Raw genomic sequence first — 288,358 nt, 5'->3', positions numbered from 1 at the left:
GCAGTGCTGGATTTGAGACCCTGGCGGCGCATTGTGTTACTGATCGTTGCCTTTGTTACTGTGGTCCCAGCTCTCTGTAGGTCATTCACTAGGTCCCCCCGTGTGGTTCTGGGATTTTTGCTCACCGTTCTTGTTATCATTTTGATGCCACGGGGTGAGATCTTGCATGGAGCCCCAGTTCGAGAGAGATTATCAGTGGTCTTGTATGTCTTCCATTTGCTAATAATTGCTCCCACAGTTGATTTCTTTACACCAAGCGTTTTACCTATTGCAGATTCAGTCTTCCCAGCCGGGTGCAGGTCTACAATTTTGTCTCTGGTGTCCTTCGACAGCTCTTTGGTCTTGGCCATAGTGGAGTTTGGAGTGTGACTGACTGAGATTGTGGATAGGTGTCTTTTATAGCGATAATGAGTTAAAACAGGTGCCATTAATACAGGTAACGAGTGGAGCCTCGTTAGACCTCATAAGAAGAAGTTAGACCTCTTTGACAGCCAGAAATCTTGCTTGTTTGTAGGTGACCAAATACTTTTTTTCCACTCTAATTTGGAAATAAATTATTTAAAAATCAAAGAATGTGATTTTCAGTTTTTTTTTTTCCACATTCTGTCTCTCATGGTTGAGGCTTACCCATGTTGACAATTACAGGCCTCTCTAGTCTTTTCAAGTAGGAGAACTTGCACAATTGGTGGTTGACGAAATACTTATTTGCCCCACTGTGTAAGCCGCAGCTGTTGTCACTGTATTATGAGATATTAAAACCAAAAGATATCATTCGGTAACACTTCAAATAAACTCAACTCAAATAAATTAACAAATAAGCCGCACTGGACTATAAGCCGCAGGGGCAAAATGAGGGGCAAAAAGAAGCAGCTTATAGTCTGAAAATTACGGTAATACATTAAATTATAAGTGGCTCAGATATTCCATTTTTGGTTTATATGTAACTTCCAATGAATTAATAAGTTTCCGTGTGATCTTTAAAGCCCCAGCCGTGCCATGCACACACACATTTTGTAACACTGTTACGTCACTGGTTTCATCTGATTGGCTACCTTGTTCTTTTCTTCTAGTTTTTAACTTTTAGCTTTTGGCGTGTCACTCAACACAGCACGTGTTGAGCTGCAGAGGCTTGAAGATTTGGATGGGTAGCTTTGTTCAGCAACTCAACCAACACCTGGGACACAGACTCATGCTGCTGTATGTTCAAACACTCATTCAAACACAAAGCCTGAGTTTCATCAACCAATGCAGACATTGGCAAAAGAGTCTGTCTTTCTTTCTACTTTGTCTGCATCAAATGTGGCCAGGGATGTTTTAACTTCTTCCAATTGTTTCAAAGGTCTGAAAATTGATCTTGACTACTTAACAAATTTACCACTGGGAGCAATTTCATGTTCAGTGTCTTTCCCAAGGAGACTTTGATAGCCGGCAGTCGGAACCAGGGTTCAAACCTCTCACTCTCACTTCATAGTTGACCTGCCTGCTGGATCAAGACCCTAGTTCCCATGGGCAATGAATCAACTGCAACCCGACTGTTGACATTACCCCTCTAATCTGAACGGGTTTCATCTATTCAGACTAGGCATGTGCTGGTATGATTATCACACTGTGTGATAACCTTGAGCCAAAATATCACTGTATCACAGTATTGCAAGCAATTAATGCTCTAAAATGTGCTACTTTGCGTCTGGGTTTTAAAAAAAACAAAAAAACAACTAAATTCCAGTGAACAGGATTTTTATTTTTCAAAGCATATTAGCAAATTGGAACATAAGTATAATGTCAAGTGCACCATTAACACTGTGTATAGTGAAGATGGTGTACTGCTGACCTCGACTCGGGACGTCGTGAGCCGGTGGGGAGAATACTTCGAGGCCCTCCTCAATCCCACCGACACGCCTTCCTTTGAGGAAGCAGAGTCTGGGGACTCCGTGGTGGGCTCTTCGATCTCTGGGGTTGAAGTCACTGAGGCGGTTGGAAATCTCCTCGGTGGCAAGGCCCCGGGGGTAGATGAGATCCGCCCGGAGTTCCTGAAGGCTCTGGATGTTGTAGGGGTGTCGTGGCTGACACGTCTCTACAACATCGCGTGGACATCGGGGACAGTGCCTCTGGATTGGCAGACCGGGGTGGTGGTCCCCCTTTTTAAGAAGGGGGACCGGAGGGTGTGTTCCAATTATAGAGGGATCACACTCCTCAGCCTTCCTGGTAAAGTCTATTCAGGGGTGCTGGAGAGGAGAGTCCGCCGAGAAGTCGAATCTCGGATTCAGGAGGAGCAGTGTGGTTTTCGTCCCGGCCGTGGAACAGTGGACCAGCTCTACACCCTCGGCAGGGTCCTCGAGGGTGCATGGGAGTTCGCCCGATCAGTCTACATGTGTTTTGTGGATCTGGAGAAGGCGTTCGACCGTGTGCCTCGGGGAGTCCTGTGGGGGGTGCTCCGGGAGTACGGGGTACCGAGCCCCTTGGTAAGGGCTGTTCGGTCCCTGTACGACCAGTGTCAGAGTCTGGTCCGCATTGCCGGTAGTAAGTCGAATTCGTTCCCAGTGAGGGTTGGACTCCGCCAAAGCTGCCCTTTGTCACCGATTTTGTTCATAATTTTTATGGACAGAATTTCTAGGCGCAGCCGAAGCGTTGAGGGGGTCCGGTTTGGTGACTCAGCATTGAATCTCTGCTTTTTGCTGATGATTTAGTGCTGTTGGCTTCATCAAGCCGTGACCTCCAACTCTCACTGGAGCGGTTCGCAGCTGAGTGTGAAGCGGTTGGGATGAAGATCAGCACCTCCAAATCCGAGACCATGGTCCTCAGTCGGAAAAGGGTGGAGTGCCCTCTCCAGGTCGGGGATGAGATCCTGCCCCAAGTGGAGGAGTTCAAGTATCTTGGGGTCTTGTTCACGAGTGACGGTAGGAGGGAGCGGGAGATCGACAGGCGAATCGGTGCGGCGTCTGCAGTAATGCGGACTCTGCACCGGTCCATAGTGGTGAAGAAGGAGCTGAGCCAAAAGGCAAAGCTCTCGATTTACCAGTCGATCTACGTTCCTACCCTCACCTATGGTCACGAGCTTTGGGTCGTGACCGAAAGAACAAGATCCCGGATACAAGCGGCCGAAATGAGTTTCCTCCGCAGGGTGTCCGGGCTCTCCCTTAGAGATAGGGTGAGAAGCTCTGTCATCCGGGAGGGACTCGGCGTCGAGCCGCTACTCCTCCGCGTAGAGAGGAGCCAGCTGAGGTGGCTCGGGCATCTGGTTCGGATGCCTCCCGGACGCCTCCCTGGAGAGGTGTTCCGGGCATGTCCCACCGGCGGGAGGCCCCGGGGACGACCCAGGACACGCTGGAGAGACTATGTCTCTCGGCTGGCCTGGGAACGCCTTGGGATCCCGCCGGAGGAGCTGGTTGAAGTGGCTGGGGAGAGGGAAGTCTGGGCTTCCCTGTTAAAGCTGCTGCCCCCGCGACCGGACCCCGGAACAAGCGGAAGATAATGGATGGATGGAGTATAATGTCAAGTGAAAAATAATAAAAACAAAAAAATAATTAAAATAAAATAAAACAAAACAAAACAAAACACTCTAAATAATATATATATATATATATATATATATATATATATATACAGGAGTGCACATATTTTTTTTGCCCAGGTTCTCAGAGGAGGACCTGGAGATGTGACTTGGTCCTCATTGAGCTTGAAAGCCGACCCACCTGATGCGATAAAATTATGACAAGCTTTGCTTAGAGCTAATTACCTTTAATTAATTATATTAACAATTAACGCTTGATTAACATCAACTGGCACAACAAAATTACCATTACTTTGAAGTGAAATGTAAAGAAATAAACAGGGGTGCTCATATTTTTTTTGCCTCCCACATTGACTCCAAGCCTTTGTAAAAGTGGGATGTCCACCTCTTAAGAGCTCATTGAACGTGCATGTTTAGCTTTGTGAAATGCGAGCAAAAACACGTTTGTCAGTGCATGGCGCTGTTCTTCATCAACTTTATTCCGCCACTTGTCCATAGGGCGAGTAGGGTCCTGTCTGACATCGATAGTTTGCTTAACTGCCACATGCTGTCTGTTTTTTTCGTGATTTTCAAAGTTTGGGTGGCTGAAATTCTTTGACCCTATACAAAATGCGCTGCTCTTATCAGCGACATTGGGATTCTCACGGCAAATTTTGTACCACATTTCCATGCGAGCATCATTTGCTTCTAGTCACGGTACCTCCTGCAGCCACTTTTCAGCAAAAGTCCTTTTTTTCGGTAGCTCCGGTGACGTCTATGTCGTCTGTCTGTCTTTCAGACAGAGGGGCCTGCCTCTTTGACATTTTGAGAATAGATTTTCTCGTGTCCACCGCAAATACAGTGGTCAGCCATCGGTACGCCAAAGCGTCTGGAAGCCGTTGAAGGCCAGCGCGTTTGTCTACGTCCAGTACGTAGCATGCGCGCATGCGGACCACTTAAGTGCACCCCTATATATATATATGGGTTTTCCCATTGGCAGTGTATCAAATACTTGTTCTCCCCACTGTATATATACTGTATATATAATCCTTTAGGTGAGCCTAAATCCACAGCCACAGCTCAACATTATTACCATCAGAACAAAATAAATTAATTATTTTCCATAAATAGCACTTGTGTATGTCTCATATCATGTTTACTTTATACACACACTCTCTTCCTCAACACTAACAGTTGCCAGAGAGAAAAAAACACAGCTAGACACACTAAACACGCTGGAGTAGCTGGTGGGAAACGTTCATGACAGTGTTAACTAACCTTTAATTTTGTATAAATATGAAATCATATTGGAAGTATTGCCTCCTTTGCAGCCAACCTCCACAAAGATGTTTTACATGTCATCTGGCCCTCCTCCTCTAAGCTGTGGCCGTCTGTAACTTTTCTGTATCTGAAATGTTCTAATACAAGTGATTTTGTTTTCTTCGATGGGGGCGAAAAAGTTCAGGAGTTTCACATCCTCCAGCCATCGTGTCGCACAGCTGACTCACTGACACTGAGCAACAACTGGTGGGGAGGGTTGAGCCTCCAGCAGCAAGCGAGGGATTTCTCCATGCGTTTTTGGGACATAAAAAATAGCTAATATCTTAGGGACGGTATGACGGAAAATGTTTGCGGTTTTGAAACCTTGACGTTTTCATACCATGGAATACCTTGAAACCGGTAATCGGCACGTCTAGCTCAGACTCGTATGAGGAAATGGTGAGAAATTCTAAATATTTATTACTGAATGTAGAAGCATAAGTTCAATTCAATTATCATTGTAAACTACATTGCAAGTTCCATTTTGATTTTTGTTTTCTAAATACTTTACTGGTATGGGCTTAATAATGACCCCTGAAGTATGCAATTTCTCCCAGAAGCAAGAATAACATTTTATGAAATGGTGATATGTACAGATATGTGCATTTTTGCTGCTTAATGATGGAGGTAATAACGTGCAAATGGTCCTATCGAGCATATACAGTATCTGTGAAGGTGGGCCTAAAAGCGCTATTTGGCCCAAATAACTAATTCCCACATTGCCGTTCTTGCCTTAATGCATGTCGCCTTTAGTCCCTGTCGCACTCATCTGTCTGCAACCGTCCAGTTCTTCATTGTGATGTTGCAGCAGATGGAAGCCCTTTCATGGCCATCAGCTGGGGCTTTATCTCCACTTCATCCGGGCCCACGAAGACATTAGTCATGCCTCTAGGCAACACAAACACAAATGGGCTAATTGGAAACAGATCACACACACTGGCACTTGTGATGAAATTTACACGCACAATCACACACTCAGGCTAGTGAACCCGCATGCAGGCCATTCCACATACACACACAAACACAATGTCGCACACTTAATATAATCTAACCCTCACACTAACCTACTCTCACACAATGTCTTGCAAACACTTGCTCTCTGTCTTTCAGAGGCCCCTCCGTTCCCCAAAGGAATTACCTCTGGGTGATGGGAAGGGGGTCAGTTTATTGTTTCTTATCAAGAGCATGGGAAATGATTGACTCAACAGAGGGGTAATGACAGTGGAAGAGAAAGACCAAGAAGGTCTTTTGCTCACGGTAATAAACATTGTGTGAAGTAAGCCTTGCATGAATGAATTATGGGTAAGAATCGAGTATACACACAACATGATTACTATCAGATTATTTAATTTACATTCCTTTAATCACACAACTAGCCATGTGTGATGCTTATATTTTTTGATCAAGGTTATTGTAAACCTTTGATGTTTGAAGTAGAACCAAATTACAGAGACAGAATTAGTTATTGTTAAAGCGCATGGCACTTGAAGTTTGTGTCAAATGGATAAATATGAAATCCAAATTAGAGTATATAGGTGTGTGCTGACCTTGACTTTGTGTTTGAGTAAAATAGGAGGAAAGAAAGCCACATCCGTCATCAGAACAAAGTAATTATTTACTCCTGTGTTGTAGCTGGCCTGTTATGATGCTTCCGAGTATCGGAACCAACAACATTTCTCATGCATGTGTATTAGTTTTAAACACTGATTATTCAGTGTTGATAGTTGCTTTGCTTTTCGCAACCTATAAACATACTTTGCGGTGGACTGTTTTTTGGTCACTGTCAGACATTGAAAACGACAATTGCTAGTGAACGACAAAACGCAACCGTCTCAGTCAGATTTTGTCAGCAGCAAAAAATAATTTGAAATTTTCTGATAATTTAAATAGTAGGAACATTTACTGGTTTGACATGTAGAGAAAAACTTAACTCCCAATGATTTAAATTTTAAAATGTAACCATTTAAAGTGCATATGACACCAAAAAGCATGTTTATTTCATATTTCACGCTGTATTTTATGCTGCTGAATGAAATGGACCGCTGGATGTGTGTGGAAGACATCGTTTTACTTCGTCAATTTTTTTTCGCCATGAAAATGAATAACTTCCTGTTTTGAGGAGAAATGCAAATGTGACGTCCCCTGGGTCACCATCTTACAATACAGCATTGCTTTAAAGCATGCAGATGGACTGCGGATTTAGATGATTTTGCGGATTAATTTGTTTATTTTTCACATCACGCCAGCCAAATGTGCTGCAGAAAAGTGTTGCTGCTGCAGGGAGAGGCATGTGAACCTTTTTGGGTTTCAAAAGGTTCCCTATTCACTGCGGATATTGGCCAAAACAAGCCCTTCTACTGTGTGACGATTGGACTTACGAGGAAGTGAGTAAACATCTTATTTTGTATAATGTCAAATACTGGGATCATGGCAAACGTTTTAATACGGAGGTGGCTTGCATTTTGTGGCTGATTGTCCACCGAGAATGCCACTCGCCCGCGCACCCCACTCGTTCCTTCGCATGCCCGCCGGCAGAACACTATATTCGGCTTATTGCACTCTTCTTGTGCCCGGTGTTCTGTCAAATTTTCAACTCCATCAGAAATTGCAACTTTGTGTTAGGAATGGCCGCGAATACAGTAATTACAAAATAAACACTAAACACTTTCTTTAAATAAAGGACTATTTACTTACGTTTGATCATGCACGGACATGTAGAAAAGTTCTCAGACACATCCTACCATGTTAGCTGCACGACAACTGCGTGCCGCTCTCTCACTCTTTACGTCTTCGCCGTGTAGTAAAGTATTATTTTACGCCATATTCGTGTTGACCATGTGGCAGCTACGCATTCCTCCGGCGTCGGCCGGTTTATCAGGTGGTCATTCTTCAGCTGCTTCCCCGCAAACGAGCTCTCCTGCCCGCAGCAGTGGAACGAGTGCGGCGAGCAGTAACTTGCTCGCCACCGGGCGGGTTGCCGATCGGCGAAGACAATCGACAACCCTGCTGCCGTGTGACATGGTCCGTGTGAAGTTGTTTTGTGGGATTTTTCGCTTCGAAAGCCGAGAATCATACTTTGAAACATCACTCAGTTCGGGTTAGCATGTCAGCTAGCTCTCACGCCTCCCAGTTTGTTTACGCTTTCCGAAGCTGCGGCAGGGAAATGACAAAAGCCGGACTAACTGCAGTGGCATAAAATATAGTTTGGGAGGTGCAAGAAGTGGACAGTTTTGACTATTATGGAGTAATTTTGCCATGTCTTACTGATACAATGCATTTATAATATTTCATATTCCATTTAGCACAAGACTGTTATTTGTCATGACCATACCATTTATTTGGCAAATGGGGAAAAATACTTTGATAAAAAGAATATCCTGTAAAAATATTGGAGTATAGAAACAGAAACGATGATATTTTGCGTCTCTCTCTTCATCAAATTTTCCTCGTTGTGAATAATTCCCACTCAATGGGCTGAATTTTAAATCAGATGAAACCATGACCCTGCCGACGTCATCCTCCTGTTGGGGACGCTGGAGCCCTTTAATGGTAGGCGTGGCTAAACGTCAGATTAAAAGACTAATTTCTCGTCATCTGCGCTTTGCCAAATTGTTGTATATAGTCAAATTGTCTCAAAATATGATTCTAATTCACATAATATGTTATTTAAGACATTTTTTATCCTGTCGTAAGCACTTTAAGCGCAGGCTGGGGCCTTGATGAATCTTTCAATAGTTAGAAAATACTTTAAACCTAAATCATAAATAGATACTCAGGACCATATATTTGTAAAATGTGCATCTGTTAATTCTCTTTCCGTTTTGCGCAAAACCAGCGCAACGGACACACACGGTGCAAGGGACAACTTTGTGAATAAAAGGCATATTTTCACTATACTGTCAAAATTGTGGTATAAATTTTTGCTCTGGGCAGACAGCTGTTCTAAGACTTTGCAGACACGTGAGGTCTATTCAGCCCATAGTTACATAGCATCCGTAACAGATCAGACGGACGCGTGACAACAGAATATGAACAAATATGTGCATCCATATCTACAGGCTTACGTCCAAATGGCTCATTTAGGCGGATTTAATTCACTAATAAACAATTAAATTAATTGAAAATACATCCAGGTGGCATGGTAGATGAGTAGTTCCGGGTACGCCTCACAGTTCTAAAATCAAGGATTCCTTTCTGGGCTCTGGCCTTCCTGTATAGACTTAACATGTTCTCACCGTGCCTGTGTGGGGGTACTGGAGTATTGTATTCCCCCACATCCACCCAAAAATGCATCGTAGTCTGACCGAACACTCCAAAATTGTCCCTCGGAACTGTGTTTAGTGTTATTGGCACCTTCAAAAGCACTGTCTGTAAATACATTGTTTCTTATAAAACAGTTGTTTAGCAGTAGTTACATCATGGTACATTTAGCCAAATTTTAAACCTAAATTACATATAACTGCTGTCGAAAGGCCTCAGGTAGAAATACTGTATGTTTGCATGTAAACATACTTATAGCGTAGGTAGGCAGTCCTTCATTTGGATTAATGGATATTTATTTGTTTTCTTTAGTTTCACTTTAAAACTGGCTATGACATTGCTGCTCAATAAAGCACTGGTCGCAATGAGATACTTCCTGTCTGTTATTCATTTTGAATCTTCAAATTCAAGTTTTGCTGGCTGTTAACCTATGTCCAACACACACAAAGGAGGCAGTGCAACAATTTTCATTATGTCACGCCTGGGTAAGGGCTGTCCTGTCTAGGTATATTGTTATGTCTCTTCCTGTTTTATTTTGAAGCCTCACCCTCCTGTTTCCACCACTCGCCCTTTCCTGCTGCCTCACCTGTCTATGACTGTGATTGCTTAGTGTTCCCACCTGTGCCTCATTCTTCATGTGCTTAAATTGTTTGTCACTCCCTCGTCTCATGCCAGAGTGTCTTCGCCTTTCATTGCCACTACAGCCTGAATCCATAGCCACAGATATTCTATGTTGTAAATTTGTTTATAGTGTTCTGCCTCGGTTTGTGTTATTTTGTGCTTTGTGCCTTTGTTGTACTGATCTACTCCTGTGCATTTCGTCTAGCTTCCCTGTATCTCGTTTGTATCATTTTGGTTTGCAGTATCTTTTTTTCCTCCATTTGGCGCGCCCTCAGTTGTTCCCACCGCTGAGCTTTTGTGATACTAAAGACTGAATTCTGCATCTGAGTCCGCTCCATTTCGTCTGAGTGTGAAACATTATACTTTTAAAATAATCCCATTGGCCACATACGTATATCAAAGTCATGGACGTGAGTTATCGGGGTAGAAGGCCATTTCTAATATGAGTTTCTTTTTCCTTTACTAAGTGTGCATCGGGTCAATTGTCCACTTTGAAAACCAGTTTCCCCTTCTGTCTGGTAAAGAAAAAGCGGCACTAATAGTCCTCTGGTCTCATACAGGCTCTTAAAAGACATGCAAGGTCAGAGGTGTTCAAGACTAGGCGCCTCCGCATCTCACCCTCTTTGCTTACCTGGTCTAAATTGTCTCTTTCTTTCACGTAGGTTTGGGTTGGTATAGGTTTGGATGCAGAACAAAAATTTGACTTGCGCCCAATAGCGGGTGTATAGTTTTCTGGACTTTCTAAACAGTTGGTAAAATACCATACATTTGATATAAAATGCAACTGACTCCATATTAGTCATTCAGTGCACGAATGAGAAAGATGACACTTGAAGTGTGTCAAGGTGACTTCCACACAGACTGCCTCCACATTGTGTGCACCTCCCTCTCTTTTACTGTCAGAAGAGAAAGAAATGGAGCAGCAGAACTAAGTTTGTGCCAATTAAGTGATGTCCTGGAGCACACCCGACTAACAGCTAATTTGTGTACACTGACATGTGCAGCTTGGTACTGGCAAAGGCAATGGAGGAGACGGGTGAAGCTATCTACTCCACAGATGAGTCGAGTCAGCAGCATAGCTGAGGCAGTGTTGATGGACAGCGGCTGATTAGGGGAAGGCCGTGGCAGCTTGAGTTTGCTCAGATGCCCCAAGGCTTTGTCAAGGTAGAACACCCCCCACGACCATTACTTATTTATTCATTCTTGCTGGGTGATGTGTTGACAGCCCGGGGCTCCACATAGCAATGATGAACAGGATACTGTTCTTTAGAGCTGTTACCGGAACAAAATCCATGGTTGACTACTCCAACCCTACATGCTGCAGATTGGCCAACAAATGACATTTGTAATGATAGAGGAAATAGTAATGGAGGTTCATACACTGGTCAAGACTGAAAGTTCAGACTCAGGCTTCCCCAAAAGTGATCTTGAATTAGATTCATTTAAACAAATTGAATAATTTTATGAGGAAATAGACAACGTCAAAACAGTAACTCTAATTGAAATGTACTGTATGTAAAGACCCTAAGTTTCTAAATGCAAGTACGATCTCCAATGTTTGCAGCAGCATCCTCAAACAGATAAACTATAAATGTGTGCCTATTTATTTTCTGAGAGTTTTGATGGCATTGTCCAAGGAGATACGTGATCCATGTGTCCTGATACACCTCATATTAATTAATTTAACATTTTTTAACGGCTGGACTTTAAAATAAAGGATCCAGACTTATACACACATTATAAATTTGGGTACGGTAATTGCATAAGTGTTAAATTAATTATATTAACAGTGGTGCAGACTACAGAAATGCCTAACAGTTGAGGCGATTATATTATCCATTTTCCTTTGTCTGGGCTTATATTCTGATTGCAATTGGCATACAGTGGTACCTCAAGATACGAAATTGATTCATTCCGGAGTGGCGTGCGTATCATGATTTTTTTCATGTATTGAATCACATTTTACATGTAAATCGCAAAGAGTTATACATTTGGTTTATGCAGAAATTCTTGTTAGGCTCTGCATGTTCAGAAAATAAGTACAATTCTGCCTCTGTGACTATGGTAACAGATACATTGGTGTACTGGTGTAGTTCAACAGAGAACTGAACATCTTATATAATGCTCACTTTTCCGCTAGTGCTGTAACTGTTACCTGGGGAACAAACACAAAGACACATCAAGGCTTGTCCTTGCCCTTGCACACACATGCAAAACCTCGGCCTAATTGCCGCACACACACACGCACCCCCATATGCACACAGGTGCATAGAGTTGATGAGTGACAGACCTGTACTGACCTTACCCGCACTTGGAGCTTCTCCAAATGAGGCTGCTGGAGGTGTTGGAGTTTATGAGCAAAACTGCAAGGTGTACTGGCACTGCTCTCCTCTTACATTCCTCCACCCCAAGTGGCACTTACTGTAGGCTAGGTTAACACTGCAGGTCTCAATGCACAATTCCGTTTTTTTGTTATATCTGGTTTTTTTTTTGGCGTGCCCGTTCAGACTGCCTTTTTTCCATTGAACCTGTTGAAGTATTATGCATGCTCACTAACTCACAGTCCGACACGCGCTGAGCAAACTGATCCGCATGCGCAGAAGCATCAAAACAAATGACTACACATGCTGGCTGTACGTCAATCCAGGGTGATCATATTTTGATTTCCAAATCAATTGGACATTAATATTCTGTTTCAGCTTATATTCAAAGTTTATATGGATTGATAGAATGCATGCAGGCACTGACGCACACACATAAGCCTTATACAGTATGTGTGCGTCTGTTTGCCCCGACTCGGCTAGGTAAGCAATACTGAAATATTGCACACAGAAAGAAAACCGAGTATTATCAGGCTTATCCTTTTTTTCATTTTGTCTTTTTATGACTGTGGTCAAGCCCACCTAATGCTTAAAAGCCGAGGTCAAGCTACATCGCTGTCGTCCTGCCTGCCGCTCTCGCTCTTTGCTAATTGCTGCATGAATTCCGATTTCGGAGACTTGACAGTTCAGACCGACGCCATCGGATTTAAACCACTTACGAAAGTGACCCCGATGGGATTTGAAATGGTCCACTTCTCAGCGACTTGTCCCGTTCAGACCGTCAAGTTAATGCTTCACTCAATTTTAGTCATGGAGTGAGGAGCAGTCTAGTTTAGAGATGACTGTCAGTGATTTATTTGGACATGGTTCAGTGGTTCATCCTGTACTATCGAAAGCACAATGCGCTAATGAACAGTGTTTTAAAAATGTTTTCCATTTTACATGCTTGCAATTTTCCTTCAGGCATCAATAAGTATGGACGGGAATCGAGAATCATTCCCTATAGAGAACTGGTCCCATGCGTTTCGATTCCATGGAATCGTTTGGCAGTATATCTAATGATTCTCTTATAGAATCCAAGCAGCACAAATTACGTCACGTAAATTACGCATATTACACACGCTCCTTTCAGCAAGTCACACTACGTGATTATTCAAAGAGTGACCACTCACCACGTATAATCTGTAAAACCGTCGTCGAGTGATTTTGCATTGATTTTCACAGGCCATGTTCATTTTCATGTTCATTCATGAGACTTAAATGGTGATTTTTCCAAAACAGTCTATTAATGGGTCCATTGTATTCCTCGTGAAATACTCTATAAGAAAAATATAACATATATGCATCCAAAATATTGCTAAACGATTTTATTAGCAATTTTATTACTCATTTCAGTCGGTAGTCCACCAATCAGTGGTATTTTCAGAATAATTTGAATTTGGTGGGTCGTAGGCAGGGGTGCACATAAGTGGTCCGCATGCGCGCATGCGTACTGGAGGTAGACAAATGCGCTGGGCCTCAACGGTTTCCATACGTTTTTGCGTACCGATGGCTGACCACTGTATTTGCGGCGGACACGAGAAAATCACTTCTCGAAATGTCAAAGAGGCAGGCCCCATGAGTAATTACTTCCGTGTTTCCCCACCCCCGTCAAAAGACAAACGGACGACAGAGACGTCACAGGAGCTACCGGAAAAAAGGACTTTTGCTGAAAAGTGGCACATTTGCCGTGAGAATCCCAATGTCGTTAATAAGAGTAGCGCATTTTATGTAGGGTCAAAGAATTTTAGCCATCCAAACTTTGAAAAGCACGAAAAAAAACAGAGCATGTGGCAATTAAGAAAACTATCGATGTCAAGACAGGACCCCACTCGCCCTATGGACAAGTGGCGGAAAAAAGTCATTGAAGAAAAGCGCCATGAACTGACAAATGTGTTTTTGCTCGCATTTCACAAAGCTAAACATGCACGTTCAATGAGCTCTTATGAGGAGGACACCCCAGTTTTACAAAGGCTTGGAGTTAATGTGAGAGTCGCATATGAATGCCTTTTATTTTGAATTAGTGCTTTTATGTTTATTCCTTTACTTTTCACTTCAAAGTAATGGCAATTTTGTTGTGCCAGTTGATGTTAATCAAGCGTTAATTGTTTATATAATGAATTAAAGGTAATTGGCTCTAAGTAAAGCTTGTCATAATTTTTTCGCATCAGGCGGGTCGGCTCTCAAGCTCAATGAGGACCAAGTCACATCGCCAGGTCCTCCTCTGAGAACCTGGGCAAAAAAAATATGTGCACCCCTGGTCGTAGGGCCAATCTGACTATTGATTTCACACAAAAGTATATACCTCCGCATCCGATGGTGGTATTTTTGTGTTGCTACAACTAATGGAAGTGGATGATCCAAATTACTTCCAGAAATTCACCTGAGGACTCCAGCCAATCAGAGTATTTTCGCCCATAATTTGAGATAGGATGGTACCATTGGTCCCAAACCACTTTTATTTTACTCAGTATCAAAAGGCCTTTCTATAGAGTACCCAAAACTATGTCTAGGAAGTTAACAAATCCGAGTTAACAGAGGATTGTGCTAAAATTCCTCTTATATTGTATGAGATCCAACCGTCCTTATGTAATTACACCAACCTAATTATGAACTTGTTAATATTTGGGAAAACAAAAGAGATACTCTGCCCCTGCTGTCTAGACTACAGTAGCTGAACACTTTCGGTGTGTGGAGGCTTTCTCCACCCCATCTGAGAGGGTGTTCTCCACTGCTGGAGACACCTATGTCCAGAAAGATCATGTATCCTACCTGAAAAAGCAGACATGCTTATTTTTCTGCAAAAGAATTGTTAATTTTGCACATTTGCACATTTGCACTGTTATTGTATTTGACAGGATTTATTATTATTTTTGAGTGCTATCATCTAATATGTCCTTTTTAAAAAGGAGTTTTTTTTTTTTTTTTTTTTTTTTTTTTTAATTATTATTTCTATTAGAAGTAACATTGAGGCTTTGGGCCTCTTCTGACTTCATTGTGAGTTTGAAGGCTGTGACTTCTGATTCAACAAACTAGATGCCAATCAAAAATGTTCTTCTTTTTCCCCAAATTAGAATCAATAAGAGAATTGATAAAGATTCAAATTCTTAACCAATATCGATAATGGAATCGGAATTGTAAAAATCCTATCAATTTTCATCCCTATTAATAAGTTGTTATTGTATTTTACCGCCATGTAGAACAGTAAAAACTTTACAATCCCTCACCCTCAGCAAAATCCTGCTCGCAGAGGCTATAGAACAACATTGAAGTGCACTATAAAAGCGCTTAATTTGTCCTCCACTTCTGTTTACCAGTGTCATGAAGTTTGCAGATAACTTTTGAGTCTGCCTTTGCTTTTTCCTCCTTGTTCTTTGCTGTGTTGCTCTTTGTCAGCATGTCGGAATAATGAGGGCAAGAGAGATGCAGTTTGGTCCATAGCAGGGACAGCTTGCTCAGTGACTTCCATGAATATTCAGTCCTGCATATGGTGTTGTGCATTAAGATTTGCATATACTTAAAGGTGCTAATTAAGATGCTTGGTTTGAAAAAGTGGCCGATGTTCATGTCAAAAAGCTGCTTGATCTTTGTTCATTGATTTTCTTATTGAGGCTTGGCAGCAGGACATATTCAAATGTAGAATAGGCTATAGAAAACCAATGACAGACTTGTATGACTGTCATCATGCCACATACTGTAACTGTCATGGGCCACTGGGAATAGAGAACATTTTAAAAGTTAGTTACCTCAAAAGTCAGTGAAAATGATTTAACCTTTTTCTCTAGGCAATAGTGTAACCTGAAAATATTGCTTTTTGAACATCTTCCAAATGTACTCACATTTAATGCTTCAGTCAGCCATCCATCTATCCATCTATATCAGGGGTGTCCAAACTTTTTGCAAAGGGGGGCAGATTTGGTGTGTTAAAAATGTGGGGGGCCGACCTTGGCTGACGTCCTTTACATAGAACAATATATTTAAGCAAATTTTAGCAAGCCATTGTGTGTGTCACATTGGCTTTATTATTTTTTTAAATTAATAATTTCAACAATCTCGCAACCAGCCTTTGTGGCTTACTCTTTCAAATATCGGGCTCTTGCGAAATACTGCTGCTGTGAAATTAAACTAGCTTCAAGTTGCTTCAGTTTATCGCTATTTATCTTTCCTGTCATCTTGTCATACATGTCAACCTGTCTTGTTTGGTAATATCGCCTCACATTGAACTCTTTAAAAGCAGCGACTGTGTCTTTGCAAATGAGGCAGACACAGTTGTTGCGTGTTTTAGAGAAGAAATAGTCCAATTTCCACCTATCCTTGAAGCGTCGGCCATCGCAATCAATTTTCTTTTTTTTGTTGATTGTCGCCATTTTAGAAAATTGGGAGTAAAGGGTCACATGGGCTAATGTTGCGTGGAGTGCCGCTGTCTTTTAGTGGGTAAATGAGAAGCAGCATTTAGTGTGTAAGCTACCTCATATGCTGGAAGCAGTGCTGCTGACCAATTTATTAAGTCTGTGTGTGGGCCAGACCTTATTGATTTTATGACAGAGGCTGGGGGCCGGATGAAATTTGTCCATGGGCCACATTTGGCCCCCAGGCCTGACTTTGGACATGTCTGATCTATATACAACATCAATCATGCTTGTAAGGGTCAATCTATCTCAGCTGACCTCGGGCGAAAGGCAGACTACACATTGAACTGCACCGTAGCTTGTAGCTTGAGTTGTCCTGGGACCGAAGGGTCAGCGGTTCGATTCCCAGCTATGACTGCCCACTGTTGAAGTGCCCTGGGGCAAGGCCAGGGCCGGCCCAGGTCATTTGGGGCCCCTAAGCAAAATAATACCAAGGGACCCATATTTTTGTAAAAATGTATTAAAATTGTAACCTTATGTGCATCTTTCTTTATTCTTGATCTCTTAACTATGTACACGACATTGCCAAGCATTACCTTGAATTGTACATTTGGGGAAATCATCATCTTGTGAAGATGACGGCACTCCACCTCCAATTCCATACTGAGATACTTCTCAATAGCTCCTTTGAATCATCCAAAGTACAACATATGATTACGTGGAACAAAATTCAGCCCAGGAAAATATTCGTCAACAAAAACGTGTACTGTGGGGAATGCTCAACTAATTAAGTAGATTCACCGTAGGCTGATACATGGCATACTACTTGATAATAATGTGCGATATAAATGCAATGAGACAGATAATTTTCTCCAGGGTATTTTGCCGACTATTTTTTTTTAGCCTGGTACTCTGACTCACCGCTGTTCCAGCTATTGAGTCTGGCCACCATTAAGCGGATAAAATTTCCAAGGCGGAGCAAGCCACAGCAAACAGACAGCGGAGTGGACCAATCAGCGACGGGCGGGACGAGGGACTTGCGCGCGGAAGTAAACATACGAGGAGAGCGGCGTTTATTCAACATGGCTAGCGCGAGACAGACTGTTGTCAATGACTTGTGTCGATGTGTTTTTGGTCATTTAAAACTGATTTTACCGTGGATTGGAACATATTCTCGGCTCTCCTGTTTGCCATCTGTGTTGTTGTGGAGACGACTTCCGACGCGGAAGAGTGACGTCGCTCGTTAAGAACACGTCATGCAAATAAACTAATCTGATTTGTCGATTGGTTTTGTACTTGCTCGAGAGGCCGTTAATGGGCTAGGTCCCAGGCTATTCTCTCAGTGTTTGAAAAACACAGGGCTAACAGTTTGGCCGTGCCAGGCAAATTTTTTTTACCTTTCCACACTTCGTTTAAGGTGCGTTTAAGCCTGTGAGCATTTGCAGCCGTGTTGTGCGCCATTTGCGTTTGTTGAGGCAATTGGGGTTTGTGCTTTTTCCAATTTGCTATTGTGCTTTAAGAATTGGGGATCGTGTTGTGGCAGTTTGGATTCGTGCGTTTTTCTTTTGCATTCGTGTTGCGAGGCATTTGCATTCATGTTGTGGCAATTTGGGTTCGAGCTTTTACCAACTTGCAGTCGTGCTTTGGCAAGTGGGAGTCGTGTCGTACCAGATTGCATTTGTGCTTTTTTCCTTTTGCAAAGCGTTTGCCAGTGGGGTTCGTGCTTTTTTCTATTTGCAAAGTGTTTGGACTTCGCATTTTGCCTGACACCTCTCGGCCACTGTAGAACCCACATTGTCTGAATCGAAGCGTTATGTGCCTCTAAACTACAGCTGCAGTCTATTAATTGAATTAATCCCACCCTATAGCCTGTAAAGTGCTATGGTTGGTTCAATGATATCAAGAAAATTATATATATTGGAATTTCTTTTTCTGATAGTACATTTTCAATGGAGAACCCTGTAATGGTGTTTACAAGACATAAATTTAGAACTTTTATTATGCTACCAAACCTGTATTTCATCCAGACACTCATACTGTAAATGCCAAGGATAAACTGAATGTTTAAACAAATTTTTTTCATGCTAGCAGTGCATTGGAAATCACAGAAATTTCCTTCTTTTGGTTACATTTACTCTACTGTATATTGCGGATTATACTATTAAACAGATCTGTTGAATTATTCAAACTTGTCTTACTGCAGTGATGCTCGACATTGTAATGAAGCCATTTGGTTTCACCACACCCTTTTTACGCGGAATGACTCTTTTCAAACCCATGTTTACTTGATTATTTGATTACTATCCTCATGGCATCACTTGCCACACATTATTCAACACTCCAGCGCTCTGTTTTTCCATCAAGCCTTCTAATTATCAAGAGCCAAGATGTTCCATTTATTTTTCTTGCTTGAAAAACAGGTACTAGGAGTTCCATAAGATTGTAAGTTTCAAAAGTAAGTTAAAAATGAACTTTATTTTTGAATAAATTATACATATAATAATAATAATATAATACTATTTCATTCTTTTTTTTTTTTTTTTTTTTTGTACTCACAAGAGTTGCAGGGGTGCCATACCCTCTCCGAGCTGACATCGGGAAAAAGCTACACTACATAGTGATCTGCCCACCAGTCAGTCACAGGTTAGATACAACCTTTCACGGTCACATTCACACAGTCACTGAGCAGAAACTGATACCACGCTACATGCACCGAAGTCAGGCTAATGTATCACTACACCATCAGTAACTTAACATTTAAAGGTACCTCGGATTTAAAGACTCGTAGGCTCCAATAAGCCACAGTTGTTCTCTTTTACTAAAATATGTTATTAGCAACACATATAATATTGCCATTGATTTAAAAATCTATAATATTTACATGTTTGGACCTACGGAGGGCGCAATGTTTTATGCGCGCAATGGACGCTCAGGGTGATGATGTAGTTCATAGGTGTCAAACCAGTTCCACAAAGGGCCAAGTGGGTGCTGGATTTTGTTCCAACCGATACCGCGCAAACAGTTTAACCAATGAATTTTCTGTTGAAACAAGCAGCACCTGACAAAGTTTAACTGATTACCCATGTAAGAGATCAGATTGGTCAAAAGGTATCCTCTTCATTAGCTGGAAAGAAAACCTGCACCCACTTGGCCCTTTATGGAGTCAGTTTGACACCAGTGATGTAGTTTGTCACTGTCACTAGACGAACAAACCGGTGGTCTGCAATTCCTTCCTACGCGGCGAGACGTCCAACACATGCACACATCGGTTAAAAGCGGCGAGTGCTTACTGTTTGTGTTTTTATTGAGTCTTTTATTAGCTTTTCATTGCCTCAAAATACTTTTTGTATGTGTTTCCTTCTCATACTTTTAAGCATTGTGTTTTCTTGTGGTACCTTTACAGCAGATTGTTGATCTGTTGACCACATTAGTCACATTGCCTATTTAACCCTTGTGCAGTATATTTTTTTTATACCTCTCGCAGTATTGGGGATGAAGTCTGGCGCCCTCTTGAGGGTGTGATAACAAAGTCATTTCTGAATATTTTTTTACTTGCGACGTCTCAAAATGTTCACTAGCATCAGACCTATCCATACGTATATAGTTTTTATTTATTTATTTATTTTGGATGCCCTCTATGGACAATAAAAGCAATAGTGTGCTATGAACAAAACTAACAATGTTGTATGTAATATATAAAAACAAATCCAAGTAGGAATATTTGATATCAGGTCATTAGAGGCTTGAATATGTTCATAAATTATAACATCAAATTTTTTGGGGAACTCAAAATTTTTTTACAATGGCAATTTCAAAATTTTTACCCCTCTCGCAGTATTGGGGATGAAGTCTGGCGCCCTCTTGAGGGTGTGATAACTAAGTCATTTCTAAATATTTTTTTACTTGCGACATCTCAAAATGTTCATTAGCATCAGACCTATCCATACGTATATAGTTTTTATTTATTTATTTATTTTGGATGCCCTCTATGGACAATAAAAGCAATAGTGTGCTATGAACAAAACTAACAATGTTGTATGTAATATATAAAAACACATCCAAGTAGGAATATTTGATATCAGATAATTAGAGGCTTGAATATGTTCATAAATTATAACATCAATTTTTTTTTGGAACTCAACATTTTTTTATAATGGCAATTTTAACATTTTTACCCCTCTCGCAGTATTGGGGATGAAGTCTGGCGCCCTCTTGAGGGTGTGATAACTAAGTCATTTCTGAATATTTTTTTACTTGCGACATCTCAAAATGTTCACTAGCATCAGACCTATCCATAGGTATATAGTTTATATTTATTTATTTATTTTGGATGCCCTCTATGGACAATAAAAGCAATAGTGTGCTATGAACAAAACTAACAATGTTGTATGTAATATATAAAAACAAATCCAAGTAGGAATATTTGATATCAGGTCATTAGAGGCTTGAATATGTTCATAAATTATAACATCATTTTTTTGGGGGAACTCAAAATTTTTTTACTATGGCAATTTCAAAATTTTTACCCCTCTCGCAGTATTGGGGATGAAGTCTGGCGCCCTCTTGAGGGTGTGATAACTAAGTCATTTCTAAATATTTTTTTACTTGCAACATCTCAAAATGTTCACTAGCATCAGACCTATCCATACGTGTATAGTTTTTATTTATTTATTTATTCTGAATGCCCTCTGTGGACAATAAAAGCAATAGTGTGCTATGAACAAAACTAACGATGTTGTATGTAATATATAAAAACACATCCAAGTAGGAATATTTGATATCAGATAATTAGAGGCTTGAATATGTTCATAAGTTATAACATCAAATTTTTTTTGGAACTCACATTTTTTTATAATGGCAATTTTAACATTTTTACCCCTCTCGCAGTATTGGGGATGAAGTCTGGCGCCCTCTTGAGGGTGTGATAACCAAGTCATTTCTAAATATTTTTTTACTTGCGACATCTCAAAATGTTCACTAGCATCAGACCTATCCATACATATATAGTTTTAATATATTTATTTATTCTGAATGCCCTCTATGGACAATAAAAGCAATAGTGTGCTATGAACAAAACTAACAATGTTGTATGTAATATATAAAAACAAATCCAAGTAGGAATATTTGATATCAGGTCATTAGAGCTTTGAATATGTTAATAAATTATAACATCAAAATTTATTTGAGGAACTCAACATTTTTAGACAATGGCAATTTCAAAATTTTTACCCCTCTCGCAGTATTGGGGATGAAGCCTTGCGCCCTCTTGAGGGTGTGTAACTAAGTCATTTCTGAATATTTTTTTACTTGTGACATCTGAAAATGAAATGGAAAATTTTTACCCCTCTTGCAGTATTGGAGCCAAAAGTCACTCTTGGAAGTGTGACAACTAAGTCATTTCTGAATATTGTTTTTTTTTTACCTTCAACCACTAAAAATATTCACTGGCATCAGAATAACAGTCAACAAGTCACAACAACTAGAAGAATTTTGAATTAACAGAATCTATATAACTCAAACGCACAACAACAAACTACTGAACTAGAACAACAAACAACTCAACTAGAACAACAAACAACCAGTGAGCTTTTTTTTTAAAAAAAAAAAAACAATTTGCACACTTTTTGGCCATGTTTTTGGCTAAAGAAATGCCACATTTGCAGCTAATGTTTGATGCCCGTAGTCGGTTAATGCAAAGGCCACATTGCCCACATTTCTGGCTTTGTGGCGTGGCCACCACTGCGGGGTCCACCTGAGTAAAGAGGGTGAATGCATTGAAGAGAGACAGATCTGATATGATATGATATGATATGGACATTGGCCATCGTAATGTCCTCCAGCAGCAAGAATATGTGGCAGATGCCTGCAAATAACACACACAAAAAAACACATCAGATGATGTCAGATGACCAGAGAGCTTTGATGCAAAGTTTTGAAAAAGACATAACATATGCTTACCTAGTCCAAGTGATCGACTGCCGCTTTACACAGATCGTAGTCCAAAATAATCTTGGGCTTTTTTTTTTTAGACAATCTGCTGGATAATGTCGTCCGGGCAAAACAGATTGACAGTAGTCTCGGGGCTACTGATCCTGGCAATTGCAAAAAGCGTTGGGCCAGGCAATAGAATAGGGGGCAGGTTGAAGTGCCTCGAAACTTCATTTGTAGAGGACCACACAATTTCTTGGTTTTTGGCAAGCCATGGAGTGCTGACCTGATTCTGTTGTTGTTGCTCCTCTGCTGCTTCTGCTGTAACCTCCTCAAAATCCTAATCATCATCCTCTTCCTCCTCTCCTACAAGTGGCTCAAAATCTTCATCATAGTCTTGTGACACATCATCCTTTTCATCCATTGAGTCTGTGGGACATTCCTCCTCCAACAACATTTTTCTTGCCTCCTGAAGAAAAAATATTCTCGCCATCTCTGCTCACCAGCAGTCACAGGGAGTAAAATGGCCTTTGAGCCGTTGGACCCCATATAAAGTTGTTTACAAACGTGACCATTCACTGAGCCAATGGGAGGAGGAAAAAGTAAAACATTCTACCAATAAGAGTTGAGATTCAATAAACAACTGCATTTTGAATTCTCAAAATGTGTCACATCAAACACCTTTTTGCGCCCTGCAGACAAGGTGCTTTGAAGTGCATTCAAAGCCGCCTTCTGCAGACCTCTGCACGCAAAAGTACAAGCACACACATACGCACACGCTCGGTGACGTGAGAGTGCGCGTGCATGTACAAACGCACACGATTTCTCCCACAGTCGCGTCATAAAGTCAAACGTCACAAAAGTCAACTCATACTGTCCCATTGAACAGGCAAAGTGCGCGCGCACACACACACACATACCCACATACGCGCGTGCACACCCCCACCCTCACACGCGCGTGCACACACCCACTCACACACAAGTGTTCGTGAGTCCACACACTGGCCCGTTCGATCAAAGCTCAACATGAAAACTTGTTTTTTTGGTAGTAAGTAAATGCGTTTGACAATGAGGGATCAATCAAGAAAAATGATAAATAATAGTCTAGTGTCCCCTGCTGGATTTTTTGTTTTTAAGATATTCATCCAGGATCCGTTACAATCTCGTGTCAGTTGACACCCCGCTGAAGCCATAAATTGTGTAATCGTGGGAAATGCACTTTCACACACCAGGTGGCAGTGCATCAAAAAACATGAGAAATTGGGATTTATAATGGGAGTCAATGGGGACGAAAGTTGGCGTAATACTCTCTGCGTCACAAAAAAGTAGGCCTCCCACATATAATAATGACAATACCAATTTTGAAATTGTGGATGGTGCCATTTTGAAGGTAAACATGTTTTGACATTTTTTGACAATTTTCAGCCCTCTAGCTTATTTTTTGATATGCTTTATATATGATAATATGATGAGTAACAAAGCAAAACGCCAGGATTTGGCGCAATACTGCACAAGGGTTAAACCACCCTTATTTGATATTACAACGTTTAAGTGTTTTCTTAAGGCAGGGGTGCCCGATACCGGTCCTTGAGAGACCCTATCCAGCTTGTTTTCCATGTCTCCCTCCTCTAACACACCTGAATCAACTAATCAAGATAGTTATCAGGCTGCTGCAGAGCTTGCTGATGAGCTGATCAAATTGATTCATGTGTGTTAAAGGAGGGAGACACGGAAAACAAGCTGGATAGGGGCTCTGGAGGACCGGGATTGGGCACTCCTGTCTGAAGGCATCTTCAGTACGTTCTGTCTGTATGCATCTAAACAAAACAAGCTGAAAGCGCACGGTAGTAGTTTGGGTGCCAAATTCGCCTCTTGTAGGATGTTTCACCGATGTAGCACATTTTGGCAGAACACTTTTGTTTTTTTTTTTTCCCTACTCTCGTCTCGTCTCATCCCGTCTTTCCTATTCATTTTGCTTTTGCTGCTCATTTTGTAAAATACTAATCTTTCTATACGTGAATCCCTTTTATAAATGTATCTTATAAGATTAATCTTCCTCGCGCAATAGAAAAATTTCTTGCCTGTCTGTTTTCTCTTCAACAGAGAGCAATAAAATTATTTTAAAAGCTACATAAACATCCGGTCTTTGTGGTGGCACGAGCTTGGTTCCACATCTGCCTTCATGAACATGTTGTCCTCCCATGTCGTGTAGTGATGATGGCAGATGGATGCGGTATTTCCAAATTGTCTTTTTTAATGGATTTAGATGAGTAATGTTACTCCAGCTCCACTATTGTTTTATATGGAGAAAGTGTGAACGGAAGTCGCGAGCAGTAATGCAGAAGTAAAGCGGAAGTACCTCGGAAACTTGTCTATACCGGATAAGCCACTGACGGTGTAGTGGTTTATGACCCTGACTTGGGTGCAGTCAGTGTAGGATCTATTCCCGCTTAGTGGCAGTGTGACTGTGGGTGCAAATATTTCTCTCTCTCTCTCTCTCTACCCTACAACTCACTGGCAACCAGTTTAGGCTGTAGTCTGCCCCTCTGCACCAGGTGGGATATACCCTGGCTTTAGTGACCCTATCAAGGATAAGTGATGTTGAAAATGAATGCACGGATCGAGAAATACAGCCGGAAAAAAAACAGTTTGATTAACTGTTTTATTTGATTTAAGATTAAGTTAATTGTACAAACCTTATTTTTGTTTTCAAATAATAACTCACCACAGACTGCATCTGGTTTCAAGACAAAGCCAAACACTGTAATGCACCCCGTTTGCTTCGTGTGTCCCTCACAGGTGACAAAACAGCCATAGTTTGTCTGAAGAGTCTAAAATACATTTTATATCAAATAATAATGTTGATTATTTGAGAGTAACAAAATGAATACTTTATATGCTTTGTGAGACCAATAGGGAATTCTAGCATCCAAATAGAGACCTTGTTGTTGTGGAAACTGCATCAAATTTTCCACAACAAAAGCTCAACGATAATATTTAACACTACCCCCAGGTCTGTAATCAAGTTTCCGTGCCGTCATTGCTATTATGTCAAGCTGACAAGAATATAGAGATGGATGACTGAGTCCCAGAAAAGCTGTGTGTATCAGCTTTAAGACTGATTGCCAGGAAAAAACAGTTAATGTTATCTTAAAGATGTCTTTGTACTGTACAGTACTAACATCAACATGCCTAAACGCTCAGATGGTATCATTCCAAAATATTTTTATTTATAAATTTCTGTTTATTGCGAAGTACACTTCACCATACAATGTTTAAATGCAAATCATGAATAATCAAATCATTGATTACAAGGCCAACCCCTGTTATCGTGATATGCAATTACAGTATGACTGTTTTCAGCTAGAATAGCTTGAATGGTAGCTATATATACAAGAGAGCAAGATAGAGAGAGATTGACAGGAAGACAGTGCGACAGACAGCCAGGAAAGAGCAAGGAAGAATTGGCACTGGCTTAGTGAGCTGTCTGTGACGTGATAAGCATGCCTGACAAATTGTTGGATAAAATATAGGGACACATGGCTACCAGATTGAAAGCAGCTCTGAAACTACTGATGGCCTGAGTGAGTGTACTGTGTGGTCTCTCACTGTGCCAAACCCCTTTTACTATGTGTGGAAATAATGTTCTGTCGTGTTTGTCTTAAGTTTTTTGCTTGGTTTCTGGCCAACAAATAATTTAGCCGTATGAAGAGTACCATTGTTTCATGATTCATGGTTTCATTAATGTTTTCAGGTCAAGACAGATGACATAAATCTAGGCAAATTAAAAAATACTTTGATTGTTTTAAAAATATCATGGATCTCCTTTCTCCAAAATGTTGTGGTTACCCTCTTTGTCTTCGAATGAGCATGTTCAAATGCGTATGTAACGCAGACCGACATGTCATTGGTAACAGAAGTGTTTTGGTTGGTTTTGGACCAAAGCTGGAAATCAAAACAGGAGAAATATCAGAATTATAGGAATGGCACAAAATGACCACAACCATTCAGTTTACAGCTGCACAAATGCTTCATACTATTCACATAAAGTTCATGAAGAAAATGTTGACGTGAATTACTGAGCAAGACAGATAAATTTTGAGAAGAATCCATGAGCTCATAAGTAAATGTATCATCAGAAAATCAGATTATTTGTTTTTTTTCCAAGTTCTTTGTGGTTTATAATGAAAAGCGTGAAAATGAGCACAGAAAACTTTTCCATTCTGAATCACACCCACTTTCTTCTCAACTACCAGTCCCCCATTAGTTCCAAAGCTCAAATTGTCTTGAAGGTCTTTGCAACAAATGCTTATTGCACTCCACTTTTCCACCACTTTCAAGTTCAGGCTTGGCGCTGTTATGAACCTTGATAGCACTACAGTAAAAGTATAAATCTGAAGCGGGGTGAAACACTGAACAGATTGACTGGTTGACAGCTTTTCTCAAATTTTAGAGAATGCTCTGGTTCTCACGGAGCAGGGGATGGTGAAAGAGCACCTGAAGAGAAATGGTGAAAGTCTGAATGAAAAAAAAATAATAATAATTTTGATATCCTATTGTATTTTTTTATCCTATTATTTTCTTTCTTCTTTTATGATATGGTTACTTTTTGACTCAATAATGGTAACAATTTGAAAACTTGGGGAAAAATATACCTGTTTAAGATATCTTTCATCAAATATAACAGTCACTTTTATTGCTGCATTAGAGCAGTTTTATTACTTGAGTATTACTGTTTGTAGTCAGTCGACTACAGTAGCTCTGATGTTGTCGTACTACTCAACTGTAAGAATATTACTTGAGCCTTGAACATTATCCAGAAACTTTGATTTATTTTAAAACAACACTCAATTGTTAAACACCTGTTACTTCGAAAAAGCCTAGTTTTGCTTGGTAATGTCAACCTAGCATAACATTAGACTCTGGTATTCCTACATAAATATTACCGCATTGGAAAAACTACCCTCCACACCCCTCTTTGAGTTGCCACCTTATTAAGATGCAGGGGGTTGTGTATCCCAATATCAGCTATCTCTTGCTATATCTTGAGCATTATTCGCTAATAATGTACCCATGGCAAATTAATCATAGGTAAGGAACCAGACTAATTACACAGCTACACTGTATGTATAACACTTCACTTATGCTCTTCTTGGAACGTCCATAACAGCCACCATAATCAATCTGGGAAAATTTGGCAAAGTTCCCCCATAATGCATGAAAAAGAGGTTGCACTGTATATAATAATACAGTGAGGACTAGCACACCAGAGTCACGCATTGTTGTGGTGCCAAGCAAAGTACTGTTGAACACCCCCCGCCCCCGCTTGGCTTTAAAGTGCATATGACAGGATTAAAAAAAAGTCTTAAATAGCATTATTATGTGAATTAGAATCATATTTTGAGACGATTCGACTATATACAACAATTTGGAAAAGCGCAGATGACGAGAAAATAGTCTTTTAATCTGCCGTTTAGCCACGCCTACCATTACAGGGCTCTAGCATCCCCAACAGAAGGATGACGTCGGCAGGGTCATGGTTTCATCTGATTTAGAATTCAGCCCATTGAGGGGGAATTATTCAGAAGAGGAAAAGGGGACGAAGAGAACAGCAAAATGTCATTGTTTCAATCTCTACTCCAATATTTTTACAGGATATTCTTTTTATCAAAGTATTTTCCCCAATTGCTAAATAAATGGTATGGTCGTGACAAATAACAGTCTTGTGCTAAATGGAATGTGAAATATTAAAAATGCATTTATTCAGTGTGACATGGAAAAATTACTCCATAATGGTCAAAACTGTCGACTTTACCATAGTAAACTGTCGACACCTTTACTGTCGCACCTCCCGAACGAAATTTTATGCCACCGTAGTTAGTCCGGCTTTTGTCATTCCCCTTACCCCGGCTTCGCAGAATGTAAACAAACCAAGAGGCGTGACCGCTAGCCGACATGCTAACCTGAACCGAGTGACGTCTCAACGTCTCATTTTCGCTTTTCTAAGTGAAAAATCAGACAAAACTAGCCCGGATCATGTCACACGGCGGCAGGGTTGTCGATCGTCTCTGTCGATAGGCAACCCGCCCGGCTGCGACTGGAGCTGGACGTTACTCATTTTCATAGCGCGGGATTCAAAGATTGAATATATAAAACGTTTGCTTCCACACACATCTAAGCGGTCCATTACATTCAGGAGTATAAAAGACCACGTGAAATATGAAATAAACATGCTTTTTGGTGTCATACACACTTTAAGGGCCCCAGTCATCTTCCTGGCCCGGGCCTTGATCTGATTTGTTGCGCCACTGGATAAGACGTCTATTGCAGTCATTGCCAGCTCAAGTATTAATGTGTCCATTACTATTATGTACCGTATTGTAAAAGATGTAAAGACCTTGGTCCAAGACGGTGTAAATGGCAGTAAATGAGTTGTTCTGTCAGATCAGTTATTCACAACAGATTCATTCCTCTCGCACTAGTCTGCATATTTGTGGTGTCTGCGTGTCACTCCTGCTTCTCTGATCACGTCAGCGGTGACCTGTTATGATCAGAGGCCAGACATCTGTCTCTCACCTTGGCTCAGGCATGGTCGTGATATGGTTGATCCCCTGCTTTTCTCTTTAAAACACACCACAGTGTAACATAATCTCAGCCATAGCACTGGGGATGAAACACTAGCGTTCATGATTGCAAGCTTGCAAACAAACACAGGGAGGTGAGGGTAAAATCTTCTTATTGAATCAATAGACACTCTAGGCTTCATAAGACTGGAAATCACTGAAACATTTCCTCAGACAAGCACAAGGCATGAAACATTGTGGCTTTTTGGAAAAAGCACCAACACACGTTATAAATCTTTGCCCTCAATACTTTGATACAGGTTCTTCACTTTGCTTACACACCCCACTTCCTGTGTTGACAGAGCTAGATACTAACACTCATCCATGTCCCCTTTATTTATTTATATTTTTTAATTGATAATAATATTTGCTGCAGTGTGCTGTTGTTCAAAGGGCTTGTTCCATTTTTAGCTCTGCGTTGTTGTTTTTTTATCTATTACATGATGTCATTCTGGCAATGGTTTTCAGGCTCTTCTTTGATTTCATAGCCCCATTTTTAAAACCTACAATTAGCCAAGAGGGAAGTAGTGGTCGCTCCCTTTCTTTCTCTTATTCACACACAGATCATATACATGGGTTGGAAAATTTAGAAACACCTAAAATTTTGGCATCATAATCATTGAACATAAACGTAAAGTCGTAAATATACATAAAACATAATAGAACATTAATGTAAAGACGTCGATTTCCACTGCCATCGTCTCTAAAAGAGTTAGAGGGTATTTTGACTGAAGAATGGCTTAAAATTCCTTTTGAAACAATAAACAAGTTGTATGAATCAATACCTCGGAGAATTGAGACTCTAATTGCCGCAAAAGGCGAGCCTACACCATGACCTACACCATATCAAATTAGTTGTTGTTGATTTTTTAAGGTGATTCCATTATTTTTTCCATCCCTGTAGGTTTTGCAGCTCGCAGCAGGATAATACCACTGAAAGTTCAACTTTGTGTTCATGAGAAAAGAGCCAGGGGAAACGAAGAGAGCCACGATTGTGAGCAAAAAAGCTGAAAGAAAGCATTTGTAACGGTTTGGAGATGTGGAGATGGGTTGAGCTTATTCTGAAGGGGAAACAGTGTAGAAAATAGAGATAAGATGTTCTCTAGCATGGAAACATCCATTGAAGGCTCTTTAAGATGGTTTATATTTAAAAACACACGCACACAGGCACACGCAGATTAGTGCTATTCGAGCCAAATATGTTGATGAAAGTATTATCAACCCTAGAGTATACTAGTAATGGGACTAAAGTTTAAACATAATAAAGCCCTGGACTGGCTGATCCTTGCTGAGTTCAGATTTCACAACAATGTTTAGAAGCATACCATTCGAGATACATAAATATATTCCACAATTAAACTGTTGCAGTTGTAAAACATTTTCTATGGTCAACACTTAGATGTAAAATCCTAGTAGTTTAAATGTAAGTAAGTAAACCTTTGAATCATTTATTTTCAAAGCAACACTTCTGAAACACGTTTAAAAAACCCTGTAAAGTGAATTTAGATTTGTTACATGTGTATATTATGTTTGAAAATAATTGATGAAAATGTGTGAAGACTAAGAATATTGTATTACTGAATTGTTGTGATGCACTGAAGGTTTAAATAATACACTTTTCAAATTTCATTTTGATTAGGATATACAAATTCTACTGCATGAAACATTTGCTAGCATTTGAAACTGCATGAAGTACATTCCACTACGGTGACAAAAGGCTTGTGGTTGTCTGAGGTCTTGCTGCGCTGTAGTGGTTGTTAATAGACCGTGTATAGAATAATTCCAAACTTTTTGGTTTAATCCCAAACCAGTTAAACCTGATCTGCCTCTGGATGTTTGCTTGTAATTCCATAAAAGCATATATTGTGGGCTTCGATTTGAAGTAGATTCATATCAATTCATTGTCTCGTAGATTCTTTTTTTCTTGCCTTATGATATCAAGGCTGTTGAGTGCACAAACTTTTAAATGCGAGATAATGTATATTCAATTTAGGTACAGGCGCAATAGGCGTATTGATGCCCATAGCAGCGCATCTCGGCCTCTTTCCAAATCACATGGTGGTTCACATCTGCAAAAATAGCATAAGATGGCCTAAAAAAAACTCTTCACAGCAATGTATTGGTTTAGATTTGTCCCAATCAAAATAAGGTTTTTGGTTGATGGCTAAAACCAAGCCGAAGTCCTGTACCTAATTGGGCTTTCTGCCATGAACTTTTCTTTACCCACTATAGGCTACGCAGTACAGTAGTGTTGCCATTATTTCAGAGGTTGTCCAGCAAAAGTAGAAGTGAATAAATTGGCTCATTTCTACCACTATAGCATGCAGTCAACGAGCAAGATATGCAAAAATTCTTCCCTGACATGTGTTTTGGGTTATTTGAGCTACATTGTCTCAGTTGTGGGGTCATAAGCAGATTAAGGTGGTGGCCACAGGCATCTTTTCACACGCTATCTATTAGTACTGGGGCAATCTCACACTGGCTGCACCTCAGGGTAAAGTGTAAGTCAATCAAAGGGCAAATTTCATATCGGCCTTCCTGTTTTTTGTTTGTTTGCTTGCTTGTTTGTTTTTTACTAGTATAAAAACCACCAATGAATTTAATAGCAGTATAAGCTAACATTAGCATTCAATTCTCCTCCATAGTATGTTTCTTTAGCTACTGCTCCACTTGCTGCTTCTTCAACAGCCTCGTCAAAGTTGTTTCTGGCAATCTCATCTCCTGGCTCAGCATTGCATCATCTCCTGCTGGCATGGGCCTGAATATGTATTGGAAATTGAACACTTCATTGGGACTTAATGCGCTCAAAGTGAGTCTTGCATCAAGTAACCTCAGGTGTGTTTTTTCTTTGAACACTCCATGTAGTGGCTGGTCATTCTAAAAATAAGTGATGAAAAAGCCGTTTAAATTTAAGAAAAAAAAAAATGTTTAAATGTGCAGTGGAGTTAATGTTGCTCACTAAACTTCTGTCCCACAAGCTAGTATCTGAAAATTGTACACAAGTGAGTGTACAGTTACTTTATAACAATGACTACATGACAAAAAAAAAAGTACTGCATTAAATATCTTGATGTGTGTACATTGTTGAACTTCTGCTTTATTGTTATTTTAATCTGAGAAACGATTTCATTATGACAAAAAACAAAACTTATATGGGATTGTTAAAAATTCAGATATGAGCTAACAATATCACTTTAACTAAAATATTAGTAGATCAGGCTTATAGGTTTGATCCTACTATGCTTCAAAACCAAAATTTTATGAAATGATTTAAAGACTTTATTTGTTCAGTTTTATTTATTTATTTATTTATTGGTGGTCATATGACTGCCTGATGCTGTTTGAACAATACAATGAAATCAAACATGACCAGTGGTTTGTGAAAAAAAATGTGCAGATTTGCTGAGGTATGGCAATAAACTTTTTTTCACTCAGTCAGCTGCTTGGATTTTTTTTTATGGGCCTAAATTGTTACATTTACTTTGACACTTCTAGGAAAAACTGTTCTGTTGAAGCTCCCACATATTCATAATCACCTGAGATGCTTACTATTTATAAACAAACAAGTACCTTTTCCGACTTCTTGTGTTGGGAGTACGCAGCTTGGAAGACTGAGAAGAATTTTGTGCAGATTTGCTGAGGTATAGCAATAAACTTTTTTTTTTTTTTTTAACTCAGTCAGCTGGTTGTATTCTTTTATGGGCCTAAATGAAGAATTAGGAATTTGGTTTCTGGCCTGCCCCTCCCACTCTGTAAGGACCAAACATTATCAGAGGCTATTTTGCGCAATTGCGAGATATCTGAATTTCAAAGACTCCCTTTCACATAGTAGTAGACCGACAACCCTCCAGCAAAACCGCATTGGGTCAGCTTCAACAAAAGTTTTTCCGAAAAGTCTCTTAAGTAAATGTAACAGAGTAAATGTAAAACGTTGTTGCCCACCGCCCTCCGCCCTAGATTTTTCCAATCCTCCAAAAAAAATATCAGGCATATCATTAATTCTGCATTTGGGTCATGCATGGACATTGCATCAAGCAATAAAGTGGGTTATTCCCAATTAGAAAAACAAACTAAACAGCATTGCTTTGCTGACTGACATACAGTAAGAGGCACATCCAGGAGGTAAGCCCATTACATTTTCTGGAGTCATTGCTAACAGTGCTAACACAGTTTTTAATCTTTCCATACACTAATTATTATTATTATTTTTAATCTACTATTGCTGGGTTTAGAATAATAATCTATATCATTGAACGGCAAAACAAGCTTGGAGACATGTTGACATGTATGATACAGATAACAAAAAAAAGGTGGGACGAAAAATGTGACTTGTGTTTGCCAAATTCCTCACCGATGTGTCAAGTTGAAGGGAGCGGATACACTTGACCACCACACCACAGCTTTAACAAAGTCTGTGTGTACTTGCATGGCATCATCTTTGACAATTTAGCCTGGTTAAACAATTTACTACTTGAAGTGAGAATCTTGGGGCACCTAACGATTACGATTACGATTCAGAGGCTCGGATTCTATTGTAAATCGATTATTGATGTACCCTCCCCAACCCCCGCTTTTAATATTTTGTACATTAGTTCCAAAATTGTTCAAAAATCCTCTCATGCTAAACCAAACTAATATTTCAGTTTCGAGTTAACAATTAAAAACAGTAAATAAAATACTCAAGTCCCCATTTTGTATCTGCATTCAATTAATTTAATGTGAATCAACCATTAAAGTTGGTTAAAATTGCTCCCGTTATTCCATAATTTCCCTTCTGTCTACTTTAGACATGTCTAAGTTTTAAAACCATGTCAATTTTAAAATTTCATCATTTAAAGTCAATATTTTGCCAATTTAGGAGTATTTTAGATAAAAAGTCAATTAGGTTCACTACAACAGAGCCTTCTAGAGAAGTCTACTGCTTTAAGATGGTGGCTGTTTACTAACGCCAGCAAGTCTGTCATTTTGCATCTCGTTATCTATACATGTTCTAATACCGCCGTCGTCTGTCATTTCGCATCTAGTTTACATATATGTGATATCTACCGTAGCCGTATGTGGTCGTATGTGTCCGTATGTTGGTAGCAACTAGCAGCTGGGCGTTGTTGGTAGCAGCTGTCGGCCTCAGTCAGGTATTATTGTTTTTTATCTAGCGGCATGAGTTGAACATGATATTTATTCTTGGTTAGTTCCTCATTGCATCCCGAAGACCGCGCTGACCGTGTTTTAGTTCTGCTTTACCTGGTATAATTCAATAATCGGAATTTGGATGTTTGTGAATCATTCTCGAATCGTCTACGGCCGAATAGCGAATAATCTAAGAATCTGAAATTCCGCACGCCTCTACTTACTACAGAAGGTAATTTATGAAATAGTAATTGCCAAATCATTGTTCAGATAACACATTCATCACAGTTGTGACCAATTGCAGTAAAGATTGAACAAAATGAAAAGCTTTTATTTTTTCATGGTACAGAAATTCAATGGAAACAAAACAAATAAAGTCTTTACACATTTTCAGCACATTCTGACCCAAATCATGTAAATGGCTTTAAAAAGCTATGGTAAATTTAGAATACAGTGGTATCTCTACTTACAAAATTAATTGGTTATGGAAGCAGTTTCGTAACTTGAAAGTTCTGTCAAAAGAGACACGTTTTCCATGTAAATGTCCTAATCCGTTCCAGGCCCCCCAAAATTCAGACATAAATCTTTTATGATGCGTAAAATGCATCAAAACATGAAACAAATACCTGCTACAATTAGATTATTGTACAATAAACATAAAATCAGAGTTGAACACCAAGAGGACGCTGCGATTAGTGTTGTCACGGATTATTTAAAAAAGTAATTACTGATTACACTTCAAAAAAGTAATCTATTTACTGATTACTTTATTATCAAAGTAACTAAGTTACATTCAAAGTAACTTATCAGTTACTCTTTATCAATGTTTCTCCTTTTGCAGCCTCAACATAAAAATGACAACAGAAATATATCATTGCATGTAATTGAATTTGTCCCATAAGGCTTAATCTTTGAGTAGCAGGGGTTTAATTAGTTGATGGAGTTGATTTCAGCTAAAACAGCTAAAAAAAATAATACATGTTTATGGCTTTGTCTGCAGCTACAGACTGGGGTTTCCTAGCTAGGTTTCCCTCATGAGTATCTTTCGTCATTAAGGTCAACTTTTGTCATTAGGGTTTGTATGATTGACATGGATCTGTTCATGTGGGTATTGGTGGATGTTAGGGTTTGGTTTGTATTGCCGGGTTTCTCCTCCAGTGTAGCTCATAATGACTCTGTCTAAGCCACAGAGGCCCAGCAAAGTTATGTTCTGCTTTTGCTGTAGTCTTCATCAAATTTAACTTTCCATTTTCCACCTTTCCAAATCCCCAAAGCCATGTTACAGTGGATTCATTTCACACCTGGAAATAGTTTCTCAGTGTGTGAGTTCAGGATGGATTTACAGGCATGCAGCCAAAGGAGGCAAGGGGTGTTTCAGTCTCAAACAAAGCAAATGTCTGCGTTGAGCCAATCTTAGCCGCCGGCCATCCCAAATTTCATCTCCTTGGCTGCCCACTGTTTTTCCATGTCACCCTGCCTGTTTCTCCCCACAGACATTGTGTCCTTTATTTAAACCTCTGTCTGACACAAAATCTATTAGCTCTGATTGGTCACAGCACGCATCCATAAAATGATCTACTGGAAATATACACAAATTGGAACAATCCACATTAGCTCCAAAGTAAACCCTGCAAATGTCAAAAAAAAAAAAAAAAAAAAAAGAATGAGTAAAACCATTTAAAAACTTTTTCTAAAATAATACGGAAATAATGTTTCAAGAAATAACTGCACAATCCTAAACCTATTTGTCAGTTGGAAACACTAACCTTTGTTCTGGAATATGCAGTACAGTATGTTGTATTGCTATTTATCATTGTTAATGCTTTCTGTGTGGTCTGTTTGAATAATCTGTGGTTTGTTTACCCTTATTTTGATTATTTTGTAAAAATGAACAGTGTAAATTAATTCTCACAATTATGCGACTGGCTGAAATTTATGTGCACATCATTACGCATGGAAGCTATGTGGAGCCAATCAGACATCAGAATCCTGCACACATAAGAAGCCTTCCTCCTGCCAACTTTCCGAAGGTTTGAAAATATTATTTAAAGCATAGACTTCACTATTAATTGATGGGACAAGGGCGCGGGACCAATTCATAGGAGGCCTTTTTAAAAATAAAATAAAATAAAAAATATTTTCAAATCCAAAGCTGCTACCGACCTAAAACCAAAACAGGCACCTACCTTAGGCATATATAAGTCTCCATCAGCAGCGGCATAAAAAATTCAAAATCGTTCCCTAATAAAATCCCTTTTTTTTTTTTTTTTTTTTTTTTTTTATATAAGTATAGCAAAACTTAAAATGGCTATAAAATTCTCAGATTGTATGATAGATGCACAAAAATCACCAGATATAATCACCAATATTTTCTGGGTCAATAGCAATATTTAACATATCATATAATTTTTTTGCCCGATATAGTAACTTAAATTACTTTATTTATTGCAAATTTGACATAAGTTTTCAACAGCTAATAAATTACTCAATTGTCACATCAGAAACGTAATACCTGAGAAAAACATTCAGAATCAATTATAAATAGTATTCAAATAAATTATAAATTCTATATACAGTCACAACTTATTGTATATTGAATTCCGATGTCACTATAGGTCATGTAGAGAGATGGCGGCTTGAGGACAGCCCAGCCGGTCTCCAACTCGACCAGGACATCGAACATCACAGAGGGCGGGTCACCCTACTCGAGCTCCACGGCAAGCTCCATGTTCTCCTGCTGGGATAGCTCCTGCTTGGCCTGGACCTTCCTGGCCAGGTAGCCTGGGTAATTGCCCACTGCGGCGAGGAGCAACTCGTTCATCGGCAGGTCCGGCTGATTGTCGGCCAGCTCCCTGGCAAGCTCAGCCAAGAGCTCCTCCTCATCCTCTTTCTCCTCTAACTTGGCGTGTTCCAGGTCGGCCTGCTCGTCCCCGGGGAAGAACCCGACGAGCTTTAGAAGGTGCAGGTGTTGGGTCTATTGCTGACCATGAAGTTCTTTATGCTGGTCCAGTAATTGGTGCCGCACATGTGACGGCGCTTGCCAAAAGAATGCTCTGTCAGCTCAGAATTGGCCTCCCCCATGCACACATACTTGACCCCGGGGATTTTGCGGAAGATGATGTGCCCACAGGAGGCAGGCATTGCATGTGATGCACAGAGCCAAGGCGGTGGGCGTCGGACGGTCTTTGTCCCTCTCTTCTTTTTCTCCTTCTTGCTGGCCCAAAGCTGGAACATTTTATGAAATTTAAAAAAAAATCAAAATTGAACAAGCTTGCTGTCGATTCAATTCAATTTAATCAACTAAAGTGTGGTTAGATACCTTGCAAAGCTCATCAATTTAATCAACAAAAGTGTGGTTAGATACCTTGCAAATCTCAACAATCTCCTGGAGGAACTTGACGTTTGTCTCCGACTGCTCATCAAAACATCCTCCCTTGTCCTCAACACCTCCTTGCTCTGTTTAAAGTGCAAAGAGCAGCATTACCCTTTGGAACTTGGGTCATTCTTCTCGTCCCTCTGTTGACACCTGGCCCTCAGCTCGTCATCCCTGAGGAATTTGTGGAGACTGATCGGAGTTCTTTGCTCCTGGTCCACCGCCTTGTTGGTCAGGTAGACAGTCTTGCAGCCCACAATGCAACACTACTTCCCCATGGTGTTTCACTGAAAGTTTTTAGATTGAAATGTTACATAAAATAAAATAAAATACGTAAAATCTGTTAGTTTTTTAATATGGACGCAGAAATGTCTAAATCAGTGTTTTTCAACTTTTTCTGAGTCACGGCACATATTCACATTGGAAAAAATCTCACGGCACACCACAAACCAAAAATGTTCCAAAATTACTTTCTGTACAGAATATTTACTCATAAAATAATTTCTAAATATTTATACTTACTCAGTGTGGAACTTGAGCCTGTTTAGATGAACACAAAGCCGATATCCTGGCAGGAAACAAAGAAATGCACACACAAAGCTCTTCTTCAAGAGCTCTCTATCTCTCAGTTTTTATTTTTTTAATAGCCGTTGGGCTTGAAAACCTCAGAATTATCTGACAGAGGGACTTTAACAATGTCTTTAACTGCATCAGGGCCGAGCATCTCACTGACAATGGTTTTTCAGGCAGGTAGTATTAATGTCTCTGCCACAGTGTGGGACTTCAGCCACAAGGTAACTTTGAGGCTTTGAGGGCTTTCTCATTTACCTTTGTATTTTTTTCTCAAAAAAATTGCCTTTTCCTCTGTGTTTTCACGAAGGTGCACAAATAATCAATCGACTTGTTTTGAAGCGACGGGTGTTTCGTTTGGAAATGACGTTTAAGCTTGCTCGGCACCATGGCACTGTTGAATAGTTGCTCGTGTCGCATTCAAGGACTGCTCGTATTTCTAGCCATCAGCCACCCTCCTGTCCTCGACAATGTATTGGAATAAAACAGGAGGGTTGTCAGTCGTAACATATGGATAAAAAGGAAAGGACACTTGTGTATATCGACACATGACGAGTCTAACCAAATGATGCGCAGTAGACATGCTAGGGTCCATATTGTCGCGGACAGCAAGGTCGTTGATGGCTAGAAATCGAGCAGTTTTTGAACGTGACACATGCAATACTTAGCTCATCTGCACAGGACCGAGAACTTTCTACCTACTCCTTCCTTCCCGCAACGCCCGACGAGGGGGGGAAAAAAAATTGTAATAGCCCTGAATGGGGAAATGGAAAGGAGAGGAGTCGGTGATGAATTTCCCACTTTATTGTGGCAACAATAGAAAATAATAACACCGGCAACCGCAACATGCGAACGCTAACTTCGCTCACACGCCTTGACCTATGGAGGCCGTTTGTAAAGCAGCACATGCTGAAAATTACGACAACATTTTATCACATTTAGCGTCACACATTGTTGAAAACGTGGTGTGAAATTGTTAGTCTTTTTTTTTTTTTTTGCACACTTACAAAATTATTTAGCAACTTAAATATTCATTTTTAAATAAGAGGTTTTGTACCTGAATGTTTAAATCCAGAACTAAATACTTAATTTAAATCCTTAATTTATATCCAATATCCTAAATGCTAAATCTGGATACAGTTGGAACTAAATATTTAGCTTAATATGCAAATTCACATGACTGGAGACCGGAAGTTACAAAATAGAAGCTGAAGCACACAAAATACTCTTTAAATAGTTCCTCCTAAATATGTATTTTACCAATATATTGTTATTATCACAATGTCTCATGTCGAAGAGCAGATTACCACCGCTGAGTAGGTTTTATTCATTTTCAAGCAACGTAAACAGATAGTCTGAGCTGCTCCATCAGCTTTTATTTTGTTACTTCCGGTCTCCAGTCATGTAAATTTGCATATTAAGCGAAATATTTATTTTCGAACGTTATCTGATTTAACATTTATGATATAGGATATGAATTAAAGAATATATTAAAATATTTAGTTCTGGATTTAAAGAATCAGGTCCAAAACTTCTTATTTAAAAATAAATATTTAAGTTGCTAAAAATTGTTGTAAATGTGCCAAAAAAAAATTGACTCAAGAAATTTCACATCATTTTAAACACTGTGTGGCGCTAAATGTGAGAAATTTTCAGCATGGTGCTGCATTACAAATGGCGCCCCATGTTCTCCCTCCTTCTTTGCTTGCTTCCCGCTACGTCACCACTCTGCAGTCTGATGGCCTTTTCAAGGGCCCGCACACAGTTACGGACATTACAATATACAGTATATGAATGCGACATTTGATCATTTCTTGCGGCACACCTGACGATCTCTCACGGCACACTAGTGTGCCGCGGCACACCGGTTGAAAAATACTGGTTAAAAATACTGTACTTAACTGTACTTGCTCTCGACCAGTGTTGTCAGTACCTGATTGCTTTCTTTCAGTCACGAGCAATCTGATGTGTTCATTTTTCTAAACCAGTAATCTGATTGAAGTTAGTTTTCTTAGTGCCTTTGCGTTACTATTTTGTTATTGCCTCATAATGTATGTAGAATGAAGAATACTGTAGTCTTGTACGAAGAGCATTTCAAATAAAAAATGTTGCTCTTGAGTTTGGGAATGACAACATATGTCAAGTTTTCCAGGGGTGAAAGTGGGCGGGAACGAGCCGGATCGGCGTTCCGGCATGACATTTGCAGCCTTTCAATACAAACAGACACTTAAGGCACAGATCAGTATGTTTGCTAACTAGCTTAGCGTTCCTTGCTAAATAGTGACGTGTCATCAACAAAGAATACAAACAATACGAAACAGAGAACACAAATAATACGATTGGCTTCATTTACTCACCTCTGGCAGAATGGATCTAACACCGCACAAGACAATCCAACCCGTGACACTTCTTGATATTATTGATTCAGCAACCAAACCTGAGTGATACAGACTAGCGTTGAGCTCTCTTTCTTTTGCTTCACTCACTAGGGCGCGCATAGCCTGACATTACACACAAATCCCATGACCCAAACAGGACTGCTCATTGCTGTCGGCAAAAATCGATGATCAAATTCAATGTGAACAATCTATTTCCTAATGACTTTCCTAATGAACAATTTAAAGTTGTAAGTTTAAAAAAATAAATAAATAAATACAAAATAAAATGAAATTTAAAAAATATATATATATATATATATACACAGTGGGGCAAATAAGTATTTAGTCAACCACTAATTGTGCAAGTTCTCCCACTTGAAAATATTAGAGGGGCCTGGAATTGTCAAAATGGGTAAACCTCAACCATGACAGACAGAATGTGGAAAAAAAAAAAAAGAAAAAAAGAAAGTCCCATTGTTTGATTTTTAAATAATTTATTTGTAAAGTATGGTGGAAAATAAGTATTTGGTCAATACCAAAAGTTCATCTCTATACTTTGTTATGTAGCCTTTGTTGGCAATAACGGAGGCCAAACGTTTTCTGTAACTCTTCACAAGCTTTTCACACACTGTTGCTGGTATTTTGGCCCATTCCTCCATGCAGATCTCCTCTAGAGCAGCGATGTTTTGGGGCTGTCGTTAGGCAATACGGACTTTCAACTCCCTCCACAGATTTTCTATGGGGTTGAGATCTGGAGACTGGCAAGGCCACTCCAGGACCTTGAAATGCTTCTTACGAAGCCACTCTTTTGGTGCCCTGGCTGCGTGTTTGGGATCATTGTCATGCTGAAAGACCCAGCCACGTCTCATCTTCAATGCCCCTGCTGATGGAAGGAGATTTTCACTCAAAATCTCTCGATACATGGCCCCATTCATTCTTTCCTTTACACAGATCAGTTGTCCTGGTCCCTTTGCAGAAAAACAGCCCCAAAGCATGATGTTTCCACCCCTATGCTTCACAGTGGGTATGGTGCAATTGAGTATTCTTTCTCCTCCAAACACGAAAACCCGTGTTTCTACCAAAAAGTTCTATTTTGGTTTCCTCTGACCATAACACATTCTCCCAGTCCTTATATGTATCATCCAAATGCTCTCTAGCGAACCGCAGACGAGCCTGGACCCGTACTGGCTTCAGCAGGGGGACACGTCTGGCCGTGCAGGATTTGAGTGCCTGGCGGCGCATTGTGTAACTGAAAGTAGCCTTTGTTACTGTGGTCCCAGCTCTCTGTAGGCCATTCACTAGGGCAGGGGTTTTCAACCCAGTCCTCAAGGCACACTGTGGGTCCTGGTTTTTGTTCCAGCCGATCCAGCAGAGACAGTTGAACCAATGAGGCTTCTGCTAAAACAAGCCACACCTGACTGCAATCAACTGATTGCACTTGTAAAACACCAGATTGGGGAAAAAGTGTTGTCATCTTGTTTGGTAAGAATGAAATCCTGCACCCACAGTGTGCCTTAGTGGAATAGGTTGGGAACCCCTGCACTAGGGTCCCCCTGTGTGGTTCTGGGATTTTTGCTCACCGTTCTTGTTATTATTTTGACGCCACGGGGTAAGATCTTGCATGGAGCCCCAAATAGAGGGAGATTATAAGTGGTCTTGTATGTCTTCCATTTTCTAAAAATTGCTCCCACAGTTGATTTCTTTACACCAAGCGAAGAGATACAGAAAACGTTTGGCCTCCGTTATTGCCAACAAATCCCCAATCCTCCTCGTGACGGCGCCCCCTGTCGGGTCGCGCCCATATGCGACGCATTCGCTGCTCAACATGTAGTTGCGCCACTGATACTAGTATTTTGCAAGGCTTAATGAGTGTTTGTGGGTTGCTGCTTAAACGCTTAAAAGTTAAGCCTTGTTTTTCATTTTGCCCAATGCACCCATTGGATTAAGTTTCATAAATGTTGGAAATGTGTATGTGTGAGTCTGTGTCTACAGGTTGCCGGGACATACTTCAATTTTGCAAGGCATAATGAACGTATGGGGTTTACGTGAATGCTGTGTGTTCTTTTGGCAGTAAAAGAAAAATGGAAAAAGACCTGACCCATGAGACAAGTAATTTTTTGTTGTTGTTGTTGTTGTTTTTTTTAAAAAAATATTCATCACAATGGTTTGTTTGCAGGATAAGAAGGAAATTTGTATTTTCTATCCTTTAATTGCTTGAGCTAAATAGTGTTAGTGCACTCAGTAAATACAGTGTTTTGGTACACTGAACACCCATTTACCTTCATCTGGACTCACATTTTCTGAAATCATACACAGGTTTCTTCTTGTACTCACACACATTGAAAAATATAATGGAGATAAGAATACATAGCATTACTTGGAGAACTGAGTAATATTTAAAGCGATAATTAAAGTAAAATCTTTGGCAACTATTGTGTAAAGGTACAGTATGTGGCCAGGTGGATTCATGTACGCATATCACCCAAAGGACATTAAAAACTGTTCAGAGTGGGATGGATGGATGGATGGATGGATGGATGGATGGATGGATGGATGGATGGATGGATGGATGGATGGATGGATGGATGGATGGATGGATGGATGGATGGATGGATGGATGGATGGATGGATGGATGGATGGATGGATGGATGGATGGATGGATGGATGGATGGATGGATGGATGGATGGATGGATGGATGGATGGATTTCCTCTTTTCCTACAAATTGCTTATACCATGAAAATTCTTGAGACCATAATCTGAACAGAATGGTGGACATGATGAAAAAAAAGTAATAAAACAATTGTACTTGTCATAAATACGGCATGTAATACATCAATGAAACTGCAACTCCGTCTTGTCAATGCTGTTAGAAAATGACAAAACAGATGCTTTTATGATTTAAAACAGGGGTGGGCAAGCCGGTCCTCTAGGACTGTAATGGATCCTGGTCTTTGCTCCAACTGATCCAGAACAGACAGTTTAACCAATGAGGTTTCTGCTGAAACAAGAAGCATCTGACTGCGACCAACTGATTGCGCTTGCTAGACTCCAGATTGATAAAAAGGTTTCCTCTTGATGGGTTGGAAGAACAACCCGCACCCATTGCGGCCCTTTGTGGAATAGTTGCCCACTCCTGCTTTAAAATGAAGTCTGAAGAGGTTTGCTATTTCCAGCAATCAACAGAGATTTATTGAAGAAAGGGCACCATTTCTAGCTCCATAACATGGCATAAAATAACATTCTCTTTGCAAAGCCAAGCCATGCTCTTTCTAATAGAGTCATCATGTATCAAATCACACCTTGGCCTATAGCACATCATAAAAAACATATAATGTAATCCTGTTGCGACGTTTGTTTTATTACAGAGAGAAATTGAAATACTATGGCAATAGAGTAGAATGCACTGAAACAATATGCAAATGTATAAAGATATACATGAAAAAAGCTAAATATACAATAATTCAGTGTTCTTTCTGAATGGTTTTGTAGAGTTTCCCGTTTCTACATTTCTGTCATGATCTACTGTCTACAAACATACAATACCAGAATTTAAATGAGCTGCTTGCAAATTAAAACTGAGTTGATCAAAGATACGTGTACCCTTACTTTTAACACTTAAGATTGTGGTTTACGAGATGAACAGACGTCATCTAAAGGTGCAAATTCATGATTTACATACCAAACTATATACACTTCAGAGTGCATTAAAACACTCAAATCCCTCTCAGACATACAAAGTAATAAAAGGAAGGATTGGAGTACAATCTACAGGTCTGATGTAAAGAACCCCAGGCTTAGCCTGCTCAAGCCCTTCATTTGGCACTCCACTTGTATGAAACAATACAAGGCACCTACACATTGCCCAATATAAACAGAAAGCATTGAATATGCACTTATCAATACTATACAAAAACATCTTTCTGATGCTAATTGAAAACAGAAAATAGAGACCGAGGAGAAGAGACCTCTAGAATTTGGTTTGAAAGCAGAACTTGCGTGGATGGTCTTGCCTCATCACTGAGGGCCAATTTGTAGACGTTCATTCCCTCCAATCTGTCAGAGTGGACAGTGAAAGTGTGGGAGTAGAGGTTAAGTAGTGAATGGGACACGGAACGAGGTGGGATAATAAACCCAAACGAGACTCCAGGGAATTAAAGACCACAGGGCTAGTAAGCATTACTGAGGTAAGCTTCATCGGTTTCTGCTACCTTTTCTCTGTTCTAGTATAAGACTGGGGAACAATTTGAAAAAAAAATCTGTGGTGTTAGATTTTCATGATGAGGATGATGTATCATCACATTCTCTTGAGCCACCACGTTCTCCACAGTGCTGTCAAGCTTTAAACAAACACATTTGCTGTTATAATAATGTGATGATTAAACGTTTACATCAATCTTGCACCTGTACTAGTGTTGTTATCGTGAACGATGACAACAAAAATATTTAGTCAACTAACACTTTTTTTCAAGACGATGACGAGACGATAACGAGCTAAAAATGTGTTTTGGGAGACTAAAACATAATGGGGCGCATGCCAGTTTTTGTCTGACAAGATGAGAACAAGACGAAAGTGCACAATACTTTGTCACATGTTCACAAAGTGTGACATTGTGTTGTATGTGTAGTTAGCCTGCTTCGTAGCACTGTCTGGTTATGTCACTCGACGTGCTCCACCCCCCCCCCCCCCCCTCCCGACTCACCAGTGTGTCGTCTCCAATCTCAGTGCAGGCTTGCACACATGGCAAGATTTGTTTTCTTGGCCAGAGAGAATATGCTATGTTGCTTAAGCCTTCAATGGTCTGTGCTGAGTGATCATCATGCACTAAATGTAACTTGTAGCGCTAGCATAGCGTTCGCGTTACCAATAGGCTAATGCTAACGACGAGCGTCCTCTTAAACTCTCGGACATTTTGTTTTTTTTGGATTGACAAACTCTTTTCCCTGATCAGTCAAAAATACTTTTTGGAGCATCAGACTGGTGAACAAATTTCACGATTCACTGTGCGACCTCTTGGGCTGACTTTTTTAATGCTTAGGCCTGTGGCATTTTGTAAAATAGTCCACTATCATGCAGATATATTGATGTCCATTTCCGTGCATTTTCCCAATAAGATCCACCACAACAAGCTGAAATGGCTGAGATACCTTACATCGGAAGAAACTTTCACATTAAAATAGTTCACTTCTTTTATCTTTACAACACTCTTCATCAGGCAAGTGGGACGAGGATATCAACCTCCTCAGAGCTGCTAACTTCCATTTTGTTTCTGGTTTTCGTTTTCGGGTTGGTCTTTTCTTTGCAACTTTCTTTGTCTTTTCCCAACTAATTTTTGAGGGCAATGTGGCACATGAGTCAGCTGACCAGGCTTATCCAGGTGAACCATGTGCAGTGGATGGATTGGTAAGAGGTGGGTAGAGTAGCCCAAAGTTTTTCCTCAAGTAAGGGTAGTGTTACTTCAAAATCATATTACTCAAGTAAAAGTAGTTGTCCAAAAAAATTTACTCAATTAAGTACAATTAATAAAGTATTTGTTGAAAAGAATATTCAAGGGATGTAAAGTAACATTGTGAGTAACTGCTTATATTTTTGTTGGATTTTTTTTTTTTTTTTAACAATGGTATATTTTTTTCTGAGCACAAAGTTATCTATATTGACTATTGTTATAATGATACTGCACAATAACCCATTACAAAACTACTTTAAGCCAAACAAATACAAAAAATTATAATAATACCGTATTGGCCCGGATATAAGACGGTGTTTTTTGCATTGAAATAAGATTCAAAAAGAGGGGGTCGTCTTATATTCGCGGTCTAGACGTTATACCCATTCACGGCGCTAGAAAGCACCAGATATCATTGAAGCGATGTTCTGTCATGACATCTCAGATATCTCAATTTTAACCAGTTGGCATTATTTTATTGCAATGTTTTTCCTTATTCAGATTTGTTTCAAGACTACAGTTACAGTTAGACTTCACTTTGATGGTTAATGCAGTTATTGCAATTTTGTTGTTTTATCCAGGGGTGAAAGTGGCTTGAATTTTTTGCCAGGACTCCCCGACGAAAAGGTCGCAACGGAACCAGAAATTTTATTTATTTATTAATTTTTTTCTTTCTTTTTTTTGGGGGGGGGGGGTGGTTTGGTTAAACCTCTTAAAATACTGAAATGCAAGGAAAACTGTTTTAGCACAGTTATTTCTGTAACACATACAAAAACTGATTTTCATTCAAAATTGTATTTTTTTCAATGATTTGCAAAATAAAAGCAATAACAGCAATAACCCCAACCTCCGTCCCCTAATTTTTATTTTCCCTCATTTCCTCACATACTAAATGCCATATCTCAATTTTAACTACTTAAGAAAGTAGGATGTATATAAAAATTTAAGTTAATGTAAACATTTACTTTTCTTTTTTTTTTCATAACAGATATAAGTAATATGCATTCAGAAAAATAAGTACAAATGACTTATATTATGCAGAGTGAAATGGAATACATTTTGAACATTGCGCAAACATTGACATTTTTTTTTAAATCATAAGGAAATGAATAAGTAGCCTAACATAAATGAACAAATACAAGTCCAAAGTGCACATTGACAGCTGAGAGGATTTGGACCTCCCCATCAGAGCAAATAAAACTAAATATGATAAATAAGCCTCCTCAACTCTTTGGTTGCTCTTAAAGATTTGCTCCATTTTATGTTGCATCGCCCTTTTTTTGTCTCATCAATTCAACTTTTTTTTTTTTTTTTTGCTGTTCCAGAAAACATGCACATTTGAACCAATCAGAGCTAATTATCTCTGTTGATCACATGTATGTCAGCCAATTGAACAGATAAATGAGTCCAGGCGTTTTGCTTTGCATTTGCACATTGACGCGATTCATCATCGTCAGACTCAGATAACTGCAGCAGCTTGGGAAACCTCCATGCCATCCATGGAATAGAATAAATAATAAATATTGGTGGAAACGGATTAAGCTACACAAGCACTTTATTATGCTTGTTTTGTTCTTGGAGATGAAATGCATGTGTCGCAGCTTAGCATTTTTTTTTTTTTACATAGTGTTTTGACAGTTGCCGTCATATTTTTGGAATCAAAGCCCCAATGGAACGGAACAGCATTCCGGCCCTGAATCTTATACCGGAACAGCGTTCCGGCCCTGAATCTTATACCGGAACTGCGTTCCTGACCGTTCTGGCCCACTTTCACCCCTGGTTTTATCACAATAGATTGGTTTATTTACATTTCAAAAACCAGAAGTCATTCATTTACAAATGTGATTCCACTTAAGTTTACATATTTAAATGTTCAGATATTAAGATTTGAATGAGGCAAAATTGCATGCTTTTTCTCTCAAATATATTGTTATAATCATTTGTTTCGGATGTACTGTAATTATTTTCTGTATAAAAATTAATTTGGTGTTCAAAAAGTCTTTTTTCAAACTTGTATCTTGAAAATGAGGGGGTCGTCTTATAATCAGGGCCGTCTTATATTCGGGCCAATACGGTAATTGAATTCCGCCGAGAGAAAAAAAGAAAAAAAAAACAATGAATGAAGCATTAAGCATGACTGCCCTCCAGTGAAGAAAATAGTTCCAAGTTGAATAGTGAAACAATCCTTCATAATTACTATTTTGAAATTAAAAGGATCACATCTCCGGTTTTCAGTGGTCGGAAATCGGTGCCAAATAAAAACTGGGAGAGAGGTTAAAATCCACGCTTTCGAGTCATGTTGAGGGCAGCGCTCTATATCAAATACTTCATTTTTTCGGTGCTTTAAGACACCACATGATTGAACAGGCTGGCATTAAGACAGAACGGCAAGCTTGCGTATGATTGGTATAATGGAGTCTTATGATTATTATTGTCTCATTGGTGAAATCGATAGAGCTACCCCAGTAAAACACCAGGCATGTCTCTACTCTTAGCATCGCTGGCAAAAAAAATAATAAATCTAATATGTAGAATAAAGAGGAAAATTGTAACAACTCTTGTGTAGCCCAAAGTAGCAGTATAAGGGTACTGTTTTTCCTGCACAAATCTACTCAAGTAAAAGAAAAAAGTATAACTTAGTAGTACATTTTTCTCAAAACGTTACTCAAGTAAATGAAACAAAGTGCATGTAACGTTTTACTACCCACCTCTGGGATTAGTATCAGTTACTGAACTGTCTGATGTGAGTAGTTCATCTGCACGTGATCATCTGCATGGGTGGCAGGCTGCAGCTCAGGGTTTGGCCTGTCTGTCAGCATGGATGGTCCAAATTCTTAATCAGAGAATATTCAGTAGATCTAAATCCAGATGTGATGTTGTGTAGTGTCACTGCTGATATGAATGAGTGAAGTGACCCCATCCTTTGCCTCACTTTACCCCATCACCACAAAAAAAAAAAAAAAAAACCCTCTCCTAGCAACACAGGCTATTCATAAGCTAGCATGCAGGGAACAGTTTAGAGACTGTCATAAATGTATGCCAAGCATGGACTATTGGTCACGATACTGTATGTAGAAAGAGTCTAAAATAACCAATTGTGCATGTTTTGAAATGCGAGATAAAAACTGCAGTACTTGAAGAAAACCTATGCAAAAGCTTCACACGTGAGTTGCCTTCTTTCTAATATATTTTACATTTATTCTAGAGTTAAAATATTTTTGTGACACCATAGTAAGCCCCCCCCCATATCTTTGTTTATAAGAAAAAAACGTGCTCATTTAGACATCTGTTCATTTGGTTTAGTGAACTGGATTTGGGGTTTTAGCAATTGGGGAAAAACTATCATCAGACATAGTGTAGAATAATCATTTTAATCATTCTCAACATAAAATTATGTAAATATGAGGTTGTTTTGTCACGAGTGCCTGTACCTTAAGGTTGAAACACTGTTGCAAATTGCAATCAAAATTGTCTGACATTGACATTCTTGCCCATTCGACTCACTGTGTCTTACAAGAAACAGGACTTTCCAATTCTTTTCCCAAAGTAATCGAACAGTAAAGTCAATTTCATATTGACTGTAGACAATTAGGTTTCAAATGGTGATTATGAGAGAAAAGTTCATTGTGTATGTGTTAAAGAACTCAGGACAGAGCAGACGAGAAACGTGGTGAGGGAAGTGAAAAAAGACTTACCACAAGATGCAAACTGCTTTTCAGCAACAACAACAACAATTCATCACAAAATACAGTATATTTGAAATATGGCTCACTGTTGCCTTTTAATTTTAAAGCTCTGGTTGGTGATGGCACAACTGTGTGACTGATGTTTTCTGTCATGGTGTCTCTATAGATTCTGGCTTGCTTAAAAATGTAGACATGATCAAATTTCAACAATAATTGGTTCACCGTCCTTTCTTGATAACTGACTGGAAATATCAAGGAAGAAAATTGTCATTTTGTGCGAGTTGTATTTACTCTGTTTTCAAAGAATCATATTATCCTCACCCTTTTCTGGGGGCCATCAGGCTGCTTTGCTAAACTCGAATTCCAACAATTGGTGACTTTCCTGATGCGATTTTCTTTGAATGGCGATTATTCACACAATATACAGCCAGTAAGGGAAAACATTTTCTGAATTTTTCACATTCAGTTAAATTCAAAATGGTTCTATTTTAAAAGAGAAGGCAGCCCATATTCTGTTGAGAAGTCAGGAGTCAGAAATTGTACTGTATATTTAGGGCCCGAGCACCGAGTGGTGCGAGAGCCCTATTGTAATGTAATGTAATGTAATGTAAAGGATTATTATTATTATCATAATTAATCTTATATCTTTTAGGGGCAAATGAAAATGGATAATTAGAAGGCCTCAAAATGCTCGAAAACTCACCACAATTTGCACATGATGAAAAATATTGAGGTTTCGTTGAAGCACAGGGGTCTAAACTGATGTCCATGACGGTAGCTCTTTCTCATGCCTCCATGATATTGCTTAACAATATGCCACCATAATTCAGTTGCAAATGAACAATATTTTTCTCTTTTATTCTCTTTATGAAGGCTGGCATGTATTTCTAGTCCTATTAACAAATTGTGTTTTTAGATTGGCCGATTGAAGCAAAAGATCCTTGGATACATTGTATTACACATGTACTGATAAACTGCGAGGAACTGAGGGTGAACAACGACCCAGCGGTTTGAGAAAAAAGTCGAAAAACCTTGAAATGTTGCAAATTTTAACTGATCTCATATCCAAAATATGCATTGTCATGTTATTTTGATGGAGTTTCACCCACCCCAGTCTTGTTAGGAGAAAACGAAACTCATCCCAAGCCCTATATAAGACGGCCATGGGCTGGGCTTTACAGACACGAGCCAAACCGTCCAGGTTCAACTTCAAACTCTTGCCGAGCGCAGAACAGCCAACATGCAAGTGCCAAGATGAAATTTGACAAGAAGATGATTCTGATGGTGATATTGATGATCGCCGTTTTGAAGGTGGATGCCTATCCGTATAAGAGACACGGACCTGGATTCGGTACGTACTACATAGAATTGGCTCAAGATGTTCTGTGTGGTTGAGTGTTTTCTTTTTCTTCTTTTATGATTCAGACTGCGATGACCAGTATGCTGAAACTACTCCCTCAGGTACAATTTATATAGAATTGCCTATTCATGATTTTTTTATGTCCATTTTCTGTTGGTGTTGACTGTCTTTCTTGTTATTTTGCGATACAGGCTGGAACGACTACGACTGTTCTGGAGGATATATTCCAACATTCACAGGTACAATTTAAATATAATTACCTACTCAAGATTCATCAATTTTCTGTTGTATGTTGTCGCTGACTAATTTTCTAATGACTATTATTTACCTTTCAGGCCCTGTGTGGCTGCCAGCCCAGTTTGTCGAGTTCATCAAGATGCTTCATGGGGCAATCATGACTTCCCTGATGGCGATTCCCAACACCAACGCCTAATCGACCAAATCCGGGTCTACGAAGCAGTTCCTGATTGATGCTGTCTTCCATCATTTTTTGTAGTCACATTTTTGTAATCAGTAGAGAAAGTAGTTAGAAATAAAGCATGCAGGCATAAAAAATGAGATGGTTGTGAAATGTTTTAATTCCTATAAAACACAAACATTTTCTACAGTATGTGAAATATTCATAATTGTTATTTTGGTTACACTTTACAATAAGGATCCCTTAACTAACATTGGTTAATGCATTTTATACAATAACTAATAATTAATATAATTGCTTATCTAACATTTATTAATATATTAATTAACATGAGTTAAAGCATTAGTTAATGCATAACCAGACAGTAACTAATGGTTTGATAAAATTAAAAAAATATATATAGGCCTATATAGGGTTCGGGTTTAGGGTTTGTTAACTTAAGCATTTATAATTTCTTACTTAAGGGACACATGTGTTACACTTTACAATAAGGGTCCAAAAAGCATTCAGTAATGGTTAATAAATGTTAAGGGGGGGACTTAAGCATTTATAATTTCTTAGTTAAAGGTTACATGTGCTACACTTTACAATAAGGGTCCAAAAAACATTCAGTAATGGTTGAATAAGGTTAAGTAATACTTATGAGGTACGTTCACGTGAAATAATACCATACTTAAGGTTAGGTTAGTAGCACCCAAGGACACACAGAGCAATGTTTCTCATTTTAAAATAACAGTCACTTACTAGTACCAGTATACAATAATAACTATTTATTAATGCATAATAAATAATAAAATAAATAATGTAGCTCTGACGTTAAATTGTTTTTTTCTTGGAACTTCATGTGTAGCAGCCCGGCAGGGGTTTTTTAACATGGGGTTTTAAGAGTTGCTGTCATATTTTCAGGATCAAAGACATGTTCTGGTCCTTTATGGAAATTGCATTTGGCCTTGTTAATAATCAGACCCTGAGAGGCAAGTCTTGTGACAAGGTCTGTTAGATGGCAAGGTATTCCTCCACCGAGAAGCTGGCTACATGGATGTTGTCCATGTTAGGGTGTGCGACGAGGAGGGAACGTGGCTTGGCGAGGCGGCGGCGCGGCGAAGGGGAGGCGGGGAGAGTTGTGCTTGTATGGCCTGGAGTGAGTGCGAAATGTCCGTTACCTTATGGAAGAGGAAGTCAATGGCTTGGTGGTGGTCTCGGAGTGATGTGGGCGAGCAGGTGTGTTTGTCTGCGAGATCCATTATGGCCCGATCAAAACTGTTAGGGTGTGCGACGAGGAGGGATCTAAGTGCAGACACACGGTGGTTGCGGTGAGTAATATTTATTTACAGACACCAGAGATAGCGTGGCGGATGGAGGTTGCTTCGTGAGCCGGCGTGAGACGTGGGAGCGTGGAAGGAGGCAGGCGTGGAAGCTCGGAAGGAGGCAGGCGTGGAAGCTCGGAAGGAGGCAAGCGTAGAATCCGACAAGGAGCGCGCAGAAGACAGGACCTGGGGCGAGAGCAAAGTAGTCGTGAGCCGGGAATCAGTGATATCATATAAAGAATGCGAGAAGCAACTGACGGCGAAACCAGACGAGTTGATCGGGCGACGAGGTGGAGCGTCCGCTTGGCTTTTAAAGCTGGCTGATGTTAATTGCCCTCAGGTGTGGCCGCTCCACTCGTCTGACCTGTAATCACTAAAAACATGCACACCTGCTGGAGGTGGGCATGTCTCAGAAGGAAGGGGAAGAGGACCTAACAGGACCTCCCCCCCTACGGGCGCCACCAGGCGCCCGACGGAGACGCCCCGGATGGGTGCGGTGGAAGTCCCGGATGAGCGCCCGCGACAGCACCCACCGGGCAGGGATCCAGGACCGCTCCTCCGGGCCATAGCCCTCCCAGTCAACAAGGTACTGGAGCCCACGGCCACGGCGGCGGACATCCAGAAGCCGCTCCACCCGGTAGGCCGGATCCCCGTCGACCGACAGAGGCGGCGGAACAGGGGGGGCCAAAGGACTAGAGAACACCGGTTTGATGAGGGAGACGTGGAACGTGGGGTGGACCCTGTAATGCGCCGGGAGCCGGAGACGCACAGCGGCGGGGTTCACTATCTTCGTGATTTCGAAGGGCCCAACGAACCGCGGGGAAAGCTTCACCGACTCAGTCTTCAAAGGCAAGGACTTTGACGAGAGCCATACCTTTTGGCCGACAGTGTAAGCCGGCGCGGGCGAACGGTGACGGCCAGACTGGGCACGGGATCTCCCGGAGGCACGGAGGAGCGCTGCGCGTGCCTGTTCCCAGATTCCGGAGCAACGGTCGATGTGGTCTTGGACAGACGGGACGGCGATGTCACTTTCCTGGGATGGGAATAATGGGGGCTGGTACCCCAAGGAGCACAGGAATGGTGACATACCTGAAGAGGCATTCGGCAGGGAGTTGTGGGCATATTCAATCCAGGGCAGTTGATCGCTCCAGGTGTTGGGGTGAGCTTGAGTGGTGCAGCGGAGGGCTGCTTCGAGCTGTTGGTTGGTACGTTCACACTGTCCATTCGTCTGGGGGTGGTAACCGGAGGAGAGGCTCACGCCAACGCCCAGGGCCGCACAGAAAGCCCTCCAGACCTGGGAAGTAAACTGGGGTCCCCTGTCGGAGACTATATCTGTTGGGATGCCATGCAAACGGAAGACATGGTTAGTGAGCAGGGTTGTAGTTTCCGTGGCTGACGGAAGTTTACGAAGGGGAATGAAATGAGCGGCTTTGGAGAATCTATCCACTATAGTGAGGATTACAGTGTTTCCTTTGGAGGGGGGCAAACCGGTGACGAAATCCAGGGCTATGTGGGACCAGGGTCGGCTTGGGACAGGTAGTGGGCGAAGGAGTCCAGAGCTGGGCTTGGTTGATGTTTTGCTGCGCGCACATACCGTACAGGCTAGGACATAGGATCTAGTATCTTCTGGCATGGAGGGCCACCAGAACCGCTGGCGTAGTATAGCCAATGTCCTACGGATGCCAGGGTGGCAGAACAGCCGGGATGAGTGAGCCCACTCCAAGACCTGGGAACGGAGACCCTGGGGCACAAACAGGTTAGACTGGGGACATGCTCGAGGATCTGGGTGCTCACCATGGGAATCCTTTACTTTGCGTTCGATCTCCCATTCCACGGAGGCCAGGAAGCGGGTTTGAGGAATAATCGGCGCGGGTTCCTCCTTAGGTTCAATGCTTTGGAATTGACGAGACAGGGCGTCGGGCTTTGTGTTTTTGGAGCCTGGGATGTAAGAAAGCGCAAAGTAAAAACGGCAGAAAAACAAAGCCCACCTGGCCTGTCGTGGATTCAGTCTCCTAGCCGCCTTGAGGTACTCTAGGTTCTTATGGTCAGTGAGCACGAGGAATGGCTGTGGTGTGCCTTCCAGGTGGTGACGCCATTCTTCCAGAGCCAATTTTACTGCTAGGAGCTCTCTGTCCCCGATACTGTAATTGCGTTCAGCGGGTGAGAGCCTGCGGGAGAAAAAGGCACATGGGTGGATTTTGCCATCAGTGGGCTGGCGTTGGGAGAGCACCGCGCCCACGCCCGACTCCGAGGCATCAACCTCCACAATGAACTGGAGTGACGGGTCGGGGTGGACCAGCACAGGGTCTGAGGTGAAACGACTCTTGAGGTCGCTGAAAGCGGCGTCTGCAACGTCGGACCAGAGGAACGTTTTTGCGGTGGAGGTGAGGGCCGTGAGGGGTGCTGCGATCCGGCTGTAATTGCGAATGAATCTCCTATAAAAGTTGGCGAAACCGAGAAAGCGTTGTAGTTGCTTCCTGTCAGAGGGGCGAGGCCAGTCCTGAACAGCAGTCACTTTTGCCGGGTCCATCCGCAGCTTCCCACGCCCCACAATGTAGCCAAGGAAGGCAGTTTCTGGAACATGAAACTCACATTTTTCAGCCTTTACATACAGTCTGTTCTCGAGGAGCCGCTGGAGCACTAGACGAACATGGTTCTCATGCTCGTGTGGTGTGGGAGAGAACACCAGGATATCGTCCAATTAGACCACCACAAACTTATTAATCATGTCACCGAGTACATCATTAACCAAATTCTGGAAGACAGCAGGGGCATTGGTGAGCCCAAATGGCATAACCAAATATTCATAATGACCGATGGGTGTGTTGAAGGCAGTCTTCCACTCATCGCCCTCCTTAACACGGACGAGGTGGTAGGCACTACGTAGGTCTAGCTTCGTGAAAATCGTAGCGCCCTGGAGGGGGGTGAACGCAGAATCCATCAGCGGAAGAGGGTATTTGTTTTTAACGGTGATCTCATTCAGGCCACGGAAGTCTATGCAGGGTCTTAGGCCTCCATCTTTTTTACCCACAAAAAAGAACCCCGCACCAACGGGGGAGGAGGACGGGCGAATAATACCTGAGGCTAAGGACTCTGTGATGTACGACTTCATCGCCTCCCTCTCTGGAAGCGAGATGTTATAAAGACGACCCTTGGGGAGAGTCGCTCCAGGAAGAAGGTTGTTGGCGCAGTCGTAAGGACGGTGGGGAGGAAGCGACAGCGCGTGATCCTTACTAAATACCTGCCCAAGGTCATGGTAGCACTCCGGCACCGCAGACAGGTCGGGCGGCCCCAATTCCCGGACCGGACCGGACAGCACTAGAGCAGATTTTAGACAGTGAGTATGGCAGTAGTCACTCCATGCAGTTACCTTAGGGTGTGTCCAGTCTATGGAGGGGTTATGAGTTTTAAGCCATGGGAGACCAAGGACGAGCGGTGTTCGAGGACTACTAAAAACCAAAAAGGAGCTCACCTCTCGGTGGTTGCCTGACAGGATGACGTCGATGGCCTCAGTCCGTCGGTTCACGTTAAACAGGGGCTGTCCGTCCAGTGCTGTGGTCCTTAACGGGGTAGGAAGTGGGTGCGTGCACAGCCCCAACTGGTTCGCCAGGCCTTCATCAATAAAATTTTCGTCCGAACCATAATCGACTAGGGCGGTGACTGTGTGAGACTGGCCCTTCCTGGAGAGGGTGGCTGTGAGTTGGAGTCTGCGTGAAGAATTGTGAGACATGTGGCTCACCAATAGTCCTTCCTCTATTGGCGAGCCATTTCCCGGACGCACCGGACAGCCACGAATAAAGTGCCCTCCCTTACCGCAGTAAATGCATAACTGAGCCTTATACCTGCGTGTGCGCTCCTCCGGGGACAGCCTTGTACGGCCCAACTGCATTGGCTCTGTTTTGTCAGAAGGGGGCGACTTCGCCTGCACAGCGTCAGCTGCCTGGGCAGGAAGTGGCGGTGGTAGTGGAAGGGCAGGGAAGATTTTGCGTGTGGCGTCCAGCTCTTCTATGCGTTGTCTTTCGCGCTCGCGTAAGCGATTGTCAATATTTATTGCCAAAAGAACCAGGTTTTCCAAGGAACTGGGCTCGTCCCGCGTGGCCAATTCATCCTTGAGGGATTCGTTCAAGGCGCGGGTGAACACTTCTTGGAGTGCCGCGTCATTAAACCAGCTTTCCGCGGCCAACGTCCGGAACTCCACCGAGAATTCGGCGACGCTCCAAGGCCCCTGGCGAATGGACATTAGCCGCTTGGCTGCCTCTTTGCCACGGATTGGATGATCGAAGATTTTGCGCATTTCCTTCGTGAAGCGGGAGTACGACACACACACGGAAGAACTCTGCTCCCATATTGAAGAGGCCCAGTCCAAAGCTGCTCCGCGAAGGCAGCCGATGAGGTAAGCAATCTTTGTACGGTCCCCTTGATACATGGACGGCTGTAGTTCGAAAACAAGGCTGCATTGGACCAAAAAAGCCCGACACGTACCGAGGTTTCCATCGTAAGGCGCCGGTGCGGGAACGTGCGGCTCCCGGTCTGCAGCTGATGACACTAGGTTAGTTACAGGAACGTGGCTTGGCGAGGCGGCGGCGCGGCGAAGGGGAGGCGGGGAGAGTTGTGCTTGTATGGCCTGGAGTGAGTGTGAAATGTCCGTTACCTTATGGAAGAGGAAGTCAATGGCTTGGTGGTGGTCTCGGAGTGATGTGGGCGAGCAGGTGTGTTTGTCTGCGAGATCCATTATGGCCCTATCAAAACTGTTAGGGTGTGCAACGAGGAGGGATCTAAGTGCAGACACACGGTGGTTGCGGTGAGTAATATTTATTTACAGACACCAGAGATAGCGTGGCATATGGAGGTTGCTTCGTGAGCCGGCGTGAGACGTGGGAGCGTGGAAGGAGGCAGGCGTGGAAGCTCGGAAGGAGGCAAGCGTGGAAGCTCGGAAGGAGGGAAGCGTAGAATCCGACAAGGAGCGCGCAGAAGACAGGACCTGGGGCGAGAGCAAAGTAGTCGTGAGCCGGGAATCAGTGATATCATATAAAGAATGCGAGAAGCAACTGACGGCGAAACCAGACGAGTTGATCGGGCGACGAGGTGGAGCGTCCGCTTGGCTTTTAAAGCTGGCTGATGTTAATTGCCCTCAGGTGTGGCCGCTCCACTCGTCTGACCTGTAATCACTAAAAACATGCACACCTGCTGGAGGTGGGCATGTCTCAGAAGGAAGGGGAAGAGGACCTAACAGTCCAAGTAAATGAAGACGTAGGACAAATCCCTGAGCACCAGCTTCTGAAAGACGAGTTGTGTTCTTTACTCCAAATGGCATCCAAAGTTGGCTAGAACATTGCAAATGGAGTCACCACTACTGTTTTGGGAACAGATGAGGGATGCATGACATTAACCATGATCTGTTGCTACCAACATACCCAAACTACCTTCAAGTAAATTATGGTATGTAACCTCTGCTATTTAAGAATATAAATGTATACAGAGCACTTTTTGATATGTTTTTCCTTCACTCAGTTCATGCATACTGACACAGATAAAAGTATTCCCATTTGTTAGGGTCCTATTGTGCATCAGGTACTGTTTTTCACTCAACAGGTACACATACACCACACATACACACCCCCAATGGCACACATCTCCCATAATCACAGGTGTACTTTTTTAACAAAGAAAAAAGTGCAAACAGCCCTGTCTTATAGCCAGATGGCCAACATAAAAGGAAATATGCAGGATTTTGAGGGTACTTTTGATGTGCTTGGTCGCCTATTGACACAGCTGCAGGCACCGACTTAGACCCATATTATTTGGCAAAAAGAAAAAAAAAATCTTCCATAGAAACTTGCAAACATCACAACCTGTTTTTTAAGGTCAAAAGAAAATCAAAAACCTTTTAGAGGCCACAAAGAATATAAAGTGTTTGTGAGAGGAACCGCATGTACACATTCCCTAAAAGTGTAATTAAGGCAGAAGTTTGGAGGATTTTTCATACTATGTCAGAAAATGTAGGAAAGTCCAGTTCTCCCAAACCATGCAGTGCAATAGTACAGGTACCGTAGTTGATAAGTTTGTGACCGCAGGGGTTTTTAACCAAATAGTTGTCCTTTTTTGTGATGGAAATACACACTTAATATGTTATCTGCTTTTAAAATTGGTGTAATGTTTTCTAAAACAAAATACAAAAGCTAATTTAGGGACCTAAAGGTTGACCAAATAGATTCAGAAAAGCGGTCAATCAAATTTTTTATCTACTCTGAGGTTAATCATTAAGAAATAAAATTCAATTTAAAAAAGGGGAAAAAAGAAAAGGAGTACCTAGGAATAGGGATGGGAATTGATAGGATTTTTACGATTCCGATTCCATTATCGATATTGCTTAACGATTCGATTCTTTATCGATTCTCTTATCGATTCTAATTTGGGAAAAAAGAAGAACAAACGTTTTGATTGGCATCGAGTTTGTTTAATCAGAAGTCACAACCTTACAAATTCACAACGAGGTCAAAAGAGGCCCAAAGCCTCAATGTTAACTGTGGCAATAAGTGACAAATGCACAAGAATGTGTAACATTTTACTGAAACATTTTTCTAATAGAAATAAAAAAATATTGGTATATATTGGTATATAGGTTGTTGTTCTGCCTTTGGCATTAAAGTGTATTATATACCAGTATATTGAAATGCATGCCTTTTAGTTTTTATGGTGCTTTCACGCTCAAGTGGGGGCGCACTTGCGTTTCCTCACGCGAAGAAGAACATGCTCACGTGAAGAAGAGCGCGCTTACACGCGAAGAAGAAGTGCCGCATCCAAGCGAGTGAGCGAGTTAGTGAGAGAGGGAAACACTTCTACGAGCCTACGTTCTTTGTTAATGTTTGTAAAATATCTACAGAGGCAACGCTTGTATGTATCATCTTTTGTGTTGTTGTTGTGTGTTTCCACTCGCGATCGGACACTTAAATCCAGTTGTGTAGTGGTTTGAACGATGTGCTAATGCTAGCAAACGCATGCTAACGGTTTTGATATTACTGTATTAGCAGCTAATCATTGCTGATTTACGTTGATGCAAACCTGTTTGTTATTGGGGACGAAATTGATTTGTTTCATTTCTATTTTTAGTTTCATTCTTCAAGTGATGGTTGAATAAAGTCAGCAAATTATACCAACGTCTTCTGCATCGTCATTTGGGAGTTTAGCTAGCTGTATAGCAAGGACTGAGCCTTAGCGTCTCAGTGAGGACAGTGTAGTTGTATTCTCTTCCCCAATGCAGTTATCTCCACCTTGCAATGACTGCAATTCGCTTTGTTGTAATTTTTCCTCGTGAAGTGAAGACACTTTGGAGCGTTTGAACCTACGTGCTGTCATTGTTATGTTTACGGCTGCAATGCTCGTGCTAAACCATCGTAACCTTTCAATCTCACCCTCTTTCTTGGTGAAGCGTAGCCAAACTTTGGAACAAGTGGTTCTTGGCGCCATGCTAGTTTGATGCGTCTGCACAACAAGACACGTCACGACGCAATATGCGTCTTTAGGAATCGTTAAAGGGATCATTAAGGCTTTTTCATTGTGATGTCGAGGCCTCAAAACACTAGGAACGGGTTCGGAATTGGAATCGGATTTCGATTCCCATCCCTTCCTAGGAATATACCAATGAAGTGCAAGTGAAGTCTGTCATGTCAATATGCATCAATTATTGAATGAAAGATAAACTGAGCTGTAAAGCAAAGGTAAAAACTTTCAGGTTTAGCTTGTATAAAATGAAAAATACTTATAACTACAGTCAGGTGAAGGCTGCAAAAGGGATTTGTCTGTCTGTCTGTCTGTCTGTCTGTCTTGTCATTACTCAAATGCTTACAAGCAAAATATTTTTTGCTTGTAAGATGTTTACGTTGAAAGCTTGCACTTAAATTACTTACCTATTGTGTTCAAAACATCAGGAAATACAGTGTTTTATTTTTTTATTAATCCCATCCAACAAAATGACGGTCATATAGTAAGCTTTTTTTTTTTTCACAAAAATATATAACATAACATTGGTATGAAATTTTGTTGTGTGTTTAAAATACTGTACGAACACTAGGGATGGGAATCGAAATCCGATTCCAATTCGGATCCGGTTCCGTGTGTTTCGAGGCTTCGACATCACAATGAAAAAGCCTTAACGATCCCTTTAACGATTCCTAAAGACGCGTATTGCGTCGTGACGTGTCTTGTTGTCCAGACGCATCAAACTAGCATGGCGCCAAGAACCACTTGCTCCAAAGTTTGACTACACTTCACCAGGAAAGAGTGTGAAAATGAAAGGTTACGATGGGTAAACACGAGCATTGCAGCCATAAACATAACAATGACAGCGCGTAGGTTCAAACGCTCGAACGTGTGTCTTCACTTCATGAGGAAAAATTACAACAAAGTGACTTGCAGTCATTGCAAGGTGGAGATAACTGCATCGGGAGGGAATACGACTGCGCTGTCCTCACAGAGAGGCTAAGGCTCAGTCCTGGCTATACAGCTAGCTAAACTCCCAAATGACGATGCAGAAGATGTTGGTATAATTTGCTGACTTTATTCAGCCATCACTTGAAGAGTGAAACTAAGAATAGAAATTAAACAAATCAATTTCGTCCCCAATAACAAACAGGTTTGCATCAACGTAAATCAGCGATGATTAGCTGCTAATAACAGTAATAACAAATGGTTAGCATTTGTTCGCTAGCATTAGCACATCGTTCAAACCACAACACAACTGGATTTAAGTGTCCGATCGCGAGTGGAAACACAACAACAACAGCACAAAAGATGATACATACAGGCGTTGCCTCTGTAGATATTAACATTAACAAAGAACGTAGGCTCGCAGAAGTGTTCCCTCTCTCACTAACTCGCTCACTCGCTTGGATGCGGCATTTCTTCTTCGGGTGTAAGCGTGCTCTTCTTCACGTGAGCGCGTTCTTCTTCGCGTGAGGAAGCGCAAGGGTGCCCCCACTTGAGCGTGTAAGCGCCACAAAAACTAGAAGGCATGCATTTCAATGTAATGGTAAATAATACACGTTAACCCAGTAGTCCCCAAACTGCGGCCCGCAGCCCAAATACGGCCCGCCTCCACATTTGGTCCGGCCATTTTGAATTTTTTTTTTTTTTTTTTTCTCAATCGTGTTATTTATTTCCTGGCCTTTTCCTTGAAGAATTCAGAGAGGGTTATTTGGTTATTATCTATTTAATTAATAGTGGTTTTATTATTATTATTATTATATTATTATTTTTATTTTATTTACTTTCTTTCCGTGAAGAATCCAGAAAGGGTTATTTGATTGTGGCTTTCTGAAAAACAATATTTTTTTTACATTTATGCACTTCTGCAATCGTCACACTTTTTCTGTTACAAACTGACCCCGGCCCCTCATCAGAGAAGGGAAAAGTTATGTGGCCCTCACAGGAAAAAGTTTGGGGACCCTGCTTTAACACGTATTGCCAAAGGCAGAACAACAACCTATCTGCCAATATATACCAATATTTTTTATTTCTATTAGATAAATGTTTCAGTAAAATGTTACACATTCTTGTGTATTTGCCACTTATTGGCACAGTTAACATTGAGGCGTTGGGCCTCTTTTGATCTCATTGTGAGTTTGTAAGGTTGTGACTTCTGATTAAACAAACTTGATGCCAATCAAAACGTTTGTTCTTCTTTTTCCCCAAATTAGAATCGATAAGAGAATCGATAAAGAATTGAATCGTTAAGCAATATCGATAATGGAATCGGAATCGTAAAAATCCTATCTATTAAGGTTGCGTGAGCAAGAGGGGATCCCAGAGCAGACACACAGGGGTGAGAGGAGCAATCGTTTATTGGCGATCACGAGAATGTGGCTGGAGTGGATGACTTGGCTCGTGGTAGATGAGCTGGCATAAAACGAGGAGGCTCGGGGGGAAGGCAGGCGTGGAATCCGACGAGGGGCGCGCAGAAAACAGGACCTGGGACGAGAGCAAGGAAGTCGTAAGCCAGTGAGCAAGGATATCATATACGAGTGCGAGATACAACTGACGTGGGAAACAGACGAGTTGATCGGGCGATGTGGTGGTGCGTCCGCTGGGCTTTTAAAGCAGGCTGATGGTAATTGCCCACAGCTGTGGCCGCTCCACCCATCTGACATCAGACCTGTAATCAGGCAAAATCCCCTCACCTGAGGCAGGGCTCAGGAAGGAGGAGCGGAGGCCCTAACAGGACCCCCCCTCCCACGGGCGCCACCTGGCGTCCAAAGGAGCGCACCGGGATGGGCGCGGTGGAAATCCCGGATGAGAGCCCGAGACAGCACCCACCGGGACGGGACCCAAGAGCGCTCCTCAGGACCATAGCCGTCCCAGTCGACGAGGTATTGAAGCCCCCGGCCGCGGCGACGGACGTCCAACAGGCGTCGCACCTGGTAAGCAGGACCCCCATCGACCGACAGAGGCGGAGGAGGGGGCGGAACAGGGGGGGACAAGGGACACGAAGAAACAGGCTTGACCTGGGAGACGTGGAATGTGGGATGGACGCGGAAATGACGAGGGAGCCTGAGGCGCACGGCTGCAGGGTTCACCACCTTAACAATTTCGTACAGGCCTACAAACCGGGGGGTCAGCTTAGCCGATCCAGTCTTCACAGGCAGAGATTTGGCCGCCAGCCAAACCTTCTGGCCCACGGTGTAAACGGGCGCTGGCATGCGACGGCGGTTGGCCTGGACACATGTTGCTTGCGAAGCCCGTTGGAGCGCCGTGCGAGCCCGTTCCCAGACCTGGGAGCACCGGTTGACGTGGGCCTGGACCGAGGGGACTGCAATGTCCTTTTCCTGTGATGGGAATAACGACGGCTGATAGCCAAGGGAGCAGAGGAACGGGGACATACCGGATGAGGCGTTCGGGAGGGAGTTGTGGGCGTACTCAATCCATGCCAGATTGTCGCTCCAGGAGGCAGGATGGGCCTGCGTGGTGCATCGAAGGGCGGCCTCCAGCTGTTGATTCGTGCGCTCGCATTGCCCATTTGACTGCGGGTGATAGCCGGAGGAAAGACTCACCGAGATGCCCAATGCCACACAGAAAGCCCTCCACACCTGGGAGGTGAATTGTGGTCCCCGGTCCGAGACCACATCTGCTGGGATACCATGCAGGCGGAGAACATGGTGAGTGAGCAGATCAGTGGTTTCTGAGGCGGTGGGAAGCTTGAGAAGAGGAACGAAGTGGGCTGCCTTGGAAAACCGATCAACTATTGTGAGGATTACTGTGTTGCCTTTGGAGGGAGGAAGACCGGTGACCAAGTCCAGGGCGATATGTGACCACGGTCGGCTCGGGATAGGTAGTGGGTGTAGCAGTCCTGCGCTGGGCCTGGTGGTAGTCTTGCTGCGTGCCCAAACCGTGCATGCAAGGACGAACGAGCAGGCGTCTGTCACAAGGGTCGGCCACCAAAACCGCTGTCGCAGCACCGACAACGTCCTCCTAATGCCGGGGTGGCAAAACAAACGAGATGAGTGGGCCCATTCTAATACCTGGGGTCGAAGGTCCGGAGAAACAAAGAGGGTAGACTGTGGCCCCCCACGAGGGTCGGGGTGGTCCCTGAGTGCCTCTTTGACCTTCGCCTCGATCTCCCACTCCATGGCAGCAAGGAAGCAGGTTGGAGGGAGGATGGTTGAGGGTTCCGCCTGAGACTGGCTTTTCTGGAATTGCCGGGACAGGGCATCGGGTTTTGTATTCTTGGAGCCTGGAATGTAGGACAAATTAAAATTGAACCGGCAAAAATACATGGCCCACCTTGCTTGACGCGGATTGAGACATTTGGCGGACTTGAGATATTCCAGGTTTTTGTGATCGGTGAGCACAAGGAACGGTGAGGACGCTCCTTCCAGGTGGTGGCGCCATTCCTCAAGTGCCATCTTCACAGCAAGGACTTCTCTATCGCCGATGCCGTAGTTACGCTCTGCTGAGGACAACCTGCGGGAAAAATAGGCGCAGGGGTGCACTTTGCCGTCGGCTCTGCGTTGGGACAACACTGCACCTCGGAGGCGTCGACTTCCACAATGAACTGAAGTGCTGGGTCGGAATTGACCAGCACAGGTGAAGTGGTGAAACGTGCTTTGAGGTCACGGAAGCCTACGCCGGCAGCGTCAGACCAGCAAAAAGGCGTAGCTGTGGAGGTGAGGGCCGTGAGAGGAGCAGCAATCCGGCTGTAGTCGCGGATGAAGCGACGATAGTAATTCGCAAAGCCCAAGAAGCACTGGAGCTGTTTCCGGTCGGCAGGAAGTGGCCAATTCAGGACAGCCGAGACCTTAGCTGGGTCCATGCGTAGTTGGCCCTTGCCGATGATGTAGCCCAGGAATTTGGTCTCGGGGACGTGGAACTCGCACTTTTCTGCCTTAACAAAGAGCTTGTTCTCCAGTAGACGCTGTAGCACTTGACGGACATGTTCCTGGTGTTCAAGGGGGCTGCGGGAGTAGACCAGAATGTCATCGAGGTAGACCACCACGAACCGATTGATCAAGTTTCCGAGGACATCGTTCACGAGGTTCTGAAAGACGGCGGGGGCGTTGGTGAGACCGAACGGCATAACGAGGTACTCAAAGTGACCCAGGGGGGTGTTGAATGCGGTCTTCCACTCATCCCCCTCTCGGATACGGACGAGATGATAGGCGCTGCAGGGATCAAGTTTGGTGAATATGGTGGCGTCCTGAAGGGGGGTGAATGCAGACTCGAGGAGCGGGAGCGGATATTTGTTCTTCACGGTGATGTCATTCAGCGATCGATAATCAATGCATGGGCGTAAGCCGCCATCTTTTTTCGGCACAAAGAAGAATCCTGCGCCCACCGGGGACGAGGACGGCCGTATAATGCCGGTTGCCAAGGATTCCTTAATATACTGCTCCATCGCCTCCCTCTCAGGCAGTGAGATCAAAAAGAGGCGCCCCCTAGGGAGGACTGCACCTGGGAGGAGGTCAATAGCGCAGTCGTACGGGCGGTGTGGGGGTAGCGAAGCTGCGTGTTCCTTACTGAAAACTTGCCCGAGATCATGATAACATTCTGGGACTGTGGAGAGGTCGGGTGGTTCCACTTCTGGGACAGGGCAGGACGGCATTAGTGACGACCGAAGACAGTGTGCGTGACAATACGAGCTCCAGGCGGTTATCTTGGGGTGTGACCAGTCAATGGAGGGGTTGTGTTCTTTCAGCCAAGGCAGCCCGAGGACAAGAGGAGAGCGAGGGCTCCTGAATCCATCAGGTACAATCTCTACAGGTTGGATTTCAAAAGTGATTACTTTTACCTTAGAGGAATGTAGGCTCTATGAATTAATCCATGTATACACCTGCAGATCAAGTATTGAATGTTTTTTTTTCTTAAGTGTTGATGATGTACACTACTTTTCAAAAGTCTGGGGTCCAAGCGACCCCACACTTTTAAGCCGTGATGTACATAATGAAAAATCCCATACGATGCACTACGGTTCAAAAGTTTGGGGTCATTTAGACCCCTAACTTTTGAACTGTAGTGTACATTAGGGTCTAAATCTCTTTTGTGTGCATTGTTTGATCTCGCATGTTGACAGATGTCAAAAGCTATGGCATTCATTTATTTGTTGTATCCTTATGATACGTGCTATTTATGATAGGTTACTCATTTATGATATTGAATTAAGTATTTTATGACATAATTTGATTATGTTACTTAAAAAGGCAGCATTGACACTTTTTTTTTTTTTTTTTTTTTTACGCTTACCTTCTACACACACGTAAGAGTTCATACAATACAAGGAAAGCACAGAGAGTTGCACAGTCACAAAATAAATGTCACAGATAAAAACCTTGTACCTAAACAGGCAAGTTGCTACAATGATACAATTATACATAATCTGGCAGATCTTACGACATGTAGATATTAATTTTAACAAATGGTTACACATATATGATACATAAATATAGACATGGCGGAAAACACTCAGGTGACTTGAAGTTCCGCTCTGAGACCCCCAATTTGACCAGCTTTCAAAATCGTATGACACGCATGAGTGATACCTCATTGTAAAGCTTAAAATCTCAATTTTCTGGGGAAAGAAAAATTTTGAACAGGAGGGCACTTTAAAAAAAAAAAAACATTTAAACAGCAAAACCCTATCTGGAGGCGAGAGCATGCGAGAGCAGAATTACAGACGCCATGACTTCACCGAGATATTATCGCGTACTTACAAGGGTTGGGAATCTCTGGGATGAAGCCGATTCGATATGTATCTAGATACACAGGTTACGATTCGATTAAAAAACAATACATTTTTAAGGCCGAGCGATTCGATACAATTCAATACAGTGTAAGAATGATACGGTTCGATAGAATGAAAACGATACGATAGTAAACATTTGTTGTGTGTGTTTGTACAGTATTTTAAACATATAAAAAAGACCACATTTCTAATATAGCAAAATTAAACAACAAAATTTCATACTAATGTTATGTTTTCTTTTTTTATGAAAAAAAAAAAAAAAGGCTTACTATATGACCGTCATTTTGTTGGATGGGATTGATAATAAAATAAAACTCCAGTGACAGACAACAGTAAAGTGCAGTAATTCAATTTCTGTATTTCCTGGTGTTTTTAACACAAGAGGTAAGTAATTTAAGTGCAAACTTTCAACATAAACATCTTTCAAACAAAAATATTAATTATATGCAGCAGCTCTAGAAAAAAAAAAAGAATTAAACCTGCTAGTGTTATCATAGATAAATAATAAATTATGCTTTACGACTGGTCTAATTGGGGGAATAAAAACATGGCATTTTAGACAGACAGGTCAATAATCATTACTTTAACCTTATACACAGCAAAGTCATTCACTTATGCCTGTGCTTCCTCATTTTTTATTCCTCATCACTGTCCATATCTTTTTTGAAGGGCAGATTTTTGTTGAGGAAGATCAACTAATCCACATGTTCATGTTTAAGTAGACTGCGTTTCGTGGAAACAATTTGCTGCCCTTTCCACCATTGTAGTGGGTTATTTTTCAGGGTTAAAAACTCACTATCTCTGTACTGTTCCACACTTCACACAAGTTCTGTCCCATGCGAACAGATCTGGCTGCCTTCATCACTTCAAAGTCCGACTTTTGTTTTCCTGGGTACGTTGAAAATCAATCGCTGCACGTCGCTGGCGTCAGTGATCACATTGTCCATTGTTTTAGCATGTTGCTTTGTTGCCACTACTAGTTTCGTTTTGGGCTCTGAAGAAAACGCTACGGACCATGCGTTACAGCGGTTTTGTTAGCTCTGGCGTTGTTATGACACGTCCATGACAATCGGGTAATGACGGCGACTAGTAGCGGTTCTGCCGAAATGCATGGGAAGTTCAGGCAACCACGACTGTGAGCTGTGCTTGTCCATATTATATCATGCGTGCGGTCTCGATCTTAGTGCACTGTGTGGTGAATGACACAAGCGCAGCATGTGAAGTAAAAACTAAATTATTATCATATTACGCAATGCATTAGAATCCGATTCTTGTGCTCGCGATAGCCGAATTCTATATCCACTATCAGTTCATTGAATATTTAATGGCTAATTACTGTCGAATGGTAACTTTACTATCGATACATCTGTATCTCTCACCTGTAAAACCAGATATCCGGTCGTATCGGTTTATCGTTCTCAAGCTTAGTACTTACCTTGTTTTGATCCAAAAACTCCATGTTGCAGGTACCATTGAGTGTCAAGACACAGCTATGAATGGCGACAGCTGGATTTTTGGGGGATTTTATGGGTGAAACATGGTAATATAACATGGGTCACGATGCAGAAATCGCAGACATCAAGGAGTGGTCGAGGTTTTCTTTTCCATATATTTACCATTTTTAATGTTTGTTTTTTTTTTTCAATTACTCTTTGTTTGGATCAATTATTAATCATCTAACATATCGGAGAAAATGCGACAGTAACAAAAAAAAAATACAATTAAGCGATAGTGATAAGGTAGTTATCCGAGACTTTTTTTTTTTTTAAATCCTGTCCTGTTCAGCTGTTTGACACGGAGAATGGAAGTGCCCGGATGGTCTGAACAGTTTTAATGTTTCACATTGAGAGTCTGACATACTCCCATTGTGATCATTCAACATACCTCGTTTATTATGACAAAGCAGCGAAAAGGAAGGGGTTATGGGGGAACAGAAGAAAAGAAACACAAGAGAAGAAAGAAAAGAAACACAAACTACAACAAAAAATACATTGAACGTCTACACTAACTACTAATATGTTGGCGCTATCGTCAGCTAGACGTATTTCCGGATGACACCATGTGGGGGGTCTGTTGACCAGGGAAAGAGGGGGATGGGGGTGGGGGAGTCTATAAGCTAAGTGTGAATTGTGTGAATCCCTTGTGAGTGTAAGCCCGTTGGCGACCGACCCTACGCCGCCCAATCGCCAATCCCGGCACCAGGACCCCCCCACCCGAGCGCGCCCCATCACATCCAGCCGCACACGAGCCCCACCGGGTGCGCGACAGCCACGCAGATGAGCAGAGACAGCCAACGACCCATGACGGAGCACAGGGCGGATACCCTGTCAGATAAGAGAGCGGAAGGCGGAGGCAGGAGAGCGCCGAAGAGCTGCCACGGGGCGGCGCAAGATCGGAGCCCCGACCTCCACCCACTTCCGCGGCCGGCAGCCCAGGCAAAGTCGAGGCCTCGCCCCAGGAGCCACGCCATAGGGAAAAAGTGTGTGACCCACCTACCACCCTATTACTGTGGCTGCAAGGTTCCCGGGTGGCAGCTATTACCCAGCACCGCGATGGGATTGTGAGGGTAGTGCAATGTTTGCATTAAAATAGAAGCGCTTGGCTTGGGGCAGTGGGACCGCAGCATGGACTTTCTACCCAGTCGCCCGTCCCACCGCCCTTTGCCGGAGCTCTCCTGTGGAGTATGATGTGTGTGGTGCGTTAAAAAAGGTGTAGGGATGGCGGGGCCTGTCGTGAGGAGGTAACCAAGAGGCACCCCCCACAACAGGTCCCAACCATCCCACAACCTTGGTGTATGATACATTAAAAACAGGGGTGAGCCGGGCTGGGGCTGTATGGCCCCGTCCCAACTCTCCCTGGAGAGATGTATGAGTCTGTAATGTGACTTTTTTACAGACGCCATTTTTTTCATTGTGACATAATTTGTTTAAAAGTTTAAAAAATGTGAGTGAATAATTTTTTAAAGTCATTTTTTTAAGACGAAATATGACACACCAATTAATTATTCTAAGCTAAAAACGACAGACATTTTGAATGATAAATATAATTAATTACCTTCGTTTTATGGCTGAGTTGAAACAAAAGCGGTTGCGCGACGTCTGTAAACGGGGGTTTTCGGAGTAAAACAGACAATTTAAAAAAAGTGTGGGGGGCTTAATGTGCCATGAATCTGCTATGGCAGCATATGGACATAATTTTCTGTCAAACACAACAGTTGTTTTGGCTTAAAATACAGCAGTTTCTTTAAAAGAGGAGTGCAAGAGCAGAAACTGTCTTGTCCGTGTTTTCCGCCATATATGTATTTAGATATATATATCTATATATATCTATATCTATATATATATACAGTGGGACAAATAAGTATTTGGTCAACCACCAGTTGTGCAAGTTCTCAATATATCTATATCTATATCGATATACTGTATATACAGTATATATACTATATATAAATAGATATAGATAGATAGACAGACAGAGTGGGGCAAATAAGTATTTAGTCAACCACCAATTGTGCAAGTTCTCCTACTTGAAAAGATGAGAGGCCTGTAATAGTCAACATAGGTAAACCTCAACCATGAGAGACAGAATGTGGGGAAAAAAACAGAAAATCTCATTGTTTGATTTTTAAAGAATTTATTTCCAAATTAGAGTGGAAAATAAGTATTTGGTCACCTACAAACAAGCAAGATTTCTGGCTGTCAAAGAGGTCTAAATTCTTCTAATGAGGTTTAACGAGGTCTAACGAGGCTCCACTCGTTACCTGTATTAATGGCACCTGTTTTAACTCAATATTGGTATAAAAGACACCTGTCCACTATCTCAGTCAGTCACACTCCAAACTCCACTATGGCCAAGACCAAAGAGCTGTTGAAGGACACCAGAGACAAAATTGTAGACCTGCACTAGGCTGGGAAGACTGAATCTGCAATAGGTAAAACACTTGGTGTAAAGAAATCAACTGTGGGAGCAATTATTAGAAAATGGAAGACATACAAGACCACTGATAATCTCCCTCGATCTGGGGCTCCATGCAAGATCTCACCCCATGGCGTCAAAATGATAACAAGAACGATGAGCAAAAATCCCAGAACCACGCGAGGGGACCTAGTGAATTACCTACAGAGAGCTGGGATCACAGTAACCAAGGCTACTATCAGTAACACAATGCGCCGCCAGGGATTCAAATCCTGCACTGCTGGACGTGTCCCCCTGCTGAAGCCAGTACACGTCCAGGCCCGTCTGCGGTTTGCCAGAAAGCATTTGGATGATCCAGAAGAGGACTGGGAGAATGTGTTATGGTCAGATGAAACCAAAATAGAAATTTTTGGTAGAAACACAGGTTCTCGTGTTTGGAGGACAAAGAATACTGAATTGCACCGAAGAACACCATACCCACTAGAGGTGTGCATCGGCACTGCCCTCACGATTCGATTACGATTCGGAGGGCCACGATTCGATTTGATTCGATTCAGAGGGTCACGATTCGATTAGGTTTGATTCGGCAATGCATCGCGATGCATTAAAGCCTGGGATGCATTAAAATTCTAAAGCAAAGCATTTTTTTTTTTAATCATGAGGCAACACAAGCGGTCAGACATTAAACAACTTTTTATTGGCTCTTGTGTCACTCCTGGTTGAAGTCAAATAAAAATAGTATACTTTCAGATATATATATTTAAAAAAAAAAAAAAAAAAACATCACAGCACTGAATTTGTGCTTTGAATGAGACCAGGGCTTTCTCTTTTTTTTTTACACACAGTAGCACTCCCTCTCTCTCCGCTTCAGCCATTGTTATGTTATGTCCTGTCTCTCTGCTCTCTCGATTGCAACTTTGCATGTCTGTGACGTTACTCCGGTGAGGAAGCGGATTTGGGTTCCTCGTCCCCCCTGCATTGCTTTGAATGTAAAGTAGCTTCCTCTACAGGTAAACATGAGAATAATAATACAAATGGGGAAACCAAATCCATTGCATCACCGGAATTGCGCAGGGAAGATTTTTGAACGTACTTATATTAGAGCCTAGTTCGTCCCTAAAAAATCCAGCCCGACCCGACCCGGCCTGGCCCGGCCCGCGCGTATTAAAGCCCGACCCTGCCCGAGCAATTAACTTACCTTGCAGGCCTGAGCCCGAAAAAACCCAAAATTTTACGTTTTATTTGTAGGCCCGCGCCAGGAACAAATAAAAAAAAAAAAAAAAACGTTTTATTCGTAGGCCCGAGCCCGATTTATTTGTGAGGACTCAGGTGGAGGAGGAAATGCGGGGATGCGATGCGTGGTTGCGTTTTTTGTGACGATGCCATGTGCATAATGATAACAAATTAAAGCCCGTCTTTTGTAACAAATTCTCCCAGTTAAACAAGACTGGAAGATGCATATTCAATAAATATATCTTTTATATTTTTGTGTCTGTTCTATCAGGTGGATAGTTCATGCGTCATTTCCTCGGCAAAATGCAATAGACGTGTATTTTAATTTCTTCGAGTTGGCAGAAAAAAACGCAAGTTTTCTTAATGTTTAAATAGTCTACCTATTTTTCTGATCATTATAAATGCATTTACACAACGAAATAACGCCGGACAGGTTTGGTAAATATATTTCTGTGTGGGATATTTTGCTCACTACGCGCCTCTATGACAATGAGAGGAACAGCAGCATACAAAAATAAACTAAAATACTTTTAAACAACATTCTTCTTTTTAATGGCTCGCATTAGAACACACAAAAGAACAACCTGCCTTAATGAGTATGTCATGCCCTGGGAAAATGTTAATATTCCATCATTTATCCATAAACGCATGCCTTTTGTATTCATATCTGTTAGGTTTTGTGTTTGTTTTCTCCTAGTGCAGTACTTCTCAAATAGTGGGGCGCGCCCCCCTGGGGGGGCGCAGAGCGATGCCAGGGGGGCGAATGTGACCTCGGGGAACATGCTTTTTTTTTTTTTTTCTGCCGTACTGGAATAAAGTGTACTTGCGCATCCACTCAGTGGGTGGCAGTGGCGCTCTCATTTTCAGAGTGCGTGCAGTATTTTTAAACTAAGGAAGAGAACTCATCACACAGAAAACAAATATGAAGAGCAGTGCGCCGCCGCCGTTTTCGAAAGCCGTTTTCCCGACCGGACTCACTCACGCAGCGACCCACTGTCTTGTCCGGTTCTCACGCCGCCGCCCGATAAGTGCCATTTTCGGCTTGGGATCGTTACGACGACCACCCTCACCTACGGTTCTACCTCGACCGCCGAGAATGCACTTTGTTCGTGCCGTTTGCCTTTTAGCTTGGACTTTTAATACTGTGGGTGATGAGGAAAGACTGTTTACTGTGTCTAAAAATAATTATAGCGGACCGCCAGAAGCCAAATCAATTAAGACGCCACTTAAAGACATTCGACCCCAATCTCATTGATAAGCCGCTTGATTGTTTTTCAGCGAAAACGTGCCGAACATTGCCAACAATCGTCCTGCTTTGTCAGTGTTATATCAGTAAACCAATGAGCATTGTTAGCATACTCATTGCAAAATGACTCCACACCATTGCAAAGGAGGTAATACTGAGTGTGAGCAGCAAAAATAAAAACTGTCCTTCTGTCCAAGGACACTCTTTTTTTCCTTTATTCATTTTTGTTTTTTCAGTCAAATTTTTTGGCATATTGTCCTCATGAGTGAATGTTTCTAATCAATTTGAATTTGTTATTGTTTACTTATTTTATTACATTTTATTTTTCAGTATCAAATGGTCAAAAATGTACCTTGAGTGTATTTTTACAGTTTGAATGTGACTTTTTTTTAATTCAGGCAAATTGATGCACGTCAAGTCTTCTCTGTTACAAACAAAACAATGTTAATAAAGTTATACTTTATTATAAGTTGATCGATGTTACTTTTTTTCTTTATTAGAAAAAAAGGGACACAATATTAGGCAGATGCATATTTATGATAGTAATTTTATAGACAAATAATACTATTTACAGTGGCGGCAGAGAGTTTGGGGGGGCGCGAAACATTTACGTCTTGTTTGGGGGGGCGTCGCAGAAAATAATTGAGTAGCACTGTCCTAGTGTGACTTGTCCCTGTGATTGCCCATTGCTCTCACCTGTGTGTGTTCTCCCAGTGTATCCTGCAATCTACATCCACCTGTGTTACCCAGCTGTTCCTCGTCTCGTTACCCCTTGTCTGCGTGTGTATATAATGACCCAGTTTCTTGTCACTCCTTGTTGCGTCATTGTCTATGTCAATGTCTGTCTATGCAAACGTTAATTTCAAGTCCTGTCCAAGCCCTCGTGTTCCAGTCCGTCTGATTAAGTAAGTTTTGGTTTGAACATTGCCTTTTTGATCACCAGTCCTTTTGTTTGTACTTTGTGATTTTTGTTAGTCATTATTAAAACGTTTTTTGAGTTCACTGCCACCTGCCTCGCTGCCTTTTTCGTTGCCCTGCTTTTGGGTCCACACAACCTACCTGCCTGCGTCCCTGACAATATCATGCCACTTCGTGTAATTACACACAAGAAAATGAGAGAAATTTGGCTCGATTGTCAAGCTAAAATGACCAGCGCCTGAGATCTGGCAGATTGTGTGTGTGACATCATTACAAGTGAAGAGAGTGCCACCGGCCACTAGGGGGCAGCGCCTGTCTGCATCAATATAATTCCTTCTAGTGAGGGAAGAATTAGCGGTGTTTTGAGCTGTTTATGCTGTTGCATTGTGTTCGTCCTGCACATATTCCAGGTTCCTTCATGAAGAAACACCCCTCGTTGTCAATAAAAGAGAATTCAGACTTGACAGTGAGGGGTGTTTCTTCAACAAGAAAAAAGGCTCAGTGCTTTAATACTGAATGGCGGCGATGATGGCAGACAATTTTGTTTCTAGTTTCAGCGACGAATCCGACGTAGAAGGACGTAACGAATGTTCATCTAATAATGACGAGGAGAGTTACGAAGCTTTAATTGGTGTTTTAGGTTACCAATTTGAGCCCAAACGAACGCCAATGCAGCGTAATGAAACGGTCATTGAGCGGAGCAATGACACTGATGAAACATCGGCAGCAGATCGTGTGGGAAACAACGAATGATATTTTTTGCATTTCTTTTTGTGAAGCTGATGCTCCGTGACCGCAAAATAAAGTAATGTATAGAATAATTATCATTTATTGTAGAGCCTAGTTCGGGCCTAAAAAATCCAGCCCGACCCGACACGGCCCGCTGGTATTGAGGCCCGACCCGGCCCGAGCTCGATCACTTAACTAGATTTGCAGGCCCGAGCCCGAAAAACCCGATTTTTTTTTTTTTTTTTTTTTGAGTGACACGGAAAAAACGCAGCAGCAGCAATTTATTTTCATTTCTTCGAGTTGGCGCAAGTTTTCTTAATGTTTAAATAATCTACATATTTTTTTGAGAATTATCAAAGCATTCACACAACGAAATAACGCTGGGAAAGTTTGTTAAACATATTTACCACAATGTCCTGCTTAGCATGAAGAGGTGCAGCCCTCAAAAAAAATGATAATAACGATGTTTAACTAATATCATCTTTTAGGCCAGTACAGTTTTTAAAATGCCTGCTCATCGTCAAGGTGCCAGTCTTTCTGCTCTCGTACGAGAGCAAAGCGCCACATTTGTTGCATTCGGCAAGGCCGACACGGTTTTCTGTAGCATCTTCCACTATCGATTTAAATCCTTTCCACACACCACTCATGGATTCTTGCCTTTTCAATCCCCCCGTCTTTAGTTTGCTTTTCACCTCTTGCTGCTCTATATCGAAATTCGAAAAGGAAATACGAGGATGCAGTTGCAGACTCGCGGAAAGGCCAAAACTCGAGGGGAAGATTAAAAGGAGGGCGGGGCAACAGCGTTCATGTGCGCAAACAATGTACTGGCTCTGCTGCGGTTCATGTTTGGGATTACCAAGGCGCCTTCTCTCTGTTATATCAAATCTATTTATTTTTATAACTAACATTCCTTAGTTTAACATCCATACATCGTTTTAGCATACAAATATATATTTATTAAAAAAAAAAAAAAAGTGAGTGTCCCGCCCAGCCCGACCCGACCCGACTTGGAAGTAAATCATTGACATTTTGGGCCCGAAATTCGGGTCGGGTTGGGTCGGGTTCGGGCTCAAGATCTAGGGTATTAGTCTTATATATTTTAAAATGCGAAAATGCAACAAGCGAATCGATTCGGCTTGTTGCCCGCATCGAATCGAATCGTCCATGCCCCGCATCGGGATGCATCGCCGCATCAATTATTGTTGACACCAGTAATACCCACTGTGAAGCATGGGGGGTGGAAACATCATGCTTTGGGGCTGTTTCTCTGCAAAGGGACCGGGACGACTGATCTGTGTAAAGGAAAGAATCAATGGGACCTTGTATCGAGAGATTTTGAATGAAAATCTTGAAGATGAGACGTAGCTGGGTCTTTCAGCATGACAATGATCCCAAACACACAGCCAGGGCAACAAAGGAGTGGCTTCGTAAGAAGCATTTCAAGGTCCTGGAGTGGCCTAGCCAGTCTCCAGATCTCAACCCCATAGAAAATCTGTGGATGGAGTTGAACGTCCGTGTTGCTCAACGACAACCCCAAAACATCAGTGCTCTAGAGGAGATCTGCATGGAGGAATGGGCCAAAATACCAAAAACAGTGTGTGAAAAGCTTGTGAAGAATTACAGAAAACGTTTCGCCTCCGTTATGGCCAACAAAGGGTACATAACAAAGTATTGAGATGAACTTTTGGTATTGACCAAATACTTATTTTCCACCATGATTTGCAAATAAATTCTTTAAAAATCAAACAATGTGATTTTCTGCTTTTTTTCCCCACATTCTTTCTCTCATGGTTAAGGTTTACCCTTGTTGACAATTACGTGCCTCTCTAATATTTTCAAGTGGGAGAACTTGCACAATTAGTGGTTGACTAAATACTTATTTGCCCCACTGTATACATTAAATATATATATATATATATATATATATATATATATATATATATATATATATACAGTGCCTTGCAAAAGTATTCGGCCCTCCTTGAATCTTGCAACCTTTCACCACATTTCAGGCTTCAAGCATAAAGATATGAAATTTTATTTTTTTGTCAAGAATCAACAACAAGTGGGACACAATCGTGAAGTGGAACAACATTTATTGGATAATTTAAACTTTTTTAACAAATAAAAAACTGAAAAGTGGAGCGTGCAATTATATAGCAAACTCACTCCAGAGGTTCAGTGAGGATCTCTGAATGATCCAATGTTGTCCTAAATGACCGATGATGATAAATAGAATCCACCTGTGTGTAATCAAGTCTCCGTATAAATGCACCTGCTCTGTGATAGTCTCAGGGTTCTGTTTAAAGTGCAGAGAGCATTATGAAAACCAAGGAACACACCAGGCAGGTCCGAGATACTGTTGTGGAGAAGTTTAAAGCCGGATTTGGATACAAAAAGATTTCCCAAGCTTTAAACATCTCAAGGAGCACTGTGCAAGCCATCATATTGAAATGGAAGGAGCATCAGACCACTGCAAATCTACCAAGACCCGGCCGTCCTTCCAAACTTTCTTCTCAAACAAGGAGAAAACTGATCAGAGATGCAGCCAAGAGGCCCATGATCACTCTGGATGAACTGCAGATATCTACAGCTGAGGTGGGAGAGTCTGTCCATAGGACAACAATCAGTCGTACACTGCACAAATCTGGCCTTTATGGAAGAGTGGCAAGAAGAAAGTCATTTCTCAAAGATATCCATAAAAAGTCTCGTTTAAAGTTTGCCACAAGCCACCTGGGAGACACACCAAACATGTGGAAGAAGGTGCTCTGGTCAGATGAAACCAAAATTGAACTTTTTGGCCACAATGCAAAACGATATGTTTGGCGTAAAAGCAACACAGCTCATCACCCTGAACACACCATCCCCACTGTCAAACATGGTGGTGGCAGCATCATGGTTTGGGCCTGCTTTTCTTCAGCAGGGACAGGGAAGATGGTTAAAATTGACGGGAAGATGGATGCAGCCAAATACAGAAACATTCTGGAAGAAAACCTGTTGGTATCTGCACAAGACCTGAGACTGGGACGGAGATTTATCTTCCAACAGGACAATGATCCAAAACATAAAGCCAAATCTACAATGGAATGGTTCAAAAATAAACATATCCAGGTGTTAGAATGGCCAAGTCAAAGTCCAGACCTGAATCCAATCGAGAATCTGTGGAAAGAGCTGAAGACTGCTGTTCTGACTGTGTGTTCAGGGTGATGAGCTGTGTTGCTTTTATGCCAAACATATCGTTTTGCATTGCAAACAGAACCCTGAGACTATCACAGAGCAGGTGCATTTATACGGAGACTTGATTACACACAGGTGGATTCTATTTATCATCATCGGTCATTTAGGACAACATTGGATCATTCAGAGATCCTCACTGAACTTCTGGAGTGAGTTTGCTGCACTGAAAGTAGAGGGGCCGAATAATATTGCACGCCCCACTTTTCAGTTTTTTATTTGTTAAAAAAGTTTAAATTATCCAATAAATGTTGTTCCACTTCACGATTGTGTCCCACTTGTTGTTGATTCTTGACAAAAAAATTAAATTTCATATCTTTATGTTTGAAGCCTGAAATGTGGCGAAAGGTTGCAAGATTCAAGGGGGCCGAATACTTTTGCAAGGCACTGTAAAAAAAAAAAAAAAAAAAAATATATATATATATATATATATATATATATATATATACATACATATATATTAAACCATTTGTTAAAATTAATATCTACATGTAGTAAGATCTGCCAGATTATGCATACTTGAATATATATATATATATATATATATATATATATATATATACACATATATCTGGGCTAAGTGTCTGCTAAAATGTGGTTCAGAAAATGAATGAATGTGTTTAACTAGAAAGAGCTTATAGGTAAAAATTGGACTTTAGTAATGGCTGCTACTTATCTTAGGTTCTCTAGCGTTAACGACAGTACTTAACATTGCAGTACCTTATTTCCCTCCAGCACCCCCCATCAGTACCACCGGGGGGTGCCAAATTTGAGAAGAGTGTTTTGCTCTGTGGCCATTTAGAATTTTTGAAATGTGTTGAAAAATGTAGTCATTTCTTATGAAGTGTTAGCTTTCAAATGAAGGACAAACAAAAACCTCCGTGAAGAAACACAGTCAATAAGTGCTGTAGTGGTTAAATATGTTTAACTTTATATTCAGATCATGTACAGAGCTAAAAACAGAACTCAGGGCATGTGAGGGGTGTGGAGGAGTGTTCCATAAATATATTAGATCCGGTGTTAATCTTTTGAAATCATGCACTCCAGCATGCATATAACTACTGTGTCTGCCCTTGCTTTTGTACGACACACACAATATTCATTATGTATGTTTTATATCCAGTATATGGTGTATATGTATGGTATATTCCATATAGCCCTACCGTATGGCTATAGACTATATTTTCTTAATTTGACTTTTGTGAAAAAAACAACTGACACTTTTTTTGTCAAACTAAACAATTATCGGTATTCTTTCCAATGAAAATTACAGACTAAAAATGCTTATGAACATTCAGACCAAAATGTTCTAACATTAATAATGTGCAATCAACTAAATTAGATGTTTTAATTATAACTTTGTTCAAGCCTATCAATCCAATACTTTTTCATTGAAGAAAGTTTTCATTCTACAAATGTAAAATATTTGCGAATCAATAAATGTATGATATATGCATATTCCTTTTTATGAAACCCACTCTTAAAATTGACACTCTGCTCTGAAGAACCAGCCAAAAGTGATTTCAGAAAGTCCTTTATCAAAGCACGAGATTCGCCAGCCTTCTAAGATGTGTTGCTACCATGGCAACCTGTATTTGTTGCAATCCCATTCATCACTTAGTCTTCCTCATCTGTGATTTATAAATGTGTACACACACTCCCCTGATTCACATTAGAGGGGTAATACACAGTCACAGTGCTGCTTTGTGTGAATACGACTGATGTCAATATACAAAAATAAATAGACAATACTTATATAGCGCATTTATCTACATGGTTACACATGTGCCCAAAGTGCTTTACATTAGCACACATTTACACTGTCACGCACACATTCACAGACCAATGGTGCTGCTGCCATGCAAGGCGCTGCCAACCCATTGGGGGCAAATCAGGGTTCAGTGCCTTGCCTAAGCAAGAACTTGCACTTCGTTAATAGGCAGTCGTAGCTGGGAATGGAACCACTGACCCTTCGCTCCGAGGACAACTCCAGCTACTACCTGCGCCACGGCCGCCGAATGTACCTCTACTTACGAAATTAATCGGTTCTGGAAATAGTTTTGTGAACTCAAAACATTGTAAGTTGAGACGCGTTTTCTGTTCCAAGCCCCCCAAAATTCAGACATAAATCTTTAATAAAGCGTAAAAATGCATCAAAACATGTCAAAAACACATGTTACAAATAGATTATTGCACAGTAAATATAAAATGAGAGTTGTGCACAATGTAGAAAACAAAGAATAGAGTAAAATATAACAGATAATACACTTACTTAAGGCTGTTGGAACACCTCATGGCGAATAAAGAGGACGCTGGGTTACACACATACAGATACAGTAGAGGTCCCTCTTAGCCAGTTGGATGCCAGGAAGAATCCATGCCATAGCAAGTAGCAGAGCAGCTACAAGTATGTTACGGTCAATAAACTCTGGGAGCTGTGATTAGCAGCCCATACTGTATTTTTGTCTTTCTTATCCTGAAATTTCTTTTGCAACAACAGGCAATATTTTCCCGTTGAGCCATGTCATAACCTGAAAATTCTGTATGTAAAGACTTTTGTAAGTAAAGATATCACTGTATTCACAATATTACGATATCCCAATTTTAGAAGCTATCCTTAAGCATTGAGCCTAGATGTACCCTCTGAAACGGTTGCTAATGCTAGCTAATCACAAGGTAAAAAGAGACAAGCAACGGGTCATGCTCACATTAACACATGCGGAAAATTATGACTGTTCATTTAACCAGTGTTTTTCAACCTTTTCTGAGTCACGGAACGTTTTCACTTTGGAACAAATCTTGGGGCACACCACAAACCAAATATGGTCCAAAATGACTTTCTGGACAGTACATTTAATTATAAAATAATTTCTCAATATTTATACTTACTCAGCGTGAAACTTGAGCATGTTTAGATGATCACAAAGCAGATATCCTAGCAGGAATTCAAGAAACACACACAGGAAGATCTTCTTCAACAGCTCTGGTCTCTTTTTTTATTTATTTATCTATTTTTCTTAATCGCAGTTAGGCTTGAAAAGCTCAGAATTATCAGACAGGGGGACTTTAACAATGTCTTTAAACGTATTTGGGCTGAGCATCACGCTGAGACTGGCTTTCTCCCTGCCACAGTGTAGGACTTTTTGGATTTAGCAAAACGTTCTGCAACAAGGCAACTGGCTTTGACTGCTTTCTCATTTACCTTTGTAGTTTTTCTCAAAAAGTTGCTTGTTTCTCTGTTTTCACGAAGGCGAATAAAATAGTCCATCGACTTGTTTTGAACCGACTGGTGTTTCGTTTAGAGATGGTGTCTGAGCTTGCTTGGCACCATGGCACTGATGGATAGCTGCTCGGATTTCTAGCCATCAGCCGCCTTGCTGTCCTCGACAATGCGTTGGAATAAAACACAGGGGTAGGATTGACGGACAATAAAATGGGAAGGATACTTTTGGGTATATCGACACTTGATGAGTCTTATCAAATGATGTACAGTAGACGTGCTGGGGTCCACATTGTCGCGGACAGCAAGGTGGCTGATGGCTAGAAATCTGAGCAGTTGTTGAATGCGACACGATCAATACCTCGCTGAAACCTTCTACCTACCCCTTCCTTCCTCCTGCAACTCCGCCGGACGATGTAAAGGAGGAAAAAAATGCCATATTGGATTATTTCTCGCGGCACACATGACAATCTCTCACAGCACACCGGTTGAAAAACCCTGAATTAACCTACCATGCATGTTTTTGAGTTGTGGGAGTAATGTGGTGTTTTTGTGATATTTGGATGTTCTCCTACGCAAGCATGTATTTTCTATGAGTACTCCAATTTCCTTCCACATCCCAAAAACATGCATTGTATGTTGATCAAACACTGTACATTTTCTGTATGGATGTGACTGTGTATATAAATGGTGGTTTGTGTCTGTGTGCCCTGTGATCCACTGCCAAGCAGTTACAGTCCTGCCCCAAGTCAACAGGGATCAGCCCCAGCCCCCCGACACTACGGCACTGGTGAGGACAAGCAGTACAGATAATGGATGATGTATGGAGGATGTGTTTGTGTGAGAAGAGAATATGTACATTTATGTGGATATTTTGCTCGTCCTTGATTGGTCCACTCCGCTGTCTGTTTGCTGTGGCTTGCTCTGCCCTGGGAATTTGATCTGCCGGACGGTACCAGGCAAGCAAAACCCTATCTGGAGGTAAAAGCACTCGAGAGCAGAATTACAGACACCATGACTTTAACAAGATATTATTGCGTACTTACCTTGTTTTGATCCAAAAACTCTATATAGCATGTATCACTGAGTGTCAAGACACAGCTGTGAATGGTCACGGCTGGATTTTTGGGGGATTTCATGGGTATGAGAACAAGGGTTGCGATGCAGAAATCGCAGACATCAATGAGTGGTGGAGATTTTCTTTTTCATATATTTACCCTTTTACCTGTTTTTTTTTTCCCAATTTTTCTTTGTTTGGATTGATTATTTATCATCTAACATATCGGAAAAAATGCGACTAACAAAAAAAAATATACATATACAATTAAGCGATAGTTATGAGGTACATATCCGTGACTTTTTTACAGACACCATTTTTTTCATTGTGACGTCATTTGTTTAAAAGTTTAAATTATGCGAGTGAATAATTTTTTAAAGTCGTTTTTTTTTTTTTAAAACCAAATATTAGACGTCAAACAAGGATTCTAAGCTAAAAATGACAGACATTTTGAGTAATAAATACAATTAATTACTCGTTTTATGGCTGGGTTGAAACAAAACGATTGCGTGACGTCTGTAAACGGGAAATTACTGGGTAAAACGGACAAATTAAAAATAGTTCGGGGGCTTAATGCGCCATGAATCTGCTATGGCAGCATATAAATATAGAGTTCTATCAAACACAACAGTTGTTTTGGCTTAAAATACAGAACTTTATTTTAATGAGGAGTGCAAGAGCAGAAACTGCTTTTTCAGTCTTGTCTGTGTTTTCCGTCATATGTACATATATATATATATATATGCCGGAAAACACTCAGATGACTTGAAGTTCCACTCTGAGACCCCCAATTTGGCCAAATTTCAAAATTGTCCTATATGCATGTGTGATACATCATTGGATAGCTTAAAATCTCAATTTTCTGGGTGACGAAACATTTTGAACAGGAGGACATTAAAAAACAAAAAAAAAAAAACATTTAGACTGCAAAACCCTAATTGGAGGTGAGAGCACACGAGAGCATAAATAAAGACGCCACGATTTTAACGAGATATGATCGCGTACTTACTTCTTTTCAATCCAAAAACTCCATCTGGCATGTATCACTGAGTGTCAAGACACAGCTGTGAATGGCCACAGCCGGATTTTATGGGTAAAACATTGTTAATATAACAAGGGTCGCGATGCAGAAATTGCAGACATCAAGGAGCGGTCGGGATTTTCCTTTTCATAAATTTACCCTGTTAAATGTTTTTTTCAATTTTTCTTTGTTGGATTGATTATTTATCATCTAACACATCGGGGAAAATGTGACATTAACATATATATATATATATATATATATATATATATATATATATATATATATATATATATATGTGTGTGTGTGTGTGTGTGTGTGTGTGTGTGTATATGTATATATATATGTGTGTATATATGTATATATATATGTGTGTGTGTGTGTATATATGTATATATATGTGTGTGTGTATATATGTATATATATATATATATATATATATATATATATACATACAATTTAGCAATAGTTATGAGGAAGCTATCCGTGACTTATGTACAGACACCATTTTTTTCACGCGACATCTGTAAACAGGGATTTCCATGGGAAAACAGACAAATTAAGAATAGTAATAGTCTTTGTTGGATCGATTATTTATCATCTAACATATCGGGGAAAATGTGACAGTAACAAAAATAAATAAATAAATAAATAATACAATTTAGCGATAGCTGTGAGGTAGATATCCGTGACTTATTTACAGACACCATTTTTTTTGTGATGTAATTTTTTGTAAAAGTTTAAAATGTGCGAGTGAAGTTTTTTTTTCAAACAAAATAATAAACATCAATTAATGATTCTAAGCTACATATGACAGACATTTTGAATAATAAATATACTTACTTAGCTCCTTTTTATGGCTGGGTTCAAACGAAAGCGCTTGCGCGACGTCTGTAAACGTCCTGGGTTTCCAGGGTAAAACAGACAAATTACGAATAGTTCGGGGGCTTAATGCGGCATGAATCTGCTATGGCAACATAAAGACATATTGTTCTATCGAACCCAATATTTCTGTTAGCTTAAAATACAGCAGTTTATTTTAAAGAAGACTGCAAGAGCAGAAACTGTTTTTTCAGTCTTGTCTTTATTTTCCACCATATATATATATATATATTGTATCTATCTATCTATCTATCTATCTATCTATCTATCTATCTATCTATCTATCTATCTATCTATCTATCTATCTATCTATCTATCTATCTATCTATCTATCTATCTATCTATCTATCTATCTATCTATCTATCTATCTATCTATCTATCTATCTATCTATCTATCTATCTATCTATCTATCTATCTATCTATCTATCTATATTTACAGGGGTTCACATAAGTGACATAGACAAACGCGCTGGCCCTCAACGGCTTCCATACGCTTTTGCGTACCAATGGCTGACCACTGTATTTGCAGCGGACACGAGAAAATCACTTTCTCTCGGCCCCACTGAGTAATTATTTCCGTGATCCCCCACCCCCGTCAAAAGACAGACAGATGACAGAGACATCACCGGAGCTACAGAAAAAAAGGACTTTTGCTGAAAAGTGGCTGCAGGAGGTAACATGGCTAGAAGCAAATGATGCTCGCATGGAAATGTGGTGCAACATTTGCCGTGAGAATCCCAATGTCGCTAATAAGAGCAGCGCATTTTATGTAGGGTCAAAGAATTTTAGCCATCCAAACTTTGAAAAGCACGAAAAAAAAAACAGCATGTGGCAGTTAAGCAAACTATCGATGTCAGATAGGACCCTACTCGCCCTATTGACAAGTTAAGTTACAATAAAGTTATTGTAGAACAGCGCCATGCGCTGGCAAACGTGTTTTTGCTCGCATTTCACAAAGCTAAACATGCACGTTCAATGAGCTCTTATGAGGAGGACATCCCACTTTTACAAAGGCTTGGAGTTAATGTGAGAGCCGCATATGAATGCCCTTTAATTTGAATTAGTGCTTTTATGTTTATTTCTTTACATTTCACTTCAAAGTAATGGCAATTTTGTTGTGCCAGTTGATGTTAATCAAGCGTTAATTGTTTATATAATTAATTAAAGGTAATTGGCTCTAAGTAAAGCTTGTCATAATTTCATCGCATCAGGCGGGTCGGCTCTCAAGCTCAATGAGGACCAAGTCACATCTCCAGGTCCTCCTCTGAGAGCCTGGGCAAAAAAAGTTTGGACACACATTTTCATTAGGTGTTTATTTATTTTCATGACTATTTACATTGTAACTTCTCACTGAAGGTAATAAAACTACGAATGAACACGTGTGGAATTATGTACTATGTACTATGTAAAAAGGGAAATAACTAAAAAAAGGTTAATATTCTAGTATCTTTAAAGTAGCCACCCTTTGCTCTGATTGCTGTTTTGCACACTCTTGTCATTCTCTTGATAAGCTTCAAGAGGGAGTACCAAACTGATTTTTGACTTCACAGGTATGCCTTTTCAGGGTTGATTAATGGAATTTATTGCTTTATTGAGGTTGGGACCTTCATTTGTGTTGCATTGTATGAGGTGAGTCAAAACTTTTGGCCTGTATGTATGTATGTATGTATGTATGTATGTATGTATGTATGTATGTATGTATGTATGTATGTATGTATGTATGTATAAGTGGAGTTTGAGGAATAGTCCATTTCTTTAAGGTTTCGTGGATTAAAAAGAGAAATAAATTTGTAAATACACGTTATTCAGGACATTGGAATATTAAAAAAAAATAAATAAATAAATATATATATATATATATATATATATATATATATATATATATATATATATATATATATATATATATATATATATATATATATATATATATATATATATATATATATTTTTTTTTCGGTTAATATATGACTATGTTTCCTGCATTTGATTTTTTAATTTTAACTCTATCACGAAAGATTGAAGCAGAACACACACCCCTGATTTGCTTAATGGTATCGTCCAGGGCGCCTTTTGGTAACTCCAGTCTGAGCGAGTGGAGCTGGAGCATAACATGCTGGAGACCGTACGGTGGTGTGTTGGTGATAGGTCAACTTTTAAAACCCCTGTTTAGTTCTGTCTGTTCGCAGTCAAGACAGAGAGTGGGCGAGAGCAAGGGGCGAAAACATCAGTCATGCATTTAGGTTAGCGTGAAATGCCGGAGCGTCTTTTTGTGTCACAAGCCCGCTGACATTAGTGAAGAGAGAGAAGAAGGAGCAAGGGGAAGCCCGGAGAAGAGTGAACCAAGCGGGGTCCAAGATGCAGCCTGTCGCGGTGCTCTGGGGTGCACTGTTAACTTTGCTGCTCAGCCTGAGTGCAGGTAGGACAATGCTTGATATTAACAACAGCCTAATAAAGAAAATAAGGTGAGATAATTTTGTACTTTAAGTGTTGGTCTCCGATATCGGACACTGTAGTTTTCTAAATCACCATGCTGGGTTCAGCAAGCGATTTCGCTGACCATTCTACCACAATATTCAATTCAGTTCATTTGTTTCAATACATCTTCTTTAACTTTTTTTAATTGGATAATGTTTGCATGCAAAGTAGATGTGCAGTTACGGCATGCACTTTGTACTACCGTCGTATATTGAAACATTGGTTGTGTCTTTATGTCTCCTTATTTGGGTTGGCATTTTTTGCACTTCAGGAGTTTAAATGAAGATTCCTGGCACATCAAAAGCTTGTAAGATATGCAAGCATGTGTCTGATGTTGTATCTACTTACCTTTAGGCAGTCAATAGGATATGGGAATTTAATCCTACATTTTTTGAGAGATTGAGTGGTGTTGGGATGTGAATTAGGAATATCGGCCATAAATTCATGTTTTTTTGACATCGTTGTTAATTAGATTATTTTAAAAATCTAATTTCAGGTGAACTAGTTGGTTTATGAAATATAACATCTTGTAAAAATACATAAATATAAATATCACAATTCTTGTAATAGGACTGAGTGATTCCCACCACCCCCTTTCTGTTTTCTCTAACACCTTGTATTTACAACATGTCAGAACAGCAGCTGGAATGCACAGACCCTACGGAAGCTATTTGTAAGCTCACACAACAGGCTTTCCCTCACGTATTGACACATGGACGCACATATGCACACACAGTTGTCATGCCCTTCTGACATGACCTTAAAAATATAGTAGACAGGAAGGCAAAAGTCACACCTGTAATTGGCTACTTGGACTAGAAAAAGGGCTGCAGTGATTGTTTCTTTTGCTAAATGTCACTGCAAGACTCTCTTCAAAATGTCAACGAGAGATCCAATATCCAATTGAAAACAAAAGACCCTGTGGTTGAGCAATGTCCTCCGTTTATGTGATAGTGTTTTTGTGATAGTCATCGCTCCAAGCCTAGTTATCAATATTTATTTTTGTCTTCTGCTTTTTTTTTTTTTTGGGATTATATAACCCTTCTGTCGCGACACAATTAACTTGGCTGTGGTACATAAATATCGATTTATTTTATCATGCATTTTCATTTGTAAAATAACTAAATACTATGCAACAAAAAAGCCTTAATGGAAAACATTGCAAGACGTTTTGGACTTATGTCATATTAACAACAAATACTGATAAGTGATAATGTGTATGTGACAGGCCTTCTGTTCACTGTAATCTATACAAAGATAACAAGTGGTGATCCATAGAGCAGTGGGGGATTTAGCATTGTAAAGGAAACTGTTTCCATTTTATTGGAAATGACCAAACAATGAATAGCCCATATGCGTCAACTCATATGTTTGTGTCTTGGGTCTGTAATCTGTGAGGAAGATGACTTCCTTGATATGTCAAGTGGCCTTACAGTAATTGGCTGAGGTTGACTAATGGCATCTTGGAGAGTGGAGTACACACTTTAATGATGCACTCTGGGACAGGATGATCATCTCAACCTCTGCTTCTGCCTCTGCCCCCCCTTATTTATTTATTTATTTTTTTGTTTTACTTATTAAGTGTTAATTGGACGGAGGGCCTTTGTTCTTCCTTTTTAACTGTATCTTTGAATGAAATTATACAATTGAGCAAACTATTAATTGAAAGACACAGTGTACATTGCCATATGAGGGGCAGTTGAAATGCATGATGTTTTTTCGGGGAAAGGGAACAGATTTGAACAAAGACAGCGCTTCACTACCAATCTGACCACGAGGCAGTGTTCCAACATTTCTCTGCTTCGGTGGATTTTGTTTGTTTAGATCTGCCAAGCAATGAAGAAGAAAATTAAGAATACAAAGTCAATATGTGTCTTGCAACAAATGTAAATTTCTAGCCATTCTCGCACAACCACATGTAGTTTTAAAATATATTTTATCTCATACTGAAATTATTTCGTATTTGCAAGTTGATGCTTACCATCTTTGTGTGGCATGCCAGGGTGCTGCTTTATTCGGTTTTACAATTTTCTAATTATGTGTCTTAACTTTATCATTAGTATGTAGTCTACTACATACTATTACTTCACTTGTATTCCTTGTTTTCTCATTATTGCGTTAGCAACAATAATGCTGTAAAGTAAATAGAGACATATTTTCTGACAAAAACATACCTCAATGGCTGCACAATAATACTGGGGGAAATAAGGTCCAAATCTTGGGAAATTCAACAAGGAAAACTTCAGCTATTAGTGGCACTGGTCTGTGCCGTATACAGTTTCCCTGCCTTCTTGAAATGTTAACTGGTGTTCACCCCCGCTTCTCAGCGTGAAAGCAACGCTCAAAACTAACAGAAAGTAGCGTTAGCTTCATGTCAAACAAGTCCGAGTGCAACAAAGAAAACCGGACCGCACGTGTAATATAGTACAATGAAATACCAGATATGCATAGCAATTAGAGATCAATCATTTACATTAATTAGACCTAATAAATAACTAAATTAAATGACAAATAATATGCTTACATCAATGCTGAGATGTGGCAGAGGAGACACTGTTTCGCGACTTAAAAAATAAACAAACAAAAAAAACGACTAGAGACAAAACAGCGGACGAAATTCAGGCGTCATTACGGTAAGTCAAAATCACGTAAGTCGTATTGGGTGAAATTATGCTTCTTCTCCAGTTTTGCTCAGCATTTTTCTGGTGGCCAAGTCGGATTGATCAGTTGCCTAACATTAGTAGCAGTCCTAACCACGACTATATTGCTATTGGCCTCTTTAAAAATCTGCAGATTTAGCTACCTTTGCCTACCGAGCAAGCCTCAAATGTAAATTTATGACTTTGTTTTGCAAAATGGCATCAGCACCCCATTAGATTAAGTGCCCCCAGAAATGTTTGGTTGGCATTAATGTCCTTTGTAATGTTGATGTCTGCTTATAAAAGTCTGATTTATTACTTGCCACAAGTTGATGTTGGTCCAGATTCAACCCTACAAGCCATATTTTTGAAGAAGGAAAAAGTTGTTCTGGAGGATGTGGCTTTTACTGATGTCTATGAATCACAAGTAATTTTTTTCTGCCAGTGTGTGTAAAACATTGGCCTTCAATTCCCTGACTTTTTTGTCGATGCTTAACCTCTTCAGGGGCTTGAGGAGCCTGAGGTGGGTAAATCCTTCATTGTTTTGTTTTTATAGAACTTTAATTTGATGCCAAAGAGCTAATAAACACTAAGCTAAATGAAGACCACCAAATGCCACCCACGAGTATTATAAATTGCACTGCTGGTCTGCAATTACCTGTGCAACAAAACTCAACCCCACGTCTCTTGTTGGCTCTAACTTTCCAAAAACCAAGATTTAGCAATTTAGCAATTTTTTGCTGACAAGTACAGAAAACGATAATAGTGCAACATTCCTATTGTCAGTATTCCAAGTGTGGTTATGCTATTTCTGTGTGTGTGTGTCTGCTTGTGCGTACTGTACATATGATTTGTTGTAATTTTTTTCTTTTTCTTTAGTACTGTTTTTGCATTCACTGTGGACTGTCAGTGTTGGACACCTGATACCCCCACTGTGCTTTGTTTGGCCCAGCTAAAGGGATGCGATTGCACCTCCGAGGTAGCAATGGAAGTAACCTATGATTACTTGATTAAACTCGCGCACACACACCCACCCAAGTTCATACACAATTTTCTCATATGGATAAATGTCAAGTCTCAAACCACTCCCCCCATCCACATTCCACTGCTCATGTTCCGCCACCTTTCTATTAATCACAGTGCTCTCTCAAACTAGTAGGCCAACCTCCTTTGCAAGAGAGCTCCAGGCTTTCTTTTTGGTGGCGTGTCTGATTTCAGAACATGATGCCATAGCCTAGGGGCCAATTTCAATTATGTTCACTGATGCTATATGCCACAGATGTCAGATTTAAGAGAACACAACCTAAAATAAAAGTAAAACATTGGCAATCCGCTGTGTCTACCAGTAAAGGTTAAAGTGCGTACGACAGGAGAAAAAAAGTCTTAAATGAAATTATTATGTGAATTAGAATAATATTTTTACACGATTCGACTATAAACAACAATTTAGCAAAGCGGAGATGAGGAGAAATTAGTCTTTTAATCTGCCAGTTAGCCACGCCTCCCATTATAGACCCTACCCACGCGACGTCACAACTCCGCTCTCCTGAATGGTACCGCCCACTTGTCCGTCAAAACATAGTGTTAACCTGTTACGGCTACGTACATTTCTCCTATTTACGGCGTGTTTTTCTGCTCCTTAACATTAATAATCAAAATGGTGAAGGCGTGTGTGGCTGTTGGTTGCACTAACAGAGAAGATGGAAGTAGAGACTTGAAGTTTTACCGTATTCCGAGGGATCCAAAGAGGAGAGCGAAATGGACGGCTGCAATTCGACGTGAAAACTGGGCACCAAAAAATCACCACAGACTATGTAATAGTCATTTTATATCCGGTAAGATGCATTTAAGATATACTTAGAGGGTTTTGGGCTGACAAATAACCACAATTAAGATCATTGCGAGGCTAATCGCCGACAACATACGACGTAGTACGACATAGTTTCAAATTCAAGATGTTTGTGACTTCCCTTTCTTCCACCATCGTTATTTTTTGAATAATATTTAGCTGGTACCAAGTGAAAGAAACTGGCCTCGTCTACGGGGCTGACAAATAACCACAATTAAGATCATTGCGAGGCTAATCGCTGACAACATACGACGTAGTACGACATAGTTTCAAATTCAAGATGTTTGTGACTTCCCTTTCTTCCACCATTGTTATTTTTTGAATAATATATAGCTGGTACCAAGTGAAAGAAACTGGCCTCGTCTACGGGGCTGACAAATAACCACAATTAAGATCATTGCTAGGCTAATCGCCGACAACATACACGTATGTATGTAGTGAGAGTGCTATCGCTAAACCATATAAACATTAAAAGCCTTAACTCCATTGACAAACGACATGAAATACATTAGACTTGACAGTGGATGTTAGCAATAACAAAAGATTTTGAATTGAAAATTTCGTAACTCACCTTTCCAAGCACAAGATAGATTCCTGCCGAATTTTCGTGGACGAGGACCTGTTTCACCCAACCAGCAACGAAGTATTTATAAGCCTCCAAGCTCTTGAAGTTTTTCAAATTTTCGTGAGAATAGGCTGATTTTGTGTGGACAAGATAATTGTAAATATCAGCGTAGCAGATGTCAGGCAGACAGGGCGAAGACAGTGGGTCGAAAAACATCGATTTGGGCATCAAATATGGATCTGGCGACTGTATAGAACGAAGCTTTTCCACATAACGCCTTTTATGCAACACATCCAGTGAGTTTACGGCATCAGAAAGCACCGGGTCTTCCATGAAATGCATTTTAAATTCCTCGATCAATTGAAAACAATGCTAATACAGAGACAAAATGACGGACAAGTGGGCGGAACCACACAGCGAGCACGTGGTTTTGTGACGTCGCTGGGTAGGGTATATATGGCTCTAGCGTCCCCAACAGGTGGATGACGTCAGCAGAGTCACGATTTCATCTGATTTAGTATGCAGCCCATTGAGGGGGAATTATTCACAACGAGGAAAACGCGACGAAGAGAGCCGCAAAATGTCATTGTTTCAGTCTCTCTACTCCAATATTTTTACAGGATATTCTTTTTATCCAAGTATTTTTCCCTAATAGCTAAATAAATGGCTTGAGAAGGACCAGTCAGCTCGTTGAGAGGGAATTATTCAGAAAGAGAAAAACGTGACGAAGAGAGCTGCAAAATGTCATCGTTTCAGTCTCTCTACGCCAATATTTTTACAGGATATTCTTTTTATCCAAATATTTTTCCCCAATAGCTAAATAAATGGCATGGTCTTGTGTTAAATGGAATATGAAATAATACAAATGCATTTATTCAAGACGACATGGCAAAATTACTCCATAATGGTCAAAACTGTCGACTTCACCTTTACTGTCGCACCTCCCGATTGATATTTTATGCCACCTAAATCGAGCTTATGTCATTTCCCTTCCCCGGCTTCGGAGAATGTAAACAAACCAAGAGGCGTGACAGCTAGCCGACATGCTAACCCGAACCGAGTGATGTTTCAAAGTCTCCGAAGCGGAAAATCACACATAACTAGCCCGTATCATTTCACATGGCGACTGGGTTGTCGATTGTCTTTGCCGATCGGCAAACCGCTCGGCGGAGAGCAATTCACAGCTCATTCCCTTGCTACTACGGACAGGAAAGCTCGCCGGGAAAGCTGCTGGCCAATGACCGCCGAACAAACCGGCCGAAATCGGAGGAGCGTGTAGCTGCCAAATGGTCAACACTAATATGGGAAAATAATCTTTTACTACATGGCGAAGTCGGAAACAGCCAGAGAGAGGCATAGGCGAGCAGCTGCAGTTGTTGTGCAGCTAACATGTGCAGCTAATGTGTATTAGGAGAGCTTTTTACATGCCCATCCATGATCAAATTTAAGTAGTCCTTTATTTAAAGAAAGTTTGTAGTGTTTACTTTGTAATCGCTGTATTCGCGGCTATTTTTAACTCAAAGTTGCAATTTCTGATCGGTCAGAAAATTTGACAGAACACCTGGCACATTAAGAGGGCAATAAGCCGAGTGTAGTGCTCTCCCGGCGGGGGTATGTGTGACAATCCCCCGGTCGTCGGCCAAGGGGGCAAGGAGCATGTCAGCCACAAAATGCAAGCCAACTACATATTAAAATGATCCCAGTATTTATAATAATACAAAACTAGGGCTGTCAAAATTATCGCGTTAACGCGCGGTAATTAATTTTTTAAATTAATCACGTTAAAATATTTGACGCAATTAACGCACATGTCCCACTCAAACAGTATTCTGCCTTTTGGTAAGTTTTACAGCAAGGCTTTTTGTGCTGTCTAACAGCGAACTCTTGTGGTCGCTTTGCAACATGGTTTATTGTTTTCTTGCCAGTTCAATATGGCTGCACGACGTCTCGGGCTGATGCCTACGTTGTAATGATGTGCTTATATGATCCTTGGACAAGATTTGTCCGTAAGTATGGTTGTTGTAAAGAATGTACATATTATGTTAGTAAGCGAAATATTATATTTTTTGTATGAGACGCTTTTTGTTTATGTTTAGTTAACCTGTATAGCGTGCTAAGCTAACGTTGTTGCTAATGCAATGCTTGTTTACTTTTTTTTTGTAGTTTTACGACGGTCTAAAGAGGACAATGGTTTGAGGCTATTTTATTAATAAATCAGATGAAAAAGAAAGAAGTCTGATTATTAAGGCGTCGTTCACTAGCTGTCTAGCTTTGGAAAAGTAGACGCTTCGGAGTGAGGACAGCATAGACAGATTTAAATGACAGTAGAGTGAAATGCCCACTACAGTCCTTATGTACCGTATGTTGAATGTAAAGATCCATCTTGTGTCTTATCTTTCCATTCCAACAGTTTATTTTACAGAATATGTATATAATTTACAGAAAAATATGGCATATTTTATAGATGGTTTGAATTGCGATTAATTGCGATTAATTACGATTAATTAATTTTTAAGCTCTAATTAACTCGATTAAAATTTTTAATTGTTTGACAGCCCTATACAAAACACAATGTTTACTCACTTCCTGTTAAGTCCAATGGTCCCACAGTAGTAGGGCTTGTTTTGGCCAATATCCACCGGTGAATTCAAACCTTTTGAAACCCCAAAAAGGCGCACACGCCTCTCGTACAGCAAGATTTTTCTGCAGCCGTTTGGCTGGCGTGATGCGAAAAATAAACTTATTAATCCGCAAAATCAGCTGAATCCTTAGTCCTTTTCATACAACAGTACGGCTGTATAGTGAAGAGGACTCCTTTCTCCATACACGTCACAGCGCCCTCTTTCTCAACTCGAGAATGTTGCCTTAAGTCACTCATTTTCATGGCGCGGGATTAAAAAAATTAATATATATATATAGCGATCGCTTCCACACACATCCAAGCGGTCCATTTCATTCAGGAGGGTAAAATACCGCGTATTATGAAATAAACATGCTCTTTCGTGTCACAGGCACTTTAAGCAGATGTATTAAAGTTGAACATATAATATAATATAATATAATATAATATAATAGTTTAAATGCAGTTTTAAATGCATAAGTTTATTAAGTATAATTGTGTAAACTAAGAAGAAATAAAAGAAGCTTTGTTATTGTGTAAACGAAGAAGAAATAAAAGAAGCTTTGTTATTGTTCGACATGATTGTAGGCTTGATAGTGCGCTACTGTGCTACAGTATTTCACAAACTTCTGCCACGTCTGCACTAGGACATGAAAGTCCTTAAATGTACAAATTTATACAGCCAATACCTCATATTGGCCACATTGACCAACTCTTTTCCAAATATTTTTTTTACTCATTTAATCTTAATGTAGCATATTTGATCAATTATTCTAATGCAAGCCATTTAAACCCAAACAGCCTTCAATGTATTTTTTCTTGTCAGTAAAAATGAATTGGGGCAATCGGACAGATATTGTGGATATACTTTTTATACCTCAGCTCAGGTATAATAAGTCTATTTACAAGTACTTCACCCTAACATGTGGATGTATAATGATTTCTAAATGCACACCAGACTTGAGGTTCAAACTTGTGGCACTAGGTCTCCAATAATGTATTTGCGTCTGGTTCTATACTGATTTAATACAGTTTTTATTCTATGTAGAATATGTCAGGATGCAATTTATTCAATATAAGGATGATTATAGCGTTATTTTGGTATTGAAAGCAGCATTTGTGGAGTGTTGGCCTAGTAGTTTGTAGTTGAGTTCCTATGGGGTGGCAGATTATTACAGGCTGTAATAAACTCTGCCTTTCTGTCTCAGCAGGGGGCTGCTGTAGAGGACAGAATGATAAGCAGTGCTGGAGACTCACTGTCTGAGCACAACCAGAGGGGTGTGGGGGGGGGGCAGGGACGCAAAGACATTTTGAAGGACACACCTGCTTGTGTGGGGGTGTGTACGTCTGTGTGTCACAGATCTATACTAACTTAATTCTTGAGCTCTGCTCTTGCTTCCGTTGACTTGACTTGAAAAGCATTAGTTGGGACTTTAAATGACAATTTGTAAGACTTGCTAAAAAGCATGAATAAAAGATTAAATGTTGGCCAGATTTTTGCATCACATTCGTCAAAATGTCCCAGGTGTGCGTTAAGCCATGCATTATAAATAAGCCACTTATGTTTTATGTCTTTGGAATCACATTATCTAAGTCTTTGCCGACCTGTTAGATCTTGGCCTCTACATGCACTTTGGACCACCGGAAAGTTGAAGTAGTGAAAAAGGCCCTTTCAATGTAAGGGCTCGTCCCTCCAGGTAGTCTGTTCCTCGTCTTTTGCACTCTAAAGCCTGAGTTAAAGCCGAGTTATGCTTCCGCGTCAGACCTGCGCTGTCAAGGAAGACCCAATTTACGACCCTGCGCCGTAGCCTGACGTACTCCTATTGAATTTTCAAACATGACGTGGCGGAAATGGACTGTGATTGGTCCGTTCAGACTGTTGTTTCCGGTTCAGCGCGAAATCACCGCCATTGTCAAAGATTATTTTTCTACACGCAAAAACCAACGGGAGTATCATCGAAGAGCAAGTCTCGTCAAGAAATCGTAAAGATTGCCAAATGGCAAGGTCAGCGATTGAATAAAAAAATGGAAGACCACCGAGACATTTGTGTATTCAGAATCTAGTGGCCACACGAATCGGTGACCTAGTCGGCAAAAAACTGACAGCTTTTTATCACTTTATGTCGTATTTTTGGTTGGTGCACTTCATCATTTATTGTGTACATATGTTTGCTGTGTGTCTGTGACTTATTTACATGTCACACTTCCAGTGTATGAAGAATAAAGAACAGGTTTGGTGTCAAAAGAGTTGTTTTGATGTTTAATTTTTAACAACAGACATTTGACACACACCAAATCATCACTGACTGAGAGTGCCTCGGTGCTTTTATGATAACATTAACATCAAGGCTTCCAACGCAGTTTGGGAACTTCCATAGACACCAGAAATCTGCTATGGCTTCCCACTGGCTGGTTGTAGAACATGGCAAACAAATCGGGCTGGAAGGCTTTGCAGAACTCGGACAAAATGCTGGACGCAGTGCTCGATGTCAGTTTGAAGCTAGCAGCCACAGCTAGCTGGTCTCCACCCGAGGCTAGAACTCTCCATGCGGCATCAAAAGTTGGACAGACCGCCTCGAAACCGTCTTCTGCATCGCATGCGCCTCAACATTTGTTGATCAGCATTTATCCAATGTTGATGAGCTGAAGATCCACATTCAAGCGTTCCATCTTGTATTGTTTATTTTTTTCTCCGTTAAATGAGACAAGAGGAAGTCAACAAGCATGCCCCAAAACCATACAAACATAACGCCACACCCCTCTAGTGGCTTGGTGGGGAATTACAGAGCAACGCGTCACCTGGCCGGAAAACCATCGAATGTCGAATGATGCTGTAGTTGCTGCGCCGTCACCGCACTGCGGAAGCATAACTCAGGCTTAATGCTCCTGCGTTGCGGGTTACGCGGGAGCATAACTCAGGCTTTATGCTCATGCGTTGCGGTGATGCCGAAGTGACTTCGGCATCAATGAGCATTCGATAGTTCTGCGGTGAGGGAACGCGTTGCTCTGTAATTCACTGCCAAGCCACCAGAGGGGTGTGGCGTTATGTTTGTACGGTTTTGTGGCATGCTTGTTGACTTCCTCTTGTCTAGTTTAACGGAGAAAAAATAAATATACAAGGCAAGATGGCTTCTTTTCTTGTTTAACGGAGAAAAAAAAAATAAACAAGGCAAGATGGAATGCTTGAATGTGGATCTTCAGCTCATCAACATTGAATAAATGTTGATCATACAAATGTTGAGGCGCAGGCGACGCAGAAGACTGTTTCGAGGCGGTCTGTCCGACTTTTGATGCCGCATGGAGAGTTCTAGCCTCAGGTGGAAACCAGCAAGCTGTGGCAGCTAGCTTTAAATTGGCGTTGAGCACTGCGTCCAGCGTTTTGTCCGAGGTCTGCAAAGCTCTCCAGCCCGATTTTTTGCCGTGTCCTACAAGCAGCCAGTGGGAAGCCATAGCAGATTTCTGGCGGTTATGGAACTTCCCAAACTGCGTTGTAAGCCTTTATGGTAAACACGTTATCATAAAAGCACCGACACACTCTCAATCAGTGATGATGTATCGAGTATGAACTGTCTGTTGTTGAACATTAAACATCAAAACAACTCTTTTGACACTAAACCTGTTCTTTATTCTTCATATACTTCAAGTGTGACACATACAGTGGGGCAAATAAGTATTTAGTCAACCACTAATTGTGCAAGTTCTCCCATATGAAAATATTAGAGAGGCCTGTAATTGTCAACATGGGTAAACCTTAACCATGAGAGACAGAATGTGGAAAAAAAACAGAAAATCACATTGTTTGATTTTTAAATGATTTATTTGCAAATCATGGTGGAAAAATAAGTATTTGGTCAATACCAAAAGTTCATCTCAATACTTTGTTATGTACCTTTTGTTGGCAATAACGGAGGCCAAACGTTTTCTGTAACTCTTTATAAGCTTTTCACACACTGTTGCTGGTATTTTGGCCCATTCCTCCATGCAGATCTCCTCTAGAGAAGTGAAGTTTTGGGACTGTCGTTGGGCAACACGGACTTTCAAACCCCTTTCCGTGATTTTCTGTTTTTTTTTTTCTCCACATTCTGTCTCTCATGTTTGAGGTTTACCCATGTTGACAACTACAGGCCTCTAATATTTTCAAGTGGGAGAACTTGCACAATTAGTGGTTGACTAAATACTTATTTGGCCCACTGTATATAAGTCACAGACTCACAGCAAACATACAGTATGTACACAATAAATGATGAAGTGCACCAACCAAAAATATGACATAAAGTAATAAAAAGCTGGCAGTTTTTGGCCGACTGGGTCACTGCTTCGTGTGGCCATTCGATTCCGAACACACGCATACTTGTCTCGGTGGTTCTTCCATTTTTTTCTTTCAATCACTGGCTGACCTCCAGTCCGTATTTTCAGCAGTCTACTCCTACGAGTTGCTTGCCATTTGGCAATCTTCATAATGTCTTGACAAGACATTGTAGAAGTTGTCGTACTTGCTTTTCGTTGATACTCTCGTCGGCTTGGTCCATTTTTGCGTGTAGAAAAATCATGTTTGATAATGGCGGTGATTTCGCGCTGAACAGGAAAGGAGTCTGAGCGGACTATTCACAGTCCATTTCCACCACGTCACACATGTTGACATGAGGCAAAGTCAGAAAATTGAGAAGGAGCAAGAGAGGCTACGGTGGAGGGTCGTAAATCGTGTCTTCCTTGACGGAGCAGGTCTGACGTGGAGACATAACTCGGCCTTAATGGGCTTTTGCTGTCCAAGAAATTTGCTTAACGGCTTAGCTTTTGGGGTTTTCTTTATCGAAAAATAAATATGTACATACTATATATACGTACTGGGGGTGTAACGGTACGCGCAAGTCATGGTTCGGTACGGGGGTCACGGTTCGGTACGTGTTCGGTGTAAAAGGAAAAACAAAAAGGCTTTTTAATTACAGCATTTGGAAGTTAAAGTTTGTTGCTCTTGTAAAAGTGCAAAATAAATAGAAGAAAATGTCAAACTTCTGAATTTGTGTTTTTATTGTTCTGATAGTCTTTAGTACACAGTTTATGTGCTCTTTTTTTGTAGGGATTGACTGAGGTAACAGGTAAAGTCAGGTAGCACTCGCCAGCTGGCAACCTTGGTAACATTTTATAAAAATAAGACGCTACCATTTTTAATGTTGGATTACACACAGTTAATTGTAAACCATTACAAGTGAACATACACTCCCACATAAAATATATTTTTATGTTAGCTAAAATAAAAAGTTAAAATAATTTCAAAACTAAAAGTATGTCTTCAAATAGTGCAAAACTGAATACTCACTGGGTGTTTCAATGACTTCAGCCTATAGCTAGATGAGAATAAACATTTCCTAATTTGAAAATACAAAAGAAATAGATTTCAAAAAGTGTTAGTAATAAAGCATTTGAAAGTTCCCATTCTTTATGTTAGGCATAACTTAAATTCCTAGTAGTGTTTATGACTAATAACTTTTTCCCCTTATGCTTTGGTTAATCTCCTTTTTCCTGTAATTTTAGTTGTTTGTATAGGCATATTACCTCTACTGCCCCCTGGAGTGGCAGAGGACTCACTACGACATGGCTTTAAAAATTTTTTTTTTTTTTTAAACTCTTAATGTATTCGCCGTCTGACTGCATGCACCGAACCATGATGCCTTTACCGTGACGGTACAGGTCAAATACAAATAATGTTACACTCTTAATATACACTATCCTACAGGTTTTAGTGAAAATTGTTCTTTTAATTTTTTCCCTATGCCCAAAATGCACCCTCCTAGCAAGTTTGACGACCGTGCGATGCACAGTCATTGAATAGAAACTGGACAGAAAAGGACACAGATTCCGGTGATTGCACTGTTCCATATTTGTGGGTGGAAGTGCAGAACAGCTCCTGGCCAAGTAACTAAAGATAGACTTGGTTGTTTGTTTGAAGACTTGATGGGTGGGCATGCACTTTAGAGAGCAAACAATTTGTACATAGTGCAAAGAATATTAAGTGAATTTTCCAGAAATAGGTTCCCATTTAAAGATTTTTTATGTCATGAGCACCCTAACAACTCTTAACGATATACACAGTCCTCATGCCCATTCAAATAGACTCGTGTGAAATCAAGCCAGCTTGATAAACTGACATGGCTCTGTGTAAAGTGTAACAAAATACTACATCTACAGTACCCTCCTGTATGTTGAAGGCTCAAAATAGAGTATTGTGCGATATTTGTGCCCTGTTGTCCACTGGCCAGCTGTTTGAGGTTTTTACTTCAGCCATTTGTAATGAATATGTTTTTACATTTCCCCTAAGAACAACTGGGATTGTTGCCCAGTGAGTGCTTCTCAGTTGAAGCCACAGAAGACCTTTTGCCTTGCTGGCTTTATTTATTTATTTATTTATTTATTTATTTATTTATTTATTTTTAAAGTGCAGTGATTTCATTATCTAATCTAAATACAGTTGATGATAGAAGTATGCATTTTCCTTTCACCTCATAGTAAATAAAATTGTATCGAATGAGAGCTCAGTGTAACAATAACCCCAGGGACGAACTGGCTTCTTCATGTACTGGACATGGGCTCATTTAAATAGTGTTCAACTGTAATGCAATGCCAGCTTCCAATGGGAGTACTATGCTTTTGAATAATGGAAACAACTGGTGTCAGCTCGATTCACTCAGTATTCAGCATTCAGCATGATTTGAATATGTTTTATTTGTCCATCAATAAACTTTTTATTAATTCATTCATTCATTCATTTTGTGGTCTATGTATGTATCCTATTTATACTGCAAGGAGAAAGTCACAGAAAATTGCCATTCATTTCATGAAACCCTTGGAGTTCACACAGCATGTAATCTAGTTAGATGATCAGAAAAATCCCATGCATAAAGTACAAAGATGCTGTTTTGTTTTTTCTGTTTGTGTCGAGACCCCAGCCCCAAACCCAAGTTTTAATTCACAAAATCATATTATTCATCAGTGTCTGCCAATGTGCAAAATCCAGTAAAGAAAACGAAGTTGAGTTACTTTTTGATGAATACCATCAATAATTCTCATTTTCTAAAATGAAAAACACATTCCACAAATGAAACAAAAGAGTTATGTATTTTTTTTTTTTTTTTTTAATGCAACTCTTGGACATTGGACACCTGATCATTTAGCTTAATCTTTGGACAGCTGATTGGATTTGAGTATATGTTTCATCTTGCTTACAGTATTAACATGGTAGTGTCACCTTTCCTTCCCCTACTGCCCTGGACAACTGTAGGGAAACAACTGCTTGGTATCTCAAGCCCTTCTCTCCCTTGAGTAAGGGGCATGCATAGGATTACGGGTAATAAGAAACATTTTTAGTGAAACTGTGTTTGCGGAAACAGGGTTTCGCAATTTTTTAAAATATTATTGTTATGTCCTGTCCATTGTTGTATATCACGCATCTTCTTGAGAAAAATGTCATTTAGGGGCGTTTTACACGATCACATTAACAAGGGGAAAAAGCAAAAAAAAAATAAAAATGAAATAAGGGCAGAACGAGACACAATTATTTCCGTGATTTTTGCTCGTTTAATTTAAAGACTGTTTGAGACACAAAACCACCAAATTTAAAAAGTACTACGGCACGACAATTTAGCATAAAGTCTTTTACTTTTATTTAAATCGAAAAAAATATATATGTATTTTATCCGGGATATTATATCGGATAATTTCTACCCAAAGTTAGTGATGTTGTTATTTATTGTGTAGCTTTATTTTATTATGAATGTAATTTAACAGTTTAGCAAACTAGCCTATTTTGTCCTAATTTGCATTTCTTTGATGTTGCCTTTATATTTCAAAGAAAAAAATTGTTCATAATGGCCTGTTTGGGTCCCTTTATTCAGGACACCATAACCTTCATGTCCAAACTGTTGTTTTCTTTACTGACTAATTATCATCAACATCAACAATTTATTAAAAATGTTAAAAAACGTCCGTTCTTTGTGACCTCACAACGGCTCCTGGGATGTCTTTCGTGGTGATTTCGGTTTTGAAAAAGGACAAGAAATGATGGAAATATGGACATAAACACATGATTCATGCAGCGTTTTAATGCTTTTTATGAGTTCAATAAAAGTATACGTTAATCAAATGACATTATTTCCAGTTTTGCTTTGTCGTAAAGTAAAAACGGGCGTGGACCTCAATTTATGCACTTTCAAATGAGACCAACCAGTGGCATGTGGGTGACGGATTTACAGCGTGACGAGACTTCAAAGATGAAATGCGTTATTGTGTCGCCGCTGACACGTCCTGTGTTAAAGGGTTAACGTTTGGGTACTAGGATTAAATGAATAAACTGACTCAATTTTGTTGCTCTTTGATAATCCATGTGTAACGGGCTCGAAGTTAACATTCCTATATTTTTTTGCTTGCTCCCGATCTATTTTTTCATCGGCTTATTATTTTAAGGCCGCTATTTTTTACCTTTCACCAGGCGATTGTGAACCTTTTTACTTTGAGTCAGTGTTTGAAATATGATACCGTAATTTTTCATATAGTATTATTTATTCAGCTTTCAAACTACCAAGGCAAACCTACCAAATTTAAGAATTTTTACAGTCTAATGTACTGTATACTATACTGTATGTCTTTTCCTGTAACTATCCCATAATACAACTTGGACACCTGCAGTTTATAGTCCAGTGTATCTTTTATATGAGAAAATACATTTTTCTGCAGAATTTCATGGGTGCATCTTATAGTCGGTTTCGTCATATAGCAAAGTAAAATAATAAAAATAATAAGAATTTCTATTCAGGCAATACAAATCACGGTCAAGCTTGGTATATTAAAAAAAAAAAAAAAAGTGTCCTGCGGTTGTGTGATTAATGGATACAATAATCAACTCCAGAAGGATTTGTTAGTGAAAGTGTACCTGCAATTCTTCCTGCTCATGAGAATCACTGTAGCCATATTGATATCTGTTTTGATATAATCTGTTTGTTGCTAACTCGACCATTAAATTAACTGCAATTCAGCAATGGGTTTGGTGTATTCGTTGGCTTGATGGCAGTTGTGCTCACCTGTAAATTTGGCGCAATTGAACCCGCCATTCTTGATAGAACGGGACCGTGAGACAGAGAAGAGTGAAATCTGTTCGAATTAAAATGGGAAAAATAAATCACATATTTAAAAAAACAAAATAACAATAAAAAAGTTCTGCGCATACATGAATCTCAGCGATCCAAACAAAGCCTTGACTCAATCCCCGACTTCCTCTCAAAAGTGTTTCCTCATGGAGATATACAGTAGAACTGTTAAAGAATTTTAAAAAACTGGAATTCTGCTAGATAGTCTGTTGCCTGTATGAGTCGTAGATTACTTTATTTTGAGCATGGATACCAGCAACGCTGGGCTGTGTATCATACATTACAGTAGGTATGAGGAAAATTCAGGTGTGAAATTATAATTTTGGGTTTGTATAGTACCTCATGATATGTTATGCATGAGAAATTAAAGTACTTATTTTAGTTTTCCCCTTACAAACATTCAAATATCTGTTACAGTCTTTATCTAATTTCCTACTGATTAAAATGTATGTTAAATGGATGTACTATTACTGTTCAGGGTTTCCACGAGGATTTTTTGAAGCTGTGGTGGCCGTGGGCTGCGTCAGAGTTGGACATCCCCATCATGTTTTGCCGCAGCAAATTTTTTTCATGTCAAGACAAATAAGATTTTTTTAACAACATTTATTTTTTCCAGGAACCATAACAAAAATCTATTTGCAAAGTTTGCACCCTGCCTGAGAACACTTGATTTTCCTGGGCAAAAAAAAAAAATAGGGAAATCAGCAATAGGTATCTTTTCATAGTCAATGTGAAGCATGCTGCAAGATGGTCCTCCCTCCTCAAGTCTGTCTTCACCTACACTGGAATAAGAAAAAAATAAGATCTAGGAAATGAAGACACTCAAGCATCACAACTTATATTGTACAGTTCTGTACAATGTACAGTTCGGCATGAAAATCTATAACCTTTCGGCGAAATTCGCCGTTTTGAAATCAAAAAGGGCAACCTATGTGAATTGCGTAGATCCGAGGAGAAATTCTTTTTTGGGGGGGGGGGGGGGGGGGTCGCGAGGTTTTATTTAAGTATTATTATTATCATCATGTGATTAACTTAGTACGTAAACTGAGCACTTCAGAAATCGGTCCTTTAAAAAAGTGACGCTTGGACAGTCAGCAAATCCTTCTAGATCAGGGGTGGGCAAACTATTCCACAAAGGGCCGCAGTGGGTGCGGGTTTTTGTTGCAACCCATTAAGAGGACACCTTTTCACCAATCTGCTGTTTTACAAGTGCAATCAGTCAATTGCAGTCAGATGCTTCTCATTTCTGCTGAAACCTCATTGGTTAAACTATATGTGCTGGGTCAGTTGGAACAAAGACCAGGACCCACTGCGGCCCTCGAGGACCGGTTTGCCCACCCCTGTTCTAGATGCTTCACTAACGAGAACCAATCATCGGCGAAAGCAGCGTTCCATTATTCCAAACGCGCGCACTCCTTACGTGTACATGGAGTGCTTGGAGAGCCTTTGGTTGCATTGCAAAGTTGCGAAAACAAAAAGCAGGCCTTATCCACACCGGGCCAGACCAGAGCGCAGCATACACACTTGCCTGTATTTGCCAGCAGATTGAATTTGGTGAGTAATGGTTTCAGTCGTTTTCACATTTTGCGATATGATAAAGTTACTGCCATTCGTTCCAGCTTGCGTTGAACGCTGCCAGAGCTAGCCAAATCTCCCATGAAAAAAAATAGCTCCCGTCAAATTGGCGTCAAGCTTGTGTATTTAGCGGTAATATGAACGATGAAACACACTGTTGAGTCAAATTAAGCGGCATGCTCTCGGATGGAGGGGGGCACCTCGCATCGCATCGCTCCCCTCGTCCGCCTGAGACGCATTATTTTCGGCTGGGACTTGAGCTGACGGCCGGTGTTGTGCCGACACCGGCCCGACGAGTGGTGGGAATGACTCTTGCTTCTTAAAACTTTTCAGAAATACAGGGATCTCTCGTTTTTGCCGGTTAATGGGGACCAGAACCAGAAGTGAAAACCGCGAAGTAGCGCCCCCCCCCCCCCCCCCCCCCCCCATTTTTTTGTGCGTGTTCAATGTATTTATTCAGATTTTACATTGGAAAAAAGATACACATATATAAGACAATGTTTTTTCACTTCTTTCCCCAAAGTATCATTTATAAATGGTTTTAAAGCACTTCAAAATGTGAGAATTATGATAAGTTTTAAACATGTTACTGCCCCACCAGATCATTTTTAAACAAGAATAAAGTAGTAAGAAAATGCTTGGCTTTATTAAATGTTTCATAGTGAGTCTACTCAAACCCTCTCAGGCTACTCCCTTTGTTAAACGGTGATTGACACATGTGCAAGGTTTTTCTTTTTATATATATTTTTTTGTTTGAAGCAACTTATTATTTGATTGAATAATAAAGACACAAATGTCCTAGCCAAAATGTGGCCCAAACGCAAAACAACATTACTTCAATGGAAAAAGTTGTTTCCATCAAGAAAAATAGTTTTCAAATGCTTTTTTTCGTCTCAAATTTATTTTTTCAATCAAAAACTTTTTTTTTTTTTAAATTAAAGTGACTTTTTTGAGATTAAAAGTATATATTTTGATTGAAGCAACTTTGTTTTTGATAGAAGTAACTTTGTTTTTTGATTGAATAATAAAAACACAACTCCACCTCCATCGTTATTGAGAGAGAAAGACATTAAGAAAGCTTTAAAACTAAAAGCCACCGGGGAGTCTGAGTTTTTTTTTTTTTTTTTTTTTTAATATTTCTATTTCATTATATAGACATTCCTTGTAGGGAAAGGAGATTGAGGGATAAAAAAAGGAGTTGGATGAGGCTGCTAAATGCAGTGGATACCTTATCAGCTGGGTGAATTGCAGACTTGGTAAGAACAAGTTTGCAAGGATAGTCGGGTATTAAATACCATTTTAAACACAATTACAATGTTATTTTTCTATAAGATTTTATGTCATTGTTTTATTAATTATTAGGTGCTAGAGTTGTTAAGTATGGATAATAATGAAATAATAGTTTTGAGAAAACTGTGCTGTTGGTGGCTCAGTGACCATCTGATGTGGTTTGTTCTCAGATGAACAAGTTGAGGAAGGAAGTTCTGATGCAGAGGTTGAAGGAAGAAAAGAAGCAGAGTGACTGAGTCACAGTCAGAAAGTGTTGATGACAGTTTTGATTTCTATTCACTGTTGCCCCCTCCCAATTAAAGTATGTCACAGTCGCAGCCTATTATTATCTAAAGCTGGTTAAAATTGAAGTTATGTTGTTTTAAGGTGTATTAAATACTTGTTCATGTGCCCCTTTTGATCTACGAGCACCCGCCCCTCCACCGGTCTCTGCACGGCCCTGCTGAAACACAGTGTGGGTCGAGCTCAATATTTTGTTGGGGTGTACAGTGTACCGGAACATATTTCCTCCACACCCTTCTCACCTTTTTAACCCCTGACCCATTTTCATGCCTGACAGTTGAACAAATATTTTACTCTGTTCATTGCAGATAAATCTCACTCACAGTTCACTGTTGAGATGGGCACTGTCAACGCAATGGCCGACAGGTTGCTCAAACAGGGGTACAGCCCTCCCCATTAATCAGTCTGTGATGCCATTTTTGGCATTATGCTGACCTGGTCCATATTCTGAAACGCATTCAATGAATTACCCATTTGGATTTAAATAATATGTGTCAAATTTACATTAGTCAATCCAACTTCAGTTCAAACTGAAGTGTCTTTGTTGGAGTTACTTTTTTGATTGTTAGTGCAAATTCATATAATGATTTGTTTCAATGAGATGAAAAATACTTCTTTCAATGCAAATACACCATCTGTTTTGTAATTTTTGGGATAAGGAATATGCCATGTTATAGACGGTGAATCTTTTTCCAACACAAAAATTAGGTATGGTAAATTAATACAATTATGATTATTAAAAATAATAGGTGCACGATTCCTAACACTCACCTTGATTTGTGTGGTACAGCCACAGCTTGACCTTTGCCATTTCTTTCCATGTTGGGTCCCAGCTAGATTCCCTGTTTGCTTTTTATTGTTTAGTCGAGACTTCTCCTACCCTGGACTGTGCGCCTGCATCTTCAGCTGTAATTTTGCCTCATTCAGTTTTTGAAAATGTTATTTCAACATTAAAAAAACGCTTGTCATAACCATTTCGTTATTTCTACTCCTCGGAACATGAAAGCTAATGCCTTTGGAACTGAAGGGTATCTGAAGGGTGAACCTCACGTTCCTAAATATTTAATTAACCTCAGATGGTAATTGAATATTTCGCAACGTGACGTGATCACCACAACAATATTGGTCATTTTGTTAGTGGACCCTCATCCTCAGGAACTTTTCTCTTTCCAAAATACTGTACCTGAAAATAATTGCAACAAGTGACATCGGCGCCCAACAAATGCTATGCTAGGACGCAACGATTCGGGTTAAAGACACGGCATTAAGAACTTAAACGTCAATGTCAATGTCAATATTACTTTCACAGGCGTAAACCAGAAGTACATTCATTAACTTCAAATGCTTTTCTGTGGATCTATCTCCCGATTTCCATCTCCGAGCCGACGTACTCACTCGGGCGCAAAACTAATGGACTTTTTCAAAATAAAGAGTTTAAAGAAACAATTTCTATTTGACATGTTATTTTAGATGAATTATGGCAAATAGTGCGTAAAAAATGAGCTTCATATATTTATTTAGCCGTCATGTTAAATGTAGGGGAAACCCTGGTGTTTTCTCCTTTTTGCATAAATGAAATAAAAATCATATGCTCGTAACAAACTAAATTCATTCTAGCTAGGGATTTAAAATATTACATTATTTCATCAAATTCCTATTTTTTTTTTAATTTTTAAATTTTATTATTTTTATTTGAAGACAACCCATGCTTCCCTTCCTATTTTTTCTTTAATTTTATCATTTTTATTTGAAGACTACCCATGCTTCCCTTCTTATAGAATACAATTAGGTTCAACAGGCATAGGAAAGCACCAAAACACCGCCAAGCCATTTTATTGGGGCTCTGCCATTTCTGATAGAGGAATCTTGTGTGTAGTTCATATGCACAGCTCTTGCGTTGTGGTAACTCCAAAATCCTCAGGGTGTGCATGTTCTTTGAGTGCCTTTAACCTTCTAGAATGACATCTTTCAGTTTTCTCCCCTCATTACTGCTGCACAGTGATGTCACCTAAAAGTGTGAGAGCAGAAACCTGACACGGGGCTCAATAAACAAGTAACACCCACAGAAATACAATACTTGACATTAAAGACCATGGTTGTATCACAGGTTGAAGAGGATGCTAGCAAACTACCATATTTTCATGACTATAAGGCTAAAAGACTAGAAGTAAAAAAAAAAATTTCCAAAATGGATGCCTTAAAATGAGGAACACCTTGTGTGTGCACCAAATTTAGGAATCTGTAGATGTTGTTGTGTTACTTTGATGACCTCTCTGCTTGAGTGACTGGGTATATTTCCTGCCGACAAGCCGTATTATATACAGGATAGGCGGTCATGACTGACAATTAATCAATTAATCGACAACTAATCGATTAGCAAATTAATCGACAACTATTTTGATAACCAATTAATCTTTTAAGCCCTTCTTCACCTTAAACTTTTCTAAATTCTTGAAAGTATACATATAACTTCTCAGTTGTAAATATTGTCAGATTTCTTAATTATATGTTTGCTAAGTCAAAGTAGGACATGAACAAAAATCTGCCAATACTTTGGAAAACAACAATTCAAATTTTTGCCAATTTTCTCACATTTTACTGCCTAAACTAGCTTTTTGTAAAGGCTGCAACAACTAATCGATTAAATTGATTAAAATCGATGAATAATTTAGTTGCCAACGAATGTAATAATCAGTACAGTTGTAGACTACAGTTAAGTCAGGAAGCGGTATAGTATATTATTTTTTAAGGTTATAGTCATCCATTTGGTCTTCATTGTTACTTATAATACGCCTACAAAAACTTGGTCATTGAAAAAAGTGATATTTATCTGATTAATCGTCCGATTAATCGATTATGGTAATAATCTTTAGTTGCAGCCATAGGCGACAGGATGAGGACCTGAGAAGTGGAAGGGTGGGCGTAAAAAAGAGGCAGTAAAGGCATGTCCACAATAGGTACACCTAGGTACGTCTAAGGACTCTTGAAAATGGTACCTGCGAAGAGACGCTTACGAAGCACAGTTTAAACTGGAAGCTATCCGCTATGCGGATGAACATAGAAATCGTGCAGGTGCGAGAACTTTCAAGATAAAGGAATCCATGGTTCGCAAGTGGAGGAAGCTGAAAACAAGCTTTTCCAAGTAAAGAAGACAAAGCTCAGTTTCCGCGAAAATACTGAAAGGGCAGGTGGCCCTGTAACTGGTCTGCATGTAATCGTGCCTCAGAACGCGATCTGTCCAAGTCGTCCAGATCAGGAATCGAACCCACACTGCACAGCATATCCAGAACGACAGGAGAGCGCACTAACCACTGGGCTAAAAGCCCAGGCTATTAGCCCTGTCTGCCAGCGAGCACTCTTGATGCCATCAGGGGGCAGGTTTCTTATGCCACGCACACAACAGATGTGCGTGCAAAGCCAGGAGAAGTGTCTGTACCGTCAGAGATGGATGTCCGCTGGCGAGCACAGCTTTACCAAGACAGGCAGGCGGCGCAGGGGGAGTTACGCCACCATTTGTGAATGGATTGTGGATTCTTGGGCTAACGCGTCAGCTACCACTGTTGTCAGAGCTTTGGCCAGCACATCCAAACTTAGTCCCACTGCCTTGTTGCATGCTTGCGTATCATGTTTTAGCGGGCATGCATGCTGTTGCTATCAAAAATAGGGTACGTATCAGTGTTGTACTAAATGGTGTACCTTTCTGGGTTTCTTCTTCAATTAACTCATACCTAATTGGTAATTTGAATGTGTGATGATGCAAATTGGTCTGAAAGTGGTGGAGGACTTTATTAAACAAATAGTGAAGGGCTGTAGAGGCCCCATTTAAGCCTGGAACTGGAATGGGGACACAACTGAAAGCACTGAACTCCCTAATGAACTTGAGTGTCCCATAGAAGTTGGGCTTTTTCACAGAAGCTAAGGAGGACAGAATGTCAAAACAAGACCAAGCTCTTGCTGTTCACAGGGGCTAAATGCCGCCTTTTGACTCCTAGGAGTGTGAGCATCTGAAGGGGAGGTTACAAGGAGAAAGGATATGGAGGTAGAAAGTACTTGCTAAAACAATCCCCTCTTAAATCTCCTCCTCCTTGCCCCCACCCCCTTGTGCTAGTGCCCCCCGCCCCCTTTCTATTGCCATGACTCCCAATTAGGGCTACTCTTGCACAAGTGTTTGGAAGCCCCATATATTAGGGGCCTCTGAGAAGGAGGCCTAAAAGTTGGGTCTCTAGCATTTCTGCCATCAAAGACCTTAGTATCCTATGCCACAGTGGGCAGGCATATTCCCATGTCCTCTTTCATCAGTACCTCATCATTCCTTTTCTCCTTCTCCACCACCTTATTTACCAAAATGTGAGAAGTTTTCAACCCCTTCATTGTTCCAACACGTTTGAGTGCTTGTAAGGCTTGGCCAAGAGCAAAGCATGGCCACGATTCGCGTTCTTTTTGCCTCCCTCCGTTCCTTATTTATCCTGAGCCAACCCAGTAATTACAACAGCTGATTAAAGACTTGGCTTGAGGAAGCCATGTATAATACCACAACTCCTACTCTATCCTTCATAACAGAGACTTAAAAATAGAAAGAGCAGTGCTGGATAAGGACAAGATAAGTTTAACCAACTGATACAGGGCTATTGCAAAATATGTTTCAGTCAAACAAAAGTGGTTCTAGTGCTTGTCGGATATACTTGTCAGCCATGCAAATTAATGTTTTTACTTTTTTCTTCACTTTGGCAAGAACATATTGTAGTTTAATTTTTTTTTTTAACATTGGTGTAGACTTCAAACTTCAAAATCGATTTGAGCAGATCCAATAAGGACAGTCACAAATAGATAAGGCCGTAACGATTTGTGTATCCAAACCAAAATCCTGATACTGAGATATCGACAATGACCTTTCAGATTGCAAAAACGTTAAGTCTTATACTCTAACAAAGGGATAAAACAGCTGGCTGGGCGAGCGTGAAAGAGGAAGAGTGAGCAAGAGAGAGAGAGAGAGAGAGAGAGACTGTGTCCCTTCACGCTACCCTGCATTCTTGCTCCTTGTCCTAAATTTGAGCCAATACCATTATATTTGCCATCCACTCGCACATAAATCTGCTCATTCGTTAAAGTTGCACAGTGTAAGATTTGCACTTCAATTATTCATGAAATGGCCATGATATTTCAAGACATTAAAGAATCATTTTTTTGGGGAAATTCTTTTGAAACATCACAATGGTTAAGCTGAGATTTTCCCATTTTAAAAGACGATTTACGCGTCGTAAATGTGTTCCCATTTAGCTTCCGTATTCATCATCAGCCAGTCAGGAGACCAGTTTCCAGTTTTCGTCCGGGTTACCACAAAGGATGAATCAATCGAAGGATTTAGGACAACAAGAGAAGAAAAACAAGGATATGCATTCATTTTGTGTGGTTGTGCTAAGTTATTTAGCATGTGGATACAATGACCAGTGTTCTGCCAATGCTACATTATTCAGCATGTGGATCTATTGACCGAGGCAAAGATAAAGTCTTTACGCGAGTTTAGATTAAATCGGTAATTACCGTATTGGCCTGAATATAAGACGACACTGATTATAAGACGACCCCCTCTTTTTCAAGACTCAAGTTTGAAAAAAGACTTTGAACACCAAATTAGTTTTTATACAGAAAATACAGTACATCTGAAACAAATGATTATAACAATATATTTGAGAGAAAAAGCATGTTATTTTGCCTCATTCAAATGTTAATATCTGAACATTTAAACATGTAAACTAAAGTGCAATCACATTTGTAAATGAATGGCTTCTGGTTTTCGAAATGTAAATAAACCAATCTATTGTGATAAAACAACAAAATTGCAATAACTGCATAAACCATCAAAGTGAAGTCTAACTGTAACTGTTGTCTTGAAACAAATCTGAATATGGAGAAACATTGCAATAAAATAATGCAAACTGGTTAAACTAGTAGATGAGATCTGTCATGACAGAACATCGCTTCAATGATATCTGGCGCCATCTAGTGTCGTGAATGGGGAGAGTCGCTGAGATCTGTCATAAAAGAACATCGCTTCAATGATATCTGGCGTCATCTAGCATCACGAATAGGTATAAAGTCTAGACCGCGAATATAAGACGACCCCCTCTTTTTCAATCTTATTTCAATGCAAAAAACACCGTCTTATATTCGGGCCAATACGATAAATCAAATGGATAGAGCAATTAAATAGTCTTTGTGGCTGCTGTCAATGCATTACCAAATATTATATTTATATGCCAGTTTGGTTATACATTGAGAAAAATAGCCTTCCCTCACTTGTGTCATGTTGACATAAACTAATTTGGACCTAGTATCACTGTTCTTTTAGCTGTCCTTACTAAATGTTGGCATTATTACACTGAAAACATCTTGCATGAAAATTATAACTAAGCTATGACTCCTGCAGAGGACTCGTCGCTTGCTACTTAAAGTTCTTTTCCTGCAGGTACTTCAATGTGAAGAGGAATTCTGGCAACCCGAAGGAGGAGGGCATTTAGTGCTTGTCAATATTTTGATCTAGTTGCAGTAACATTTTTGGCCATCAATCCTACATTGTGCACCTTTAAAACATATTCTCATTAACTAGTTTTGTACCTGCAGTTGACAAGTGATAAATGTCCACCTGCCTTAAGCTTATTTGTCTGCCGCGGAGTGATGAAGCGTGTCCACCCACACAAAGGGAAGAAAGGGGGAATTATTTGATGTTGTTTAACATTTGACAAAAATCCTCATAGGGAAGAAGTCGATCACTCTAACATTGTCAAAATCAAGTCGCTAATCCAAATGAATTAAAACATTTTCCATTGCATCTGTGCCCTTCAATGCTTATGCTGTAATTGGTTAAGGCACAGTACATGGCGTTCTTACTGCGCTACTTCCGGTTTCACAATAAGAGCGTCTCAGAGTTTAACATTAGAGCGGAAGCTGGGTCCCATCGAAAAAAATTCCTCCGGAAAGCCTAAAGCCTCATGTTGTTTTTGTCTGCAACATATGATGTATTATATAATTTAGGAAAAAAAACCTTCAAAATATATATGTGTCCTACATAGTATATGCAGGTTTTGTGAGACATTTTCACATTTTTCAATTTTTTTAAAAACATGATTCTTAGTATGTTTATCAATGTGGGTGCTTTGTTATCCATTAAACCTGTCCTCCCTCCAACCATTGCCATTTGGAAATAACATTATTTTTTGCTGCCCTTAATAAGCAGAAAGATCTGGTTGAATGTTTTTTCTGGACAGGGATAGGAATGACTAAAGGTAGCCAGTATGTCCAAAATGGTTGACCCCATTCTAAATGCCCATATCTTGGACTTGATGGATCTTAATGAAACTAAATACACTTTATGTTAAAGGTCATAAGTTTTATTGGTTAAATTTACAAAGAAAAGTACAAATATTTGTTGGTTCTATGACAAATTTTCATAAATGTTCAATATGAGCGCCGCCTGTGACTCTGCACACGTCGAGTCGGTATTCGAGCTCGTGCCAAACTCGCTGAAATTTCTTGAAATTTTTGGTGCCAAGTCCTAATTTGTTTTGCAGTTGGTGCCTCCTTTGCAAAATTTGTGAAGGAGGCACGCTGCACTGTCTTCGGTGACTGAGTCCGAGCATACTCTAACACCTCTTTTGAAGTGAACGGCATTTCTTAACCTGAAAAAAGATAGAAATGCTAAACGTTACTCACAAAAACTTGAAACGTTTCTACTCAAGCTGTGAAAATTTGAGGTCATTCCAACGAAAATTGTCAAAATTATTGATGAAATTCGAAGGAACAAAGCCAGGCGATCCATACGTGACCTGCTGGCGGACTTCCTTCGCCGCCTTACTGGAGCGTTGGCTCCCACTCGTTTGTCACGGTAAGCGATTTTCATTGCTAAAGGTACACTTGGTTGTGCTATAACGGTAGCGCGGGGATTCTGGGATTGACAAACTCAAATCTAGCGTCATCGTTACCCTTGTTATGCTTGTTTTTGATACTTGTTTGCTTCCTTTTGTGGGATTGTAATCAATAAATCTCATTTATTCTGCATTTTCTAATCAATAAACATTGTCTATTTTGTAAACGTGTGCCTTTTACTGATTCATCGCGAGCCCGTAACTTTTCGTAAAACACCTACCAAATGGGGTCAAACATTTTGGAGCACCCTGTACATAGGGTTCTCAAAAGTATCGAAAAATATTGAGGTGTCGATACTGAAATGTTGTATCCGGAAAAAGCGGTCACTGGTTGTTGTACGCTTTAAAAGAAGTAGACATTACTTCAAGCTAAGTACTTCGCTTTGATATTTTTTCACCTAAACCCTTTACAGGTGCAATGCCTTGCAATGCATCATCAATTTTTTGAATGCATTTGTGTATGCATTATGATTTTGTTTTGTTATTGTGATGTTGTATGAAACAGGTGTAAAACTATATCCAACTTGCCTTGTACTAGTAATAGCTGGCTTGCAATAAAAAGGTAAAGTAGCTCCCAGAATGCTTCACTTAGTTATGTGCCTTTGGCCAGATGCCGCATGCACAAACACACACGTGCACACACACATACTTTATGTGACTTTTTTCCCCTTTCTGTTTCCGTGGCCAAGGCTTTACTGTCACCCAGTAGGTTCAGGTAGACATTTTCATCAGACAGAGTGGTGCCAGCCTATTTTATGATTGGATTTAGTGTTGGCACATTTTCTTCCCACCCTCAGCCAGATAGCACTGATTTATGGGATGTCTAGGAGACTATGACCAAGTCAAACTGCAAATTTTTTTTGCCAGTGTTAGTAGCTATGCGAGAATTGCTGTGAATAATTTGAAAAAAATAATGACACTAAATCAATTGGCAGTGGTCCATAGCTGCTAATCCTGTTACTGTACATAGATAGGTTTAAAGTTGTCAAACTGATTTGCGATGACCTAATTGGTATGTGTTATGTGGTGAGAACACTGTATATTGGACCTGAAAGGAAGGCAAGTAAGCAAGCAGTACACGTGTGGCAAAGTACGAGAGTGAGTATGACTGTGAGGGGGAAAAAAAACAAAAAACAAAACACATTTTAAAAGAAAACTTAAGTCTAATGGCCCATGCAAATATTAAAATGAAACAGTTAAAAGTTAGCTAAAAGATAACACTGAAAAAAGATGTGAAGAATAATCTTAACTATAGAAGTTAAGAAAAAACAGGAGTGTTTAAAAATTGATTTTAAAAAGCAGGAGGTTGTGGACACCGTTAAACAGCTGGATTCAGGAGTGACAAAGTACTAAGGCAAGAAACAATAGAAATACTGGGAACAGTAAATGCTGTTGGCAAGTTAGCATCAGTCTGATGGCTTTTTCTTCTGCTTCTCTTGTGCCGAAGTAATTGGCTGGTTGCTGTTGTCACACAATATAGACATTAACTTGCATTACATCTTACCTTGAATCTCCTTTAAATGAAAGTAATTAAAGTATTTGATTTAAATTGTTCTGGCAATTCACTGATCATAATGTTTTTTATTTAAAAAAAAAAAAAAAAAATTAATACAAATACTTGTTTTAAACTGTGACGTTACCCACTGCATGTCCAGTTGTAATTCATATGATGGGAAAAAAAGGGTGGCAAAACAATGTCTACAGGAACATCAAGTGCTGACCTCGTGCTCTCAATAAGTCTTCTCTGAGCTTTCTCTGCTGCAACACAGACACCATTCACTGCAACTCCCCTTAAACTCATGATGACACTCTGAACCTTCCTAATGCATTTAGTTTCAATTCACTATCTGACAAAGGGTGGTCACTTTTTCTGTCAATTGCATAATTTTCAGTACTCGTCCTTATTTCCACCCGATTTGAAATTGTGTGTGTGTGTCTCTCTCTCTCGCACTCTGTCTCTCTCTGTTTTAACTAGGTTTCTCTGTTATGTGACCCCACACATGAATAGATTCATTTAAATAGCCTGCTGATTGTTGTTGTTCAGTCAGTCACCATCTCACTTGGTTTTCTGTTGTTTGTGTTACCACATAACATAATGGTCAAGCGGACCAGCGAGCAAGCTTGCAAGTGAGCAAGCCGGATACAGCCCGGTAGTCTGGAATGATGGAGGTCAGTACAGCGGTACCTCTTCAAAGTTAATTCGTTCCAGTACCTTGTTTATAAGTCGAAATGGTCGTATGTCGAGCAAGATTTCCCCATAAGAATACATTATAATTCCATTAATTCGTTCCACAGCCCGAAAATATACACTAAATCCGAATAAAATACTGCTGATACTATTGCAAATAGCAATTACACAGAGCAAAACAAATAAGTTATAAAGAAAAACTGGAATAATATAAGAGTAATAATATTAACAATACCTTTAGCAATGTAACGAATCGGGTTCTGATGTGGCGGATGTGTTTTGCATGGTGTACCTGAACGCACCGCGTTGATGAGGTGACAGAGTGAGGGAGAGGTATATGAGTTTTTACTTTCACTTTACATGCTCTGATAGTGTCAGTTGCAGCGGATAGTAGGCGTGTTGTATTGTACAAGATCTGAAATAAATGATTAAAAACCTGACGAAGCTGGCGATTTCTTTGGTGATGTTACAATAATAATAATTGTCACATTAACTTATAAAGAATGGCGAACAGAGGTCGGAGGAGGACCGTCAAGATCGGAGACATTTTACGGCCGTATTGTCGAGCCAATTCAGGGACGCGCACACCACGCTCGTATCTTTCTATCATTTCCATCTTCATTTCAATGGTGAGCGTCACCTTCACCCATATGTCACCACCCACACTAACATTCTTGGAACCTATGTTGATTTCTCTCACAAGAAAATCAGCCATGCATCCATCTTACTGGAAAACAAAGAAACTGCAATGTATGAAATGATGCAGAAACAAACGGCGAGTCAAATTTTACGTCGGATGCCGAAAAGATCATCTGTCAAAGCGATCTTATGTCGAGGTACCACTGTACTTGCGTGTGGGGCTTGGGCCAATTTATACCAGATTTCCCAAGAGCATACTCGTGCTTGGTTTTAGCCACACCCGAAATGTGTACAACTAACATGGTAGAAAAAAATCTCCCAATCATTCAGCACTGAATTTTTCTCAGGGAGATTTTTACCTCGGATTTACCTTAGAAGTCTAATTAATTAATCCATTAATCTATCTATTAATTAAATTAATCAAGTAATTAATCTAAACTCACCCAAAAGCTGATAATAAATCCAATTCGATGAAAATGGTAAATATTAAATTGAGTGACCTTCTAGAGTGCTTTATCTTTGTCAAAGAGGTTTAGGAGGGCGTGTAAAAACGTTTGTTGAAGGCGTAGAACACCAAAGCAGTGACAAAAGTATTAATATACTGTACTCCAATACTTAATATTGTGTGTGATTATGGATTAAATTGAAACGTTCGCGGTCTCTGGGAAATGCGTGAGTCCAAGACCTGTCATGTGATTGAATGCAAGTGCTTGAAAGATATCCTTCACTGATTTGTTGTGGGCAGCACAGTGGCACAGTGGTTAGCACGTATGCCTTACAGTTCTGAGCTTGTTGGTTTAATGCCGGCTCCAGTCTCCCTGTATGGAGTTTGCATCTTCTCCTCGTGCTTACGTGGTCTCGCTCCTGGTACTCCAGCTTCCTCCCACATCACAAAAATGAGCATGGTAGGCTGATTGAACACTTCAAATTGTCCATAGGTGTGAGTGTGTGCATGTGCGCTGCGACTGGCTGGCAACCACTTCAGGGTATACCCTGCCCGTTGTTAGCTCACGAGGATAAATGGCTTATAAGATGAATGAATGATTTATTTGGGAAACCCTGCATGCTTTAGCGAATGTTATACGAAGTCTGCTTCTTGTTGGTAATAACACTTCACACATCAAATGATAATTAGGTTAAGGTCTTATTCTTTCTCTATATATAGACACATCATAGGCATTTTCAACAAATTATCTCTCAAACCTGATAAAATGATAATCCGCAGGTTTTGGAAAAAACAAAACAAATAATGGAATTGCACCTTAAAAGAATCTTTAAATTAGGCCTGGGCGCTATGAAAAAAAATTGTATCAGTTGACATTGATAATTATCACATCTTTTTTTTTTCTTTCAAATTTGAAGTCTGATTTTTGCCCCTGAGTAAAAGTTGACAAAGCCAGACGCTGCTTTAATCAGTCTTTAATGTCAGGAGTTAATGCATGGTGACAAACTACTACACAGCATTTCGCAAATACTAGTACGAGGAACATTGCACAAAATTAAAATTTAACAAAATGCAGAACATTGCACATAAAGTAATCAAAATGTTCAACATTGCACAAAATCTAAGGTAGATGTGCAATCCCAAAAAATTAACTATAAATAGACAAACTTTAAATTTTAATTTACACTCAGCAACACGTTAAAGACTTTAGTGCATAAATTCTTAAGGTGTCTGACAATGTCAACAAAATAAATAGAAAAAACAAAGTTTAAAAAATGTTACATATAAACAAATAAGACTGCCATTGCTTTATAGGTTACTGGCCAAAAAAATAAGTCTGTCCACAGTATCAGCCTTTAATGCTCATCTGTGACTGGTCATGATGTTCCCTCCTATATCGAATACCCTCTCAGAGCTATAGTTCACGTTGCATCAGTGCCCCCCTTTTCTCCGGTGTTCGGATGTAATTACAGCTTAAATATATCGACTTTTATGTTTTTATGATTTATGTTGACAAAAAATATATGTCGCTAATTATCGTTATCGTTTTATCACAAAGGGTTACTTTAAATCAATGTTTAAAGGCTCAATATGAAGTAGCAAAATTACTGATTTGTGCTGCACAATTCTTATTTCGAACTGGCGAGTTTCATTTTTAATCCAGCGTTATTGCTTTAATTCCATACTGAAATTCCCATTAATTACATAGTAGTTAAATATCGCCAACGATTTATTCATTGTCATGTTGTCCTGCATTTATTTTGTATCCTGTAAAATATCTATGGTAGTATTTCAATTTCTTTGTGAGTGAGAAGGAGATTTAGGCTGGGGAGTAGTGGGTGGAGAACATCAGAATCAAAAGAAGCTAAATATACCCATCCTATATTTGGTTCTGCATGTGCCCCGCTTGCTGTGTGAGCTACACAGAAACTCAATTGTAACTCATTCACTGTGCTACCATAGGGATGGCCCCACAGAGACTTTTTTTTTTTTTTGTCCTGGAATTGATTCATAATCTTGGGTCAGAATGAATCCATTGAAGACATCAGTGACATGAGAATTAGCAATGCACAGATACAATTTTTATTATGTAAAAGTATGACTAAAAGTACAGTTAAAACATGATATAATGGAATAATCAGAGCGAGGGGTTGTCCGTTATTACAGATTCATTTATACAGATGCACTTTTTTCTGCGGTTTAAAACTACGCAAAACTATATTTAGCAGTATTAGGGTGCTTCATTTTCTGACCTGTTATATTTGTATGCAAATAACATGTTGTGACTGGAAACCCTAGGTGCGCGCTTGTTACATATAAGTGGCAGTCTCACTGTGTAGATCAATGGAGCATCACTGACCGGTGCTATCTGTTGAGTGTGTCAGCAAACAGCAATGGTAAATTCTGGAGTGAACAAACTTTCCTTTTACAGCGTGGATGTTTTGAGTTTCTGTAGATATTGTGGTCACTTTAAAATAAGATCAATGGTCTTTAAGAAAAATTGCAAACATGTTTAATTTACACTCGTGGGCTAAAAGTTTAATTAAATAAGCTCGCTGGAACTTTTTGTCTGAAATGCCATGACAGTTCACAGCTAGGGAGGTAGATTTGTGTCTTTATTATTCAATCAAAAAAAGTTGCATCAATAAAATATAAAGTTGCTTCAATCAAAATATATATTTTCAATCGAAGAAAAAGTCACAAATGTGTTTGAATGCAAAAATAAATTTGAAACTCAAAAAAAATGTATTTGAAAACTATTTTTCTTTGATTTTTTTTATTTAAGTCACATTTTTTTAAAACATAGTTTTTATTGAAACAACTTTTTTGTTTGAAGTAATGTAATTTTGCGTTCGGACCACATTTTGGCTAGGACATTTGTGTCTTTATTATTCAATCAAAAAATAAGTTGCTTCAAACAAAAAAATATATATTTTCAAAAGAAAAATCACTTCAATCAAAAAAAAAAAAAAAAAAAAAATCGTAGAAAAAAAGGTTTGAATGTGAAAAAATATTTGAGAGTCAGAAATTCGCATTTGAACACTTCATTTTTCATTGAAACTGTTTTCTTTGATTGAAGCAATCCTTTTTGTATTTGAGCCGTATTATGGGTAGGACATTTGTGTCTAAATCACTAAATCATTCAATCCCAATAAAAGTTGCTTCAATCAAAAAAACTTTTTAATCAAAGAAAAAAAACATTTGCAAAAATATATATTTTTTGAAAATATTTTTTTTATTTGAAATATATATTTTTTTTATTGAAGTGTCACTTTTTTTGAAAAGCAAAACGTGTTAAACTCTTTTTTTTTTTTTTTTTTTTTTTTTTTTTTTTTTAAGTGGAAAACGTTTTGAACGCACTTTTTTTTTTTAAGTGGAAAAAGTTTTGAATGCACTTTTTTCAATTGAATCATTTTTTCACATTCAAACCTTTTTTTCTACAATTGAATTTTTTTAAAATTTTGATTAAAGTGGTTTTTCTTTTGAAAAATATATTTTTTCGTTTGAAGCAACTTATTTTTTGATTGAATAATAAAGACACAAATGTCCTAGCCAAAATGTGGTCCAAACGCAAAATCAAAAAACTTCAATCAAATAAGTTGTTTCAATAAAAAAAAAAAAAAAAAACTTGACTTAAATAAAAAAAAAAAAAATTCAATCAAATAAAAATAGTTTTCAAATACATTTTTTTGAGTTTCAAATTTATTTTTGCATTCAAACACATTTTTTTTAAGTGACTTTTTCTTCGATTGAAAATATATATTTTGATTGAAGCAACTTTTTGATTGAAGCAACTTTTTTTTTATTTTTATTGAATAATAAAGACACAAATCTACCTTCATACACAGCACGCAGCCGTGGTCAGCATCAGACAGAGTCGTGGCGTAGTGTTTATGTGAGGCGAACATGCACTCCATTGACATGCCGTAGACTTCCCAGGCTCGCACAGGATTTGAACTATCATGACGGAAGCCAAAACGTAGGGATGTCTAAATATAATCGAAAAAAAGAGGATAAGCATTACTTTCACTTGCCTAAATCTGCTAATCCAGACCGTTCTTTCGCTAGCGGACAACATGACTAAAAAAACGATCTCGCTAATAACTCAATAGCAACTGGTGGTAGCCTCGGAAGTACAATCAATGACATGACTTCACATCTGTTCCTAATATGGCGGCTCGCAAGAAAATTAATTGGGGGACATTGTGGTAAATGCATGATGAGAACCAAATAATACAGGATAAAACCAGATAGCCACACAGGTTTTCTGTACTACGCAAGATCAACTACAAATGAGTACGATGGAAAAACTTGCCTTTTATAACTACACTGTCACTTAGAAAGTTGACAAAGACCAGTATTGGCTAATAAACAATTATGAATGCTGTTAAGCGAACATTACACAATTAAAATAAAATACACAGGTGGAATATGCAGTACATGCACCAAAGAAATGCAACTGGAAAGCAGAACAGGCGTCCGGGTTCGCAAGGGCCTCACAAGAACTTGGAATTTGCCAGTTGGCGGGTGTCTCCGCTATTTGTGGGTCAGCCGCCTCTGTCACTGCCTGAGGAGTAATGCGTCCATTTTGCACTCATATGTATCTCCACTCATAAATACATTGACATGACTCCTCGCCATAACGTGTGCAGTATGTCTAACCTTTGTGTTGTATCATTTCTAAATTCTTACAGGAGCTGAAAATTTTTACTGACACATGAACATGGATATATTAATTCATTTTCTTGTACTGCATTCATTGTGTATAGAAACATCCCCTTGTAAAAATTTGTTTCCAATATTTCCTTTGTATGATAAAATTTTATTAGAATATATTGTTCATGTTTTCTTTTTTTCCAGAATTTTTTTTGTTTTGTTGTGAATGTAAAAATTAAACAACCCTGATCTAAAGATATTTATTCATGTTTATGCCTTGATTAAAAACTTTCCATTTATATTTTTTTGGCACCACAGGTCAGTAAGTCATAGCATCTTTCAAAACAGTAATCATGCTTTAACTAAATTAAGTATACAATCATTGTCATAATTTATCATTCGTAACAATAAAAAGTCATTTTATTGACAACTAATACATACATTTATACCAGGATCCTCAACTTGAAAAATGAAAATTGTTTTACAGTGAGACTTGTGTGGGTGTGTGTGTATGTGCTATACTGTATATCAGATGAATGCATGCATAGACCCCTAGTGGTGCTAAAGCACATGGCCTTTTGCACTGAATTGGAAAAGTCCCCCTTTTGCTGGACAATTTTTCCTTTAGTCATCAATATTTAAAAATGTAAAAATGTCCCTTTCTGTCATCAATTCCCCCCAAAAGTGTTTTGGTATCTAATGAGCATTTATTTGAGTTCTTGTGAGAATTCTGCCCAGACATAATCTGCGACGCACACAAACCTTCACCTTGCCCCTCTCTCTTCCTCCACTTAGCTCTCATGGACTGTGAGCCCTAGGCCAAACTGCAACAGCCTGCAGGTTTCTTCTAACCTGCAAGATCAGACATATCGGTAATTACTAAGTTTCTTATTGTTAAAGAAAACAAATGAAATAGTGAAAGCTAAATTGTAAATACATTTTTGCTCACTGTAATAAGTAAAGACAGAATTAAAAGTTTAATATGATAACTGAAACTGTATTGTGTGTTCATAAAACTAAAACACTAACATTGATAAGACTAATCCATTCATTTTCACAATTTTAGATTGATATGAAATATAGTTAGTTTGTTCGGGGAATTTTGCTTGTGGCACCATACAGCTTCTTCGGTCACTTTTCGGTTTATTGTTGTTTTTAGTGACTGAGTTGCATGTCATTGCGGCAAAGGTTTGGAGGAAGCGCTAGAGTCATACATTGAATTTTTGTTTTTAGTCTGATGGAGAGAAAGACGAATCCAAGTTAGTACCTTGTGAGGGAAAGTTATGATGTTATGTTTGGATTTCTTCTCAATGGAAAAATCCTCACGACTCTTGATTCCAGACCTGCATTTGAGAAGCTAGCACATGAAATCTACCTGGGCAAAGAGTGGCCTCTCTGGGATGGGAGGTAGCACTGGGAAGGTAACAACAATAATGAACTTATTATAATGACTAGTAGCTACTCAACTGGTTATTAAACACACAGGAACGCCACAAGCGGGAAGCTGTACTCGTTAATGGTTATTGAGCTGTTTACTGAGACACATGCCGTTTACTGAAACACGTGTGTCTACACGACTGATTCGATTGTCTTAATTAGTTTTTGTGTTGGTAAATGTTTTAAAAAATGCATACATCTGTACAGTGGATTGAGTTAGTGAAAATTGTTATATTGTTTTGATGATATACTATATTGTCATATCATACAGAACTAGGGTGAGAAATTTAAGGTGTGGTGTACTATGTGAGAGTTGCGAACCCTGTTGTATCCTCAAGTGAACATGAACAGTCACTTTTAAATACGTATATTGCCCTTGTCTGTTGTTATTGCCCTGTCCGCCTTAGGGCTGCTTGCTTTTGGGTTATCAAATCAACACGATTTTACTAAACAAAGTAATTAGCTACCTATTGACACCTACTGATATGGAAGCATATTGTATGATTTAAGCCTGTCGCAATATGCGATAATTCCATTTATCGCGCGATAAATAAAAATGAAGGCGGTAATTTTTCCGCTGTGATTTATCGCCTCGCGTGCACGTGCGTGCGCGCGTGCGGCAGACGGGCTGTTAAAAGTTCGGATTCCTTGTTACCAACTGCGCAAAATGCATCTTCGTCCCAGGTCCGGCAAAAACTAGCGCCGGAGCCAATCGTTCCCATTATATCCTATTGTTCAACGTATACCGGCTGCGTCAGTGCTCCGGAGTGACTGCGGACTATCTACGGTGCGCCGGTGTTGTTGACGAGTGGGCGCTCCCGTAAGGAGTGACATTTCACGCGGGGCGGCTATATTTCGACACAACGGCGGATATTTACAACGAAGTCCGCCAAAACATTGTTACCGACTTGGCTGCTACGAACAACCTCGCTTTGACAACGAACAGCTGAATAAAATTAAGAGCGCTGTGCTTCAAACTCGTCCTGTTTATGAAATTCGATTGTCGTATGCTGGTGTTGTTTAGTAATGAGCAGACGTGACTCCAGCGGCTCTTGCTAACTTTTTTTAATGCGCGCACACACTAGATATCATGAAATGGCAAACTAGATGTGCTACGTCCCATGCCATTGGCTACGTGAGCCCAGAGTGATTATGGGACATGTAGTCCATATACTACATCGATGAATTCTAAACTGTCATGACTGATTGGAAGTTAAGGCCAAATCAATCCATACCAGTGACTATAGATAATGTTGCAAATACTGTTAATTCAGTACGTGACACAGATGGATTATGATCACAAATAGGATGTCTTGCTCATGTACTAAACCTAGCTGCTAAGAAAGCTGTAGCAATCAACAGTGTGCCTTGCCTCACTTTACAAACAGTAAAGATTGTTCTCAGCACTTTTATACAAATTTTTTCAGATCAGTAAGAAGTAAGCACATAAATATTATGCACTAAAATGCATGTTTATATGATGGCAATTTAATATTTGCTCATTAGCCAAAAAAAAAAAAAAAGAAAGAAAAAATATAATTTTTTTTACAGAGCATTAAATGTATTGAATCGAATCGAAAATCGTGTCCCCCGTATCAAAAATCGTACCGAACCATGACTTAACTGTATCGTTGCATCCCTATGGAACACCATTGCAGAAGCTATTACGGGAAAAGTTTTCATTTGCCTAAATGCTTAAAGTGCCTGTGACACGAAAAAGCATGTTTATTTCATAATACACGCGGTATTTTATGCCCCTGAATGATATGGGCCGCTTGCATGTGTGTGGAAGCGATCGCTATTTTTATTTAGTTTTTTGAATCCCGCGCCATGAAAATGAGTGACTTCCGGCTTTGGTCTTGCATTGAGGAGGAGGGCGCTGTGACGTGTACGGTAGAAGACGTCCTATTCACGCTACAGTGTACTGTTGTGTATGAGGACGAAGGATTCAGCTGATTTTGCGGATTAATACGTTTATTTTTCGCATCACGCCAGCCAAACGGCTGCAGAAAAATTCTATATGAGGGAGAGGCGTATGCGCCTTTTTGGAGTTTCAAAAGGTTCCCATTCACCGTGGATATTTACTGTGGGACCATTGGACTTACGAGGAAGTGAGTAAACATCTTGTTTTGTATTATGTCAAATACGAATACAGTGATTACAAAGTAAACACTACAAACTTCCTTTAAATGAAGGACTACTTACGTTTGATCATTGATAGGCATGTAAAAAGCTCTCCTAATGCTCATTAGCAGACGCACGTTAGCTGCACAACAACTCCAGCCACCCTCCTCCGGGGAACGAACTGTAAATTGCTCTCCGCCGGGTGGTTTGCCGATCCGCGAAGACAATCGACAACCGGGTCGTCATGTCAAATAATCAGGATAGTTATGTGTGATTTTCCGCTTCGAAGACTTTGAAACATCACTCGGTTCGGGTTAGCATGTCGGCTAGCTGTCACGCCTTCTGGTTTGTTTACATTCTCCAAAGCCGGGGAAGGGAAATGACATATGTCCGATTTAGGTGTCATAAAATATCGTTCGGGTGGTGCGACAGTAAAGGTGAAGTCGACAGTTTTGACCATTATGGAGTAATTTTGCCATGTCGTCCTGAATAAATGCATTTTTATTATTTCATATCCCATTCAGCACAAGACTGTTATTTGTCATGACCATGCCATTTATTTAGCAATTGGGGAAAATACTGGATAAAAAGAATATCCTGTAAAAATATTGAAATAAACAGAAACAATGACATTTTGCCGCTCTCTTCGTCGCGTTTTCCTCGTTGTGAATAGTTCCCCCTCGATGGACTGACTGGTCCTTCTCAAGCCATTTATATAGCTATTGGGGAAAATACTTGGATAAAAAGAATATCCTGTAAAAATATTGAAGTAAAGAGACAGAAACAATGACATTTTGCCGCTCTCTTCGTCGCGTTTTCCTCGTTGTGAATAGTACCCCCTCGACGGGCTGACTGGTCCTTCTCAAGCCATTTATATAGCTATTGGGGAAAAATACTTGGATAAAAAGAATATCCTGTAAAAATATTGGAGTAGAGAGACTGAAACAATGACATTTTGCGGCTCTCTTCGTCGCGTTTTCCTCGTTCTGAATAATTCCCCCTCAATGGGCTGAATAGTAAAACCGATGAGCCCAGTCTACCGCTGACGTCATCCACCTGTTGGGGACGCTAAAGCCCTATAATGGTAGGCGTGGCTAACCGGCAGATTAAAAGACTAATTTCTCGTCATCTATGCTTTGCTAAATTGTTGTATATATTCGAATCGTCTCAAAATATGATTCTAATTCACATAATAATGCCATTTAAGACTTTTTTTCTCGTGTCATATGCTCTTTTTAAGTTATTAAGTGCTTTTTTTTTTTTTTTTAAAACACATTTTATTTATTCTGTGTTTCTGTGCGGTATCAATATTGTTGTTTTTTACTTAAGAGGCATGGTCTACTGTTTTTAGTTGTGATTTCTTAAAAAGTATTTTTGAATTTAAGAGTAAATATTTATCGCGTTTAAATGGGTGTACTTGATCTATTAATATATACTGTATTCTAACTGTGTTATTGTAAGTTGGTTAAAAAAAATGGGGGGGCGCAATAACATCACATATCGCAATAATTTATGAGAATAATTATCGCACACTAAAATTTGTTATCGCGACAGGCCTGGTATGATTACCTACCAATGAAACGCACAGACACTCAGCAACGACACATTCGCGGATTCATTTTTTTGGTTTTTTAAAAAGCATTACATCATTTAGGTGAAAGTGGATGATTTTGCATGGCACACAAGACACTAGTGGTTGGAAAAACCCTGAACCTGTGTGCTTTTGCCTCGATGGTTGTAGTTTTGCCTTTGCTACGCATTTTTACGTTACGAATATATAACCCTCCGCAACATTTTGTAAACACCGTTTCCTCGATCTGGAGTGTTTTGCACTAGTTTTGCTTCAAAATAAATCACTAACACATTCCGGTATACATTTCCTGGCCAAGGCTTGTGCCGCTGCAGTCATGACGCTTGACAGACTAGCAAGAGTAACTAACTGGGGGGGTGGGGTTTGCAAAAGGTCCATTAATACTAATTTTAGCATTAACACTTGGTGTATTCCATTGTATATTATAATTAAGTTAGCAGATGTTTTAGAAAACGAAATATATTTCTTAATAGTAGGTGTAATTTTCTTTATGTGTGTTTAGTGTTACAGTTCAACTCAACTACATGTAATAAATGTTTTGAAAACCATCAACAGTGGACTCTTTTTGAGGTACTGACAGGTCAGTTTCCATCAACACTATGTTATGTTCAATTAAAAATGTAACGTCTGATCACCAAGATAGAACTCTTTTTTTTTTTTTTTTTTTTATCTACTACTTTCTCGATCTTATCATCGCCCATCCCCAGTTTCCAGCAAGGGCCTACAAAGGGATTTATGAATATTGTTGAACAAACTATCATGGTTTTGGTCCTTAAGTGTGTTTCATCCTTCAACACTATCTTTTCTTCTAATTGCTATGCAACAATGACAGCCATGAAAGACATGTGCTTTGGCCCTAATGCTGTTGAAACTGACTTTAGGCAACGCCCTCCCACCTTAACTCACCTAAACACACATACACACATGCTATCCAACAAGTACCCTGCTTATTTGCGGTTTATGATACTGAATCTCCTCCCCCATCTGAAGCGCTCCCTGCTCAGCACCCCCTTTCTGAGGTGACAAGAGTGAAGTGTCCAGCTGGATGGAGCTGTTGTATTTCTCTCCTATGGGCTTTGATCCTTTGCCCCTTCATCTTTCAAATCAGTGCCTATCCAGCCAGTCTAGAGAGGGGGGTTCAATTGTTCCTTGATTTATCTTCGCTTTACCATTGGGGCTGCTTGTCGGAATGAGCTGGAGATGAATAATGCATACTTATGCGACTCCATAATACAGTTGGGGCAAGGTCGAGTCGTATTCGTAGGATCAATCACCCATGTGCCCTTACCACCTTTCCTTGCCATAACTTCTTTCAAGCCACCACTTGCTATTAGCTTCCCTCAACTCCACAACCTTTGTTTTTTTCTCTAAGCCACTGCTTGTCCTCAGGGAGTAGAGGGAGAAAGCTTGAGGCTCCCTCCCTCTCCTGTCCTATAGAATCCCCTGATCCCGGCCCCATTTTTTAAGGCTTTAAGACTGACCTGTCAGCCTTACTCTCTTCCCCAGAGTCAATGTGGGACGGCCCCCTCAAAGAACAGTTTGCATCAGCCTTCTGTTTGAACAGACACCACTAAGAGCCGCCTTGTGCTGTTCTTTGTGTAGTCACACATAAGATCAGAGTTAAACTCCCTTTTCACTTGTGTCCCTTGATGGGCCCTGTGGGCCAAGAGACCAGTGCCACTTGACAGTCCTATGCTTGTGTAACGTTCCTAGCATGTTTATCTTTACAAATACTAACATGTTTTCATGCTTTATGGAGTAATAAATGTACATTTTCTGCAGGTATAGCAAAACATTAGAGAAATAGAAATGTTTCCATAGTATACTTTTTAAAAAAAATTAATATCGCTCAACATTGCAGTATCACATTTTTTCAAATTTCTCTGTAGTATTACGTGTGTCAGAAAATTTCTTAGATTTGTCACAAAAGACACATTCCCCCTTTGTAGTAATCCCTATTGAGTCATCCCATGGAAAAATATCATACATGACTTCAAAATGTTTCCACTTTAAGCGTTTATGAAAAAAAAAAAAAACTAAATGCAAATCCTTGTCAGGTGAGTTAGGAGTTTGCTGCAGTGTGGCAATGTTCTTTGTCAGGAACTATTAGATGCTCCTGATATTGCGAGCATACGAGTCATGATGAAACAGCCACGGTTTGTCCCACCATAATTCATGACAAAATTGTACTCCGTACTACTTGCATGATGAACTTTAAAGTGGTTAGACATTTGTTAAGGCTGCTGCATTGCTAGTGTCTTGTTCATGCTAGAGTTCAATCAACTTGCCTTTTGTAAAACTATTCGTTCAGCAACTTATAGTTGTTTCTTAATTTCCCATCTATTATTTTAAGAGCAACTCAATTCCATTTAGCAACCTATTTGTTTTAAAGGGATGTGTTTTTTTTTTTAAACAATATGATTCATCAATTTATAATAATATTAGAAATATTTTTTAAAAAAGTTAGTTGCAGCCCTCAGTCATGCATTCTCTTTTTTCCGTTCCCTATTAGCTAGTTCAACCGACAGCGAGTCGCTTTGAAAATATTAATTTAATTTAAGAAGCATAAGCACTAGGGTTGGGCATCGAGCATCGATGGGAACCGGTTCTAACACTCCGATGCTCCAGGAATCGTTCAAACTTTTAAATTTCAATTCCTTTTTTCAATGCCCTGAGCGCCGAGCGGAAAAAAATTGCTCGAGTTCAAAGACTGATACTTGTCTACAAGTTAAAATTAGCCCCGTGAGTTCATTTTATTTAAAAAATCATCAAGATGTTAAGACTTTAATATAAACTATGCATTTTTTTTAACCCACATTTTTTTTTGTTTTACCCTACCTCTTAAAAGAATCGGAATTGAGAATCGTTCGGAACCGGAATCGAAACGTGGAATCGGAACCGGAATCGTTCAATTTCAAACGATGCCCAACCCTAATAAGCACTGCATAAGCATAAGCACTAACATTGTAGCGCCTGAACTATTATGACAGTTTTTTAAATATTACGAGCTGAAGGCCTGTAAAGTCGCTTTTGTTGTTGTTGATGGTGTGTACACTATATTTTATTTTAATCTATACCTCCAGTAATTGTGGACAGATCACAATGACGTTTGGTAAGCATGTTCTTGCATCTTGATGTGCATCGATCCTTGGAGACCGATTTCTGATTATTTTTGTATCAGGACTGATTATTAATTGCGGACGTACATTTGCAAGGAGGTTAGGAGTTAGCCAGTAGATGGCATGTGCGCTCTTCGTCACAGTCCCCAGCCTCAATAGACCCTACTCACGTGACGTCACAGCCACGCCCCCGCGCCATGTTGTCCGTATACTCGTCATGTTAATGCATTAGCGCTTCGTAAATTCCTCCTATTATGGCGTGTTTTTCTGCTCGTTAACATTAATAATCAAAATGGTGAAGTCGTGTGTGGCAGTCGGTTGCAAAAACAGAGAAGATAGACGGAGAGACTTGAAGTTTTACCGTATTCCGAGAGACCCGGAGAGGAGACCGAGATTGACTGCTGCAATTCGACGAGAAAACTGGGCTCCAAACGACTACCACAGATTATGTAGTAGTCATTTTATATCTGTTAAGATGCATTTAATATATATTTAGAGGGTTTTGGGCTGACAACCACAATTAAGATCATTGCTAGGCTAATCGCCGACAACATACACTCAGACGTTGTGAATGAACTACCTGAAAATATATAATTATAAGGGGATAATCAGACAGTTGTCATACAATTAATTTACAATTTCACTATTGAGGTCAAAAGCCAAAAAATAAATTCAACTAGGGACAATCTGGAGTAGTGCTATCGCACTTCATATTTATTACATATTATATATGTATGTAGTGAGAGTGCTATCGCTAAACCATATAAACATTAAAAGCCCTAGCTCCATTGACAAATGACATGAAATACATTAGACTTGACAGTGGATGTTAGCAAGAACAAAAGATTTTGAATTGAAAATTTCGTAACTCACCTTCCCGAGCACACGATAGATTCCTGCCGAATTTTCTTGGACGAGAACCTGTTTCACCCAACCAGCAACGAAGTATTTATAAGCCTCCAAGCTCTTAAAAGTTTTTCAAACTTTCGTGAGAATAGGCTGATTTTGTGTGGACAAGATAGTTGTAAATATCTGGGTAGCTAGCGGATGTCAGGCAAAGATGGCGAAGACAGCGGGTCGAAAAACATCAATTTAGGCATCAAATATGGATCTGGCGAATGGATAAACTGAAGCTTTTCCACATAACGCCTTTTATGCAACGCATCCAATGAGTTTACAGCGTCAGATAACACCGGGGCTTCCATGAATTGCTCTAAAACTTGCACGACTAATTGAAAACAATGAGAATAAGTCTAAAAAATACGGACAATATGGCGGCCGGATACAGCGACACGTCATTTTGTGACGTAGGTGAGTAGGGTCTATAGCAGTACACCTGTATTGTATAGGACGCTAGTGCTTGTTTGTAGATCAAAGATTAGGAATCTCATTGCAAGATGGCCAACAAGCTTCATTTCACTTTGCAAACCTCTGGGCACATTTGACCAGTCCATTTATTGTGTATGTAAGTCTCCCACACGAAGTGGATAGAACCATGTGCCAGTGGTGCCTGAATTGAAAAATGTTCTGTTTGGGTCAGCACTTGTTGGCAAACATTTGCCCTATGCTAATGATGCACAGACAGCCTTCTGAAAATGCCTCAAAATTCATAAATTGTGAGGCAAAAATATTCATCTTTATAAATAAGGTGCCTAATTATTACTTTTGTGGTCATTTTTCATTCAATCGGAATCAAGTTGCCTGAAGCAGAGCATGAAATTTCAAGTCGATAGTGTGTCGGTACCAGATTATACATTTTGTGCAGCTTTGTGCAGAAATGAATACCCACACTTGCCTGTAAATCCTACAATTTAGATTTGTGGTCAGTAATGTCAACCTGAATTCATACATGAAATGCACTGGATTTTAAAATGCACTCTCAATTTTTAGGAAGAATAAAGGATTTTAAGTGTGCTAGTTTCTGTGGCTTACATATATCGCCGAAACATAATGTTACATTTTTATTGCAGTAGTAACATTTCCAATTGGTTCTGAAATTTATTTAGGGACTTTGTCAAGAGTTTTTAGAAGATTCAAGTCAGATGGATGGATTTATCCTTTTCTCTGGGTCTTAGAAAAAAGAAAACAAAAAACAAAAACACTTGTATCACTCTCTTAGAGTGATTTTAAGAGCAGGGTTCAGTCTTTTATTATGTGTGGATCATGCGCCATTGAAAACGGTCTTTTAATGACTGTGAATGGAGTCATCTGTAACTGCTTCAGTGTTTCATGTGAGATTCCACTGTCTTGCCTTTAATCAATCACTGCACCTCAGTCACAGGGCTGTTTTCTTCCTCTTCTTTTTTGTGTTTAAAAAGAATATGGGAAAACCCCTTGTCTGTCTCTTTTATAGAAGACAGAGGTGGAAGGTGGTGAAGATAATTCAGGTAAAGAAAATGCGGTGTCGAATCAAATGACATGCTACTTTTGCATGCTCCGAGCATGCAAGAGATTGCAGTATGCGTAAATGGTTCATGGAACTGACTAGAACTATCCCTTTTTACCAAAGAAGTGAAGTGACAAATCACAAAAATTCTTGTCTGTTTGACCTTTATCCAATAAGGTGGCCATCTACTGTGTATTAAATATGTTAAAAATGTAGCATTCTCCAGTAAGAAAAACAACAATAACAATAGCAAACAAAAAACAAATGGGTTAGTTAAACAATAAGGAAAAGAAACACACTGATGGATGGGTAAATAATTACTGATGTTTACTTTGTTCTATTGTACAGTTGTCAGTTAACCCACTGCTTGGTTTTAATATGGAGGAAATGTGACTCACACTTAGTACAACATAACTCCATATCAGCACAGGTGTGCTGCGATGCTAAACCGATCTTATCAGAAGCTGCTGGTTTTGCGTCACTTCACTGCTGCATGTTGTTCACCAGTGAGTTTGAAACGCTTTGGCAGCAAGTGAAAAAGGAGGGGTGTGTATCCGTCCATCCGTCCAGCCATCCATCCACCTACCTAGGGATACACACATTGGTGTTTTCAGCTTGCAAGCTGGAATTAGCTGGTCCAGTCATGGGATAGACAAGAGGTGCATTTATGCATGTGTGTGTGTCCATCAAAAAGACATTGTTTGTTTGATCGTGTGAATAGGAGGTGTTAGAAAGTCAAAATTATAATATACTGGACTGTCTCAGAAAATTAGAATACACAATATTCTAATTTTTTGAGACAGTCCTGTGTATATATACGGGACTGTCTCAGGAAATTAGAATACACAATATTCTAATTTCCTGACTGTCTCAGGAAATTAGAATACACAATATTCTAATTTCCTGAGACAGTCCTGTATATATACACAGGACTGTCTCAAAAAATTAGAATATTGTGTATTCTAATTTCCTGAGACAGTCCAGTATTTTCAGGCTATATGTTTGCGTGTGTAAGTTCGTGGGTGTTCTTAATCACAAGTGCTGTAAGTGGCTCACGGCATATTGCATGCAACACGTCACTTCTGCTCATTAATATTCATGATGTTAGCTACTATTGCTAAGGGAGGACACGCTAACGTTTGTCCCCAGTAGGAAATTAATGGAAATCGTGTACGAAGGAGATGTTTACAAAGCTAAACTTAGCAATTCTCACCGAAAATGATGTGCCCAGTGCCAAATTGACGTGCAAATATGTGGAAATACATAATAATGTTCAGTTAAAGAGATGGCTTGAGTGTCAAGGGCTGAAAAGACTAAAAAAACGAACCGATCTTAGCATAGCCTTAGCTTTTTTATCGACACCTTTTTCTTACGCGACTGACAATTACATTCTCCTGTTTGAACATGCTATCCTTTACCACCAGCCCTGTCTTTCCTATATACTATATCCTCTGGTTGTCCTACGTCTCTGACATTTCTTGGGTGTATTTTATAATTTGTGTGGCGATCGCAAATGCTACCCAGTGACAGCCAACGAACACTTTTAATGTTTTCATTGATAACAAATCTTAATTCTATAATTTATTTATACTTCCCCGTTACTAAAGTTTTTTTTTTTTTTTTTTTTCCACAAAACAGAAAAGGCAACAGTGGCAGTCAGATAGCCTACCATTTTAATTATTTTCAGGTCATTCATTGTCAGGCAGAAGCAGCAAGGCACAATGTCACGCTAAAAAATAAGTTAAAAATGTCAAAATGGCTTACCTCTTTGTCCTCTGAAATACCATGCCAACCCGACAAAATGTTTACTGCATATGAAATGTGAATGGATTCACCGAGCTGGCGTTAAAAGTCCGTGCAAGTTGATTCATTCTTCACATTTTTTCCTCCCGAGTTTTTGGTTTCGGGAAACGTATGAAGAAAACAACCTTCATATGTCGTAATGTCTAGAGTCGTTCCTACAAGTTCCAAAAAAAAGCAATGTGTGATCGGCATGTTCGTTTTTGAAAGATTGCCGGAGAAAAGTAGCAGAATTAACATTGTTTCTATGCGAGGCCGGGTCTATAAGGCTCCACTTCTGCTTTACTTCCGCTTTACTATGTGACGTCACGGTGTAAAAATAGCATGCGTGCGGCAGGGGTCGCGTTAACCGAATATTTTCCGTCGTTGACCGGTTTTTTAAAACAGTGACGGAAAAAAACTGAAGTCCATCCGTCATTTTGACAGGTTGCAATTCACACCCCAGACCACAGGATGGCGAGGGAGCATATTAATAAGCTATTGTCTCTCTTGATGCATGACGTCGCTGGTCTTACTCGGAAAAATATCCGAACTAGCATTCAGGTAGCAAACACGGAAACGTTAGGAAGCTTTGGAGAGCATTGTCTAAGGCTACGTTCATTCTACAGGTCTTAATGCACGAATCCAATTTTTTCGTGTTTTTCCGACTCGAGTCAGGCATTAACTTGACGGTCTAAACGGGACAAGTCGCATACAAGTGGACCATTTCAAATCCGATCTGGGTCATTTTTTTATGTGGTTCAAATCCGATCTGGGCCACATTTTCCCAGACTATCGCGGCGGTCTGTACCGTCCAATGTCCCAAATCCGATTTCAGTTGTGCGTTATTAGCGCCTAGCTTGCAGTGAACACGGCTTTTGGGGAAGGGCCGGGCTTGACAACAGTCATAAAAAAAATAAAAATGGGTTGAGGATAAGCATGAGAATGATCGGTTTTCTCTCTGCTCTATGTGAGCTATATTTCAACATTTCCTACATGGCCGAGAGTCGGGAGAGGGGTCTGGCTGCAGCCCATCTTGGAGAGTCAGGGCAAACTGCCCGTATGTGTGTGTGACATGCACGGACAGTGCGTGCATGCTATCGATCCATATAAACTGTGAATATAAGCCTAAACGGGGATTATTTATGTCTGTTATTTGTGTCCTCCTTTTGAAAAGCAAAATATGATAGCCCTGGAATGACAGATGACTTGTCATTTGTTTTGATGCTTCTGCACACCGGCGCGTGTCGGACTGCGAATTAAAGCGCATGCGTAATACTTGAATGGTCTCAATGGACAAAGGCAGTCTGAACGGACACGCCAAAAAAACGGAAATGACAAAAAAAATGGATTTGTGCATTAAGACCTGTAGTATGAACGTAGCCTAATTGAATGAGCAGGGACAAACAGCTTGGAGTCAGAAGTACGTGCGCTATTCTCAAACCTGAACGCACCCAGAGTCTTGGATGACAAATCAACAGAGCAGAGAGTAGACACAACATGGCTGGTAGTTTCTTCAATTTATTCAGAGTTGAGTAAGTAACGCACCACTTTTGACCAACACTGCTATTGAATATGTCATTATTATCATTTTAAAAATTTAAGTGAAGGGTAAAAATAGATTATGACCGGATTTTTATGACCCTGTCAGTCAAAATGACAGACAACGAAAAAGTCTGGCGCAACCTCTGGTGTGGTACGCCATTGCCTTCTATTTGCTCAAGTGCACTGATGGCCAAAGGCCACAGCCAAAATTCGTGTTTGCTTAATTGATTGGTTTCATATTAAAACCATTAACCATGTTTTACTGCGAAACATTACATACCGATATGTATTTTTTGGGTTGCCATTCAAAGGACATTGTCATTTTATTTGCATTAAAAGAAAAAATACAAAAGTGGAGGAATAAAACATGGATGCAAGTCTGTCTCTTTTCTTCCTCATCGAACTCATCCAAATATTCGTATGTTTGGAACTGAAATAGACCCTTCCAAAACTGTTTGCACTAATTTCAAAGCAAAGACTTGTTGCATTCAGATGCCAAGTCTCACTGCCACATCCCTTTTCAACTCATAAATTAATACGTGTATAAAAAGTGGACTTACATGAGGTTGATGTATATATTTTTTTCATATTCAATATGAATGTTTTTTGAATGGTCTAGTCCTCTGTATTGTCTCCTTGTGCTGTGCAGAACTACACATACGCAAGTCTTTCACCTGAGTGAGAAGTAGTCACTGATTTACTGAAAGCTCTTTTAATCATTGCAGATTTTAATACCCCATTCTGTCTGGAGGTGAGCAATCTTTTTTTTTTCTTTAGCCTAAAAAGAGCTTTGTAGTTGTTGTTGTCACCAGATTTTTCATGAAATGTTTACTGAAATCTTAGCTACTACCGTAACCTTCTTTTTCCCCATGAACCTTGGGGGCTTCACTTAAAATACACAGCAATCAGATTAAAGCAGTAATGTGAAGTAATTTCTTCACATGCCAAATAGGGTCACGAGTAAAGTAATTAAACATTGTCCAACAAATAAAGCATGAAAAAAATAATTTATATGTTGTATATTTGACAAAATAATCGCGTTTCCGAAGTTCGAGCCTGAAAGGGGACGAACCCGGAAGTGATACGTCACACCGGGAACGCGATGACACCTCCATACATACGGCCGCCATACAAAGCCCTTCAAACAATGATTAAAGCAGGGATATAAGCGATAGATCAAGCGCAAGGGAGGAGATCCAAGTTTTTGAAGAGTTGGAGGAAGAAGAGGAGATTGGAATTTTATGTTATTAGCCAGACGCTAATCAGGATGCAAACAATATGCCTAGACTACCTGACATGGAATGGATACAAGACCCATCGAGATTACATCATTGGTAAGATACAGGCTGTTATTATTTTCATGATTTGAAGATGCAGGCATTTGCACATAATTTTATGTTTTTGTCTATCTGATGACATTGTTCAAAAAAGTAATAATCAGTGTATGTATTACAACTAAATAATATCCACTCTATCACAGTCGTCGATGGCTTTCTCCACTTTATTGTGGCAACAATAAGAAAACAAAGTGGCGTCTAATAGCGTGAGGAAATGTAGTTTTTTCACACAAGCAAACAGATTACAAAGCACCACTTCAGTGTTGTCTCGAGACTACATTTCCCATGATTCACTGCGTGACCTGCGCGCTCGCTGATTCGCTGCGAGATTGACTCAATGCCAACACGCTAAATTGTCACCTGTCAGCGGCTCTCGCGAAACAAACTAGAAGGCTATCAAGCGATCACCGTGAAAGAAACGCCGAACCGTACAAATGCAATGCAATGCTAGAAGCATGAAGGTGGAAATACATAATACAAATACAAATAAATGTGCACAAACTCGCCGGCGGTGTGTGTCTCTTACTGCAACGTGACTGTGAATTACCGCGACGCCGACCCACTTATGTGCACATCCACACCCTTTTCCCGATTGACAGTGGATTAACCTTTTCGGACAAGATCGTAGATGACGCACAATTTAAACACGCTTAACCTAGCGAACGCAACAACAACTATGATCGGGGATTGCAGCGAGTTAACTTTCGGCTAACGTTGCTAGCTTATACTGTTCATTCCACAACAGTTGGCAGCTCTGCTTTGACAAAGTCATCAGTCATCTATCCAAAAATCACACTTACTTTTTGGCAAATCCTTGATCATAAGCAGACGGGTTAAGGAAGCAGGCATCTTCAAAGTGTTTGCAGCAGAGAACACTACTCGATGATGGCATGAAATTCATTCGCTTCGTGGGAACGAAAGATGTCTATTTGCGTGCCCTGCTATCCTTTGGCCACTCATACAACTTTTCGTTTGAGTGAGAACAAAACATCGCCACACATCGCCGTGGCATTTTACCGATAAGCAATGCAACAAACAATACTGTTCTATGGCGGACTTCCCTCGCACTTCCCGGTGTGACGTAATTTCCGAAGATTTCCGAAGATTGCCAAAGAAAAGCATTTTCGTTGTCAAGGGCGTTGCTATGGGTTAAACAAAGAATCTGGAAGGGTTGCGTTAAAAAAAAAAAAAAGAAAATATGCTTATAACTGTTTAGCCATTGATATTATTCAAAAACATGGTTGGCCAACCTTACTTCACATTACAGCTTTAAGTGTTGCATAGAAGAAACTACTCTGCCAGTTGTATTTATTGTATTGACAAGTTATTTCTATTTTTATTATATTTCTTATATATAGCATAATAAATGTGATATTTTAGGAATACTTAAACTTGCCAAACCTATGAAATCTTTTTTTTTCTTTTATCATATTACTCATAAAAATGATATACTATTCTATATGCTGTATTACAACAATTAAAATACAACAACTATTTTATACAAAAAAACGAATTGTGTATCAAACATTTGAAAGTCTTGATACAAATTGAAACTTTTTGCATCTTTACAGCCCCATCATTATACTGTTGATGCTTTTAGATTTAACTCTTGTCCCTTTTTCCCTCAGAAAAACAAAAACATGACATTTTTGCACCTGGTATATGCCAGTCACCACTACTAATCAACAGAAAAAGTGGGAAAAGTTTGATAGGGCCACAAACTAATAAGTAGAACTTAATGACAACCATCGTATACATAACTGCTAGGCCTGAACAATATTGGAAAAAAAACTTATCATTGCGATTTTTGGGGGGGTTGCGATATATTACAATATATATTGCGATATTAAAACTAGAAACATTTAGTTAGATACTTTGGTTGACTCGCCATGACCACATTGTATTCATATGATATTGTTTATTCCAGGCTAAGGGGCTTAATTTGTGAATGATGAAGATTGCTTTAAAGGCACAGGTATGTAGTAACGCGTTACATTCACTCTGTTACATTTATTTGAGTAACTTTTTGAGAAAATGTACTTTTAACTTTTATTTGAGGAAATTCGTGAAGAAGAAACGCTACTGTTGTTCCGCTACGTTGGGCTACACTAGAGTCACTACATTATTCCTCTTTATTCTACATACTGACTTTATTTTTTTATTAACGATGCCAAGTTGCCAACAGTAGCTCCACCAGTTTCACCAATGAGATGTCGCAACAATAATCACGACTCCATTGTACCAATCAGACTCAAGCTTGCTGTTCTTCTATCATGCCAGCCTGTTCAGTCATGTCTTCTTTAAAGCAATGAAAAAAAATATAAAGTATTTGCTGTATGTGCTGAGAGAAAAATACCATATTTAAAAATAATAATAATAATCTAACATTGTAAGCAGTTACTCACAATGTTACTCATTACTTGAGTATTGTTTTCACTAAATGTTTTTTTTGTTGTTGTTTTTTTTTGTTACTTGAGTACATTTTTTGAATAATGACTGCTTTAACTTGAGGGATATTATTTTGAAGTAACACAACTTTTACTTGAGTACAATTTTTGCCTACTCTACCCAGCTCTGATAAAAGGGATCCAAGAGGCCATGTCTCTGTACACGTGCTGCTTTTATTAAGCAAAAAAAAAAAAAAAAAAACCCCCCCCAAAAAAAACAATTGCATGTCCTGTGATAGGACTATTGCGCATGCGCAGATTGCGATGGCGATGTTCAAACGATATATTGTGCAGGCCTAATAACTGTCCTCTATTTTTGAGTGTACCCCAAGGCACACATTAAGGCCCATGCATTTTCGACGCTATTCCCGACATTGGAACAGTCATGAAGTTTCAACAAAGGATCTATCTATTAGCTGGTACATTATACATTTAGCTGTGCATGTTGAAGTAACTTGAAAAAGTAAACTTGCGTGCCTTATGGCAAAATATGTCATTATATATATTATTTTTCAACAATTCAACACTAAATTATTGTTTTAACTTAAATGATTAAAGAAAATGAAACACACCATCACTATTTGTCCAGCTGTCTACCAAATTCTTGGGAAGAACGCTGCAGAGTAGTTGTGCACTTACCACTGTGGAAGCAACATAATTTTCACAATGTGTTTTTGACATGCAACTTGTAAAATGACCAGTGACAGATGGTGCATCATCCAATAATAATAGTCAAAACTACATAACTGTCAAATGAATGAGGAGCCATGTTTATATGGAGCCAAAGAAGTTGTTTCTTCTCTGACTGTGAGCGTTTTCACGGTTGTCTACAGGCCTAAAGGCATCCGAGCCAGCAGGCAAGCCAGTGCATGCCCCACACTTAGACATCAGACGGCACCACCACTGTTTTCTAAGTCTCATCTGGGTCATATCACACTGCCCTCTTGGTTTATGCCCTGGAAAACTCATTTTTTGAATGAACACAGACAAATTATCCTAGAAACGGTTCTATTAAGACAATGCGTCAGTTTTGCTCTTGCAAAGAGCCTAAAGCGATAAAGACAAAGAAACAGTAGGTTAAGGCAGCCATGTGGGATGCAAGATTAGATTTACGGTTAAGGTGTCTCTCTTGGGTGAGTAAAAGTGTCAAAACTGCCAACCAAGGGTTATTGTTTTTTGTGACATGCTTTTTTAAAATTGATGTGTCAGGTACGCGGGCAGGCAGGCAGGTTGTGTGGACCCAAATGCAGGGAAAACGAAAAAGGCAGCGAGGCAGGTGGCAGTGAACTCAAAAAAACGTTTTAATGATATCTAACAAAAACACAAAATACAACCAAAACCACTGGGGATCAAAAGGGCAAGATTCAAACAAAACTTACTTAAATCGGAGGGACGGATACACGAGGGCTTGGAACGGACTTGACTTTGGCAGAGAGGGACATGGACATAGACAATGACGCAACAAAAGGTGACAAGGAACTGGGTCATTATATACACATGCAGACAAGGGGTAACGAGACGAGGAACAGCTGGGTAACACAGGTGGATGCAGATTGCAGGATACACTGGGAGAACACACACAGGTGAAATCAATGGGTAATCACAGAGACAAGTCACACTAGGAAAAACCCAACACAAAACCTAACAGTACCCCCCCCCTCAAAGGACGGATCCCAGACGTCCTGAAGAAACAAAAAGTCAGAAGGTTGCTCGGGGGAAGGAGCAACACCAGCCCGTCAGGGCCAGTCAGGCGGGCGTCCAGGACGCCAGACATGGGTTGAACGCAAGGGTCGATCTGGAGGGCGTCCAGGGCGCCAGACGTTGGGCGACCGCACGGGCCGATCAGGTGGGCGTCCCAGACGAGGCAGTGCTCGGTCTTTCATGCCGCCAAGCCGTGGCAAGAAGCGGGGAGCAGCATCGTCGGGGCGAGGGCCAGGAACTTCGGCGTCTGCTGGCGGGACAGCAGCGGTGTCGTCTGCTGGCGGGACAGCAGCGGTGTCGTCTGCTGGCGGGACAGCAGCGGAGTCGTCTGCTGGCGGGACAGCAGCGGAGTCGTCTGCTGGCGGGACAGCAGCGGAGTCGTCTGCTGGCGGGACAGCAGCGGAGTCGTTGTCGTCGTCGTCTGCTGGCGGGACAGCGCCTGAGTCGTTGTCGTCGTCGTCTGCTGGCGTGACAGCGCCTGAGTCGTTGTCGTCGTCGTCTGCTGGCGTGACAGCAGCGGAGTCGTCGTCGTCTGCTGGCGTGACAGCAGCGGAGTCGTCGTCGTCTGCTGGCGGGACAGCAGCGGAGTCGTCGTCGTCTGCTGGCGGGACAGCAGCGGAGTCGTCGTCGTCTGCTGGCGGGACAGCAGCGGAGTCGTCGTCGTCTGCTGGCGGGACAGCAGCGGAGTCGTCGTCGTCTGCTGGCGGGACAGCAGCGGAGTCGTCGTCGTCTGCTGGCGGGACAGCAGCGGAGTCGCAGGAGTCTGCTGGCGGGACAGCAGCGGAGTCGCAGGAGTCTGCTGGCGGGACAGCAGCGGAGTCGCAGGAGTCTGCTGGCGGGACAGCAGCGGAGTCGCAGGAGTCTGCTGGCGGGACAGCAGCGGAGTCGCAGGAGTCTGCTGGCGGGACAGCAGCGGAGTCGCAGGAGTCTGCTGGCGGGACAGCAGCGTAGTCGCAGGAGTCTGCTGGCGGGACAGCAGCGTAGTCGTAGTCGCAGGAGTCTGCTGGCGGGACAGCAGCGTAGTCGTCGTCGTCGTCTGCTGGCGGGACAGCAGCGTAGTCGTCGTCGTCGTCTGCTGGCGGGACAGCAGCGGAGTCGTCGTCGTCGTCTGCTGGCGGGACAGCAGCGGAGTCGTCGTCGTCTGCTGGCGGGACAGCAGCGGAGTCGTCGTCGTCTGCTGGCGGGACAGCAGCGGAGTCGTCGTCGTCTGCTGGCGGGACAGCAGCGGAGTCGTCGTCGTCGTCTGCTGGCGGGACAGCAGCGGAGTCGTCGTCGTCGTCTGCTGGCGGGACAGCAGCGCAGTCGTCGTCGTCGTCTGCTGGCGGGACAGCAGCGCAGTCGTCGTCGTCGTCTGCTGGCGGGACAGCAGCGCAGTCGTCGTCGTCGTCTGCTGGCGGGACAGCAGCGCAGTCGTCGTCGTCGTCTGCTGGCGGGACAGCAGCGGAGTCGTTGTCGTCGTCGTCTGCTGGCGGGACAGCAGCGGAGTCGCAGGGGAAAACAGGAGTGGTCGGCGCGGGCAAAAGACTGCGGGGAGTCGGCGCGGGCACTGGAACGAAGGTCAGACGGCGAGGCGCCGGGACAGGGACTAGGCGACGAGGCGCCGGGACGGGCACCTCGGGCAGCTTGGACGTTGGCGCGGGCACTAGACTGCGTGGAGTCTGCGCGGGCACTGGAACGGAGGCCAGACGGCGAGGTGCCGGGACAGGGAGTAGGCGACGAGGCGCCGGGACGGGCACCTCGGGCAGCTTGGACGTTGGCGCGGGCACTGGACTGCGTGGAGTCAGCGCGGGCACTGGAACGGAGGCCAGACGGCGAGGTGCCGGGACAGGGACTAGGCGACGAGGCGCCGGGACGGGCACCTCGGGCAGCTTGGACGTCGGCGCGGGCACTGGACTGCGGGGAGTCGGCGCGGGCACTGGAACGGAGGCCAGACGGCGAGGTGCCGGGACAGGGACTAGGCGATGAGGCGCCGGGACTGGCACCTCGGGCAGCTTGGACGTCGGCGCGGGCACTTGACCGCAGGGAGCCGGTGCGGGCACTTGACCGCGGGGAGCCGGCGCTGGAGGAACTTGACTGCGGGGACCCGGCGCGGGAGGAACTTGACGGCGGGGAGCCGGCGTTGGAGGAACTTGACGGCGGGGAGCCGGCGTTGGAGGAACTTGACTGCGGGGAGCCGGCGTTGGAGGAACTTGACTGCGGGGAGCCGGCGTTGGAGGAACTTGACTGCGGGGAGCCGGCGTTGGAGGAACTTGACTGCGGGGAGCCGGCGTTGGAGGAACTTGACTGCGGGGAGCCGGCGTTGGAGGAACTTGACTGCGGGGAGCCGGCGCGGGAAGAACTTGACTGCGGGGAGCCGGCGCGGGAGGAACCGCCGCACGCCGTCGGCGTTGATGACCACGCCGAGGCCTTTGGTGAGCGCCTTCAGGTGGCAGGGGCGGCAGAACGGCCTCATTAGGCCGCCTTGTCCCAGGGCGACCCCGCAGACCACCCCGGGGGGGTCCCCGATAGATGGCCCAACGGGACCCCAGGTAGGAGTCTCTGGCCAGGAGCTCCGAACGGGACACAGTGGTAGGGGGGTAGAAAGAAAAACGATCAGAGGAAACAGAGGCTGTGAAATCAAAATCCAGGTCAGAGTCAGAATCAGAAAATAGGAGATCGTATAAATTATGATCCTCCTCAAAATCAGAAAAATCAGAGTCTAACAAAATGTGCTGTGGTCGGGTTCGGGTTGATGGCCGTCGGCGTGCCTGCCGAAAATGAATTTTTCCCGCTGGGTCCACAATTGGTTGCGTCATTCTGTCAGGTACGCGGGCAGGCAGACAGGTTGTGTGGACCCAAATGCAGGGAAAACGAAAAAGGCAGCGAGGCAGGTGGCAGTGAACTCAAAAAAACGTTTTAATGATATCTAACAAAAACACAAAGTACAACCAAAACCACTGGGGATCAAAAGGGCAAGATTCAAACAAAACTTACTTAAATCGGAGGGACGGATTCACGAGGGCTTGGAACGGACTTGACTTTGGCAGAGAGGGACATAGACATAGACAATGACGCAACAAAAGGTGACAAGGAACTGGGTCATTATATACACATGCAGACAAGGGGTAACGAGACGAGGAACAGCTGGGTAACACAGGTGGATGCAGATTGCAGGATACGCTGGGAGAACACACACAGGTGAAATCAATGGGTAATCACAGAGACAAACAAGTCACACTAGGAAAAACCCAACACAAAACCTAACATGATGTCTCATCAACAAACAGCTAGAGCAGATAGCCTTCTTATCAAAGGAAAGTTAGGCAATGTGTCAATACTAGGCACCTGTTTACAGGTTTGCCATGGTTTTTAAAGGGGGCTCAAATGCACATTTCACATTTATGAGCTTTTAATCATGCTATATGGCCATTTCCTGCTTAAAAATACAGTCGGAGAAACAGTTTTCTGAAACATTCACGTTTGAGAAATCTTCGAATGTGTTCGGTCTGCCGAGGGGGCAACTGAACAATGCTTGGCGGTACTTACCACAATGTTCTCGCCTCCTCTACTTCCCCTCAAGACAAATTTGCATGTAATGCTACAGTTTAGCTAACACTTAGCGCTTGGGGAGACTACAAGTGTGAGGAAAAACAAGCTTAAGTCGTGTATAGAATCTATAGCTTTCGCAAATCAACTCGTGGTAAAATTGTTACTAGAATGTGCTGATACTACGTCATACAAAAGATTTTTTAAAATTATAATATTAATTGCTTACTCCTATAAAGGGAATTTTATTAATTTAAAACGAGCAGTCAATTTTCCTGAGAAATACATTTCATCTTCTAAACTTTATCTGGCACTTCGACATCTTTATTGAAATAATCACTCAGTCAAACAGTGTTTACACTGCAGGTTCGTCCTAATTTTTTACAGAGGTGATTTCCTGGTCCTCCTTTTCTTAGTTTTTTTCTTATCTCCTTCCTGATACTGACTGTTGGCTGTATTGATCTCCAGAACATCTTTCTGAAATGACACATTCCCTTGTTCTGGTAGACTGATTCAAAGGAAAATCAATGTCTTTTCTTTTGTTGTTGTTGTAGTTGCTCATTTGAAGAGAGGTTTATATAGGTGTATGGTCTTCTATGGCCCTTGCAGCACAAATCAGTTTCAAGATTGTAGGTGGGGAAGATTGATTGTGTATTGTTTGGTCAAGGGGAATAATGTATTTAGTGGGGCCGAGGCTGGCAAGAGGTGTGCTGTGGCGAGACTGAGCAGCATTTGGCCCTCCTTGGGTGTTTTGTAAGGATTTGACAGGTGAAATAGTGTGGGAACTGTGGGGGGTGTTGCTTTAAAATGCTTTTTGTTGAGCTTGTTGGGATGTGGAGGTGCCTAGTGAATGCTCAATAGCTCTGTAGGAGACGGTGGTGAATGGTTGCGTACTGGGAGTAAAAATGGCTTCCCGCAAGAGCTGTACAGATTGTCTTGGAGGCTAGTTCTGGTTCATAGCCCACAACTCTGGTCATCTATGGATGAATGCAAAAACAGTTTGCACTTTTTTTTTTGTCAAGGCACGGAGTGATCTTCACGTCTACTTTAATTTTCATTGTCATGTTTGTGGTTCATGTGTTTTATAGAAATTATAAACGATATGGTAAATCCAAAGTAGATCCTTACAAATAAGCTATTTTGTTCTGTTTTTGTTTTTTAGTCAAAATTCAGACAGGGGGTGCAAATGCAACAGGCTTTTTCTGAAAGATTATTTTTGGGCATACTGTGGGGTTATGATGTTTTTGGTAAAAGTAGGGTCAAATCAGACTACCTAGTCTAGAGCATGTAGGGAAAGTTAGGCCGAGAGTAAAGCAGAATAAGGGATTGTTGAGGACCAGTGCCTGGCGTGGAGTATTGTTCATCTTTCTCTTTTGAGCTGAACAAGACAGGAGAGTTTCACACGCCACTTGCAGGCATCCTGCTGGGCAGCTCCGGAAGGGGGCTATTGCAACCGGCAAACAAGGCTTGGCCATAGGGATAAATTACTCTGAATGAAGTGGTCTGTGTTTGCCGTTTTCCCCTCTTCCAAAAGGAGGCAGAAAGGGAAAGAATTTAAACCAAACCACAGGTTGTCTGTTTCGATTCTGGAAAAAAACTCAGCCATCCAAGTGACCAGTTTAATATCCCTCCTCTCTGACAGTCTGTAAACTCTCCACACAGACTTCTACTAGATTGCTCTTCATCATGGTTGCCCTGCAGCGACTTGGTGGTTTCTTAACCTTATGATGATTGTTTATTAATAATGGCTTATTCATTTTTGCATGTGCCTATTTGAAACCTCATTGAAGTGAAAAAATATCATGGCCAAATGCTGGACTAATGTGGAAAACAGTCATGTCCTAAAGGTCCAATATAATAGTACAGTCTTTGCCCCAAACGCCACAGTTTAACATCATGCAGAAACGTGCGCCAACTCAGTAGAAGTTAAATCTGCCAAGTGAATCCCTTCATGCTGTGTCATTTTATAACTGAATATTGATTGCAGAGCTGAAGCCTCAGTTCCTGCGCGTTTTATCCAGCAGCCAAGAAGGAGAGTTACAGCTTGCCCACATGGAATAATCTCTTCTTATTACATTTATACCTTCATCGTGAGTTCATATTCTCAGACATTGACTAAAATGAGACTAATACTTATCTGGTCTTTGCAGCTGTCCCGAGGTCATTTAATGAACAAAATTACTCATGTGCAAAATCCATTCTTGCGTTTGACCCCGCAGCAAAGACAGCAATTCAAAAAATGTTGAATGAGTAAAAAAGGCTAACCTGTGCACTATGATCATTCATACTCATATTATTCATGTGTTAATAAGGCCTGTATGTGGCAAAGCTAAATGCTTTTAAGATATGATGTTATTCAGTTTAATTCAATTTGTAGCTGAGTGGTTAGCACCATTGTTGTTTTTGTTAGCAATTTTAATTTTCGTCTTAGTCTTTTGGACGAAAATACCTATTAGTCTTAGTCATATATGAATGGATGAATATTTCAGTCATTTCAAAAAGCGTTTGTTTCTGTGTTTCCGCCAACAAAAACAAGACAGACTAATTTCATCTCGTTTTAGTCGATGATTACTCAAGGTTTACGTCTGTAAATTTGAAATGTTTAGTCCATAAATTAAGTAATAAAGGTTTCCAACAATTTCAAATGAACATTGACGGTCAAGCACGTATTGTAGCGTCTACAAGTACAGCACCAACTTTGTGATGATAGCACACACTCAACAGAAAAACAGTTCAGTGATGACTCGCGACTTCGTGCTTCAAACTTCGCATCCTCAGTCCATTGCAGATGTTTTTCAATGAAAAGAAAAAAAAAATACAGATAAGTTGTCCCTCCCTCTCCCAGCTCAAGAACTTCAAAAGCGCCGCATGCGTCATTCGTCATTTAACTTGGTAAACAGGTGCTGTGGCAACTCATTGTGTGTAAATGAGCAGCTTCAGTGGATTCGAGTAGACTTACGTCGATTTTTTTTTTTTTTAATTTGGAGAAAAAAAGGCTACTTCGTGGGTTTTCACTTATCGCGGCGGGTTCTGTTCCCATTAAACGTGAAAAACGAGGGATCACTGCACATTATTTTCAATTAATTATACCCATCCTGGACGCCACAAACTGTATGTAAAAAAAAAAAAAAAAAAAAAAAGTTGGCCGAGAGTGTATGACAACGCTAGCCATGCTAAATGCTAACATTTAGTTTTTGATGGTTACTCAGCACAGACCTTTAAAGGCTAAAGTAACATTGCGTAATCTCTCTTGCCAAGATAAGAAAACAAATCTTACCATGTGTTTCAAAAACAAGCATGCCTGAAGAAGACACCGGTGAGTGGTAGTTGTGGTAGAGGAAGGGGTGCTTCACAGTTTGGAAATTAAGGGTTCAATCCAGTGTTCCAGGCCTCCCTGTGTGGAGTTTGCATGTTCTCCCCGTGCCATCGTTGGTTTTCTCCTGGTACTCCGGTTTCCTCCTACATCCCTTGGTATAACACCAAATTGTCCCTAGTAATGGGTGTGTGCGTAAATGGTTGTTTGTCTCCATGTACACTACCATTGGCTGGCAACCAAAATCAGGATGTACTCCACCTTCTCCCCATAGTTAACTGGAATAAGCTCCAGCACCCCTGCAACCCTCGTGAGGATAAGTGGCACGGAAGATGAAGATAACTATCAGTTAAATATCCTCATCCCATTTCCATCCGAGTTTAGGTCATGCAACTTTCTGTGCTTGGTATTTGAATTACAGGGAAATGTTTTACTCAAAGCTTAATAAAATATTTGGGAGAAGGGGGGGTGCAATATTGAAAGCCAAATATACATAGGAAACTTCTGGAAAGGAACTAAAACTATCATCAAGTCTTTTCTTACCTCATTCAATCTGTTGAGCTAGTAAATTAAGATAATTTCTTCACCAGATTGAATTAAATATTTCATCATGCAGCCATAAAGCAATAAAATGATTGATAGCAAGGAGAAGAAGGGAAGGTGGATTTTTTTTTGGCATAGACAAGTGACTCCTATAACATTTACAGTCTGACTCTTGGCTGTATCTGATCCATCATTACTTTACAGACACATTCATACTGTAACAAAAACCCATGATGTTGGAGCCTTTGTCATTTGAGGAGACATGCTCCTGGAAACAGTGACATTTCAGAATTATCAAGGTAAATGGATTTGATCAGACAACCATTATTCTTCATCGTAGCCCTTATAAGCATAGCAATGTTTATGTTATTGTTGGTTTGGCTATATTCATGCCATAGAGGGCTATGCCTTTAATAATCGAAAACATTGGATTTGCTTCCTTTGACTGTAAAAGACCCCCTCCACGACCCCTTGAACTCCATCCCCACCTTTACCCCAGGGCATTTGTTTTTATGAGTTGTAGTGATTTTAATTCGCAGATGTCAAATAATATACTAGGTTCAAAGAAAAACTAAATGGCTTGTTTAGGTTATACTGTTGGATTTCAGAAGTTTTCCTTTTGTATTTTCATTAGGGGCTGCTCTACATCCGTAATTTATATGATGCCATAAAATTCCTGCTTTCTGTATCTAAAAGGGATTCAGGATCTGCACACTGGCTGTTTACAACTTAAGAAAAACAACAAACAAATGCACGTCCTGCGATGTGACTGTAGTGCATGCGCACATTGCGATGGCGATGTTCAAACAATATATTGTGCAGGCCTACAGTATAGTACAGTATTGGATACTGTACTTAATGTACTTGACTATATTTGATTGCCTTTTGACTGTTACGGTATATTATGGAAGTTTGCAGATAAAAAGTAAAGCATGACAACAAGAAGAGATCACTTCACTATAGTCAGAACACTGATGTTTTGGGCACATTGAGGCTCTGACACTTGTATGCATGAGTGTGAGGCCCCAGTTTGGGGGTATAGTTGGTGTGTTTGTGTACGTCTATTGAGTGTGTGTGCGTACGTGGGTGGTGGAGGGCAACTGGCTGACAATCTGTGGATTAGGGTGAGCTTGGACACCAAGTGCTCTCTCAGCACATTACCCACCAAGTATGGAGTTTCCAGCCAAAGGCAAAGCATAGAGCATTAATGTGTTTACATTGTCAGCCTTAACACACGCACACATGCACACAGACACACCGTACTTTACTGATGTGCCGCATAAGAAATATTCAGTATTGTCTTTTTAGAGCCAATGTATCATTATAAAATTTTAATGGACATGTAAGTAAAAAAAATGAAGTCATTCTAAATTAAATAATTTGGAATCAATTATTTTTTTTGCTCGCCTTAATACATTTTTGACAGTCATTTGCCAACTTTAAAGCTACTATATGGGATTTATAGTGTTAATGTAAAATGGTTTTCTACTCATGCATGCTCAACCAATGCCCTGATGAGTACACAGAGTCCGAACATTTTAACTGAGACTGCCCCAAAAAGCCCCTATTCTTCCCTTCAATAGAGAGTGTTTGGGTCAAAAACTGTGGGCTAACACATGCCTTTGCACGTCCAAGCGCATTCCTTCGGCAACATTGCTTTTTCGTTTAGCCTCCGCCTAGTCTCCGCTTGGTAAAAAAAAAAATCCTAACCACTTTTTTAGCCCACTAAAGACTTGCTACTAACAGTAAACCATCACGTTATCCGATACGTCAAACGCTTGTTGATTTATGTTCATGCTCATACAAGCATGTACGCCATACACGAGCTTAACACAGAGGCTGCTGTTACACTTTCGACCGGAGGTGGCAGTCGCGAGTAGAAAAGTGAAAAACTCCATATCGCATATTCTTAAATTCAGCGTCATGTAAATGAAAACATTTATAAATTCCAATTGGAACTTGGAGGCCTTCAATAAACTCGGAAACACGAGCAGTTAGATTTGCTGTTAAAGTCGCACGATCGCGAAGTTGCACAACCTTACTTGCTGAGTGACCATGACGACACATACATCACATTGTAGTACTATTTAAACAAAAAAGGTTGAAAGTAATAAAAAGTGTCCTTCGTGATTATTTAGTACAGACATGTCCAGAGTCCGGCCCGGGGCCAAATGCGGCCCGTGGTCAAATTTCATCTGGCCCCCAGCCCCTGTCATAAAATCAATAACGTCTGGCCCGCACAGAGAATTAATAAATCAGTCAGCAGTAATGCTACCAGCATATGAAGTAGCTCACACACTAAATGCTGCTCCTCATTTACCCACCAAAAGGCAGCAGCACCCTAAGCAAAATTACCCTGTGTAACCTTTTACTTCCAATTTTCTAAAATGGCGACAACAAAAAAAAAGAAAGTTGACTGCGACGGCCGATGCTTCAAGGATAGGTGGAAATTGAGCTATTTCTTCACTGAAATACGTAACAACTGTGTCTGCCTCATATGCAAAGAGACAGTAGCTATTTTTATAGAGTTCAATGTGAGGCGATATTACCAAACAAGACATGCTGACATGTACGACAAGATTACAGGGAAGATACTAAGGGAGAAATTGAAGCAACTTGAAGCTAGTTTAATTTCACAGCAGCAGTATTTCGCAAGAGCCCAAGAGACAAAAGAGAACACCACAAAGGCTAGTTCCGAGATTGTTGAAATTATTATTTAAAAAAATAATAAAGCAAATGTGACACACAGAATGGCTTGCTAAAATTTGCTTAAATATATTGTTCTACGTAAAGGGCGACAGCCAAGTTCGGCCCCCCACATTTTTACCACACCAAATCTGGCCCCCTTTGCAAAAAGTTTGGACACCCCTGATTTAGGACATTTAATCAACTCATTAGCAATGAACGATTACTATGGTTATACACAAAGTTGACTGGCGACTTGCTACGTGCAAACCAGCTTTGGAATGTGAGGTTGAATTTAGGTTCTGGATGCACTTGTTTTTGTAACATCACTGGATGTACTGGGCAAAATATTCTTTCCTTTCAGCTGCCCATTTGTCTGGCTGGTATGACAGTCATGGTGCTGCCTCAGCAGCCCTTGAACAAATACAGATTTTCTCTGTCTTGTTCGCTCTTCACTCTCCGGCTTGCTGCAACGTGCTTTGTTTTTCTCCCATACCTCCTTAAGACACCACATGACACCACTTCACCACCAGTTCATAACCATGATCACCAGAGATGTAGTTCTTTAACTGGGCATTTAAGCATGTTTGCCTAATTCAGCATTTGTTTAAAGCTTCCTTGCCTCACAGTGACCCTATGTTGTCTATGCCAGTGTTTTTCAACCTTTTCTGAGTCACGGCACATTTTTACGTTGGAGAAAGTCTCGCGTCACACTGCAAATGAAAAATGTTTAAAAATTACTTTCTGAACAGTATATTTAAATGTAAAATAATTTCTCAATATTTATACTTACTCAGTGTGAAACTTGCTTGTGTAAATCTTCAAGAGTTCTCAGTTGCTCTCTGTTTTTATTTTTTATAGCAGTTAGGCTTGAAAGCTCAGAATTGTCAGACAGGAGGACTTCAACAATGTCTTTAACTGCATCAGGGCCGAACATCTTGGCGAAAATAGCTTTGCAGGCAGGTAGTAATAATGTCTTTGCCATCGTGTGGGACCTTTTGGATTTAGCAACAAGTTCAGCAACAAAGGGACTGACTTTGAGGGCTTTCTCAATTGACCTTTGTAGTTTTTCTCAAAAAAGTTGCCTGTTACTCTGTGTTTTCAAAGGCTAACAAAATAGTCCATCGGCTTGTTTTGAAGCGACGAGTGTTTCGTTTGGAGAGGACATTTAAGCTTGCTTAACACCATAGCGCCCTTTGGTGTAGGGCTGTCCCAAACGACTAATTTTCTCCCGATTAGTCAGCCGACTATTTTTACGATTAGTCGACTAATCTAATAATTTAAAAAAAAAACATTAATTTTGTTTTTGTTTACTAATTTAGCAATGAAATTTTTGTTGACGCTTATCAATTCACAAAAAACATATTGGAACACTTAAATTATTTATTAAAGTACAAATAAACACATAAATAATAATAAATCACAAATAAACAATTAGTTCAAATGCTGATATAATTTACTAGTGTAGCATCCCTGATTGAAAAGGTGGTCTCTTAAACTGATGGTTTACAACTTTTATTCCATCCTTGATGTAATCACACTGTAAGAGCTATGGTGCACACAAATAAAACAACACAATTAGAAATTAACAACAACTTTTCACCTTTTTCCTTTTAAACCTTATTTATATATCAGTGAATTGCCTTTACCTTAATTTATTACCTTATCATTGACAATCTCTCCCTTGAGTGCAATCACTGTATATACTGTATATATTTATGACCTTTTAACCTTATATAATTTTCTATACCATAAAATAAACCATAACATGAAATAAACCTTTCAGTTAGCATTAAGGACAATACTAATAGCACTATGGGCCCATTGTCAATGAAACGTTATTATTCAGTAAGGCGACAGCACCCTCTGGTGTACAAAAAAATGAAAAAAAAAAAAAAAAAAATTACAAACGGTGACGGCGCTTGAGGTGTTTATTCACGGCTGACGTGCAGCCAAGCTTGGCATTTAACAGACAGGGCAGAAGAGTGTACCCTCCGTTGTTTCTTTGAAATAAGTCAATGGTTTGGACACTCTGGTGCGCTTTTTTTGGGTTTGTGCCGCTTTCCCCGCTTGCATACAGAGCATCCGACATTCTGAACTTTCCACGCATGTATTTTTTTTTAACCCTTCATTAACCATCGACGGGATGTTGTGCTCGTCGACGGATTTACGTCATCGATGACATCGACTATGTCAACTAGTCGGGACAGCTCTACTTTGGTGTCCTCGACAATGTGTTGGAATAAAACACAGGGGGAGTATTGACGGTCCTCACATATGGATAAAATGGAGAGGACACTTTCGTGTATATCGACACTTGACAAGTCTAATCAAATGATGTACAGTAGATGTGCGGGGCTCCAACCACATTGTCGTGGAAAGCTGAAGGCCATAAATCCGAGCAGCCCCCGAATGCGACACGAGCAATACCTCGCTCATCTGCACTCGCCCGTAAACTTCTACCTACTCCTTCCTTCCTACTGTAACTCCGCACGACGATGTAAAAAAAACCGAAAATGTGATATTGGATATTTTCTCGTGGCACACCAGACGATCCTTCACGGCACACTGGTGTGCTGAGGCACACCGGTTGAAAAACACTGGCCTATGCAGCTTCCCATCGAGGTCAAAATGTCAGTGCAGTAAAAACATGGCAATTTTTCCCAAAAATTACAAACTGTCAAAATGCAATGCCAAGTTGATATGGCCACTCTAACCAGACTACAATATTCCACGAATTTAAAAGGGGGGAAAAAAATCGCTTGAATTTTAAATGGGAACTGGAACTCCTTGAGTCTACTCCTCTCCCCAACGCGCCCTCCGTGATTTTTTTCTTTAGTTTTCGTAGGTGTGTTGTGAATAAATTAGAGAAAGATAAAGTTGTACAATAATGTTTTTTTAAAAGGCCAACGGAAAATAATGGCTTGGTAAACAAATATGGCGACGCTGATACTTATTCTAACTGATCAAAAGGGAGCTTCGACAAGGGAGCAAACATCGACAGAACAGCAGTCTAAAACACTGGTAATTGACAGTAAAAGAAACACTGAAGGAATTAATCCTTTGAGCATTAAAAAGAGACGATACTCTTCTCCGGTTGCGGAGGATTGTTGTGTGCCGTTTTGTCACTTTTCAACAAACTGGTGAGTTTCCATGGTTTCCTGGCTACTCCTTACTTCGTCGCCGCGGATGGCAGACCATTTTTGGTTTGGTCGCGCATCAACTACGGAGACAGCGATATAGCAGTCATGTTTAATATGACATTAAAATCTGCTCAGTTAGAAAGCCAACAACAGTGGTGGTAATGTCATGTTTTCAAAGTGAGGAAAACTATGATTTCAGCTTACCTTTGCAGTTGTCTACAGTTTGGATAGCATTATCTTTAGGGGACAATCTGCCTACAATTCCGCTATCAAAATGAGCTTTTGTTTTTAAAACAGCAGCTCTTTTTAAAAAATGGTTGTTGACAGAAATTACAAAAAGTACGACAATTTCTGATTAAGGGTGGTGTCCTATGAAAGTTCTTTGGATCCAAATTTCCTTATCGATATTTTGTAAATCACTCGATTTAAAATGCAGTCGTATGCGTTGCTCTCTTAGTAGTCTGCACAGGTGCTAAAGTTTAACTGAGTTGTCACTTGATGCGATTTTTCTTGGAGGTGTGCGGGTGAGGAGGAGCGGTAGGAGCTTTTGGAAAGAGGCGAAGGTAGGTACCACGAAGCGTTTCAGCAGCCCTCGCTGGCAGACAGGACAGATTCGACGACTTCTCGAACATAAGTAAATGGTTCAGAAAACCACTCTGAATCCGTTTTTAACGAGGGAACGAGCCAATAACATGATTAAAAGCTCAAACAAGTGAAATTTGCTTGTGACCCTCTCTTTTAAATGACCTAACTCACATGAAGTACTATATACTTAAAATGTTCGATATAATAATTGTTAAAACCTTTTTATTTTCAAAAGGGAAATAAGGAAGTCAAGATATTCTACACTATATTTTATACTTTTGGAGATCAACTTGTGTAGGAGTGCGCATTCAAGACAGTTTAGCAACTTTGGGTTGAATTTATGGATTTTGGGCCAGATTTTCCCCCATATTTTGTTTTATGTTTAAACTAGGGCTGTCAAAATTAACGCGTTAACGCGCGGTAATTAATTTTTTAAATTAATCACGTTAAAATATTTGACGCAATTAACGCACATGTCCCACTCAGACAGTATTCTGCCTTTTGTTAAGTGTTACAGCAAGGCTTTTTGTGCTAACAGTGAACTCTTGTGGTCACTTTCCGACATCGTTTATTCTTTTTTTGCCAGTTCAATATGGCTGCACGAGGTCTCTGTTGTGCTTATATGATCCTTGGACAAGATTTGTCCGTAAGTATGGTTGTTGTAAAGAATGTACATATTATGTTAATAAGCAAAATGTTATATTTTCTGTATGAGACACTTTTTGTTTATGTTTAGTTAATCTGTATAGCGTGCTAAGCTAACGTTGTTGCTAATGCAATGCTTGTGTACTTTTTTTTGTAGTTTTAGGATGGTCTAAAGAGGACAATGGTTTGAGGCCATTTTATTAATAAATCAGATGAAAAAGGAAGAAGTCTGATTATTAAGGCGTCGTTCACTAGCTGTCTAGCTTTGGAAAAAGTAGACTCTTCGGAGTGAGGACAGCATAGACAGATTTAAATGACAGTAGAGTGAAATGCCCACTACAGTCCTTATGTACCGTATGGTGAATGTATATATCCATCTTGTGTCTTATCTTTCCATTCCAACAATTTATCTTACAGAATATATATATAATTCACAGAAAAATATGGCATATTTTATAGATGGTTTGAATTGCGATTAATTGCGATTAATTACGATTAATTAATTTTCAAGCTGTAATTAACTGGAATAAAATTTTTAATCGTTTGACAGCCCTAGTTTAAACCCATAATGTGAATTAAAAAAACAACAACAACAACAACATTTTTAAGGATTTCATTGATTGCCTTGGTAACAGCAATTACTGTAATAAAATTTCAAGGTTTGTGTAGGATTTCTACAATAGAAGAGTTCAAAGACATTGGTACTCTGTAAAATATGTTCTGGCATTCTCTCTGAGGCAAAGTTATGCCACTGGAAGATTTTCTTCTCGACACCAGTCACTTTTCTGGTATTCTACCACTTGAATAGAAACTTTTCCTTTGTATTTGCTACACAATTTGCCTGTTCCTTATGAGATCTTGACAACTTTTTCAATTATTTTTGTCTTACTATTATTTGTAATGTCTTTCCTTTTTTCTTTTCTGTATTGGTCTCATTCTGTCTAGCTCTCCCCTCCTCAATGTAGTGCCAGCCAGAATAACCGGCAGCCGTTCACTTATCCCTGGCCAAGTCTAATGTTATCTTTGAACTGAATTCAGAGACGGCTGGTCAGCTATGGATCGCGTGTGCTTGGGTGTGTGTGTGTGCGCGTTTGTTTGTGTGGACTATCAATTGTATACGATGTAAATGTATTTATTTTCTCATTTCAACAAAAAATTCAACATTTGCAGCGGGGGAATGCATTTCTCAGTGAATATCTAATTATGATATTTTAGTTTCTTTCATAGGAAGAAATTCCCCTATCCTCCCACATACTCCTCAGTTTTACTTAGTTAAATGGCACAAGCTTTGTTCTGCATGTGTACTTTCTGTTATGTGATTGAATGAGTCACTGCACATGACTAACATGTGGCAGTGTGTCACTGCATTTAAGTGAGACTGGAGATTGTTTGGCATTAAAGTCTGGCTAACAGCAGTCACAAAGAACATTCTCTTTGGCTGAGCTTTAAGAAATTGATTGAATGCCACTGTTTGATAAGAGCTTGAGATGAGCAGGCGTGAAAAGAAACCTATGTTGTGTGCTAGTGGGCAAGCCAGAGAGATGAGCTTGTGATGATGAACCTGTCCAGAAAGATTGTTAGTTATGCTTTGAACATTTGGCGTAAACGCAGAGCTTGTTTGTCAGGCACTTTGTATACATTCATAAGACCCAAACCAGATATTTTGGAGTGTTTTAGAATTCCAAAATCTTTGCATCACTTTCACTCAATACACCCAGCAAGGCTCAACTCCTGCTGCTGTGGTTACCAGCTGGCTATGCCGATGCAGCCTGACGTATGATGAGCAAATTAGTAGGTGCAGATGAGCCAGTGGAGCAAAGTACCTGGCCCGTTTGGCAACTTGCTCTCATGTTAGCGTGGCAGAGCCCAAAGAACCGCAGGGAATGTAGTGACTTTGTTCCTCTTTGGTTGAAGAAACCTATAAGTACACATATGTTATCACAGAATGTAGAATAGAGTTAAACTTGGAAATTGAATGTGAAGTCATTTAAGTTAAATGGAATTCATATGTTTCGCTTATAATGTAAAAATGTATGGTGTCTTGGCAGTTTCCCATAAAATTACAAATTTACTAATCATCTATATATTATTTTCAGAATAAATACTTTGTTGATTGAAGGACATTAATCAATTCATTCGTTAATTGAATTGATTGTCGATTAAGGACATACTTATTTAGAATCAAACTAGGTCTTTCTCAATTTTGATAGTTTTAGTTTAGTTCCCCTTTAAAGAGCTGATGTCCCCCCAATTAACAGAAATCCTAAATCATTTAACTCACCCTGTAGATTACATGATTTACATAAAGCATTCAGTTTTGTACTATTTTGAACAAAATTTTACTATCTGTGCAACAGTTCTACTTTTTTTGGCAGCACATAGCTACTTACAACAGTACCATTTATTGAGGGGAATGTCTGTTCTAGTCGACAACCACTGCCTGATGGCCGTGGGGCGCTTGTTTTTTCGCCTTAATAAGCAGCATTTTTACAACAGCCTCATGTTGTTCACAGTAATATTGGCGATGTTGGACTGTCTGCGCTGGTACAGCTGGATGGATGGATAACTGGAGGCGCTCAGGATGAGGAGCCTAGAGTGTCATCAACGTAGATGAGATGCGGGAAGGAACGAAAGTCGACTTTTGAAAAAAAAAAGTGGAGAGGATTTTAATGAGACTGGAGAATTCAACCAATCTTTTTATACTTATCCACTAGGGATGTCCCGATCCAGGTTTCTGCACTTCCGATCCGATACCGATATTGTTTTGCACTTCCGATCCGATACCGATACTGGCCGATACCGATACCGGCCTATCTGAGCATGTATTGAAGTTTAAAGTTATTTAGCCTCCTTACTTAGTTGTCAGACTCATGTTGAAAAGGGTTTTAGTACTCTTGATAACAACTAGCCAGCTCAATTAGGTGAGTTTGAGTAACACACAATGGTTGGTAACAAGAAACTGACCTATTTATTCAGTGACAAACACAAAATATTATAAATAACAAACAGAAATGGCATAGTCAGTCAATAAAACTTGCAAATAATATTATAAACTGTCAGTGGAAAATCCCACAAATCCCCCAAGCTATTAGATGCTTTAATGTTTTGTGCATTAGTTACAAAAATTGTATAAAAAGCCTCTCAGGTTTAAATAAACGACTATTTCAGCTTCAAGTTAACATTTTAAAACGGTAAATAAACTACTCAAGTCCCCATTCTGTATCAGCAGCTTTAAACTACATTCAATTAATTTAATTTTGTGAATCAACTGTTAAAGTTGTTAAAATTGCTCCCGTTATTCCATAATTTCCCTTCTGTCTACTTTTGACATGTGAAAGTTTTAAAACTGTTTTGAAGATAGATTCAAGTCAAGATTTTGCCGATTTAAGAGTATTTTAGATAAAAAGTTAATTAGGTTCACTTGGAAGGTTCACTACAACAGCCTACAAGGGAAGTCTCCTGCTTTAAGATGGCGGCTGTTTACTAACGCACCTAGTTTTCAATGCATGTGTTGCTAACGCTGTCGAGTCTGTCATTGTGCATCTAGTTCTATATACATATGATATCTGTTAGACAAGCATGATGTTTACTCTCAGGATGCAATGCGGTCCGTTTCTCATTGCGTCCCGAAGACCCCGCTGTGTATTAGTTCCGCTTAATTTGGATGTTTGTGAATTGTTCTCGAATCTTCCACGGCAGAATCGCTCAAGGATGTAATGACGTCTGGGCATGTTGTACCGTGGTTCTAATGCTGCTTTCCAGAAAAGTGGGATGTCGGACTTTTCCGACCTCCGACTAGGAAAATATCATTGGAACACCACTCGAACTGGGAGGTCCAAGCCGCGAAGTCGGAGAAAAAATAACTACCCCGACTTCCAAGTTGTTTCAATCTGACATCACTGGACAAAATGGCGCTCAAGAAAATGAATGATAACACAATAATGAAGTAAATCAAGTTTATTTGAGACGCCATGTATTTTTTTCCTCATATAGTGAATTATCTATGTTGTGCTATGTTTTTATATTGACGATCAGCAAAGGATGTAACTAAAAAAAGGCAGTTTACAGTGTGGGTATAACGCAGCCGTCGTTTTTCCTCTACTATTTGATCGCTTATAGGAAGGCAGGTTCGCTGGAGGTCAAAATGTCTTTGGATGGCCAAAATAAAAAACACCTCGTCACTATCAGCCATCTTTGTTGTTTACATTTGCTTGGAACGCTTTGAGGTCGGAACTGGTACCATCCGAGTGGGATAAATCCGACTTCCCACTTCTCTGGAATGCAGCATAATGTGTCGGATGGTGCGTCTTTACTTACGAGAGATAATGGCTTGTCATCCAGAATGAATTCCCGATTCTTCTTCTTGCAATGAATTTTTGCAATGACTCTTGTTATTCCCTGGGCTTTGGGACTGTTGAGTGCCAGTTTGTCACGCATAGCAAAAGTTTCCGCCAGTGTTAGTTGCGTAGGACCTTTCTTTTTGTATTCGGTTTTCTTAACATACTCCTTATATTCTTTGTGGTGGTATGTCGCTAAATGCTTGATTAGGTTGGTTGTATTAAAACTTCCAACAGCTTTACCACCACTCTTGACTTTGTGGCATATGTTGCACTCTGCCTCTTCGTCTTTGTCGTCCTTTAAGGTGAAATGATCCCACACAGCTCACATTTTTACCGATAGTCTCTCGGTAAATTGGGAGACGGTAATGTAGTGTGTTGAAGGTGTGCCATAAAATGCGGACTGGATTTTAGGGAAACCGAAGCAAAAACTGGAATGGATTATGTATATCAGTGCGCTGGAAAACCCGGACCGGATTTTCAAAAAACTGGATCGGAAGTCTGGATCGGAATTTTTCCGTGTCGGCCGATCCGATACCGATGCGCATTTTTTTGCCCATATCGGCGTCCGATCCGATCCAAATATTGGATCGGGACATCTCTATTACCCACAGATGCTACAGTTGGTTGTTTACTTCTTGACCTCCTCTTTTAACTAGAACTGTTTCTTAACTTTAAAACATAAAAATCATATAGGATTGGAGGATATTTTTGTTGTTTGATTGATTGTATGATTGATTGTTGCGATTGTTTTTTGTTGTATTCCGTAACATATTTTGTACTGTAAATTAACCTGAATTGAGTTGAAAATAAAAATAGATTTAAAGATTTAATTTAAAAAAATTATGAATGTAGAGTAATTATTTTCCTTGCTGCATAGCGAAAAATTCTTTAGCTTGAATTTATTACTGTGTGGCATTTTATTCAAATTACACATTTATCAGATTTATCTACTGTATAAACTACCAAAAATTGTTTTCAGTCTTCAGTCCTACTTGTAAATAATTGCATATCATTTGTAGTTTTTGTTTAATATCGCCGCATGGATTATGATGTCTCACTTAGTATGCAGTAAGTTAGGATACCAGTTGGTTTCATTGTGATGCTGCGACGATGCAGGACTATGTGGGCTATGTGGGACGTAGGCTTATGCAGTTGCATTAAGATGGTTCAGGCTCAGCTGTTGCTGGGACACAGCTTGCCCGCTGCAACTACGCTGGTCCTGCTGATCTACAGCTGCAGAATGGCAGACAGATGATAGACAAAAAGGATTATGTATTGTCTCTGCATTCCCATCTCCCACTGTTGCTCAGTCTGATGGCACAGTATACCCCTCTTCTATTTCTTATCAAATTTCAAAGCATGGTGCTAAAAGAAAAATGCAGTTCTGACCCTTCAGGTAGGCATCTGGGCAGTTTAAGGCTAATTAACTTGCAGCTTTATTATACAGCTCAATGCCTGTGGCCAGCCTGGGTTACTCTTGTGTGTTTTGGCCTACTAGTCTGTATTCCATTCCTCACACCTCAATTATAACAACTGCAATTTAGGAAATGGTAAATGCCACCTGCTTAGATCCAAGACTTCCACGTTGTAGCCACCTCTGGTTCATTGTGCTTGGTAGAGCTCGATTATGTGGCCCAGCAGCTTAATGTGGATCTGCAGAGGCATGGTGTTCGGGTGAGTTTGCGGGATCATTTGTGTTTACTTGAGATGTAGGACCACCTGTGCTATCCCACAGTAGGCCTGTTTAGACAATTTGCAGCTGAAGCTGTGGTGGATCCATGGTGGTCTCTGTTTTCTTTTTCTTCTCTGACAGTACCCTATTACAACACGCAGAGCAGCTTCTGGCAGGTGAAGTGAAAGTTTCAAATATGCTTGCCATACTGTTGCTTGACAACCAACTTCAACAATCCACTGGCATCATTTGTTATTGGGTAGAAAGAAGCTGCATAATATTCCGTCTGTATAGCTAATAGTCTAGCTTGTGAAATGATGGGGTGTTTTTTGGAGAAACTGAGCAAAGACGTCAGTGTGTTCTGACAGTACAAAAGGATGTCCTAGGTGCATTTTAATCCTGGTGAGTAGCTATTTATGACAGCTTCATATTCTTGTCTTAGACTGAATGGCAAATGAACGACTAAAGGATACAGAATTTATAGCTCAGTGTCTCTTCAAAACAGGCAAGCATGTGATTTGGTATCGGTGTCATGCATCAGAGGTTCGTCATGCTGGTATACAGTAGTTCAAAGCACAACGCTGTCATGTGTGGCAGCTGCATGCTGATCAAGATACCCTTTCAAATGTGCTCCTTAAACTAATAATCTGATATTCTGGCACCTTTAAAAAAAAAAAAACATTTTAAAAAGAATAACACAGAAGCAATGTTTCTTTTTATTTACTTGTCATCCAAGTTAATTTTCACCTGGGTTTCTATACGCCTGGCATTTTTAATTAGTAATGCTGTCAGTTAAACGCATTAATAACGCCATTAACGCAACCCCCTTTTGTCATCGTTAATATGTTTTAACGCACGATAAATTATGGCCCTTCTCTTACCCCGTAGTTTGGAATTCAAGTTAACGAACGTGAACCTGCTTGGCGTGACCCATCGTGGTTGTTTTCAAGCATGTTTGGATGAAAATACAGCGATGAAGCTCCTGGCGCCATGTGCAGCTTTCATGGCCGCTCGAGACGCACTATATGTGGGCAAAGCACACAGAGGATTGGGGTGGAATCCACGTGTTGTTTTAGCTCAAAATGTGGCACTTTAAGGAGAATTGTGGCATTATTGTTATTTATTGAGCGGCAATGGACAGGTAAATGAGTGTGTGGAGTTTAGGCATGTGCCGGTTACCGGTTTCACGGTTTACCGTGGTGTGAAAACGTCGCGGTTTCAAAACCACTAAAATTTTCCGTCAGACCGTAGTTCGGTATTCGCTATTTTTCTTGTGTCAAAAATGCAGCCAGAAGCGGCTTGGCGCAGCAGCGCTCACAGCCCCCCCCCCCCCCCCCCCCCCCCCCCCCCCCCCCCCCCCCCCGCCGTTTGTTGCTGTGTGTGAAAGTGACGCTATCGGCTAGCCAGCCAGCTAACCCAAAAACAATTACTCCAAACATAAGGCGTATTGTTCTTCAATTTATTGAGCTCTCAAATCGTGGTAAGTGTAATATACAAAATGAATACATTTAAAATGTTGTACAATTAGATTTTTCCATGTGAGTAGCTTCAACAGATTAGCACCATGGAAAAAGTTCGCCAAAAACAAAACACACATTTTCCTTTTAAATTCAATATAAAAACTAACTAAAAGCTTACAAAGATGATTGTTAGCCTAGACTTACCTGGGAGAGCAACTTTGTTGAGTGTGTCAGCCGCAGAGTGAGAAAACAAGCTTGATTCGATTGAATGAAGGGGAAAAAGTGAAAGCATCAAAGATCGCTAATTGCGAAAGATGATCTTGCCCTAAGCACAAATCCACGTTCGCTGGATCAAGAGGAGGTCTCACTCCCAATGTTTTTTTTATTTTATTTTTTAGATGAAACCTTTCCACAACAATATTGACATTTTAACTAACTTATACATTTTTAACTAACTTATGAATTATTTATGTTCTTTTTAACACAAAGGCATGACATCATGTAGACTAGAGTTGACACAGTGGCTGAAAATGGCAAAACTTCACTTAAGGTTTTCCACATTCAAAAAAAAAAAGTCATGCAGTATAAATAAAAAAATATATATATATTCAGAAGTGTTTTTACTTTTTTATAAAAATTATTTTGTTCTTGCTCTAATCTTGAGCAACTTCAGCTGTGGCTGTGAGTATAGTCTATAAGTCATATTTAGTTTAATTTTATTTTAAAAAATATATATATATTGATAATTTATTTATTTTAACAATATATTCATGTTCCAATTTGCAACTATGGTCTGAAAAAAAAAATCCTGTTAAATGGAAAAAAAAAAAATTTAACCCATGCATCTCAAAATTTTTTGGAGCTATAATTGCAATACCGTGATACCGTGAAACCGCGGTATTTTTGCTCACGGTTATCGTACCGTCAGAATATCATACCGGCACATGTCTAGTGGAGTTAAAGAATGAATGCTTCCGAGCACCATGAGAACCTCCAGCATGGAGGCTCCAGGCGCTTCGCGCTTCTCTTGCGGCGGACCGAAGCACACTATTGTCGGGCAAAGGAACACACAGGATCAGGATGAAATCCACGTTCTCAGGCAAAATGTACCAGATTAACCCTAAATATGGCACTCTGAGGTGGATTGACAGTTGCAACCCCCCCTAAAATGCACAGAAAAATGTACTAAATACTTTAAAAGACAAGCGTTTTGGTGAGTTCAATTATCTCATTTTTCACTTTTAATTTTTTTTAGTAATTTAATTCATAAATAATATTAAACCAATGATATCAAAGATATTTGATTAAAGTATACATGTATATATGTGACGGGTCACAATATCAATGTGACGGTTGCAGCTCTCCCATCACTAGCGTACCAAACATCACAGAGACTCAGGTGGACTGCTATCGTTGGCATATATTGCAAACATCCCTGCAACACAGTGCGCAAAGGAATCACATGGTGGTCGCTTTCACAAGCACATCTTTACTGCACATACTGTAATTTCCTGAATATAAGGCGCACCCGTGTATAACGCACACCCCAAATTTACTTGTAAAATCTAGGGAAAATTATTGTACCCGTGTATAACGCGCACCCTAATTTTAGCACCATTAAATAGAAGAATACAAGAAAACAGAGCTCGTGTAAAGATACAGAAATGTCATTTTACTGACTGGTGAAACACAGCACAAACATAGCACATTGGTAGTTCAAAACATTACGGTAAACTGACAATATGTACGGTAATAATATAATTTGACAACTTCTCCAACTTAGCAGAATCCAGGAGAAAACAAAACAGATGTGGCTTTTCTTTTAAAGGCTGCTGTATAACTTGCTCGTTTCATCATGATAAATAAATGTTTCTTCCATGTATAGATACGGTAAAATAAAAGTGGGGCTAGAAGTCGTAAAACCGAAAGCGCGCATCGCTGTAGACCAGGGGTGTCCAAACTTTTGGCAAAGGGGGCCAGATTTGGTGTGGTAAAAATGTGGGGGGGCCGACCTTGGCTGACACCCTTTACGTAGAACAATATATTTAAGCAAATTTTAGCAAGCCATTCTGTGTGTCACATTTGCTTTATTATTTTTTTAAATAATAATTTCAACAATCTCGGAACTAGCCTTTGTGGCGTTCTCTTTCGTCTCTCGGGCTCTTGCGAAATACTGCTGCTGTGAAATTAAACTAGCTTCAAGTTACTTCAATTTCTCCCTTAGTATCTTCCCTGTAATCTTGTACATGTCAGCGTGTCTTGTTTGGTAATATCGCCTCACATTGAACTCTTTAAAAATAGCGACTGCGTCTTTGCAAATGAGGCAGACACAGTTGTTGCGTATTTTAGTGAAGAAATAGCTCAATTTCCACCTATCCTTGAAGCATCGGCCGTCGCAGTCAACTTTCTTTTTTTTGTTGTTTGTCGCCATTTTAGAAAATTGGAAGAAAAGGGTTACACAAGGTAATTTTGCTTAGAGTGCTGCTGCCTTTTGGTGGGTAAATGAGGAGCAGCATTTAGTGTCCTCCTCTGTGCGGGCCAGACGTTACTGATTTTATGACAGAGGCTGGGGGCCGGATGAAATTTGACCACGGGCCTCATTTGGCCCCCGGGCCGGACTTTGGACATGTCTGCTGTAGACTAACAAAAGGAACTATTGTTATTTGGGTTTGAGTTTCCCGAGGGACAGATATAGTTGACGGACACAGAAAGTCTGTGTTGTGTTACATTTGCTACGGTCCGAGTTGCGGAGCTTCAATGAATGTTGACTCAAATGAGTTCAAGAAACTAAATTCTGTGCTTTATGAAGAGTGAAAAAAGCAAAATTTAACACAGACGAAATCATTCGACCAATCAGAGTGAAGTATTACCGTGTAACAAGTTATAACAGAATTCCCCGGCGGAAATTATGTTGGCACGTTGTATAGTTCCCGGGGGGAGGTATTTTGTTGAGGGAACAGCCGGAAATATAGTTATAATCCGCGGGTTGCATGTGAGACAGACATTGCTACCGTATTTTGTTGCAGCCTAAATGTCAATAAAGCAACGCGGAATAGCTCCGTTGTTTGATACTCCGCCTCCGACTCCTTCCCTAGGTCGCCACGACCGGGATAAAATGGTGACATCACGTACCGGCAACGGATCGCCGCATACGTTTCTTCAACACAACATGGCCGTGTCAATAAAAATAAAAAAAATCGGTCTTTTTATGTATGGTAAATGGTGTTATACTTATATAGCGCTTTTCCACCTTTCAAGGCGCTCAAAGCGCTTTACACTATCTCGCAATCCACCTACTGGTGACATATATAATATATTTGTCTCCATCCCTGTACCCATTTATAATGCTTTTACAATGATTTTACAAGTTGATTTTGGGGAAAAAAAGTGCGCGTTATATTCGTGAAATTACGGTAAGTGTCCGCCTCGCTTCTGTCTTAATGAACAAAATAACATGAGCAATTGTGATTGCATAGTGATATAAAAACAGTTTGCATAACAATATATGAAACTCACATTTGCAACATTTTACTACATAGTAACAAATTATATACCGTACATATTTACAAGGTGTCCCTAAATGCATCACGGGTGTGACGTAGTTGCATTATAGTGAGCCACAGTAAGAGACTGAGCTGTGGGATCACATCCAACAGACACAAAAATAGTACAAAAATACGCTTATAAAAATAGCACACTAATATGGAGGATATTTTACCTGCAACACAGTGCACAAAGGAGTGAGATGATGGTCGCATTTTCAAGTATGTCTTTACTGTACTGCATAATCCATAAACAATGAGCAATTATTACACAGAGAAAAAGTAAGCTTCTGTCTAAAACTATTCACAAACAAGACTAAACTGAGCGCTAACTTTGTTTCACTACAACAATGGGAAGCTATACAGGGAAACCACTTGGTAAAATGTGCAATACAAGCAAAAATATGACTTCTTATCATCATTTATGTCGGACCATTACAAATGTGCGACTCACCATAACAGTGTCCTCCTCGCATCTGTGCCTTCCCCGCGCTAGATTGCACACGTCCCCTTCCGCGAGCGAGTGATTACGCATCACTTCCGGCATGATTTAACAAGTATATTTACTCCGTTACATATAGAAATGGAAAGTATACAAAAGAAAGATATATAAAGTAAAATACAAGTGTTATAGATTGTACCAAAAAAATAAAATGGAAAGGCATGACACGGGCTTGTACACTTGCTCTCAGAACTGTGAGCAGACGTGCTAGCCACTCTTCCGCCGTTCCGCCCCTTTATTTGAAGTTATTTGGGGAAAAAGGAAGTTTAATTCATCTTAACAATTGGAAAGTTGCCCAACTCTTTCATTCCAATGAGGCTTAAATTTGAATGATGTTAGGTAAGCACACTGGTCAACTCATGTGCTCATAGGTGTATTCAAAACTTCAAATATATCATCATTTTTGCATTTAAACTTTTTTTTTTTTTTTTTAAACAAAATACGATCAATCCCGAGTTAACAATGGATTGTATGTGCTTGACAGCACTAGTATCAAATTTAACAAAATAATGACAGATTTTTTTTTTTTCTCACAAAAACAAAAATGCGAGTTAATTACAAGTTAGCTATGAAAAATGCAATTAATCGTGATTATAGATTTCTAATTATGACTTCTCAGATTGCGTAAACGTCAATTGCTGAGTGTCACAGAAATATGAAATGACTTAACCCCAAGAAATTATCAACCAGGAAACAATGAAATCTGGGTTTTCCTTTCCAACATGTCTGCAAACAAGGGGCATGGAGAGATAGAAGGTTAAAAGGGCTTGAAATAATAGGGACAGCTTTAGGGGAAGTGTGATGAAGGGATGGTGAAAAGAAAGGAATAGGAAGAAAGAATGGGGACTAAAAAAGAAAGAGGGCATTAATTTAGTGCAGTGGGAGGAATCTGAAGGTTACTGAGCTCTCTCTGCCAGGCCCTCCTGGGTTGACTGATGCCTTTGTGTAGGAGCCAGAAAACACACACACACACACACGCACACATAGTATTCAAAACCATCCATGAACTCGGAAGTATGTTGAAGAGTTTGTTGTTGAAGGATAGTTTAATAAAATAAGGTGATCATTAATGTTTTGTTAGGCCCACCAGTGAAACCAATGCAAAAAGTAATGGCAATATATATCACAATGTTAATTTGTTCCAATATTGTTCAGGCCTATGCCAAACAAAGCTATTCAAGGCATCTGGTGAAAATTCTTGTGTAGTTTTAATATCACCACATAGTATCACAATATATTGCAAATCCCCCCAAAATCGCAATGATATTTTTTTTTTTCAATATAATTTAGGCCTAATTTATTATATATATATTTTGTGTGTGTGTATATATATATATATATATATATATTTTTTTTTTTTTGTGTGTGTGTGTGTGTGTGTGTGTGTGTGTGTATATGTATATATCCACACACACATATATATATATATATATATTTTTGTATATATTAGGGCTGTCAAAATGATCGCGTTAACGGGCGGTAATTAATTTTTTAAATTAATCACGTTAAAATATTTGACGCAAGTAACGCACATGTCCCGCTCAGACAGTATTCTGCCTTTTGGTAAGTTTTACAGCAAGGCTTTTTGTGCTGTCTAACAGCGAACTCTTGTGGTCGCTTTGCGACATGGTTTATTGTTTTCTTGTCAGTTCAATATGGCTGCACGATGTCTCGGGCTGTCGCCTACGTTGTAGTGTTGTGCTTATATGATCCTTGGACAAGATTTGTCCGTAAGTAAAGTTGTTGTAAAGAATGTACATATTATGTTAGTAAGCAAAATGTTACATTTTTTTTATGAGACGCTTTTTGTTTATGTTTAATGAACCTGTATAGTGTGCTAAGCTAACGTTGTTGCTAATGCAATGCTTGTGTACTTTTTTTTGTAGTTTTACGACGGTCTAAAGAGGACAATGGTTTAAGGCCATTTTATTAATAAATCAGATGAAGAAGGGAGAAGTCTAATTATTAAGGCGTCGTTCACTAGCTGTCTAGCTTTGGAAAAAGTAGACGCTTTGGAGTGAGGACAGCATAGACAGATTTAAATGACAGTAGAGTGAAATGCCCACTACAGTCCTTATGTACCGTATGTTGAATGTATATATCCATCTTTCCATTCCAACAATTTATTTTACAGAATATATATATAATTTACAGAAAAATATGGCATATTTTATAGATGGTTTGAATTGCGATTAATTGCGATTAATTACGATTAATTAATTTTTAAGCTGTAATTAACTGGATTAAAAATTTTAATCGTTTGACAGCCCTAATATATATATATATATATATATATATATTTTTTTTTTTACGTTTTAAGGTCTAAAAAGAAAACAAAATAATACAGAAATAAAATGGCATTGCCAAAAGATGCAAAAATATATATGTTTTATACTCCGCAGTACTCACAGAAAAAGCGGAAGAGGAAGTACTGTAAAAAGTACAGTGCTGTAATGTGTTTTCGAGTATCGGATCAGGACTCAGTATAGGCAGATTCTCAAAATCGTGTGACCTAGACTCTGACTCGGGTGCAAAACTATGCGAAATCCCTAGTCCATACATGACAGATCCAAGATTTAGTCAGGTAAACAATTTACTGTATTTTTCGGACTATAAGTCGCACCTGAGTATAAGTCGCACCAGCCATAAAATGCCCAACGATGAGGAAAAAAACATATATAAGTCACACCGGAGCATAAGTCGCATTTTGGAGGGACATTTACTCGATAAAATCCAACACATAGAATAGATATGTCATCTTGAAAGGCAATTTAAAATAAAAATACAATAGAGAACAACATGCTGAATAAGTGTACAGTGTGATGTTACATGATGCATGAACAACGAAATGCAGACATGAGTTATTCAAAAAACTGTAGCATAAAGAACATTATAAACAAGTTTGACAAACCATCAGTGTCACTCCAAAACACCAAAAAAACATGTGAAATGACATAATAATGTGTTAATAATTTCACGAATAAGTCGCTCCAGAGTATAAGTCGCACCCACAGCCAAACTATGAAAAAAGCTGCGACTTATAGTCCGAAAAATACGGTACTGAAGAAGTCCTAAACTTGTGTACATTTAAATTGGTGTGCACGTTCTGTTTTTCCTGTTTATGGTTACACGTGGTCATCTGCACGATGCGTGCACCTACGATGTAGATGCTCAGCTTTTTCTTGTCTTTGGATATTTATCTCAAAAAGCTTGTACGTATCCTAACTCATGTTTTTGTGTGTGTAGGAGTTGACGGCAGTGCTGAGTGTTCCTGTGGGAGAAACCACTTCACATGTGCGGTCAGTGCGTTTGGTGAGTGCACCTGCATACCAGCTCAGTGGCAATGCGATGGAGACAACGACTGCGGGGACCATAGTGATGAGGATGGATGCAGTGAGTTGACACAACTGTTTTTATTTCTTATGAGCCCCATTCCTCTTCTACTTCTTTAGCTGACAATTATTTACATGATATTAAATCAACATTGCTTTGAAGAACAATCATACAACCTATGTGAACAACAATTCTTAAACCTGCTGGGTTAGTCTTTTGAGAAATTCCTATGCAGTGTAACCTTGAATCATCATGTACTGTATATTACACGCAGATATGTTTGTTTTTGTTGTTTGCGCCAAACAATCCCTAGATAGGACAACAGTTTTGTCATCTTTTTCCATAGTAACCATACCAACTGACTGCTTCCCTGGTGCTTATATGTTTGATACCTGCGCTTCTGGATAATGATAGCAAGCTATGCACATGTTCAGGCAGTCAGGCCCTCCAGAAATAAAAAGAAAAGAAGAAAAAGTATAATTGGACCCATATGCACCCCATCATCACCAACACTGAATGGTTCACTGGTCCACGTAGTGTTGCATTTGTTCATCAGAAAAAAACAGAAGCACTTCGCATCGGTGTATGTGACCTTGCAGTACAAGTGTCTGCCTGAGTGACATTCTGTGCCAAATGATGTGTGATTTGAGGGAAGTCTCTGAGACATTGATGGTTGTGAAGAGTATGTCAGTTGACAGGAGCATATCTTCTTCAACTTCTAAAATTGGTGTATCAGTGTGAAAAATAATCTCCCCTCTGATTTGCCACTTTGGAAATCAGTTTAATTTAACTTTGAATTTTTAGGATGCAATTATGCTCAATTTCCATCTATGTCTGTCATGTTTCACTACTTAGAAACTAGGAGATATAAGGTTAAGAGTTATCGATCTGTAGCCAGTTTAATCCCTGATTGTCACATATTGATCTACTGTGTGTTGTTTATTCAAGAAGACACGTGGAAGCAGTTGAAAGATAGGCAGATCTTTCTAAATCATTACTACAGTCTAGCTTTATCAGTTCTCTGCCCAGTTACTTTGCACTCAGTCACAGCCCACCCCATTTAGTCAGAATGACCAGTGCCACAAATAATAAGTTCTAAAAATCCAAGTGAGCTCCAATAGCAATGTTAATTAGAGTAATTCTGCAAACACTGGCCACACTAAGTTATATTTTGTCTCTGAAACTCATTTTGCTCTGGGACCCAATAGTGAAACCAAATGAAATATTGTTCATCTATAGCAGGGTTCACTAAATCTGGACCTCGGTGCCACTTTTCCTGTCGTGTTTTCCACATCTCTATCCCCAAACACACCTGAATCAAATGATTGTCATCAGCAACCTCTCCAGATGGCTGATAATGATCCTGATTATTTTGATTCAGATGTGTTGGAGGAGGGAGACATGGAAAACACGACAGGAAAAGTGGCACGAGGTCCGGATTTAGTGAACCCTGATCTACAGTAATTATTTTTGTTGTACTATGTTTACACAAATGATTCTCAAACTTAAAGGCTAAGCAGCATATCCCAGATCAAATAACATTTTGATGTGAAAAGTAAAAAAAAAAAAAGCAGATCTTGTTCTCACTCACTGCAGACAAAATAGACTTCTCCATGATGATGATATTTGGCCTATCAGTACCTTTTGGTTGACAAATAAACCTACTCTACTATACTGTATATTACAGTACCATCGGGGGCTGAAATGTGGTTTTAGATTGTTGGCGCTTCGAAGGAATCCTACAGCAATCATTTCTGTCTGGTATTTGAGCTACTTAGTTTTCACCTTATTTTTTTTCTTTATAGTCTTTTCTATAGTGGTATCTTTGGGTTTCCCAAATTAGACTGCTTTCCTTTCATTCAAAAGTCTAAAACATAGCTTACAAAAGGTATAAACTGTGTCGTGTTTACATTGATGTGTTGTGTATATGTATATTCAGTGGTTGCGTGTGTGTGTGTGTGTGTGTGTGTGTGTGTGTGTGTGTGTGTGTGTGTGTGTGTGTGTGTGAGAGAGAGAGAGCGAGAACTAAAGGCATGTGTGGCTGTGAAAGTTGAGACCCAAAGTGTCATATACACACAGACATCTCTTCTCAGCATATTTTGAACAGCGTGATTCTGTAACTTCTTAACGGTCGTTTGAAAATGCACATTTATGTCAATTAATCTATTTTGAGGGGAAAAAAGCCGCTATTGTTCTGTATCACACAAGAGGAATGTGGAATGTCTCTGAAGCTCCCCCTTGTAAACTTTGGATCTAATTACAATGTGGGAATCACATGGAAATTGTGTAGTGCAGACCTTTGTTTTTTTATGTCAGCTAGTGTAGAAATGAGAATTTATGCTTCTGTTCATCCAGATAAAGTTTGATTACTTTCTTGAGATCCCCAAGATGAAAAAGAGAGTCAATGAGGGAATTTGAAGAACATTACAATCTTTTACAAGTATAGGATTTTAGTGAGCTAAAGAACAAGATAAATGACACCCTGGGAGCACCATAGTAGTAAAGTTGAGTCAAGGTAAGGAGGTAATGGCTTTGGTGCTGACTCTGACCTTATCTATGACGATATATGTTGACAGTCAGCAAGTAAAAATGGAATACGTCTTACCACCTCTCATTATGAGTTTGTCGATTTAGGTAATCACTTAGCTGCAATTGAGAATGTTTTGAAAAACATGATTTTGAGCTGTGGGCACCAGTACATAGGGTTGTATCAATTTAGTCATGTTTGTTGAACTCAATGAAACACAAAATTGTGGCTTTACGATTATTTCATTCGATATGCCTGCAACTCTTTACTGCCGAGTATTATTACTGTTATTGCTATCATTACTTTACTTAATAATTTGGAACGCTGTATTAGGTAGATTATCCCCAAAATTTACTGTTGTCTTCTTTGGTAGTTTAGATTAAAACAAAATCCATGTTATTAGTAACACTGTAGAAACAAGCAAACTTAACTGAGGGTGATTTATCAGCCTGTCTACCATCTCTTATCTGAATTATGTTTTGTGAACTCTTTTCAGAGTTCAAATTAATAAATTATCTCAACCAACTCTGATTCAGAATTTTCAAAACAGAATATGTGCTTTAATAACATTTAAAGGTGTATACTATATATCTTCCACATTATTGCCATATGTATCCTGTTGCCAGTGACTCCCTAGATTTGCACATCATTCAAATTTATTTGGACTTGTTTTGGTTAAACTGATGTAAGCAGAACATGATCTGTAGAAGGATTCCTGCTGAGGCAAAAGGATTATAGAATGTTAGTGTAAATGTGTTCAGCTTGAGTGGTATGATATATAAAGGTACAGAAATGGGAATACCTGAAGATGTACATTTCAGTGTGTAGCCTTTTTCAAACACAAATTGTGCAACATTGCCATAGATATGGGCCTTCTATGATCTGCAATGCTTGTTTTTACAGAAGTCACAAATAACAGCAATTTACCACAGGTCCATGTGCAAATGTTCTAACCTGGCATTCTAAAACGATAGCCTTTTAAATCACTGCTGGAGTAGCCTGATATTATTGTATAAAGATGTACAGGGTGCTTTTGTCTGTGATATATTGCATTTAGTTTGTGCTTTGTCGTTAGCTCACACAGGTTTGTCATGTTTGAGTTGCACCATAAATTCCTCAAGGGTCACAGTTCAACTCCCATTGCAGACCCTAAAAAAATGAAAGAAATATGTTAGTCTACTTACTGACCACTCTTGAGTTTTACTTGAACAAGGAAATAACCTTCCTCCAACATTAGCTTGAGATATGCAGTGCTGTTTGTGCATTGCTTTCAATTTTATTTTTTTTAATTTAGTACATATTTGCTGGAAGACAAAACAAGACTTGTTTGAAGAAGATTTATTAGGAAAACATGTTATGCTAAATAAATAACTTAAAGTGCGTACGACATGAGAAAATAAGTCTTAAATAGGATTATTATGTGAATTAGAATCAAATATTTTGATACGATTCGACTATATACAACAATTTAGCAAAGCGCATGTGACGAGAAATTAGGCTTTTAATTTGCCGGTTAGCCACGCCTACCTTTATAGGGCTCTAGCGTCCCCAACAGGTGCATGACGTCGGCAGAGTCACAATTTCATCTGATTTAGTATGCAGCCCATTGAGAGGGAAATATTCACAACGAGGAAAACGTGACGAAGAGAGCCGCAAAAGGTCATTGTTTCAGTCTCTCTACTCCAATATTTTTACAAGATATTCTTTTTATCCAAGTATTTTCCCCAATAGCTAAATGAATGGCCTGTCATGACAAATAACAGTCTTGTGCTAAATGGAATATGACATTTTTAAAAAAGGATCTATTCAAGACGACATGGCAAAATTACTCCATAATGGTGAAAACTGTCGACTTCACCTTTACTGTTGCACCTCCCGAACGATATTTTATACCAACTAAATCGGGCTTATGTCATTTCCCTTCCCCGGCTTCGGAGAATGTACACAAACCAAGAGGCATGACAGCTAGCCGACATGCTAACCCAAAACGAGTGATGTTTCAAAGTCTTCGAAGCGGAAAATCACACATAACTAGCCCGGATCATTTCACATGACGACTGGGTTGTCGATTGTCTTCGCCAATTGGCAAACCACCCGGCGGAGAGCAATTTACAGCTCGTTCCCCTGCTACTACGGACAGGAGAGCTCCCCGGGGAAGCAGCTAGACAATGACTGCTGAACAAACCGGCCGACGTTGGAGGTGCGTGTAGCTGCCAAATGGTCAACACGAATATGGGAAAATAATGCTTTACTACACGACGAAGTCGTAAACAGAGAAACTCAGTGGAGGAGGGCAGCTGCAGTTGTTGTGCTGCTAACATGTGCAGCTAATGTGTATGTGGAGAGCTTTTTACTTGCCCATCCATGATCAAACGTAAGTAGTCCTTTATTTAAAGAAATTGTAGTGTTAACTTTGTAATCGCTGTATTCGCGGCTATTTTTAATTCAAAGTTGCAATTTCTGATCGGTTGGAAAATTTACCAGAACGGGCACACGAAGAGGGGAATAAGCTTAGTATAGTGCTCTCCTGGCGGGGGGATGTGCGACAAGCCGCCGGTCATCAGCCGAGGGGACAAGGAGCATGTCAGCCACAAAATGCAAGCCACCTACATATTAAAATGTTCGCAGTATTTGACATAATACAAAACACAATGTTTAATCACCTCCTCGTAAGTCCCATGGTGCCACAGTAATAGGGCTTGTTTTGGCCAATATCCACCGGTGGATGGGAACCTTTTGAATCTCCAAAAAAGCGCACACGCCTCTCCCTCATACAGAAAGATTTTTCTGGAGCTGTTTGGCTGGCATGATGCGAAAAATAAACAAATTAATCCACAAAATCAGCTGAATCCTTAGTCCTTCTCATACAACAGTACGGCTGTATAGTGAAGAGGACTCCTTCCTCCGTACACGTCACAGCGCCCTCTTTCTCAATTCGAGAATGTTGCCGGAAGTCACTTATTTTCATGGCGCGGGATTAGAAAAAATTAATATAGCGATCGCTTCCAAACACATCCAATCGATCCATTTCATTCAGGAGCATAAAATACCGCGTTTATTATGAAATAAACATGGTTTTTCGTGTCACAGGCACTTTAAATTTCACTTCAATGTAGATTTCTTAGACTAATTTATTTTATCGTTTTTAGACTTGTTAACTTTACAGTCCTGATGCTAAGATTTGTTTCATAATGAAAAAAAAAAAAAAAACTTAAATTGGACTTAAATTGTCCTTATCATATTAATTGGACTGCGATTGGCTGGCAATCAGTTCAAGGTGTACCCTGCCTCTTGCACGTTGTCAGCTGGGATAGGCTCCAGCATCCCACGACCCTCGTGAGGATAAGCAGCTCAGAAGATGAATGAATGAATAATAATAGGAATATTTGATATCCCTATGCAGCATGATAGAATGTGGAGAAAGCCTTCGTAACAAGTATGTGCTAATGTGCTCCTACAGGCTTAAGGCTTTAACCAGTTCGCATGTAATACTCATTGGATTGCAGCATCGTTGCGTAAACAGTACGCTCATTTCCAATCGATTTGATACCAAATATGACTATTTTCTGACCAATTAGAAAGTTGACTGGATTTTAATCAAGTATTTTTGTGTGTGTGTCCAATATAAACCCTTATACGCAAACCCTCTGTTAATGTTTTTTGCTTTAGGGTCTAACCTTTTTAATTCCGCATTCACGGACCGTAACAGATTTGTTGGTTCATCTGAGGACTTAAGTTACTGATTGCAGCTAATAGATTGGTAAACAATACACATACTATTAATGTAGAAAAAAAAAACGTGGTCCTTGTGATGTTAATGTTATTAAACAGTGTGGTCTTGAATGCTACAGTACCTACATGCAGCGAATGTGCTTTAAGTACAAATAACAAAAAACATCTATCCAAAAACATGTATTATACATGATTGTACTGTCCTCGCCAAGACGTTGGAGCTAAGTCCCAGCTAGACAGCGAGCTCAGCTCTAAAAATGAGACACCTGACGTCCGTGTGGTTTGCTGACGTCATTCAGCTGCTCATGACACCAAAACTTACAGAATTAAACTAAAATAAAAATGAAATTAAATCAGTGTCATCTTCAGTAAAAGCAATTCAAATTTGTGTTTATAAATGGCCACTGATGCAGCAGTAACAATCCCAACAAACGATTAACGTGTATCAGTTAACATCCGCACATCATCAAAAATAATCACATAAACTCACCCCAAGTATTTGACCATGACTAAAAACGCACAATAAACAGTACAAAAGGTGTTATATACAGGTGTTGCCTCTGTGGATGCTTCACAAGCAACAAATGTGCGCACAGGCTTTCTTTCTCCTCTTTCTCACTCGGCCGTGTGACTTCTTCGTCAAATTCGCTGTCCCTCGTGTGTGCGCGAGTGCTCTTCTTTGTGTGTACATGCGCTCTTACTTGCGTGTGGAAGTACTACATGCTCTAAGCTTCCTACGCCAAAATAAAAGCATGCAACACAAGACAAAAATCAACATTTAAAAAAAAAAAAAAAGACTGGAGACAAATCGGCGGATGAGACTCCTGCGCCGTATAGTCAAAATCATATAAGTCGGGTACGTCGTAACTAGGGCTGCAGGTATCGAATATTTTAGTAGTCGATTAATCGATGGACTAGTTAGTTTGAATAATCGAGTAATCTGATAAGGAGTATGAAAATTAAAATACCTGAGCTGAGCTTCAAATGGTAGAATTTTTTTTAAAATGAGGATCTATGTACAACAAAAGAACAATTGGCTAACTTCCATAGAAAAATTCCGCTAGCTTAAATGCTATAAAATGCTAGTTTTTTTTTTTATACAGTGCTCTTAACAAATGGTTCAGACACATATTACCGCAAAAAAACGGCTAAATATACCTATAAACCAAATTATGAATGCAGTAAAAAAACATTAACTCAAACAAAAACTTACGTTGGTTTTAACAGGGAGCGATTCGATTCGATTCAGCCATGTGAAAAGAGGCAGACCAGAGGGCAGTGTATCCACCCTAATCAATAAAACTAATTGCAAACACTTTCAAAATAAACCATTAAAATGCCACTTTAATTAAACGAATACTCGAAGCAACAAAATTAGAATATTTTTTTTCTGATCGAATACTCGAGTTAATCGATTAATCATTGCAGCACTAGTCGTAGCTGGGGTGTTTTATTAGAAGTACTTCTGACATGATCCAGCATCATTACTACTACTCTTACTACGGTATTCTGGATTTTTTTCTTTTTTATTTAAATCTCAAAGAGTAAGGCCCGGATCTCCTTTCTGATGTTGGAGCAGCAGTTCACAAACGTAGGTCATATTGAGACCTTGTGTTTAATTTTGCGTATTTATTATGGCGATGCATGGCAGCGGACCCCCATCATGGGAGAGCGACAGCCCCCAACCTCAACAGCGCAAGCAGCAATCACTGGTGCTCAAACAGGAAACCGGGACAGAGGGGACAGAGACTGGGGCAAGAAAAAGGAAGCCTAGACGCCCCCTCAACCCGCAGCCATCGGTCCAGACTCCAGAGGAGGAGAAAGCCATGCCCCAAGAGCTACGCCGTAAGAAAAGTGGTACCCACCTACCGCCCTATTGTGGTTGCCAGGTTTCTGATTGGCAACCATTAACCCCACATCGTGAAGGGATCGTGAGGGGAGGGCAGTGAGTTAAAAAAGGAGAGCTTGGCCAGGGAGTCGTGGGGCAGCAATGGGGAATTGCTTCCCCGTCGTGTGATCCGCCTGCCCCTTGCCGTAGCACCCCCAAAAGTGTGATATATGTGGTGCAATAAAAAAAGGTGCGGGATAGGCGGGAAAAGCGATGGGCAGGCACATGACTGGATGCTGACTCCACCATTCTGTCAGATGCATTAAAATTCTGCATTAAAATCGGGGGAGCTGGTCAGGAGCCATGCAACCCCATTCCACTCCCCTCAAAGACCCTAAACGAAAATGTAAGTTCTCGCAGTGTCAGATATTTACATTCAAAACTGAAGAGTGAGTGATGTAAAAATTCATAGGTGTTTTTATTGGACTTAAATCAATTCTTTCATTTGCACTATGTCATCAAATGAAGTTGAAGCAAATGCAGTAGTATTTCTATACGCAGGTGGAGGTGTTGGGTTTCTTTTATTGTCCTCTTGTTTCACCTTGAGGTAATCAGATTTGAATGTGGCAATAAAGCTGTTCACTGCACCTCTGTCTTGATTCAATTACTTTGAGGTTGAAACTTTCCTGCCACAAACTACCCCTGTCCAAAAGTACTCTGCTTTATCCATTGGCTTTAAAATGTATCATAAAAACCATTGGGCTGTATTGAAATAGACGGGAAACTAGCAATTATGAGACCATAAACTCATCGGCAAATGTTGATTGAGGTCTGTCCAGTTCTTCTGCGCACTGTGTAGTTACTTAGTCACTAATGCCAGTCGATTTTCCTTAAATATGAGCCACTGGCAGCTTGAACGTTCTGTTTTTCCTCAGATCTTTTATGTTAACATTGTTCCTACAATGCAGCATGCATGCATGCACCTTAATGTATTCATTTCCAGCCTTTTGAAGTAATACCAAACAAGTCAATGTGACTAAAGCTGTGTGTGTGTGTTTTTTTTTTTTTAAATAATACCGAGTGACAGACATTATCAAAAACCCTGATTGTAGAAATTTGTAGTCACAGTTGCGTTTTTTCTAGCTTTAGTTATTTTCTTCCATTTTTTTGTTCTTGCAATAGTCAGATGTCCATCCACCTACTGCACATGTAAACCTGTGTTACCCCCCAGTTCATTTTCATTGCTTAGTCTTTTTCATAAATGACCCTAATTCAGCACAGAGTAGAGAGAAGCTGCTCCCGCCACTGGCTGAGCTGAGGCTTATGGGGTTTTCAGGTGTGGGTATCCAAGCATCCTTCCGTTTCGGAAGATGGACTCTAACCCCAGTCTTCGCGCAAGCTGCAATCAGCGGACCCCGATTCTTACTGAATTGAAGAATACTCGCGTACCTATCCAGCGCTAAACAAAATCCTAGGAAACTACAGGATAAGCAACATTATATTCACATTCATTTATTATCCATATCGTTTATCCTCAAAATGGTGCTAGAGCCAATCCCAGCTTACTTGGGCAGGAAGCAGAGTTTACCATGACTGGATGCCAATCACAGGGGACACAGAGACAAACAATCATTCACACCTATGCACAATTTGGAGTGCTAAGTTAACTAACAATGCATGTTTTTGGAATGTAAAAGGAAGCCAGAGTACCTAGAGAAAAGCCATGCAGGCATGGGAAGAACATACATAATCCACACAGGTAGGCCAGTGCCCGGGAATGGAACCCTTGAGCTCAGAACAGATCATTTATCCAACTTTTTGTTCACTTATGACACATTTCATGTTTGCAGTTACATGATTCCATCTAGGTTCTGTCTCCATTCGAACGAAGTCGCCATTCCGTGTGAAAATGATGTAGTATTCATGCTTGGCCCTAGGGGGCAGTGTAGTTTTACAAGGCGACAGCCAATGATGCACTTCCTTGACAACAACCTCCTCCGCCCAGAAGACAACATATCCGCTCACTCGAAGCAATGGCGTCCACACGTTTTTTTCTTTTGTTACATTAGGCACAAAAATGTTACATTAAATATATTAAAATTAGATATTACGACATTCCACCATGTTTGCTGTTTTGAATGTTTAATAGCACCGACTGCTGATGTCATCGGAGCGAGAGTGTTCCATTTACAGTGGTACCTCTACATACATTAATTCGTTCCAGGACCTTGTTTGTAAGTCGAAATGATCGTATGTCGAGCAGGATTCTCCCATAAGAATACATTATAATTCCATTAATTCGTTCCGCAGCCCAAAAACCTACACTAAATTCTTAATAATTACTGATGTTACTATTGCAAATATCAATTACAAAGAGCAAAACAAATACATTATGAATAAAAATCGGAATAATAATATTATATTACTAATTATAATAATAATTATAATAATACCTGTAATAATGTAAAATAACGGGTTCTAACACTCTCACGTGGCTGACGTGAGCCTTACTTTCACTTTGCTTACTTACTGCGGGGGACACTTGGTGTGTTGTGTTGCACATATTGATGGAATAAATAACTAGAAATCTGACGAAGCTGGCGATTTCTTTGGCGATGTAACCACAATAATAATTGCCACCTTAACTTATAAAGATTGGCGAACGGAGTAGGACCGCCGAGATCATGCAGTCTATGGCTGTATTGTTGAGCCATATCATGGATGCGCGCCCCATGCTCATATTTTTTTATCATCTATCCATCTTCATGTCAATGGTAAGGATCACCTTTTTCCTTTTTTTCACCACCTGCACTAACATCGTTGGAACCCATGTTGATTTCTCTCACAAGAAAACCTGCCGTGCATCTGTCTTGCGGGAAAACAAAGAAACTGCGGTGCTGTCATAGATCGTCGTATGTAGAGCATGTTGTCAAATGTAGAAACAAACGGCGAGTCAAATTTTACGTTAGATGTCAAAAAAGATCGTGTGTCGAAGTGATCATATGTCGAGGCACCACTGTACAGTATACGGTTGCGGAGCAAGCCCCGCGATCGAATCATTCCACTTTGGAGGCTTGAATGAAAAGTCTTCGCCTTCCGTTTTCGCCGTCACCATGTAAAAGCAAGACTGTTCCGCAACACAATCGTTGCATCTTGGTGTCACACAGACAAAAAGTCAATTGTAAATAAAATTAATGCAATAAAATAAACTATTACTTGCAAACTATTGGGAGCAAACAGCTTACAGAGTCGACATGCTTTTTTTTTTAGGAATGCCGTTTCTATTACCTGCTCAGATTTTGCATCACAATCGTATTCAGTATGTGCTTCACAGGCCCGTTTTGCTGATATAGCAGACATCAGCTTGGACCGTGCGGTAGAAAATCTGACTTCAGGTAACCCTCAAAAATCAAGCTGGCCCTAGTGACCAGCTAGTGCTTTTGACTCTGCAGTTAAAGCACTGACTCGTGACCGCTGGAGGGTGGTGGCACAGTTCCGCAATCCAAGTGGGTTTTGAACAGCACTCATGATGTTCCACAGTTACAATAACACCAGTTAGCAGTTATACTCTTAACCGTTTGCGCTTTTGTTTTCAACACAGATGAACACGAACGGACGCAGGTTTGAGAGAAAAACAATACATTAGCAGCATTTATAATTAGCATTTAAAGTGATCCTCTGATTTAAATACATGTAGGCTCTAATAAACTGCAATTGTTCTCTTGTACTAAAATATGTTGTTAGAAACACATAAAATGTTAAATCAATGGCAATATTTTATAATATTTAGTCCATATTTTGACCGTTAGTTGGCGCCATGGTTTGCGGGCTCGCAGTGATGACGTAATTGATATCTTTCCGAATGTGTAGCGTGTTCAACAATTGCTTATTGCTGCCTAAACTCGCGAAGTAAAATGCCACGATGTGCTGCTTTTGGATGCAATTTTCAGTCAAATGGAAAAAAGGGGAGTGAAGTGAGTGGTCAAGGTGGAATTATTATTTTTAGTGAATAAATGTGCATAAGTGGAAGCTTCTCCCCCTTCTTGGTCCCTGTATGCATGTATCCTACCCACCACGCGTTACAACTGGCGCCCGAACATTTTTTCTGGATCCTCAGTGAAGTAATGGTCCCATCGCGTCTGCAATAATGGTTTTGGATCTGTCCATTTATTTTTATTCGTCGGTCCCACAGGGGCTTTTCGGATCCGTCTATTTTATGGAATCGACGGCCTAATCGCGGCTGCGATATTGCCTTGGAATCGGTCTAATTCCTGGATCGTCGAGTGAGTAAAAAACGCGGATTTGGATTAGTATTGCTGTCTTTTTTGTTGACTATTCTTCGTGGGAGTTTTCCCCAAATCATACTAAATAATTAAAGCACTATGGCACGCTACAGTGACGACAGTGACTCTGACGTGGACCTTACAACAATGTTGGAGTTCGTCAGGGAATGCGTGTTTGTGTACTGCTGAGCTCCCGAGTGAAGAGTGGTCAAGGTGGAAATATTATTTTTTGTGAATAAATGTGCATATGTGGAAGCTTCTCCCCTTTCTGGTACTTTTATACACGTATCCTAGCTACCACGCGTTACAATGTACAAGACCTGGATTACACGAGGTGTGCTCTTTGGCCTGTACTGTATGTAAAGCACACACAGCTCTGGATGCTAACAATCTACATAATTATATTGGGAAAACGTTTGAAAATGCAATATGCTTACCTTGAATATCTGCTAATAAAACCGGAGTTCCCGAATCCCAACAGCATGCACTCTCGCTCTCAACCGGGGTTCCCAACAGGACTCTCTCGCATCACCAGTTTTGCTCAAATTTTGTCTTATCAGGTATTTGCTGCGCGCATTTTTCCCTGAATCTTGTCTTGTGAACGACCGACTGTGCTGTCCTGTTCTTCACTTTTCAGATCTGTTTCAAATAGGAAGGGTAGAACTGACGACATGTTGGGAAAGCTAACGAGTGACAAGCTGGAATTTCGGCATTCGGGGCCAGTGACGTCACGCACTGCGATGTAACAAGAATGCCGACCTATCACTTAAAATAATTTTACAAACTTTATTAAAACAAAAACATTAAGAGCGGTTTTAATATCAAATTATTATAACTCATACTAACATTTATGTTTTAAGAATTACTTGTCTTAAAAATAGAGGATCCCTTTAATAAAATAAATGACATTGTCCAGGATCCAAAGAAGTAGAGGAGGTCTGCTAAAGCCCATCAAACAGAATGCTGCTAGATCCCAAGGAAAGAAAAAAAAAACTGCTGGGAGCCCTGCTCCAACCTGTGTGTGTCAAAATGACTAGCGCCGTCTAGAATCAGATATGTCCCATGCGTCATATAAGTCCAAGCACAGGAGAAGAGATCACATCGACAAAGCAGAGGTAATTTTAGGCCTTTCTGTGAAGCAGCAATCATTCCCACAGGAACACTTTTAGTTGCAGTTGAACAGCCTTAAGTTACCTCAGTGTATTTTCCCCCCATTCATATTTGTACATATTTTCATTATTACTAGGGATGTCCCGATCGGATATTTTTGCACCCTAGTCAGAATCACCTGATTTTGAGAATCTGCCGACACCGAGTCCCGAGCCTACTCCGAGAAAAAAAAAAAAATATATATATATATATATATATTAAACATTTTACTGTCTCACGGAATTATTTTTAAACAAAAATAATGTAGGGAAATATGTTCCTTTATTAAATGTGTCATTGAGTCCACTCAAATCTGCTCACGCTGCTAAGAACACTTACACACATTCACAATGAGTTGCCACAGCACACTACTGCTAGGGTTTAACAAGCTCAACGGTGATTGACACATGCAGCGTCTTTCAAGGTACAGCTCCCAGACTTCTCTGGCAGTTTTAATGCTTCAATGGCTGTCACTCATCATTAACTTTAACAAGGAAACTTCAGGTCACAGGTGAGCAAGAAAAGCAGCTGGAGGGAGAGTAAAGGCTGTATGCGCATGAACCACAGAAACATAAACGTATTTCTTTAACTAAAAACCCTATCCTTTTCTGCCAATTCCGATCTTCTGAAAAATGGTGTGATCGGCCCGATTTCCAATCACGTGATCGGATCAGGACATCTCTAACACATACCCATATAATCCTGTTAAGTATTTGGTTTAGAATAACATGAACTTTTACAAGTTTCTTATTCTGTCTACTTTAATTAGCAAGACAATAACAGTCGTGCAAAAATGCTTTTTTTTTTTAGTTGATTATATTAGAACACATATATGGCCTTCAATATTTCATACAGAATTGTTTATACTTTCTACGATTTAAAAAGGAAGTAATATTAAAATACAAAACAAGTTAACTCAGTTACGTCATTTGTTTGAGTCACTTGCTCCCTTCTACAATTACGAGATCATTACTGGTGCACAATAATTATTGGTCTGATAATTATCGGTCCGATAATAGGAATTATGACGTCATCCCGATAAATCCAATAACATTTATAATAGGAGCGATAATATGTACTGTTCTGGCTTTGCAGTTTACACAATAGTATGGGAAATCAGTTGACCATTTGCGGGGCATTGCTCCCACCTGCTGGTCAAAATAATTCAATGCACCTATTTTTTTGTTACAGTAGTTTGGTTCAATCACTTACACATTGCGGTGTCTAGCGGTAGCATTGACGGCCGTGAATGCTTTCTGTTACGTTTCCGCCTCGGAAATATATGTAAGTATTTTATGTTTCTATTACATATGGATGTGCAAAATATGTTTACTTCTGTGGTGAAGGGTCATGTACAGAACTTCATAAGTTGTGATATAGAAACCAGCCAATGCTTTAGTAGCACAAGCTAGTGTGCTATGCTAGACATATAATAGTTGTGGATATAAGTGTATTGTGCAGTTTGTTGTATATTGAGTATTGAATATGTGTATTTTTTTTTTGTACTTTCACAATATTGAGACGAGTGTCTTCCCATAAAAGCAAGAAAAGACCAAGCCTTGTGGTTTATGGAAGTGCATTCATTCTTAGCTGGCTGTCAGGCAGTGCAGAAGTGAAACGCACTGTTTTGTTCATGTCATTATGAAAAATCTGATGAGATCGAAGGCAAATCTATGTTGAATCCACCACTATTTTTTTTAAACCTCCAGGTGTTCAAAAACTCAGGTTATACATTTAAAAAATTATATATTTATTATTGGTTATTGATATCGGTATCGGCTTTGAGGAGCAGGAAGTTATCGATATCGGTATCGGTTTCAAAAAATGGATATCGTGCACCCCTAGAGATCATCATTATATATCATTATTTAATGTTGGATGTGATTTTCAATCAGTGTGTGTAAAAATAGACCTTTATTTTGACGCAATAAAATGTTTTCATTAGAGATGACCATAATCTGTCAAGGAAGTGGCATGTGTTAGACAAGAAAAAAAAATCCTAAAGATCCTCAGTCCCCTTACATCTGTTTTCCAGACAGCCCTTTCTTTCTAAAGATGTTCATCCCTTCATCTGTTGAATCCCGATGATAAGCAGCTTTACGACAGATATATTGGTCCCATTAGGCACTTGATTCCGCTGCTCTACAGGAAAGAGCGGGCCATTAACTTGATGCTGAAGGCCACTTAAAGCTACACACAGGTCCTCGCAGCACACGCACCCATACACATGCACGCAAAGATGTGCCTAGCATTTTCATTTGTCATGGTGACACAAACCTTCTTTTCCTCTTTGTGATAACATATACACTCACTTTTGGAACTGTGAGGCTAATTCCTTTGTTTGTAGTTTAGACAGAAAACTTGGGTTTAATACAAAAAAATAAAAATGTGAGAATGTCAAGTGATTCTTTCTAGATCCAAGCAAAGGTATTGCGGCTGATGGGACTTATTGCAAAGCATGCAATAACTACGTCAGCCATGTCACCTACTGGCAGCATATCAATATCAGCATATTTTTCCACTCTCCTTTTTTGAGGTTTCTCAGACTTTCAGCCTCTTTCAGTTGTTTATTTTGGAAGGTACTCCTTTAAATGTCCTGTTTCTTATGTCCAGAAATTGGCCAGGCCAGTCTGAGACCTTCCACTTTATGCGCCTGATGAGTGGAGGCCTTTTCACATTGGACTTGACGGTCGGCCCGCCGTCAAATAACAGATTCTCTGTGGTGTGGTGAGGGGGGAACACGGAATACAAAGTCAGATCGAGACATTAGGAAAAAGCTTGTGTTCGCCTTCTCCTTACAATCACAAAAGTTTACAACTATTTAAATTATGCAACAAAACTGTACATCTGTCAAGGTGAGGTCTACGTCTCTAAAAACATCAGGGAAAATCCTTACAGTTTACTGCCTGGTAGGCTGCTACATCAGCACTTTCAAATATAGTCATTCTTGCACCTCGGCACCGCCGTCCTTTTGCTCTGCCCATTGGGCCTTTCAAGTGAAATGTGAAAAGGCCTTTTGTTTTCTTGTTTTGGCTGTGTGTCATGGGTCATTTTCTTGCTGCATGACAGGCGGTATGGTTACAACTGGAACTGAAAAAATTCCACAGTTTGTAACAATAACGCTGAAGTCGAAAAGTTGTGCGCGAGTTTAACGAAGGTCTTGTTGACAGTTGTGTGTAGTGGTTTCTTTTCCATATGGCAAGTAGAAACTTATGGGGCAAAAGGCTGTAATGGATAAATGATTCCTGGAATGCTTCAAATCACCTCATAGGGGAAATGATAAATCTTATGAAGGTTTTATGAGTGTGTGGGGTGTGTATGTGTGTCATCGGTCTCTGAGGCAAAATCATTGGTAGCTAAAATGATTTACGCATAATCTGTATGATGATCAGGATCAAAGAAACAAGACCTTATCAAACATCTGAGGATGTCCCTGTGGATACACTTGATATTGGAAAAAAAAGTGCCTGTATGTATGTATTGTATACATACAAGATGCATGAGTTCTACATTGCATTCTTCTAAGTTTAGTTCAAAAGCGCCTGTATGTATTGTGTATATATACAAGATGCGTGAGTTCTACATTGCATTCTTCTAAGTTTAGTTCAAAAGTGCCTGTGTGTATTGTATATATACAAGATGCATGAGTTCTACATTGCATTCTTCTAAGTTTAGTTCATATTTGTTCGGATCAAAGTACTATCAGGCCAGCAATTTCATTGTGACAAGAACATCATTGGGTTTGTCATTGTTGGTACAGGTGATGCACGTTATGATTCATTGTGTTTTGAAACTGGCAGTATAGCACTAACACTTGCTGTGAAGGACTTACCCCGGTAAAACCAGGCACGTCTAAGGCGCGTCAACGCAGTGAAACGCAACCATTAAAGTCAAGCAGAGTGTGGACACCAGTCGCACAGTCCGGCCACGATTTAAACGTGTCATAGATGCAGTTCAACGCGTGGCACTCGAAACGAATGACAGAGTTCATTAATTGACGCGAGATGCGACCCTCCTGCGTCAATACTACTAGGTAGGATCGGGCAGACCGGAAGTCATTCATGTTAAAATACGGTGGATCCGTTCTATTTTGAAAACGATATGCAATTAAATTTATTAATTTCTGTGTGGCACTTTATCTTGAAAATCCATCAATAAAGCTTTTGAAAACCATTCATGAGAAATAAAAAATGATTCATTGAGGCATTTTATTTGTAAAATACAGGTTAAAATCTTTGTCATTGGGATTGTTTTTGTCTTTAGCACAGGACTTTTTTCTTCTTTTTCTCCAAAAAGAAAGCTGACCAATAAGCAGGGTCTGAAAGGCAAATGGTTGTTGCATTACTATGTTTAAACACCCACTACTCTCGCACGATCTTAAAATCCTCATGTGAACTGATCGTGTCGCTCCACAGGCACTCTGCTCGTAAAACATGTCCTGTGGAAATTGGGGACGAGCGTCAGTGGTGCGTTGACGCGCCGGCAACGTTGAAGTGCCACAGACGTGCCTGGTGTATTACCCCGGTTACTCAATGTCAAATTTTCATGCTTTAAATACCAGCAGGGTTCACGATGACCTGATACTAGAAAAAGACCTGTCGCGATAACAAATTTTAAAAGGCGATTATTGTCTCATAAATTCTTGCCGATATGCGATATTACTTTTTTTTTTTTTCACCAATTCAACCTCAAATGTAGTGACAATACATCCTGATAAACCACTCATTCAAGTGAAATAAATTGTTATTCTTAAATAAAAAAAACATTAAAAATAATGTTAAACAAGAAAACAACAACATAAAAACACAATGCATAACGAGTAATTTCACACTCAGTAAAAAAACAAAAAAAAAACCACTTGTCTTCAGTTTTCGTCATGCATGTGGTGTCAGTAATAGATTTTATTTATTTATTTATTTTTTGCATCGTTTGCAAATGCTGTAAACCAGCGAGTCACCTCTTAACTGCAAGTTTGCTTTTTGGAGGAGACTGCCAATGTTTTATAGCAAGCTAAAGGGGTTAGTACATTGTTTTTTTGCATTAGCCTCAATGTAGCAATGCCAACATTTTACAAGGTTTAATATAGATGTTTCCTTTTTTCTTATGTCTGAACTTTAATTCTACGTTGTATTGATGACCAATAAACATCTGTAAAAGGAACTGGATTCTCAAATGCAACCAACACACAAGTGTGCAGAGTGTACGCACAAATGGATGCACGCATTTGACGATAAATCGCAGCCGGGAAAATTACAGACCTCATTTTTTTCCCGCCCGATAAATTGACTTATTGCATATGGCGACAAGCTTAACTAGAAATACAAAGAACTCAGCGGCTGAAAAATTTCTGCCAAAAAATGACTAAAAATTCTGAGTTCTCATGATAACACAGGCAAAAATGCCCCATCGTGGGGGATTTAAAACCGTGGAAGTCTAAAACCCTGCGTGACCAGAGATTGTCTACTGGAGGCTGGCTTCAAAATAAAGCAATCTTCCATTCGCTTGCATCTATATCACCCAATTTCAACTTACAATATAAAGCAGTTTAAAGCCTGGTTCAAACTTTGATAATTAATTTTGTGGCGACAGGATCCCTTCATACATTTATAAGGTGGGGCATCAATCTCATTTTGACTGGCTAATTTACTTAAGTCTTCAATTTTGACATTGTTCCACTGATCACAGCCAGTGTTCTTTTTTCCTGTAATTGTAGGACAAGAAGGGACAAATAAAAATATATATACTGTATATCAACTTCTCTATATGACTATATTGTTTTTAATGTTTTGCTTAACTTCAGGCAGAAGTTTAAGCAGAATTTTTTTGTTTACATGTCTTCGTCATAATTGAAAAGATTTTCACAATCAATATCCCAGGACCTCCACGACCTTTTTGAGGATGAGCGGCACAGAAGATGAATGAATCTGGATCACATGATAGACTGTTCAACGACCGCAAATAAAAACACATTACTGGAGCCTGTCTACATAATAAATAAGTAGGGTGATCACTGTGGTGAAGGAAAATAGTTTAAAACCAAGTTCATCAGAAATGAAGAATATGTTCAACAGAATGTAGAACTGAGAAAGCAATTTCTGTATAATTATGTCTCCTCTCTTTGTCTGAGCTTTGAATAATGTAATATCCAAGCAAGGGTATGTGGGTCAGTGGGACTTGGCTTTACCCAAGAGAGCTAGCGCCACGCCCCAACACACACACTCAATTCACTCACTGAGCCCCAAGTTGTCTCCCTGTCTGCCATGGTGGTTAACTCGCTGCGTGACGTCATGCATTTTTCATAAAGTCTGCAAAGCCCAGTCAATATTTAATATCTGCAATTGACAAGCGAGCCCAGTGGCAAGATAAGCTCCCCTCCTTTCGCTTTTATCCTTCTCCGGGCCATAATTAAATTGGCTATGTCTGCGCATGACAAAGAGACAGTCATTAGACAGTGAAGAGTTGCACTTTTTACGGATATGAAGTTAAGCAGGAATGCGCTGAGTTGACCGGGGTAGACATTGTGGATCTCTGCATTTTAGTGGAAAAAGGTGAAACAAAGGTGAATCTGCTTTAAGCAAATAATGAGAACTATTAACTGTTATAATGGCTTTAAATGGTCATTTTTCTTTAATGACATGAAGTTTAATTGTACGGTGACCGTTTCTGTGGGATTCGTTTTTTTCTCATTACTGACAAACAGGGTAAGGACCCCAACACCAGATAAGGATACATTTTTTTCCTTTTACACAGCGTCTTTTACACAGTTTTACAGCATATCCGGGAGGGAAACATTATATCAGTGTGGTGGAGCACATTGTGCTACTCAATAAATGTTTGGTCATTCTATTTTCTGGCAAGATTCATTTTACTCTTATCGATTACTAGCAGAGAGAGAGAGAGAAAGAGAGAGTGAGAGAGGAAGAGAGACTAGATTTTGTCTGATTTCCACCCTCATTTTGATTGTTTTTGCTTGTAAATTTATTTCACTGTTCGCTGCTTTAATTAATAGATTGAAACATAATTTGACTTGAAATTTATTAGGATTAGCACAAAAAAAATACATTGCAGGTGGCACATTAAGTATTCCTTACATGGCGCTTAACCTGTCTTTGCAACTATGTATTAGCAAACTTTTACTATCTCTTACCCTTATTATCTTTCTTTTCTGCTGCTACACAGCTTGTTTATGTTTTGATGTTCACACTAACAACCATTTGACCGTGTTTGTTTGCAGTGCTTCCCACCTGCTCACCACTGGATTTCCACTGTGACAATGGCAAATGTATACGACGTTCGTGGGTCTGTGACGGAGACAATGACTGTGAGGATGACTCGGACGAGCAGGATTGCCGTAAGTGCTTCTTTTCATTCCTTTGGAGATATTTTCACACACTCCACTGCCAAGTTCTGCAAACTAACATATCAAACGACTATAAGGATAGGTATAATACAGAAGTTGTATCGGAATGTTTTTCTTGTATGGCTAGACACCAAATGATAATAATAATAATAATTGGTCACGTGACTGCTTGTATCTTAAAAACTCGAAGTCAAGGCATAAGAGTTTGATTGGTAATTTACTCTGTTTAATCACATTCTGTTTTAGCATGTTTTCCCATGTGGCAGAAAGGGTCACTAAGTGCCCTTTCAAAATCCAATTTCATCTCATACAATATCAATACAGATCAAAATAAATCCCATCCCACCCCGCTTATTCATCTCTGTAACATTGTAATGACTATGGGTTTATAATTGCCGACAGTACGGCTTAAGCTTCTATGGACGTAGACAGCTCAAAATACCCACATTAGGTATGTTACCGGTTTCACGGTTTACCGTGGTATAAAAACGTTGCGGTTTCAAAACCACTAAAATTTTCGTCATAACTTAGTAAGGTATTCGCTATTTTTCATGTCCCAAAAAAGCAGCCAGAAAAGGCTTGTCGCAGCAGCGATCACCCGTTTCCCTGTTTGTTGCTGGGTGTGTAAGTGACGCTATTCTGCTAAACAGCCAGCGAACCCAAAAACAAACACTCCAAACACAATGCGTACTTTTCTTTAATTTATTGAGCTCTCAAATCGTGGAAAGTGAAATATACAAAATGAATACATTTAAAATGTACAATTGTATTTTTCCACGAGTAAGTAGCTTCAACAGGTTAGCACCATTAAAAAGTTCGCCAAAAACAAAACACACATTTTCCTTTCAAATTCAATATACAAACTAACTCAAAACTTACAAAGACGAATGTTAGCCTCGGCTTAGCTGGGAGAGCAACTTCGTTGAGGTTTTAAGTCTCATAGGTGCTGAGTGAGAAACAAGCTTGAATTAAAGAGCATACGACAGGAGAAAAAAAGTCTTAAATAGCATTATTATGTGAATTAGAATCATATTTTGAGACGATTCGACTATATACAACAATTTAGCAAAGCGCAAATGACGAGAAATTAGTCTTTTAATGTGCCGGTTAGCCACGCCTACCATTATAGGGCTCTAGCGTCCCCAACAGGTGGATGACGTCAGCGGGTGACTGGGCTCATTGGTTTTACTATTCAGCCCAATGAGGGGGAATTATTCAGAACGAGGAAAACGCGATGAAGAGAGCCGCAAAATGTCATTGTCTCAGTCTCTCTACTCCAATATTTGTACAGGATATTCTTTTTATCCAAGTATTTTTCCCCAATAGCTAAATAAATGGCTTGAGAAGGACCAGTCAGCCCGTCGAGTGGGAATTATTCACAACGAGGAAAACGCGATGAAGAGATCTGCAAAATGTCATTGTTTCTGTCTCTTTCCTTCAGTATTTTTTACAGGATATTCTTTTTATCCAAGTATTTTCCCCAATTGCTAAATAAATCGCATGGTCATGACAAATAACAGTCTTGTGCTAAATGGAATATGAAATGTAAAAATGCACTTATTCAGGACGACATGGCAAAATTACTCCATAATGGTCAAAACTGTCGACTTCACCTTTACTGTCGCACCTCCCGAACGATATTTTATGACACCTATGAACATATGTCATTTCCCTTCCCCGGCTTCGGAGAATGTAAACAAACCAAGAGGCGTGACTGCTAGCCGACATGCTAACCCAAAACGAGTGATGTTTCAAAGTCTTCGAAGCGGAAAATCACACATAACTAGCCCGGATTATTTGACATGACGACTGGGTTGTCGATTGTCTTTGTGGATCGGCAAACCGCCCGGCGGAGAGCAATTTACAGTTCGTTCCCCGGAGGAGGGCGGTTGCAGTTGTTGTGCAGCTAACGTGCAGCTAATGTGCACGAGGAGAGCTTTTTACATGCCTATCAATGATCAAACTTAAGTAGTCCTTTATTTAAAGAAAGTTTGTAGTGTTTTCTTTGTAATCGCTGTATTAATATTTGACATAATACAAAACAAGATTTTTACTCACTTCCTCGTAAGTCCAATGGTCCCACAGTAGTAGGGCTTGGCCAATATTCACAGTGAATGGGAACCTTTTGAAACTCCAAAAAGGCGCACACGCCTCTCCCTCATAAAGCAAGATTTTTCTGCAGCCGTTTGGCTGGCGTGATGCGAAAAATAAACGAATTAATTCGCAAAATCAGCTGAATCCTTAGTCCTCATACACAACAGTACGGCTGTTTAGTGAAGAGGACGCCTTCACCCGTACACGTCACAGCGCCCTCCTCCTCAATGCAAAACCGAAGCCGGAAGTCACTCATTTTCATGGCACGGGATTAAAAAAACTAAATAGATATAGCGATCGCTTCCACACACATCCAAGCGGTCCATATCATTCAGGTGCATGAAATACCGCGTGTATTATGAAATAAACATGCTTTTTCGTGTCACATGCACTTTAAGGGGAAAAAAGGATAGGGTCAAAGATTGCTAATTGTGAAAGATGATTTGCCCTAAGCATAAATTCGCTGGACGAGGTGAGGTCTCACTCCCAATGTTTTTTTAGATGAAACCTTTCCACAACAATATTTACATTTTTAACGTATACATCTTTAACTTATTAACTTATGAATTCTTTATGTTCTATAAACACAAAGGCATGACATCATGTAGACTAGAGTTGACACAGTGGCTGAAAATGGCGAAACTTCACTTGAGCTTTCCCCCCTCAAACAAAAAGTCATGCAGTACATATATATTTTTTATTTTATTTAAAAGTGTCTTTACTTTTTTTATAGCAATTATTTTGTTCTTGCTCTAATCTTGAGCAACTTCAGCTGTGGCTTTGGGTATAGTCTATAAGTTCTATTTATTTTAATTTTATTTAAAATATTTGTTATTTTGTGTTTAATGTATTTATTTATTTTAACATTATATTCATGTTCCAATTTGCAAATACGTTCTGAAAAATTTAAAAAAAAAAAAATGTTCAATGGAAAAAGTTGTTTTTTTTTTTTTAACCCATACATCTCAAAATAAACACATTTTGGAGCTATAATTTTTAAGCATGAAATATTGGAATGCAAAGCTAATTTTCTTTAGCTTGTGAATTGTGTCTTCCATTGTTACAATGTACATGAGTATACAGTAAACCGAGTGTGTTTGGAGAAATAAAAGAAAGTTGAGTGTGTTTTATATTTTAATGCACATTAGGGGAAATTTTGCTGTTTTGTGTTTTTAGTTTTATGGTTAACATCAACTGGTGTGCAACAAACGGCTTGAAAACCAGACACATTGGAATCTTTTTGAGCTGGAAAAGAAGACTGACTATCATTTTTAGCTGATTTTGATCCTCTGACAAATTACGTAATTAGGCCTGATTTTCAGTTACGTGATCGGCTTCGGACATCTGTACTTACAATACTAACAATGTATTTCGAATGTATTATTCTCCTTTGGCTCACTATACGATGCTGCAGATTTAATAACTTTCAGTGGAACTGCATGCCCAAATAATGAGCCCTCAAATCTACATACACACATTGATTCAAAAAAAGCTGTATAAAACACATGTTACAATGAAAGAATTACTTCCCCATCTTCTCCCATCTGCCCATGCAAATGTCCAGCTGCATTGTTGACTAAGCTTTGCTTTAGCCTGCATTTCTATTGTGACTTTGTAGATGATGTTAAAGGCTGATCATGAGAGTTTGTTAGCTGTTCCATGTATACAATAACATTCATTTATATAGTTGTTTTTCCAATTCAAGGCCATGGTTATCGAACCCAAGCGATTGACAATTTTGCAAAAGTACTTGATGTCACTATACAGTATGGGTGTGGATCAAATGAATGCAACTGCCACCTCTATCTATGAGCTTTTTGTTGCACTTAGCAACTCAATTATTTACTGAGTTGAATTTAAAAGTAGCCTGACCATGATTTTTTTTTTTTTAACTCAAATGCTAGCAACCACCCATTAAAAACACTGGCAGTAGACTTAGTTCTGTTTTTGGATGGATCTTTTGTCAGAGAGCTTTTAATTTTTCATCTATCGACATACATTTTTGTTCCTCCGTCTTTCCCCTTACCTACTAATTATTTAATGTTCTTTCTCAATGTTTTTTCACCCTCTTTTAACATCCTTTGGGACCATGGGTTTATTTAATTATTTAGAGATGGTGACCTCTAAAGAGAATGTCCTATTTACTCACACAAATAGGATCTTGTTGTTTTTTGCTATGTGAATGGATGTTTGATGGGGATTCGTGATTTTATATGATGAATCACATAAAACAACATAAACGTGAAACTGCCCGCTCATTCAGTAATCCCAGTAATGACTCTGAGCCCTCTTTGCCCTTTGCCATTTGGCAGCAGGTTGAGTGATACGGGTCTTGAGGGCGTGTCCAACTTTGACCTTCCTTTGTTTACTTCACTGATGGCAGAGAACACAACAAGCTATGCGCATGGGGAGAATAGCTTATGTTTTTATAATTAGCGTTTGTATGTTTTATCATTAGTTATGATTAAAATATACTGTACCTTAAAAGTCAGTTAAATTGAATTTGATTTTACAGTTACATTTTCACAAGAAAAAAAAAGTTGTCTGTATAAATGTTGCAAAATAAAGCATAAGAAAACACTGACTTTAAATACCAGATGTGTTGAAATGAAACACATTTTGGAGTATGTATGCACATAATCAATAGTGTCAAATACTTAAATATGTTTATATCTAATCATTCACACTTTGTATGCATTATCCATCCTATAGGTAATTCATTAAGTAGTAACACACCTAGCCAATCACTCGTATACTCGTTGTATTATGTGTGGAGACAACTTATGAGTGTGTATTGGTACACTGCGCAAGGAGCATAAAGTAAATATCGACTGAATCAGTCATACTGAATCCTGGATTGGGGAAATTGTGCCACCTCCACGGGGCATACAGAACTATCAGCATATCACAAATCTATGATCTATGATTCAGACGCACTGTGTACACATTCTAGACTGCTTTGTATCATGTTACTCCTGTCCCCAGTTGACTCACACTTTGAAGCAGCATCATGCCTTGAAAGAGCTCAAAAATCAAACTGCAATGGCTTCTCTCTCACCATCTCTGTTTCTGTCTCTCTTTATCTCTTTTTACTTTTCTCACTTGTCGGCCACACAAACACACACATGCATACACAACAATGATAAATTATAGATTGCCACCTGCCCTGGGCCATCCGTCATCGGTTCCCCGTGACTAACGTGTATACTCTGCCTCAGGCTAGCAAAGCAGGGATTTGCCATCGATTAGGACTATAACTGGAGAATGCGCTTTTGAAGATCCATTCACTACTTTAATCAATGAGGGTGTGATTAATTAAACATCAAAATGGAGGAGTTTGGCCAAGTAAAAACAGTTTAAAATGGAAACGATGTCAATGTCATAGTACTAAAAGTTAACTTGAGTCAGTGGCTTCTATATAACTACTTCATGTAGACAGAGGCCATGGATGACTTATGTCTTTTATGTCCAGTCTCAAGGTTAACTGTATAGTGAAATAGCACTTCCTTTTATATCACAGCTAGGGTTCCCAATTAAGATATAAATCAAGCTGTGAAGCTTAACAGGGGCAGCTTTACATTTCGACTGGGGTTGCATATAAATGAAATAGGATTTTTTTTTTCCCTTTCTTTTTTTCTAAGCCATAAATTTCATCAAATGTCAACATGGCCATTGGCTTGATTTAAATAACTATGTGGAATTTGCTCAGTAATGCACATAGATTGTTTGAAATGCAAAATTAAAATATCAAGTATAAACCTACATAGTGTTACCTGTCAGAACTAGATGGACGCGTCCATAAGCTCATTCCAAAACTCAATGTCATTCTAAATTAGAATTATAAATAACATAAGTGCACAAAGGATATGCATATACAGTGTGTGTGTATATAAGTTGTATATATATATATGTATATATATATGTATATGTGTGTATATATATATATATATATATATATATATATATATATATATATATATATATATATATATATATATATATATATATATATATATATATATATATATGTGTGTATGTATATGTATATATGTACATATGTATATATAGATATACGTTACAATAATGCAAATTATTTTTGTTAAACGATAATGTATGTAAATTTTAAACTGCAAGCATGATTTTGATGTATAATTTCCCTGCCTACTCGCCTATTGTCAAACGTGAAATGTTACTGGTTTGATTTTGTATTTTTTCAGATTGTGCAGTTTTTGACATAATAGTGGGTTTCTTTTTTTTTTTTTTTTTTTTTTTTGCGCGAGTACTCTGTTCCTCTGTGGATCCTTGAGCAGAGGAAGACTGACAACACTAACTGATCAAAGCTTCTGTTTTCAAATTTGCTAGATGTCTGTGAGGCCAGTTGGTTTTAAAATAAAAGTTATAAATATTTAATTTTTTCACCATATTATCAGTATGCCTACAATATGTATCATTTGTCGTTTTGATAACGCTTTGTTGGTCATGTGACATGAATAACGTTGGCATTTGTAGGTACTAACAAAAAACAAGTTAGTCTTGGATGCCAGGAATAATTCAATTAAAAAAATCAATGGTGCCACCAGGGGGTGGCCACGCCCCCCACCCCTTCCCCAACCACCTAACCCCTACAAATATATTGGCCACCACCAGTGTTGTTAATCTTACTGAAAAAAAGTAATTAATTATAGTTACAAATTACTTCTCCCAAAAAGTAATTGCGTTAGTAACTCAATGACCTGAATGTAAGAGTAATTAGTTACTTGGCAAAGTAATTGGTGATAATTACTTTTTTTTTTCCTCAAAAAAAAAAAAACAAACATTGGCCACACTATGTGAAGTTTTTTTGTGAAGGTTTTTGGTACAATTGGCCCGAGCCCAATTCTTTACCCTAATTTACCCTTCACCCTGAATCAACTGTTAAAAGTTGTTAAAATTGATCCCATTATTGCATTAGTTCCCTTCTCTCTACTTTCGACAAATGAAAGTTTTAAAACTTTCATTTTGACTTTTTGTTGATTTTTTTTGTTGATTTTGACTTCAAGTCAAGATTTTGCCGATTTAGAAGTATTTTAGATAAAAAGTTACTTAGGTTCGTTAGGAAGGTTCTCTACAAAAGAGCCGTAATAAAAGGTCTACTGCTTTAAGATGGCGGCTGTTTACTAATGCATCTAGTGCCGTGTCTGTCATTTTGTATCTAGTTATATCTATATACAGTATATGCAGTGTTGTTAATTTTACTTTAAAATAGTAATTAATTACAGTTACAAATTACTTCTTCCAAAAAGTAATTGCGTTAGTAACTCAGTTACCTGAATGTAAGAGTAATTAGTTACTTGGCAAAGTAACTAGTGATAATTTTTTTTTTCTCAAAAAAAAAAAAAAAAAAACAAGAAACAAAAAAAACAAAAAACAACAAATAAAAAAACAGGTCACACAATGTGAAGTTTAAAGGATTTGGGGGACAATTGGCCCTAGCCCCTTTACCCTCCACTTAACTAGACACAAGGGTATTGCGATAACTAGCTAGTAACCTTTGCTATGTGTGGAAGTCATTTAAAGTTGTGAATCAACCGTTAAAGTTGTTAAAATTGCTCCCGTTATTGCATTAGTTCCCTTCTGTCTACTTTAAACATGTGTAAGTTTTAAAACTGTTTCATCATTTAATGATAGATTTAAGTTAAGATTTTGCCGATTTAGAAGCATTTTAGATTAAAAAAAAAAAAAAAAGTTACTTAGGTTCGCTAGGAAGGATCTCAACATCAGGGCCTTCCTGAGAGGTCTACTGCTTTAAGATGGCGGCTGTTTACTAACGCATGTAGTCCTTAAAACATGTTGGCAATGCAGCTGTGTCAGTTTTGCATCTAGTTCTATAATATGATATCTACCGTGTCATGTGGGCGTAGTTTGTCGGCTATGGTTACAGTCAGGTATTATTGGAGCCACCTAGCATCGCGGTTGCAACGGCGTCTTCCCCACTGCTGCTCTGCTCTCGTCCCCGTGAGTCCGTTTCTCTCAGACTTTTTTTATTCAACCAACTTAGTAACGCATAGTAACGCACGCCTTTCCCGCCTCAGTAACGGTAACGGCGTTGCCAAGATGAGAAAAGTAATTAATTAGATTACTCAGTGCTGAAAAAAATAACGCCGTTAGTAACGCCGTTATATTGTAACGCCGTTATTAACAACACTGGCCACCACACTGACCAATATAATGTAAGATTGTTGCAGCATCACTTATGCATTTCTATGCGTTGCTTTGCACATTAAATCATTAGTAACATGAAAAATAACCTAGTAAAACAAAGTATATCAATAGGCGTGTCCTTAAAGCAACACTAGGTAAGTTTTCAACCTTTATAAAATATTTTCATAACATTTGTAATGATATGTCGACTGATAACTAGTTGAATGACACCTCTTTTATATCTTGAGGGGTCTGTATCACTTTGACCGACACTAATTAACCTTGAGGAGGGTGGCAGGAACTCTGCCACACAAAAAAATACAAATGTGCTGACTACGTAACGGCATCCATGACTTCCCCATTTTCCCATTCATTATAAAGACGGAAGTCAATGCTAACGCTTTCGCGCAAATGGCAATGCGACAGAGACAAAAAGTTTTGTCGGAGGAGGATTAAAAAAAGAGGCTGATGGGATAAAAAGGATACACAAGAATAAAAATTGGCCTGGCTTTTACTCGCATTCGTGACACACCCCCTCAACTGCACTCATCAGAGTTTGGGTGGAGTGGGCGGTTTAGCCACACTAAGCCACACGGTTGCTAACCGTCATACGCTATTGTTTACCCACAATGGGATTCATTACCTTATTACTTTTCATCCTTCACACAGGTGCTGGAAACAACAATGTTGTTTGATCCATCTGCAGCCGACCATCATAATTTTACGACACTATGCGCTGGTCCTCATGGGAAACACACCGCTGTTCCTCATGCAGTCTTCCTTAAGGCAAAACACTGCCGCTTTTGTCCACCAGCGTCGCTAAAATTGACAAAAACTAAAAAGTTACTGAGTGTTTTTTTAAATCTTTCTGACAGTTTTCTACTGGCTTGTTTACTAAAATAACATAATTAAAAAAACATTTAAAATTATGGCTTTTAGTTATGGTGCGCCACTCCAAGATTTTAAGTGGCTCCATCTGGCCACTGCTATGAACAATTTCTGGAGGCGCCACTGAAAATAATATGCCCTAAAACCCTGTGCACGATTAAAACACAGCAAAGGTAGTGTTTCTTGCGTTATTCTCTCTAACAGTATGTTAAGTCAAAGCAATACATCTTGATCCATTCCCATTGAGCGACAATCTAGCGGTTTGTGGCATCTTCAATTTTTAAGATTATTATTACTATTATTATTTTACAACTAAGAATTCCTGTTGCCTTTTATTTCTTGATCCTTTTGCGGGTCTTCTCAACCTGGGTGACGAAGAATCTACACAGATGTTGGAGTGAATGCTGGACTAAGATCTAGTAAATGTACTGCACTGGTTAGTTAGACACTGTAAAATATAAAGGATGCATTGTTATGACACATTACGTTATATGTACAGTTTGTGGATCTAGCTGACGTGGTGGCAGTTTTTATTCTCAATAAATTCTGTGAATATATCTTTCTCCAGCTCCCCGAGAATGTGAGGAAGATGAGTTTCAGTGCCAGAATGGCTACTGTATCCGCAGCCTCTGGCACTGTGATGGAGACAATGACTGCGGCGACAACAGTGATGAGCAGTGTGGTGGGTAAAAACACACCAAAATTTGTCACCAGATACTGTATGGGCTTATTCAATTGGTCTAAGCCTACACATTGACTCTTCCAGACATGCGTAAATGTTCAGACAAGGAATTCCGCTGTACAGACGGCAGCTGCATTGCTGAGCATTGGTATTGTGATGGCGACACAGACTGCAAGGATGGATCTGATGAGGAAAACTGTCGTAAGTTTGTGTGTGTTTGTGACATGGTCTTTTAGTGCATCCTCTAAAGCAGGGATTCCCAGCCACCAGGCCAGGTACCGGTGCAGGTCCGTGGCACATTTGCTACTGGGCCACAGAGAAATGATAAATAATTTGTTCATGACAGCAATCTGGCCTGTTCTATTTCAGTGATCCGAGTAGAGATTTGTGTACGTCGTATCTAGTGGTTGGCCGCCATTACTGGGGTGTTTGCACACCTAGAGCAGCCCAGCGTCAATGTAAACAGTAATGTTAACTGCTTTTAGCTGTGTGCTGCGGGCGACGATGTCTTTGGACAGTTTTTTCACGGGGAAAAGGCCACCTGCTCAGCCAGAAGAGGAGCCAAAAACCAAGTCCATTTGGCGTAATATGTGGCTAAAAGCTTGCAAACAAGGCAACAAAAGCGAATGCACTGAGAGCATCATACCTCGTAGCGAACCGTATTGCTGAAGCCAAGAAACCTTTCACGATTGGAGAAGAAGTCATTATGACAGTGACGAAAAAAAATTGTAGTCAGGTTTTAGGAGAGGCTGCTGTTAAAAAAGGTTCATTCAGCGTATGGTAAGTTACATTTTCCGTGCACTTAATAATCGTTTTTAGCCCCATCGTCTTATTTTATATTTAATCTAATTTTCTGCCACATGTTGCCAGTCCGTGAAAAAAGGCCCACATCACACCTCTCCGTAGTGCAAAAGAAGAACCACTGCTCTAAAGGACATTATAGGGAAAGGCTAATTATCTCCAATCTAAGGTGTTTTCCGTTCCTGTGTAGTACTTCAAATTTGGCAAACATTTAAATAATTTTTCAAGGTCAGCGACCTTGACTAAAAAAATGACTGAAAGGCGCCAATATTTTAGAGGGAAGCAGTGACTACAATACATCATTCTAAAGGTACTGTAGTTGAATCTTACAAATTGCAGGTCAGTGTATCACAGTATCTCGTGAATTACAAATAGGATCGCATGAGAGCATTTTCATTGGTAGTTCACTTGTTGATTTACTTAACTTAAGCAGAAAGTGTGTAATTGGCTAGTTTAACATTTGAATTTATCATTTGTTCATATTTAATAATTATCCCCTGGATTTCAAGATTATTAACTTGTTCTCTATGAAAAAGATAAAAACATTCTACATAACAGTAATTACTGGTTTCCTCTGTTAAAATTTAAAATGGAAAGTTACGAATTTGCACAGATGCCAGAAACCTTGTGGAAATGATCTTTAACCAACTTTTCCTTCATGTAATCTCTAACAGAACTTCAGAGTACTTCAGAGACGTCAACTATTTAGCCATATTTTTCACTTTTGTCATCTGTTTACCATGTGTGCATCCAGCCTCAGATGTGATGGCAGCCACCTGCAGCTCCGAGGAGTTCCAGTGTGCATACGGCCGCTGCATCCTGGACATCTATCACTGTGATGGAGATGATGATTGTGGAGACTGGTCAGATGAGTCAGATTGCTGTAAGTTAACCCTCTTAGACACAGAAACACTCTCTGAGCATTATCAAGGCCTTTTTGCCTTCATCAAATATTTTAGCCAAGACATCGAGACATACTGTAAAAGGCACTTCTGAACAATGCCTTATATACAATTACCTGACTGATTGCTTAGTTTGTGTCAAAGCTTTACTAATCGTAAGACATGTTATTTTGTTGAACTAAAAATGAACATGTTTTTTGTATATTTTTTTAATGTTAGTATTATTTTTAGCCATCCTGTAAACAATGTCAACATGCACAAGCATTTAGCATCAATTGCTGGCCTGGGTTCAATAGAACTAGAAAATGGTGCATGTATGTGCACATGCACACAAAGAGGGAAATTGTGATCCTGATTAAAAGAGTATCATGTTTCACCCATCCTGTTCTCAACTCCTCCCCTCTTTCACCGTCAGACAGCTCTTAATTTGTTCTTTGTTTCATTCATTCATTGAGTACATAACCAGTTTTGCTCATGCACACAAGCACTCTCTCTCTCTCTCTCTCTCTCTCTCTCTCTCTCTCTGTATCTATCTCTCTCTTACTCACCAGATTTCCTTTTGATGTTTTTTATCTACACTCTGATAAGCATAGCTTGAAAGTTTCCTGTCATTTGGCGTCACCAGGGTCAGAGTAGCCGGAGCGGTTCTCTCTGTTCCTCCCTTCCTCCCACGTCCAAAGTTTGCTGCTGTCTGCTTTACTGTTTTTACACACTTAAATGCATACAGTATAACGAGGAGCAGTTTTTAAAGGGATCCTCTATTTTTAAGACAAGTAATTCTTAAAAGATAAATGTTAGTATGAGTTATAATAATTTCATATTAAAACCCCTTTTAATGTTTTTGTTTTAATAAAGTTTGTAAAATTATTTTAAGTGATAAGTCGCCATTCTTGTTACGTCGCAGTGCGTGATGTCGCCGGGCCCGTTGCCGAAATTCCAGCATGTCACTCGTTAGCTTTCCCAACTTGTCGTCAGTTCTACCCTTCCTATTTGAACCAGATCTGAAAAGTGAGGAGCAGGACAGCACTGTCGGTTGTTCACAAGACGAGCTTCAGGGAAAAATGCGTGCACCAAATACCTGATAAGACAAAAGTTGGGCAAAAGTCTCAATGACAACAGAGTGAGAGAGTGTATGCTGGTGGGAACTCCGGTTTTATTAGCAGATATTCAAGGTCAGCATATTGTGTTTTCATACTTATCCCAATAATAATTATGTAGATTGTTAGCATCCAGAGCTGTCGTGTGCTTTACATACAGTACAGGCCAAAGAGCACACCTTGTGTAATCCATGACTTGTACATTGTAACGTGTGGTAGCTAGGATACGTGTATAAAAGTACCAAAAAGGGAAGACGCTTCCACATATGCAAATTGTATTCTCAAAAAATAATATTTCCACCTTGACCATTCTTCACTCGGGAGCTCAGCAGTACGCAAACATGCGTTCCCTGACGAACTCCAACATTGTTGTAAGGTCCATGTCAGAGTCACTGTCGTCACTGTAGCGTGCCATAGTGCTTTGATTATTTGGTATGATTTGGGGAAAACTCCCACGAAGAATAGTCAACAAAAAAGATAGCAATAGTAATCCAAATCTGCGTTTTTTTACTCACTCGACGATCCAGGAATTAGACCGATCTCATAGCAATGTTGCAGCCGCAATCATGCCGTCGATTCCACAAAATAGACTGATCCGAAAAGCCGCTGTGGGACCGACGAATAAAAAAAAAAAATAGACAGATCCGAAACCAATATTGCAGACGCTGTGGGACCGTTGGATCCAGAAAATAGACGGACCCCTTACTTGACTGAGGATCCAGGAATAATGTTCGGGCGCCAGTTGTAACGCGTGGTGGGTGGGATATGTGCATACAGAGCCCAAAAACGGGGAGAAGCTTCCACTTATGCACATTTATTCACTAAAAATAATAATTCCACCTTGACCACTCACTTCACTCCCCTTGTTTCCATTTGACTGGAAATTGCATCCAAAAGCAGCACATCGTGGCTTTTTTTTTCGCGAGTTTAGGCAGCAATAAGCAATTGTTGAACACTCTACACATTTGGAAACATCCCACTGACGTCATAACTGCGAGCCCGCAAACCATGGCGCCAACTAACGGTCAAAATATGTAGTAAATATTATAAAATATTGCCATTGATTTAGCATTTTATGTGTTTCTAACAACATATTTTAGTACAAGAGAACAGTTGTGGTTTATTAGAGCCTACATGTATTTAAGGTAAAGGATCACTTTAAAACACTTCACTCAGAAGTGAGAAAAAGTCAACAAAGTGAAGCGTTTGGGACACACACACATGCACACGCAAGGCATTCCACTGAGGCGTAAGACGTCCTCACACAGCATTCCAAGGTATTGCATCTCCAGACATATGAAGGGTGCTTTGTTAGGGGGTGAAAAAACGTCTCTCTCGCTATCTTGCTACTTCTCGTGTGAACGCACACACGCATGTATTCACATACACTTCACACTGATACATGGAATAGAAAACACAAAAAAATCACAGTGATACGGCTCTCAGGCCACATGACATACTACATGAAAGATGATTGTTGTTTTTTTTTTTTTTTTTTTTTTTTTTTTTTTTTTTTTTGTGAGGGGGGTTAAAATGAATGAATCACATATTTAAGTACAGTATGTGTATCAGAGTAGCTGTATCCCGCCGACTTTCTTCTTGCCTATAATTGTCCCTCTTTGAGTAAACCAGGTGGCTGTTTTGATCATTTCTGTCTTCCCTGAGCCAGCTGATAAGCTTGCAGCAGCAAGTTTGAAACAGTGATCGTGTCTATCTCCTTCTTTTGCCTTCTCTCCCAGCCTTGTCGTTTCCTTTATCTCTGGCCCACTCTACAACGGAACAGACGCATGCTGTCAGGGGAAAAGATGCTCGAGAAACACACATAAAGCATGTGTTTTTTTATGCTTTAATATCCCTTTCCACATCCACCCTCATATGCTGGATGTTGAAGGGTCATGTAAATGTAATGGTATATACCGTATTTTTGGATTATAAATCGCTCTGAAGCATAAACATCCCAAAACATGAATAATAAAGTATACAAAATGCAATGGACTCCAACCCAAAGACGAATAGGTGTGTGGTATGCTTACGTAACAAATTCAGCCAATGAGTCTGTGAAAGCTTTCACTGGTGTGTGGTTACAAATGACGACTTAAACCAAATGATGTATATACAGTATATATGTATAGTACACTTAATAACAAGTAGCCTACCATTGACAGCAACAGAAATGGAGCACTTCTCCATCTGCGTTGGCTTTGGTCAAATTGACCACAGACACACCATCAAAATTGACCAACTAAAGATTCCTCCCGAATGTTGTCTACATTTTCACTTATGCCTTGGTCAATTTTCATTATTTATGTTTTGCATTGGCTCGAACTGCAAAGACTTAACAGTTAAGCTCATCGCGACAAATAGCTGCTACAGCAAGCGGCATCTTTTTGCGTCACTACCCAGAACACAATGCGACCTAAACAACAAACGTGATTTACGTTGAAATAATTTTTTTGAATTTTATATTAAACTGCTAATTATTTTCAGAAGTTCTTTATTATAGATGTGTTAGTAAAATAAACAATACAGAACCAAAATGTCATTTTAGTTGTGGTTTCTTTTCATATTGTCACATATAAGTCGCTCCGTAGAATATCCAAGCTATGGAAAAAAAACTGTGATTTATTGTTTGAAAAATAAGGTAATCTGGAAAATTAACACCAGTAGTTGTAAAGTCATTGAATCATTGTCCTTCATCTCGACAATCGATTTTGAATACAATGAGAACAGATTAAGAAGTACCCTCTCCTTTTCCAGGATGACTGAGCCCCAGTTCACAAAAGAAGATCCATAAACCACTAATAGCTGAATGGGTTTGGTGTGGGAGTTTCACATATTTCACCCCAATCATTTTCAGAATGATAAATGAAATTGTGAAAAGAGTACCGTATTTTTTGGACTATAAGTTGACCAGCCCAAAAATGCGCAATTTAATGAAGAGGGAAAAAAAACATACAAGTCGCACCGGAGTATGAGTCGCATTTTTTGGGGGGAAATTTACTTGATAAAATCCAACACATAGAACAGATATGTCCTTTTGAAAGGCAATTTAAAATAAAAATACAATAGAGAAAACCATGCTGAATAAGAGTACAGTATGATAATGTTACATGATGCATGAACAACGAAATGCGAATGTGGCCGGTATGTTAACGTAACAAAGCTATTAAGAGTTATTCAGATAACTATAGCATGAAGAACATGCTAACAAGTTTACCAAACCTTCAGTGTCACTCCAAAACACCAAAATAACATGTGAAATGATATAATAATTTGTTAATAATTTCACACATAAGTCGCTCCAGAGTATAAATTGCACCCCCAGTCAAACCATGAAAAAAACTGACTTATAGTCCGAAAAATACGGTAAGCTACAACTCCATTTTTTTTTTTTTTTTTTTTCCACTATGATTTTATTAGCAATGCGGATCAATACCAGTACCAAACTACATTAATCAAATGTCAAACATCAAACTGCTACAATCTTTTTTTCTATGAGATGAGATCCCCTCAGAAATCAGGTCAAAGTTTCATAAAATCCTCAAACTGCGTGCATGATGTCTGACTGGAATGTGATGCAATTGTGTTTTGATTTCAATGGCAACATGTGTGAATTTTTGTGTGCAGCATCCCACCAACCATGCAGGTCTGTTGAGTTCATGTGCAGCAGTGGAATGTGCATCAATGCAGGCTGGAGGTGTGATGGCGAGTTTGACTGTGATGATCAGTCTGATGAGATGAATTGCAGTGAGTAAACACTTTTGTTAATGTAATGACATACATTTGCTGCAGATTCCTGTGATGGTCACCATATATTTGAATTGTTCTGCAGCCACATCTATGTGCACAGCGGACCAGTTTCGGTGTGGAACTGGACGCTGTGTCCGGTTGTCATGGAGATGCGATGGCGAAGATGACTGTTCAGACCGCAGTGATGAAGAGGGTTGTGAAAAAACTGGTGAGACTGTGCATGCTATCTTTTCAGAAGCTAAATATAGCACAAATTTAAGGTGTAGTCATGACAACTGTGGCTCTCTAAGCAAAGTCAAATCTTATTTTCAGTTGAGCCTAAATGTAACTTTTTAAACAGTTGGTCTATAATCTCACTATTTGCTGGATATAACACTCGTTTAATATGTGTTCAAATAAAATAAAGATGTCTGAACATTGAATTAGAAATGACCATGTTGATAGATGGTGGAGGATTTGATTGTTTATATTCATTTTACTTAAGTAGGACACTATGTCAAGAATATGACCCCCTCATTTGTATTTGCTATTTTTTGGGGGGGTCACCATATCATTGGCTTGCTATCTCAACACAAAATGACATTCTGGTGTGTGGTGATGTCCCCGCAGAGACATCTGCTTGTGCTCCTGACCAGTTCCAATGTGGTAATGGACGCTGTATTGGTCAAAGGAAGGTGTGCAATGAGGTTAACGACTGCGAAGACGGAACTGATGAACTTCCACACCATGAATGTCGTGAGTAGAGACTTTTCACGGGAATATTTTGTTTTTTACTTTTATTTTGGTACTGAACACGATGCTCTCTCTTTTATACATCTTTTTAACAACACCTTTCAATAATGCTAATGTGTCAAAGTTTGACATTTTAGAATTTGAATTTAAGTGTTAAAGTAACAGTAATCTTTTAGCCATAACATGACTTAAGAAATGCAGATGAAATCATGATTCCTTTCATAGAGCCACCCTGAAATAGCCATGTGCTGGTATGATATTCTGACGGTATGATAACCTTTAGCCAAAATATCACGGTATCACGGTATTGCAATTACAGCTCTATAATGTGTTACATTGAGATATCTGGATTAAAAAATATATTTTTCAAAAGATATTAGCAAATTGGAACATAAGTATAATGTTTAATTAAAAAGAATTTTAAAAACTAGCAAAAAAATAATTTAAATATTCTAAATGAAATGAAAATAAATGCAGTTTTCTAGGTGAGCGTAAACCCACAGCCACAGCTCAACACAAAACACCTGGTTTTACCACTGCTAGATGCACTAAACATGCTGGAGTTAACTATCATAGCTGGTGGGAAACGTTCATGACAGTGTTTACTAACCTTTAATTTTGTATGAATGCGAAATCATATTGGAGGTATTGCCTCCTCAGCAGCCACCCTCCACAAACAGGATTTACAGTAAATGTCAGCTGGCCCTCCTCCTTTAAACCGCAGCCATCTGTAAATTCTCTGTAGCCAAAGTATTCCCATACCAGTGATTTTGTTTTCTTCGATGTGGGAAAAAGTTCAGGCGTTTCACCTCCTTGATCCATAGTGTAGCTCAGCTGACTCACTGACACTGAGCAACAACCGGTGGGGGAGGGGTGAGCCTTACCGCTGCAAGGGAGAGATTTCTCCATGCATTTTTAGGACATATAAAATAGTTAATACCTTAGAGACGGTATGACGGAAAATTTGGCTGCTTTGAAACCTTTATGTTTTCATACCATGGTATACCTTGAAACAGGTAATCAGCACATCTACCCGGCCTCAACAGTGAGAAGTGGAGAGCAAAACACCGGTTAATGCTATGGTAGAGGTTTTGAAGAGTTTGTCCAATGGCGTACAGCAAGCAACACGTCACTTTTGCTCATTAATATTCATGCCATTAGCAATTGTTGCTAGGTGGGTCAATCTCCCTTTTGTCCCTAATACTAAATCAATGGAAATGGTGTACAAATGAGATGTTTACTGAGCTAAACCTACCAATTCTGTCCGAAAATGATGTCCCTGGTGCCATATTCACTGGTAAAGATGTGGAAGAATATGCAGTGGAGCAAAGCACGTGTTTTTCAGCCCTCGACACTCAAGCCATCTCATTTTCTGAACATTTGTACAGTGGGGCAAATAAGTATTTAGTCAACCACCGATTGTGCAAGTTCTCCTACTTGATAGATTAGAGAGGCCTGTAATTGTCAACATGGGTAAACCTCAACCATGAGAGTCAGAATGTGGAAAAAAAAAAACAGAAAATTCCATTGTTTGATTTTTAAAGAATTTATTTCCAAATTACAGTGGAAAATAAGTCACCTACAAACAAGCAAGATTTCTGGCTGTCAAAGAGGTCTAACTTCTTTAAACGAGGTCTAACGAGGCTCCACTCGTTACCTGTATTAATAGCACCTATTTTAACTCATTATCGGTATAAAAGACACCTGTCCACAACCTCAGTCAGTCACACTCCAAACTCCACTATGGCCAAGACCAAAGAGCAGTCAAAGGACACCAGAGACAAAATTGTACACCTGCACCAGGCTGGGAAGACTGAATCTGCAATAGGTAAAAACACTTGGTGTAAAGAAATCAACTGTGGGAGCACTTATTAGAAAATGGAAGACATACAAGACCACTGATAATCTCCCTCGATCTGGGGCTCCATGCAAGATCTCACCCCGTGGCGTCAAAATGATAACAAGAATGGTGAGCAAAAATCCCAGAACCACCCGGGGGGACCTAGTGAATGACCTACAGAGAGCTGGGACCACAGTAACACAATGCACCGCCAGGGACTCAAATCCTGCACTGCCAGACGTGTCCCCCTGCTGAAGAAAGTACATGTCCAAGCCCGTCTGCAGTTCGCTAGAGAGCATTTGGTTGATCCAAAAGAGGACTGGGAGAATGTGTTATGGTCAGATGAAACCAAAATAGAACTTTTTGGTAGAAACACTGGTTCTTGTGTTTGGAGGAGAAAGAATACTGAATTGCATCCGAAGAACACCATACCCACTGTGAAGCATGGGGGTGGAAACATCATGCTTTGGGGCTTTTTTTCTGCAGAGGGACCAGGACGACTCATCTGTGTAAAGGAAAGAATGAATGGGGCCGTGTATCGAGAGATTTTGAGTGAAAATCTCGTTCCATCAGCAAGGGCATTGAAGATGAGACATGGCTGGGTCTTTCAGCATGACAATGATCCGAAACACACAGCCAGGGCACCAAAAGAGTGGCTTCGTAAGAAGCATTTCAAGGTCCTGGAGTGGCCTAGCCAGTCTCCAGATCTCAACCCTATAGAAAATCTGTGGAGGGAGTTGAAAGTCCGTGTTGCCCAACGACAGCCCCAAAACATCACTGCTCTAGAGGAGATCTGCATGGAGGAATGGGCCAAAATACCAGCAACAGTGTGTGAAAAGCTTTTGAAGAGTTACAGAAATTGTTTGGCCTCCGTTATTACCAACAAACGGTACATAACAAAGTATTGAGATTAAGCCTGTCGCAATATGCGATAATTCCATTCATCGCACGGTAAATAAAAATGAATATGAATGAATGTAGTGTGGGTTTTTGGGCTGTGGAACGAATTATTGGAATTATAATGTATTCTTAGGGGAAAATCCTGCTCGACATTCGACCATTTCGACTTACAAACAAGCTCCTGGAACGAATTAACTCCGTATTTAGAGGTACCACTGTATTACACATGGAACGCCATAGCAGAAGCTATGAGGGGAAACGTTTTCATTTGCCTAGATGCTTAAATTATTAAGTGGAATTTTATTTTTGTTAAAAAACACATTTTATTTCTTCTGTCTTTCTGTGCAGTATTAATATTGTTGTCTTTTACTTAAAAGAGGCATGGTCTATTGTTTTTAGTTGTGATTTCCTAAAAAGTATTTTTTAATTTAAGAGTAAACATTTATTGCGTTTAAATGGGTGTACATGATCTATTAATATATACTGTATTCTCACAGTGTTATTGTAAATTCAATTTTATTTATTTATTTTTTAAATTGGGGGGTTGCAATAATATCGCATATCGCAATAATTTATTAAATAAATTATCGCACACTAAAATTTGTTATCGCGACAGGCCTAATTGAGATGAACTTTTGGTATTGACCAAATACTTATTTTCCACCATGATTTGCAAATAAATTCTTTAAAAATCAAACAATGTGATTTTCTGTTTTTTTTTCCACATTCTTTCTCTCATGGTTGAGGTTCACCCATGTTGACAATTACAGGCCTCTCTAATATTTTCAAGTGGGAGAACTTGCACAATTAGTGGTTGACTAAATACTTCTTTAACCCACTGTACAAATGTTCAGAAAATGAGATGGCTTGAGTGTCGAGGGCTGAAAAACACGTGAAAAAGAGCCGACTTGATCCAGAGTTAGCTTTTTTATCGACACCTTTTCCTTGTGTGCATTGGATTACGTCACTGACAATGACATTCTCCTGTTTCAACAATATATACTTTACCACCACATGCCCTGTCTTTCTTATATATTATATCCTCTGGTTGTCTTTCGTCTCTGACCATTCTTGGGGGCAATTTACATTGCTATTTTTGTGTAGCGATCGCAAATGCTACTCAGTGACAACCAACAAACACTTTTAATTTTTTCATGAATAACAAATCTTATTTCTATAATTTATCTACACTTCCCCCTTACTAAATTTTTTTTACAACAATAAGGGTAACAGTGGCAGTCAGATACCATTTTAATATTTTTTTAGGTCATTCATTGTCTGACAGAAGCAGCATGGCAAAACGCCACGCTAAAAAAATAAGTAAAAATATCAAAATGGCTTACCTCTTCATCCTCTGAAGGGCCATGCCCCCCAACAAAATGTTTACTGCATATGAAATTTGAATGGCATCACCTTGATGGCGTTAAACTGGTCTTTTGGACGTCCGCGCAAGTTGATCCGTTCTTCACATTTTTTCCTCCCGAGTTTTTGGTTTCGGGAAACGTATGAAGAAAACATCCTTCATATGTCGTAATGTCTAGAGTTGTTTCTACAAGTTCCATAACAGCAGTGTTTGATTGGCATGTTCTTTTTTTTTTTTTTTTAATATTACCGGAGCAAAAAAGCAGAAATAGCATGGATTGTATGCGAGGGCGTGTCCATAATGTCCCACTTCCGCGTTATGATGGTGAGGTCAGGGTCTAAAAATAGCATTCGTGCAGTACGCTATTGCATGTTTTATGTGATTTATGCTAGCTTCTCGATTTAACACAGCTTTCATATTCATGGGCCAGATGTGAGCTGTCATTCATTTACGTAAGTGGGCCAAATCTTTGCTGTTTCTCCGGGCCACATCCAAGCAAATTGACATTTGCTATTAGGACAGCACATAATTGATGATAGACAGGAACACTGGTATAAAGAAGCAAAATGAAAACGGTCGCAAGCTGTTTAAAGTTACTACACCTCCTCTGGTGTTGTGTTTCTCTTTTTTTCCATTTTTTTTTTTCCATTTTGGTTCAGATATCGCCTTTGGACGGGCGAAGTGGTCCTGGTACAGCTGAAAGCTGAACATGTAGCATATTGACACTGCCTTTTCATTTTCTTTATGTCATTTTCATGGGTAAAATCCATGTATGAAATGATTATAAATTACATGACTGAGTGGGAGCACAGCTGCAGAGCAGCAGACTGAGAGCAACAGATAGCCACACCAAATCAAAGTATGGCAAGATAGACTAACCTACAGCTACATAAGTAGTACGAAATACACAACATTCTCCTTTCCATGTATCGTTTTTGTTGAATATGTATATGGCGGAAAACACAGACAAGACTGAAAAAGCAGTTTCTGCTCTTGCACTCCTCTCTAAAAGAAACTGCTGTATTTTAAGCCAAAACGGCTGTTGTGGTTGATAGAACAAAAATGCTGCCATAGCAGATTCATGGCGCATTAAGCCCCCCAAACTATTTTTAATTTGTCCGTTTTACCCTCAAAACCCCCTTTTACAGACGTCGCGCAACCGCTTTTGTTCTAACCCAGCCATAAAACTAAGGTAATTAATTATATTTAATATTCAAAATGTCTGTCGTTTATAGCTTAGAATCATTAATTGATGTCTCATATTTCGTTTAAAAAAAAAAAAAAAAAAAAACGACTTTACAAAATTATTCACTCACATATAAACAAATTATGTCACAATGAAAAAAATGACGTCTGTAAAAAAGTCACGGATATCTACCTCATAACTATCGCTTAATTGTGTTATTTTATTTATTTTTTTTTTTGCTACTTTCGTATTTTCTCCGATATGTTAGATGATAAATAATCAAACCAAACAAAGAAAAATTGGGGGGGGGGGGGGATAAAAAAAAACATTTAAAAGGGATACATGAAAAAGAAAATCTTGACCACTCGTTGATGTCTGTGATTTCTGCATCGCGACCCTTGTTATATTACCATGTTTCACCTATAAAATCCCCCCAAAATCCAGCTGTGGTCATTCACATCTGTGTTTTGACACTCCATGATACATGCTACATGAAGGTTTTGGATCGAAAGAAGGCAAGTATGTGATAATATGTCGTTAAAGTCATGGCATCTTTAATTCTGCTCTCGCGTGCTCTCACCTCCGGATGGGGTTTTGCTGTTTAAAAAATGTTTTTTTTTTTTTTTAAATGCCCTCCTGTTCAAAATGTTTCTTCCCCCAGAAAACTGAGGTTTTAAGCGTTCCAATGATGTATCACACAGGCATATTGGACAATTTTGAAAGTTGGCCAAACAAAAAACAAAACAAAAAAGTTTTTATACAGAATCTTATCCAAGCTAATACCTTTAACAATTGTACAGTGTCAACGGCAGGATTATCAAATAAAAAGTACCTTCTTTAACAACTGCGGATATAAAAATGAACAGACTCATAATAAAGCCAAATGCTGGGACACTTAGCATAATGGGTGATTCTGAAATGTTTGTGCTCCTGTAATGTTTCCATCTAGGGCCACGCCCAAGCGATGGCAACTGTAACCAGAATAACGGTGGTTGTTCCCAGAAGTGTCAGATGCTTCGAGGTCTGGTCCAGTGCACCTGTCACACTGGATACCGACTGATGGATGATGGCAGATCATGCCAAGGTATTTCCGTGCATGTGTGTGTCTCTATGTACTGTATGTGTTTCCGTGCGTGGGTTTCTACATGTGACAGCTTTGGCACACCAGCGATTGGTCAGTTGTTTAATTATGTTGTGTATCATTACACATTCCTGAAACCTGAGAGATAAAGTGTTGAACAGCATGATAAATATAACTTATGACTACCTCAAAATGATAGTAGGCACAGTCAGAGTGTTTCAAAAAAAGAGAAAACATGTTTGGAAACAATATGGAAATAGAGTACTACAAATAACTGAAGAGCACCAAAGTTTTTATTTATTTATTTATTTATTTTTGTTTAAACGTTTCCTGTTGAGAACCATGGTATCAGGAGGTGCTGATTTTCATCCCAACCGCTAAACACTCAGCTGCAAACTGCTCCACTATTACCCCTTTCCTACTGGCCAAAAAACCCATGTCAACCCACTAACAATCGGCTTTAGGCGGCAGTGGGAAAGGTGCAGCGACCCACCTCGACCCGTGTCAATCAACCCGCCAAGTGACCCGCGTTAAAATCACCTCGGCTCTGATCGTCATGCAGTGTGAAACACAAAACCCCAGGTCAACAAACACAACCCTAATCTACGTGGTGACGTAGGCTCTTACGTGATGCGTCATAACAACGTGCCAGTCGCCTCCCATTTTAAACGCCCCACAACCGTAGTTACGTCGATGCTCACAACTAAGCTAGTAGAAGAAGAATGAGCCAGTAGCGCACCAAACCAAAATTCACGTCGCCTACTGTGCCTCAGCACAAGCAGAGTGTTGATCCTTTGCTGCATTTCGACCATTTTGAGGGCAGTAAAAAGCATGAAAACAGAGAGCACAAACGGAAAGGAGGCTTCCATGTTGCTCTGCATTGTTTACTTCCTGGAACTGAATGAATTCGGTCCCACATGTCGACGCACATCTTAGCGTGGTGACGTCACGTAACCTTACGCACGGCTGAGGAGGGGTGGGGGGTTAGATGGGTGAAAAAAAAAAAAAAAAGACAAAGCTTTTTTTTTGTCAGTGGGAAAGGTGCCAAATGCCAATTGCTAGTGGGTTGCATCGGCTTGGAAAAAACGGGCGTTGACCCACTAGTTTCAGTGGGAAAGGGGCATAAGAGTTGAAGCTCACAGAACCAAATCATATGCAAAAACCAGAGATGCAGCACTGAGGCCAGCAAACTGCAGCCCCTTAATGCCTTGCTTGTGCCTAGATTTTGTGTCCATAAAAGTTATGAACTAATGATGTTACCCGAGTAGCTACCTAAAGTTGTGGCTGGTGACTATGTGACTTAATCATGATGAAATGACACATTATAAGTCACTTCAAATGAAAATCCTTTTTTTCACACCTACTATGCATTCTTGAGCATGAGCTAAAAAATGGTTTCTGAACCCTTCAGAAGTTTTATTATGATGTCTCACTGTCTCATCCCCCTTTTTCATTCACCTTTTTTGCTGTGTTCCAGATGTGAACGAGTGTGCTGAAGAGGGCTACTGCAGTCAGGGCTGCACCAACGTAGAGGGCGGCTTCCAGTGCTGGTGTGTTCAAGGCTATGAACTGCGGCCAGATAAGCGCAGCTGCAAGGCACTGGGTAAAGATCCACTGTACTGTGTTTCAACTTTTAAATGATACTGCAGATCAGGCAGGCAGAAAAGCTTTGACCACATTTTTTTAAGTGGTTGCATATTGTTTATATTTTCCTCAGCAGTAACTGTATCCATTGGCTGGCTCTAAGGCCTTGGACATACACTGAGGGTCTGGATTACATTTAGATGTTGTGAGGGTTGAGTGCTGCTACATCAGCCCATCAGTCTGTTGCAGAAGCAAGTTTAACCCAAATCCTGAAGGAATGAAAAACATGAAAAAAATACTCAGTGAATCTTAACTCTTTTTTTCCCTTCCCAAATTATTTCCATTACCATCCATCTTTTTGTTCTGAGTTTTCGGTCTTTGATTTTGACAGGTCCAGAGCCGGTGCTGTTGTTTGCCAATCGAATCGATATCCGTCAAGTTCTGCCGCACCGCTCTGAGTACACGTTGCTGCTAAACAACCTTGAGAATGCCATCGCTCTCGACTTCCATCACAGCCAAGAGCTGGTTTTCTGGTCAGACGTGACACTGGACCGCATTATGAAAGCCAACCTCAATGGATCTAATGTGGAAGAGGTCGTTTCAACTGGCTTGGAGAGCCCAGGTGGGAATAGCATTATATTAATCAAAGATGTTCTTTTTTTCTTCCCTGAGTGTGTTTCTAACGTCCTCTCTTTTTTCCACTTGATAAAAGCCTACGGTTTGGCTATGGTTCTGCTCTTTTTTTGGTTCTTTCTTGAAAAACTAACTGCACTTATCTCTGTTATCTCCTTAAAATGTAATTTTCTCATTCATTCAAACAGACCATTTTTCCCCTCACTTAGGTGGGCTGGCCATTGATTGGATCCATAACAAATTGTACTGGACAGATTCTGGAACATCACGGATTGAAGTGGCTAATCTGGATGGGACTCATCGCAAGGTGCTACTGTGGCAGAACATGGAGAAGCCCCGGGCCATTGCGCTGCATCCTATAGAGGGGTAGGAGCTCAAACATTTAGATGCGAACTGATGCACAGCAGATGGTTTCAAATGTTCACACTATCCTCTCTGGATGCGTCCCAGTTGTAGTGTAGTTCCAGAGTAGGGATTAGAGTTTGGTAACACTGCATTGCCCGCAGCCAAGAGTCTGTGTGGTGCAGAGATTTGAGACAAGAACCATGGGCTGAGACTCTGGCTGTGTCACAGTGGCAAGATAGAATAGAATAGAATAGAATAGAATAGAATAGAATAGAATAGAATAGAATAGAATAGAATAGAATAGAATAGGTCTTTATTGTCATTGTACAACGGCAACAAAATGAACATTGTGAAAAATGAAATTTGACGTGGCACTCCAGTATAAACATATGTATTTAGTTAAGATAAAATAAATAAATAGGAAAGCAGGCCAGATGAAGCCATAGAAAAATATCAAGCTTGAAGACTCAAGTCAGTTGTTAGGTAGTATTTTATGGACATCTGGAAGTAATCAGTTGGGTCAATCCTGAGCACGTATTTCATTTTTTTTTCTATAGTGGCACAGAGATAGATATTTTTGCTCATCTTCAGTCCCAGAGGTTTAAACGAACCATCTAATACTGGTAACCTCAAATTTCTCCTCAGTAAGATCTACTGGACTGACTGGGGCAACACGCCTCGCATAGAGTATGCCAACATGGATGGCTCGAACCGACGGGTCATTGCAGACACTCACTTGTTCTGGCCCAACGGGCTGACAATTGACTATGCTGGGCACCGCATGTACTGGGTGGACGCTAAACACCATGTCATCGAAAGAGCCGACCTGGATGGACGGAATCGTAAAGCTGTCATCAACCAAGGTAAACATCTCTTTTAGAAGAAATATTGTTTCCATATGGTGACCAGTGGAATGATAAAATAAACTTTGATGAGCACACCTGGGCTTTTCCATTTTCATGTTCAATTTTACTTTAAATCGCTTTGCTTTAAAAGATCAGAATATTTATCCTTTTATTTGGACTCTTATACAAGCCTCACTTTTGCGCACTCCCTCTCACAAACACACACACATTTAATCGTACAACACTAGACCATGTAATCAGTCAAAATTTCCATTAAAACAATATGAATGTTTCTTACTGACATGAAAACTCATGGCAGCACAAGCTTGCTACCAACAGTTTTTTGGTAGCTATTAAATTAGGAGTCTTTGAACAGCTGCGGTAGTGGGCAGAATATTGATCCCTTGTCTCTTTTATACGTTCAGTTTTTCAGTTTTTGATAATTTAATCCTGTAACAGTATAATGCTCTGCAATAAAAGCAGGGTCATGCGTAGGGATGGGAATTGATAGGATTTTTACGATTCCGATTCCATTATCGATATTGCTTAAAGATTCGATTCTTTATCGATTCCCTTATCGATTCTAATTTGAGGAAAAAGAAGAACAAACGTTTTGATTGGCATCGAGTTTGTTTAATCAGAACTCACAACCTTACAAACTCACAACGAGATCAAAAGAGGCCCAAAGCCTCAATGTTAACTGTGGCAATAAGTGGCAAATACACAAGAATGTGTAACATTTTACTGAAACATTTATCTAATAGAAATAAAAAATATTGGTCTATATTGGCAGATAGGTTGTTGTTCTGCCTTTGGCAATATGTGTTAAAGCAGGGGTCCCCAAACTTTTTCCTGTGAGGGCCACCTAACTTTTCCCTTCTCTGATGAGGGGCCGGGGTCAGTTTGTAACAGAAAAAGTGTGACGATTGCAGAAGTGCATAAATGTAAAAAAATTATTGTTTTTCAGAAAGCCACAATCAAATAACCCTTTCTGGATTCTTCACGGAATGAAAGTAAATAAAATAAAAATAATAATATAATAATAATAATTAATAATAAAAACACTATTAATTAAATAGATAATAACTAAATAACCCTCTCTGAATTCTTCAAGGAAAAAGGCCAGGAAATAAATAACACGATTGAGAAAAAAAAAAATTCAAAATGGCCGGACCAAATGTGGAGGCGGGCCGTATTTGGGCCGCGGGCCGCAGTTTGGGCACCCGAAGAAATGCCGCATCCAAGCGAGTGAGCGAGCGAAGTGAGAGAGGGAAACACTTGTACGAGCCTACGTTCTTTGTTAATGTTAATATCTACAGAGGCAACCCCTGTATGTATCATCTTTTGTGTTGTTGTTGTTGTTGTGTTTCCACTCGCGATCGGACACTTAAATCCAGTTGTGTAGTGGTTTGAACGATGTGCTAATGCTAGCGAACGAATGCTAACCATACTGTTATTAGCAGCTAATCATCGCTGATTTACGTTGATGCAAACCTGTTTGTTATTGGGGACGAAATTGATTTGTTTCATTTCTATTCTTAGTTTCACTCTTCAAGTGATGGTTGAATACAGTCAGCAAATTATACCAACGTCTTCTACATCGTCATTTGGGAGTTTAGCTAGCTGTATAGCCAGAACTGAGCCTTAGCCTCTCTGTGAGGACAGCGCAGTCGTATTCCCTCCCGATGCAGTTATCTCCACCTTGCAATGACTGCAAGTCGCTTTGTTGTAATTTTTCTACGTGAAGTGAAGACACACTTTCGAGCGTTTGAACCTACGTGCTGTCATTGTTATGTTTATGGCTGCAATGCTCGTGCTTACCCGTCGTAACCTTTCATTTTCACACTCTTTCCTGGTGAAGTGTAGTCAAACTTTGGAGCGAGTGGTTCTTGGCGCCATGCTAGTTTGATGCGTCTGGACAACAAGACACGCAATACGCGTCTTTAGGAATCATTAAAGGGATCGTTAAGGTTTTTTCGTTGTGATGTCGAGGCCTCGAAACACTTGGAACCGGTTCCGAATTGGAATCGGATTTCGATTCCCATCCCTAGTCATGCGAGATGTTTTTCTGTGCTAGTTTAGTATAGACGAAAGTTAAATGGGAGCAAAGACACTTGAATACTGTATTTGTGTGTATGTCAACAATGACAAACACGGATATTGGTTATGATCCAATAATCATTTGAAATATTATAATTAATTTTGTCTTTTGACAGATGATGCAATTCTAATTTAAACTGTTTTATTTTTAGTAGAGAGCATTCCGCAACTGTAAAGCACATGAGCGACAATCAAGCTTGTTTAAATGTGCATGAGGGGGTTTGTGTGTGTGTGCACGCGCCATTGTCCGTGTGAGCACTCCTTAATGATGTGTGCTCTCTGGATAAAAGGCTGTAATTGGCCCTGTCCGTTCTCCAGAGCCTCTGTTTGCTCAGACAACACACAGGACAAATGGGACGTGCGTGTGTGTCTGCTCATGTCTACTGCCCAGGCTGCTGTGCCAAAGAATGTTAATGAGTATCCCCCTACACCTATAGTTGTGTTGTGTGAGTGTTTGAGCTGGATGTGGGCCAAGTTCCTGAAGCTGTACAGTGGGCGGGTGTGGCAGTTTAATCCTTTACCAGCCTACACACCTGTGGACCTTAGGGTGGGGGCAAGGACAAGTAGAGGGCTATGCGGGGTGGGAGTGTCTACTTGATCTTGGAGTACATGTGCCTGGAGATACTCTACACTTGAAATATGCCTCTTTATCATTGTTATCATTGAAGCTTCTCTTGCATGTGAAGATCTGTCCAAAGAGAAGTAGTCAAGAGCAACAGAACAGCACACCCTTGTGGAATATATGACGTTTTGTTTCAAAAATATTTATATATTTGAAAGTACTGTATACTCTATATCTACTAGTCTTAAACATGTCTCATGATTACTTTAGCCTTATGCTTTCACTCATATGTTAACTTGCCAATAAAACCCTGGGTAAAATCTGCTCAATCCAACTGCGTACATTATTAAAATGTTTCCCCTTAAATTTTAATTCTAACTTTTGATTCTCCTTAATTCAACTAAATTATTTTGTTACATATCTGATTTTTTTAAATTAATGCATACGCTTATGTAAAAAAATATCAAATTCAAACAAACGAAAAGGAGAAGAGGAAATAACCAGCAGATCTTGTGTTTTTTGGCCCCTTTCTACAGTGAACAAAGACAAAAATATTTCACTCCCAAATTTCGCTATCGTCTCTACAGTATATTTTTAAATATATCAAAAAGTTAGAAAAGTTTTTTTGTTTTTCCTCATTATTTAATGCCTTGAGTCGTATATGAGTTTTGCATGCTGATCCCACGAGTAAGATAAACAATAGATATTGTTTATTTTGCCTTGTTTTTAATGCTACGGCATTCTCTATCTTTCCTTTGGTCTTACCTACTGTACTAGTCACTTTCAGGTACGAAATTAATCAGTCATGATTCATAAAAAAATTAAATTTCTGTTTCCCTTCTACTTACTTACAAAGTAATTTTGTCATCATTGCTGTAATGATTTTCTCTGTTAATTCCATGAGTGCCATCGTTGTAGAATGATTGATACTGTCAGAGAGGTAAAGTAATAATTTAGCAATGTATTTTGTCTGTTAATGCATGGCATACTCCAGCAGTCTTTTGACTTTGGGCCAGAGGTACACCCTGGACTGGTCACCAACCAATCACAGGGCATATTGAGACAAACAACTATTCTTACTGACCGATGCATGTTTTTGGGGGATGTTTGAGGAAGTCAAAGTACCCAGAGAAAACCCACACAAGCACATGGAGAACATACTCCACAAGGGAAGATCGGAAACCGGATCCAACCCATTGTAGCCCCCCCCCCCCCCCCCCCTTAAAATGTGAGGCAGATGTGCTAACCATGCTCTCTTGATTAACGCTACATTAAATAGCTTAAGGTTCAATTTTTATGAAAAAGCACATTTATATTAGTAATGTGCTTTGCCCTACAAATAAAATATTTTATGCTATCAATCATTTAGCACCATTAGCTGCATTCAAGTACAACAATGAATGTAGGTAAGGAAAAAGAACCTCAAGACCACACACAAAAGTCAGCTAGTAATCCCTTACGCTGTGATCGAAGCAGATTTATGTCCATCTGGAAGCAATGCTGCATTGCTTATACCAGTGATCATTGGAGAGTGTGACAGATTCAGTCCTGGTGTGAGAGCAGTGAGAGGTGCCACATGTAGGTTAAAGGGGACATTACTGCGAAGGCTTGGTGCGGCGCTTGATGCGCTGTCGGATTGCAGCTGCTCGTCCATCTGTCTCGGAAAGAACAAGAATAAAGGGGGCGAGAAGTGTGTGTTGATGACATGGAAGAAGGTGACCATGACAAAACTAGTTTCCTGTATAGCTTTCTGTGATTCAGTAGAGGGAAGCGGGTATATTATTTGCTACCCTCATGTTAAGATAAGGACCCCCCCCTCCAAAAAAAAGAAAAAGTTTAACAAGGCACACACCTGCACCTGACCGGGTTGCAAAGCTTTTCATGTCCAGGAAAAAAATGTAGTACCCTTAAATGCCAAAACACCAGAATAAGCTAACTATAAAAGTCTAGGTTTTAATTCGTTGATGCTGTCTGGACCAGAAGTCCTTCATGTCTCTCTTTCCTGTTGCTCTCAACAGTTCTCTTTTAACGTGCAAAAAAGAAAAAAAAAATTAGAAAACATACATTACTGGAAGGGTATTTGTGCTGTATTAAGTAGCTGCTACTCGAGTTGCACATTATCGTTAGGGTCTCTTCTATTGTGAATATTCTATATCTTTTCCTCCTTAGGCCTGCCTCACCCATTTGCCATCACTGTGTTTGAGGACAGCCTCTATTGGACTGATTGGCACACCAAGAGCATCAACAGTGCCAATAAATTTACTGGCAAGAACCAAGAGATTATCCGTAACAAATTGCACTTCCCCATGGATATCCACACTTTGCATCCCCAGAGGCAACCTGAAGGTCAGAACACATCTCTTGAGGGTTTTTGGCTAGATTTAAGTTTCTTTAATTATAGTTAAGTCAACTCAACTCAGGTACTTCTTTTTGTTTTTGTTTTTCACTGTATCTCATCACTGCCTTTTCTTTGATAAAGAGTAATATTAGTGTTATATGGCGGAAAAGACACAGGTGACTTCAGTTCTGCTCTGAGACCCCCAATTTGGCCAAAATTGTCCTATATGCATGTGTGAGACATCATTTGAAAGCTTAAAATCTCAATTTTCTGGGGGGGGATTTGAACAGGAGAGCATTTAAAAAAATAATAATAAATAAATAAATAAATAAACAACAATACCCTAACTGGAGGTGACAGCTTGAGAGAGCATAATTAAAGACACCACAATTTTAACGAGATATTATCGCGCACTTACCTCTTTTGGATCCGAAAACTCCATGTAGCATGTATCACCGAGTGTGAAGACACAGCTGTGAATGGCCACGGTGTTTTTTGGGGGGATTTTATGGGTGAAACATAGCCATATAACAAAGGTCACGATGCAGAGATCGCAGACATCGAGGAGTGGTTGAGATTTTCTTTTTCATATATTTACCCTTTTAAATGTTTTTTTTCTCCATCTTTTTTTTCTTTGGATCGATTATTTATCATCGAAAATATTGGAGAAAATGCAACAACAACAAATACAATTAAGCGATAGTTATGAGGTAGATATATGTGACCTTTTTACAGGCACCATTTTTTTTCATTTTGATGTAATTTGTTTAAAAGTTTAAAATATGAGCGTGTATAATATCTTAGTCTTTTTTTTTTTTAACTAAATATTAGAATTAGACATCAATTAATGATTCTAAGCTAAAAATGACAGACATTTTGAATAATAAATATACTGAGCTTCTTTTTATGGCTGGGTTGAAACAAAAGCGGTCTGTAAACAGGGGGTTTCCAGGGTAAAATGGACAAATTAGAAATAGTTCGGGGGCTTAATGCACCATGAATTTGCTATGGCAGCATATAGACATATTGTTCTATCAAACACAACAGTTCTTTTGACTTAAAATACAGCAGTTTATTTTAAAGAGGGGTGTAAGAGCAGAAACTGCTTTTTCAGACCTGTCTGTGTTTTCTGCCATATACATACAATTGTTGTAAAGATTTGATTTTGTATGAAACATGCTTCTAAATGTTCTGTTTTTTTACTACATTGAATTGACTGTAGGAGGCAAGAACCGCTGTGGTGCCAACAACGGAGGTTGTAGCCACCTTTGTCTTCCTGGCAATAAAACATACACCTGTGCTTGTCCAACTGGTTTCAAGAAAGTGGACCACAGCAACTGTGCTAACAGTGAGTCCTTCATCCATGTGTTTTACTTATGACCATTGATGAGTAATAAAAAGATTGTGACTTTATCTATGTAGGCAATCAGAGGTTGCGCTAGACTTTTTCGTTGTCTGTCATTTTGACTGACAGTGTCATAAAAATCCGGTCATAATCTATTTTTACCCATTTCTTACATTTTTAAAATGATAATAATGAAATATTCAATAGTATTTAGTTTTCATTCATTTTTAATTAATATTCTGTCCGAACAAGCTTAACAAGAGGCAAACAGACAGCGGAGTGCACCAATCAGCGACGGGCTGACGTGTCGTTAGCAAAGCGACGAGGGCAGGACGAGGGACTTGCGCGCGGAAGTAAACATACGAGGAGAACGGAGTTTATTCAACATGGCTAGCGCGAGACAGACTGTTGTCAATGTCTCGTGTCGATGTGTTTTAGCTCATTTAAAACTGAATTTACCGCGGATTGGAACATATTGTCGGCTCTCCCGCCATCCGTGTTGTTGTAGAGACGACTTTCGGCGCGCAAGAGTAACGTTGCTCGTGAAGAACACGTCACGCAAATATACAAATCTAATTTGTCGATTGATTTTGTACCTACTCGAGAGGCTGTGTCCCAGACTTTTCTCTCAGTGTTTGAAAAATACAGGGAGAACAGTCTGGCCGTGCCAGGCAAACACTCAGTTGCCTTGACATTTTTCCGAGTAAGGCCAACGACGTCATGCATCAAGATAGACAATAGCTAATTAATATGCTCACTCGCCACCCTGTGGTCTGGGGTGTGAATTGCAACCTGTCAAAATGACGGATGGACTTCAGTTTTTTCCGTCACCGTTTTAAAAAACCGGTCAATGACGGAAAATATTCGGTTAACGCGACCCCAGTATGCAATATGCGTTATTCTACAGCAGTACCAAGAGCCACATTAATATGTGGTGGAGTAGTAGGCTGGAAGGTTCATAAAACAATTGGTTAGGTGTTTTATATAATAATATGACAAGACACCATTTGATCATTAACCAAAGGTGGGTAGTAATGCGTGACATGTCCTCTGTTACATTTACTTGAGTACATTTTTGAGAAAAATGTACTCCTCAGAGTAGTTTTAAAAAGCCAAACTTTTTACTTTTACTTGAGTAGATTTGTGAAGAAAAAACGCTACTCTTACTCTGCTACTTTGTGCTACACAAGAGTTGCTACATTTTCCCTCTTTATTGTACATATTAGATTTTTTTTGCCATTGACGCCAAAAGTAGCGCTACCAATTTCACCAATGAGACGTCGCAACAATAATCATATGACACCATTATACCAATCAAACGTAACGCAAGCTTGCCGTTCTATGATCATGTCAGCCTGTTCAATCACGTGGCGTCTTGAAAGCACCGTAAAAAAATGAAGTATTTGACATAGCGCGCTGCCCTCAACATGACTTGAAAGCATGGATTTTACCCTCTCTGCCAGTTTTTATTTGTCACCTATTGACCACGGAAAACCGGAGATATGATCATTTTTATTTCATTACAGTAACTACAAAAGAACTAATCACTATTCAAACTGGGAACTATTTTCTCCACCACAGGGCACTCATGCTCTTTGGACGAATAGTGCTTCTTTTTTTTTTCTCTCTAGCCAGAATTCAATGATTTTTTTTTCTTTGTATTTCTTTGGCTTAATCTGGTTATGCAATGGGTTATTGTACTGTATCATAATAACAACAGTTCATTTAGATAACTCAGAATTTACACAAAAAAAAAAAAAAAAAAACATTGTTAAAAACAGAATCAAACACAAATGTAAGTCGTTACTCACAATGTTACTCATTACTTGAGTATTCTTTTCACCTAATACTTTTTTTTTTACTTGTACCTGAGTACATTTTTGGATGGCTACTTTTACTTGAGCAATATCATTTCAAAGTAATGCTACTCTTACTTGAGTAAAAGTTTTGGCTACTCTACCTACCTCTGTCATTAACATCTATCTGGCTTGGATATAGGAAAAATAATTAAACTTTACTTGAATAATTATTTAATAAAATTCTTGTTACCATTAAAAGTCATTTTTTTTCTACATGAATGTTTAACGATATATATATTTTGTTTGCTAAAGATTCAGTTAAATGTTATTGTTGCAACTGAACTGGATTTAAATGAGTGAACGTTAGGAGGAGGAGAATAAAGCGAATTAAAAAGAAAACATTTTAATTTTTGGTACTCGTACCACACTTTAAGGACACAGTCTCGAGATGTTTTAAGTGATCTCGCGCAACAAGTGTGGTGATTTAGGAGATGTGTAAATTTGTTGTTTGTCAGTGTGTTGTGTTTTTTATTGTTGATCCAATGTTTAAAAATAGAAGACTGACAGAAGACCTTTGGTCTTTAATCAGGTCTTGACAAGTTCCTGCTTTTTGCCCGAAGGACGGACATCAGACGAATCAGTTTCGACACAGAAGATATGTCAGATGATGTCATCCCTCTGGCTGACGTGCGTAATGCTGTGGCACTGGACTGGGATGCCAGAGACAGCTACATCTACTGGACTGACGTCACCACTGACTCTATCAACAGAGCCCTATGGAATGGCAGCAAGCAGGAGGTCAGAAGACCCTCTAGAATTGAATCAATGGGATTCTGGATTTTTCATGTGGGGTTAGGTTTAAAAAAAAAAAAAAAAAAAAAAAAAGGCAGGAAGAAACTGGTGTAATAGTGCCATCTTTGGATGAAGAAGTGTCATTACACCTTGGTTGAATACCAGAAGAGGGTTGCAGCAGTCTTACTAAGATAACAGATCGGAGGGTTATAACCAGTGACCAAGCTTGACTGTTGGGTTTATTCTTGTCTTGCAGGTGGTGGTGGACACCAGCCTGGAGAGTCCAGCTGGTTTGGCTATTGACTGGGTGACTAACAAACTCTACTGGACTGATGCTGGTAACCAACCTAGTTTTCAAATACTCGATACAGTAAGATAAAATATAGCGCTTATTGGGCAATGTTATATTTCACGCTGTTAAAATGACTTTGTATGCTCTTTGATATTAAGTCATGTAATATATTTTGTTACTCAGGTACAGATCGTATTGAGGTCTCTAATGCAGATGGGAGCATGCGGACTGTCCTTATATGGGAGAACCTTGACCGACCTAGGGACATTGTTGTCGACCCTATTGGAGGGTGGGACTATTTAAAAAAAAAAAAAATGTTTATATGATGAGAGCGTTTTGTTTGAGGGAATTTCTTAAATGCTGTGCATATGTTTTTCTCCATAGCTTCATGTACTGGACTGACTGGGGTGCCAACCCAAAGATTGAACGTGCAGGGATGGACTCTTCGGGTCGCATAGTCATTATCTCTTCAAACTTGACATGGCCCAATGGACTTGCCATTGACTATGAAACTAAACGCTTGTATTGGGCAGACGCTGGCATGAAGACAATTGAATTTGGAAACTTTGATGGTTCTGACCGACAGGTAATATAGGCTTTTATGTGTTTATATTTCTATAGGGTTGTAATCTAAATATGGTCTACAGTGACGGATAGAGATTGTAACTGTGTTTGAATAACTAACTGGAAAAGCTCACTAGTCTTACCTATCCTTTTCAAGGTTTTGATTGGCAGTCAGCTTCCTCATCCCTTTGGGCTTACTGTACACGAAAACATGCTGTACTGGACAGATTGGCAGTCCAAGAGCATCCAGAGTGCTAACAAATTCACTGGCTTGGAGCGGCACACCCTTACAGAAAACCTGGAGAACCTCATGGATATTCACATGTTCCAGAGACACCGCGAAACAGGTGTGTGCGCTCGCGCTTTTCTTGACATGTTTCTCCTGATGAGTAGTATAAGAATGAGTCATTGCATTTTTGAATAATTTATAACGGGACAGGAAGTAAATATTCTTATATTTAGCCGACACATATACTGGATTACTGTAATTATGGCTGTGTCAGACACTGCTTGAAGAAACTTGTTCCATGCTGCTGTCACTCAAAGCTTGCCCATAATAGAGCTCATAATGCTTATTGGCAAACCTGCTTGAAATTTAGAGTGTGGAAAGCTTCTATTATACTGTTGCTGAATAATGAATGTGTACCTGTCAGCCTGTCAAGCAAAAAAATGTTCTTATGGTTTCTAATTTTTCTTTCTTTATTTATTTTGTATTTATGGTATTGGGACCACAGCCAGGTCTGTTCCATTGTATGTTGTCACGTTGTCATGTAACTGCGCTCTTAATTTTTTTTTAATATAAGAGGAAACATCATGTTTTATCTCTATTTGCATTGAAACACCTTTGTTTTCGTTGTTGATTTGTTTAAACTTATACAGGGATGTGCTGCTATTGCAGCTATCTGATAAACGTCCTACTGAATATTTAATGAAAGTAAATGTTGAAAATGATAAATGTAGCCTTGATCAGTGCCTAAAAAGGCACAACCTGTGTCTGATTGCTTCAAAACAGGCCACAGCACTCTCATTCGTCTCCTAGAATGACCCAGAAAGGAGCAGTTTGTCAGTTTGTTGTTGTTGTTTGTTTCTCTACCTGTAGTACACAACCCATGCGCAGTGAAAAATGGAGGCTGTAGTCACCTCTGTCTCCTGGCTCCTGCTCCCAAAGTCTACAGCTGTTCGTGTCCTACTGGGATCAACCTTCAGACAGATGGAAAGACCTGCACACCTGGTATATAATCTCTCTCTCATACACACATACATATATAAACTTATTTTTACATTAGTCTTGTACCTTGTTACTCATTGCGTGTTGATGCAGCATATTAATAACAATAGTTATTTGTTAATTTTTCCTTTTTTTCTCTTCTCGCCTTTTTTGTCTTTTTTAGGGATGAGCAGCTTCTTGATCTTTGCACGGAGAACGGACATAAGAATGGTGTCTTTGGACATCCCTTACTTTGCTGATGTGGTTCTTGCTGTGAACAGTTCCATGAAAAATACGATTGCTATTGGAGTTGACCCGCAAGATGGTTTGTGTGTCCTGTCAAAGAAGTAAAATGTCATGAGCTGAGCTTATGTTTCAAAAAGGCAAGCACTATATCTTTATCTTATTTTGTTATTGTCTGCAGGAAAGGTGTATTGGTCAGACAGTACACTTAAGAAAATCAGCAGAGCCAATATCAATGGAACAGCTGATGAAGACATCATTTCTACAGGTGAGGAGAAATTTTAGAAACCTAAAGTTAAGCAAGATAGAGCAACAGGGTTCTCAACTGTCAGGCATTGAGCTTGCTTGTCATGCATTTCAGGCTGTTCACACGCACTACACCACACCTTATATTACTCACATCTCCCAAAAATATAACTCGATTGGTCGGTCACGAAGCCTCCTGTAGTGTGACATATCTAATGACAGTCTCAAATGCTTCACAACCACATAGCATGAAGTTTGTCGAGTCAGAATTTCTGCTTCTCGTGCTGCTTAGTATGACACGCTCTACGTGTTCTTACTATTTGTTGATGAATATTGACCCTAAGTGTAACTTTGTGATCGTTGTGTGCTTTCTCTTGTTCTTCATTGGCAGCGTAGGGACACCTGCATGTTGCCTGTGAGCAACACAGTTGTGTTCCTACATCCTGCGCAGACAAAATAAACATTGAGACAGTTTATCCATCTTGTTCATGGGAAACGTGTTGATCCGAGAGCAGACGACCGTCACTATATGTTACAAAGTGCCATTGTGGCCATTGCTAACTGACAGCTGCTTGTCCCACCTCCTGACGAAATTTATGATAAATCGAGTCGTTTGAAATCGGTTGAAAATGGAGCAATCTATGGCTATTGGAAGAACACATTCAATTGTCTGCAATGTTATGTTTTTTGAATGGTCCCGATGTAAAATGGCTGAAGTGTGACGACACCAGTTCCCATTGCTCCCCTAAATTCTCTAATTGCTAACGTTGTCACAAGCCTCTCGAAGTATAAATTTTCCGCTCATTTCATTTCCACGCCGTCAAAAATACAAATACTTCACATTGTACTGATGCCCTCTGAAGTTATATAGTATGTAGTTAGTTCATTTTTCAGTGTCGCTAATCTGAGTATTGATAGTATCGAGCAAATGTTAACAGCCAAACACTACTACTACTGATTACGAGATGGGGCTAGTCAGGTGTCACTTGCTTTTTCCTCACACATGGCTCATCCACATTGATCAAGATGAGTGTTTTGAACCCTTTATTTTGTATTTTTTGTATAGTGCATGATGCGCATATTTTAATTCAATATATTTTAATGAATTAAAACTAAGTCAATTCATATATTGTATAATAAAAATCAATATCATATTTGTATTTCTAAAATAAATATATTAAAAATAATTTAAAATGTATTAATTCAAATTAAATTCTGCCCATGCTGCTGAAAACAAGCACCAGTGTGCGCCAGCATACTAACAGGCTGAAGGCTGTGCACGCATGCCCTCGAATGGCTAACTAGGAACCAACAGGCACAAAAAATTCGCAGTTAATTAATCAAATCGGGCTCCGAGGATGGAAGCAGTGTAGGAAGAGGAGCCTCAAAACTATAAGGAAAACAAGTGAATTACTTTTCTTTTTTCACACAGAAAAAAAATGTTTCCAACTAAACTAAATATTGCACTTGTTGTATGTAAATTGTTTTGTCACATTACATTTTATCCAACACAAATTCCATCCATTTATTCCACTTGCGCAAGTACCGCAGACTCTCCTGTACATCTCAGCAACTCTCCCCGGAGATCAGTGCTCATAAGGCGACCGTACGCTGCAGTGGAAGTTGGGGCTGATAAGATGGAAGCAGTGCTCCAGCCTGTTCTTTTCTTTCTCTATACGGTCTATGACCATATTTTCACCGGAGTAGTGTTTTCTAGGCCCGCTACATTTTATTTGGTAATTTTGTATCTCGTTCTGTCCTTAAATTAAATGATTATGAGTCACAAACAATAGGTCCTCACTGCCCTCCACTGGCAAATTCCCAACTTAAAGAAGGTTGCCTTGTAATGGCTAATGATTTTTTAATTAATTAATTAACCCTGATACAAAAAATCCACATTTGGCGCTGAGGATCAATATATACTGCGCCATGCTACAAAGTTGCCAAGTTTCAGGACAATTGGTTCATGAATGACAGAGGAGCAGGACTTCAAAGTTGGTGCCCAGAAATACCACAACAACTTGTGTTGTGACTTGACAGGCCTCAAGCCTATGAAAGTTCTAGAGAAAACACTTACCATGCACACGCACACATGAACACATGCATATACACAGACAGACACTTACAGTCAATAAAATTCTAAGTTACAAATATAATTTATGTTGGTAAATTGAGAACCCTGCAGCAGTGTGCCTACCTTTTTTCTTTTTCCAGGACTGATGACGACTGATGGTCTGGCAGTAGATGCAGTAGGCCGAAAGATTTACTGGACCGATACAGGGACCAACCGGATAGAAGTTGCCAATCTGGATGGCTCCATGAGGAAGGTTCTGGTGTGGCAAAACTTGGACAGCCCCCGTGCCATTGCACTTTACCATGAGATGGGGTGAGGCTACCATAGCGTGCGGCTTTTGTATCGCGAATTTGATCCCCAAAGATATCTTGTATATTAATGTGGCACAAAAGAAGTGATATGACCAGATCACCATCAACTTTATTATCAAAGTTAAAGCCTGTCAAGATACACCTTATTTTACTTTTTCCATGCCCACTTCACTTCTCAATCAGTCTGTGAATCCCTTTACAGCTATATGTACTGGTCTGACTGGGGAGAGCATGCTAAACTGGAGCGCTCATCAATGGATGGGTCAGATCGAGTGATCCTCATCAATAACAACCTTGGATGGCCCAATGGTCTTGCAATAGACATGGCCAGCTCCCAGCTATTGTGGGCTGATGCCCATACTGAAGTGAGTGTTGGTCCAACCCATTTTTTGCTGATTATTGGAGCTACTTTCCAGCATTTATTTTTCTTAAGCGAAAGATACAATTTTTAAATTATAAAAGAAGTGAGAATCTGCAATAGAGGTGCAACAATTAATTAATTAAACAATTAATTGATTTGAATTGAGTTTTAAATTATAAAAGAAGTGAGAATCTGCAATAGAGGTGCAACAATTAATTCATTCATTGATTAGCAATTTAATCAAGTAATTCATTAATGGATTAGCAAATTAATCAACAATTATTTTGTAAAGCAATTTATCGCTTAGGACCTTCTTCACCCTTAAACTTAGCTAAATTCTTGAAATTATACATATAAACTCTCAGTTGTAAATATTATCAGATTTCTTTATTATATTTTTGTTAAGTCAAAGTAGGACATGAACAAAAATCTGCTTTTACTTTGGAAAACAACAATTCACATTTTTGCCAATTTTCAGACAATTTACTGTCTAAACTACCTTCTTAATATGGCTGCAACAACTAATCGATTAAATCAATAGATTAATGAATTAGCTACCAATGAATTTGATAATCGATACAGTTGTATACTACTATATAGGTCGGGGAGCTCTAATAAAATATTATTTTTGCAGGAAATAGTCTTCCATTTTGTCTTCATTGCTACTTACAAAATGCCTAAACCAACTTCTAGGTAAATTGTGAAGGTAATTGAAAAAGGGACATTTATCCGATTAATCGATGATGAAAATAGTCTTTAGTTGATGCTATTGACAAAGAAAGATATAATGCTCTATTTATCCTATTTCAGACTCAGCTCCTATGCTGAGTTTTTGCATAACATGTCAGGAAACTTGGCCTTCAGTTACTCACTCCAGTTTAAATATTGGAGATTTGCACACACAAAATGGGAATTTGCTTCATTTGCACAGCATTTATATCCCTGTTCAAGGATGGTTTTGCTACCGATTTGTCAAATTGCCATTGTTGCCTCGTTCGCAGTAAAAAGACCTGACAACTGTACATAAACAGCAAGCAAATCTACGTTAATTTACCAGATGTGCCATCGTCTTTACTTCATTTCGTTACATTCGTTTATTTCAGCCCATGATTCGTCCTTGTCAAGACAGCAAATATATACAGCTCATATAACAAAAAAGAGCAGCAAAACAAATTAAGAAACACTGCAACATCAACTGAAAAGGAGCGGGAAGAAGAAAACGTATTTAATCCCACCCCTATTCTCATCTAATTAAGAAACTAAAATTCTTGCTACTCCCTTCCAAAATGTAGGCAACTAAAAATTCAGTTCAAACAATTTTTTACATAGATAATAAATTTGTAACCAATTTCGTCATTTGTGATGAAGTTACCACAGTTAACACAAAACAATTTCATACCAGCATGGTAAATGAAAGTAAAACCATACCAACAATGGTGAAGGCCACACACACAGGACAAACAACTATAAATGACAACAATAATAATACCAACAATGGTAAGAAGCAACCAGCACTAATGAAAAACTCCTGGAGATTGCGTATTACAGGTTATATTTTTGACTACAGGGATCTTAGGTAAATGTTTACGCCAATTATCATAACTGAAATCATCGTATCTACCCTTTGATCCTCCGTAGCGCATTGAGGCTGCTGATTTGAATGGCCAGAACCGCCATACCCTGGTAACACCAGTCCAACACCCGTATGGTTTAACCCTCTTGGGGTCCCACATCTATTGGACTGACTGGCAGAGTCGCAGCATCCAGCGGGCAGACAAAAATTCTGGTGCCAACACTATTACTGTTCGTTCCAATCTGCCAGGCCTGATGGACATCCAGGCTGTGGACAGAGAGAGAGCTTTGGGTAAGTCTTGAGTTAGGCAAGTTAACAAAAAACAAATTATTTAACTGATTGCTTAGTTTAAACATTTTGAGACACCTTGCCACTTTACTTACCCATTTCTAGTATGAACTGACACAGTAGAACATCTCTTCTAAGAAGCCTACTTTTTGTCAATTCATCCAGAACAACATTGGTGAGCTAAAGCATTGTTGGTTTTGGTGAGAGCCCTGGCTATAATCTCTCTTTCCTAGTCCTAAGGGGAAAAAAAAAAGCGTCTTGAGGTCAGCGCTTTTATCGTCAAGCACCCCCCAAATGAAATGGGCAATTTTCAAGGCCTAGATCCAGCTTGTGTGCTTAGGGTCCAACTTTGACCCAGTCAATAACCAAGTGACTGCAAATTGACTTTAGTTTCCTGAATAAATTGACCTGGAATTCACTGCATAATTTTATTACCTTCCTCACTTGTCCTCCTCAGGATTCAATAAGTGTGGCAGGAAGAACGGTGGCTGCACTCACCTATGCCTGCCTCGTCCCAATGGTACTTCCTGTGGTTGCCCTACTGGCATCCTGCTGAAGAGCGATGGTAGATCATGTGATGACTCCCCCGAAACATTTCTTCTTTTCTCCAACCGCATCAGTGTGCGGAGAATCTCTTTGGACACTAACGATCACACGGATGTGCACGTACCTGTGCCTGAGCTGCACAACGTCATTTCACTAGACTATGACAGTGTAGATGGAAAACTGTACTACACGGATGTCACCTTGGATGTGATAAGGTAGCGCCCCCTGATGATGCTGGTCTTCGGTTTTCATTTAGAATAAGAATACATGATATATTTCATAGATTCTGATTTACTTGTGTTTGTAGACGTTCAAACCTTGATGGCACTGGCATGGAGACTGTAATCAGTCAGGGCCTAAAGACCACAGATGGATTGGCTGTGGATTGGGTAGCCAGAAACATGTACTGGACTGACACCGGAAGAAACACCATTGAGGTGGCACGCATTGACGGAACCAGCCGCAAAGTCCTTGTCAACAACAGTTTGGATGAACCCAGAGCCATTGCTGTGTTCCCGAGCAAAGGGTGAGCAGGAATTGATGTATAGACGGAATTGTATTGAACACTCCAAGAAACCCTATAATTAATAGCCCACTTACCCTAAGACTACTTGCATGAGATAAATCAAGAATATGACATGCAGTTGTTTTGCCTGTCATTTCACCAATGCCACCTTGTTTTTGCAGGTTTCTATTCTGGACCGATTGGGGTCATATTGCAAAGATTGAGCGATCTCACCTGGATGGCACAGACCGCAAAGTTCTCATCAATACTGACCTGGGCTGGCCCAATGGACTCACATTAGACTATGACACGCGAAGGTCAGAGACTGCCTTTGTTCTCAGACAACTCTATCTGCATGTCTACAAAGGAAATTTTGGTTTGTTAGCATCCAAATTAGAGATGTGATCGGGTCCGATCACGTCATTTTCAAAGTATCGGAATCGGCAAAAAAAATATCGGCAATGCATTTTTTAAATATATATATATATTTTTTTTTTTAGGGCTGTCAAACGATTAAAATTTTTAATCGAGTTAATTACAGCTTAAAAATTAATTAATCGTAATTAATCGCAATTAATCGCAATTCAAACCATCTATAAAATATGCCATATTTTTCTGTAAATTATATATATATTCTGTAAAATAAATTGTTGGAATGGAAAGATAGGACACAAGATGGATATATACATTCAACATTCGGTACAAAAGGACTGTAGTGGGCATTTCACTCTACTGTCATTTAAATCTGTCTATGCTGTCCTCACTCCGAAGCATCTACTTTTTCCAAAGCTAGACAGCTAGTGAACGACGCCTTAATAATTAGACTTCTTCCTTTTTCATCTGATTTATTAATAAAATGGCCTCAAACCATTGTCCTCTTTAGACCGTCGTAAAACTACAAAAAAAAAAGTACACAAGCGTTGCATTAGCAACAACGTTAGCTTAGCACGCTATACAGGTTCACTAAACATAAACAAAAAGCGTCTCATACAAAAAATATAACATTTCGCTTACTAACATAATATGTACATTCTTTACAACAACCATACTTACGGACAAATCTTGTCCAAGGATCATATAAGCACAACATTATCAGCCCGAGACGTCGTGCAGCCATAATGAACTGGAAAGAAAACAATAAACCATGTCGCAAAGCGACCACAAGAGTTCGCTGTTGGACAGCACAAAAAGTCTTGCTGTAAAACTTACCAAAAGGCAGAATACTTTCTGAGCGGGACATGTGCGTTAATTGCGTCAAATATTTTAACGTGATTAATTTAAAAAATTAATTACCGCGCGTTAACGCGATAATTTTGACAGCCCTAATATTTTTTAATTAAATCGTTTTCTAATTGTATTTAACGTTACAAACATAATATGCTACACTTAGCCAGAGTCTTTAGTTTAGGCTTAAGGTAGGGTTATCAAATTTATCCCAATAACGGAGGTAATTACATTTTTTTTTTAAATATATCACGTTAAAATATTTAACGCAATTAATGCATGCACTGCACGACCCACTCACGCATTGTCGCGCTCCATCTGTAATGGCGCCGCTTCGCCTATATAGAGAGCTAAAAGGCAGCGTAAAATGAGTAAAGTGAATTTTGGCAGCCTTTGGAGCCTTATTTTAATTGGCTAAAGCCTTACAATCCCTCTTCCTTCGATTAGAAATATCATGGGAAGCAATGTGGGGAAGCAAGCGCGCAATTGATCTTTTTCTTAACATCTTATGTTGTTTCCCAACACAGAGAAGATATATCAATTGGTAGCACTATGCACAGTCATGGTTCCAATTCCCATCATGCATTTGGGCATGGCCTTCAGTATCATTTACTGAAAGCTCAACAAATACACTAGGTGGCAATATTTAGTCACAATATACAAAGTCACAAGTCTTTCTATCTGTGGATCCCTCTCACAGAAAGAATGTTAATAATGTAAATGCCATCTTGAGGATTTATTGTCATAATAAACAAATACAGTACTCATGTACTGTATGTTGAATGTATATATTTGTCCGAGTTGTATTCATTTTTTTCTTAATGCATTGCCAAAATGTATATGATCGGGAAAAATTATCGGGAATGATTGCAATTGAATCGGGAGAAGAAAAAAAAAAGCAATCGGATCGGGAAATATCGGGATCGGCAGATACTCAAACTAAAATGATCGGGATCGGATCGGGAGCAAAAAAACATGAGCGGAACAACCCTAATCCAAATGAAATGGGTTGAAAACCTAATTGCTTGGTTACAATGACATAAGTACAAAGAAAATTATTCAACCCTTGTGATTGTTTTTTTGTTTTTTTTCATTCAACACTGTCATGTTTTCTCAATTCAACACCATTATATTTTATGTGTTATCAATAGATATCATATGCGTATTGTTGGGTTTTAATGGATTTCTGTTCATTTCTACAGGATATTTTGGGTTGATGCCCATTTGGACAGGATCGAGAGTTCTGACCTGAATGGGAAACTGCGTCAGATCCTCGTTAGCCCAGTGTCCCACCCCTTTGCCCTAACACAGGTACTCCTTAACCCCAACCTCTCAGCCCCCAAGCTATCAATCACTGGACTGAACCTTCCTAATGGCTGCCTCCGTCACTCACCTGCTCTCTCACGTATCAGCTCACCGTGTAACTCTGGTCACCGGTCATCTGCTCGTTCTCCAGTTCATACTTGGCTCATTGGACTTGACCATTTCTTCTGTTTCGCTTCCACTCTGACCCTCATTTTTCTTCCTCCTCTTCTGCCTACCCCCTCCCTTTTTTTCCTCCTGCCCCCCATCCTTGTCTGTTTTCCTTTCCTCTCTTCTTCTCCCTCCGTTTCCCCAGTTGAAGCCGGTGTCCTCCCCTCTAACCCCTTTCTCCCGACTCTCGCAGCAAGACCGCTGGATCTATTGGACTGATTGGCAGACTAAGTCAATCCAGCGAGTGGACAAACACACTGGCCGTAACAAGGAAACTGTACTGGCCAATGTTGAGGGGCTTATGGACATTATAGTGGTATCACCTAACAGGCAGACAGGTAAGCGATGTGTTCACCAAGCAGAAGAGTGTTTTTTACCCAAATGCCAAAACAGAAAACATAACTACTATGTGTGGAAAGCACATTTATGTATAGGTCTCTTATTTTACCTATTTTTACCAAGACTGTTGGAAATAAATAGTCAAATTAAGTATGTTTGAAACATCCCTCCTCTTTCTTCAGGTACTAATCTTTGTGGGGTGAACAATGGAGGCTGTACTCATCTATGCTTTGCCAAGACCAGCAGTTTTATCTGTGCATGTCCGGATGAGCCAGACGGACGGCCATGCTCCACCAGTGAGTGGTTTAAGATTCTGCAGTGCCTACAATTAAATTATTTTAAGCAGAGTTTTGAAAAGAATGTGTAATTCATGAGTGCACACTCCACATATATTTATCAGTTGCAGGCTACATCCCCACTTCTCCCAGCAGAGAAACCAGCAGCACCCCTGTCCCTAACAAGATCCCCAAAGCTTCAACGGAAACCTCTCAAAGTGGACCCTCAGTGGTCAAGTATGTCCACACATTTTCATTTATTTTTAACTTTAACTACCGGTAGTTCACAATGGATTGCAGATCAGGGTTTGTGATTATTATATCACAAAATGCTCACTTTGTTTTCTCAAGATATATTTATAATTTGTTTTACAGCTGCACTGACAAGAACCTAAATGTAGAAGAGTGCTTACAGAGTAACGTGGTTACTGCTCCCCATGGTCAGTATTCAGCATTTACATGGATGCACACACATATTCAATACAAGTCAAACAAGTGATTGCTGACCAGCTAAGTTTTTTTATGTTACAGGGGAAGGACTTCATATTAGCTATGTGATTGGAGGAGTTTTGACTATACTGGCTATTCTAATTCTTATTGTTGCGTTGATTATTTACAGGTGAGTCCTCCATTGAAGAATACTTTTATGTACTGTACTAAAATGTTGCTTGAAAGTAATATTTGGATCATATTTAATATTCAAGTCATTAAATAAGATATGCACGTTCTATATTTGGCCAACAGACATAAAAAGTCCAAGTTCGCTGATCCGGGAGTTAGCAACCTGACCTACAGTAACCCTTCATATCGGACTTCCACACAAGAAGTCAAGCTTGAGGCCTCCCAGAAGCCTCCAATATATAATCAACTTCGATATAAGAAAGAGGTAATGACCCTAAGACCACAAAAGAAAATATTTCAGAAATTTTTAATTACTGAACTTTTGCTTTCATTCATTATATTCTTTTACAAACAGACACATTTCACTAGCAAATTATATCTGGGAGAGGTAGTTTCCAACACCTCCACGCTCATTATGTCCTGCCTTTCTTTTACTCCCTGCAGCTCTCTCATCCATACAACTCCCTTTCCCCCTTTATATTTTGACCCCTAATGTGCTATGGACAGGTAGTTATACCATCAACCAACTGTCTTTTACACTTGTTGCTTTCTTTGTTTTCTTCCTTTTCTACTTAATTATTGACAATGAGCTGTGTGTGAGTCTTTTCATGGGCATGTTTGTCTTTATTTCACATTTTTGTACAGTGAGTGTAACTAAATATTTTGTTTGTTTGGTGTAGTTTTTAGGTGTCTGAATGATAATTATCCATACTATTAACATTTCTAGAAAAAAACAACTGCACACGTTGGGAAAAAAAAAATAAGGGAAAAAAAAATATATATATATATATATATATATATATATATATATATATATATATATATATATGGCGGAAAACACTCAGGTGACTTGAAGTTCCGCTCTGAGACCCCAATTTGGCCAAATTTCTAAATTTTCCTATATGCATGTGTGATACATCATTCGAAAGCTTAAAAATCTCAATTTTCTGGGGGAAGAAAAATTTTGAACAAAGGGTATTTAAAAAAAAAAAAAAAAAATTAAACAGCAAAATACAAACTGGAAGTGAGAGCATGAAAGAGCATAATTAATTAAATAATTTATTTTGAAGTTGTTTTTTTAACAAAATATTACACATCAATTAGTGATTCTAAGCTAAAAATAACATACATTTTGTATAATAAATATAATGACTTACCTTCTTTTTATGGCTTGGTTGAATCAAAAGTGGTTGCGCGACGTTTGTAAATGGGGGGTCTCCAGGGTAAAACGGACAAATTAAAAATAGTTTGGGGATTTAATGCGCCTTGAATCTGCTATGGCAGCATATAGACCAGGGGTCGGCAACCTATGACACGCGTGTCAGCACTGGCACGCGAAGGGTTAACCAGTGACACGCGAGGGCATGGCAAAAAAAAAAAGCGTGTTATGTTCATTGTCGGTTGTATCTTTATCACTTGCTCAAGCGCCCCATCTTGTGGCCGTTTTATTTAAACAGTAGAAGAAAAATGCAAATAGGAAGTTCTTCTAATGGGATTCAGTGTGTTACATGGCAGCTCCACTCTCACAACTTGAGTGGCATTTGTGTTCTTTAGAGCAACGTCTGTGAGTATTTTGTTGTCAAATTGAGAATTACACTCTTTATATTGTCTTTAGGTTGCATGTTTGATGGGAAATGTGTTTGATATTTCTAATTAAGAACTACTGAATACAGGCTAATTGTGTTTGCATATATGGATGGCATTTTTGTTATTTGCAGCATTGTTGCTGATTGCATGTATTTTTTCATTGTTTTAGTTTCATAAAAAAGAAAAGAGACACATAAAGGATTACTGAAAACATCCGGAGTGTGAACCTTTTCATGTTTAGCTGTTTGGATAGCAGAAGCGAGCCCATTTACAATGTGCCTTTTTACCGGAAATTAAGGCATTTTCAGTTGCGCGCCCTGTTATTTAGGGGCTTTACGGGACCGCCCCTCTCACCCATTCTGCCTGTGGCGTTATATGCGAGCAATAATTGATTTTGAGCACACCTCCAGCTCTTCCCCAATTTCTCGACTCCTGCGCTTGTCGGATTTTTTTTCTCTGCGCGTTTAATTCAGCCCACGCTACTAACATGTCACGAAGCCGACCAATCAGAGAGCTGGCGGAAGTACACTGTGTTACCAATTGCACTTTTTGGTTATTGCAACTCTGCACCGTAGGGTGTAGTGGACAGGCGATTAACGTGGCTTGTTGTCGTCGATTCGCCCGGTGCGTATTACTTCAGAGAGGTGGTGATGTGTATAAAAACACAGTGACACGTTGGATGGTATTTTGCTGGAGACTTTTATTAACAAAACTAAAACCAGCATGGGACACAGCCACTTTTCATGGCGCTCTTCGCACAACTCTCTCTCAACACCTTGCTCCCTGCCTCTCTTTTTCTTACGCTTAACTAGTAAGCTGGTCATACTGTAGGGGACAGCGGCCCCTTGGGGGTGCCGGTAACAACTGGTTGGCTGGTTACTTCCGCTTGCTCTGTGCATTATGCCTCGGGAGCGTTGTGTGTGTGTCGCATAACAAGTGTCAAACGCAACTACGAGACGAAACATGAAATTCATGGAAAACAGGGCCAGGGATCACATTAAGGTAGTCATCTTTTGTATTTGTTATATAAAATCTAAAATTGTGCATAGAATTCACTGTTAGTGAAAAAGACAAAGTAGTCGCCTGACTTTGAAGGTTAAAACAGCCCGCTCTGTACTGTGAGAGACCTGCACTGAGAATCACGCTTGTTCCCCTTTTCTTGCTGGGTTGTGTGTGTGTGATATGTTTACATAAGATGATGCTCAAGTTTTGATATTTTCTAAAATATACTTTTATTTTTTAGTTATTTGTTAAAGAAGAATGGTAGTTGTAAGATTTCAACGTATGTTCATGTTGTTTTCTTTGGAGTAAAATTACAGCTCTGTTGGATATAAAAATTCGGATGTGCGTCATTAATCTTGGTGTGGCACACTGATTGACAAGAAAATTTGAAAGTGGCACGCCACACCAAAAAGGTTGCTGACCCCTGATATAGACATTGTTCTATCAAACACAACAGTTCTTTTGGCTTAAAATATAGCACTTTATTTTAAAGAGGGGTGCAAGAGCAGAAACCACTTTTTCAGCCTTGTCTGTGTTTTCTGCCATATATATACAGTATATTAGTACAGGCCAAAATTTGGACGCACCTTCTAATTCGTATGTTTTCTTTATTTTCATGACTATTTACATTGAAAATTCTCACTGAACGTAATAAAACTGAATGAACACGTTTGGAATTACATTACGTACTTAGCAAAAAAGGTGAAATAACTAAAAACTTCTATAATATTGTAGTATCTTTAAAGTAGCCACCCTTTGCTCTACTTTTTTGGGCACACTTGCCAAATTGTTTTTGACTTCACAGGTATGCCTTTTCAGGGTTGATTAGTGGAATTTATTGCTTTATCAATGGAGTTGGGACCTTCATTTGTCATGCATTGAATGAGGTGTCTGAAAACGTTTGGCCTGTACTGTATATACTGTATATTTATATATTTTTTTTACAGTAATCATTGTCCACTACTCACAAAAAGTTAGTACTCGACTGCCGGAGTAACTTTCAGGATGAACCTAAAATGCTCTGTAAAGTTCATAGCTGAACTTAATTTGACCTTCTCTAAACTTTTGAATGCATATGGGCCAAACTCTCCAGTTTTCAATAACTGAAATAAAACTTAATCATTTTGATGTATTAAAGAATGACTGCAAAAGTCAAACTGAAAAAGTTCCGCCCAAGTCTGTTGAGAGTTGTGGTCGTAGTGATTTAATCTAAATTATGTGCGATTTTGTTTTTGACTTTTCTTAGAATGAATAATTGCTTGTCGCTTTCCATGGTTGTTATACAGTGTGACTAAAACAAACTAGATCACAGAAAGGTTTTGCCCTTGCAGGTGTGAAAAAATATGAGCATGTTTGGATTCAACTCTGTCTTTCGTAATGCTGACAAACATTGTCTCTAACTAAGTGAATACCATTTGTTGTCCAGGGTGGAGTGGAGGGAGGGTACACAAAAGAGAAGATCCGTATTGTGGAGGGCGTGTGTCTTCTGTCCACTGAGGAACTTTATTGGGATGACCTCAAACAGATCAAGCCATCGCGAGGAGGCCTCCACACCTGCATGCGCACAGACACTGTTTCGCTGCAAGCGAGCAGCGCTTCACTGGATGATGGAGAGACGGAGCAACTCCTTCAGGAAGAGGCATCGGAATGTTCCTCCATAATCACCCTCACTCCTTCAGCAATCACCCCTCAACGTCACGCCCAGCACAGCCTCCCTGACACTGGCTGGATTTCCATGCGCAAGCCCTCGACTGAGAGTGAGGTGTGAGGGTGGCCTATCTGCTTTAAAGTAGCTTCCATTTCAAAAACACACAAACACGTCTGTAATTTTATCTGGTCTGGACATAGATTATTGAAGGTGTACTAGTGCGGATGCATATTTCGAGTCAAAATCAAACAATTTTTTCACTGAACACTTTATCCGAAACTGGACCTCTGTCCTACTTGTACGCATACAGTTCATACACAGGCCCAGAATGTACTCTGCTAAAACGTTTTGTGGAAAAATAGTACACATATTAATGGTGGCAAAAGAAAATGCAATACACTCTTAAGAAGAAGTGACCAGAGATGCAAACACTAAAGGATGCAGACTCTCATTGCGACAAATGTCTCTCAGTGTGCGACATAGTGTGCGACATTAACTTTTGGGGGAGGTTTTTTTTCTTGTTGGATTCGGCTGAATCAACATCCTCCCGGGACTATGGTGCCCTAAAACCACTCATCTCTTTATGAACTCTATTTATGAATGATTTTTGTACTTCTGAGTGGGCTTTCTGACTTTCACAGAACAGTGAGTGTTTTGTTGAGCTTTGTGCAGCAGGTTTTCAAGTATTGTATTTATGACAGTGCCAAAGGGTGGGGCTTTACCAACTCTTCATAATCCTTCTTGAATTTCACATCAATAGAAAGTTGTCACAAATTTGCAGAAGCCGTCAGTGGCAAATAAATGTTTAACATCCCTAGCAGTTTCAGCAAAGATCTAGCTGGGAACTCTTTATTTAGTTGATTGCACAAGTTCTGCAAATGCTGTATAAAAGGCCCTTTTAGGTTTTTTTTTCTATTTAAACATTGCTCATCCTTGGACTAAGCTAAGGAAGTTGCAATTATGTTAACTGCCCAAGTGCCAGATATTTTGTCTTTGTTCCCCATACATTTTTTTAACTTATTAGATTTAATTGATTGATTTGCTGATGCAACGTGAAGGTCGTTGTGCTTTCGTACCTACTGTAGCCCATACGGTGTTTGTGATAAAATAAAGGAAAAGCACACGTAAAGATACTGAGACTGTGAAGGAAGAAATTAAGCAACACAAGGCCGAAATCTTTTCAGCAGTTCATTCTTTGTGTGTTAGTCATTTGTTTTTTCATAACCAGCAACTATGTGATAGAAATTGAATGTTATTAGAACAATTATTTCAGTAGTTCCTCCAATTTTTAAACTATACTTACAGCACTTATAATTGTAATGTGAAGTTTTAACAATGTTACACAAAACTTGCCAATTAGATTTTTAGCATAAAAGTGTTTTCATTGTAGTGGTGTGCTACAAAACAAAATTATTATATTTTTTTTTATTAGGTTTATACAGTATGAACAGTATATTGTATGTCGTTTCATTGTTTTTGTATTTAAAAAAACAAAAACACATTGTTACCTGAATCTCCAAATTGAATACACTTTTTGAAAAATGCTACTTTGAATCGATTAATATTAGCTTATCTTACAAGCTGTGCCATTTTCTCCCAAGTTCTCTTTTAAGACAACATTATATTTATACTAATATATTAAACCACAAAATATCTGGTTTGCAAAACAAATATCTGGAGTTAATTTCTTTTGAAGGGGATGGGTAAATATGTGATGCTAAAGTGCACTTGCAGCACTGTTCTGGTATCTGCAACAGTAGTATAGCAAAACACTGCAAGATGGATTCCATGAAGCAGTGAGCGTTGTAGTTTAGTTTAGCATCACTTTAAAAGATTTAAGACACAGCTATAATGCATTTTACTTTTTAGAATGTTTCCCCCTGTTGACAACCCTATATTACTACTCAGACAACTATATTCATAGAACCATGTATTTTTAAGAATCTGCTTAGAGCTCAGCAACTTGCTGTTTTGCTGCTAGACAAAGCACTGAAGCCAATGAAAGAGGGTCTTGGCAGCTACACGGTTGGTTGAAAGCCAGCCTACAAGAGTATGATAGTGACCCAACCTATCATCGTCATCCCAGCTCACAGTCTCCCCAACTCTGCTGCAGGAATGCTAAATCTGTACAAATTATACTTTGCGGATATATATAGGTCATTAAAGTTGAAGATACTGTTTTGATTGAGATGTATAATCTTTTGTACAAAGGGATTTCATGACTGTCATTAGATTAATCTTACTCACTGGAGAAGAACAATTTGTTTAACATTTGCTGGATAATTTTAACCACTGTGTTTCCAAATCTTGCAAATAATAGGGAATATATCATTTATTTAATTGTCCCCCTTTATGTTATAAATACTGGTCAGATATAGCTGTTGTAAAGTTAACAATAAGATGTATTTATGATTTCTTGGATTGTCATTTTGATGTGTAAATATGAAGACTGTATATGTATTTCCATGGCAGTGCAGTACTAACAAACTGTGTTGTGTGATATAGTGAATTATCCCTTTGCCATCTTTTAATATAAAACTGCATTTCAGTAAAACATTGACTCATCTTTTGGAAATGATAAGCAGCTTTTGACATTTGAATCTTCAGCCAAATTTTCTTTTCTTTGTTGTGTTACAGTGAAACCTTGACCTCTGAACCCAAAAATGCAGGCCCAGTAGCGTTTGAATGCTAATTAATCTGCAGTAAAACTACAAAACAGCAGGGGAAAAAAACACTCTGGACAGTACGGGGCAAAAAAAATAGCAAAAGGAACTTGGCAACATGCACGTGAATAATACTCTCACAATGCGAAGGGCGCAGAGTAAAACAAAACTAAAAACGATCAGAACTATGGCAAACAAAAAAGTGCAGGTGAGCAAGAGAATAGTCCAACGCCTGTGTCCTCTGCTGCCATTCTATTTTTTTTTTTTTTTTTTTTTTTTTTTTGTTGGAGAATGGAGGTGTCCGGCTGGTCTGAACAGTTTTAATGTTTCACACTGGAGTGTGACATACTCCCATTGTGATCATTCAACATACCTTGTTTATTAAGACAAAGCAGTGAGCAGGAAGGGGTTATGGGGGAACAGAAGAAAAGAAAGAAAAGAAACACAAACAACAACAAGAAATACGTTGAACGCCTACAATAACTATGAGTATGTTGGTGCTATCATCAGCTAGATGTATTTCCGGTTGACACCATGTGGGGGGCTTGATGACCAGGGAAAGAAGGGGTTGTGGGGGGGGGGGGGGGGGGGGTCTATAAGATGAGTGATTGGGAGGCGTAGAGTGTGCACAAATCAGCTCTATGATCTAGAAACCAGTAATCGTGTGAATCCCTTGTGAGTGTAAGCCCATTGGCAACTGACACTATGCTTCCCCATCGCCAATCCCGCCACCAAAGCCCCCCCCCAGATGAGCGCGCCCTATCACATCCAGCCGTGAGCGAGCCCCATCAAACACGCGACAGCCACATGCAGACAAGGGGAGACGCTGCGCGGGCGCCACCCTAGGGCCACGGCACCCACACAGCCAGCCCGGGAAGGGAGGAGCCAGCGCAGCCCATCCCTCTTCCTGCGGCCTAGCAAAGGGGCCATCGTCACCCCCTAGGGATCAAGGGTGGTCCCCCGGGCCACCCAAGCCCCCATCAACCGGCCTTCAAGGATTGGAAGAGGGGACACACCCCCAACCCCAGGTCCCTGGCTGGCAGCCATGACCCAGCACCGTGATGGGATTGTGTGGGGAGGGTATTGCAATATATGCATTAAAATAGGAGAGCTCAGCTTGTGGCAGTGGGACCGCTGCATGGAATTTCTACCCAGCTGCCCCTCCCACCACCCTTTGCTGGAGCTCCTCCGTGGATGTGTGTGGTGCGTTAAAAAGGTGCGGGGCTGGTCGTGAGGAGGCAACGTGATATCACACACACACACACACCCACCAACAGGTCCCATCCATCCTACAACCTTGCTGTGTGACGCATTAAAATCAAGGGGGAGCCGGGCCGGGACTGTATGGCCCCATCCCACCTCTCCCCGGAGGAATGAATGAGTATGTAGGTGCTGCTGCCATTCTGAAGGCAGCTGATTGCCAACGCATTTAAAGACCAATGAGATCAAAGGTTGTGATGGTATGGGCAAAGGACAGCACAGCCCTGCAGAAAGCTGATTTGAAGACTTATTGCAGGCACACATTACAACACGCATGAATAAACTGTGCTGTGTTTTTCGCAATCCTCCGGACCACCAGACCTCTGAGCAAATTGTGAGTCCAACTGATTTCTGGATGGCTTGCGACGTTGAAAGGAAACTTTTGAGGTAAGCATGAGACAGTGTAGAATGTACAGTGGGGAGAACAAGTATTTGATACACTGCCAATGGGAAAATCCATTGGCAGTGTATCAAATACAACTATACACTGTTGAAGGTTTTGGGAGGAGTGAAAGGAACTTTTTTTTTTTTTTTTAGAGAAGGCTGGTCCAAACTTTACTTTCTGAGTGCTGCCTTCAAAAGAATCAAAAGAAACAACAGCCAACTTGAAACCTTTCCACTTTTATATGTTAAACAGAGGATGGGAAACAGGTAATATATATATACAGTATATATATATATATATTATATGTATTTATTTTTAAGTATTAAATCACTATTGATGCGATAGCTGTACAATCTATTTTGCCTGGGAGTAAAATTGGATTGGACATCTGTCGCAATCAATAGTAATGAAACATGATCACTCCATGCCATCCTTCCTGGTTGAAAGTGATTTGATGTTTCTAACTATCAAAGGCAGTGATTGGGCTACAAACAACAAATAATCCAAAGGTATGTTGCTGTAAGTATGTATAAATTTACTGTATATTTACACTACTGAAACAAACTTTGCAGAACAAAAAGAAATATGCACTAATATTTTCATAATTAGCTGTGGGCCATTAAAAACTGGGCAGCGGGGCAAGAGGTCACCGGGTCACACTCCATTTCGGATGTGGCGGTATTAAGTTGGCATCCACTCAGACACAAATTTATAGAAAAATTATGTCATAAGTTTGTGCTCGTTTGTGCTGAAAAACTTTCTCTATGGTGCTATCGTTCTTGATATATTAACAATTATTTTATAGGTCAATCAGCCAGGCCGCCCTTTTTGATTAAAATTTGTGTCAGTCGTTTGTGCTGTAAGTATTTTCGTTTGTGCCGCTATCGTTTTTTGAGAATTAACAATTCTTTACATGTCAATCAGCCAGCCCCCTATTTGGATTAAAAATGGTGTCAATCGTTTGTGCTAGTTTGTGCTGTAAAATTTTTGGTTTGTGCTGTCGTTTTTGAGATATTAATTTTGAGTGATGACGTCAAACAGCTCCCCATTTATTGCAAAATGGACCCGAAATGGTGCCATTCGTTTATGCTACATTTGTGCTCGTTTGTGCTGTAAAAATTTTCATTTGTGCTGCTATCGTTTTATTTGAGATATTAATTTCGAGTGATGACGTCAATCGCAGCAACTCCGTCGCGGCTGACAAAGCATACCAACTCTCTTGATAGCAGAAGGGTGTCCCAACAACTATTGCAAACAAACGTAGAACAAACGAATAGAACCCTTTCGGGTCCGTTTTGCAGTAAATGGGGAGATGCAAGGCACGTCATCCCTCGAAATTAATATATCAAAATCTAAAAAACGATAGCAGCACAAACAACAATTTTTACAGCACAAACGTAGCACAAATGACATGCCATTTTTAGCCATTTTTAATCGAAATGCAGGGCTAGTTGACCTCAGATTGACCTATAAAACAATTGTTTATATCTTAAAATAATAGAAGCACAAACGGAATTTTTATAGCACAAACGAGCACAAACCTAGCACAAATAAATGAATATAATTTTTCTATAAATTTGCGTCTCATGGCAATTTGCGTCGTCAACTTCACGGAGGTGTATTTCACATATAAAATGTTTGCCACCCTTCCAAAAAAATAAAGTGTAGGAAGGGTACCTATTTGTTTAAAGTGCCTGTAACATCATAAAAAAGTCTTAAATAGAATTATTATGCAAACTAAAATCATATTTTTAGACGATTTAACGATATACAACAATTTGGCAAAGCGCAGATGACGAGAAATGTGTCTTTTAATCTGACGTTTATTCCCACCTATCATTATAGCGCTCTCCCGCCTCCATCTGGGCGATGATGTCGGCAGAGTAACGATTTCAGCTAATTTAGAATTCAGCCCCATTGAGGGGGAGGATTCAGAAAGAGGAAAATGTGACAGAGGGCAGCAAAATGTCATCATTGTTTTATTCTCTCTACTCCAATATTTTTACTACATATTTTTATGAAGTATTTTTCTCAAATTGCTAAATAAATGATGTGGTCGTGACAACAGTTTTGTGCTAAATTGAATATGAAATATTAAAACTGCATTTTTTCAGTAAATTACTGCATCATGGTCAAAACTGCCAGCTTCTTAAACCTCCTGAATGGTATTTTATGCCGTCGGAGTTAGTCTGGCTCTCGTCATTTCCCAGAGTGGACTCGGAGGAAATTGGAAACAAAAGGGGAGTGTGACATTATAGGCGACGTGCTAACCCAAACCGAGTGGCTCTTCCAAGTCTCTTTGTTGCCTTTTGAAAACGAAAAATCATACAAAACTATGCTGACTCATGTCACACACGGCGGTGGGGGTGATTATCTTCACCGATCGGCCACCCCCAGCGGCGAGCAAGTTTCGGCTTGTCGTTCTGCTGCGGCCCCGGCAGGCAGCCAGTGCTCGTCCTTGGGGGCGCAGAGGGGAATGAACGCAGAAAATTGCGCATCCTCAGTGGACAAGCCGGCCGACGTCGGAGCACGTAGCTGGCAGAGCCCAAGCAGAGTATAGCGCTCTATAGGTGGGCATTCGAAGAGTACCGAGGGGGGTGGAAGTCTACACAATCAAGAACCGTAGACGAGAGAAGGGGGCTTCCCAGGCCCAAACCGAGGATAGTGCTCTCAGGATGGGCACGCAAAGAGGACTGAGCGGGGTGGAAGTCTATACAATCGAGAACCGGAGACGACCTGGCGCTCCATAGGCCTTTATCGGCCGGCGACCATAGTGTGCGACAAGCCGCCGGTCGTCGGCCAAGTGGCCTCCTCGGTGGACAGGGAGCATTGTCACTCACACCCCCTCCTTATTAAAACATTTGCCATGATCCCTGTATTTGACATAACATATAACACGACACTTACTCACATCGTCATTCGTCCAATGGTCTCTAGATTGTAGAACTTGTTTTGCCCATACTTGGCGGTGAACCGGATCTTTTGGAAATCCAAAAAGCCTCACACCACTCTCCTTGGTGTAGCAAAAAAAGCAACAAAAGCCTGCAGCAAATTGGGCTGGCGTGCAATGATCATCTAATTTTTCATGTGTCTGAGAAGACACACAAGCTCCCTGAGCTAACTGAGGACCACTGTGAGCAACATCATATGTGTACGCTGTGGCCACACGCTAGTATCACACCTGTTCAAAACCTTGGATCATAGCAAGTTACATTGCTTTTTACAAGAATGAAAATACAGCAGCAATTTACATTAGTTTACTTATAATATGATTGATTTGGCCCACTTAAAATGAAAAAGACAAAATTCTCATTGGCCATGAGATGTGTACTACGTTATATGTGAGAGTCCTGCTATAACCATGTGAAGAGTCCTTCTTTGGCCTGCAAAAGTTCCAATTGTGCCATAGGTGAGTTAATGAATAAAACATAATGAACAACCACAATGGGAGTATATCAAACTCCCACATTAAAACTGTTCGGACATTAAGGACCCTCAAGATTCCTATTCTCCTTGTCTAAGCAGCTATACAGGACAGGTTTAAAAAAAAAAAATCTCACTTCAACACTTGTTTTTCTATTTGCACATACTGTACTCTGACAGCTATTTGATCTTAATAGAACCGCCTTTCTTTTTTAATTTGGCTTGATGAGTCTAGTATCGCTGCCCGTTCCTTTAGCCATGATCGGGGGTTTGCATTTGCATCTCAACTTGCACCAATAGGAGTGTCGTGCTGCGGCGCCGACAGTAGTAATGGTGACACTACAATACGTTTCTGTTGAGTTTTATCTTGTGCGCTGCATCGATTTTCTTGTGCGCTGAGTTTGTGCACGCAGTGCGCTATTGCGCACGCGCGGAGCATAGAGGGAATATTGCTGGTGTGATGCAAAAAATAAACTAAATAATCCGCAAAATCAGCTGAATCCGCCATCCTTCTGCATATAATAGTAATGGCTGTATTGTGAAAAATTAATAGTCCGCTGACGTCACATTCGCCTTCTTCCTCAATCCGAGACCATGGCTGGAAGTCTCTCATTTTCGTAGCGCACGATTAAAAAAATTGAATAAATATATCGATCGCTTCCACACACATCCAAGCAGTCTATTTTATTCAGGAGCATAAAATACCGCGTGTAATATGAAATAAACATGCTTTTTTGAGTCACAGGCACTTTTTTTTAAAGAACAAAAAAAAAAAAAAAAAAAGTGTGGAATGGCTGTTGTTCACACTCCCGATCAGTGGGTGGCGGTAGTGCACCCTTAATTGTTTTGCCAGCGGTCATAAAACCATTTTTTTTTAAAAACTGAATACGACCAATCAGCGTCGCCACAGCGCTTCTGCCTATCACAGCCTTCACAGGGCGGAAGTCTCCGGTCCAAATCGCCTACTTGACTTCAAGAACTCTCTTTCTGACGGTGTACTCGTCCTGGTAAGGTCACATTGGATTGATAAACTCAAATGTACTTTTTCAGAAAATACGATGATGATTTAGACGTTTTGGTTGCATATGTTGAAGAGCTTTGTAGTTTAACGGCTGCTCGCAAAAATGCTGCTCCGTTCTTTTAGCTATATATTTTTGCTCTGTTTTCTCTCGTTTTAAATGAACGAGGATAAATATAAATTGTGTTGTTAACTCGCAAGCAAGTACAGTATATTTAGCGTCAGTCGACCTTCCTTAGAAGCTTCATTATTCAATTTTCTTTCGTCGGGCATGCCTACTGACAGGTTCATGGTCGAATAATCTGACGATTAGTAAATTTACACAAAAAAATATGGTATATGTTTGGAATGACAAGCAGTAACTCCAAAAATAGAGGAGATACATGTACATCAACTAAGTAATGCATGGTTTGTATTGGGTAACTTTTCGTCATCGTGGATCAGCAGCCACGTGGTTTACAAACAATTGTGTGGTGGGATAGCACACCCGGGTTGACCCTGATCGTTACATAAGTGGAATGCATTGATTGATATATTCTGAAGATGTTTCTGTTGCCATCACTTTACACTGCCGACCCTTCAGAATAGTTATTTAACATCAATGATAGCCAGTGCCAGCGAATGAGTTAAGCCCCCGCAAACTGAGTGAATGTGCTACTTTTAGTTTTCCTTAATAGGGAATGGGACGTACTACGTCACTGTTTGGACGCGCCTCCATGCTGGCAATATGATTTACTTCCGGTTCGGCAGAGTCAATGCTGATTGTAACGTGTGGTAGTGCTAAGCTAACTCCTTCGGTGTTTTAGAAAGAAAATATGGGCGTTTATTGTTGCGTTACCGGGTTCAGCAGCGTCTCCCACAGACAAAAAGGGGTTAGGAAAAATGGACTCACTTTTCACCGTTTTCCTGCATGGAGGACCAAATATCAGATCACGAAGGTACTACGGATGGCTGGAATTGCAGCGGTTCGTCGGAAAAGCATTTCTTATCATATTTCTGCTGGAATGAGAGTATTCCCCTCATCTCTACTCTTGTAAGTTGAACTACTTATCCGTTTTGGTTTCAATACGGTTTTTTTGTTTTGTTTTTTTTTTGTTGTGTAAATCTGCCTCGGTAGCAATGCTAACCTACTCCTCCTCCTCACCTACCTGTTGTGTTACTAGGAAAACCTGCATATGAAATGCTGACAACACATCCCGATTGGTCACCATATCTCTTCTTGGGTTATTCTGAGGTCAAGCACACCACATCGGAGCGTTATGAGAGGTTGGAAAGGCGAAGAGTGCACGCTGAAACTTCAGTTTGCTCTGCTCTTACAAACACGATCCCAAGTGTTGTTGTGAAAAGTCAATAAAATATGAATACCAAAACATGACTTGAACAACTTCTTGACAAACTGTAACTGCTTGTTGTTTACTTCAGGTCTTCATAATAAACAGGTGTAATAATTACAAAGTCAGGTGACTTAATTTTGTTATTCTATTTGGAATATGCATTGACGATGTGTGGACAGTGTTGTAGACAAGAACTGGGACTGATAAGTTGCAATAGATTTATTTCAAGTAATGCAACTTCTCCAATACAGTATTTGAGCTGACAGTTTAAAATCTTTAAATTAGTGCAAACAAGGCCCACCCTCTGACGGGGTCAGCAAATATTATATAATTATAAGTAATATATACAAGTTTAACATAAATGTGTCTTTGTCAAAGCAGTTTAAAAACTATTTACTGGCCTTGGGTAAATTGCCAGACAGAATAAATATGTGGTTTAAAGTTCTTGCATTTCCATTTTAAGTATTGCAAGTACTAGTCTCCAACACAGTATTTGAACTGACAGTTTAAAATCCTTTTAGTACAAAATGGCCCACACTCTGGCAGGGGGCAGCAAATATTATAATACATAATACATTATAATAAGCTATATACTATATAAATACAAGATCACAACAAAACCTGTATTTTTCAAAGCAGTTAAAAAACATCCAGTGGCCTTAGGTAAATAAACGTGTATAAATATGTACTTTACAGTTCTTGCATTTCTATTTTAGGTATTGCAACTTTTCCAACACTATTTGAATTGACAGTCTAAAGTCTACATTAGTGCAAATAAGAATATTATAAATTAAAAATAATAATAGAATATATAAATTCAACATTACAATGAAACGTGTCTTTGTCAAAGTGATTAAAAAAAAACGTCACTGGCCATAGTTGAATAGCCAGGCAGAATAAATATGTGCATTACAGTTCTTGCATTTTCACAAGTTAAAAGCCCGCAGTTCATCGACGAGAAGGGCAGACCCAGATGGCGTCTGCAGCAGGGGCTTGTTTGAGTCCGACACAGGACAAATGGAACCACTCCATTGAACAAATTTTCTTTGTCAAATGATCCAAGAAGAGAGATGGTGACCAATCGGGATGTGTTGTCAGCAGGTTTACCTAGGAACACAACAGGTAGGTGAGTCGTAGTAGGCGAGCATTGCTACCGAGGCAGATTTACACAACGGTGTAAAAAAAGAAAAACGTATTGAAACCAAAAGTGGATAAATCGTTCAACTTACAAGAGTAGAGATGACAGGAACACACTCTCATTCCAGCAGAAATATGATCATAAGAAATGCTTTTCCGACAAACCGCTGCAATCCAGCCATCCGTCGTACCTTCGTGAGCTGATATTTGGTCCTCCATGCAGGAAAACGGTGAAAAGTGAGTCCATTTTTCCTAACCCCTTTTTGTCTGTGGGAGACGCTGCTGCACCCGGTAACGCAACAATAAACGCCCATATTTTCTTTCTAAAACACCGAAGGAGTTAGCTTAGCACTACCACACGTTACAATCCGCATTGACTCTGCCGAACCGGAAGTAAATCATATTGCCAGCATGGAGGCGCGTCCAAACAGTGACGTAGTACGTCCCATTCCCTATAGCCAAAATCTGATTGCTGGCAGTGTTTTTGCATTTGGCATCGCAGAAAGCCAACCGCAGAATAATAGACATTGAATTACTTCTTGCAAGATAGGTTTTTATCTGAGAATTAATTCGAATGGTTTTCAGAGACTATATAAAGTACATCAACCTTTTTTGTCCTCATTCACACAGGCTTTTTTAATTGAACAAATTTAAGTATGACGCAAGAGTGGGAGTTTATATATGAGAGTGATGAGTTGCACTAATCAGTTGGGGTGTGTTGCAGTGGCATCAACACTCCAATCTGACTCAACCTGAGGACGCACGATGTGCACAGGGGCCATCTGACTCATATCTCCCATGCATGATCTTTTTATGGTCCCAGTCGGACCATTGGATATCACATTAATCATTCCGCATTTTTGAAAAATTACATTTATTTGAAACTTGCTCATGCATCTATGTCTTTGTTTTCCATAGAGTTCTGTGGTGGATGACACCTGTGTCTTGATTCAGCAGAAGATGAACATCAGCCTGATAGCCGACTTGGTTTGTAAAATTCATAAGAAGCTATTATAATAATATAATAAGCTATTTCAGTAGTCCAATCCTTGCCACATTCAGGCCTCATGAATGGATGCCTGCTCAATATCCTGATTGATCGTAGTGAGGTTGAAAATGTCTGTCTATAATGAATTGTGCATTCCAGTATAGATCAAGGGCGTAGGCTTGGTCTCAATATAGGGATATAGGAATATGTAGGGACGATATAAAAGCATAAGCTGCATGTACACTTTTTGCTCGGGACAGGACATTAATAAGACCAAACAGATTGGGCGGTCAGGGCTACATTTCTGACCAATGAGAACCTAATTAATTGATAAGTTAAATGATTAATGCAAAATCTGTATTGACTTGTACTAATTTTTACACTGCAAATTTTACATCATACCGTCTTAATCTGATAATTTTTCTTATCTAGTTGAATATATATATATATATTTATATATAGTTTTAAAGGCTAGCTAACGGATAAATGCATCAAATTCTTTCACATTTAGTAAATATTTGCATTTGTTCTTTTAGGCCCATATATCTAAGTTTTTTTTTTTTTTTTTTTTTTTTCCCCTAAAACAAAGAAATGATTTGAAATGTTTTGAACAATATCTAGAATTAAGAGCATTTCTGACAAGTTTTTTTTTTTTTTAAGATTAAATATATAAACTTTTTGTTTCAAATGTGATTTTCAGCTAGCAATTTTTATTTCAAGAAATCTGAAATTTAATTGAAGCACTGGCAGATAATTTCACTTATTTCTAGTGGATTTACACTGAAAACGAGGGAATTTAAGCCGCCCCCCCTCCTCCCCTTTTTTTTTTTCTTTTTTTAAGGGGGTGGGTTTTTGCAGTGCATATGTATTAGTTCAGGTGATACCATTTGATTGTACCCTTTGTTTTCGAAAACTACTAAAGACACATTTTGAAAACGTCCAGAATAAATGTCTGGATTTTAGTGGCAAATTTAAATTGCATTATTTGAACACAAAGTATGTTAACATACACAAGAAATACAAACTTGTTAATCATCTCTCAAGTATCCAGGAATGGAAAAAAATTAACATTTTTCTTTAGAGCTGAAACGAATACTCGAGTAACTCGAGTTTAAAAACTGATCCGAGTAATTTTATTCACCTCGAGTAATCGTTTATTTTGACAGCTCTAAGCATCACGTTTTGCTCGGACTACTTTTAATGCGGGACAACGCGCTGATGTCACGTGCGTAGAGGAAGAAGCAAAAAAAAAAAAACTGCAGCTGACAACCGCTACAAACGACGCCGACGTTGCTAAATACTAGCCCGCTCATGCTACGTTAGTTGCAGGTAGCGTCCAATGAGTCTCATAGAGATCACATGTATGTTGAACTAGATGGACAGTGACAGACTAGGCCGCGTCTGGGCAGCGTTAGCAAACAGCCGCCATCTTAATGCAGTAGAGCGCTAATAAAGAGCGCTAAACGCTAATATACTGTATAAGATTAACGTTACTGTCACTACTAGCTCACCTTACGTTAGCACTGCGGAGGGCTAGGTTTCAATTAATTAAGACCGCTTTCGATGCGTGGCTAACGTGTCTTACATACAGGCTATAACATAACATAGCGTTGTGGAGTGATGAGGGTGTCAAATAAAAACTCAATAATGCTAACTATCAATTTTAGCTCAGTAGTCATTGCTGGATAAAACACCAAGTAGCACTAGTCCCTAATGTGCTCCAATACAGCCTGTATCATACATTTATTTTGAACAGTGCAAAAACTCAAAATCCTATCAGGACTTACAGTTTAGACTAACTTAAAACTTAACTAGAACTTAAAAATGGCTTGACACAAATAGAAATTTAATTGAAAAACGTGGGAAAAAATCCTAACTTTTAAGTGATGTGTGTTATCAAGGCTAAAGGCATTTTTAGGTGTGTTTATATATATATATACTTTTTTAAAATAAGATCTAAAGGTTTTTTGAGTGAAAGCAGTGAATTAGTCATTTTTTAAAATTCAAATTACATCTGAGATGCAATTGTTGGCTGTTTTCAACAATATACATAAAAAATAAAGACATTGATTGACTGAAAATGATAAAATGTCTTGTTTTCTCATGTATATCTATAATTGCTCTTCACCTAAAAATATATTTGTTTTATCCGATTACTCGATTAATCGATAGAATTTTCAGTCGATTACTCGATTACTAAAATATTCGATAGCTGCAGCCCTATTTTTCTTATTACCACTCAAAATTGTCTTTCTAGATATAACAAAAAATGTCTTAGTCATGGAATAACACCAATAAAAGTAGAGCCATCCTTCAGAATTAACTGTTTTTGTCCACAAGCACAGCCAAACTCAACAAAAAAGTGAAAGCTCTTTGGGCTACTTTAAGACCACATAAGTAAAATAAAAACAAAAACTGGGGAGAAGGTTGTAAACCTTGGTTCACCACATTCCTTACAGCTGAGCAGTTGACTATATTTCTCGGTTTAATTATCGTTAACATAGTGGAAAACGCATACAGGAGGACACTTCTACTGTAACTAAGCAGCTTCCCACTCAGGATAGCAAGTTCACACAGTTTATCATAATGGTAATCCTAACTCTATTATTTCCATAACTTACTGTGGCTGCTGGCCAAAAAAAACTTATAATATCCCTCCTCTTCGAAGCGGGTGAAGGAGGGTATGCCCACATGCAAAGTAATTCTGAACTGTGAGAGTGTGTGCGTGCATCTGTGTGTCAGGGGGTTGGTCAAGTCATCAGCCAATCAAATGTGCGTTTAAGGGGGGGCGGTAAATATAAGTCTGAACATAATGAAAACAATTCATTCAATAATTGTAGGGTCAATTCTATTATTACAATATATGGGAAGACAATCCAAATGACTTTTTATAACTGAACACATTATATAATGCAAATAAGGTTGCTTAAAAGTTGGTGGAGACAATTTGAGCATCCTGAAAAGTTGGTAGTGTTATGTCCCTACCGTCCCTATGAAAACCTACGCCCTTGGTATGGATTATATATTGCTCTAAAAAATTAACAATAGTTCTTAATTTTTGAATTTCATGAAAAAGTGTCACACATATTAAGGTTGAAAATGTCGTTCTAGAAGCACCTGTGCATTTCAGTTAAGATTATAAATTGCTCTAAAACTTAAGTCTCTTTGAATGTTATGAAGTTTGTTGCCGCTATTAAGGGTAAATTGTCATTTTGTAAAAAATTGTGTATTTCTCGGTTGTTTGTAAATAACTAAAAATAACAATTGTAATCTATTTTATGAAAATTTTGGCACATCATTTTTAAATTTATTTTGAATAGAAAGTGATCCATTTAACATGTTTACATGGTCAAAGATTTGCAGAAAGGTAAATTGATGGCCAAGTTTTGAGAAATTTACATGATTAGTGTTTTTGCATGAATAATAATTATCAAGCTAATATATACAAATTTGTTAGTTCAGAAAGTGTATGTCAAATACTGTAATTTCCCGAATACCCATGTATAACGCGCACCCCAAATTTACTTGTAAAATCTAGGGGAAATTATTCTACCCGTGTATAACGCGCACCCTAATTTTAGCACCAATAAATAGAAGAATAAAAGTAAACAGAGCTCGTGTACAGATACAGAAATGTCATTTTACTGACTGGTGAAACACAGCACAAGCATAGCACATTGGTAGTTCAAAACATTACCGTAAACTGACAATATGCACGGTAATATAATCTGACAACTTCTCCAATTTACCAAAATCCAGGAGAAAAACAAAACAGATGTGACTTTTCTTTTAAAGGCTGCTGTATAACTTGATTGTTTCATCATGATGAATAAATGTTTCTTCCATGGATTGATACGTTAAAAGGGAGGACCGAAGTTGGAAATCGGAACGAGCGCATCGCTACTCTAACACGAGGAACTATGGTTATTTAGGTTTGTTTCCCGAGGGACAGATATAGTTGACGGACACAGGAAGTCTGTTGTTACGTTTGTTATAGGTCAGAGTTGCTGAGTTGCAATAAACGTTGACTCAAATGAGTTCAAGAAACTAAATTCTGTGCTTTTTGAAGAGTGAAAAAGGCCGAATTTAACAGGCGAAATTATTCGACTAATCAGAGTGAAGTATTACCGAAACAAAATGGTGACGTCATGTACCGTAATGGTCGGCAACGGATCGCTGCATACGTTTTCTTCAACACAACATGGCCGTGTCAATAAAAAAAAAATCTGTCTTTATATATATTTATATATACCGTAATTTCCCGAATATATCGCACACTTTTTCCCCCAAAATCAACTTGTAAAATCATGGTGCGCATTATAAACGGGTACATGGATGGAGACAGAAATGTATATATAAACAGATTTTTATTATTGACACGGCCACGTTGTGTTGAAGAAACGTATGGGGCGCCCCGTTGCCGACCATTATGGTACATGTCGTCACATTTTGTTTCAGTAATACTTCCCTCTAATTGGCCGAATGATTTCGTCTGTGTTAAATTCTGCTCTTTTCACGCTTCATAAAGCACAGAATTTTGTTTCTTGAACTCATTTGAGTCGACGTTTATTGCAGCTCCGCAACTCTGACCATAACAAACGTAAGCACACAGACTTCCTGTGTCCGTCAACTATATCTATTCCTCAGGAAACTCAAACCCAAACAACAATAGTTCCTATGTTACAGTCTAGTGTGCAGCGATGCGCTCTTTCCGATTTCTGGCGTAAATTTTACCGTATCAATCCATGGAAGAAACATTTATTCATCATGATGAAACGAGCAAGTTATACAGCAGCCTTTAAAAGAAGTCACATCTGTTTTTCTCCTAGATTCTGGTAAGTTGGAGAAGTTGTCAAATCATATTACTGTAAATCTTGTCAGTTTATGGTAATGTTTTGAACTACCAATGTGCTATGCTTTTGCTGTGTTTCAAAATGTGCTGTGTGTAAAATGACATTTCTGTATCTGTACACAAGCTCTGTTTTCTTGTATTCTTCTATTTATTGGTGCTAAAATTAGGGTGCGCGTTATAAACGGGTACAATAATTTTCCCTAGATTTTACAAGTAAATTTGGGGTGCGCATTATACGTGGGTGCGCCTTATATTCGGGAAATCCCGGTACATATATATATTTCTGTCTCCATCTCTGTACCCGTGTATAATGGGCACCATGATTTTACAAGTTGATTTTGGGGGGGGGGGGGAAAGTGCGCGTTCGGGAAATTACGGTAGGTCTCTGGTGTAAAATGACTAATCCCCACCTCTCGACTATGTGATTTGACTCTGTTATGATGGAAATTTAGATTTGTTTCAGATTGATAGATTAGGTCATGCCATTTTGTTTTCTTTCAGGTTATACATTTTTTTGGGGTATGCTTTTTTTTGACATAACACTTAATATCACAAGGGTCACAGTGTCTCAAGGGTGCTTGAGTCATCTGGCAGGAGAAGGCAGGATTCAAAGAGGGGCTACCCTGAACTGGTTGCCAGTGCAGGGCACAAAGAGAAAAAACATTCACGCAAATCTTCATAGCGATGGGTAATTTGGAGTGTTAAAGCAATCTTTTGTTCTTCTTTTGCACACTACTAAACTAATTATTGCAACTTGCAAGTTTAACTCAAATGACTAAAATAATAACATTTAATTTCCACACGACATTCCAAAACCAAGTTGGTCATAGTGCTTAATGTTTAAAAAGCTGCACAAAATGAAAAACCTTGCTCTAATAACTTTTTTTTGGTGGGGGGGGGTGTCACCGTACAATTTTACTGGTCGGAAAAATTCCATCATTTTAATCATAATTGTTGCTATTATTTTTACACTGCTACTCATCTTGTCTTCATTTTCTTCTGATTGTTTTCAGGCGGTGAGCTTCGAGGCAATGTAAACCTTATCAACTCTGAATGGGAACCAAGAGGTCCTAGGCCTGTAGCGAACCCAATTGCACCGAAAGCAAAGTGGAGTCTTTGAAGTATTTTAGCTCATTACTCTCCTGTAGTAGTTTATAAATAAAGATTTGGAGAAAGTGCTGGCTTTTTATTTTTTTTTGTCATTAGTAACCTGAATTTTTTTTTTTCCCCCAATCGATCACACTACTGTTGCAATTATTTGCTTAACCACAAGGTGCCGCTCAAACACTAGCAATCATGTGTGGTCAGGTACTGCTGAGCTATTTCATGGACATGATCTTCGGGTTTCAAATATAATCTGGGCCTTTCAAAGGTCGCTTGCAATATTTCCTTGGGCCCTGATTGAGATACTACATTGACGTGGCCTGTTGGCAGCATGGCGACAGGTTAGCATGACTCACTGCACAGACGTCATGATTAAATGACATTTATGGTTCCAAGCTGTTCCTTACCCTCTATTTTTGAAGTGAAAATATGCAGGTTTAATTCATATCATGGATATGATTGGATTACAAAATCAATTTGAAGCACAATTCAGAGAATTTAAAGGGAAACAGTCATTTTGATGATTTGGTCCTAAACCATTTACTCTGCCATCAAGCTGTGCTGACAGGTTTCAGCCACCGATTATCTAAGTAGATTATCTAACTTTCACATGCATGTCTTTTTTTCATGTGGGCTTTGTCTTGGTGAGACCAGGGCCGGCCCAGGCCATTTGGGGGCCCTAAGCAAAATAATGCAGAGGGGCCCATATTTTTGGCCCACCATTTCGTCACCGTGTACTGTGAAACCCATACATGCAATCCAACCCATACGTCCATATTTTGTATATTAATCAGATTTTGTTGCACTGCATACTTCAAACTTCTCACCCCAAATGATTGTCAGTACTTACAGTAGATAACGCCAAACCTTTTTCTAAAAGAGGAAAGAAGTTAAGAACTTTTTTTTTTTTTTTTTTTTTTAATAAAAAATAAAGCAAACTGTAGTAAACAAAATAGAATATAAATTTTTAAAAATTGCCAGTTTGGGGGCCCCTAGTAATCAGGGGCTGTAAGCAGCTGCATAGTCTGCGTATTGGCTGGGCCGGCCCTGGGTGAGACAAACTGCTGGCCGCGAATATCGACGCAGTGTGGACCACCACACACAGTCGTTGCTTGCCAGCGGTTAATGCGTGTATTTGGCGACAATATTGCCAAGAGCACGGTAAATTTCAAGTGAATTTTATGTGACAGTACATATTTACTGATGGCAACTGCTGCAGGAGCCGCTGCTTGCCTGCATGCTTTCCAGGCAGGTGCTTGCTAATGGTTGGCTGTTTCGCTTTTGCAAAGTCCCACTGACGAGAAATGCTTCTTACATTCATTAAGAGCGAGTCTTTATGAATGGCATGGTAGATGAAACATTTAAACCTGGGGTCGCAACCTCAGTTTGGTTCACAGGCCATTCACAGAAGTTAGATCTCAAGAGGGCTGGAACAGTAAATGTTTGGCCTAATAAGCTAGAAATTATTTCCCCCAACAATGCATTCACATTTAGTGATTATTTAGCAAATCTTTTTTTAAATCGGCAAAAAAAATTTTTTTTAATGAGTGCAATGTTAACAACTAACTGCTATGAATCAGTTTTCATTTCCATATCAGCAACGTACTTTACTTATTAGCAGCGTAGCCTACAGTGTCTATCATAAGTATGTTTTCCCATTTTATTACATAACATCCTGTCTGATGGCCAAAGAGATCAATTTTGCTCTCATTAGACCAAAGAATCTTCTTCCACTTGACCATGGAGTCTTCCACATGCTTTGTGGCAAACTTTAGTTGAGATGTAATATGACTTCTCTTCAACATTGTACGCTATGTTTGGCAGAAACCAAACACTAGACATCACCAGAAACGCCATCCACACAGTATGGATATTTCTCAGCAATCGGACCTGGGAGGCTTGTAAAAATAGACGTCAGAATTAATGCTGCAAAATACACTGAAATCCCGGGGGACAAATTTCTTCAATCTTTAAGAGAGTTACTTCTTGAGGCAATGTCTTCACGTAGCGGTTTATTTGGCACAAAGAACTTTTTCTATGGTTTGGCCTATTATCCACATGCACATTTAAACGAGGGTTCTTTAAAACTGTCCAAAATTAAGATGTGCGAATTCTGCGGTTGTAGCACCATCATGTCACGTGGACACTGATAACCGAAGATTTAACTGTGGAAACGTCACTGACTGCGACTAACTTTGGTCTCATGTGACTTGGAAACAATGTTTACATCGTTTACGTTTAGATCTAATTATTAAACAGATGCTTCCATTTATTTACAAACTCTTGGAGTTGTTTTTTGCGCAGTTATGAATCTACTTAAAAATGAATGAATACAGTTGGTCGTGGAAGCTTTTTTTTCTCCTATAAATTTGCTGGTGTAGACGTAATTATTTTTTCCTCAGTTTAAAAAGAAAAAAAAAACATCTGCCAAGTGTACACATGGCCAGACTCACTGCTGTGATTGTAGCCAAAGGTGCTGCATCTATGAGATACTGACTTGAAGGGAGTGAAAAATTATTCAAACAATTAAATTCATTTATATTTTTTATTTCTTTAATATTACACTGTAGAAATTTGTTTTCACATTTACATTAAACCTTTTTTCCCAATACACGTTTGTGTTAAAATGCCAAATTGTTTTGACCATGGTTGGTTTATGAATCCAATGAAAGGGGCAAACATCCAAGTGGCTGAATACTCAACAGGCACTGTAAATATTCAGGCATATTGCTTCTGTTCGAGCACACTCACTTTGTTCATGCATGTTGTGTCTATGTCAAAATAAAGGGTGATTTTGTGATGATTTGTAGCATCAATTTCTGTAAATTTAATTAAAATGTGCCTGTGGTGCAGAAAAAAACTCCATGGGGCAGTTTATAACCCCTGGTGGGCCATTTCCAGGGGCCCTATGTTTGACATCCTCTAAACCAGGGGTGCCTGAGTCCGGTCCTTGAGATCACCTATCCAGCTTGTTTTCCATATCTCCCTCCTTTAACACACCTGAACCAAATGATCAGCAAGCTCTGCAGGAGCCTGATAACGATCCTGATTATTTGATTCAAGTGTTTTGGAGGAGGGAGACATGGAAAATAGGCTGGATAAGTGATCTCGAGGACCGGACTTGGGCACCTCTAATCTAAACAATGTATCATCCGCATTGTAACAAGCTGTGGTAACAAGTAGAAATTTGGCACCTGAGTGGGGTGGGGTTTAAGCACAGTCAGTGGGCATACATAAACAGTCTAAGACCTGGTGACTGGCCATTTCTTCCCATTGTGAAACCTTATTAAATATAGTTTATAATTATTATTTTTTAAATTATTATTATAATTATTAAATATCTTAATTCTCTTATCTTTGACCCAAGCAATTAATTTGTTAATGCTGACTTCCACTCGAGTGTCCCTGTAAATGTAAAGTATGCTGGCCTATGTTTTTTATTTTATTTTATTTTTTAACTATTTATATAAATGTGTGGCAGTAGCTACCTCCCTTGACACCACATCCCCGGAGCTGCATTTCAGTGGTTAATTTTCCTCTCATGACAGTTCAGCTGTCATTTTTCACCCACCCAGCAATCACCATGGCTGTCCATCACAGTCACATAGTTGGAGCATTGCAGCACTTCTCCTGTCACTCTGACCCAACTGTATGAAGTTAGTCCGGCCACAGTGTCAGGTTCTGGTCAAAATCTAGGAGAATGGAATTTGATGTGGGGGTCTGGGTGCATTCCAGGCCTTCTGCTGGTCCTGCAGTCTACTTGTGACATTTTTCTTTTTTAATTTAACAATGTTAAAAATTCTAAGCGCTTAGGCATTTATTGACTTGTGGTGTTACCTGTCTCGTGCATCTATTTTGTATGTCTTGTTTTCCATAGAATTTTGTGGTGGATGAAGCTGTTGTCCTAATGGCCGACTTGGTAAGTATCAATTTCCGTTCACATTATTTTTCATTTATCTATTTCAGTAGCATGTCTTTGTGGAGCTCTTTGGGATCTATTTGATGATTTAGGGGTATAAATGAATTTGACTTGACTCGTGACTGTAGCTTTGGGAACAAAAAAAGAATATATGGGCTTTGCTAATGTGGACAAGAAGCAAGGCAGCTGTCATTGCGGCGTCCTGACCACTGAGGAGGACGGCTAACACTATTGGTGATGTGATGTGATGTGATGTGATGGGATTTTTTCATTTTATTTTTTACAGTCGATGGTTTCGTGCTGTTACCAGTAGACGACAGGTTAGGTACTAGTTTTTTGTTTTATAGGTTACGTAGTAGTACTAATGCTTTATGACCTTTGAGCTGCTGTAAATCTTGTGAGAGAATGATTTTTTTGGAAGCCCTTTTAATTTTCATATTAGTCTTAGTCGTTTGGTCAAAAATACGTATTAGTCTTAGTCATATTTTATTCATTCCAAAATGTGTTCGTCTTTGTATAGTTTTAGTGGATGGAATCCCAGATATATTTTGTCTCATTTTAGTCGGTGATTACTCAAAAAGTTTTCATCTGTAAAATTCAAATGCAGTTCCAAAATAAATAAAGGTCTCCAACAAATATCGAATGAACATTGACAGACGAACACATATTTTAACGTCTACAAGAGCAACACCAACTTTGTGATGATAAAACACACATATAGCATGAAAACTACATTATTTTCAATATTTCAATTTCAATTAGACCCACCTGGACGCCACGAACTGTATGTAAAAAAAAAAAAAAAAAAAAAAAATGTCTGATGCTCGCCACGCTAAAGCGAACGCTATGCTAAAGCTATGAGTTACATTTAGTGTGTGATGATCACTCAGCACAGACCTTTAAAGGGTCATACAACATATCATATTATCTCTTGCCAAGATAAAACAAATTTTACTACGTGTTTCAGAGCAAGCAAGATGGAGCGCAGCGTAGCTTCAAGCGCATCTTAACACCAGTGAGGATGGGGGAGTGGCGCAACACATCTCACATGAGTGACACGACCCAAACAGTCCTAAGATGCAAAAAAACTAGCATTTGTCTCGTTATGTTTTAGTCTCAAAAGACACATTTTTAGCTCGTCATCATCTTTAAAAAAAATGTTCGTAGGTGACATATTTTCATTCTCGTCATCGTTGACAAAAACAACAATGCCATGAGAAAGCTTTTCTCTTTCCAAAATTGTTGTAGAGATGGCTAGCTATTTAGGATTTGACGCTTTTTGTCCAATTGTTTTACAACAACATAGTAAAAAACATCACATCTAATTTAATATACAGTGTGGCAAATAAGTACTTAGTCAACCACCATTTGTGCAAGTTCTCCTACTTGAAAATATTAGAGAAGCCTGTAATTGTCAACATGGGTAAACCTCAACCATGAAACACAGAATGTGGAAAAAAAACAGAAAATCACATTGTTTGATTAATTTGGAAATAAATTCTTTAATAGAGTGGAAAATAAGTATTTGCTCACCTACAAACAAGCAAGATTTCTGGATGTCAAAGAGGTCTAACTTCTTCTAATGAGGTCTAACGAGGTCTTACGAGGCTCCACTCGTTACCTGTATTAATGACACCTGTTTTAACTCATTCTCGGTATAAAAGATACCTGTCCAAAACCTCAGTCAGTCACACTTCAAACTCCACTATGGCCAAGACCAAAGAGATGTCAAACGACACCAGAGACAATATTGTAGACCTGCACGAGGCTGGGAAGACTGAATCTGCAATATTTAAAATGCTTGGTGTAAAGAAATCAACTGTGGGAGCAATTATTAGAAAATGGATGACATACAAGACCACTGATAATCTCCCTCGATCTGGGGCTCCATGCAAGATCTCACCCCGTTGCGTCAAAATGATAACAAGAACGGTGAGCAAAAATCCCTGAACCACACGGGGGGACCTAGTGAATGACCTACAGAGAGCTGGGACCACAGTAACAAAGGCTACTATCAGTAACACAATGCGCCGCCAGGGACTCAAATCCTGCACTGCCAGACGTGTCTCCCTGCTGAGGAAAGTACACATCCAGGCCCGTCTGCGGTTCACTAGAGAGCATTTGGATGATCCAGAAGAGTACTGGGAGAATGTGTTATGGTCACATGAAACCAAAATAGAACTTTTTGGTAGAAACACAGGTTCTCGTGTTTGGAGGAGAAAGAATACTGAATTGCATCCGAAGAACACCATACCCACTGTGAAGCATGGGGGTGGAAACATCATGCTTTGGGGCTGTTTTTCTGCAAAGGGACCAGGAAAACTGATCTGTGTAAAGGAAAGAATGAATGGGGCCATGTATCGAGAGATTTTGAGTGAAAATCTCCTTCCATCAGCAAGGGCATTGACGATGAGACGTGGCTGGGTCCTTCAGCACGACAATGATCCCAAACACACAGCCAGGGCAACAAAGGAGTGGCTTCGTAAGAAGCATTTCAAGGTCCTGGAGTGGCCTAGGCAGTCTCCAGATCTCAACCCCATTGAAAATCTGTGGAGGGAGTTGAAAGTCCGTGTTGCCCAATGACAGCCCCAAAACATCACTGCTCTAGAGGAGATCTGCATGGAGGAATGGGCCAAAATACCAGCAACAGTGTGTGAAAAGTTTGTGAAGAGTTACAGAAAGCATTTGGCCTCCGTTATTGCCAACAAAGGGTACAAAATTTATTGAGATGAACTTTTGGTATTGACCAAATACTTATTTTCCACCAGGATTTGCAAATAAATTCTTTGAAAATCAAACAATGTGATTTTCTTTTCTTTTTTTTTTTCCCCCACATTCAGTCTCTCGTGGTTGAGGTTTACCCATGTCGACAATTACAGGCCTCTCTAATATTTTCAAGTGGGAGAACTTGCACAATTAGTGGTTGACTAAATACTTATTTGCCCCACTGTAACTAGTGAAATGTAAGTATGTGAAAACTTGTCCTTCTGTCTGTAAACAGCAGTGCTACTCAGTCTTTGTGGTAGTTCCACATAAAAATCTACTGACCTACATCCTGAAGCCTTATGCTGTTGTTAAGTTGAAACTTTGTTGAACATAAACGTGCAGGGTATCCAACGGAGAACGCCATACTGGCAAATCCAACCATTAAACTTACTAGTGAGGTCAGATTTGTACACCACTGCTGACTTGGTTGGTTGCTTGAGGTCAGACTCTCGGGCTGCGATCTTGCCATTGAATTTGTCTATTTAAAATCATGATGTAAACGCCAAACAAGTAAACCCATATGATCTCTGAGGGTGGAAGGTATTTCACACTGAAATTGCAGCTCTGGGGGCTATTCTTATACCCTCTTGCAGATATTCAGCAAAAACTCACAAGTGCAAAGAATGTAAGAATAGTGAAGCTTCTATATTAAAATGTGACTTCATCTCTTGAGAATGATTTGATTGAAATAGCTGTTTATTTCAGCAAATATAACTTCCTAATGCTGAAAATTCAACATTGGTTCTTTGCAACCTACAAAATTTGTTGAAAGTCCATTTCGCATATTTAATGTTTTATATTTTGCTTTGTTTTTATTTTCCGGAAACCCCTGTCTTTTTTGTTATGTTTATTATGTTCCAACATTTGAATGTTAATAAAATGACTAGGTCAAGAAATACATTCACTGTTCGCTTGTAAATGTTAGGGCCTCCGCCCCTCCTTCCTGACACCTGCCTCAGATGAGGGGAGTTCTTCTGATTACAGGTTGGGCGTCAGACCTAAGCCAGCTTTAAAAGCCCGGCAGACGCACAACCACGTCGCCCGATCAATTTGTCTGGTTTCTCCGTCAGTTGTTTCTTACATCCCTAGTGTATACAAACCGGATTCGGTTGAAGTTGGGAAATTGTGTAAAATATAAATAAAAACAAAATACAATGATTTGAAAATCCTTTTCAACCTATATTCAATTGAATACACTACAGAGACAACATATTTAATGCTCAAACTCATAAACTTTAAGTTATTTTTCAAATAATAATTAACTTAGAATTTCATGGCTGCAACACGTGCAGTAGAAGTTGGGAAAGGGCATGTTTACCACTTCGTTACATCACCTTTCCTCTTAATAACACTCAATAAACGTTTTGAAAGAAAGGAAACTAATTCGCTTAGGTTCTCATGTGGAATTCTTTCCCATTCTTGCTTGATGAACCGCTTCAGTTGTTCAACAGTCTGGGGTCTTCTCTGTCGTATTTTATGCTTTATAATGCGCCACACATTTTCAATGGGAGACAGGTCTGGACTTCAAGCAGGCCAGGGGAGAACCTGGACTCTTTTACTTCGAAGCCACGCTGTTGTAACACTTGCAGAATGTGGCTTGGCATTATCTTGCTGAATTAAGCAGCGGCGTCCATGAAAAAGACATCGCTTGGATGGCTGCATATTTTGCTCCAAAATCTGCATGTACTTTTCAGCATTTATGTTGCCTTCACAGAAATGTAAGTCACCCATGCCATGGGAACTAATGCACCCCCATACCATCACAGATGCTGGCTTTTGAACTTTGCGTTGATAACAGTCCGGATGGTCCGCTTCCTCTTTGGTCCGGAGGACACGATGTCCAAAAACAATTTGATAAGTGGACTCCCCAGACCACAAAACACTTTTCCATTGTGCATCAGTCAATTTTACATTTTACATTTACAGGCCCAGAGAACCCGGCAGCGTTTCTGGATGTTGTTCATAAACGGCTTTTGCTTTGAATGGTAAAGTTTTAACTCACACTTACTGATGTAGTGACGAACTGTATTTACTGACAGTGGTTTTCGGAAGTTTTCCTGAGCCTATTTGGTGATATCCTTTACATACTCATGTCGGTTTTTAAGGCAATGCCGTCTGAGGGATCAAAGGTCACGGTCATTCAGTCTTGGTTTCTGGCCGTGGCGCTTACGTGCATTGATTTCACCAGATTCTCTGAACCTTTTGATGATATTATGGACCGTAGATGTTGAAATCTCTAAATTCCTTGCAATTTTGCTTTGAGAAATGTTGTTCTTAAACTGTTCAACTATTTACTCACGCAGTTGTGGACAAAGTGGTGAACCTCGCCCCATCCTTGCTTTTGAATGACTGAGCATGTTTGGGGAGGCTCCTTTTATGGTACCCACCTGTTCTCAATTAGCCTGATCACATGTGGGATGTTCCAAATAGGTGTTTGATGAGCTTTTCTCAGCTTTCTCAGTATTTTTTTTGCCACCTTTCCCAACTTCTACTGGACGTGTTGTAGCCATGAAATTCTAAGTTAATTATTATTTGGCAAAAAACAATTAAGTTTATCAGTTTGAACATTAAATATGTTGTCTTTGTAGTGCATTCAATTGAATATGGGTTGAGAAGGATTTTCAAATCGTTGTATGTTTTTATTTACATTTTACACAATTTCCCAACTTCAACCGAATCCGGTTTGTATATATTGATTTTTGAACACCAGCTTATGATATATTTTTCTCGCCTCCAGGACCTAACCAGCACGTCCCTCCTCAGATACCTCCACCTCCCCAGTAAACCGTCAACCCGACAACCGCCAGCTTCCCACATTGGCATCCACAGTGCTCACCGTGACCACGCCGCCTCTCGCCTGGGCAAACTCTGACAACCAAATAAACTTCACATTTCACCACTCTGTTTTCACGTTGTCTGTGTTGGGATCCCAACACCGGTTCCACGATCCGTAATAGTAAATGCTGACAATTAAGGGACTACTCCTTGTAATATTACACTTATATATGCTTGTCTGGACAAGACAAGGAGCAACCAGTAGTCCAGCAATTCTTGTATAAAAGTTCATATTAAAAATTCAAATGCTAAAATTCTAATCCCACACAGAAAACTAATCTATTAAACTAAAAATTTTCAGTTATTCCTTTGTGCATTCAGTGATAAACCTTTTCCCCTGCATCTATAATAGCTAATTGCATCAGCGAGTTCTTCGTATCTAGGTAAACTTGCAATTGAAAAGTAGAATGGACACATTATATAAAATCAGATTCTAATGGAAGTAAACTTGTCTGACTTCTACAAACAACGATGTAGTTTTGCATGGGGACGGTAGGGACGTAACAACTTTTCAGGATGCTTGAATTGTCCCCACCAACTGTTAAGCAACCTAATTTGCTGTTAGGGAGCGTGAGAAGGAGAGGATTCCGGTGCAGACAAACAGGGCTTGTGAATGAGCAATGATTTATTAGCGACACCAAGGAAGAAGTGTTGTTGTAGCCTGCTCTATTCGGGGTGGCTGAGCCGGCGTGAGGCGAGGGAGCTCGGAAGGAAGCAGGCGTGGAATCCGACAAGGGGCGCGCAGAGAACAGGTCCTGGGGCGAGAGAAAAAACAAGTCGTGAGCTTGTGATCAGAGGAACGTATCAAAGCAATGCGAGAAACAACTGACGGTGGAACCAGACGAGTTGATCGGGCGATGTGGTGGTGCGTCTGCTGGGCTTTTAAAGCTGGCTGATGTTAACCGCTCTCAGCTGTGGCCGCTCCACCCGTCTGACCTGTAATCAGCCAAACTCCCCTCACCTGAGGAAGGCCTCAGGAAGAAGGGGCGGAGGCCCTAACAATTTGCATTATGTAAAGGGTTCACTTATATAGGTATATTAGATTTTTTTCCCATATGTTGTAATGATAAAATAGACCCTACCATTATTAAGTGAATTACTTTCATTATGTTCAGACTTACATTTATCCCTTTTCACTTGATGAATGTACCGGTTGATTTTTACCCCCTCAAACGAACGTTTGGTTGGCTAATTACTTGAAGCCTCCCGTCCCACCACAAAGACACACACACACATACTCACACAGCCCGGCAGATTCAAGTCGACAACATGCCACCTCCTCCGGAGAGGAGGGATATTATTCAGTTTTTTTTTCTGCCAGCAGCAACCACTGTAAGTCATGTAAAAAGATGTCAGTGTTGTGGAAGTTGAGGAAACACCACTAATTTTGCTACTGAAGGTCCGACCTGCATAACATTAGCATAACATTAAATTTGCTAATCTACAAAACTACTGCAGTCAGGCCAGCCTCCACAAGGAACAGCGAAGTCAAGCTAGCCGTCCCTTATTTGGATCATTTTTTGCATTATGTGCATTACAGTAATATCGTCCCAACTAAAGTTGAGACCAAACCTAGGCCCTAGTTTACAAATCATACTCAGCAGCAATCAGAACGCTCCATAGCGCACCATCTTTCACTATGATTCTTCAATTTTAAAATAAATACCTTGGAAGGTGAAACATTTTATAGTACTTGACGTTCGGATTCAGTTACAATCAGTACTAACCATAATTATATTGTAAAGTTAAATAGCCCCCCTGGTGCCAGGGTAAAAAAAAAATATTTTCATATGTAATCAGTAACCACATTTTAGTCATCTTTACGTACAGATTACTGAACTGTGGGTACAGATTACCTATGATTTTTCCCTCTACCCTGGCACCAGATGGGCTTTGTGTGTGTAAAGGAGATCCAGAAAACTAGCAAATATATTAACTCCCACTGTCATTAGTTTGTTTCTTCCATTTTTACAGACTGTCTTCATTATGCCATTGGCGTTGATTTAAAGACTTCGTTATCAAGGCGGAACATTTACCCCAATACCTTGCAGGTATTATTTGATTTTAATCTACAGCAGGAATCCATAACCACAGTGGCTGCACGGTGAGGCTGAGCACAAAAACACTTCGAGTGGAGTAAAATAATTTTTTTTTTTTAAATAAATTCAAAAAAACCAACACCAAACTCCCATGTGGCACATTGCAACTCTTGGGCCTATAAAGACACACAGATTCTCAGTCTCTATGTCTAAGCGTCTAAACATTTGAACAGGACAGGCTTTAAAAAAAAAAAAAAAAAAAAAGCCCTGCGAATTCGAATTTTACAGTGTTTTAACTGTGATAATTTCTGAGTGAGGATTTTGATGCCAGTAGACTTTCTATTCGTCATTTATCTACATTGCTCCTGAACACTTCAAGGTGTGCGCCAGCATTAAAAGATGAGTCCTTAGGGAAAAAGATGACGGGTACCACAAGACGAGACCGACTCATTGAATACAAATGAGCACATGGCTCGTGCTTTGGTGGTCGTTCTACCATAAGATAACCCCCGTTACATATGTTGAGCAATGGAGAATGAAAATTATTACCAATTTACATTGATACTTGTCGGTCATTAATAATGACATGCCATATTGACAGCTGTGCATTGCGGATGTAGGTTTTTAAGGGACCCTTCCCGTAGATGTCGTCCAAATTAGTTTTTGAATTTTTATATACTTATATTATTTCATAATTTTCTTTGTACACATACTGTATCTATTTTATTGAATAGTGTTTTGTTGTCGCTTCTTAGTGCTACTCGCTGAGAAAGTGTTGCTTTTTGAGCCGTGAATGAATCGCTTTCTGATGCACGTTTGACCAGAAGGTGTGAAGCGGAACAGTGTAAAATAATGTCCATCATGTCTGAAAACAGCTTTCGGTTGACACCAACATTTACAAATGATGAATGGCTTTTGCCTGGGAAAAACATACATAAACCTGAAATTGTCACTTGTGAAATAACACTGGGGAACAGTAGCCAGTGATCAAATAGTTACCATAATCAGTTTTTTTTTTTTTTTTTTCATTGCAACATTCAAATCCAAAATATCCATACTAAATTAGGGCTGCATCAGTTCACAATCATTATCTAATTAGCAAAGCAAAATTGAAGATGAGATCTTGTTCATGTCTCATTTAAATCTCTGACAAATGAATCAGCAATAATCGAGACCAAAGTGGTTTTCTTAGTTTTCTCAAATTTGTCTCATGAGAAGTCTCATAGTGAGCATTACATGAGAAGGTCTTGAGAATAGTTCTACTAGCACGATTTTTCAATCAAGTCTCACAGTTGTCTCCTTTCAAGATCTCACCAAGAGACAACTGTGAGTACTTGTGTCGATCGCAAATGCGTCTCAATTTTATCTCCTTAATTGGAGTCACGATCTCAGTAATGTCTCAGTAAAAGACATGGATGAGCAAAGTATTTTATTTCTTCAACTTAGCTCAAAACTGCCTCTTTTACTGATCTCGCAGAGCAATCTTAAATTGTGCCAGTCACAAATATTTCTCAATTTGATCTCCTTCCAGTCTGCAATTGCTCATTTCGGGTTTTCAAGATTCTTTCATTGTAAAAAAGAGTAGTGTCTGCACTGACATGTCCAATCACATCTTAATTCATCTCATGCCAAAATCCGAGAAAATATTATAATCGGTCAAATATTAAATAACATCTGGTTCATTTGGTCCATCTTGTTCAATGTAAAAATTAGAGATGTGACCGAAAATTTGGCGCCGAAAACTATCGGCCGCGACAAATGCATTATCGGTTTTTGGTTTCGAAGACTGAAAGTTTACCACAAAATAGTGTGAAAAACCTTAGTCCGCTTTTTGATGACGTAATCAAACCAGGCAACACGGTGGCTGACGATGTCTTGCTAAAACTACTGGCTCACAGGCAACATTTCTGCGATTTGGAAGGATTTTTTTGGAAATATCAAAGAAATATATAAATTATTAAATGAACCAAAATATAACCAATTTTCTTCATCGCTGCTCCACGCTTTTTCTGGAGTTGCTTTCCATTGATGTGACGCGTCGCATCGAGCACGGTGCATCTGAGCCCGGGTGTGGCTCAGTGGTAGGAAAGTCGTTCCCCAAACCAGAGGTTGTGAGTTCATCCCTCTGTCCTGATACACTCTTCTAAGTATGCTTGAGCAAGGCACTGAACTCCACGTTGTTGAGTCACCAGCAGGTAGATAAGGATATAGTGTCAAAGCGCTTTGAGTGGCCAAAAGGTGCTGTACAAGTATAACTCCATTTTTAATTAAGAAAATTTCTCTTCACAAATATTGCTCAAATCTGGTTTTCTCAAATCAATCTCCTTTGTCTCAGTGATGTCTTTGCTCATTTTGACCCTTAGGAGCACAAACTCCGAAACAAATAAGCAGAGAATGAGATGAATATGAGATGATCAAATTCGTCTCACGAGAGGAGATTAAGCAACGTATGAGTAGCAAATTTTTGCTATGGGTACCCAGGTTTTGTGACTAAACATGAACATGTATTTTTAGTCGGTTGTGTTCCTCTAACCCAGGTGGTACACCAGGCACGTCTACGGCGCGACAACATAGCCGCCGCGTCAGCGCAGTGAAACACGGCCGTTAAAGTCAATCAGCCAATGCACACTAGCTGCAGTACAGTCGCGTTTTAGACGCGTCCTAGAAGCGGCTCAACGCGTCACACGCGAAAAGAACAGCAGAGTTTATTATTTGACGCAAGACCCTCCTGCTTCAATACTACTAGGTAGGATCGGGCAGACCAGAAGTCACTCATGTAAAAATGCAGTGGATCCGGTTGATTTTCAAAATAATATGCAATTGCAACCCTTAGTTTTCAAGTCCATCGGATCTCCTGAGGCTATGGGTAGATCGTGTCAAATTTTACTTGTTGTTGTTGATTTACTGCTGTCTTCTCTGCTATAATAATAACCAACCAACACGGCAGGACAGAATCAACTCTGCTTTTAATCTCGGCGCTGTGAGTTCCAATACCCCCGTGTTCAATACAAAACCCGTCCTACCACAACAAAACAAGTAGAAATTAATATTCACATAGGAAATTATACAACAGAAAATATAAAATATAAATAAATACTACATCATATTGTTAAAATATAAATACATAATAAAACGTGTCCTATGGAAGTTGTCATGCCGTAGACGTGCCAGGTGTACTACCGGAGTAAGGCTAGGCTCAGACCGCAGGTCTTAATGCACTAAATCAATTTTTTCATGTTTTTTCGACTCGAGTGAGGCATTAACTTGACGGTCTGAACGGGACAAGCCACATAGAAGTGGACCATTTCAAGTTCGTTCTGGCTCACTTTCGTATGTGGTTTAAATCTGATCTCGGCCACATTTTTCCAGAATGTGGCGGCAGTTTGAACTGTCTCGCAAATTGGAATTCATGCAGCAATTATGTCGGCAAAGAGCGAGAGCAGCAGGCAAAATGGCAGCGATGTAGCTGTTCATTAGCGATAGAGCCTAGCTTGAACTCGGGTTTTACTAAGCAGGAGGCCCGCTTGACCACAGTCATAAAAAAATACAATGAAGAAAAAAAAAAAAAAAACAACATATGACAAAAATTAGGAATTGTGCATTAAGACCTGCAGTATGAACCTCGCCTATCTGTGAGGGACAGTTGTTCGACAAAAATTCCAGGGCTGATTTTTTTTTTTCTCCTCAAACCTTGTGCATGTTTCAGAAGTCAGGCCAGGAGAATATGACTAATATTGTATGAAAATTATGCACGTTCAACAAGACAGTTGTGTATGTGAGAGCTGGTGAATTTGTACAGAGCTATTGAGTACTCACTTTACAGAAATTCCAACATCCATCCACAAATAGATAACCTATTTAATAATGCAAGTCATATTACCCCCCTCCACTGTCATCGAATAACATGTCGCGGCAAATACAGAGGACACAATACGTCTCTCTGGTTGCTCAAATGAATCTATTTGAGAGTTAGTTGAAAACAGATGTGTTTACTGTATACTAATCAGGAGCAGCTATTGCCTTTGGCTGAATTCTGCTCACCTCATAAAAGCAGCACGCAGCACATTTCCATCCGGCTCAGTGGTAGAGTTGGTGTGCACAGAGCCACGAGGGAGCACAGAAATGAATAGTGAGCATGTGTTTATTGCTCCACAGAAACATTTGATGATCATTGGCTGCGTTCTGCTTCATTTATTTTCAAAAATTTTATGTCAAACAAAAGCACTGAATGCATTCTAGTGTATTGGAAGCGCTCTTCATATTATTATTATTATTTTCTTTTTTAATTAAAAAAAAAAAAAAAAAAAAAAAAAAATATATATATATATATATATATATATAGTCATGCACATACTGTAAATGCAGCAGATTTTAAAGAGGAGTGCAAGAGCAGAAACTGCTTTTTCAGTCTTGTCTTTATTTTCCACCATATTTATAAATAAATAAATAAATAAATATACACTCACCGGCCACTTTATTAGGTACACCATGCTAGTAACGGGTTGGACCCCCTTTTGCCTTCAGAACTGCCTCAATTCTTCGTGGCATAGATTCAACAAGGTGCTGGAAGCATTCCTCAGAGAGTTTGGTCCACATTGACATGATGGCATCACACAGTTGGTGCAGGTTTGTCGGCTGCACATCCATGATGCGAATCTCCCGTTCCACCACATCCCAAAGATGCTCTATTGTATTGAGATCTGGTGACTGTGGAGGCCATTTAAGTACAGTGAACTCATTGTCATGTTCAAGAAACCAGTCTGAGATCATTCCAGCTTTACGACATGGCGCATTATCCTGCTGAAAGTAGCCATCAGAAGTTGGGTACACTGTGGTCATAAAGGGATGGACATGGTCAGCAACAATACTCAGGTAGGCTGTGGCGTTCCAACGATGCTCAATTGGTACCAAGGTGCCCAAAGAGTGACAAGAAAAAAATTCCCCACACCATTACACCACCACCGCCAGCCTGAACCGTTGATACAAGGCAGGATGGATCCATGCTTTCATGTTGTTGACGCCAAATTCTGACCCTACCACCCGATTCCATTCCAGTCTTCTATTGTCCAATTTCGATGAGCTTGTGCAAATTGTAGCCTCAGTTTCCTGTTCTTAGCTGAAAGGAGTGGCACCCGGCGTGGTCTTCTGCTGCTCCAGCCCATCTGCATCAAAGTTCGACGTACTGTGCGTTCAGAGATGCTCTTCTGCCTACCTTGCTTGTAACGGGTGGTTATTTGAGTGACTGTTGCCTTTCTATCAGCTCGAACCAGTCTGGCCATTCTCCTCTGACATCAACAAGGCATTTCCGCCCACAGAACTGCCGCTCACTGGATATTTTTTCTTTTTCGGACCATTCTCTGTAAACCCTAGAGATGGTTGTGCGTGAAAATCCCAGTAGATCAGCAGTTTCTGAAATACTCAGACCAGCCCTTCTGGCACCAACAACCATGCCACGTTCAAAGTCACTCAAATCACCTTTCTTCCCCAGACTGATGCTCGGTTTGAACTGCAGGAGATTGTCTTAAACCATGTCTACATGCCAAAATGCACTGGGTTGCCGCCATGTGATTGGCTGATTAGAAATTAAGTGTTAACGAGCAGTTGGACAGGTGTACCTGATAAAGTGGCCAGTGAGTGTATGTATATATATATATATATATATATATATATATATATATATATATATATATATATATGTATATACTGTATATTAATAAATATGGCGGAAAATAAAGACAAGACTGAAAAAGCAGTTTGTGCTCTTGCACTCCTCTTTAAAACCTGCTGCATTTACAGTATGTGCAATTCAAGCCATCTATAAAATATGCCATATTTTTCTGTAAATTATTGTTGGAATGGAAAGATAAGATACAAGATGGATATATACATTCAACATACGGTACATAAGTACTGTATTTCTTTATTATAGCAATAAATCAACAAGATGGCATTACCATTATTAACATTCTGTTAAAGCGATCCATGGATAGAAAGACTTGTAGTTCTTAAAAGATAAATGTTAGTAAAAGTTATAGAAATTTTATATTAAAACCCCTCTTCATGTTTTCGTTTTAATAAAATTTATAAAATTTTCAATCAAAAAATAAACTAGTAGCCCGCCATTGTTGATGTCAATAATTACTTACACAATACCCATGGGTACTGAAACCTATAAAATCAGTTGCACCCAAGCACCAGCAGAGGGCGGCAAAACTCCGAAAAAGACAATAAGTACACCTTTCACTGTGCTGACATTTTAATCTGTTTGAGCGAGGCATTTGTGCGTTAATTGCATCAAATATTTTAACGGGATTACTTAAAAAAATTAATTACCGCTTGTTAACGCGATAATTTTGACAGCCCTAACATATACATATATATATATGTATATAGCGATAATTTTGACAGCCCTAATATATATATCTATATTAAAACAGATAAGATGGAAAAAGCAGTTTCTGCTCTTGCACTCCTCTTTAAAAGAAACTGCTGTATTTTAAGCCAAAACAACCGTTGTGTTTGATAGAAAATTATGTCTATATGCTGCCATCGCAGATTCATGGCGCATTAAGCCCCCAAACTTTTTTTAATTTGTCCGTTTTACCCTGAAAGCCCCCGTTTACAGACCTCGCGCAACTGCTTTTGTTTCAACGCAGCCATAAAACAAAGGTAATTATCATTATAATATCATATTTATCATTCAAAATGTCTGTCGTTTTTAGCTTTGAATCATTAATTGGTGTCTCATTTTTTGTTTAAAAAAAAAATGACTTTAGAAAATTATTCACTCACATATTTTAAACTTTTAAACAAATTATGTCACAATGAAAAAAATGCCATCTGTAAAAAAGTCACATTACATACTCATACATCTCTCCGGGGAGAGTTGGGACGGGGCCATACAGTCCCAGCCTGGCTCCCCCCTGTTTTTAAAGCTGTAATGTGAAGTAATTTCATACATTGTCCAACAAATAAAGCATGAAAAAATAATTTATATGTTGTATATTTGACAAAATAATCGCGTTTCCGAAGTTCGAGCCTGAAAGGGGACGAACCCGGAAGTGATACGTCACACCGAGAACAGCGATGGCAGCGCTCCATACGGCTGACATACAAAGCCCTTCAAACAATGATTCAAACAGCGATATAAGCGATAGATCGAGCGCAACGGAGGAGATCCAAGTTTTTGAAGAGTTGGAGGAAGAGGAGGAGGTTGGAATTTTATGTTGGACCGTACATGGGATATTAGCCAGAAGCTAATCAGGATGCAAACAATGTGCTCTGACTACTTGACATGGAATGGAGACAAGACCCATCGAGATTACAATATTGGTAAGATATAGGCTGTTATTATTTTCATGATTAGAAGATGCAGGCATTTGCACATAATTTTATGTTTTTGTCTATCTGATGACATTGTTTAAAAAATAATAATAATCAGACTGCATGTTCATTTTGGCAGATCCGGCAGCGCTCATGCATATAAAATAATAATATAAAAACGTTGGGGGGAGAGAGAAGGAGATGAGTCATTGATAGCTTTCTCCACTTTATTGTGGCAACAATAAGAAAACAAAATAATAGCGGACTGCCGCCACATTCGACCGCGATGTTTTGCTTCTTGCTCATCTCCGCCTCGCCTCGCACTACCAGCTACTACGACTTCCAGTCCCAGCGTCTCTTAAACGGATCATGCATAGTGTCTTGTTATGAGCGTTTTGTTGACAAAGGTATCGAACACACGACGTGCTTACAACTTTGTTTCTTTATTAACACATGGAGCTAACAGTAGCTGGGGCTTTCGGCAGTAAGTGGTGTCTAATGGTGTGAGGAAATGTAGTTTTTCCACACAAGCGAACGGATTACAAAGCACCACTTCAGTGTTGTCCCGAGACTACATTTCCCATGATTCACTGCGTGATTTGAGCCGCTCTCTGATTCGCTGCGAGATTGACTCAATGCCAACACGCTCGCTGTCACCTGTCAGCGGCTCTCACGAAACATAAACTAGAAGGCTATCAAGCGATCACCGTGAAAGAAACGCCACTACAAATGCAAAGCAATGCTTGAAGCATTAAGGTGGAAATATATAATACAATTACAAATAAATGTGCACAAACTCACCGGCGGTGTAAACCTGCCGCTGTCAACGCTCTGGGAGGTCGCATTTCACAGCATTCTGCCGCGGTCGGTCCTCCTCGCCAGCTGTTTGCTCGTCATTCACGCTCGTTTGCATTTGCTCGCTAGTTTGATACACTCCAGCTTTTTCGGTGAGGTCTTCTGTGTTTATTCGTTATTGGATCGTTTTTGTTCACCACTGTAAATAAGAGCACTGAAGCAATAGGTGTAAGTCGCCATTTCTGTTCAACCCGTTTTCTCCTGTTTTGTTTAGCGTAAGAAGCTAGTTTAGTGGCAGTCTTTTCTTTGTTCTTTTTCATGATCAGGGTTTAGTTAGCGGGTGGGGTACAAGTGTAGATTCCTTTTGTTTGTTGTTTTGGCCTGGGCTTACCCTGAAGTCGCGCTTCATCCAGATTTTGTACATATTCATTGCGAGTTTGATTGTTGTGTAAATAAATTTGTGCCACTTGTGAAATTGTGTGGCTCGTTTTATGTTACGCCCTTCGCGAGCCGTCCTTGGGACGTAACACTAGCGAACACAACAACAACTATGCCACGACTATTGCCACGAGTTGGCTTTCGGCTAACGTCGCTAGCTTCTACTGTACATTCCACAACATTTGGCAGCTCTGCTTTGACAAAGTCATCAGTCATCTATCCAAAAATCACACTTACTTTTTGGCAAATACTTGATCATAAGCAGACCGGTTAAGGAAGCAGGCATCTTCGAAGTGTTTGCAGCAGAGAAGACTACTCGATGATGGCGTGAAATTCATTCGCTTCGTGCGAACGAAAGATGTCCATTTACGTGCCCTGCTATCCTTTGGCCACTCATACAACTTTTCGTTTGAGTGAGAACAAAACATCGCCACACACCGCCGTGGCATCTTACCGAGAAGCAATGCAACAAACAATACTGTTCTATGGCGGACTTCCCTCGCACTTCCCGGTGTGATGTAATTTTAGAAGATTTCCGAAGAAAAGCATTTTCGTTGTCAAGGGCATTGCTATGGGTTAAACAAAGAATCTGGAAGGGTTGCGTTGAAAAAAATAATGAAAATATGCTTACAATTGTTTAGCCACTGATATTATTCAAAAACATGGTTGGCCAACCTTAGTTCACATTTCCCCTTTAATGCATCACACACCAAGGTTGTGGGATGGTTGGGACCTGTTGGGAGGGGGTGTCTCACGGTTACCTCCTCCCGACAGGCCCCGCCATCCCTGCACCTTTTTTAACGCACCACACACATCATACTCCACAGGAGAGCTCCGGCAAAGGGCGGTGGAACGGGCGACTGGGTGGTCCATGCTGCGGTGACGGTCCCACTGCCCCAAGCCAAGATCTCCTATTTTAATGCATACATTGCACTAACCTCCCCTCACAATCCCATCACGGTGCTGGGTAATGGCTGCCACCCGGGAACTTGGCAGCCACAGTAATAGGGTGGTAGGTGGGTCCCACACTTTTTCCCTATGGCGTGGCTCCTGGGGTGTGGCCTCCCCTCTGCCTGGGCTGCCGGCTGTGGGAGTGGGTGGAGGTCGGGGTTCCGATCTTGCATCGCCCCGTGGCGGCTCCTCGGCGTTCTCCTGCCTCCGCCTTCCGCTCTCTTCTCTGCCTGGGTATCCGCCCTGTGCTCCGTCGCGGGTCGCTGGCTGTCTCCGCTCGTCTGCATGGCTGTCGCGCTCCCGGTGGGGCTCGCGTGCGGCTGGATGTGATGGGGTGCGCTCAGGTGGGGGGTCCTGATTGGCGATTGGGCGGCTAAAATTGGGCGGTTTAATTTTTTTTTTTTTTTTTTTTATTCTTAAAGTGCCCTCCTGTTCAAATGTGTTCTTTCTCCAGAAAATTGAGATTTTAAGCTTTGCAATGATGTATCACACATGCATATCGGATGATTTTGAAAGTTGGTCAAGTTGGGGGTCTCAGAGCGGAACTTCAAGTCACCTGAGTGTTTTCCGCCATGTATATATTTATGTATAATATATGTGTAACCATTTGTCAAAATTAATATCTACATGTAGTAAGATCTTCCAGATTATGCATAATTATAGCATTGTAGCAACTTGCCTGTTTAGGTACAAGGTTTTTATGTGTGACATTTATTTATGTGGCTGTGCAACTCTCTGTGCTTTCCTTGTATTGTATGAACTCTTACGTGTGTGGAGAAGGTAACCGTAAAAAAAAAAAAAAAAGTCAGTGCTGCATTTTTAAGTAACACAATCAAATTATGTCATACAATACCAAATACAATATCATAAATGAGTTCATATATAGCACGTATCATAAGGATACAACAAATAAATGAATGCCATAGCTTTTGACATCTGTCAGCATGCAAGATCAAACAATGCACACAAAAGAGATTTAGACCCTAATGTACACTACAGTTCAAAAGTTAGGGGTCTAAATGACCCCAAACTTTTGAACCGTAGTGCATCAATTGGGATTTTTCAGTATGTACATCACGGCTCAAAAGTGTGGGGTCGCTTGGACCCCAAACTTTTGAACGGCAGTGTACATAATCAACACTTAAGAAAAAAAACATTCAATACTTGATCTGCAGGTGTATACATGAATTAATTCACGGAGCCTACATTCCTCTAAGGCAGTGTTTTTCAACCGGTGTGCCGCGTGTGTGTGCCGCCAGAAATTATCTATATATATATATAATATATACATGAATATATATATCCTTAACTGTGTGCGGCCCCTTGAAGGGGCCATCAGACTACATAGTGGTGACGTAGCGGGAAGCAAGCAAAGAGGGAGGGAAAAGGCGTGTGAGCGAAGTTAGCGGTCTCATGTTGCAGCTGCTGCTATTTTGTTTATTATTTTCCATTGTTGCCACATTGAATTGGGAAATTCATCACCCACTCCTCTCCTTTCCATTTCCCCATTCGGGGCTATTACAATATTTTTTTTAAGTCATCGGGCGTAGCAGTAGGACGGAAGGAAGGAGTAGGTAGAAAGTTCTTGGTACTGTGCAGATGATCGAAGTATTGCATGTGTCACATTCAAAAACTCGGATTTCTAGCCATCAACGACCTTGCTGTCCGCGACAATGTGCACCCTAGTCTACTGCACATCATTTGGTTAGACTCGTCATGTGTCGATATCCTCGAAAGTGTCCTTTCTATTTTATCCAAATGTGATGACCGTCAATCCTCCCCGTGTTTTATTCCAACACGTTGTTGAGATCAGCAAGGGGGCTAATGGCTAAAAATTGGAGCAGTTCTTGAAGGCGACACGAGCAGCGATCCATTCCAACAGCGCCATGGTACCAAGCAAGCTTCAGTTAAACATGCTTAACTGTCATCTCCAAACGAAACACCCGTCGCTTCAAAACAACTTGATGGACTATTTTGTTCGCCTTCGTGAAAACACAGAGAAACAGGCAACTTTATTGATAAAAACTACAAAGGTAAATGAGAAAGCCCTCAAAGCCTTGTTGCTGAATCCAAAAAGTTCCACACCGTGACAGACATGAATAAATACTACCTGCCTGCAAAGCCTGTGTCTGCGAGATGCTCGGCCCTGATGCGGTTAAAGACATTGCTCAAGTCCCCTGTCTGATAATTCTGAGCTTTTTCAAGCCTAACTGCTATAAAAAAACAAATAAATAAAACAGAGGAAGACTGAGAGCTGTTGAAGAATAAGGATATCGACTTTGTGTTCATCTAAACAGGCTCAAGTTTCACACTGAGTAAGTATACATACTGAGAAATTATTTTATAATGAAATATACCGTACAGAAAATAATTTTGGAACATTTTTGCTTTCTGGTGTGCCGCGAGTTTTTTTCCAATGTAAAAATGTGCCGTGAGTCAAAAAAAGGTTGGAAAACACTGCTCTAAGATAAAAGTAAGAACTTTTAAAATCCCACCTGTACAGGGTGACCCAAAAAAAAGTTTACACTCAGTTGACTGCTTGTTTAAAAGCCATTGAAACACATCTGTATAGGTTGTCATGCTTAAGTGATACATTAAGGCCACTCAATGCAGCTGGTAATCTCTCGTCTCTACAATTCCTGTGCTTCTGCTGAAAATGAAGAAAACTTTAGCTGTACCTGAATTGCTGCGTGCCGGTCTGACACCTACTGAGATGGCAGCAAATCTGAGAATATCCAGATGTGCAGTCTACAAAGTTAAAAAGAAGCTGAAAGATACTGGAACAGCCTCACGAAAACCTGGGTCTGGAAGTGAAGATCTGTGCGGACCAAAAAGTTGATTGACAAGGTGATATGTGGCCACCACAGAGGCCAGATCTCAATCCCCTGGATTATAGCATATGGGCAACTGTGGAGGACAGTGCCTGTAAGAAGCCACAAACTTCTGTGGCAGCCTTGGAGAGGTCCATTGTTAGATCTTGGGAAAAGATGACAGCATCCTACATAAAGAAGCCTTCCGCAGGCGCCTGGAGGCTGTTGTGACACTTAAGGGAGGACACATTGAAAAATAGAGTGTACTGTACATGTTCTTTACAATAATGTATAATTTGTCATTCAATTCTAATTCTAAGATGAATAAACATGGCATTTAAGTTGTATTATGGCAGTGTAAACTTTTTTTTGGGTCACCCTGTAGAGATTGTACCTGATGTCTTAGCATCAATTCTTTGAAAATCATTAGGAAACCATCTTATCTTTCAAGACTCACTGTAAAGTGCCTTTGGCTCTAAGGCTGTGGAATGAAGATTTTGTTTTTTTGTTGTTGTTTTTTGACGGCAGATAAGATATATACTGTATGCGATTGATTCAATGCTAGAAATACATTTTTCTAAGCCGGTAGGGCATGTGGGATACACCCTGATTCAAGAGCACATGTGTACACCTTAAAGCCTGAAGGTGATTCTGTCATGTAAATATTAAAGATGCACCGATACCGATACTAGTATCGGCAGGGGGCGCCGATCTGGTCCAAAATGGTGGTATCGGTATCGGCGAGTACCAACAAAGACGGCGCCGATACCATTTACCGGTCCATTATTATAACATTTGACCGCAGCCTTTTTTTTTCTCCTGGTGCTCACTACACTTTATCTCTGTGTTGTGTGATGACACGTGAACACCAAGCAGCTATCGCTATTGGCCTGCTCCAGACCAATGAGAACGGGCCAATAACCACTCCTGACCAATGACAAGGCCGCTTGGCGGCGCCGACACGTCTTGCGGTCGGGAAATATTATAAAATAGAAATCCCGTCAATTAAAATCAATGGCTGCATGCAAGATTTGCGGCCTGAAAGTTTTGAGATGTGGAGTTAAATCGGCCAGTTTCAATACCTCGAACCTGATAAAACATTTGAAGACGAAACGTGGACGAACACAACGGGTTTGAGCCTGAAAGAGCAGGACTGCTATCCAGAGGAAGGGCGCTCGCCAGGTGCAACAATCTCTGGTCAGTTCACTACGTCATATTTACTTTGTCTTTTACTTAAAGAAAAGCTGCAGTAATTTGGGAACTGTTTCCAAAGTAGGGTTGCCACCTTTCAGAAATAGAAATAAGGGACCCCCCCCCCTCCCGAAAAAAGGAGGATAATAGAGAGACAGGATGCTGTGGTCAATTATTATTACTTATAATTGTTAGCGTCCGCAAATGCGGAAACAAGGTTGGACCTCGAAGCGGACAACAAGCGGGGGATACGTACAAGGGTTTAGTGATTGCAAACAAAAAATAACACGCGATCGCGGGATAGTAGAAATAACAAAAGGAGTCCGTGACAGCAGGTCGACGGAGCTCAATACTACATACTCGAAGGTTAACTAAGACGATAGGCAGCGAGCCAAAAATCCAAAATAAAAACACTCAAATACCTGCACAGGGTAGAGGTTACAAACGAGTGCAGCACACTAACAGAAAAAAACCAATGCAGGGGCGTAACAAGCAAATGTAGCGAGACTATAGTGCGAGATGTCAAATGGCGATCAGCAAAGCAAATATCTCGGCAGCCTTCTCTGGGCTCACCCGTGCTTAAATGCTGCGTTGATGAGCCCGCATTGGATTCAGGTGCGACATCAGGAACGCCCCCCACTAACTGCCCAGCAGCAAAACACAATCTAACCAGCAGCAGAATGTGAC

At 39.8% G+C, this 288,358-nt stretch overlaps 1 protein-coding gene, 2 long non-coding RNA genes and 1 other non-coding gene across 6 annotated transcripts; 3 read left to right on the top strand and 1 right to left on the bottom strand.

Annotated features, from left to right (window-relative positions):
* Positions 1 to 21,559: 21,559 nt before the first annotated feature.
* On the bottom strand, positions 21,560 to 23,845 carry LOC130916602 (uncharacterized). The gene is made up of 2 exons (XR_009063317.1): positions 22,359 to 23,845; positions 21,560 to 22,263 (listed from the first exon to the last, which is right to left on the bottom strand). It is a non-coding gene; the product is annotated as an uncharacterized LOC130916602 (long non-coding RNA).
* A 62,565-nt stretch (positions 23,846 to 86,410) lies between these two features.
* lrp4 (low density lipoprotein receptor-related protein 4) lies at positions 86,411 to 246,976 on the top strand. 3 transcript variants are annotated; one of them, XM_057832440.1, is made up of 39 exons: positions 86,411 to 86,723; positions 171,257 to 171,403; positions 192,097 to 192,213; positions 201,953 to 202,066; positions 202,151 to 202,267; positions 203,622 to 203,750; positions 208,494 to 208,613; positions 208,699 to 208,824; positions 209,226 to 209,351; positions 215,587 to 215,721; positions 217,196 to 217,321; positions 217,694 to 217,924; positions 218,145 to 218,301; positions 218,926 to 219,143; positions 223,957 to 224,133; positions 225,348 to 225,473; positions 227,859 to 228,067; positions 228,318 to 228,399; positions 228,537 to 228,642; positions 228,738 to 228,939; positions 229,075 to 229,264; positions 230,017 to 230,148; positions 230,309 to 230,449; positions 230,549 to 230,635; positions 232,828 to 232,999; positions 233,201 to 233,363; positions 234,998 to 235,223; positions 235,678 to 235,981; positions 236,074 to 236,292; positions 236,454 to 236,588; positions 238,698 to 238,806; positions 239,114 to 239,306; positions 239,490 to 239,603; positions 239,708 to 239,819; positions 239,958 to 240,022; positions 240,114 to 240,201; positions 240,327 to 240,468; positions 240,648 to 240,710; positions 244,219 to 244,338. In XM_057832440.1, the coding sequence occupies exons 1-38, from the start codon at positions 86,663 to 86,665 to the stop codon at positions 240,687 to 240,689; spliced, it is 5,460 nt and encodes a 1,819-aa protein (XP_057688423.1). In that variant the 5' UTR covers positions 86,411 to 86,662; the 3' UTR covers positions 240,690 to 240,710; positions 244,219 to 244,338. The 3 variants fall into 3 exon arrangements, with proteins under 3 accessions (XP_057688423.1, XP_057688418.1, XP_057688413.1); XM_057832435.1 differs by lacking the exon at positions 240,648 to 240,710 and having other exon boundaries at positions 239,162 to 239,306; positions 244,219 to 246,976; XM_057832430.1 differs by lacking the exon at positions 240,648 to 240,710 and having other exon boundaries at positions 244,219 to 246,976.
* Positions 246,977 to 253,078: 6,102 nt separating this feature from the next.
* Positions 253,079 to 262,672, top strand: LOC130919317 (uncharacterized). The gene is made up of 3 exons (XR_009063945.1): positions 253,079 to 253,178; positions 256,579 to 256,647; positions 262,514 to 262,672. It is a non-coding gene; the product is annotated as an uncharacterized LOC130919317 (long non-coding RNA).
* Positions 256,341 to 256,452, top strand: LOC130928384 (small nucleolar RNA SNORD67). The gene has a single exon (XR_009066674.1). It is a non-coding gene; the product is annotated as a small nucleolar RNA SNORD67 (small nucleolar RNA).
* Positions 262,673 to 288,358: the final 25,686 nt, after the last annotated feature.

Source organism: Corythoichthys intestinalis, chromosome 1 (assembly GCF_030265065.1).
Source record: "Corythoichthys intestinalis isolate RoL2023-P3 chromosome 1, ASM3026506v1, whole genome shotgun sequence".
NCBI lineage: Eukaryota > Metazoa > Chordata > Actinopteri > Syngnathiformes > Syngnathidae > Corythoichthys > Corythoichthys intestinalis.
This window is presented reverse-complemented; position numbering and strand designations above follow the sequence as displayed.

Bases quoted from the DNA above. Each gene is read 5' to 3' on its own strand.
- lrp4 (XM_057832430.1), top strand. From the start codon at position 86,663: ATGCAGCCTGTCGCGGTGCTCTGGGGTGCACTGTTAACTTTGCTGCTC. The intron at 217,925-218,144 runs GTGGGAATAGCA...CCCCTCACTTAG, and splicing joins AACTGGCTTGGAGAGCCCAG to GTGGGCTGGCCATTGATTGG. The intron at 240,202-240,326 runs GTGAGTCCTCCA...TTTGGCCAACAG, and splicing joins GTTGCGTTGATTATTTACAG to ACATAAAAAGTCCAAGTTCG.